At 42.9% G+C, this 269,163-nt stretch overlaps 2 protein-coding genes and 4 pseudogenes across 3 annotated transcripts; 4 read left to right on the top strand and 2 right to left on the bottom strand.

The window, feature by feature from the left end:
• The first annotated feature begins 41,405 nt into the window (after nucleotides 1-41,405).
• LOC100982586 (aconitate hydratase, mitochondrial-like) lies at nucleotides 41,406-44,823 on the top strand (annotated as a pseudogene).
• Nucleotides 44,824-73,770: 28,947 nt separating this feature from the next.
• On the top strand, nucleotides 73,771-140,079 carry GPR137B (G protein-coupled receptor 137B). Its single transcript, XM_034949431.3, has 7 exons — nucleotides 73,771-74,346; nucleotides 99,937-99,986; nucleotides 109,605-109,827; nucleotides 111,063-111,212; nucleotides 114,961-115,089; nucleotides 136,286-136,410; nucleotides 139,219-140,079. The coding sequence occupies exons 1-7, from the start codon at nucleotides 73,933-73,935 to the stop codon at nucleotides 139,325-139,327; spliced, it is 1,200 nt and encodes a 399-aa protein (XP_034805322.1). The 5' UTR covers nucleotides 73,771-73,932; the 3' UTR covers nucleotides 139,328-140,079.
• A 7,162-nt stretch (nucleotides 140,080-147,241) lies between these two features.
• Nucleotides 147,242-213,589, bottom strand: ERO1B (endoplasmic reticulum oxidoreductase 1 beta). 2 transcript variants are annotated; one of them, XM_003824508.5, is made up of 16 exons: nucleotides 213,123-213,589; nucleotides 201,271-201,390; nucleotides 184,347-184,430; nucleotides 182,973-183,014; nucleotides 180,716-180,798; nucleotides 174,508-174,581; nucleotides 167,444-167,564; nucleotides 166,953-166,999; nucleotides 163,992-164,003; nucleotides 161,392-161,418; nucleotides 157,812-157,904; nucleotides 157,435-157,681; nucleotides 156,244-156,313; nucleotides 153,096-153,182; nucleotides 151,996-152,129; nucleotides 147,242-149,748 (listed from the first exon to the last, which is right to left on the bottom strand). In XM_003824508.5, exons 1-16 carry the CDS (start codon nucleotides 213,222-213,224, stop codon nucleotides 149,688-149,690), a joined length of 1,404 nt encoding a protein of 467 aa, XP_003824556.3. In that variant the 5' UTR covers nucleotides 213,225-213,589; the 3' UTR covers nucleotides 147,242-149,687. The 2 variants fall into 2 exon arrangements, with proteins under 2 accessions (XP_003824556.3, XP_034805340.2); XM_034949449.3 differs by lacking the exon at nucleotides 201,271-201,390 and having other exon boundaries at nucleotides 213,123-213,452.
• Nucleotides 198,689-198,866, top strand: LOC112438772 (U2 spliceosomal RNA; annotated as a pseudogene).
• Nucleotides 213,590-216,250: 2,661 nt separating the features above from the next.
• On the bottom strand, nucleotides 216,251-218,465 carry LOC100974377 (peptidyl-prolyl cis-trans isomerase FKBP3-like; annotated as a pseudogene).
• A 14,046-nt stretch (nucleotides 218,466-232,511) lies between these two features.
• Nucleotides 232,512-232,583, top strand: LOC112438742 (small nucleolar RNA U13; annotated as a pseudogene).
• The last annotated feature ends 36,580 nt before the right edge of the window (nucleotides 232,584-269,163 follow it).

The following is a 269,163-nucleotide window of genomic DNA, read 5'->3' as shown; positions in this document are numbered from 1 at the left end:
TGGCGCTATCTCGGCTCACTGCAAACTCCGCCTCCTGGGTTCACGCCATTCTCCTGCCTCAGCCTACCGAGTAGCTGGGACTACAGGCGCCAGCCACCACGCCCGGCCAATTTTTTTTTTTTTTTTTTTTTTTGTATTTTTAGTAGAGACGAGGTTTCACCATGTTAGCCAGGATGGTCTTGATATCCTGACCTCGTGATCCGCCCACCTCGGCCTCCCAAAGTGCTGCAATTACAGGCGTGAGCCACCGAGCCCGGCCAATTCATGAATATTTTAAACAACCCACACTCAGTTGTGATCTCAGATAAAAATGACACCCTTGGCCGGGGGCGGTGGCTCAAGCCTGTAATCCCAGCACTTGGGGAGGCCGAGGCGGGCGGATCACGAGGTCATGTGATCGAGATCATCCTGGCTAACACGGTGAAACCCCGCCTTTACTAAAAAAATACAAAAAATTAGCCGGGCGTGGTGGCGGGCGCCTGTAATCTCAGCTACTCGGGAGGCTGAGGCAGGAGAATGGCATGAACCCGGGAGGCGGAGCTTGCAGTGAGCCTAGATCGCGCCACTGAACTCCAACCTGGGCGACAGAGCGAGACTCTGTCTCAAAAAACAAAACAAAACAAAACAAAACAAAAAAACAGTCTGACAAAGGATGAGAGTGAAGCAGGATTTGGTGTTCACTTTATTCTGTTTTCAAAGGCGATTAGGATAAAAAGTACCTTGGGAAAACACAATTATGTCCACCTATGTTTGGGAAGATGCCAAGCTTTTCAGGGTAAAGTTTAATTCCTATAGTTCTACATCCTGTTTTCCCATGAACGTTTTCCTGGTTCATTATCATCAGACCTCCAGCATTCACTGCTGGGGTTCCACTTGCCTTTTGTTGTTATTTTAATTTTTAATCTTGATTTATGTAATTTTCAACCTTACATAAAAATTGCAAAAATAATACAAAACGGTTCCATATACCCTTATATTCCCATATCCCATATACTCAGATTTTCCTTAATATTAACATTTTGCCATGTTTGCTTTCTCTCTGTCTTTCTCTCTCTCTGTCTCTCTCTCTCTCCACACACTCACACATGCATGCACACACACACAGACACATCGATACATATATATATACATAAATTTTTATCTGGACCATTGAGGGTAAGTTGCAAACATGATACCGCTTTACCTCTGAATGCTTAAGTATATGCTTCTTTAAAACTAGAACATTCTCTCACCTAGCCATAACACAATTGCCAAAATAAGGAAATTAACATTGATATCATACTATAATCTAATTGACAGCTCTTATTCAGAGTTGACCAGATGTCAATATAATGTCTTTTAATAGCAAAAGAAAATACCAGATTACAAACTGCATTCAGTTGTCATGCACTTTCAGTCTTCTTCAACTTGAAAGAGTTCCTCAGTCATTCCTGATCTTTCATGACCTTAACTTTTTTTTTAGAGATGAGATCTAGCTATGCCGAGGCTGGAGTGCAGTGGCTATTCACAGATGTGATCACAGCATGCTATAGCCTCAAACTCCTGGACTCAAATGATCCTCTCACCATAGCCTCTCTAGTAGCTGGGACTACAGGGACAAGTCATTGAGCCTGGCCCTTGACATTTTTTAAGAGGACAGACCAGTTATTTTGTAGGCTGTCCCTCAGTTTGGGTTTGTCTGGTGTTTCCTTCATAATTAGATCAGATTTTGCATAAATTTTGGCAGCAGTAACAGAGAAGTGATATTGTGTCCTTCCTAGTGCAACATATCAGAAGGAACATGTCCATTTGTCCTAATGCTGATAGTGTTTACTTTGATCACCTGGTACATTTATACCTCCTAATTTCTCCACTGTAAAATTACTAGGTTTTCTTTTCTAATTAATAAATATATTGGAAACAGATAATTTGAAACTACATAAATATTCTCTTTCATTAAACTTTTACCCTCTAATTTTAACCCCATTAATGACTCTTACTAGAATCAATTGTTATTGTAATGGTTGCAAATATTTTTCTCTCTTCAGTTACTGAAAAAGAATTTTATTTGGTAAACTACACATACATAATATCTCCCATCTTAACCATTTTTTAGTGTAGAGTTCAATAGTATTACATTCAATGTATCAAATGGTAGTACATTCATACTGTTTTGCAACCATCACCATCATCCATCTCTAGAACTCTTTTCATCTCACAAAACTGAAACTCTGTACCCATTAAACAATACTTCCCATCCCTCCCTCCCTCCCTCAGCCTCTGGTGACCACCATTCCACTTTCCATCTCTAAGAATTTAACTACTCTAGATGTTATATTAATGGAATAAGACACTATTTGTCTTTTTGTGACTGGCTTATTTCACTTTGCATAATGTCCTCAAGGTTCATCCATATCGTAGCATGTGTCAGAATTTCCTCCCTTTTTTAGGTTGAATAATATTTCATTGCATAGGCTGGGTGTTGTGGCTCACATCTGTAATCTCAGCATTTAGGCAGGCCAAGGCAGGTGGAGCCTAGGAGTTTGAGAGCAGCCTGGGCAACATGGTGAAACCCCATCTCTACAAAAAATACAAAAATACAAAATTTACAAAATACAAAAATTAGCCAGGCATGGTGGTGTGCACCTGTAGTCTCAGCTACTGGGGAGGATGAGGTGGGAGGATCACTTGAGCCTGGAAGTTCAAGGCTGCAGTGAGCTGTGATCATGCCACTGCACTCCAGCCCGGGTAACAGAGTGAGATCCTGTCTCAAAATAAATAAATAAATAAATAATTGTATGTATGTAGTGCCTCATTTTGCTTATCCATTAATCTGTGTGTGGACATATGTGTTGCTTTCATATTTGGCTATTGTGAATAATGCTGCTTTAAACATGTATGGACAAATATTTCTTCAAGACCCTGTTCACAATTCTTTTGGGTGTATACCCAGAAGGGAAATTGCTAGATCATGCGGTAATTCTATTTTTAATTTTTTGAGGAACTGCCATACTGTTTTCCGTGGCAGCTGTACCATTTTACATTCCCACCAACAGTGTACAAGCATTCTAGTTTCTCTACGTACTTTGACAACACTTACTATTTTATATTTTTTAATAGTAGCCATCTAATGGGTATGAGGTGACACCTTATTGTGGTTTTGATTTGCATCTCTCTAATGATTGGGGATATTGAGCATCTTTTCAAGGGCTTATTGGCCATTCATACATCTTGTTTGGAGATATGTCTATTCACGTCTTTGTTCATTTTCAATCAGGTTGTTTGGTGTTTTTGGCAGTGGTGGTCATTTTTAAAGTTTTTAATTTGAAAAATTTCAGGCTGGCACGGTGGCTGATGCCTGTAATCCCAGCACTTTGGGAGGCCGAGGAGGACGGATCACCTGAGGTCAGGAGTTCGAGACCAGGCTGGCCAACATGGCAAAACCCCGTCTTTACTTAAATATGAACATTAGTCAGGCGTGGTGGCATGCATCTGTAATCCCAGCTACTTGGGAGACTGAGGCAGGAGGATCACTTGAACCCAGGAGGCAGAGGTTGCAGTGAACCAAGATCGTGCCACTGCACCACAGCCTGGGCAACAGAGTAAGACTCCATCTCAAAAAAAAAAAAAAAAAAAGGCGTGGTGCACGGTGGCTCACACCTGTAATCCCTGCATTTTGGGAGGCCGAGGCGGGCAGATCACAAGGTCAGGAGTTCAAGACCAGCCTGGCCAATGTAGTGAAATCCCACCCCTACAAAAAATACAAAAAAAAATTAGCCAGGCATGTTGGCAGGCACCTGTAGTCCCAGCTACTTGGGAGGCTGAGGCAGGAGAATCGCTTGAACCCGGGAGGCGGAGGTTGCAGTGAGCCAAGATTGCGCCACTGCACTCCAGCCTGGGCGACACAGCAAGACTCTGTCAAAAAAAAAAAAAAAAGAAAGAAAGAAAGAAAGAAAAAAAAAGAAAGGAAAGAAAAAGAAAGAAAGAAAGAAAAGAAAGAAAGAGAAAGAAAGAAAGAAAGAAGAAAGAATTGATTTCAAACCCTCAGAAAATTTGGTGAAAAAAAAAAATAGATCCAAATGCACCAATTACTGGACATAGAGGTTCAGGCCTATACTCCCAGCATTTTGGGAGGCAGAGACAGGAGGATCACTTGAGGTCAGGAGTTCAAGGCCAGCTTGAATAACATAGTGGTACCCGTCTCTACAAAAAAAACCAAAAAAATTTTTTGCTTTAATTAGCCACGGGTGGTGGCATGTGCCTTGAGTCCCAGCTACTTGGGAGGCTGAGGCAGGAGATCACTTGGGCTCAGGAGTTTGAGGCTGCAGTGAGCTCTGACTGTGCTACTGCACTTTAGCCTGGGCATGAGAGTGAGACTGTGTCTCAAAAATCAAATGAAAACCAAATGCACCAATTGTTAACATTTTGCCATATTTGCTTTACCTCTTTGAACCTCTCTGTATGTTCTTATTGTTATTTGCATAATCATTTGAGTCAGTTGCAGATATCATGACCCTTCATGCCTAAATACTTGTACATAGGCCTCCTAAGAACAAAGACTCTCTTTATAACCACAGTGTACTAATCATACGTAGGAAACACAATTCTATTGTCTAAATATACAATCTGTATTCAAATTTTACCAGTTGTCCCAATAACCTTTTTAGTTATATTTTTAAAAAATGATCCTCTAACCCAAGATCATGCATTGCATTTTGTGGTTTTCTTTCTTTCTTTCTTTTTCCTTCCTTCCTTTCTTTTTTCCTTTTTTGAGACGGAATCTCGCTCTGTCTCCCAGGCTGGAGTGCAATGGTGTGATCTTAGCTCACCGCCATGTCCACCTCCCAGGTTCAAGTGATTCTCCTGCCTCAGCCTCCCAAGTAGCTGGGATTACAGGTGTGCACCACCATGCCTGGCTAATTTTTGTATTTTTAGTAGAAATGGGGTTTCGCCATGTTGGCCAGGATGGTCTCGAACTCCTGACCATGTGATCTGCCCGCCTCAGCCTCCCAAAGTGCTGGGATTACAGGCGTGAGCCACTGCACCTGGCCTGTCCTGTCTCTTTATTCTTCGTTAAATTGGAATAGTTTCTTGGCCTTTCTTTCTTGTTCATGTTATTGACATTTGTTAAAAGAACAGGCCAGTTGTTCTGTGGATTTCTCAATTCAGGTATGTCTAATTGTTCTCTTATAATTAGATCAGGGTTATGCAATCTGGCAGGAATGCTACAAAACTCACGGGGTGTCCTTCTCAGCGCATCTCATCGGGAGATCCATGATGCCACTGTGTCCCGTTACTGCTGCAGTTAATGTTGATTGATTGATTCGAGTGATATCTGCCAGGTTTCTTTATGTGACTCTTTTAAAAAGTAAATTTACTTAGTAATATTTCCTTAAATTCCAAAATTATTACTATTATTACCAACAAAGGCATTATCTTTCATATTCTTAGAGTTTTAAAGCATCTACCTATTATTTAATTCCATTTTGGAATAATGGAATTTTTAATTCTGTTGATATCAAATTTTAAGTTCATATCCATTTTCTCCTAAATATTTTCTCTCCAAAATCATTTTTGAAACAGCATTTTTATAACTATGCTATATCCCAGGACAATATTACAAGAAGGTATTAGGAGGTTAATCTTTTTGTTTGTTTGTTTTGAGATGGAATTTCGCTCTTGCTGCCAGGCTGAAGTGCAATGGCGCAATCTCAGCTCACCACAACCTCCACGGTTCAAGTTCCGCGGTTGAACTCCCAGGTTCAAGCGATTGTCCTGCCTCAGCCTCCCAAGTAGCGGGGATTACAGACATGCACCACCACCCTCAGCTAATTTTGTATTTTCAGTAGAGACAGGTTTCTCCATATTGGTCAGGCTGGTCTTGAACTCCTCACCTCAGGGTGATCCTCCCATCTCGGCCTCCCAAAGTGCTGGGGTTACAGGTGTGAGCCACCTCGCCCAGCCAGGAGGTTAATCTTAAAAGCGTATATTTATGGCTTCTTAGTACCTGTTGTTAATTGTCTTATTCTAACAATGCACTCCCATAGGTTAATTGGATCAGTCTTAATAACCCATACTGATCATTTATTCATCAATTAATATTTATTGAAACCTCACTATGTACCTGGCACAGTGCTAGACATTAAAGGCACACCTAAGAACAAAATATGGTCACTGTTCTCTTGAAGATTACATTCTTATGGGGAAAGACAGACAATAAAGGAATGAATAAGCAATTATATAATGTGTCAGATGGAGATAAAGAAAAGTGCCATAGAAAAAAATGAATTCACATAAGAACTTACAGAGCGGAGGCTGGGCACGGTGGCTCGCGCCTGTAATCCGAGCACTTTGGGAGGCCAAGGCGGGCAGATCACCTGAGGTCAGGAGTTCGAGATCAGCCTGGCCAACATGGCGAAACCCAGTCTCTACTAAAAATGCAAAAATTAGCCAGGTGTGGTGGTGGGCACCTGTAATCCCAGCTACTTGAAGGCTGAGACAGGAGAATCGCTTGAACCCGGGAGACGGAGGTTGCAGTGAGCCGAGATTGCACTACCGCACTCCAGCCTGGCTGACATAGTAAGACTCTGTCTCAAAAAAAAAAAAAAAAAAAAAGCTTATATTATAGAGTGATGTGGTTGTGTGTGAGAGGTGCAATTTTATTTTGGTATATCAGGAAAGTTCTCTATAATCTCTTCAATACCTTTGGGGCAGAGTCCTAAGAAGTGAGGGAGTGAACCAACTGGGTAGGTTAAGGGAACAGCTGAGGCCGCATTTGGTCCTGGGGACCACAGGTGCAAAGTTCTTGAGCACGAGTGAGCTGCCAAAGGTTGGCAAGAGAGCCAGGTGGGTGGAGCAGGGTAAGTGAGAGATAGACCCCTTGGCCCCACAGGCCATAGTAAGGACTTTGGACAGCATCTGAAAATAGTTCAATGGGCAATAGCAAAAGCAGAAAGGATCAGCCAAATTTACAGAATACGTATTTTCATGAGTTAGTTAAATTGCTGCCTTTGGTTATGGAAAACATTGAAGATAGTACAAACCTAGCAAAAGACAGCCAAGAAAGAATTCCAGTGCAAGACTAAATGAGATATTATCATTGGAAAGGTAGAAAGAAAAATCGCAAAATGCTATTGTCTTCTCATTGAACTTAAGTACAGTAACCTATAATCTACTGCTTGTTCTAAAAATGCAGATTTGTTCCACCTGGATGACATACGGGCATACCTCAGAGATACTGCAGACTCAGTTCCAGACCAGTGCAATAAAGCACATATAGCAATCAAGTGAAATTACACAAATGTTTTGGTTTCCCAGTGCATATCAAAGTTATGTTTAGCTATAAAATCTCTGGAAGAAAACCTAAGTAATACCATCCTGGACATAGGAGCAAGCAAAGATTTAATGACAAAGATAGCAAAAGCAATCACAACAAAAGCAAAAATTGACAGATGGGATCTAATTAAACTTAAGAGCTTCTGCACAGCAAAAGAAACTATCAACAGACTAAACAGACAACCTACAGAATGGGAGAAAATATTGGCAAACTACACATCTGACAAAAGTCTAATATCCAGCATCTATAAGGAACTTAAACAAATTTACAAGACAGGCTGGGCACGGTGGCTCATGCCTGTAATTTCAGCACTTTGGGAAGCTGAGGTGGGCAGATCACCTGAGGTCAGGAGTTCAAGACCAGCCTGGGTAACATGGAGAAACCCCCGTCTCTAATAAAAATACGAAAATTAGCCAGGTGCAATGGCATGCACCTGTAATCCCAGCTACTCAGGAGGCTGAGGCAAGAGAATCGCTTGAACCTGGGAGGCAGAGGTTGCAGTGAGCCGTGATTGTGCCACTGTATTCAAGCCTGGGGGACAGAGTGAGACCCCATTTCAAAACACACACACACACACACACACACACACACATTTATAAGACAACAACAAACTACCCCATTAAAAAGTGGGCAAAGAACAAGAAAAGACACTTTTCAAAAGAAGACATATTGGCCGGGCGCGGTGGCTCATGCCTGTAATCCCAGCACTTTGGGAGGCCAAGGTGGGTGGATCACCTGAGGTCGGGAGTTCAAGACCAGCCTGACCAACATGGAGAAACCCGTCTCTATTAAAAATACAAAAATTAGCCAGGCATGGTGGTGCATGCCTGTAATCCCAGCTATTTGGGAGGCTGAGGCAGGAGAATTGCCTGAACCCAGGAGGTGGAGATTGCAGTGAACCGAGATCGTGTCATTGCTCTCCAGTCTGGGCAACAAGTGTGAAACTCTGTCTCAAAAAAAAAAAAAAAAAAAAAAGAAGGCCAGGCGCGGTGGCTCATGCCTGTAATCCCAGCACTTTGGGAGGCCAAGGTGGGTGGATCACGAGGTCAGGAGATCGAGACTATCCTGGCTAACACAGTGAAACCCCGTCTCTACTAAAAATACAAAAAAATTAGCCGGGCGTGGTGGCGGGTGCCTGTAGTCCCAGCTACTCTGGAGGCTGACGCAGGAGAATGTCGTGAACCCGGGAGGTGGAGCTTGCAGTGAGCCGAGATCCCACCACTGCACTCTAGCCTGGGTGACAAAGTGAGACTCCATCTCAAAAAAAAAAAAAAAAAAAAAGACATACATGTGGCCAACAATCATAAAGAAAAAATCTCAACATCACTGATCATTACAGAAATGGAAATCAAAACCACAATGAGATACCATCTCACACCAGTCAGAATGGCCATTATTAAAGTCAAAAAATAACAGATGCTGGCAAGGTTGAAGAGAAAAGGGAACATTTATACTCCGTTGGTGGGAATCTAAATTAGTTCAACCATTGTGGAAAGCAGTATGGCGAATCCTCAAAGAGCTAAAAGCAGAACTACCGTTCAACCCAGCAATCCCATTACTGGGTATATACCCAGGGGAATATAAACCATCCTACCATAAAGACACATGCACGTGAACGTTCATAGCAGCATGATTCGCAATAGCAAAGTCATGGAATCAACCTAAATGCCCATCAATGACAGATAGGATAAAGAAAATATGGTACATATACACCAAGGAATACTATACAGCCATAAAAAAGAACAAGATCATGTCTTTTGCAGGAACATAGATGGAGCTGGAGACTATTATCCTTAGCAAACTAACACAGGAACAGAAAACCAAATACTGCATGTTCTCATTTATAAGTAGGAGCGAAATGATGAGAACTCATGGACGCAAAGAGGGGAACAACAGACACAGGGGCCTACTTGAGGGTGGAGGGTGGGAGGAGGGATAGGAGCAGAAAAAATAACTATTGGATACTGGGCTAAGTACATAAGCGATGAAATAATCTGTACAACAACCCCCTATGACACGAGTTTACCTATATAACAAACCTGCACATGTACTCCTGAACCTAAAATAAACATTTTTTTTTAAAGTTATGTTTAGGCTGGGCGTGGTGGCTCAAGCTTGTAATCCCAACACTTTGGGAGGCCAAGGCGGGTGGATCACCTGAGGTCAGAAGTTCAAAACCAGCCTGGCCAACAGGCCAAACCCAGTCTCTACTAAAAATACAAAAATTAGCCTGGTGTGGTGGCGCACGCCTGTAGTCCCAGCTACTTGGGAAGCTGAGGCAGGAGAATCACTTGAACCTGAGAGGAGGAGGTTGCAGTGAGATTGAGCCACTGCACTCCAGCCTGGGTGATAGAGCAAGACCCTGTCTCAAAAAAAAAAAAAGGAAAAAAAGTTATATTTAGCTGGGCCTGGTGGGTCACACCTGTAATCCCAGCACTTTGTGGGGATCAAGGTGAGAGGCTAGCTTGAGGCCAGGAGTTTGAGACCAGCCTGGGCAACAGAGTAGGACCCTATCTTTACAAAAGAAAAAAAGAGTCATGTTTATACTATACTGTAGTCTATTAAGTGCAATAGCATTATGTCTGAAATAACTATGTACATACCAAAAATACTTCATTGTCAAAAAATGCTGACACAGAAACATGAAGTGTGCGCACACTGTTGGAAAAATGGCAACAATAGACTTGCTCAATGCAGGGACATCATAAGCCTTCAATTTGTAAAATACACTGTATCTGTGCAGTGCTAGAAAGTGAATCTTAAAAAAACAAGATGTGCCTTTATCAGGGAATAAATTGCATAATGTGAATGTCGCACTTTCTCATGTGAGATTTTGTCTTTGAAAAACACTGGATGAACAAACACAGAATACTGCACCCGGGTGAACTGAGCTGCATTGGGGTGCACAAAGCGACCCATGGGCCACCCTGGCCAGGACAATGAGCCACCCCCACCCCCACCTGGGGTCCCAACTTTCCACACTGAATTTCAGATGCTGCTCCTTCCACCCCTTCACAGTAACTCACAAGCAGCCACCTTTCCAAAGGCCGCTGGGCTGTGTGGTCCTAAACTCGCCTTCTCTTTAATTTTCCCTTCTTCCTTCTCAGCCTACTTCACGTATTTCCTCTCTGTTCTCTTTCTTTTCCTCCCCTTTTTTCTCTCTATCTTTTGCTCTCTTCCTCTTTTACACAGGTGGTGGGCCTGGGAGCCAGCCGGTGAGTGGGCAAGAGTGTAGGTGAACACCCTGCATGGGAACTTCAGGTCTTTTGCGAACTGATGTGCTGTCATTGTTGTATTTCATATGCATTTCTTAACCATGGAACGTGTATGAAACTGTGCTGCCATTTTTATTAGGTTCCAAGGTTGTTAACGTCACTAATGAAGTTTTCGAGTATTCTACTCCTAACCTGGTTTTCCTGGTAAGCCCTGTGGTTTTATTGCTGCAGTGATTTTTAGGAACACCTGTTGCAATCCCCAGACCCTGTCACATTTCAGTAATAGATATCAGCACAGCCACAGTAATCATCAGTTTTCATCAGGCCCACCTGTTTCTCCCTGGCATCATTTAAGTTAGGAAGAAAGTGATCTGCCAGTACTGGCCAGGTGTGGTTGCTCACGCCTGTAATCCCAGCACTTTGGTGAGGCTGAAGCAGGCAGATCGCTTGAGCTCAGGAGTTCGAGACCAGCCTGGGCAATATAGCGAAACCCCGTCTCTACCAAAAATACAAAAATTAGCTGGGCATGGTGGCGCACTCCTGTGGTCCCAGCTACTCAGGAGGCTGAAGTGAGAGGATCAATTGTGACCTGGAAGTTGAGGCTGCGAGCCGACATCATGCCACTGCACTCCAGCCTAGGTGACAGAGTGAGACCCTGTCTCAAAAATAAATAAGAAGGAAAGAGGTCTTCCAGTGCCATCCTTGAGAAGACTGGCATCTAGGCCACAGGGACTGAGGGCTGCTGGCCACTTCATGGTGGGACTAGCTTTGCCTCCCTGCAGAAAGCCAGGGATGCCCCCGCCAGGCCCTTCTCAAAGCATCACTTGCTGCACATCTCCTGAGCCGCCACTTGCTCTCAGGAGCCCTTGGCTTCTTGCACACTAAAAACCACACACCGTCATCCATTTAGGCGGCAAAAGTTACCTTCTGACAGCAAATGCTGAGCCAGGGGATGCCCTAGAAAGCAGGGTAACTGGAAGGCCACACGTGGAAACGAGGAAGTCAGGTTGTGCAGGTTCATTTGGGGCAGATTCAACAGAGCACTGAACATCCAGAGGAATTTAAGGTGGGGATGGAGTCTTGCTACATTGCCCAGGCTGGTCTCAAACTCCTGGCCTCAAGCCATCCCCCTGCCTCAGCCTCCCAAAGTGCTGGGATTACAGATGTGAGTCACTGCGCCCAATGTGAGGGTTTTGACACAGAAATCATATGCAAGTTAGAGGTGACCAAAATAAGCACAAAAGAGACCTTTCTAGAAACAGCTGGCTGAGGAATATTCTGTGGGCCTGACTTTCCAAATCTCCCATGTGCCTTGTGGGAAGACAGTTGGTGTTCTGCCTGTCCAGGGAAGTGTGTGGGTCTCAGAAAATCTGGAGCGGGGTCTTAGCAAGCTGCTTCTACCCTAATCTCATTTTCTGAAACTCCTATGGGTAGCAAAAGCCATCCATGTCCCCTGGACACAAAATTCAGGTCCTGAGTGTAATTTCTCACCACACAACCAGAAGCAGCTTCCTGTGTTTTTCACGATTAAATAAATAATTATGTGAGCAGCCCCAATGTACGATGTAGGTCCGCAGACAGGGACAACTGGGCTAAGACATAGAGGAGGCTGGAAGAGCAGGCCTGGCTCCAGCCCGTCACTCTAGCTTGGAGAGACAGGCTGGATTCTTAGGCAATGAGAAGCCAATGAGTGTTTGGTGGCATAAGGAGAGTTGTACTCTGCGATGAATACTCTGTCAGCATGATTTGGGAGAAATTAGAGAAGAAATGACATGAAAAATGGAAGCATGCAGGAGAAGGTTGAAGACTCCAATACATGACAGGGGCAGACTCAGAAAGGTTGGGGAACTGAGGAGGTGACGCGTAAGGAAGAGGAGAACATGGTGGCCCTAAGTGTACTCCATTCAGCTCTAAGGCACAAAGCATGCCTGACAAACAGCCCCAGCTGCCGGCCTCTGGGGCCACCGCTGCATCACGCTGAGGTCCCACGTCCCTGAGCCCGGTGAGGGTGCTGGGGCAAGCCCATTCCTGTAGGATGCCTGCTCCTCTCTTGGGTGATCTGCTAAGCAGGCCTCAATGGCCCAGCCCAATCTCTCCTCGATCCACATTGCAGGCTGTGGGTCCTCCCACCAATCTTCCTGCCCTTTTCTCCTTCCCCAAGGCTGAAGGATCTCCCTGCCTCCTGGCCTGCTCCTTCCCCTTTATCCTTCATAGGTCTGAGAACAGGGAAGAGGTTTTGGGACTGGCTGACTCACTGCCCTGCAGGCGAGGGGGACCGTTACATCTATGCCATTTACAGTGTGTGATGCATAGAGTATCTCATCTAATCACCACAGTGGCCCTGTGGGCTACCTACCACAGATTCCACTATACCAGTAAGGAAACCGAGGCTGGGGGTATTTAAATAGTCTCCCAAGGTCTCACAGCTAATACATGGCATAGCTAAGTCTAGTATGCAATCTTCTTTTTTTTTTTTTTTTTTTTTTTTTTCTGAGACGGAGTCTGGCTCTGTCACCGAGGCTTGAGGGCAATGGCACGATCTCGGCTCACCGCAATCTCCACCTCCTGGGTTCAAACGATTCTCCTGCCTCAGTCTCCCAAGTAGCTGGGATTACAGGTGCCTGCCACCACACCCAGCTAATTTTTGTATTTTTAGTAGAGACGGGGTTTTACCATGTTGGCCAGGCTGGTCTCAAACTCCTGACCTCAGATGATCTGCCTGCCTCGGCCTCCCAAAGTGCTGGGATTACAGGAATGAATCACCGCACTGGCCCCTCTTTGGAAACTTTTAAACCAACATAAGACTATTTTACCCCAATACTGCTTTTTTTCTTTTTAATATTCTAATCAATTATAATATGCAAATATTCTAGACAGGGTTGCTATTACAATATGCAGACATCACTTTGTCTTCACTTGTTCTTCCATTAGCCTGGTACTGTAATAACCTCCAAACTATGTTGCAACACAGTTTCACACTTAATATTTTGTTTACATTCCATTTATTGGAGCACACTTAATCTAACCATTTCTCTACTGCTAACATTTAGGTTGTTTCCAGTTTTTCTGGCTATTTTTATTTATTTATTCTATTTATTTTACATTTTATTGTTATTATTTTTTGAGACAGAGTTTCACTCTTGTTGCCCAGGCTGGTGTGCAGTGGTGCAATCTCGGCTCACTGCAACCTCCACCTGCTGGGTTCAAGCGATTCTCCTGCCTCAGCCTCCTGAGTAGTTGTGATTACAGGCACCTGCCACCATGCCCAACTAATTTTTTTGTATTTTTAGTAAAGACAAGGTTTCACCATGTTGGCCAGGCTGGTCTCGAACTCCTGACCTCAGGTGATCCACCCACCGTGGCCTCCCAAAGTGCTGGGATTATAGGTGTGAGCCACCACACCCAAACATTTTTTGGCTATTTTTAAAAAGCATCAGCAGTGAGTATTGCTCTTTCTCTGTAGGACTTCTTTCCTCAAATCCTCTTTCCCAAAGTGGGATTGCGGGGTGAAAGGCTGTGAGCATTTTGATGGCCTTCGATTGTATTGCTATTGTTGGGAATGTGGGCAAGGGGAGTCCCAAGAGGTAGGACATGAGCAAATCACCACCAACACCAGAGATATAATAGGCATGCCTTTCCACCTTCCTACGGGTCCAGCTCCAAACCCCCTCCTGCAAAAATCTTTCCCCAACCTGCACCGCCCCCACCCCGTACAATTAATCCTTCCTTTGCCTTCACCCTATTATACCAATGGTTGTAACAATGCCTCATCTAGTCTGCAAACTCTTTATTGTACAATGTATCTCTACAATCTCGTGTAATCTGCAGGAGTATCTTTATCTCTCATTTTACAAATGAGGACACTGAGAATCAGAGTAATTGCCTTGTTCAAGGACACTCAGTCAGCAAGAGGCAATGCCAGCTCTTCACATACAGAGTTCTTTCCATTGCAGAGCTGTGAAACAGTGACTCAAATCCACAGTGAACTTTCTGTCTTTGTCTGAAGAGGTTCCTGCACCCAGAGTTGGAGATACTTACATTTGAGATAATGCTGACGTCTCCTCCTGGCCAGGCAGCCTCTTCAGCTTTCGGAAAACTCTATCAGGGCAAGGGATGTGCTTTCTTCCAGAGCAGTCATTCTCAGCAGAGTAGACTGAACCGTGAGGAGACAGGGAGGAGGAGGGAGGGGAGAATGGTGAATCAGAATTACTTTTTGCAAATTCTGATAAGCCTGGGCATGTGTCAGGCTCTAAGGAGGGGTGAGGAGGGAAAGGCAGGTTGAAACTTGAAAGAAAATCTGATAAGCACCCTAGATAGAGAATCTTTGATCAAAGCTGAAGATCTGCTGGAGGTCAGCATCGGGCTTTCTATCCTGGTTCCTGGCAGGACAATTCCCGTCACAATGCGATTTCCTGGATATAGCCCATTTAATTCTGATTACAAACTAGCCATTCCTTATGCAGGAACAAAGGTATGAGGATAAACAAAATGTAAACCCAGACAATGCAAACAGATAAAGGAAGGACCTTTCCACCCACTCTTTGTTCTAATGCTGGGAAGAAACTTGTACAGCACCTTGTCGCATGTCCTACTAATAATGGCTGAATGGCCAAGTGGGAAAAGATCTGGTGTAGAAACCATGCCAACAAATTTGAAAACCATCAGATGCTGTGACATGAACAGTTTGTTAAAAGATGCACCTGGAGTATCCTCTGTATTTACCTAGTGAGGGACTTCTGGGAAATCCTCCTTCTTTTCTTCATCTGCTGCCTGGGATGCAGATGTGGTCACTGGAACTCCAGCAGCCAACTTGAACCATGAGGCACACTTGGGGAGTGCTGCAGTGATCTGCAGGGATCCTCAAGGACAGCACGGAGCTGTCCTCACCGCCTGAGCTACTGACTTCTGGACTCTTATTCCCTGAGACAAGGATCATAGTAAAGGACCAAGCTTAACACCTTCACAGGACAAATCACAGAAAGGGAGTCCCTTCTACAAGTATAGGAAACAATGTGGCCAGGTGCCATGGCTCACGCTTGTAATCCCAGCACTTTGGGAAGCTGAGGTGGGAGGATCATTTGAAGCCAGGAGTTCAAGACCAGCCTGGGCAACAAAGCGAGACTCCATCTCTACAAAAAAATAAAAATAAAAAAAATCAGCAAGGCAGGCATGGTGGCATGGGACTGTAACCCCAGTGTCTCAGGAGGCTGAGGTGGGAGGATGCTCGAGCCCAGGCATCTGAGGCTGCAGTGAGCCATGATCATGCACTGCACTCCAGCCTGGGCAACAAGTCAGACCCTGCTCTACAAAAAAAAAAAAAACAATTATTTATCAGGGACAGTGGCATGTGCCTGTAGTCCCAGTGACTTAGGAGGCTGAGGCAGGAGGATACTCAAGCCCAGGAGTTTGAGGCTGCAGTGAGCTGTGATCAAACCACTGCGCTCTATCCTGGGCAACAGAGCAAGACCCCATCTCTAATAATAATAATAATAATAATAATAATAATAATACAAAACCAAAAACAATCAACCTCTCATAGCTGATGGCACAAGCCTCCCTTGCAGGGCACATGCTGATTCTCCACCTTTCCAATGCTTGAGCATTAACAGAAAATAAATATAGTAAGTAAATTTTATGATCTGTAAGAAAAGCTGAATGCTCTGGGGAAAATAGAGAGTTGTAGGGGGTTGGGAATGTGGGGAGAGGCAGGAAATGTGAAATTTTTAATAAAGGGATCAGAGAAAACCTCACTGAGAAGGTGGCAACTAAGCAAAGTCTAAAAGGAAGTTAAGGAATGAGCCATGAAGCTACACAGGGGAAGAGTGTTCCAGGCAGAGGGAAGTCAGTGCAAAGGCCCTGGGGCAGGAGCAAAGCTGGTATGTTGGGGGCAGGGAGGCTAGAGCCAGAGTCAGAGGGGAGTAGTAGGCGAGGTCAGTGTGTGTGTGTATGTATGTGGTGCGTGTATGTGACGTGTGTATGCATGTGAGCATAAGTGTGTGTGTGGTGCATATGTGTACATGTGTCTGGTGTGTGCATATGTGTGCTGTATGTACATGTGGAGGGTGCATGTGTGTGGTGTATGTGTGTGCTGCATGAATGTGTATACGGTGTGTCTATATGTGTGGTGTGTATGTGCATGTGTGAGGTGTCTAGGTGTGTGGGGTATGTGTGTGTAGGGCGTATGTATGTGAATGTGTATGTGAGTGTAAGTGGTACGTGTACATGTATATGTGTATATGTATGTGAATGATGTGCACATGTGTGGTATAGATAGGTAAATATGTATATGTACATATGAATGGTGTATGTATGTGTGTTGTGCCTGTGTGCATGTGTGGTGTGTGCTTGTGGTGTGCATGATTTGTGTGTGTGTGTGTGTGTGTGTGTGTTTACTTGGTGTTTGGGGAGTGGGGAGGGGGTGGCTATTGGAAGGGCATATTCCTGGCATCATGGTTTGTGTGTGTGTGTGTTTACTTGGTGTTTGGGGAGTGGGGAGGGGAATGACTATTGGAAGGGCATATTCCTGGCATCACCTGGTCTCTGAACTCTCCCATTTACAAGTCTGATTCCATCTTGCTCCTCTCTCTTAAGAAAGAATCTGATATCAGCTGCTGTTAAGATCATTCTATCTGATTCTCTCAGGTCTGTACCATGACTTAACCTAGGCCTATCAGTGCTCCTGGCCCATGCAGAAAAGCCAGAGGTGGGAATACAAACCAAGCAGTGGGGTCTCAGTTTTCAGGAAGAGTTTAAAGCTCCATTGGATCATTCAGGCAACCTCTCTGATTTGAAATAAGAGTGGGGGAAAGGAAGGTTTTTAAATTCAAAATTAAAGGTTCTGGCTTTAAAAGAACCAAGTGGGAGAGGGTTGGGTGCTTTAGGTGGTTGTTTTTCAGGACCGGAAGTACTGGAGGAAGGAAAATTAACAGTTTCTTGAAAAAGGAAAGACGTCATCATCCCCTGCCAATCAACATGGATCAACAGGAAGAGGACATGGGGGGCTCCTCTCTGTTTGAGAGCATCCCAGGTGCCGTTTCCAGGCTGGCTGTGACTCAGCTTGCCTGAATTCAGGCATAAGAGGATGATTTCTATGCTGAAATACAAACAGAAAGGGATGTAGGGAGCTGGGCCCCTATTCATTCGTGTCATGGTCCTCAGCTGTCTCCAGTCTGCCCATTCCCGCCCAACCTCCATACCACCATTGAGGGAGTTTCTGGAAATGAAATCTGATCAGTTATCCTATTTCAGTGAATCCCAGAATTTTGGACTCCCTGGGCCTGTGAAAGTTTAAATGGAAACTGAAGGCACTGACAGAATGCCCAGCTTTTTATTGTCACCATCATTTGATTAATGACCAGATGTTTAAACATCAAAATACAGGAATAGCACAGTGTCAGAATCAAAGACAGTCCTTTTAATTGAATATGGTTCATTCTATGAAAAATTTGCTTTAGATAAATTATATACATCTATATAATTATAGATGTAATGTATGATTATATGTATATGTAATTATGTTATATAATAATATGTAATTATAATATATGTAATCTTTAACAATTTTACCACGGACTCATGAAAACTTTGTCATAGACAACAGCTGTTCGGGGCAGAGGGAAGTCATAGACAACAGCTGGCCCCAGGGCTGTGCTTACAAGGGGCCCCTGGCCCATGGAGCAATCCTGGGCTCCCAATGAGGTGAGAGGGACCCTTGCCAGCCCCTCACTCCCCACCTCACACTCCTGCCCCACTCACAGGTTCCTGAGCCTTGTGTTGTCTCGTGCCTCCTTGTCCCAGTCGGTCCCTTCTGCCTGGATGCCCTTCTCCTCCTCTTAGCCTTTATGTAATCTCCTACTCAACTCTTAAAACTCTGCTTAGTTATTACCTTCTCTGTCGAGTTTCGTTTTTCTTCTGCACCTAAGAAGACAGAATTGCTCACTCATGCCTTAGAATGGTGTCTTAGTCTGTTTTGTGTTGCTACAACAGAATACCCGAGACTGGGTAATGTATAAACAACAGAAATGTATTTTTCACCATTCTGGAGGCTGGGAAGTCCAAGGTCAAGGCATCAGCATCTGGTGTGGGGCTTCTTGCTGTGTCCTCACATGGCAGAAGGTGGAAGGGCAAGAGAGGATGAACGCTTTGTCCTCACATGGTGGAAGAGCAGAAGAGAGAAAGCCCACTCCCACAAACACCCCCCTCCATTTTTTTTTTTTTTTTTTAGCAGAGTCTCACTGTATTGCCCAGGCTGGAGTCCAGTGGCATGATCTCAGCTCACTGCCATCTCTGCCTCTCGCTGCAAGTGATTCTCCTGCCTCAGCCTCCAGATTAGCTGGGATTACAGGTGCCCACCACCATGCCTGGCTAATTTTTGTACTTTTAGTAGAGACAGGGTTTGGCCATGTTGGCCAAGCGTGTCTCAAACTCCTGGCCTCAAGTGATCCACCTGCCTCAGCCTCCCAGAGTACTAGGATTACAGGCATGAGCCACCACACCTGGCCACAAGCCCTTTTTATGTTGGCATGAATCCATTCATGAGGGCAGAGCCCTCATGGCTTAAACACCTCGGCTAGGAACCACCTCCTCACATTATTGCATTGGGGATTACATTTTCATCATATGGATTTGGGGGGACACATTCAGACCATAGACATGGTATCACTTTCCCTTCCCCCCATCCCTTGCAATTTTAATCATTTTGATGAACTGTTCTCTGTTTTCCCCCTCTGGTTTCAGGCATCTTTGCAACCTAGACCCTGGTGCACAGCCCAGAATCCCAGTGCTCCTGGTGCGCCTTTGCCAATAGTAACCACAGAGGCTAGGGTGTGGAATGCAGTGAGTCTAGAGTCCTGGCATCCAGAGCCTGGGTAGGAACTCAGGGTGGGCTGGGAACAGGCAAACGAACATCTCTCCTGGCTGCTCGGGCCGTGGCTGGAGGGGAGTGGGCTTCCATCTTGGAGTCCTGAAGCCCTGCTTCTGCCCTGAGCTTTGTGCACCACGCCACTGCCCCTCAGAAAACCCGGGGGATGCAAATGGTATGGCTTTTTTTTTTTTTTTTTTTTTTGAGATGGAGTTTCGCTCTGTCGCCCAGGATGGAATGCAGTGGCGCAATCTCCACTCACTGCAAGCTCCGCCTGCCGGGTTCACGCCATTCTCCTGCCTCAGCCTCCAGAGTAGCTGGGACTACAGGCATCCGCCACCACACCCGGCTAATTTTGTTTTTGTATTTTTAGTAGAGACGGGGTTTCACCGTGTTAGCCAGGATGGTCTCCATCTCCTGACCTCGTGATCTGCCCACCTCGGCCTCCCAAAGTGCTGGGGGTATCACTTTTCTATCTTTGTCATTGTGTTGATTTTAAAATATCTGATTCTTTCTCCACTAGACTCTGAGTTCCTTGTTTACTGTAGGTCCCCCCACAAAAGTAAGCACATAGTAGATGCTCATTAAATGCTTACCAGGCCAGGTGTGGTGGCTCATGCCTGTAACCCCAGCACTTTGTGAGGCTGAGGCAGGTGGATCTCCTAAGGTCAGGAGTTCGAGACCAGTCTGGCTAACATGATGAAACCCCATCTCTACTAAAAATACAAAAACATTAGCCAGGCGTGGTGGTGGCACCTGTAATCCCAGCTACTCAGGAGGCTGAGGCAGGAGAATCTCTTGAATCCAGGAGGCAGAGGTTGCAGTGAGCCGAGATCGCACCACTGGCCCTCCAGCCTGGGCGACAAGAGTGAAACTCCAACTCAAAAAAAAAAGAAAAAAAAGAAATGCTTACCAAACTGAACTGTTGTTGAGCAGAAACCACCCTGTTCAAGGCAAAGTTTACTTCTTGAAAATGACTCATACATGAGCCAAGTGATAACAAAACAATTTCCCTGTGCAGTTCACATCAAGTACTTCAGGGGGGACCAAGTCATTCATCTCAGTGTTCAGACAGGTCCTGAAAGATAAATTCTGTAGAGATGTGTTTAAAACAAAGATCATTTCGGGAGGCTGAGATGGGAGGATCTCCTAAGCCTGGGAATTCGAGGCTGCAGTGAGTCTTGGTCGCACCACTGGACTCCAGCCTGGGCGACACAGTGTGACCATGTCTTAAAAAAAAAATGAGTAAAACAATGATTATAACACTTGTACTAACACATCTTTAAAAAAAAAAGGGAATAATTGTATTGTGGGTGGGCTTTTCTTTTAATGTGTTTAACTTAAAACTTGTTCAAATCAGATGTTATTTTTTATTATTATTATTATTATTATTATTATTTTCTGAGACAGAGTCTTGCTCTGTCGCCCAGGCTGGAGTGCAGTGCAGTGACACAATCTTGGCTCACTGCAACCTCCGCCTCCCAGGTTCAAGCAATTCTTATGCCTCAGCCTCCTGAGTAGCTGGGATTACAGGCACCTGCCACCACGTCCGGCTAATTTTTGTATTTTTAGTAGAGACGAGGTTTCACCATGTTGGCCAGGCTGGCCTAGAACTCCTGACCTCAGGTGATCCACCTGCCTCAGCCTCCCAAAGTGCTGGGATTACAGGCGTGAGCCACCGCACCTGGCTCAGATCTTATTTTCTTGAAGTAGTCTAGCTGAAGTGCAAAGGACCCTTTGCCCCTTTACACTTAAAACATGCCAGCTCACAATTAGCCAGGCATGGTGGCAGTCACCTGTAATCCCAGCTACTCAGGAGGCTGAGGCAGGAGAATTGCTTGAACCTGGGAGGCAGAGGTTGCAGGGAACTGAGATTGCACCACTGAACTCCAGCCTGGTCGACAGAGTGAGACTCCGTCTCAAAAAACAAAACAAAACAAAACAAAACACCAAAACCAAAAAAAAACCACGCGGGCTCAGGGCTCGAATACAGTCCCGTGTCATGCACATGTCTTCCTTCTCAACCATGAAGCTTTGCAGGTTCAGAAGTGGGCAGAAACCCCTGAGTCCCTGTATTCTTGTGGATGTTAACTGTATGGACCAAATGTCCTTCATTCCAGTTAAAAGATCTGAAACTAAAATGATCGGCAATCCACTCATTTCGGACCAAATATGGTATGTTTTGGCTCAGAACACATACTCCATGGAGCTGTCATCCACAGGAAGGTTTAGGAGAGACAAGTACTTATCTTCTTCCAGGAACTAGAGTGCTAAATATTTACAAATTTAAGAGAGGCTGTGTCCCTGAGACCCTCTCAAGAGAGGAGTGGTTGGCTGAGGGTTTTTTTTCCCTCTTTCTGGGTTTACATTGAAGATATATTATTACAAAACAAATGATGAAAAATGAGACGTGTTCAACTGGTTGTTTGGGCAACATGACATCCGCTGGCTAGTGTGGCCCATCTGCGAAGCATTTTTTGTTTTTGTTTTTGTTTTTGAGACGGAGCCTCACTCTGTCGCCCAGGCTGGAGTGCAGTGGTGTGATCTTAGCTCACTGCAACCTCCGCCTCCCAGGTTCAAGCAATTCTCCTGCCTCAGCCTCCAGAGTACCTGGGATTACAGGTGCCCGCCACCACGCCCAGCTAATTTTTGTATTTTTAGTACAGATAGGGTTTCACCATGTTGGTCAGGCTGGTCTCGAATTCCTGACCTCATGATCTGCCCACCCCGGACTCCCAAAGTGCTGGGATTATAGGCATAAGCCACCGCGCCCAGCCCGGCAAAGCATTTTTAATTCTGTTCTGCTCTGCTCCACCCTTCACACTGTCTTGGTAGAGAATCAGGCTCACTATGCAACAGCTCTCCTCTCTGAGAGGACAGGTGAACTAGGCCTTAGAAGGGGACTTTTTTTAAGTTATACATGTATATTTAGACAGAGTTTCGCTCTTGTCCCCCAGGCTGGAGTGCAATGGCTCGATCTCGGTTCACTGCAACCTCCACCTCCTGGGTTCAAGCGATTCTCCTGCCTCAGCCTCCCGAGTAGCTGGGATTACAGGTGTGCACCACCACACCCCGTTAATTTTTGTATTTTTAGTAGAGACAGGGTTTCACCACGTTGGCCAGGCTGGTCTCGAACTCCTGACCTCAGGTAATCCACCCACCGCGGCCTCCCAAAGTGCTGGGATTACAGGCGTGAGCCACCACACCTAGTCTCAGTTATATTTTAAACTAATGTTACCACTCCCTATAACGTTTATTTTCCAGTAAAATAGCTTGACTTTTATAATTTTTCCCTTTTTAAAACTATAGAAGTAATGCATTACTTTTATAGAAAGTTCAAACATACTTTTATACTTTTATAGAAGTATAATGTAAAAAAGAAAATTTCTTCTCTCCCTTCCCTACATCGCATACTCCCGATGTAATTTTGGATCTGTACCTCCAGAATGGTTTTCTATGCATGCAACGGTTAGGAACACAGACCTAACCCAGTCAGACTGCCTGGGTGCATGCCCCAGCTCTGCCGCTCCTCCTAGCAGTGTGACCTTTCATGATACTTGACCTCCTTGTGTCTCAGTTTTCTCATCTGTAAAATGGGCACAATTATGGCACTCACCTCCCAGGGTTGTTGTGAGGTTTAAAGAAGTTATTTATGTAAAGTGCCTAGAACAGTGCTTGGCACATGATAAACACTAGATGTTGGTAAACTATCTTTTTTTTTTTTTGAGATGGAGTCTTGCTCTATCACCCAGGCTGGAGTACAGTGGCGCGATCTCGGCTCACTGTAAGCTCCTTCCGGGTTCACGCCATTCTCCTGCCTCAGCCCCCTGAGTAGCTGGGACTACAGGTGCCCGCCACCATGCCCGGCTAATTTTTTTGTGTCTTTAGTAGAGACGGGGTTTCACCATGTTAGCCAGGATGGTCTCGATCTCCTGACCTTGTGATCCACCCGCCTCGGCCTCCCAAAGTGCTGGGATTACAGGCGTGAGCCACCACACCTGGCTAAACAAGTTATTTATGTAAAGTGCCTAGAACAGTGCTTGGCACATAATGAGCACTAGATGTCGGTAAACTATCATTATTAGCAAAGGTAATACTATAAAGGTACATTGTATTACTTACTATATGGGATTTGCAGCTGTTAACAGTCCCCAGACTACAGTAACTCAAACAAGATAAAAGTTAATTTCTCTTTCTAGAAGCCGTTAGAGGAGTGGGACAAGGCAGGCAGTTGCTCTGTTGCATGAAGATTCGTCCTGTAGCACGGGGCCCTTGTCTACATCAAAGCATTATCTCCAGGGTGTCACTGCAGAAAGGGGAGAGAGGACGTGAACAACAACTAGCTTCCTTTTGAAGGATATGACCCCTTCATTGCATATGTCACTTCCGCTCACATCTTGTGGCCAGAATTTAGATCTTTTGCCAAAGCTGGCTAAAAGGGAGGTGACGACTGCTCGCCTACATGTAGGATTCAGCCACACTGCCCTAGAGCCTTGACACCCACCCAAGCCAACCACTTAAAACGGGGCTGGAGGGGCCGGATTTCTTCTACTAAATGAAAGAAAGGATACTGGGGAACAGCTGGCGGTCTCTGCCACACACTCTTTTTCTTTAATGGGATTATTTTGTATGTGCTGCTGTACATATGGGTTTCTCATTGAGCAGTGTATTGGGTGCTGTTCCCTAAGTTCCTGTACACATATCTGGTTTATGTCATCCATCAGCTCTCTTGTATTCCAGGAAACGGAAATCTCTTTTTTTTTTTTCTTTTTTTTTTTTTGAGATGGAGTCTAACTCTGTCACCCAGGCTGGAGTGCAGTGGCACAATCTTGGCTCACTCAATATCCGCCTATGGGGTGCAAGCGATTCTCCAGCCTCAGCCTCTCTAGTAGCTGGGATTACAGGCATGTGCCACCACGCCCGGCTAATTTTCGTATTTTTAATAGAGACAGGGTGTTGCCATGTTGGCCAGGCTGATCTCGAACTCCTGACCTCAGATGATCCACCCGCCTCAGCCTCCCAAAGTGTTGGGATTACAGGCGTGAGCCACTGTGCCTGGCCAGGAAATGGAAATCTCTTAATTCACTTAGCCAAGTCTTACTGATGGATGGACACTGAGGTTGTCTCCAAGTTTCGCTATTACAAACAAAGCAGCAATGTACTTTTTTTTTTTTTTTTTTAATCAGAGTCTCATTCTGTTGCCCAGGCTGGAGCACAGTGGCATGATCTCAGCTCACTGCAACCTCCATCTCCTGGGTTCAAGTGATTCTCCTGCCTCAGCCTCCTGAGTAGCTGGGACTACAGGTGCACACCACCACACCTGGCTAATTTTTGCATTTTTGGTAGAGACAGGGTTTTACCATATTGGCTAGGCTGGTCTTGAACTCCTGACCTCAGGTGATCTGCCCACCTCGGCCTCCCAAAGTGCTGGGATTACAAGCATGAGCCACCGCGCCCAGCCAAAGCAGCAATGTACATCCTTCTACATATTTTTTGCACATTTTTTTTTGCCAGCCTTTCTATCACATAGGCTTACAGAAGCAGAAAGGGTTTGCACATTTAACATTTTGACACATATGTGAGTCTTCACATCTAGAGATCGCCCCTTTAGAGACATGATTCCCATCTGAAGACCTCGGGGGAGAGGTCACCAATCCCCACCCATCAATGACAGTCTTGATTTATAGCTGACTCAGACTAACATCCTGGAAAAAAAAAAGGAAAGGCGACAGAAACTTGACACTTGTTGAGAGCTAGGTATTATTATCCTTATAAGTGTGGAAATACAGACATGGAACAGTTACATGATCTGTCCAGTTCACAGAGCTGATAAGGCTTTCCTTTTCATTCTTTTTTTTTTTTTTTTTTTTTTTTTTTTTTGAGATGAAGTCTTGTTCTGTTGCCCATGCTGGAGTGCAATGGTGCAAACTCGGGTCATTGCAACCTCCGCCTCCTGGATTCAAGCGATTCTCCTGCCTCAGCCTCCCGAGTAGCTGGGACTACAGGCTGAGCCACCATGCCCAGCTAATTTTTTGTATTTTTAGTAGAGACGGGGTTTCACCATTTTGACCAGGCTGGTCTCAAACTCTTGACCTCAGATGATCCACCCGCCTTGGCCTCCCAAAGTGCTGGGATTACAGGCATGAGCCACCATGCCCAGCCTTCATTCTTTTCTTAAATCAGCTTTATGGAGGTACAATTTACATACAATAAAATTTGCCAAACTTTAGTATGTAATTTGCTACATTTTAACAAATGTGGACAGCTTTGTAGCCAGCACTGGAATCATGATATGAAACATTTTCATCACCCCTAAAAGATCCCTCATTTACAGTCAATCCCTTTTTTCCATCCCAGCCCTGCCAGCCACGGATCCACTTTCTGTGGCTATCATTTTGTTTCTAGAATTTCATATGAATGGAATCTTACAGTATGTGATCTTCTGTGTCTGACAGATTCACCCATGTTGTTACGTATATGTGTACTTCATTCTTGTTTTTAATTGCTGATGAGCATTTTATGACTTGTTTCATTCACAAGTTGATGGACATTTGGGTTATTTCCAGTTTTTACCTATCACAAATAAAGCTGCTATGAATGTTCCTGTACAAGTTTATGTGAATACATGTTTTCATTTCTCTTGGGTAAACATTTAGGTGTAGGATGGCTGGGCTATATAGGTGGTGTATATTGAAATATATGAGAAGTTGCCAAACTGTTTTCCAAAGTGAGTATATCATTGTGCATTCCCAACAGCTATCTATGGGAGTTCCAGTGGCTCCACATCCTTGCCAACACCATCAGTCTTTTTCATTTTAGCCATTTTAGTGGATATGTAGACATATTTCATTGTGATTTCAAATTGCATTTTCTTTTTCTTTTTTCTTTCTTTTTTTTTTTTTGAGACAGGACCTTTCTCTGTCTCCCAGTCTAGAGTGCAGTGGTGTGATCACAGCTCACTGATGCCTAAACCTCCTGGGCTCAAGCTATCCTCCCACCTCAGCCTACCATGCAGTTGGGACTACAGATGTGTGCACACCACCATGCCCAGCTAATTTCTTTGATTTTTGTTTGTTTGTTTGTTTTAGTAGAGACAAGCTCTCATTATGTTGCCCAGGCTAGTCTTGAACTCCTGGACTCAAGCTTTCCTCCCACCTTGGTCTCTCAAAGTGCTAGGATTACAGGCATGAGCCACTGCATGCAACCTGATTTTCTTTTTCCTTTCTTTCTTTTTTCTTTTTTTGAGACGAAGTCTCACTGTGTCACCCAGGCTGGAGTGCAGTGGCACTATCTTGGCTCACTGCAACCTCCGCCTCCCGGGTTCAAACAATTCTCTTGTCTCATCCTGCCGAGTAGCTGGGATTACAGGTGCGTACCACCATGCCCCGCTAATTTTTGGCAGAGATGGGGTTTCTCCATTTTGGCCAGGCTGATCTCGAACTCCTGACCTCAGGTGATCTGCCTGCCTCAGCTTCCCAAAGTGCTGGGATTATAGGTGTGAGCCACCATGCCCGGCCATGATTTGTATTTTCTTAATGATGAATGATGTTGATTTCCTTAGCCATTTGTATATTTTCTTTGGTGAAATGTCTATTCAAATATTTCACCTCCTCCCCAACACTTAAAGTGTTTTAAATTTTTTAAAATTAGTTTGTTTGGCTTCTTATTACCGAGTTGTAATAGTTCTTTATATATTCAGAATGCAACTCCTTTAACAGATACATATTTTGCAAATATTTTCTCCCACTCTATGGCTTGCTTTTTTCTTTTCTTAACAGTGTACTTTTATTTTGAAACAAGGTCTCACCCTGTTGCCCAGGCAGGCTGGAGTGCGGTGGCATGATCATAGCTCACAGCAGCCTCAAATTCCTGGGCTCAAGCCATCCTCCCACCTCAGCCTCCCAAGGAGCTAGAACTACAGGCACATGCTATCTTGCCCAGCTATTTTTTTTCTATAGAGATTGGGGTCTTGCTATACTGCCCAGGCTGGCTCGAACTCCTGGGCTCAAATGATCCTCCTGCCTCAGCCTCCCAAAGTGCTGGAATTATAGGCATGAGCCACTGTGCCCAGCCAACAGTGTACTTTGAAGAGCAAAAGTTTTAAATTTTGATGATGACCCATTTATCAATTGCTTTTTATGAATTGTGCTTTTAGAGTCATTTGTATTAACTACATTTTCTTATTTTTGATATTGTTGATGCTCTGACATCTGAGACCTTGCTGAGCCAAGAGGGGCTGCCCCTCCCAGGTGGGGTAAGCTAATTCCCAGAGATAGCAAAGGACATGCCTGCAAGCATGCCTTCCATATGCAAACCAATCAATCCAGAGCTCATCCCCCAGCCACTTCCCTTAGTGGGTTCCCACACTCTGGGCCACTATCTACCTGCCCTAGTCACCCCAGAACCTGGTACCAGACAACTAGGGACAGTCCCTGTGACCCAGAGCCACCAAATTGTTCAAACTGCCCAATACTAACCCTGACTAGCCTGCTTATATTGCATCATCTATTTCTTCCCATGAAAACCATGATAAAGGCTTCTGCCCCCAGTTCCCATCACCCCAGCCTGCTGTCTTACCTGAGTACTTCTCCCTGTGGCCCTGCATGGAGTGCCATGCCTCCTGTCTCTAGGGACTGAGTATAACAAAAACCTTTTCCTTTATAACAATTATTTTCATATCTGCATGTCTTACCATACCCAATTAAAACAAATCTCAAATACAATTAAAACTCACTTCTGAGAAATCTTTGCCTAACCCAACCTCACAAAGATTTTCTACATGTTTTCTTCTAGAACAGAGGTCACCAAGCTATGGCCTGTGGTCCAGTGGCTTGTTTTTCTAAATAAGGTTTTACTGGAATATGGCCATACCCTTCATTTTTGTAATGTTTATGGCTGCTTTTGTGCTATGACAGAGTTAAGTAGTCATGACAGAGACCACATGGCCCATAAGCTTAAACATCTGCTACCTCGCCCGTTAAGAAAAAGTAAGATGACCTCTGTTTTAAAAATATTATAGTTTTAGTTCTTACATTTAGGTCTGAGGCCCTTTCTGAGTTAAATATTTTTATGATGTGAAGTAAAAGTTAAGGATATTTTTGTGTATGAACATCCACTTCATCCACAAAGCAGCAATGTTTCTTTTTCAAAAAAGACCATCTTTCCATGTTGAATTATGTTGGCCGTCATCAAAAATTAATTGACCATGTAGCTGTTTCTCAACTTTTTATTCTGTTCCATTGATCTTCGTGTCTATTCTTCTACCAATACCACCGTCACGTCTATTGTATCTTTCTAGTAAATCTTAAAATTGGGTAACATAAGCTCTCCATTTCCAGTTTCTGGAAAAATTTGTGTAGAATTTGTTGTAAATAAATTTTTGGTGCTGCAAAAGAAATAGCACTCAAACATAAATTTAATTTTCTCAGCAAGACAATTTTACTTCTATAGAAGGGTGCGACTTGCAGATGGAGCAATGGCCAGGGCACACCTGAACAAGGGAGGGGAAGGGGTTCTTATTCCTGACGCAGGTAGCCCCTACTGATGCGTCGTTCCCGTATTGGCTAGGGTTGGACTGCACAGTCTAAGCTAATTCCGATTGGCTACTTTAAAGAGAGCAGGGCTATGAACCAGAGTGGTGGGGTGAGTAGTTTGGTGGGAAGGGTGGTTACAGAACAGGTGACTCAGGATGATTCAGGTCAGAGCAGGTGACCAGGGGTGACTCAGAATGGAGCAGGTGACCAGGGGAATAGATGTTAACTACTGATTAGAACTGTTGGAAAAGGTTGTTTAGTGAAGCTAGGGCTGAGGAGAACGAGGAAGTTCAACTTTAAAATGGAGAACAAAGAACTGAACACACTGACATACTGATTCTTTGAAGAGAAATTTAGAACTCACTGTATTCAACAAATTATTATTTTTGCTTTTAAGTGTCTGTGGAATTCACCGGTGATCCACCTGCCTCAGCCTCCCAAAGTGCTGGGATTACAGGCGTGAGCCATTGTGCCCGGCCAAGAACAGCCTTCCATTTCTACCTTGCCTGTAGCCTCCCAAACCAAAATACGGGTCTCAACACCTGGTCCTTGATCTCCTTGACTCCCGTTGGACCCAAGAAGTATGGCTTCTCTCCCCTTTCCTCTGGTGGATGGCCCTGGACACAACCCGCCTCACACTAACAGAGACAGAGGGGTGGTCCAAGGGAAGTGAGTGAGAAGTTACCTGCAGAAGAGGGAACTTTTGAGAGAAGGAACCAGGAAGCTGTGAGGCCCTTGAAAACAGAAGGCTGTCAGGCAGATTTGAAGGGAGAATATACGTGAATTAGCAAGTGCAGGAGATAGAGAGAGCACTAACTATTAGAAAGAAATGAAAATAGGGCCAGGCGCAGTGGCTCACACTTGTAATCCCAGCACTTTGGGAGGCTGAGGCAAGTGTATCACTTGAGGTCAGGAGTTCGAGTCCAGCCTGGCCAACATGGCGAAACCTCCCCACCATCTCTACTAAAAATACAAAAATTAGCTGGGTGTGATGGTGTGCACATGTAATCCCAACTACTTGGGAGGCTGAGGCAGGAGAATCTCTTGAACCCGGGAGGCGGAGGCTGCAGTGAGTCAAGATTGTGCCACTGCACTCCAGCCTCGGCGAAAGAATGAGACTCCATCAGAAAGGAAGAAAGGAAGGGAAGGGAAAAGAAGGGAAGGGAAGGGAAGGAAGGAAAGGAAGGGAAGGAAGGAAGGGAAAGGAAGAAAGGAAGGGAAGGGAAAAGAAGGGAAGGGAAGGGAAGGAAGGAAAGGAAGGGAAGGAAGGAAGGGAAAGGAAGAAAGGAAGGGAAGGGAAAAGAAGGGAAGGAAGAAGGGAAAGGAAGAAAGGAAGGGAAGGGAAAAGAAGGGAAGGGAAGGAAGGAAAGGAAGGGAAGGAAGGAAGGGAAGGAAGGAAGGAAAGGAAGGGAAGGAAGGAAAGGAAGGGAAGGAGGGAAGGGAAGGAAGGAAGGAAGAAAGGAAGGAGAAACTAGGAATAGGGAGAGGATAAAGAAATTTTAATTTTTGAAAAAGCTGTGTTAAGCTAATCAAGTCACATGAGATCATGCAGAGATGTGGCTACCATAGTATCTAAAGAAAAGGACTCTGAGGCAGGCAGCCTGCCTGGGTTCAAATCCTGCCTCCCCCACTTATTCACTGTGCAATCTTGGGCAGTTTCCTCATTTGTGATGGTTGTTGTAAGGATCAAGTTATTGCACGTAAGTACTTAAAACAACTCCTGGCCCATTAAGCACAAGAGACCTGTGTTTTGTTCTTGTACCATCTTCCTCCTCATCATTATGTACCTATACATTAACTAACCTGGATTTTACTGGCATTTCAAGATTTCCTTGCACAGTGCTAAAAGTCACTGTTCAAATTGTGCTCACAATCTGTGCACTCTTATCAGAATATGGGCAAGAAGTTGGACAGAGTTGCCCTACTAGAGAAAGTGGGTATATAGGGAGCATCTTTTACATATTTGCATTGGGGCTGTCTTTCATCACAATGGGAGCAGCATTTGACAGGCAGTAGGGTGGATGAGGTGCAGCTCCACACTAACCAGCTGAGCCATGTGAGCAAATATTGAGCACATCAACCCCATTCATCATCAGGCTTTTTTTTTTTTTTTTTTTTTTTTTGAGACAGAGTCTCACTCTATTGTCCAGGCTGGAGTGCAGTGGCACTATCTCAGCTCACTGCAGCTTCTACTTCCTGCTTTCAAGTGATTCTCGTGCCTCAGCCTCTCAAGTAGCTGGGAATACAGGTGCACACCACCATGCCCGGCTAATGTTTTTGTATTTTCAGTAGAGACAGGGTTTCATCATGTTGGACAGGCTGGTCTTGAACTCCTGACCTCTGGTGATCCACCCGCCTTGGCCTCCTAAAGTGCTGGGATTACAGGCATGAGCCACCGAGCCCAGCCATCAGGCTCCCTCTAACACATGTTTACATTTAATCATTCGATTTGCATAAATCTAGCTTCTTGCCTGCCCTAGACATGTGCGGCTTTGTTGCAAAGCTAGACATGCTTTAAAATTAATTTGAAATGCGTGTAACTTTTGCTATCCCAAAGATGGTAATATAGCTGCATAGCATTCCTAAGGACCTCCAACACTTCCTTCCTTCCCGAACAGAGCATTTAACTCTCTTCTCAAACTACCGACTGTCTGGGGCGGTGTGCCATGATGCCCCGGGGGAAGCTCCGTGGATCTGGAAGGCAACTCGGGACATCTGGTCTGGCCAGCCCACCCACGTAATGCATTCAGCAGACCTGCCCCCTACACAGAGGGCTGAGCCTCTGAGCTCCCACAGGCTCTACCTTATAAGCAAAGACTGAAGAGTCTTTGTTCATAAGGAAGAGAGAAGAAAGAAAAGAAGCAATTAAACAGAATTGCAGGAGCTCCTAGAGTCTGTCAGTTTCTTCAGAGCCACGCCAGGGTCTCACCTATCTTTGTAGGCTGCTCAGTAGAAGTGAGGCACCCAGTGGGTGCTGGCTGAGGTCTCCTCTCCCTCGGCAGGGTCCCTTCTGATGGCCTCCCTCCTCCATCTGCAACAATCCCCTCCACCCCTGTGGGCTTCCTTCTTCCCACCACCTCTGCATGCTGGGCCCTCTGGGTTCTGTCTTCTTCCTATTGGAAGCTCCCTTTCCAAATGACCTCCTGTCCTCTGCTGGCCCAGACCTCCCCTTATGTGCTGTGAATCCCCCATCTCCAACTCCAGCCCAGTCTCTCTTCTCAACACGCAGTGGCCACTTCCATCCATGTCCCCCAGGCATCCTAAACTCAGCACTTCCAAAACTGGAATTCACAGGTTTCCCAAATGCACTTGCACGCCTGGGTTCCTCATCCAGCCCAAGACACCACCTTTCCCCGACTCGCTCTGTCTAAAAGCCGAGTCTTCTTCGACTTCCTTCCCTCTTTCCCTCGTGCCTAACGATAGTAATAGTATTGCTCATATGCATTGAGTACATCCAGTGTACTAGACAGTATACGAATCCCCAGCAGTTTCCTTTGATACACCTACTACATGAGGCAGGTACTATTATCAACAGCATTTTATGGATGAGGAAGTGGGGTGCAGAGAGCTGGCTCGAGGGGGCAGAGCTGATGGAGAGCTGGACTGAGACTGGGATCTGTTTGATTCCAGAGCTTGAGCCTTTTGCACCACTCTGCCCCATCTTTGACCGCCACACACCCTAAAAACAAAACAAAACCCAAAACACTCCACCACTGAACAATTTTGGTGACCACTGTCCCACCTCTGGGAGGGCTGGGAGTCCCCAGAAAACACAGAAGTAGCTCCCAGGCCCGTAATTCACCCCAACATTTTTGGTTCTAGAAATGCAAAGCGGCCACATTGGCCCAAGCCAGCGACACCGCGCGGCCTGGCGCTTCCCACAGCCCTGGGCCCGGCAAGGCTGAAATCAAGTCTAGAAGATGGCAAGGTGGGAAGGAACGCTCCTCTTTCATCTTGCTTCAGAGAAAACCTTCGCCAGTCTCAGCATCATCAGTACACATGTGGCCTGCTCTTCAGCGGATCTCACCAGTAACACCTTCTGGCATCTGGGCTAGAGACCGGGCCCCTGAGGCCGCCCTGGGAAGCCTGAGGTGTGGAGGGGGATTCAGGATGTGCCTCTGTTCGTGTATGTGCAAGTGTGAGTATGAGTGTGTGTGTGAATGTGGAGGTGGGTGAGTGCATGAATGTGTGTGTGTGAATTTGAGTGTCATGTGGGTGCCTCTGTATGCATGTGTGTGTGTACATGGTGTCTTTGTATGCGTGTGTGTGGGTGTTGTGTGTATGTGTACGTGTGTGCATGTGTATGTAAATGTAATTCTGTGGGTGTGTGTGTGAGTATATGTGTCAGAGTGTCATGTGGGTACATGTGAGTGTTGTGTGGGTGTGAGTGTGCATGAGTGTGTGAGTGCTATGTGAGTGTGTGGTGTGTGTGTTTGTGTGTTATGTAGGTGTGTTTGTGGGTGTTGTATGTGTGAAGGTGGCTGCGTGTGTGAGTGTTACGTGGGTGTATGTGTATGCGTGGGTGAGTGTGGGGAGTGTGAGTGTGCATGAGTGTGCATGAGTGTGTGGGCACAGAATTTATCTGATCCCAAACCATTTTCACACCTACTCTCCCATTCGGAGGCCCATCAAAGGCCCCCCAAGCACTCCCCTGTCCCTCCCGCCTGTGGAAGGGCCGTTCCTGCTCTGAGGTCTTCTAGCACAGCCCGTCTTGCACAGTGGCCATTTCCTGCTTGCATGGTAGTTATTTGTACCATTGTCTCTGCTCCTTCTAACTGGACGTCTCCTGAGGACAACACAGCGTCCGGTCTGTCGTTGTCTTACCGAAGCCACCAGCACACAGTAGGTGCTCAACAAATAGCTGGTGAAGGCTGGGCACGGTGGCTCACACCTGTAATCCCAGCACTTTGGGAGGCCAAGATACGAGGATTCCTTAAGCCCAGGAGTTCGAGACCAGCCTGGTCAATATAGCGAAGCCCCGTCTCTATTTAAAATGTATATAACTGGGGAACTCGTATCAACCCACCCCCCAGCTCAGTGTTCTCCACAGAGTCCTTGGGGGTGTTTTCTCTCCCCTACATTTCTGCTTTCAGCCCCAGGAACACCTGCCCCGGCAGCCTGGGGTGGGTGGGTGGGACAGCAGCTCCCTGCAGGCTTTGGTGAGGGTGGCCCCACCCGGAACTCCACATAAGGTCAACCTCCCTGGTCTGCAAGTCATCACAGAGAGGCTGAGAACCTGGCTGAGGCACTGGAGGGGCCGTGCGCGGTGACGGGACACGCTCAGCCTTCTAGGGGCCTCAGTTTCCCCTCTTGGCACTAGGAGCAGCACCTTCCCACCCACTTCACAGGCCGTTGCAAGATGATAGCGGCGGCAGCTTTTGAAAAGCTCTGAATGATATCAGACAACAAATCACAGCACTGAAAAAACAGGTCTAGTGCTTTCGGTGTGAGAAAAGGTTATTTTTCAGTGTGCTGAAATACTGTACAGCAATTAAGTTGCTGAAGATGGATTCGAATGAACTAAAACTTAAACGTGGCAGAGAGAAAGCAGCCTGAGGCATGGCTGACTCTGCTCTTTGGTGTGGAAATGAAGCCCAGCGGCCTGGGGCTTGGCCTTTGTAGATCAGCCTCCGAAGGTGAAGCTGGAATGAGGGAAGGCATCTGCCCCCAACACCAGGTGTCTGAGGCTCTGGCCCCACCCCACAAAAGGGAGACCCTCTCCAGCAAAGCTGCCGCTAAGCAGGGGCTCGGCGGTGACTGCAGCTGGTGCATCTTTTCTTGTTTCCGTTTTGCTGTGGTCACTTGATTTTAAAAGTTGCTGGAGGTACCTGTCCACCCCCTCCTCAGACAAGGGGCTGGGTTGGTTTGCAGGTTGAATCACTTTCCCTTTTCTCTGGACTTGATTTTCAGGCCAGTGGACTTGCGCAGCCTTTGTTTTGCCTGTTGTCCCTTCTCTAGTCCTTGGCTATGTTGCTGAATATTAGCACAGTATTTGTAAGGGAGGGTGGGTTGGAGTAGAATGAAAATTCAACCATTTTTGCCTGACAGCAGATTTGATAGAAGTTTTAGTAGAGGAGAAGTTAGAATGTAACTAATGATTCATTAAATATATGTTTTCTATATTTCTTCTTATAAGAGATTTTCGACATCAATCATGTATCAAAGAACAGAATATACATACAATTTCCATTTTGTCAGTTTTACCCAATTCATCCACATCATGCAGAAACAGAAGTTTCCAGTAGATGGCGCCAAAGTCTGTCTTTTCTCCGCCTCCCTGCGCGCTCTTCGTTGTTTCAAGATCGGCACATCAACCCTCCAGAAAATGACATTTCCTTATCAGCGCAGACCAGCACGAGGTGCTCTCCACAGCAGAAAATCCCAGTAAGATGTCTGGCAAGAAAAATAGCCCCAAGAGTCGTAGCCCTGGGCAGTAAAACCAGAAGCCAGGAATCCTGGTTTCCAAACAGTTGATGGGTTTTGTGCCAGTTCAGTTTTGAAGAAACGGCCCTGCGGTACTGAGGGTCAGAGCCGTCTCGCATCTGCTCCCTCTCTTCCTCCCACTGGCCCCCATGGAAGCAGCTGCCCAAGCTTCTTGAGAAGGTGAGTGCCGGAACTCCAGGACAGGAAGAAGACTCTAAGCTTGGGCTTAAAAGACCACAAAGCGGCCGGGCGCGGTGGCTCACGCCTGTAATTCCAACACTTTGGGAGGCCGAGGCGGGCTGATCACGAGGTCAGGAGATCGAGATCGTCCTGGCTAACACGGTGAAACCTCGTCTCTACTAAAAATACAAAAAATTAGCCGGGCGTGGTTGCAGGCGCCTGTAGTCCCAGCTACTCGGGAGGCTGAGGCAGGAGAATGGCCTGAACCCAGGAGGTGGAGCTTGCAGTGAGCTTGCTGGATCACTCCAGCCTGGGCGACAGAGCGAGCCTCCATCTCAAAAACAAACAAACAAAAAACACCACAAAGCATGAGATCCAACAGCCTGGGCAACATGGCGAGACCTTGTCTCTAAAACAAAATTTTAAATTAAAAAAATTAGCCAGACATAGTGGTGTGCTTGAGCCGTAGAGGTCAAAGCTGCAGTGAGCTGTGATTATGCCACTGCATTCCAGCCTGGGCAATAGAGTAAGACCCTCTCTCAACAAACAAACAAACAAACAAACAAAAAGCCAAACAAACAAACAAAACCCCACGAGATCCTAAGGTTCCCATGGCCTTTCTTCTTACACTGGGCCCATGACTCTGCCTCAGGCTGTGACCGGGACATGAATGGAGAGGAAGGAAAGGGAAATGGTAAAGGGGGCAGGATTGTCTCCAAGTACTTCCCCAGGTCCAGGGGAAGAGGGCTGGCAGGTGAGGAAACCAGAGAATGGGAAACCCAGGCTGAACCCTGATGTTGAGCCCGAACGCTGATGCATTGCCGTCTGTGTGCATAGCACAGTGAAAACTGCAAAGAGATGTGGTTCCTGGCCTCCAGGAATTAACGATCAGGTGGAAAGAAAGTTCATTCCACCCAGGGATGCGTTGGAGCCAGCTAGCACCTTTGAGCTGATTGTGCACGTCTCTACACAATGAAACCATGACGTTGTGTCAGTAGTTTCAAATCCGCCATGTGGGTGTGGGAGTATTCACACCAGAGAAATCAGCGAACTCCACAAATCAGGGCTCCCTCCACTTCCCCAGAGCTGAACTTTAAACATTTACCTGCATGCTGATGACTCTGCCTCACTATAGCACAAACTGCTTAAATAAAGGTGGGGCGGGACATTTGGTCACAGTCGGGAAGCAGTTGAAAGTGTCATGGGTTTGAGTCTAAGGTCAAGCTCTTCCACTGATTGACTATCTGACCCTGATTATCTCCACCTCAGCCTCTGCCTCTCTTTAATGAGACTGACGCTATCTACCCTAGTTAGTTACAGAGTGGCTGGGAGGCTTAAATGTGATCGGTCTGTGTGGGTACTATGTAAATTATAATGGATTTTATCAAGGTAATAGATGTAGCTTTAAAAAATTCATAAAATTATGAGAATGAGGCCTACCAAATCCCAGTTTCATAAGGATACATATGATAATACGTATTTGTTTGATTTCCCATTTATTTAATAACACTTATTGACGCTTCCCATATGCTAGACGCTGCTAGTTGGGCAGTCTTAAAAGAAGATGTAAAAACACTTTGTAGATTACAAAGCTTTTTTTTTTTTTGAGATGGAGTCTCACTCTGTCGCCCAGGCTGGAATGCAGAGGCGTGATCTTGGCTCACTGCAACCTCTGTCTCCAGGGTTCAAGTGATTCTCCTGCCTCAGCCTCCCAAGTAGCTGGGACTACAGGCATGCATCACCACACCCAGCTAATTTTTGTAGTTTTAGTAGAGATGGGGTTTCGCCATGTTGGCCAGGCTGGTCTCCAACTCCTGACCTCAAATGATCCGCCTGCCTGGGCCTCGCAAAGTGCTGGGATTACAGGTGTGAGCCATTGCACCCGGCTGATTACAAAGTTGTTTTTTTTTTTTGAGATGGAGTCTCGCTCTGTCACCCAGGCTGGGTGGAGTGCACTGGCGCAATCTCGGCTCACTGCAAGCTCCGCCTCCTGGGTTCATGCCATTCTCCTGCGTCAGCCTCCCGAGTAGCTAGCTGGGACTACAGGCGCCCACCACCACGCCCGGCTAATTTTTTTTGTATTTTTAGTAGAGACGGGGTTTCACCGTGGTCTCGATCTCCTGACCTCGTGACCCGCCCGCCTCGGCCTCCCATACAAAGCTTTTATACAAGTCTTTTGTAAGGTAGAAGGCATCGTGCAAGGAAAAATGTTGTTTTTCTCAGCTTTCTTCATCTTTTCCAATCTGGACACACATTTTCACTGCAACTAATATTATACCGATACTTTCATTAGACTAAAATACCTGGCAGCGGTCACAGACAATGGTGTGGAAAGGAAACCAAGACAAGAAAACATCCTTGCAATATTTGGCTGAGGCAGGAGAATGGCGTGAACCCGGGGGGCGGAGCCTGCAGTGAGCCGAGATCGCGCTACTGCACTCCAGCCTGGGCGACAGAGCGAGACTCCATCTCAAAAAAAAAAAAAAAAGGCCATAAGAAAATTTATACAAAATTATTTCTATGTATGTCTATATGAATAGGGAAGAATATATATTAAGATATTCACAGTGGCTATCTCTAGGTGGTAAGATTATTTTAATTAGCCTTTCTTGCTCATATGTAATTTTTATTTTCTCTACAAAAATTGGCTACGAAATTTTGGAGATAAAAACTGAGAAGTAAAAGATCTTCATGCAGCTATTTATTTTGTAGAATTACAAATATGGATTTGAAAGGAGCCTTACAGGTCATCTGGTTTCATATGATGGGGAAACTGAGGCTGAAGGAGATGGGAAGGAAATAACTGAGGACTTTGAGTTTTCTCTGAATTTGCATTCTCTTTTTTCTCTCCAAATGTGTGTGCGGAGCTTTTGATAATTAATCTAAACCTGTATACTCTACAATGAGATTTTCATCTTTCATTATCTTTCTGACTTTTTGATGTATCTGCTTCCTCTGGTATGGTCATTTGTCTTTGCCTTGTTTCTAATTTTTTTTTTTTTTTTTTAACATTCAACTGACTGCCTGGTTTCTCTTTTCTTTGAAAGACTCTTGATGTAAATAAGCCCTTTATCCCTATCTGGCCTCTTTAATTATGTCTTCTCACGTTTGCTTTCTGCTCTCTACCGACTAATTTCTCAGAAATTTGCAAGGGTGAATCACAATGCCTCCAAGCCATGATTCCCAGAATCAGAAAATTGCTTTTTAAATTTGAGGTAGACTAAAACGTTTTTCATCCACGTATAGTATATGATCGAATACACCAGCCTTTGCTTTCTGGACCTCAGCGTTTACATCTGCCAGGTGGATGTTTTCCCAGCGTGCATGATGACTGCTTCTTGTTGAAAGCATCTTGGAAAATCTGAAGCCCTTTCCACCTCAACAGCACAGGCTGGGCTGGTGTGCTGGGCTCATCCCTGTAATTCCAGCTGTTTGGGGGACAAAGGCAGGAGGATTACTTGAGTCCAGGAGTTCAAGACCAGACTGGGCAACACAGTGAGACCCTATCTGTATTAAAAATAAATTAGTCGGGCATGGTGGTACATGGCTGTAATTTCAGCTACTTATGAGGCGGAAAGATTGCTTGAGCCCAGAAGTTCGAAGCTGCAGTGAGCTATGATCATGGCACTGCACTCCAGCCTGGGCAACAGAGTGAGATCCTGTCTCAAAGCAAACAAAAACAGCATGAGGCTGGGTACAGTGGCTCATGCCTGTAATCCCAGCACTTTGGGAAGCCGAGGGGGGGCAGATCACTTGAGGCCAGGAGTTCGAGACCAACCTGGCCAACATGGTAAAACCCTATTTCTACTAAAAAATACAAAAATTAGCCAGGTGTGGTGGCACATGCCTATAATCCCAGCTACTCGGGAGGCTGAGGCATGAGAATCACTTGAGCCTGGGAGGCGGAGGTTGCAGTGAGCCGAGATCATGCCACTGCACTTCAGCCTGGGCAACAGAGTGAGACTCTGTCTCAAAAACAAAAAACAAAACCAAACCAAAACAGCACCAGATACTTGACTGCTAGATTGCACATGAGCAAATGGATTTGGGGCTAGAGATTGCGAAAGAAGCCTAAGCCACCTTCCAAGATGTGAAGTGTTGGGCTGCACACAGGGAAAGTCCAGAGAGGCAGGGTGAAACATCAGAACAAGTGACTTTGACTCCTGTTTTTGTTGAAGCCTCTCTGTGACACACAGTTATCCAGCTTGGAACATCTCTGGGTATAGTTTGGCTCCTTATCTGTGGCCTCTTCGAAAAGTGTCAATCATGAGGGTTGAAACACCCGCCTACATACACACACACTTAGTGAATGAATTGACACAAGCCTCCAGATTCTTTTTTGAGAGTAGAATAGCACTCACTGTCCAATAGAAATATGATGCAGGCCCCAAAGCTGAGCCATATATGCAATTTAAAGTTTTTAGCAGCTTCTTTTTTTTTTTTTTTTTTGAGATGGAGTTTTGCTCTGTCGCCCAAGCTGGAGTGCGGCAGCACGATCTCAGCCGATCTCAGCTCACTGCAATCTCCGCCTCTTGCACCCAAGCGATTCTCGTGCCTGAGCCTCCCAAGTAGCTGGAATGACAAGTGTGCACCACCATGCCCTGCTAATTTTTGTATTTTTAGTAGAGACAGAGTGTTGCCATGTTGGCCAGGCAGGTCTCGAACTCCTGACCTCAGGTAATCACCCCGCCTCGGCTCCCAAAGTGCTGGGATTACAGGCATGAGCCACTGCATCCGGCCATTAGCAGCCTCATTTAAAAAGGTAAAAAGAAATATGACAATAATTATAATAACATAATCAATATTTTAAATGATTGTTGAGGGCCGGGCGCAGTGGCTCACGCCTGTAATCCCAACACTTTGGGAGGCCGAGGCGGGTGGATCACTTGAGGTCGGGAGTTCGAGACCAGCCCGACCAACATGGAGAAACCCCATCTCCCCTAAAAATGCAAAATTAGCTGGGCGTGGTGGTGCATGCCTGTAATCCCAGCTGCTCAGGAGGCTGAGGCAGGAGAATCGCTTGAACCTGGGAGACGGAGGTTGTGGTGAGCCGGGATTGCGCCATTGCACTCCAGCCTGGGCAACAAGAGTGAAAGTCCATTTCAGAAAAAAAAAATTGTTGAAGTATTTTACATTCTTTTGCGCCTACTAAGTCTTCAAAACCCAGTGTGACTTTTACACTGAGGGCGCGTCTCCATTCCAACTAGCCACAGCTGAAGTGGTCAGCAGCCACATGGGGCTGGCGGCCTGCAGGCCGGACAGCACCAGTCCAGGTGTATCCAGCGAGTTGCTGAGGATGGCAGGATGGAAAGGAGGAGTGTGAAATCGTGCCTGGAATGTCCAAGCGGATTTAATCTTATTGGTTAAAGATGTCCACTAGGTGGTGATATATGCAAGGAATGAAAATTTACTATGTGGCTGACATTGTTAATATATGCAATTATTTGTAGATATAATTCAGTATTTCCATCATCCCTGCAAGATGAGTAACAGGATGTTCACTTTGCGGATGAGGAAAATGAACCTTAAGCAACCTAGGCGTCTGGTGAAAGGGTTTCTAGCCAGCAACCGGAGGAGGCAGGAATCATGCCAGGTGTGTCTGGTGCCGGAGCCCAGAGGCTTCCCAGATCCGCACACTTCATGCTCACTCATCTGCCAGCCACACAGAGGTCCTGGATGTCTGGTGGGCGATGAGCAAGTGACAGAGAGTCTGTGTGATGAGGTTGCTCAGGCTGATGTGACAACAGTGAGAAGAGGCGTCTCATCTTATCCCTAACCAGACGGGGTTAGGGATGGCGTCTTGGAGCAGCCAACCGGAGAGATTGACATCGCTGATAAAGAGGCAGATTCACACGACCTCATCTTTGTCAGTGCACAAAATGGCTCCCTACAGCCCACTGGTGACCCGGCTGCAGAAAGCTCTGGGTGTGCGGCAATACCATGTGGCCTCAGTCCTGTGCCAATGGGCCAAGATGGCGATGAGCCACTTTGAGCCCAATGAGTACATCCACTATGACCTGCTAGAGAAGAACATTAACATTGTTTGCAAACGACTGAACTGGCCTCTGACCCTCTTGGAGAAGATCGTGTATGGACACCTGGATGACCCGGCCAGCCAGGAAATCGAGCAGGGCAAGACACCTGTGGCTGTGGCCGGACCGCGTGGCCATGCTGCAGTTCATCAGCAGTGGGCTGCCCAAGGTGGCCATGCCGTCCACCATCCACTGTGACCATCTGAAAGAGGCCCAGCTCGGGGGCGAGAAAGACCTGCGCCAGGCCAAGGACATCAACCAGGAAGTTTATAATTTCCTGGCAACTGCAGGTGCCAAATATGGCGTGGACTTCTGGAGGCTTGGATCTGGAATCATTCATTAGATTATACTGGAAAACTATGCATACCTTAGGGTTCTTCTGATTGGCACTGACTCCCACACCCCCAGTGGTGGCGGCCTGGGGGGAATCTGCATTGGAGTTGGGGGTGCCGATGCTGTGGAGATCATGGCTGGGATCCCCTAGGAGATGAAGTGCCCCAAGGTGATTGGCATGAAGCTAACGGGCTCCCTCTCCGATTGGACCTCACCCTAAGACGTGATCCTGAAGGTGTGGCAGGCATCCTCAAAGTGAAAGGTGGCACAAGTGCAATCGTGGAATATCACAGGCCTGGCGTAGACTCCATCTCCTGTGCTGGCATGGCGACAATCTGCAACATGGGCGCAGAAATTGGGGCCACCACTTCCGTGTTCCTTTACAACCACAGGATGAGGAAGTACCTAAGCAAGACCGGCCGGACAGACATTGCCAATCTAGCTGATGAATTCCAGGATCACTTGGTGCCTGACCCTGGCTGCCATTATGACCAACTAATTGAAATTAACCTCAGTGAGCTGAAGCCGCACATCAATGGGCCCTTCATCCCCGACCAGGCTCACCCTGTGGCAGAAGTGGGCAAGGTGGCAGAGAAGGAAGGATGGCCTCTGGACATCCGAGTAGGTCTGATTGGTACCTGCAACAGTTAAAGCTATGAAGATCCCGGGCGCTCAGCAGCTGTGGCCAAGCAGGCAATGGCCCATGACCTCAAGTGCAAGTCCCACTTCACCATCACTCCAGGCTCCGAGCAGATCCGCGCCACCATTGAGTGGGACAGCTACGCACAGATTTTGAGGAATGTGGGTGGCATCGTCCTGGCCAATGCTTGTGGCCCCTGCATTGGCCGCGGGGACACGAAGGACATCAAGAAGGGGAAGAAGTACACAATCGTCACCTCCTACAACAGGAACTTCACGGGCTGCAATGACGCGAACCCTGAGACCCATGTCTTCGTCACGTCCCCAGAGATTGTCACAGCCCTGGCCATTGTGGGAATCCTCAAGTTCAACCCAGAGACCAACTACCTGATGGGCAAAGATAGGAAGAAGTTCAAGCTAGAGGCTCCGGATGCAGACGACCTTCCCCAAGCGGAGTTTGACCCAGGGCAGGACCCCTACCAGCACCCCCCACAGGACAGCAGTGGCCAGCACGTGGATGTGAGCCCCACTAGCCAGCGCCTGCAGCTCCTGGAGGCTTTTGACAAGTGGGATAGCAAGGACCTGGAGGACCTGCAGATACTCATCAAGGTCAAAGGGAAGTGTACTACTGACCACATCTTGGCTGCTGGCCCCTGGCTCAAGTTTTGTGGGCGCTTGGACAACATCTCCAACAACCTGCTCACTGGTGCCATCAACATTGAAAACAGCCAGGCCAACTCCGTGTGCAGTGCCGTCACCCAGGAGTTTGGCCCCGTCCCTGACACTGCCCGCTACTACAAGAAACATGGCATCAGGTGGGTGGTGATCGGGGACGAGAACTCGAGCCAGGAGCACGCAGTGCTGGAGCCTCCCCACCTCTGGGGCCGGGCCATCATCACCAAGAGCTTTGCCAGGATCCACAAGACCAACCCGAAGAAGCAGGGCCTGCTGCCCCTGACTTTTACTGACCCAGGCGACTACAACAAGGTTCACCCTGTGGACAAGCTGACTATTCAGGGCCTGAAGGACTTCGCCCCTGACAAGCCCCTGAAGTGCATCATCAAGCACCCCAGTGGGACCCAGGAGACCATCCTCCTGAACCACACCTTCAATGAGATGCGGGTCAAGTGGTTCTGTGCCGGCAGTGCCCTCAACAGAATGAAGGAGCTGCAGCAGTGAGGGCAGTGCCTCCCAACACACCCCCAACCTCGCCCCCCAGGGCTGGCGTCATGTTCAAGTTCAGCTCCACGTGCGCCATCAGCAGATCCGATCCATCCAGCCATGGGTTCTGATTCCAAGATGGTGTGACCAGACATGCTTCCTGCTCCCCGCTCAGCCCACAGAGTGACTGTGGTTGGGGGAGGTTCTTAAAACAACTTTTTAGCCCCTGCCTTCCTATTTTTAGTGTTTGGTTCCAATCTTAAGCAGCTCCATGCAACTGTATTTATTTTTATTGACAAGACTCCCATCTAAAGTTTTCCCCCTGCCTGAACATTTTATTGGTGGCTGAAGGATTCTAGAGAACCTGTTGTTCTTGTAAGGAAAACAAGAAGCCAAAAAAAAAAAAAAAATTTAAAAAGGCAGATTCAGCAAGCTGCTGTGGGGAGGTATTAAGGGCAGCTGTTTGGGGGATCGCACATAACACCACATGGCTAGAATAGGGTCCAGGGTCCAGGGTATGCTGTGGGGTGAACGTGTGGGGTGAGAGCAGTAGACATGTCTGCAGTGGGCACAGCACCGAGGGTATTCTACCTCCAGAGCAGTGGGATTTAAGCAGGTGATTGATATGAAGAGTTTTACTACTTAGAGGGCTCCAGACCCCAGATGCAGAGCGTTGAGCAAATGAGGCACCCGGCCCAGGGATGATCCCTGGACTGCCTTTGCAAATTTGAATGACAAGTTTAACCACACGCAGTTACCCTGCAGCGTAGGACCTGTCCTAGCCAACAGAACAGAGCAAGAGTTCTGGAAGGTGTTTGATGTTTGCACCATATGCTGCGGAGTCCCACAAATCTAAACTCAAGCTCTGGCTTTGCCATTCACTAGTACCATAACTTCCGGCAACCCTTAATTTTTGTATCATAAAGTAGGAATAATGCTGGGATCAGTGGGTTGAGCTGCTGTGAGGATTAAATGAAGCATTGCTTGCAAGGTCATGTTACCAAAGCAGTCCCACAGTGGAGTGTTCAGGACCACGAGTGGATGGCGGCACCGGACTCTGAAATTCTCATCCGGTCCCCTCCTGTGTCGCACGTACGTCAGCACGTGGCCGGGTGTGGATACCTGCCCCATGAGCCACGTGTTCATTCAGGAACTATTCCGACCTTACACACCAGGCCCTGGGCAGGGAAAGATGCTGCCTTCATGGAGCTGATAACCTGGTCGGGGAGATAAATGGTAGTTAAATGACACAATGAATATATAAATAGAACCATGACAAGTGTTTCAGAGGGGAACCCTGTGTTCTAATTGGGGAGGTAGAGAAATGCTTGCTTGGTGTGTTAGTTTCCCAGCACTGTCATGACAAAGTACCACAAACTGAGGGGCTTGAAACGACAGGATTTTATTCTCACAGTTCTGGAGGCTGGAAGATCGAGATTGAGGTTAGGCAGGGCCGTGCACCCTCTGGAGGCCCTGGGGGAGGCTCCTTCCCGGCCCTTTCCCAGCATCTGGCATTGCTGGCAGCCCTTGGGATTCCTTGGCTTGTAGATGTATCACTCCAGTCTCTGCCTTTGGTGTCACCTGAAATTCTCCCCTCTATCTCTGTCTGTGTCCAAACATCTCTTTCCTTTATACAAACACCAGTCATTGGATGTAGGCTTCCTACTCCAGCGTGATCTCATCTTAACTTGATTATATCTGCAAAGACCCCATTTCCAAATAAGGTCACTTTCACGGCTACAGCGGGGGGCAGGTTTGGGACTTCAAAATATCTTTTGGGGGAACACAAAAGATATATTGATATATATATTTCCCCTACATCATTTGGGGAAGTGATATTTGAGCCAAGATCTGCAGCTTGAGAAAGTCTTATCCAGTCAAAGAGGTCAGGAAGCAGGTTCTGGGCAGGATGTGGCCTGTGCAAAGGCCCTGGGGCAGGAGGGAGCACAGCACCTACAAGGGACTGAGCAAGGGCAGAGGAAGGGATGGGCTTTGGGTACTGATTATCTTTAGGAGTGAAAGAGTTGCTAGGTATTATTATTGTTGTTTCTATATAAAGGATCACACAGGACAGGTCTCAGTGCCCCGTCCTGATGTGCCGTCCAAGCTGCTCAATCTGTTTTCCTGCTGTATGCCTCACACCCAGTTCTTTTCCTATCACGTATCATTCAGGGCAATGTGCAACCGCAAATATTTCTAAATGGGGAGAACTCAGGCAGATGGCGCAGCATGCCTTCAGCTCAGTGCACAGACTCTGCCCCAGACAACCCACCTGTGTGTCCACATTCCCCACTGACTGAGCACCTCCTGAGGGTGGGGGGCATATCATGTTAATATTTGTACATCCAACATTTCATGAAATGTTATGAACATCAGAGGAGTTTTATAAGTGTTTGCTAAATGTTACTGACTTAGGTAATTTCAGGGTGTGGCCAATTCTAGCCGAAGGGCGTTATTTATCTTGTCACTAACCGTATCCTAGAGAAGTTATTAAGCATCCGTCTAATTCAAAGGAAAATGGGTAGATGGTGGGAGGATTAGAGAGTGGACGCCATGTTGGAATGCAGGGGTAGGGGAAAGCCAGCTTGCTAATCAGAATGTCAGTGAAGGCTGGGAGCTGGGGCTCACGCCTGTCATCCCAGCACTTTGGGAGGCTGAGGCGGGAGGATCAGTTGAAGCCAGGACTAGCCTGGGGGAACACAATGAGACTGTGTCTCTACAAAAAAAAAAAAAAAAATTAAATACATTAACCAGGTGTGGTGGCACATGCCTGTAATCCCAGCACTTTGGGAAGCTAAGGTGGGCAGATTGCTTGAGCCCAGGAGTTCAAGACCAACCTGGGCAATATGACAAAACCCCATCTCTACAAAAAATATAAAAATTAGCCAGGTATGATGGTGCACACCTGCAGCCCAAGTTACTCAGGAAGGTGAGGTGGGAAGATCACCTGAGCCCAGGGAGGTCGAGGCTACAGTGAGCCGTGATGGTGCCACTGCACTCCATTCTGGGTGTCAAAGTGAGATCATGTCTCTAAATAAATAAATAAATAATTGTTCTATAGAATTTTATTGATTTAAGAAAATATTCAGAATAGATTTATAAGTAAAAAATTTAAAAGGTATATATACATAGGCCGGGTGTGGTGGCTCACTTTGGGAGGCCTTTGGGAGGTCAAGATACGTGGATCACCTGAGATCGGGAGTTTGAGACAGTCTAACCAACATGGAGAAACCCCGTCTCTACTAAAAATACAAAAATTAGCCAGGTGTGGTGGTGGGTGCCTGTAATCCCAGCTACTCGGGAGGCTGAGGCAGGAGAATCACTTGAACCTGGGAGATGGAGGTTGCAGTGAGCCAAGATTGTGCCATTGCATTCCAGCCTGGGCAACAAGAGCAGAACTCCGTCTCAGAGAAAAAAAAAAAAAGGCATATATACGTGTGTGTTGATTTGTGTATAGAATAAGACATGCATTTAAAAAAAAAAGGTAGGATTGCAAGTGGGGTTTTTTCTTTTTCTTTTCTTTTTTTTTTTTTTGGAGACGGAGTTTCGCTCTTGTTTCCCCGGCTGGAGTGCAATGGCGTGATCTTGGCTCAGCACAACCACCGCCTCTTGGGTTCAAGCGATTCTCCTGCCTCGGCCTCCCAAGTAGCTGGGATTACAGGCATGTGCCACCACGTCTGGTTAATTTTTGTATTTTTAGTTGAGACGGGGTTTCTCCATGTTGGTCAGGCTGGTCTCGAACTCCCAACCTCAGGTGATCTGCCCACCTTGGCCTCCCAAAGTGCTGGGATTACAGGTGTGAGCCACCGCACCCAGCTCCGGTTTTTTTCTGTTTCTGAATTTTCCTATGTGTGTTGCATGGAACCATTATAATTAATTTTAAAAAGCAAATATATTTCATTTGTCTCTTGAAAACTTAAAACAACTCTTTATAAGAATTTTACATGTGCAAGATGGTATACTATATAGTCATTTACAATAATGTTTTAAAAGAATATTCCATAATATGAGAAAATATTCATGCTATATTTAGTGGAAGGAATAGGTTATGTAAAATATACTGTTTTTGTTTGTTTGTTTGTTTGTTTGTTTGAGATGGAGTTTTGCTCTTGTTGCCCAGGCTGGAGTGCAATGGTGTCATCTCGGCTCTCTGCAACCTCTGCTTCCCAGGTTCAAGCGATTCTTCTGCCTCAGCCTCCCGAGTAGCTGGGATTACAGGCATGCACTACCACACCTGGCTAATGTTTTGTATTTAGTAGAGACGGGGTTTCACCATATTGGTCAGGCTGGTCTCGAAGTCCTGACCTCAGGTGATCCACCCACCTCAGCCTCCCTAAGTGCTGGGATTGCAGGCATAATCCACCACACTTGGCCAATATACCATAATTTTTAAAAGGGCATTTACAGAAAGACTATCAGTAAGTCTGGTATAATACATATAAACTGTGGGGTTACGAGGAATTCATATCTGCTTCTTTATACTTTTCTGTATTTTCCAGATTTTTAATTATGAATATGAATATGAGTATGAAGCTATAATAAGAAAAGTTATTTAAAAGTCACATTATCAAATTGTTCAGGTTATCATGGCCAGGCAGGGTGGCTCATGCCTGTAATCCCAACACTTTTCGAGGCCGAGGTGGGCAAATCGCTTGAGCCCAGGGGCTCGATACCAGCCTGAGCAACATGGCAAAACCTTGTCTCTACAAAAACTATAAAAATTAGCCAGATATGATGGTGCACACCTGTGATTCCAGCTACTAGGGAGGCTGCAGTGGGAGGATTGCTTGAGCCCAGGAGGCAGAGTTTGCAGTGAGTCATGATTTCACCACTGCACTCCAGCCTGGGCAAAAGAGCAGGACCCTGTCTCAAAAAAGAAAAAAAAAAGTGTCAAGTTGAGAGACAATGGTTATTTTTTATTTTTTATTTTTGAGATGGAGTCTCGCTCTGTCACTCAGGCTGGAGTGCAGTGGCACCATCTCGGCTCACTGCAACCTCCACCTCCCGGGTTCAAGTGATTCTTCTGCTTCAGCCTCCCGAGTAGCTGGGACTTCAGGCACGAGCCACCTCGCCCGGGTAATTTTTGTATTTTTAGTAGAGATGGGGTTTCACCATATTGGCCAAGCTGGTCTCAAACTCCTAGACCTCATGATCCGCCCACCTCGGCCTCCCAAAGTGCTGGGATTACAGGTGTGAGCCATTGCGCCTGGCCGACAATGATTATTTTTAATTTTATTCCATGGTTTTCTATATTTTCCAAATTCTTCTCAATAACATAAAAATGATTTCATATTGTATTAATTACTACAATGCAACATTGTAAGGTCGGGGGACGCTGATGGTGGTCTACCTCCTGATCCTCTAGTATGCAGTATTTCACCCAGGGTTTTCACAAGCAGTTTCTCATTTGGTCCTCAGAGGACCCTATACCTAGGTGAGGATGGCGGTGCTGCTCCTGAGAAGTCGCTGCCTCCTCTTCTCCCTTTAGCCTCCCTGGCAAAATAAGACACTTCGATTGCAGGGCCACAGTCAGTTCTGACTCTGATATCTTACAACACCTATCAGGGATCAGCCTGGACCTGTTACCTGAGCGGGGTGTGGCCTCCTTTCCTCTGAGCTTTCCTGACACCTGAAACTCCTGATCATTCAGCCCCTTACCTCTCCCAAGCTTTCAGCACAAGCTCTCCTCCTTAGCCTTCTAAATAAATAAACAACACCTGCACAGAACACTGCCATTTTCTGTAAGCTTTTCTTCCCCTTTAAAAATTGCAGTAAAATATACATAAGACAAAATGTATCATTTAAATCATTTTAAGTGTACAATTCAGTGGGGTGATATACATAAGACAAAATGTATCATTTAAATCATTTTAAGTGTAAAATCCAGTGCCTTTAAGTCCATTCACTATGTCGTTGCAACTGTCACCACCATCCAGCTCCGGAACTTCTTAATCATCCGTGGGTAAGCTTTTGAATCCATAATCTCATAACATTTTATTGCCGTCCTCATCGTCAGGTGAGGAAACTGAGGCTTTCTTCCTTACCTTGCTTTTATGTTTTCTCTTTAACACTTGCAGTCTGGCTTTTGCCCGTGGCTGTCCTGGAACTGACCCCTTTCAGGCTGTCAAAGGCCTCCTGGGGGCTGAATTTCATGGGCTGCTTCCTGGTCTTGTCTTTTTTCTGGTCTGCAGCACTTGACAATCTTGTTTTCCAATCTCTCTTAGAAATTATCTCCTCCCCAGGTTTCCATAATACTCTCTGTCTTGAGTTTCCTACTACTAATTCTTGGGTGTTTTCTTGTTCTTTTCTTTTCATGTTTTTCTGTTTGTTTGATTGTTTTGTTTCTTTTTGTTGTTTTGAGACGGAGTCTCGCTGTTTCCTAGGCTGGAGAGCAGTTGCTTTATCCTAGAACTTATGATGTAGTTGCCTGTGTGCCCATCTGTCTCCACAACAGAGCAAGGTCCTGGAAGCAGGAGTCGGGGCGTGGGGGAGGTCTTGCTTGTCCTCTTTATGTCTCAGTGCTTAGTGTACCTTATATTTGGACAATGAATAAATAAATGTGCGCTGCCCTAGAAAAGAGATCATTGTCTCGATGGAGTGAAAATCAGTAAGGGGTAGGTCTCGGCTCACTGCAACCTCCATCTCCCTGGTTCAAGTGATTCTCCTGCCTCAGTCTCCCGAGTAGCTGGGATTACAAGCGCCCACCAACCCGCCAGGCTAAATTTTTGTATTTTTAGTAAGAGATGGGGTTTCACCACGTTGGCCAGGCTGGCCTCGGACTCCTGACCTCAGTTGATCTGCGGGCCTCGGCCTCCCAAAGTGCTGGGATTACAGGCATAAGCCACTGTGCCTGGCCTCTTTTCATGTTTTTATGTTTTGAGACGGAGTCTCGCTCTGTCACCCAGGCTGGAGTGCAATGGCGTGATCTCGGCTCACTGCAACCTCCACCTCCCTGGCTCAAGCGATTATCCTGCCTCAGCCTCTCAAGTAGCTGGGATTACAGGCGTGAGCTACCACCCGGCCTCTTTTCATGTTTTTAGATTAGTCTCCCCTTTTTATTTTATTTTATTTTTTAGATAGATACAGGGTCTCGCTATGTTGCCCAGGCTGGTCTCGAACTCCTGGACTCAAGCAGGGTCTTTTCTTCAGGCTTCTCCTTCTCCTGCCTCAGGAACTCATTCTAACTCCCTGCAATGTTTCAATAACCACTTGCCTGGTTTCCCTGCCTCTGGCCTTGCTAATTAGACAACTACGATCTTTCTACCAGGGAAGTGTGATCCTGCCCTCAAGTCTACAAGGGCGGCCTGAGCTGACATGATAACATCTAACCTCCTTAGTTAGATATAGGATGTCCCTTGTCATCTGGCCCCTGGTGACCTCTAACAATACCCCCACCCCCACTCCACCCCTTTACAGTCTGCAGTAGAACCGTCTGCAGTCCCAGTGCTGGAAGCCCAGGCTGCCTCATGCCTCCCTGTCTCTGCATACATGGTCGCTTTATCCTAGAACTTATGATGTAGTTGCCCGTGTGCCCATCTGTCTCCACAACACAGCAAGGTCCTGGAAGCAGGGGTCGGGGGCGTGGGGGAGGTCTTGCTTGTCCTCTTTATGTCTCAGTGCTTAGTGTACCTTATATTTGGACAATGAATAAATAAATGTGCGCTGCTCTAGAAAAGAGATCATTGTCTTGATGGAGTGAAAATCAGTAAGGGGCAGAGCAAGGACTGGACATCAGGTCTTGGAAAGTTCTGACCCTTCCCACTAGGTAAACATCCTTTCTACTGAGGGACCTCCCAGGGTGACAAAGCCTTAGAGGAAATGTACGCAGTCTCTGCATGGTCCTAAGGAAATAAAGTAAGTGTTGTAATCCTGGACTGGAGTAGAAAGACTTCTTACGGGGAGGCATTTTAAGGAGGGTGGAGAGGGGGATGCTTCCTGCCTCCGGATCACAGTCTACGAGAGCTTGCTGCTTTAGATGAGCTCACACCAGACCGAGACACAGGCAGAGCGGTGCGGCTGAAAGACATCTCTGCATCAGAAAACTTGAGTCCTGGTTTTTTCTAGATCTGCCGCTGACTAGCAGATCTCAGAAGGCCCAGCAGCCTTCAGGTGTAAAACAAAGGAGTATTTTCCATCTCTTTCAACCCGAAAATCCAGAAAGTGGGGACATCTGTGTTTAAAGATTGTTCAACATTTTTCAGATTAAACTGATCCACATTTTCCAAGGTATCAAAGTGGTGGCTGCATCCCCTCATGGTGCTGGGAATCACAGACTTCTCCCCTCACCCTTGACTGTGACCTGATTCTAGAAGACGGTTGCTGATAGAAATGTCCAAGTTATTCAAGGGGCTTCTCTAGAGGAAACAACTTCCGTTTCACTCTTGATTCTCTAGAGGAAACAACTTCTGTTTCACTCTTGATTTTCACTATTTTCACGTTACGGGTTGAGATAAATGGCCTTAGAGTTGACTCATCAAGGAGAGAGCGATTCTGCATAGAGTTCTTTGAAAGCCGGCTGTACTGAGTGAGATCCTAGGTCACTGCAGAGAAGGAAAGGGAAGAGAAGTGGTGAGGGAGAGGGGAACGGAGAGGGTCACGGAGAGGGACAGGGAGATTGGTTTCCTTTTACAAACCCGGCTGGTTTCCTCGGTAGTTGTGTGTGGTTTCCACCAAACCCACCTATCACTTAGTTAGGGCTGCTAATTAGGGGGCAGAGATGAGGACTGCTGTCTGTAGTGGTAAAGATGGTTACTAAGCAGAAGGCTGAGCTGGTGGTTGCAGCTGACACTGGAAATTCACCCAGCTTCGTCCCCTGGGAGATGTGCCACCCCCTATATCATAGGCAGCTGTGGGCCACAGGCATTTCGTTCTCCAAAATCCTACATTCATCTTACTTCATTTAATGTTTGCAGCCACATAAGAAGTAGAAAACATAACTTAATTTCCAGATTAGAAGACTGAAGTTTGGACAGAAAAAATAACTTGCCCAATGTCACCCAGCGGGCACACAGAGGAGCTGGGATTCAACATCAATGACTCCAGGACCATGGTCTGTCTCCACAAGACTAGTCTACCCACCTCGATTCTCTGCCTGTCAGGCCTTCTCCATTTTTCCACCTGCTAAATAAATCACACCTGGTTCCATCTCTCCTTCTTTCCTCCCCTAACCCAAGACTCTTTTTTGTTGTTGTTGTTTTGGAGATGGAGTTTGCTGTTGTTGCCCAGGCTGGAGTGCAGTGGCACGATCTCGGCTCACCACAGCCTCTGCCTCCCGGGTTCAAGCGATTCTCCTGCCTCAGCCTCCCGAGTAGCTGGGATTACAGGCACGTGCCACCATGCCCAGCTAATTTTTGTATTATTAGTAGAGATGGGGTTTCACCATGTTGCCCAGGGTGGTCTTGAACTCCTGACCTCAGGTGATCCACCCGCCTCAGCCTCCCAAAATGCTGGGATTACAGGCGTGAGCCACCATGCCCGGCCATATCCCATGACTCTCTAAAGCACTCTGTGGTTGTTTCTGGGTTATTTTCACTTCTCCAATTAGGAGGTAAGTTTTTTGGGGTCAAAGAGCATGTTTTCGACTTTGTTTTCATCCTATCCCAAATTGCCTGGTACCAAGCTTGGTAGCTGATGAGCCAACAGGGAACCCACGAATGACATTGTATTAGAAGACCACAGGCTTTGGGCTCAAGGAATGACCCTTCCCTTTTACAGTCCTGTCCACACCTCAACAGCCCTCTCGTAGCTCGGTGGATCTCAGCTGAATGTCGATGAGCCAGAGCTTCCCCTGACCACCCAAGCCCAAGTGTTGTCCCTGGCTATTCCTCCTCGTAGCATCTCTTTTTCCTCTTCATCGGACTTACTACAACGTGTACTCATAGGCTCATTTGAGTATCTACCTTATTTTCTCCACTAAAATGTGAACCCCAAGAGGCCAGGGACCATGGGCATTTTGACTCAAAACATATTCTTTGAATGACTTTAACAGAAACTTCCATCAACTTCTCAAAGGGCCAACCACATATGCAGTGAAGAGGGTTTCAAATGATGAATCAGGGACTTTTCCCTGTGTTCAGGCGTGAACCCCGACTCACCATGGGGTTGTATCCACATGCTCTCTCTTGACCTCAGTTCTTTACTTGCAAAGTAAGGATCATGGTTCTAGTCCCATTTACTCTCATAGGCTCTTGCCTGAAGAAAGTGAAATCATTTTAGCCTTGCTGTGTTGTTAAAGCCAAGGCCTAACGCCAACGTGACTAGTTATAAGCCCCTTGAGGAGGGGCTCACGTCTGACAAACACTCTGTCTCTCCCTCTCAACATAATTTTTGTGAACAGGCCAAGTAGATAAACAACTCAAAAAAATAAAAATATACAAAATGCATACAGTGACAACGTTCCCTTGCTCCTCTGTCCCCACCTCCCCAGGTCCCACCCTTAACCATTACTATTGGTTTTATTCATAGCATTCCAGAGTTTATTTTTATTTTTTAATTTTATTTTACTTTATTTTCTGAGATGGAGTCTTGCTCTGTTGCCCAGGCTGGAGTGCAGTGGCCCTATCTCGGCTCACTGCAACCTCTGCCTCCCGGATTCCAGCAATTCTCCTGCCTAAGCCTCTGGAGTAGCTGGGACTACAGGCGCCCACCACTACGCCTGGCTAATTTTTGTATTTTTAGTAGAGACGGGGTTTTGCCACGTTAGCCAGACTGGTCTCGAACTCCTGACCTTGGGTGATCCACCCGCCTCGGCCTCCCAAACTGCTGGGATTACAGATGTGAGCCACTGCGCCTGGCTGCCATTTTAAAATATACAATTAAACCATTATGGACCACAGTCCTCAGTGTGTGATCAAATACTCAGTATTATTCACTCTTTCTATTTTCCAGAGTTTCTATATCTGCCTACAAGTAACCATGAAAGCACTTCCCCCACAGGATCATGTCTTACCCTTGCAAGCTTTCCAACTGTCTTGCTCCATGCCCAACATCAGGTAAATCTTTAGTAAATTCAGTACATTTAGTAAATCTGTTGATGGATTTGATTAACTAATGATCTTGAAACCAACACATTGGACAAGCAACAAGGTGAGTTTGCAATGTGTGTTACAGACGGATGAAAGCACACGCTGAACAGGGCCTACTCCAGTGAACCATCATCTGCCTGCATCTTTCCTGTTCCAGTCCAAGACCAATCTGGATACTTGGGCCTTGTTTTGTTTTGCTCTTCCTGGGAAGTGTCAGTTCATTGGTCGTTACAGGGATAATAGGAGTTACTTCCCGACTGCATGAAAAGTACATAGAACAGAGCCTGGCACAGAGAGAGAAGCCAATGAGCAGCAGGAATGATGATCACAGGCAATCTTCCCTTCCGCCACCACTCACCTCAGATGACCTGGTGAGCCTTGTGTCACAGGCTGGGTGCTTCCCCCGGAATTCACATGTTGAAGCTCTAACCCGCAGTACCCAGAATGTGACTATTTGGAGAGAGGGTCTTCTCTCCAAATAGAAGGAGGTAATTAAGGTAAAATGAGGCTATTAGTGTGGGTCCTAATCCGATATGACTGGTCCTGATGAGAAGTGGAGATTAGGATACTGACACACACAGAGGGAAGCCCGTGTGAGGACCCAGGGGAGGGAGGCTGTCTGTGACCAAGGAGAGTGGCATCAGGAGAAACCAGCCCTGCCAACACCTTGGCCTCCAACTTTCAGCTTCCAGAACTGGAGATCTGTGTCATTCAAGCCTCCCAGTCTGTGGCACTTTGTCATGGCAGCTCAAGCCGACTAGCACACCTTGCCTAGCCCTGCATTTCTCAAATATATTCAACTAAAGAAGTTGTCTTGATTGTTTAGAGCCAAGCCCTGTGCTGCTACAAGGGCATAGGCTGAACCAACCACCTGTCAAGGAGTTTCCATGCAGAAAGGGGTGAAGGAGGCTTCACCCTAAGGTGAGCCCCTTGACCCTCTCCCCAGGAATTCTCCAGCTATGCCTGGGGATGGAAGCTGCCTTCCTGACTACTCTTCTGTTGTTGTTAAGCGCTGGGGTCTCACCCTGTCACCCAGGTTGGAGTGCAATGGTACCATTACAGCTCACTGCAGCCTCGAATTCCTGAGCTCAAGTGATCCTCCTGCCTAAGCCTCCTGATTAACTGGGACTGGAGGTGCACACTACCATGCTAGCTAATTTTTTTGATCTTTTGCAGAGATGAAGGTCTTGCTATGTTGCCCAGGATGGTATCAGATTCCCGACCTCAAGCAATCCTCCCACCTCAGCCTCACAAAGTGCTGGGATTACAGGTATGAGCCACAGACCTGTTCCCCTGGCAGGTCTTTGAAAATGCACGCAGGGCTGCAGCAGCCACAGCCCTGCCAGAGAGAGAAGCCCCCATTTGGGGGTTGTGGGGAAGCAGGCATCTGCCAGAGATTCCACCTGGTTCTGGCACGTCTCAGGCCAGCCTGGGCTTTAATTCCTTGGCTAACCCTCCTTCCTTTCTTGCTGAAGTAAATGAGATATGGTTTATGACGTTTGCAGCTCAGGGGGTCTTGACTAATATAGTCTCTATGGAGTCAGATCCTGATGTTCAGCTACTCTTGGTCAATGGTTCCTGCCGGGGCTCTGGCCTCTCACTCCTGTAGTAGTGCAGGGCACTGTAGGGCCACTCATGTCCTCTCTCACCTCTGGGCCTCTGGGACAAGCCTCTAAGCAGAGTGGATGTCTATGCTGAGCAGCATCTGCTGACACCATCCAGACCACTTCTTCTGATGATGGTGACAGTTGCTCAGGTTCTCACCAAGAGCCTGGGGCTCCCTCCTGTGGGCTTCCCTGGCACGGTTTGCCGATGGTTATTTAAGCACATATCACAAGGGTGGGTGTGTGTCTGTCTTAGGTTATGATCTGAGAGACCAAAATAGACACCCCTGGCCAGGTGTGATGGCTCATGCCTGTAATCCCAGCACTTTGGGAAGCCAAGGTGAGAGCATCCCTTGAGCCTAGGAATTCAAGACCAGCCTGAGCAACATAGGGAGACCACACACACACACACGCACACACACACACACAAGCCAAATGTGATGCTGCACACCTGTAGTCCCAGCTACTTGGGAGGCTGATGTAGGAGGATCACTTGAACCCAGGAGGTCGAAGCTGCAGTGAGCCATGAATGTGCCACTGCAGTCCAGCATGGGTGACAGGGCAAGACCCTGTCTCAAAAGCAAAACAACACAAAACGAAACAAAACACCAAAATAGACACTCCTTTATCAACTAAGACAGACCCTAAGGTTAAGGAGCCAAAAGTTACTAACAGGTCAAGGGTTCAAAGTTTGGCTGGCATGGCAACTTCTTAAATTCCTACAGGAAAAACCACACTCTTGCTAAACTCCCTAACAACAGGAGCTAGCAAGCAAATTATCCTAACTCTGATTTACAACCCAGACCACTAAAACTTTCACTGGACAGAGGACCATCTTACAAACGCTCTTTCCTGATAAGCAACTGCACACCTCCAGCCAGTTCCAACGTGACTTAGAGACTGCACACAAACTGTCTGTGTCCTCTAGGTTACCTTTGACATAAAGAGCCAAATTCCACCTCATTTTAATCTAGGCCCCCCACAAAGTGAACATGGTAAACATATGTGTTTACCTATTGCACACTGAGTGCTCCTCATAAATATGTATTGATTTTGCCCTAAACTTGCTGAATATGCGGACTCTACTTTGTAACACAGACTCTACCGTGTAACACAGACTCTACCGTGTAACGCAGACCCTGTGAAGCGTAACACCCATCCTGCCCTCTCCCTCTTTGAAGAGCGAGCACTTTCAGTCCAAGCTGGAGACCATCTCTTCCTGGTTTGCAAACTAATATCAACCAACAAAGCTCTCCTTTCTTTCTTTTTCTTTCTTTTTCTTTTTTTTTTGGATGGAGTCTTTCTCTTGTCGCCCAGGCTGGAGTGCAGTGGCTCAGTCTTGGCTCACTGCAACCTCCACCTCCTAGGTTCAAGCAATTCTCCTGCCTCAGCCTCCCAAGTAGCTGGGACTACAGGCGCCTGCCACCATGCCTGGCTAATTTTTGTATTTTTAGGAGAGACGGCGTTTCGTCACGTTGGCCAGGCTGGTCTCCAATTCCTGACCTCAGGTGGTCTGCGGGCCTTAGCCTCCCAAAGTGCTAGGATTGCAGGCGTGAGCCACCGCGCCCAGCCCAAAGCTCTCCTTTCTACCACTGAGCCATCCTGGTAGTCTGTTGGATGGCAGACTTTTTGAGACCCAGGCCTGTGTCATAATCATCTCCATAGTCTCAGCACTTGCCACAGTGCCCAGCACGTGTGCTGCTTTCAACCAACTGGCGAGGTCTATGTGCTCCCAGCCCATGGTGGCTCGTCAGTCCCTCAGCTCCCAGGAGTCCTGTGGGTGCTCACAGAAATGCCAACCACTGTCCAACATCAATTTTTTTTTTTTTTGAGGTGGAGTCTCGCTCTGTCGCCCAGGCTGGAGTGCAGTGGCATGATCTCAGCTCACTGCAACCTCAGCCTCCTGGGTTCAGCCTCCTGAGTAGCTGGGATTACAGGCATGCACCACCACACTCGGCCAATTTTTTGTATTTTTAGTAGAGACAGGGTTTTGCCAGTTGGCCAAGCTGGTCTCGAATCCTGACCTCAAGTAATCCGCCGGCCTCGGCCTCCCAAAATGCTGGGATTACAGGTGTGAGCCACCACGCTCGGCCAGCATTGACTCTTTTACAGCTTGCTGTTGCGGAGTCAAGAAGGATCCAGACCAAGATCCAACCTCCACAGCAGGTCAGAGTTAAAATGCCATTACTCGAGCAGCACTTACTGGAGCAGAACAGAACTGGCTGCTCACTGGCCCTTGGCCTTGCTGCCCTTGCTGGGGGTGGACCAGAGTCCAGAGCCTGGCTGCATATTGAAGGACACCAGCCAGAAAGGGCAGCAGGGGGAACTGCAGTTCATAAGGTCATCAGCTCCAGGGGCCACTACTATGGCCGTGGAATTGGCTGTTGTCATCCCAGGTTGGCGGAAGTGGTGGGTCCTCACTGGGCTTTTTGGGCCACATTGCCCTGTGGCTCAGAGCTAGACATGAGGCTTTCTGGGCCAGCTCTGACCTCAGTTAGCTGTGTGGCTTTAGGGAAGGTCCCTAACCCTGAGCTTCCTTTAATCGTCTGTTAGACAGAGAGAACAATAATTATACATTAATAAAGACATGTTTACGGATGAACAAAATACTGTGTGTTAAAGTGTTTAATTCTAACACCTTAAAAATGGTTGTTTTTGGTTCGTTTGCTTGTTTGGTTGGCTTAACTCCAATCTGTGGTCCTCCTCCCCCTCTGCCTCTTATGGTCTGACCTTCTTAGGGTTCTCCAAAACCTGCTTGCTCTCAATCCTCGCAGCTCACACAGGCTATGCTATCTGACCCCCTACTTTTCTGTGTACCAAATCTTTCTTTTTCTTTTTACATTCCTAGTTCCTACTTGTCCTTTGAGCCCTCCCTAATTGTATACTTCCTTCTTTCCATCTTAATCCTGTGATGCTCAGTCCCGGAGCTGGGAAATGTTGCACCTAGTAAGTGGCTGCTCATTTCAGGGCCATGCGTGGCTGAGTCACTTGTTTTTTTTTTTTGTTTTTTGTTTTGGACAGAGTCTCGCTCCATTGCCCAGGCTGCAGTGCAGTGGTGGGATCTCGTCTCACTGCAAACTCTGCCTCCCAGGTTCAAGCGATTCTCCTGCCTTAGCCTCCTAAGTAGCTGGGATTACCGGCACACACCACCATGCCTGGCTAATTTTTGTATTTTTAGTAGAGACGGGGTTCCACCATGTTGGCCAGGATTGTCTTGAACTACTGACCTCAAGTGATCTAACCACTTTGGCCTCCCAAAGTGCTGGAATTACAGATGTAAGCCACTATGCCCAGCCTAATTTTTGTATTTTTAGTAGAGATAGGGTTCGCTATGTTGGCCAGGCTGGTCTCGAACTTCTGACCTCAGGTGATCCGCACACCTTGGCCTCCCAAAGTGCTGGCATTACAGGCCTGAGCCACTGTGCCCAGCCCCAAGTCAGTTGTTATAAGGGGCAGAGAGATAAAGAGTGAGACAGACCAGCATCTATCTGTAACCAATAATGTAAGAACAGCCCAAGGTCTTCTGTCACCACCGTTAAACTGTCGGGATCAGCACCATTCGTGGCTCCCAATTGGTGGGCTCTCATGTTCTAGATGTAGGGCTGGGCACTTACATGCATTATTTTATTTCATTTTCGCAGTAGCTCTGTGAGGTTGATGGCCTAGTCTGGACAGGAAGAGTGGTGGGTATCGACAAGGCTGTGCTTACAGTACATCAGTGAAGCACAGCACTTGTGCATCCCAGCAAAGCTCAGAGCGACCCATTTCTCACCTCAGTAGCTGGCATCCGCCTTCCAGTGGCCTGCCTCCTTCTCTGGGGCCCCAGCCCGCTCCAGAAACTCACCCAGCTTGCTGACAGGGGACTGTGCAGGCTGCTGCTGTAACCTGGTGGTGGGCTGTCATCAGACTGCCATAGAGGATCGCCCTGAGGCTTGGCTGTGGAGGTTGTCAAAGCAGAAGGCTGGCAATATTCCCACGGCCCAGAACGTGCTGAGGCAGCATATGTGAGTCAGGCCATGGCTGCTGCAGCCACAGTGGGGCTTTGTGCTGTGATCGTGTGCAGAGCAGAGCAGCCACTCACCCATCCACTGACTCTCCAAATTGCTTCTGAGCACCTATAATTCCAGTTCTCCTGGGAAAAGCCCTGCAAGACCCAGGCTTTCCCCTACCCTGTTCTGCTGATTCCTTTTGGTTGATTTCCCAGTATGAGATCCAGCATTATTCCTTTTGAAATTGCAATCCCTGCTGTTTTCCCACATTGAGAGCACAACTAAGAAGCACTTTCTTAAGAATCTGCTTCTAGGTGCTCTTGGACCAAGTTTAAGTTCTCTGTCTACTCTAGCAGGGTCCGTCTATTCCCAGGGCATCTGTCTGAAGCGGGGCCTCTGCTGGCCAAATCCTACCAGCCAAGACCTGGATCTCCCAGAGCTCAGAAAGCTCCCACTAGCAGGGCCCCTTGGCTTGCCTTCCTGCCTCCTTTCTCTCCCTTTGTCTCCTAGTGTCCAGATGAGAAGACACAGGATGGCTCTTGTCCCAAGAAGGCCTTCGCTTGTGCTGTGGGCACAGAGGTCTTTCTTCCCTCTCTAAGCACAAAGCAGTCACTGTGCTCTGCCGAGCAGAGGAAAAATGCAAATGGTGCTCTGGGTGTGGCCAAGTTCCTTGGGCCCCAAGTGCTGGCCTGCATTCTTTATGGGGTAGCCTTTGTTTTCCCTTTCTGCAGGCTGTGCCTGAAATATGAAGATTACTTAAAACTCATACTATGCCAGGACACGGACACCACAATAAACTGGGTAATGAGTGTCAACTCAAAGACTATTTAAGATTAGTTGCTGCACAAGAAAACTTGAAATGTTCTGAAAGCTTATGAACCATAAATGAAAGAAAAGTTCATTCATCACAATGTCCTCAAGCTTGAAAACAACCGTAAGAGTCTACAAGGCTAACAACGAGTTGCAAAGCTGAAACAAACTCTCCTGAACTTTAATAACAAAAACAAGGTGTGATCAATTGTGCAAGAGGAAAGAAGTATCTTCCTATTCCCTCTACGGAAAGATATTATTACAGAATTATTCTTTTTGTTGTCATTTGTTTTATTTTTTATTTTAATTTTTATTTTTAGAGACAGGGTCTCATTTGTTTGCCCAGGCTGGAGTGCCGTGGCATGATTATAGCTCACTATGGCCTCGAACTCATGGGCTGGAGTGATCCTCCAACCTCAGCCTCCCAAGTAGCTAGGACTACAGGTGTGCAGAATCATTCTTATATTAAGAGGGGTATACAGCCAAAAAAAATGCAGAGGAACCTCGGGCAATTACTAAGCAAAAACATTGCATTATTCTTCTGAGTTTTGTGATATGTGTAGTGTTGGTCAGCGTCTGAAACTTTGTAATTTGTTCCAAATAAATTTCTTGTTCTAAATAAATATTTACTTTAGTATTAAATTTTGTATATGTAATTTTATTTTTTCTTTCCTTAAAGAGGATCTCTAGTATTGAAGAAGGTTGCAGGCCCCACAAAAACTGGATCTGGCCTGGCCTCTGGAACTGCTTTCTCAGCACTGCTTTCAACGTTTCCCTCACCTTCATTCCTTTTGCCCTGCCCTGGGGCCATAGGTAAAGCCTTTCTTGCATAGTTCACCGAAGCCTGGAGATTTCAATTCTATCAATAGCTATACATGTTGTGTGCCCAGGGACACCCATAATGGCTAATTTTCCCTGCAGTGCGTGAATGTTATACTCCTGAAAGCAAGATCTGGTCAGTTCTCAGTCCCTTTGATGTAATGAAGTTCTGTGGGTACAACCAGCCACCTCTTTCTGCATGAGCTCCTTGAAACACTGCCTTTTCTGGAGATGAAAATGGGAAACAATTAGAAAGAACACTGAACGTTATCAGGCAGCTTAAATGCCTTTGCAAGAACTCCTGGTAAGCTCTGGATCTAATTTTCCCCTCTGAAACTTGAGCAAACCACTCACTATGACTTTCCTGGAGCAGGGAATGATGTTTTTTTTTTTGGGTGGGGGGAACAGAATCTTGCTATGTCACCCAGGCTGGAGTACAATGGCTTGATCTCAGCTCACTGCAACATCTGCCTCCCGAGTTCAAACGATTCTCCTGCCTCAGCCTCCTGAGTAGCTGGGATTACAGGTGCACACCACCATGCCTGGCTAATTTTTGTATTTTTAGTAGAGAGGGAGTTTCACCATTTTGGCCAGGCTATTCTCAAACTAATGACCTCGTGATCCACCCACCTCGGCCTCCCAAAGTGCTGGGATACAGGCATGAGCCACCACGCCCGGCTGAGGGTATGATGTTAGCATTCTTCTTAGGATTCGTTTATAGTAACAATTTCATTCTGTTTCCAGGTGAATAGGAAATAGTCTATGTTCTTGACCTTTTAGACTAAATTTCCTTTTTTGTCACAGATCCACTTAATACCAAAATTTTAATGAAATTATTGAATCATTAAGAGAGCATTTCTGAGCAACTCTAGGAGGGCTACACCATCTGCCTGTTTGCTTAGGTACTAGTTAAGGATTGTCCTAGATTTGGAGTTTATTATAAAGAATCCCACTGGAACTATCTGCTTGAATTAAAATCTGATTTTTATCTTTTGACCGGAGGGATGAAAACAGTCTAAGACAGATTTATGGCGATAGTTGCACAACTTGGTGAAGTTACTGAAAATCACTGACTTATACACTTTGAAATGAGTGAACTTTAATTTGATAATGTTTTTAAAAAATCTGATATGCTTAATGGTCCTTCAGTTTAGGAATCACAAACACGAGAGCAAAAAATAGGCATAAAATTCACGTATATCTTACAAAAAGTACAATTCGTTAGTTAAAATAGGAACTTTCAAAACACTCCTGGCTTTTATACAAGAATAATCTTAGCTTGTAAAACCCTACTTATCACGTATGCTATCTTACCTACTCCTTGAATCTCAGCATTCCTAAAACCTTTGAAACTCTTAGCATTCAAATTTTAAGATTGTGACTTAAACCAAAAAACTCACAGAAAATGTAGACTCTGTCCTGAGTGGCTAAGAACAAAAACTCCAGCCAGTGAATCAGTTGTTCATTCAGTTAGGGATCCAACACCTAATATGTGCTGATCTTGGAAGTGAAGAGATAACTGTGTGTTTCTATCACTTTAGGTTTGGTGAAGCAGGACTTGTCATTGCCTAGAGCAAACAAAAAGTCTTTTATGGGCAGAATTCAGAGACTAAGAGCCACATGACACTAAGTTTTCAAAGCTTGAATTTTTAGAATTCTACTGTAACTGCTGAGGTAGTTTCCTCTAACAATGTACAACTACGAATATAAATAAGTCCAGCCTGATGATGGGATTCTCTGCTATTAGGTCAAGGTTTCCATTTTTTAAGGGGCCTGCACTCCTTAGTTGACTGACATTCCTTCTGGCTAGTGTTGTTTTCTCTGGGGGCCTCTATTAATATTCTAGATTGAGCAGGCTATGACTGGTTATATGGTTCCTAGTGATAATTTATTTCTATAGCTGGAATCAGCAGAACCAAACGGTACAAAGTGTTCCTTCCCAGGGAAATACTAGCACAGATTTGGTTGTCGAAACAAGCTACTCAGCACCTTGGAAATTCTAGTCCTCTGAAGCAGAACACAGACAGATATGTTTTATTGGGCAGGAAGTATGGGAGGGGTCTGTTCGCTCATTTCAAGTACACAAGTCATCGATTTTTAGTAAATTCACCAAGCCTTGCAACTATCACCATAAATCTGTGTTAGACTGTTTTCATCCCTCCAGTCATAAAATACAAATCAGATCTTAATTCAAGCAGCTAGCCCAGTGGGATTATCTATAATAAACTCTGGGAGGGGTATCCTGCATGCTGCTGTCAGCAGACTTGGAGGAGCTTCACACTGGGGAATTCCTGGATTCCTGAGCAGTATAGAGGCAGGGTAGGAGGTTTGGAGCTGCAAGAGATGCCTGTTGGTAGCCTGATCTCAGAGACCAGCCAAGTTGCAGAACAGGAATTCTGTCTTTAGCTTGCCTTCTTTTCACTCCCTAAATATTTCAAAGGAAATAGAAAAGAATTCCTGAGGACAGATAATAAAAAAGATAATCTCATGCAAATGTGATGTACATTTTCCAAAACGTGGATTTTCAACTTTTTTTTTTTTTTTTTTTTGAGATGGAGTCTCGCTCAGTCACCCAGGCTGAAGTGTAATGGTGCGATCTCGGCTCACTGCCACCTCCACCTCCAGGGTTCAAACGATTCTCCTGCCTCAGCCTCCCGAGTAGCTAGGATTGCAGGCACCTGCCATCATGCCCAGGTGATTTTTGTATTTTTGTAAAGACAGGTCTTTACAAAACAGACATGTTGGCCAGACTGGTCTTGAACTCTGGACCTCTGGTGATTCACCCGCCTTGGCCTCCAAAGTGCTGGGATTATAGGCATGAGCCACCACACCTGACCAATTTTCAACTTTTAACAACACGCATAAAATAATCTGGGAAGATCTGTAACAGTATGGAAAAGTATTTGTCCCCATCTGGACTTCCAGCACGGGCACTCCCTTTCTCCACCTGGGAAATTCCCTACTTGAAGAGAATGAAGTGGAAGCTTCCACCATAGAAGCGGCAGATGCCAGGGAGTCATGCTCCCAGCCACCCTTGCTAAGATGAGAGCACATGGTCTAGACTCTGCTAATCAAACGCCCCTGCTCCAGACTTTGAATTGGAAGCGTGTGACTTAAGGAAGCATGGACTGCATAATCTACTCTAGAGATGGATTCATTTATCCAAAACCCTTTGTAACCTCTTCCCTTTGCCTGTCCCTACTATAGAGGCTGGATGTGCCAAATGAGTGCTTCCCTTATAGCTCTAGATGGCTTATGGCACACTTCTGGCCCGAAAGATGTAGGTGGAGGCCTGACTTGGGATTTTTCGGTAAAACCTTGTCCTCCTGACATAGGAGTCACTCTTTCTGTCTTCTTCCAGTTTCTGCCTTGAATGCAAATGTGATGGCTGGAGCTAGAGCAGCCATCTTGCAACCACAAGAGGACAACTCTGAAGATTAAAGCCAATATGCTAAGGATGATAGAGAAGAAAGATAGATAGAGCCAGGATCCCTCACAGATTTTTTAAATGGTTGAATCAATGCTTGCAACAACTGACATCCAGATATGTAAGAAAGACAAACATTTACTATTAATCTATTATTAGACAGATTTTCTGTTACTTGCAACTTTCTTCTTGCCTAACTGATACAGGCAATTTCCAGTGTCCAGCACTAGTATTTCCTGTGGGGCAAACTACTAGTATCAGAGCCAGTGGTAGGGGCAGTGATATTATTCTAGAACCAGTCCTGCAGCATCACTTTGGGTATCATTCCTTCTTCTTAATCTCCAAGCTCCTCCAGCACTCTTGGAGATTTTGTGAACTACATAATGTGCCTTTTAATGAATTCTTTTTCTGCTTAAATTAACCAAATCTTACTTCTGTTGCTTGCAACCAAGAACTCTGGGAAATATAGAAATAGACACCGGGAGTATTGGTAGCCACATACTCTCAGAGAATGGTGAGAATTTGAGCTTGGTTATCTGGTCTGGTTGAGCTGGAGGAAAATGAAAATTCAGATAGTGTTAAGACGGTTCATGGCATAAATTGTCATTTGTGGTCACTTGCGGTAAAGGTAACCCAGGACAATGAAGATTCCATTGACATTAAAGTTTTCAGAAACAGAGTGATGCTGCTAGACAACAGTATGAGGGACACAAAGAATTTAAGAGCTGTGGGGAAAAGTGGTTGATTCTAATGGCTGGATAGCTTGAGAAGCGAATAGCAAGGGCTGAAATTCTAGTTCAAGGCACACAGTCTGAAAACCTAGGACTTTTGATGACTTTCAATGACGATGCTAAAAGAATATTTTATCTTGTGCGACCATGGCCAAAAGGGAGAGCCTGTGCATTTCTGGTTGGTTTTCTTTATTTCTTTCTCTCTCTTTTCTTTTCTTTTCTGACAGAGTCTCACTCTGTTGCCCAGGCTGGAGTGCAGTGGCGCGATCTCGGCTCACTGCAAACTTCGCCTCCCGGGCTCAAGTGATTCTCCTGCCTCAGCCTCCCAAGTAGTGGGGATTACAGCACACACAGGCACACACAGCCACACCCAGGTAATTTTTGTGTTTTCAGTAGGGACGGGGTTTCACCATGTTGGCCGGGCTGTCTCGAACTCCTGACCTCAGGTGATCTTCCCGCCTCAGCCTCCCAAAATGCTGGAATTACAGACGTGAGCCACCGCACTGAGCCAGGTTTCTGATTTTCAACATCTGTTGAATGCACAGCCTTCTCTGGTCTCTTATGTGATAGTTCGGGGACTGATTGGAAAGAGTTGGAATCGGGATGGAGAATGGGGACAGATGGGACTGGGGACTCAGTGCACAAAGCTCCCCTTATCACAGAAAGCAGCCCTTTCTCTCTGTGTGAGGAGGCTGTTCCTGCCTTGCTGGAAGAACTATGGTTCTTGCCTGAGGAAGTCAAGTTGCCTTGTGTCTCCCACTTCTCATTTTCTTCAAAGACAGAACTAGATACCAACATATCCCTCATTTTATAAAGCCAACCCTGGATGGAGAATTACACACCAAAATAACTACAAGACTTTGCTCTTTATTCTGGAAAAAAGTCTTCAGAAAACATGTGGGAATGGATTTTGAGGGTGCTAAACCAGAGTAGGAGGCAAAGAACATTTGTTTACCAAGAGATTCTAGTTCAATATGCTTCCTGGAGCAGAGGGAGGGGTCTGTTTGTCTGGTTCATTGGTTGAATGAAACCTGGAATTAATGGCAGCCCACATCATTCAAGAGAAGCTGAGAGGTCTGAAATTATCAAGCATAATGTAGAAGCAGGAATCCCAGGAAATAGGAATGTTGCTGTGGATTTATTGTGCAAATCCCACTCACCAATCCCCTAACTGGTCCTGGAGAGGGACCAGAAGACACTCCCTTTGTCAAGGCACCGAGAGAGACACTGGTGAGAGAAGTATATCTCAAAAGTACTGTCATAGCTATACTCTGTACATCAGGGATGCTATTGAGAGCGGCTGGAGATGAATGGACTCCCTCATGTTTGCCAGGATCCTGGGTGCCAGAGTTCAATGGCAGCACAACCACTAGTAAGGGAGAGGTTATCCCAATAGAAGGCAAGATGATCATGACCAGTCTGAGAATGGCCAGTCTGACAATCAGAATTGTCTGCACATCAAAGATCTTTGGCAGAAACTAATTGAATATGAGCTCTTAGGACAAATGAGATGGGCGGTCCTCTGTGGACCTGCTTAATATAGTTGACAAAAGCAAAATAAAAACTCCCTAGATCTGAATTAAACCATCCCAACAGAGAGTGTTGTACCCGCATCCAACTCTCAGACCTGAACTTGGATGCCAAAGAAGTGGTAAATTCCTAATCCCAGCTACTCGGGAGGCTGAGGCAGAAGAATTGCTTGAACCCAGGAGGCGGAAGTTGCAGTGAGCCAAGATTACGCCACTGCACTCCAGCCTGGGCAACAGAGCGAGACTCCATCTAAAAAAAAAAAAAAAAAAAAAAAAGGCTGGGCACGGTGGCTCACGCCTGTAATCCCAGCACTTTGGGAGGCCAAGGCGGGCAGATCACGAAGTCAGGAGATTGAGACCATCCTGGCTAACACCATGAAACCCCGTCTCTACTAAAAAAAAAAATACAAAAAAATTAGCTCGGCATGGTGGCAGGCGCCTGTAGTTTCAGCTACTCAGGAAGCTGAGGCAGGAGAATGGCATGAACCCAGATGGCGGAGCTTGCAGTGAGCCGAGATCACGCCACTGCACTCCAGCCTGGGCGACAGAGCAAGACTCTGTCTCAAAAAAAAAAAAAAAAAAAAAAAAAAAGGCCGGACGGAGGGGCTCACGCCTGTAGTCCCAGCACTTTGGGAGGCCGAGGCAGGCAGACCAGCTGAGGTCAGGAGTTCAAGACCAGCCTGGCCAACATGGTGAAACCCCGTCTCTACTAAAAATACAAAAAAATTAGCCAGGCGTGGTGGTGGGCGCCTGTAATCCCAGCTACTCGGGAGGCTGAGGTAGGAGAATTGCTTGAACCCGGGAGGCAGAGGTTGCAGTGAGCCGAGATCGCGCCATTGCATGCCAGCCTGGGCAACAGAGCGAGACTCCATCTCAAAAAAAAAAAAAAGAAGCGGTAAATTCCCATCACTTTTTCATCTAACTCTTCAGTTGGTACACAGATGGAGGAGTCTTGGAAAATAAAACAGGTAATCATAAGCTTCATATGGTGGTGACTTCAATACAGCAAGCCCACACAGCCTCTGGAGGAAAATGGTTTTTTTCTCATTCCCAATAAGTGAAGAACTCCAAAAGCCACTTTGTCTCATCTAGTAAGGATACTTTCCTATCTCCTTCAGGGTTAGGTCAACTCTGGCTTCATGCCACAATTTGGTTTTCAGAAATCTTAATCATTTTAATGTTTTTTGGACATCACAGTGATACTATATTAATGACATCATGCTATGAGGACCCACAAGGCAGGGATGGCAGTTATTCTAGGCATGTAAGAAACATGTAAATCTCATGAGTCTACAGGGGCCTGTGACCTCACGGAAGCATTTCAGGGAGTCTAGGTTGAGATAGCTCCTCCAAAATGAAGGATGAGATATTACAGCTTACACCGCCTCCTACAGGAAGCAGAAGCGTAATGCTTTGAGGTCCTATTTATGGAAGCAATATTTGTCACATTAGTGGGCTTCTCTGACCCACTTATGGGGTGTCTCAAAAGGGAGCTAATTTTGAGAAGGGGCTCAAGGCAGAGGAGATGCTCCATTTGGTTCAGGCTGCAATGCCATCTGTTTTGTCATCCATGACTCCATGGATCTAACGGTGCTCAAAGTGTCAATGGCAGATTGGAGAGGTGTACGTTACCTGTGACAAGCCCTGTTAGGAGAATCACAGTGTCAGTTATAAGGGTTTGGGAACACATACATGCCTTATGTGCCAAATAACTATTTTTCTTTTGAGAAAAAGAGATGGCTTGCTCCTGGGCTGTGGAAGAGACTGAATGTCTCATCAAGAAGTCAGATGACCATGGAGTCTGAGCTGCCTGTCTTGAGCTGCATGTTATTTTGATCCATCAAGCCACCAAGTCAGGTTCCCCAAAACACCCAGCTCTACTGGAGGCTCTCGGCATTCAGGTGGACATGCTGACCTGCCCTGGGTATGGAAGACATCTTCTGTCCCCACTTAACCCACTGCTTATTCAGTGGGTTCATGGACACAGTGACCATGCAGGCAGGGACTGACTGATCCATTTTGTAACAATCTGGACTTCCCCACCAAGGCTGACCTGGCTTTTCATGAGTATCGCCAGCCAACTCTGAGCCTTTCAAGAGGTTTCAAACTCAGGGGAAGTCCTAGACAGCCACCTGAAAGCAGATTATATAGACCTCTTTAATCACGTAGGATATCAGCAATTTGTCCTTGCTGTAATAGACAATGCTTCTGAACTTGGACTGACTTTCTTTGCCCCCTGTGCCTGCGTTATTGTCCCGGGACTTTCTGAATGCATTGCTCATCATCATGGTATCCTATACAATATTGCTCTGACCAAGGACCTCACTTTATACTAAAAGAAGAAACGTGGTAGGCTAATTTCTGTCCCTCAAGTAGCAGCTGGCCTTATCCGGTGGTGGAATGACCAATTGTAGGCTTAGTTATTGTGCCTGCAGGACAACAATGCACAGAAAGGTAGCATTGGTGTCCTATAATATATAGAATTTCTTCTGAACCCAAAGCTGACATATAGTGCTATTTGTCCTGCAGTCAGGATACATGGCTACAGGAACCAAGAGAATGGCACCTTTCACTAACACTCAATGACTTACTTGCAAATTTTTTTGTTTCCCGTTCCTTTGCCTCTAGGCTTGGCTAGTTTGAAGGTCTTAGTAACCAAGGAGGAACTCTTCTACCCCAGGAGATTCAAGTGTGGTTTAATTGAAATAAAAGTTGAGACCCTGGCTATTTCAGACTCCTCATGCCAGTGGGTGAATTGTAAAAAATAGTATGATGGTGTTGGCTGTGATGATAGTAACTATTAAGAGGAAGTAGAGTTGCTGTTATATGATGAGCAATAAAAGGTGAATAGACAGAATTCAATCATGGTAGTGCCTCTTGCTGCTGGCATGTCCAGTGGCAAACATTAACAAGCTTAGATTCCTCAGAAATCAGGGCTACCCCTGACTAGCTGAGATCCCTGATGAAGGGAAAGGGAAATTTTGTAACGTCCATTAAGGAGAGCAATTACAGCTTTATGACCAGTCAGAAAAACAACAACTCTAACTTATATTTTTTTCTTGCTGTGTCATATGTATGTATTTTATAAATTGATGCAAAAGTAATTGTGGTTTTTGTCATTACTTTTAATTGCAAAAAGCCACAATTACTTTGGCGCCAACCTAATAATGAATTCTCCTTTCCTTTACATTTTTTTCTTCTACTATTTTATATAGGACAAACTAGTGATGGATAACTTAATAATTTAGTCCGTAAGATACAGAATGTTGAGATGAGATGGTGACAGAATTGGAGGAATGGCTATCACCCAGAGCTCCTGGGCTTGGAGCTGGACACAGAAAATGATGATCCTTTTGGGGGAAAGAAGGAATGTGTTTTTCTGTTTTCTCCTTCCTTCCTTCCTTCCTTCCTTCCTTTCTCCTTCCTTCCTTTTTTCCCCTCCCTCCCTCCTTCCTTCCCTTCCTTCCCTTCCTTCCCTTCCTTCCTTCCTGATGGAGTCTCACTCTGTGGCCCAGGCTGGAGCTCAGTGGCGTAATCTCAGCTCACTGCAACCTCTGCCTCATGGGTTCCAGCGATTCTTGTGCCTTAGCCTCCCTAGTAGCTGGGATTACAGGCATGTGCCACCACACCCGGCTAATTTTTGTATTTTTAGTAGAAACAGGGTTTCACCTGGTTGGCCAGGCTGGTCTCGAACTCCTGACTTCAGGTGATCCACCTGCCTTGGCCTCCCAAAGTTCTGGGATTACAGGCGTGAGCACCTGGCTTGGAATGTTTTTCAGTTGTACAAGGGATATTAAGTGGGAGCATCTTTATTGTATTTTCAGAATTGTAAAGATGATAAGAAACATTTGACACTAGGTAGTCAAAGAGGCGAACTGTTGTAGCCATCTGGCATTCTTTTTGTCTGCTTTGAAGGCATGATAAAGATGCTAGTTTTTCCTAAATCCATTCGCCCCTTCATCCATAATTACAGAACCATGGCTTTCAGCTGTGTACAATGCCACGTGGACTAAAACTACGTTTCCCAATCTCTTGTAGCCAGCTTACTAGGGTAATTAAGTACTACCAATGAGCTAAAAGTGGATGCATTATGTGGTCTTTCTGGGAAGGCTCCAGAAACAGGAGAAAACAAGTGCTCTTTAGTCTTCCCCTGTTCCTCCTAACGCTGGCCTGGGATGTGGACTCAATGTCTGGAGAGCCAGTAGCCCTCCTGGATCATGAGGTAGAATCCATGCACACTGGAGGGAGAAATATCAGAGTCTGGACCTCTGTTGACAAACAATATTCCTTCAGTGTAATAAAATGTATACGGATGCTTTTCCAATGTGCCAGGGGAGAGACTGGTAAACAAGGCTAGTTTCTATCATAAGGACACATAAATAAGTGTGTTGCGGGGGAAACTAACAATCAGGCAAGGATATTAGGGAAGCACACAGGTGAAACACCTAGCCTAATTCTGAGAGTATGGTGGGTGGAGAGTTCTGGAGAGGCTCTCTGCAGGAAGTTACACCCTCATGGATAGCTAGGAAGGACCAGCGGTTGGAGGAAAGGGCAGAATTTTCTTAGTCTAGGGGAGTCAGGAGGTGTTAACACTGCTTAACACCTTGGAAGAGATAAGGCAGGGAGGTAAGCTAGGGTAGGAGTTTAGACTCTATCCCCAGAACTATGAGGAGCAAGGGAAGGGCATTTAAGCACGGGAGTAAAGTGGCCAGGTGTTCTTCAGAGCGATCATTCCATCATTCCACTTGCGCTGTTCAGAACGGGGATTGAGGGGAACGAGATCAGAGGCGTGGAGACCAATTCCGTATTTCCTCTTGAAATAGCGATAGGGAGAGAGGGAAAGGATAGAAAAACTGGAAAAGGAGCTCCACGCCAAAGGCACACTTGGCCCCAGTGAACCACCTGGAATACGCTGGGAGCGCTGTAACCACTAAGTAATTCTGAGCAAAAGCTAGGGTGGATTCTGGATATGCCAGGCCGTCTTTTGGAAAAAGAACACACAATTAGGCACGAAGTGGAGTAAGAAAAGAAATCACAATTACTGGAGCCTCGGAAATCCGAGTTTCTTTCTTCTGTTTACCAGAACCGCTTGCCCAGCAATGTTTCCAGAGGGCGCCCGGCTTTCCCTCTTTTCCCAGAGCACTCCCCAGCTCTCCCAAGACAAGGGTGGCGTGGTGCCCCGGGGCAAAGACTAAGTCGCTGTACAGCCTCGAGGAGCGAGCTGCTCAGCAAAAGCAAAAGAGAAGGGCTCTCGGGTGGCGGGGACAGACCCTCCTTCGGCATGGGTTGGATCGGACAAGGGGGGCCGTGTGCCGTCAGCTGCCCCACTTCTCTCTGAAGCCCAGTGGGCTCCATCCACTGCCCCGCGGCCCGCGCGCCTCCCGGCACCGGCTACGTCGCTGGGAGGTGAGGCGCTGGGAGCGCGTGAGACTCTCCGGGAGAAAACAGCCCAGCTTGCATCCGAGAGAAGGCAGCAGCCGCAGGCACCGTCTATTTCCTCACTGAGTATACAAATTTGACCTCAAAGATACAAACCCTGTCTTTGGCATGTCTGCATTTAGAAATAAACATCATTCCAGACGCCGGCCAGTTCATAGCCACAGAGTCGTAAAGTTTTATTTTTAAAGGGGGGGGACGGAAAGGACTTGTAAAGTTTTTTAAAAAAATTTGTTTTTAAATAAAGGAATTAACTTCTGCAAAACAAGCAATCAGCAGCAGAATGCGCGAGGCCACCAGTGCGATCCCCCGAGGCGCGGGGCGCGGCTGGGAAGTTTTGGGGGCGCGCGGCGCGGTGCCGGGACCGGGGAGGAGGCGCGCGGTTCTGGGGGCGCGCAGTGCAGGAGCGCGCGGCCCCGGGGATGGGGAAGGGGCCGGGGACGGGTAGCGCGCGGCCCCTGGGATGGGGAGGGGGCGGGAAGGGGGGAAGAGGCTCTGGGGGCCCGCAGTCTGGGAGCGCGCGGCCCCGGGGATGGGGAGGGGGCCGGGAGGAGGCGTGCGGCTCTGGGGGCGCGCACTGCGGGAGCGCGCGGTGGCGAGGATAGGGCGGGCCGGGGTTCGCGGGGCGAAGGCGCGCGGTGCCCGGGAGAGGGCGGGCCGGGGCGCGCGGGCCGGGGCGGGGGCGCGCGGGGCCGGTCGGCGCGCGGGGGCGGCGGGCGCGGCGCTGCCAATCGCAGACAAAGGCCGTCCCAGTGAATCATGTGGTGCCGGGGGAGGAAGTGCGGCTTGTTTTCTTTCCTCCAGTCTCGGGGCTGCAGGCTGAGCGCGATGCGCGGAGACCCCCGCGGGGGCGGCGGCGGCCGTGAGCCCCGATGAGGCCCGAGCGTCCCCGGCCGCGCGGCAGCGCCCCCGGCCCGATGGAGACCCCGCCGTGGGACCCAGCCCGCAACGACTCGCTGCCGCCCACGCTGACCCCGGCCGTGCCCCCCTACGTGAAGCTTGGCCTCACCGTCGTCTACACCGTGTTCTACGCGCTGCTCTTCGTGTTCATCTACGTGCAGCTCTGGCTGGTGCTGCGTTACCGCCACAAGCGGCTCAGCTACCAGAGCGTCTTCCTCTTTCTCTGCCTCTTCTGGGCCTCCCTGCGGACCGTCCTCTTCTCCTTCTACTTCAAAGACTTCGTGGCGGCCAATTCGCTCAGCCCCTTCGTCTTCTGGCTGCTCTACTGCTTCCCTGTGTGCCTGCAGTTTTTCACCCTCACGCTGATGAACTTGTACTTCACGCAGGTGAGTTTCAGAGAGGCTCCTGGAGGCGCTCACCTGGCGGGGTGGTCCCCGCGGGGCGCCCGAGGCAGGGGCGATGGCAGCCGCGGGGGCGGGTCCGGCCCTAGGGCTGAGAGTGTAGGGAGAAGGCGCCGGCTCTGGGGTCGTCCGAACCCTGTCCTGATTGCGGGCGTTTGTCATAGGAAACCCCCTGCCATTCCCAAAAGGGGCGAGGAGAAGGAAGGGGAGGGCTGGGGGCCGCCGCTCACTCGCTGCCCCTGGCTCCGCATCGTGCGGTGGATTCGGGGCGCTTCTCCGTGCGCAGCGCGAAGCAGCAGCGCCTGCCCACGCCAGTTAGTACGGATGGAAGGTGTGCCCCCAAGGGAGGCCTGAACTCTAGAATTTGCCCTGCCTCCCCAGGCACCTAACTCCCGGCCTGGAAAGGTCTTCTGCACGTTGGCCTCCAGATTTGGGCCTGACACTGCTGTTTTGAGCGTTGGCAGGGTGAGACCGTGTTGGTTTTGATGAGATGTTTTGAACCACCGGCTTAGGAGCTCTACAGAACTGCGGCTTACTAACTCATTCCACCGGATTGCTAAACAGCAGGCTAGGGTAACACCCAGCTCCGAGCTGCTGCCGCTCATCAGACTTACTGTCTGAGCTCATCTGAGAGGCCCCAAGAAAAGGCCATAAAAGTTGACTGGGGCTCTTTTACAGCCACACAAAAATCACTTTATGGGGCATATTATTAAATAAGCTAATGGGAGAGTATGTGAATTAACTTGGCTGCTGCTTTACTGCTGATGGTTGACTTAATGAAAGTGCGGTAATTGTTGAGCACTTTGCAAATACTTTGTATAGCGTTGCACAAAGGTTTAATAACGCGGTGCCGCCGTCATCATCGTCATCATCATCTGATTCCCATTAGCTTTCCAAGCACTAAGATGTCCATTTTCACTAGGACTCTGCCGAAGGGGAAGGCGTCAACGGTGTCACCTGGTGAGGGTAATTTCAGAACTGTCGGATGGGCAGAGACCCTGTGCAAGCAGGCATCTCATTCCTTTTAAGTGTCTTTTTTTTTTTTTTTTGAGAAAAAGTCACTTATTTAAAAAAAGAAAGAGGCCGTATGCGGTGGCGCATGCCTGTCATCCCAGCATTGTGGAGGCGGAGGCGGGAGGATCGCTTGTGTCCCTGAGTTTGAGACCGGCCTGGGCAACATGGCGAAACTTCCTCTCTACAAAATGTACAAAAATTAGCTGGGTGTGGTAGTGCCCGCCTGTAGTTCCAGCTACTCAGGAGGCTGAGGTGGGAGGCGGAGCCCGGGAGGCGGAGGTTGCAGTGAGCAGGGATTGAACCACTGCACTCCAGCCTGGGTGACAGAGCTAGACCCTGTCTCAAAAAAACAAACGAACAAACAAACAAAAAAAAACAAAGTAGGAAAAGGATTGCTCTGGTACAGTGGAAGCCACTGACTGAAAATATGGAAGCAGTACTTTTGGCTAAAAAATAGCATATGTGATATTTTGTAGATATTATCATCTTTTAAAAATGGGTCTACACTCAGAGACTTCTTGTAAGTCCAGCGCATCAGCATATTTTCCGGTCGGAGAGTAATGTGTATTGTCTGTCCAAGTACAACCTTTAAACCTGCAAACCAGTTCAGGCAGTCGGCTGCATTGCACAGACACTTGGGTTTTGTAATTGAAATGAGGTGGTTCTAGCAAGATGCAAAAGACAGGTGAGGTGATGTTACCCTAAGAACTGTGACAATGGTGGTATTGCACGTTGAGCTCTTTATGTTTGTCCCCTTTTTGGGGGGCAGTGAGGGAAGAGGAAAATGCAGGGAACTGCCACAGCTCTCTGGTAATCACATGCAAATTCTGAACTTAGAGCCGGATTAGGGGCCGGGCTGCACATTTTCTGCACCATCTGCTGGTTGGTGAGTAAATGCTGAGCAAGGGAAACAGTGACCAGGCAGACAGAGCCACTCCGGCCCAGGGGCCCAAAGTCACGGCCCTGTACTCTTTATATCTCCCAGGTCTGCGGGCACCACAGCAAAGGCTTTTCGCCTGAGGGCACAGGGTGGCTGGCTGGAGAAGGTGGCATGTCTCCATCTCTGAGTGCTGGCATCTCAGAGCCTGGCAGAACAAAGCCATTTCTGGCTTAGTGACAAAACTGTGATACTTCTGGGGAGTTATAAAGCCTTTTGTCGCCAACCCAGCTCTGCCTCCCATCTCCTCCTCTCCCCCTCACCCCCTCTTTCTCTTACACAAACCATTGGAATTACCTAAAGTGGGGAGCTTTAAGAATGACTGTTGCTTGGGCCCCCATCTCAGACCAAGTAAATGAGATTTTTGGAGAAGGGGCTGACAGCTAACAATTAAGAAGTGTGTTTAAGAAAGCATACTTTCGATCTCGGCTCACTGCAGCCTCCACCTTCCGGGTTCAAATGATTCTTCTACCTCAGCCTCCTAAGTAGCTGGGACTACAGGTGCGTGCCACTATGCCCAGCTAATTTTTGTATTTTTAGTAGAGACAGTGTTTCACCATGTTGACCAGGATGGTCTTGATCTCTTGACCTTGTGATCTGTCCACCTCGGCCTCCCAAAGTGCTGGGATTACAGGTGTGAGCCACCGCACCCGGCCAAGAAAGCACACTTCTAAGCAATTGGTTATATTTATTTTTACCAGAACTCTCTGAAGAAAGTACTGATATTGTCCCCATTTTCCAGAGGAGGCAACTGAGGCTGAGAGGTTGTAGATGACTTGCTCAAGGTCACACTGTCAGTGCACGGTGGAGCTGGGATTCAACACACATCTGTGCTATCTGAGTGTGAGGTTTGTCTTTTATGTACAGTATGTGAAACCTCTTTTTATTTTATTTTTTGAGATAGAGCCTTGCTTTGTGGTGATCTGGGTTCACTGCAACCTCTGCCTCCTGGATTCAAGCAATTCTCCTGCCTCAGCCTCCCGAGTATCTGGGATTACAGGCACCTGCCACTGCACCTGGCTAATTTTTGTATTTTTAGTAGAGATGGAGTTTTGCCATGTTGGCCAGGTTGGTCTCAAACTCCTGACCTCAAGTGATCTGCCCACCTCGGCCTCCCAAAGTGCCGTGATTACAGGCATGAGCCACCGTGCCTGGCCATGAAACCTCTTAACAATGGGAAAACATACCCAACTCTAAATCTAACCTTGTGTTCTCCAGGAGTGCAAAATCAGGTTGCAGAGAATCAAAGTATACATGACAGCACAGTTAAGGCACGATTTGGGGCACTGAAGGGAATGGATATTGAAGCGTCAGGAGACTTGAATGAGACATGAGTCCTCTGAGAAGAAGCAGGTGTCTGGAGGCTGAAGCTGGGTGGGGAGGAGGAGAGGACGGTGGGAAGGAAGTCGTGGGGGCAGTTTGGGAATTGGGAATGAACTGGAAGGGGAGGTCCGAGATGGGGAGGAAGCTTTTTTTCTGTTGTTGTCAGTCCTTTGTGCTTTTGCGGGGTCCCTGTACCCGGGCCTTACTTACTCATCTCACCCTCCCTGGTGACCCAGAGGGTACTGTTACCCCCCAACTGAGGCTCGGAGGGGTGAGAACACTTGCCCACACTGCCCCGTCCGAGCCTCCGTGCAACGCACACGATGCTGCAGTACACAGCCCCGGCTGCCCTTGGGTACACATCTGAGGGTAATGCGATCATGAGCAAGCTCAATTTGATTTACTTCCCCCTCAATCACTGCTTTTAAATTCTGCCATGTTAAGTCTCTTTCCACCCCAATGACCTCTCAGGCAGTTCCTATGGCTTTCTAGTCATACTCGGTAATTATTATTATTATTATTATTATTTTGGAGTCTGGCTCTGTCACCCAGGCTGCAGTAGTGTGATCTTGGCTCACTGCAACCTCCGCCTCCCAGATTCAAGCAATTCTCCTGCCTCAGCCTCGTTAGTAGCTGAGATTACAGGTGTGCGCCACCACGCCTGGCTAGTTTCTGTATTTTCAGTAGAGACAGGGTTTCACCATCTTGGCCAGGCTGGTTTTGAACTCCTGACCTCAAGTGATCTGCCTACCTCGGCTTCCCAAAGTGCTGGGATTGCAGGCGTGAGCCACTGTGCCTGGCCCATACTCCTTTATTAAATCTTTACGTCTGATTTAAAGCTTCTCCCACCCTGTCCAAGGCCAGCCAGGCTTCGAGCTGCAGGGCTTGGTGCAGAGGGTGTGCCCCATGCTGTCAGCCTCTCCCCTTCCATCTTCCCAGGCAGCCCAGGGGAGGGGTACACTCTCTCGTGACTGCCAGCCTGTCGGCCTCTGGTCTTGCTCTGGCGCCGCCTCTGTGGGTAACTGCCACGTGGCCATGTTGACATGATGGACTTCAGCTTCTTCCTAGCCCCATTTTTGGTCTCCCTTCCATCCCAATTCCTTCTTCAGGGGGCAGCCACATGGCTTTATGCCCCTTTTCGAAAAGCCCTTTTAGGGCTTTTTCTTAGAAAGCCATGGGATCACTGAGGCCCCTCCACTCCCACTTGGCCACATGGGTGACAGGCTGGATGCCTAACTAGTGTCTTCAGGACCCTGCACCTGGCTGCTTTTCACTCCTTGCGTGCCTAGGGGCCCTCCCACCTGTAAAAATCCCAGGTGGAAGCAAGCATCACCCTCCAAGTGCCTGGTGCCTCCAGATCACCAGGGCACAGGTCAGGCTCCACCGGGACTCCACCTGCAAACAGTCCCAGCTCAGCAAGCATCTGCCCGGGCCGCCTTCCTGCCCAATCCCTGTGAGCAGTGTCCATGTGTCTTTCTCCTTTCTGACCTGGGGTGAGGTGCCCTGCTGGTAGCAGGCTGTTAACTCTTTTTCTCCATCTCCACTCTCCACCTTCCAGTTCAGCCTGGGAACATGGGGAGGCGGCTGTGGTAGGACTGGTTCTGCTAACTCTCTCCGGCCGTCTGTATGCAGTGTCTGTCTGGCCCCAAATGTTTGGAACATGGAGTGCTGACTACCTGTTGTTTCCAGCTGTGGCTCCTTGTGCCAGCTTTGGGGAACAGCTGAGCTTCTGCTCCCCGCTGCATGAGGAAGTGGCGGGACCAAGGCTTTGCACCAAGGCCTTTGACTCAGAGCCTGTTCTAAGCGCTGTGTCAAATCACCATTTTAGTGGGGACTTAGGAGAGGGGCAGGACTCTGAAACCTAAGGCAGGCAGGGGTCTCTGCTCATGAGGAATTATGGTGCCTTCTACCTCCAGGTTTCAGGGTAGAGGCTCAGAAGCAAAGGCGGTAGCTTCTGTGCCTAGGCAGCTCCTGGGCAGACAGGTCTGTGCCCTGCAGGGGCAGAAGTTGATGTGGCGGTGGGCTCGGTGACACCTCGGCAGCCATGTATCCCAGCCCTTCTTCCTCGGAATTCCCAGCCTGGAACTCAGACTCTCCAGATTCCTGAGTTTGGCAGAATGGAACAGGCTGGTTCAGCTTTGTCTTGGGCCCTATGACAAACTCCTGCCATTGCAGTCACATGGTTTGCGGAAGGAAATGGAGAAGCGAGTTCTCTCCATGGGGAGAGGTGCTGTGATGAATGGACACTGATGTGGGAACCGAGACCTGAGACCTCACCACGCCTTGGAGGGCAGATGGGAAGCTGACATTTATCAGGGTCTGGTCTGTTCTGTTCTGAAACTCAGCTAGGGACTTCCACACCCTCCACTCAGCTGCAGCAGGGATGGTTCGTGAGTCATGTGGTCCTGTGGGCTGGTGCCAGGGGCTCGTGGTGAGGGCCTGCGGCTCATGGTAGGGGCTCATAGTCGGTGTTGGGAGCTCATCATGGGCACTAGGCCAGCAAAGCCTTATGAATGAGGAGGCAGCCCTGGGAGTGAAGGAGCAGGGTCCCTGGGTGCACATCTGGGTTCCAATCCGGGCTTTGCCTCCAGTGTGGGTCCCATGGCTGGTTACCACCTCTCCAAGGCTGCTGCTTCACCAGGGAGACAGAAGCTGTAATACTCATCCCACGGGTCGGAGTGGGTTAAAGGAGATGCCGTGTGTCCTGAATCCCTTTGCTCCTCTCCTCCCTTAGCTGAGATTCTCACTGTATGTTGCCTACAGCTCTGAACCTGGGCTCTTGCTTCGACACCCAGCCACTGTCCTGAAGGTCAGGTCCCCGGGCTGACCCTGCCCTTTTCCAGCTTACTGTGCCATCAAAATTACTTTTCCACCAAACAGCAACTTTTCTGTTTGTAAAACGGTGGTGACTCTTGGCGCACCCGTAGGGAGCATGTGGCAAGCCTAGTCGCAGTGCCTGACATGAGAGCAGAAGGCACTGGGGGTCCAGCAGCCCAGCCCCTCCTTTGCAGATGAGCCGACCAGAGGAGGAAATTCTCCCGGGCAGCCCAGCCAGGCGTGCAGAGGCAGGACAAGTCCCGTGTTTCAGGCTGACTGATCCGTGCTTGCTACACACGCCACACTCTGACTTGAAGTGGGTCAGAGTCCTCATTCTTGCTGGTAGGGAACTAAGAGGCCCCTAAAAGTCGAATCCAGGACCTAGTCCTCTGCGCTCACCAGGAAAGGGACGTGGGTGATTGTAGGAGTAAGGGGCTTCGGCTGTGGCTCTTGGCAGTCAGTTTAGTCAAGACGTGTTTATCAAATACCTGTCGTGTGCCAGGCCCTAGTCTAGGAGTTGTGAAGAGGGAAGCTTCTAGGCCTTTTGGTGATTGTAAAGAAGTAAGAGGCTTAGGAAACAGACAAGGCGGGCCAAGGGCAAGGACTGTGCTCAGCCTGGCCTCTGGGCCCCGCGCCCATGGCCTCAGCCCCTGGCACCGGCTCCCTGCGGAGCTAGCTCAGCGGGCTGATGGCCAGCCAGAGTCGTGTGTGCACCTAGGTGTGCGCCTTTGTATGTGTCTGTATGTGCATGTGTGCCTGTGTGCACCTGTATGTACATGTGTGCCTGTGCACGTGTGGCTGCATGCACCTGTGTGTGTCTGTGCCTGTGTGCACCTGTGTGTGTGTGGGGTCTGTGTATGTGTGCCTGTGTGGTGTACCTGTGTGTGTGTGTGCCTGCCTCTGTGTGCCTGTGTCTCTGTGGGTCTCTGAGTGTCTGTGCATGTGTGTGTCTGTGCCTGTGTATGTCTGTGCCTGCGTGTGCCTGTGTGTGTGCGCCTCTGTTTGTGTCTGTGCATGTGTGTGCCCGTTTGTGTTTGTGTGTGTCTATGTGCCTGTGTGTGTGTCTGTGCCTGTGTGTGCCTGTGTATGTCTGTGCCCGTGTGTGTGCCTGTGTTTGTGTATGTCTGTGCCTGTGTGTGTCTTTGCCTGTGTTTGTGTGTATGTGCCTGTGTGTGTGTCTGTGCATGTGTGTGCCTGTGTGTGTGGAAAGGTTTCCTTATTTTCTTGGTCTGCCGTTCACCCCCAGCACCTCCCACAGGCCACTTTCTAAACATACAGCCCAGTTTCCCGAGCCCTCTCCTCGAGCCATGGCAGCGTGCTCTTCTCTCTGCAGCTGAGGCTGTGACCGCATCAGTGCCTCGGTGATGCCCTGCCAACCGAGGGGGAACTAAATCCTGTTAATGCCCTCAGCACTCGGGGAACAATTAGGCCCCTCACAGCACATTCAGCATCCAACCCCGGTGACCATGCAGGAAGCCTGGACTTCCCCACAGCAGAGGCTGGGCTGAGGCTGCTGCCGGGTCACCATCAGGAGCGCCCTACTGTCGGCTCCGAACACTGTGGCACCTGCAAGCTTTGCTACGGCTTCTTGCTCACCTGCCTTTCCGTAGTCAGACAGGCAGAACTGGTAGTGACCAGCAGGGAGGCAGGGCCGGAGCACTGCCCTGAGGCTAGTGCAGGTTCTCACGGGAGTTCCAGGGCCCAGCCATGGCTGTCCCGCTGCTGCTGTGCCCACCCTCTGAGCCCCAGGCTAGCTGCTCAGCGTTGAGTGGCGGGGAGTGGAGGGCAGGGGTCATGACAGTGAGGGGTGGGCTGCCCAGAGAGGAACATTTGCAAGATCCAAGGCCCTCTACAAAATCTCACTGCAAGCGTCTTAGGGTTTTGCAAACAACAAAGTCATGTGATCCCAAGAGCTGCTTTTGTCAGGCTGTTCCTGTTGGCCTTGCGTTTCCAGTGAGAAGAGGAAAGCTGGTTCCTGGTTGGAAGGTCTGTCTGGGTCCTGACATTTTGGCCGGCCAGTTCTCTCAGTACAGAAATAGCCCCAGCAGACTGTTTAGACAGTACCTGGGACAACAGGCATTCCCCGAGGGCTGCAGAGGCTCATAAATATTTCACTTTTTATGTTTCCTGCAGCTGAAGTTTAGAGTCCATTAACCTATGAGGACAGATGAAGCCCAAATGGTTTTACTCTGCAAGTGGGTTGATTACCTCAAGCTTATGTGGGTCAGGATTTTAGGCCTGTGAGCCACATATGGTCTCTGTTGCATATTCCTTTTTTTTTTTTTTTTGAGACAGAGTCTTGCTCTGTCGCCAAGCTGGAGTGCAGTGGCGCAATCTCGGCTCACTGCAACATCTGCCTCCCAGGTTCAAGTGATTCTCCTGCCACAGCCTCCCGAGTAGCTGGGACTACAGGTGCCCGCCACCATGCCCAGCTAATTTTTGTATTTTTAGTAGAGACGGGGTTTCACAGTGTTGGCCAGGATGATCTCGATCTCTTGACCTCATGATCCGCCTGCCTCGGCCTCCCAAAGTGCTGGGATTACAGGCGTGAGCCACTGCGCCTGGCCTCCCTCCTCGATTTTTAAATGGCATACACACTTGCGAGGCTGAGCTACACAGTCTGCAAAACACAGGGTGAAAAAACCCCCATACACGGTGGGGTTGGCTCTGTGGGCTGCTCCCACCCCATAGGCTACTCTCCCTGGCACCTTGGACTCTGCTGCCACAGCTTCTTTGTAGCTGTCAGAGGTCATGTTGTCCCATCAGGCTGTGTGACGGTCCATTTTTAGTGCATGAGTGGTGGCAGATAAGGAGGGAAGTGGGCAGGGTGTGAGCAACCTTGGCGTGCCGTGAGCCTGGCCCCATCAGGCCCACACTCATTTTCTGGGAAGACAGCACACATCTGTCCATGCGAGAGGGCCTCGTCCTACCAGCTTTCACAAAGCAACATAAAGTTCAACTGGAACATGGAGATTGATTTCATCTATTCAACAGGTGTTTTTTTTTTAATTAAAAAAATTGTATTGTCTGGGTGTGGTGACTCACACCTGTAATCTCAACACTTTTGGAGGATGAGGCAGGAGGATCGCTTGAGCCTAGGAGTTCAAGACTATCCTGGGCAATATAGTGAGATCTCATCTGTACAAAAAATTAAAAAATTAGCCAAGCATAGTGGCATGCACCTGTAATCCCAGCTACTCAAGAGGCTGAGGTGGGAGGATTGCTTGAACTTGGGAGGTCAAGGCTGCAGTGAGCTGAGATCGCACCACTGCATTCCAGCCTGGGTGATAGAGCGAGACCTGTCTCAAAAAAATGTATTGGGGCTGGGCACAGTAGCTAACGCCTGTAATCCCAGCACTCTGGGAGGCCGAGGCGGGTGGATCACCTGAGGTCAGTAGTTCAGACCACCCTGGCCAACACTGTGAAACCCCATCTCTACCAAAAATACAAAAATTAGCTAGGCGTGGTGGGCGCCTGTAATCCCAGCCGTTGAGGAGGCTGAGACAGGAGAATTGCTTGAACCCGGGAGGCAGAGGTTGCAGTGAGCCAAGATCGCACCGTTGCACTGTAACCTGGGTGACAAGAGTGAAACTCCATCTCAAAAAGAAACACAATGTATTGGGCTAGGTGCAGTAGCTCACGTCTATAATCCCAGCACTTTGGGAGGCTGAGGTGGGTGGATCATGAGGTCAGGAGTTCGAGACCAGCCTGGCCAACATGGTGAAACCCCATCTCTACTAAAAATACAAAAATTAGCTGGGTGCAGTGGCAGGCACCTGTAATCCCAGCTACTCAGGAGGCTGAGGCAGGAGAATTGCTTGAACCTGGGAGGCGGAGGATGCAGTGAGCCGAGATGACACCACTGCACTCCAGGCTGGGAGACAGAGCAATACTCCATCTCAGGGAAAAAAAAAAAAAAAACAAACAAAAACAAACAAACAAAAAACCAAATAAAAGACGTATTGAAGCAAAATTGACACAATATGAAATTAACCATTGAATGCATGCAGCTGAGTGATGTTCAGTACATTCACAGTATTGCGCAGCTGTCACCTCTATCTAGTTCCAGAACATTTTTATCACCCCCAAAGGAAACTTTATGCCCATTAAGCAATCACTCCTCAGTCCCTGTTGCCTCAGCCCCTGGCAGCCACCCATCTGCCTTCTATCTCTGCAGATTTACCTATCCTTAATATTTCATATCAAAGGAATCATACAATGTGTATTCTTGTACGTCTTCTCCTTTCTCCTAGCATAGTGTTTTGAGGTTCATCACATTGTAACATTTATCAGAACTTCATTCCTTTATAAGGTTAAATAATATTGTGCTGCATGGATAGAGACTACATTTTATTTATCCATTCATCCGTTGATGGACATTTAGGTTGTTTCATCACGCGTGTTTGAGTGCTTGTTGTGTGCCAGACACTGTGCAGACTGTTTAAGGTCAAACTTAGATTCTCGCTGCGTGGAACTTAGCCTTGAGCAAGGAAAACAGACTTCATGTCAACAACTTCTCCATTGTGCGATTGACTGGCTGATGTGACTTAGTGGCTGTCCTTACAGTAGAGATATGAAGTGTGAGACGTTTTCAGTGGAAAGTTGAAGACTTAATTCATTCCTTCGTCTCTGTGAGTCCCCCTCTAGGATACATGCTTTAAAAAGAACCAGTGGTTTTTGATGCTATTTAAATGAAAGTCAAATCCAATTTAAAAATCTCACTGTAATGAAATCAAAATATTTCCCAAACACAGGTATTCACTGTGAAGTGATGCCACGATGGCTGTGGAGGGAACTTCTTGGTGGAAGTTGTCACCTGTGACTTGGGCTGTTGGGTTTCCACCCACCATTGCCCTGGTCCTGCTCCTAGGGCCCCTTCCTTGGGTGCCACTGGGAGGTGAAGGCTTAGGTTTAGGTTGACATAGCAGGTGTATTCTCACCAGAACCAGATTCTGGGGCAACCAAGTTGGGCCCCTGGCTAGTCTTGGGTTTTGTGTGTGGAAGCCCCCAGACTCCGTGTCCTCCTGGGCCCTGCTCCAGGTTAAGCTGGAATTTCTGGTCTGCCTGGGTTTGTTCTCAGTGAATCGTGGGGTCCAGACCAACATGAGGATGGAAGGGTGGTGCTGGGTGACTCCCACTCCTGCGCCCTGGGGCTGTGAACAGCACGCATCATCCGTCCCCCGAGGACACACGGCCTCTCACGGCTTTGACAGCATATATTGTGTCTTCCCCGAGTTCTCTCTGCTTGGGGTCAGCTAGTCCCAGTTTTTTTCAGTATTCCTGGAGGAACGTGGGTGTGTCCTCTGCCATCCTGGTTGCTGTTCCCGAAGGCCCCAGTGAGCTGGGACAGTGTCAGGAGTAGACCAAGTCCCCACCCCTAGTGAGGAGCTTCCCCCGTTACCCACATAGCTTCCCCTCAAGGAGGCCAGATGGTCATTCTCTCCGTGGCAGGACACAGGGAGTGTCATTTAATACCAGACACGTCCAGCAAGGGCAGGAGTTCCCAGGGCATCCTAAAACCTCAGAATTCTCCTCACTTCTGAAGCAGAAAGTTATTCTGTGAGGAGGGGAAAAAACAAACTGGGGTATTTTCCCTGCGAATTTATTTTGTAGTTTTTGCATCATTTGCCAGCAAGGATCAGGGCACAATGGTACGACACTGCACACTGCCGCACGTGGCCCGGGACCCTCCTGCCATAGGGCCCAGTGGGCCAGCGCTTGCCACCGAGAGAAATGCATCCTCTGTGCTTCTAATGTGTCACCTTCCTTATTAAGTACATTTGGAACAATTAGGGGCAGGGCCCTGGCTGGTAAACTGTGAACTGCAATTTGTGGTTAAGCAGTTAAGAAACATAACAGTGATGGTAGGGCCTTGTGTGGCCACAGCCCTTGTCATTCCCAAGGCCAAAGAGAGAGAATCCTGCCAGGGAGGCAGGTCAGAATTATTTGCCTCCGCCTCTGTGCGGAACTGATGCCGAGACGGACTCCACCCAGGCAGTGGGCAGGCGGGCAGGTCCGTGCGCTTCTGTGGCTGAAGCGGCTGGGCCGCAGCTATTCCTGCGGGGCTTCCAGGGCGGAGGACACGGGCTGACACGGGCTGTCCCTGGGAAGGAACTTCAAGTCATGGAGCTGTCAAAGTAGAAGCAGCTTAATGAATATTTGTCCTAATGCTTTCACCTCGCAGATAGACACTGAGGCCTAGAAAGGTCAATGGAGCTAACCAGGAACCGACAAAGTAGGTTCCTGAGGGTTGACCAGCCTCGCCCCTGAATCCAGGTGCTCAGGGGACAAGAGACAAATCAGAAAAGCAGGGAGACTGAAGGACAGCGTTTGGTGTGGCTTTAGGTTGACTTGGAGAGCCGCAAAGGGTGTGGGTGGGAGGTGTGCTCTCTAGAGTCCAGTCTCCTCGTGGGCTGCCTGCTGGGCTGACTTATCAATGTGGGGGCTCAGGGCCACCCTGAGTTCTGCCTTCTGTGTGGCCAGCCTGTGTTGGCGCCGTTGGATGGAGTGAAGCTCAGTTTATGAGGCTCAGGAAGGCTCTTGTGAGTCGATGGAGGGGTGGAGGAGGGGAGAGGTGCTTGCTGCCGGGAGAGCTGAGCTGCTGGGAACAGGAAGGAGAAGAGGAGCTGTTGGGAAGGGGGACAACGAGTGGAGATGCCCTTTATCTATAAAGGTAAAGACTGTTATCCCATTATCACTTATGAAATGAGGAATGCCTTGTGAGGACCAAGGTAGGGACATTCTGGGTGGGAGCTGAGCTCCTGCCTTGTGGGGTGCACATACACAAACACGCACACACATACACAAACGCGCACACATACACACATGCACACACATGCACGCACGCAAACACACATGCATACACCTGAGGAAGGATCATAGGCGCCAGGTGAGCCAAACAGGACCATGTAGCGGAGCTCTCAGGAGGGCCGGAGAAGGCTGCAAACACATCCAGGGAGCTCTGAAGTCTATGGAAATCCAGAGAAGCAATCATGGTTGGCCTCTGATCACGTGGGAAGAAGCTCACTGAAGTCTGGGGGGCCCACATTCCAAGGGCCAGCACCAGGCCAGGAGCAGGCAGGACCAGCTTCTTGGGCCACATGCTTGCCAAGGTCAAAGGTGGGAGGTGATGCGGTGAACACCTGACCGTGTATTCCAGTGACCCCTCTCACACCTGGCCAGCCTGGGACACAGACCAGGCACACCTTGGCTTCAGGCCACCGCCTCCCAGAACTTTATGGCATGGACACCGTGCTCGCTTGCCTTTTCTGGCCAGTTACCTTCACTGCAACGGACACAGGACTACGAGTGGGGCTGTGGTGGTTGTTATCCAGGTCCTGAGTCCCTGGACCTATAGCCCACAGCTGACGTTTGGAAGAAAAGAACATCCTAATGCAGGCATAGAGGCCCCGCCCTTGCTCGCACTGTCTTGGAGACTCAGCCTCAAATGCAGATCCCCTCCCCGCCGCAGAGCCGCCTTGTGTGTCTTCAGGGAACCCTGCAGAAAGGAGAACTCCGGTGTCTGGATTTCGGGGACCGACTGTCTTGTCACCCTGCTCTGCTGAGTGAGGATGCTCAGCATGTGGGAACAGACTGAAGCAGCTGACTAATGACTGTTGCCTGGGGAGACCAGGGCCTTGGGGTTTGCATAATTTCCCCAATATATCAGGAAGTGGGTAGCGCAGAGGGACCAGGAGAGCAAATATCGAATGCGTCAGTGGTTCTTAACCTTTTTCAGTATGAAAGTTCCTTTTATGGTTAGGAAAGCATCTGTGGTCACAGTTTAGTAGCTGTGCGTTTAGAATCATGGTTTGCGAACATAGATGAGGACTAATAATACCAACAGCAGGGGTTGCAGCCACCCACGTGGTACTTACTAGGTGGCAGGCATTTGTCTAGGTGCTCTACATGTCTATTAATTCACCAAATGCTTACGAAAACCTGGTGGATGGTGTTATTAGTCTCATTTTACAGGTGAGGTACTTGAGGCACAGAGCAGGCAGGTGACTTTTCCAAGGCCACACAGCTGATAATTGGTGGAGCCAGGATTCAACCCCAGGTAAGCCAGCTCCAGATTCCACACTCTTTTTTTTTTTTTTTTTTTTTTTTTTTGAGACGGAGTCCCGCTCAGTCGCCCAGGCTGGAGTGCAGTGGCGCGATCTCCGCTCACTGCAAGCTCCGCCTCCTGGGTTCATGCCATTCTCCTGCCTCAGTCTCCCCAGTGGCTGGGACTACAGGCGCCCGCCACCGCGCCCGGCTAATTTTTTGTATTTTTAGTAGAGACTGGGTTTCACCGTGTAAGCCAGGATGGTCTTGATCTCCTGACCTCATGATCCACCTCCCAAAGTGCTGGGATTACAGGTGTGAGCCACTGTGCCCAGCCCGATTCCACACTCTTAGCCATCCTTCTGTGTCCCTCTGTCAGAGACGGCTACTGGCTGTGGCCTGTTATATAGGAGTAGCGTCGTCTGTCAGTATATGTGGGGGACTGGTTCCAGGACCCCCAAGTATGCTCAGAGCCCCACATACTCACATCCCTGTAGAATCTGCATGTACAAAGAGTTGGTCCTCCTTATATTCAGGTTTTACGTCCTGAGAACATCGTAGTTTTGATTCCCATTCAGTTGAAAAAAGTCCATGTATAGATGCACCCATGCAGTTCAAACCCATGCTGCCTGGGGGTCAACTGTACTGTGCCTTAGTGAAGATGCATGAGCTAGAACTGTGTGTATCAACATAGATACCTTCCAAACACATAGTCATGGGGGAATAAACAAACTGCAGAAGGTTATGGAAGGTATTAATGCATTCATATAAAGTGCAAAACCATACAGGACGGTACTCTGTATCATTCACGAATCCAGATTTACCTAGTGAAAGCCTGCCTAGCCATAAAAACACCAAATTCAGGATAGTGATTACTTTCCTGGGAGCGAATGGCACCAGGAGGGGGCAGGCTGGGAGCTCCAGCTGTGTCATTTTTATTTATTAAACCACAGCTGGGGCCGGGCATGGTGGCTCATGCCTGTAATCCCAACACTTTGAGAGGCTGAGGTGGGTGGATCACCTGAGGTCAGGAGTTCGAGACCAACCTGGCCAACATGGTGAAACCCTGTCTCTACTAAAAATACAAAGATTTGCCGGGTGTGGTTGCACGTGCCTATAATCCCAGCTACTCGGGAGACTGAGGCACGAGAATCGCTTGAACCCGGGAGACAAGGTTGCAGTAAGCCGAGATGGCACCACTGCGCTCCAGCCTAGGCGACAAAAGTGAAACTCTGTCTCAGAAACAAACAAACAAAACATAGCTGGAGCAAACGTGGCAAAGTATTAAGGATGGAGTGCTGGGTGCATGAGTATTTGCTGTTATTTCTTTGTATATACATAAATTATTTTATAATATAAAGTTTCAACCTGCCATGCATTTGTAACATTTTCAGATGAATTTGCATACATACGTTTTGAACCAGCGTGTGTGATAGAGACTGGTTTCTTTAGTCAGGAGTCTGTGCTTGGTGCACTCAGAGTTTCAGTCCCCCTCAGTTACTGCGAGAGTCTCCTCAGGAGTCTCAGCCCACAGGCAGCTAGGATCAGGATGCACCCCCTTTTAAGGATAGGGGGATTATGAAGTGTCCAGAGAGTGGTGGCACAGAAGTGGAGACACTAGGGTGTCCAGATGTGGGTCCTGGCTTAGGGGAGAGGATTTATAAAGTAAAATGGCTGCAGAGATTCTGAATCAAGTGCAGGTTGGAAGCATAGTGCTTTGTTGGTACATCAGAGACACTGCCTCCAGGGACATCGGAGGTGACTTCTGTTGAGTTTTGCTGACTGCACAGGAGACACTGTCATACCCACAAAGAATAGCAGGGGACATTTCTGCCAGAAACACCACTAAGACATTAGTAAAAATGATTGTAACCCAGCTACTCAGGAGGCCGAGATGGGAGGATCACTTGAGTCTAGGAGTTCAAGACCAGCCTGGGCAATGTAGGGAGACATCATCTCTAAAAAATAAGACAAATTAGCCAGGCATTTGGGCTGCACCTGTACATAGTCTCAGCTACTCAGGAAGTTAAGGCAGGAGGATCCCTGGAGCCCAGGAAGATGGAGGCTGCAATGAGCTATGATGGCACCACTGCACTCCAGCCTGGGTGACAGCAAGACCCCGCCTCTTAAAAACAAACAAACAAACAGAAAGATTGTAAGACAGCAAATGTCAACTTGAGTTAGTAGTTGAAAAAATAGGCTTGGCGGGGTGGCTCATGCCTGTAATCCCAGCACTTTGGGAGGCCGAGGCAGGCAGATCACGAGGTCAGGAGTTCAAGACCAGCCTGATCAACATTGTGAAACCCCGTCTCTTTTTGTATTTGTAGAAATACAAAAATGAGCCAGGCATGGTGGCGGGTGCTTGTAATCCCAGCTACTCGGGAGGCTGAGGCAGGAGAATCACTTGAACCTGGGAGGCAGAGGTTGCAGGAAAAAAAAAAGAAAAGAAAAAAAATAGGCAAGCGGGAGTTCAAGGGGTGGGAACAAATCAGTGACGCGTGAACAGACTGATTTATGAGGGCAGGGGGCAGAGTCCAGCAGCTGCTCAAAGGCCTTTATGCTTCTGTCGAAACAAGTACGTCACATGCAGAGCTCTAGGCCCTCCTGTGTCATCCGAAAGGATGGGGTGAAGGCCTGGGTGACCGAGGGGGCACAAGTCGCCCACAGGTCCAGGATGAGGAGGCCTTGGCCCACTGTGGGAGCGGGTGGTGCAGAAAGCCCATGAGGGCTCTCGAACATTCCCCAGCGCCTGACGGCGGCCAGCTGGGGACATCTCCCAGCCGTGGCTCAGCCTTCAACAAGTCAAAAAGCCAGCATCACCCACAGCGCCATCCCCAGATCTATTCTAGGTTCTGAGGTTCTAGGTGGGACTTTCAAAAGCAGAAGAAACGATGCTAAAACTGAAAGGAATTTGCCATTAGGGAGAAATGCTTTATTTTCACCAGATGACAAACTTCAGGGTTTCTGATCAAAGTTGCTGCAATTTCTTCTTTCTCCTTCAGGCCTGATTCTGCTCCCCTCCCCTGTCCTCCCATCCTTCTTGCCACAACGGGGGAAGCCCTGAAAAACCCCGGTGTTTTCATAGGCTGTGTGGAGCCCAAGGAAGGGGAGGGAAAGGAAGTGGGGCTCATTTACCACCATTCAGTTCCTGACCGGGTTCCCCAAGAAGCAGCTGGGACTCTCCAACCCAACCTCACTTCCCCGGGGTCCCTGTCATTAGGCAGATGGCACTCCCATGGCTGTCCCTGCCATGTTCCCTCAGACCCCTCCCTGCTGCCTCAGTTTCTCGGCCCTCCCTTCCCTGCCTCCTGCCTCTCCCTGTCTGCCCTTCTCGGGACCCAGGCTCCTTCTGTCTGTCCACAAGCATGCTCAGGTCTCCCCATCTTAAAAACAAGGTCTGGACCCCCTGAATAACCTCTTTCTTGCATTTCACAAACATGCGCTTTTGGAAAGCAGTTTATGCTCTTGAATTGACTCACTGCTCCCACTTCCTCCTGCTGCCATATCCAGGGTCTGCCTGTTCCCCCTCCAGCCTCCCCGTCAGCCGAGCCTGCCCTTGGCCAGGCCCTGTGGCAGCTTAAGGTGAAGTGGTCCAGCCTGTCAGCCGCACTGGACACCCTGACTGTCTCCTGCCCGGGGCCTCTCTCCCCTGCAGTCTTTGAGGTCTTGACCACTGAGGGGACTGCTCTTTGACCTCCTCCCTACTCTTAGTTTTTTTTTTGTCTTTTTGTTTTTTTTTAAATAACAGCTTTATTGAGGTATAATTCACATTTTCTGTGCTGTCCCCGTCTCGAAGTGTACCACATTCAGAGTTGCGCAGTGACCCCACAGTCCACTGTAGACATTTTCCATCCCAGAAGGAACCCCGTGCCTCTTAGTGGTCACCCTCCATTTCCCCGCCACGCCCTCCAGGCCCAGACATCATGAATCTGTGTTGGGCCTCTGATTTGCCTTCATTTTCACCTTCTCTGTCAACCCACGGTCTGCAGCCTTTGCTCTGCTCTGTATCCCAGGGACCCCTCTCACAGCACAGGTCTGCATTTCAGCTGTGCCAATGCTCCCCCGAAGCTCTCCGCACCCTTACCCTGGACAGCGGCCTCTTCCTGGCTGGTCCACACCCCAGCCCGACCTTCTGCTGCCCTCCCCAGCTCCGGGCTCCTGCAGCACCTTCTCTCCTCACCCCCTCCCTCACTGCTCCTAAGTCCACATGCAGGTTCACACCTCCTCATGCTTCCCACACCTCCATGCACTTTTCACACCTCCACACATCACATCTCCTCACACCTCCACACACACTTCACACCTCCTCACGCCTCCCACTCACACCTCCTCATGCCTCCCACTCACACCTTCTCACGCCTCCCACATCTCCACACGCTTTTCACACCTCCTGCTATGGTTTGGCTGCATCCCCATCCAAATCTCAACTTGAATTGTATCTCCCAGAATTTCCAAGTGTTGTGGGAGGGACCCACAGGGAGGTACTTGAATCATGGGGGCCGGTCTTTCCCATGCTATTCTTGTGATGGTGAATAAGTCTCACAAGATCTGATGGGTTTATCAGGGGTTTCTGCTTTTGCTTCCTCCTCATTTTTTTTCTCTTGCCGCCGCCATGTAAGAAATGCCTTTTGCCTCCTGCCATGATTCTGAGGCCTCCCCAGCCATGTGGAATTGTTAAGTCCAATTAAACTTCTTTTTCTTCCTAGTCTTGGGTATGTCTTTATCAGCAGTGTGAAAATGGACTAATACAGTAAATTAGTACCAGGAGTGGGGTGTTGCTGAAAAGATACCCAAAAATGTGAAGCAACTTTGGAACTGGGTAACAGACAGAGATTATAACAGTTGGAGGGCTCAGAAGAAGACAGGAAAATGTGGGAAAGTTTGGAACTTTCTAGAGACTTATTGAATGGCTTTGCCCAAAATGCTGATAGTGATATGGTCAATAAAATCCAGGCTGAGGTGGTCTCAGATAGAGATGAGGAACTTTTTGGGAACCGGAGCAAAGGTGACTCTGGTTATGTTTTAGCAAAGAGATTGGTGGCATTTTACCCTTGCCCTAGAGATTTGTGGAACACTGAACTTCAGAGAGATGATTTACGGTATCTGGCAGAAGAAATTTCTAAGCAGCAAAGCATTTAGAGGTGACTTCAGTACTCTTAAAGGCATTCAGTTTTAAAAGGGAAACAGAACATAAAAATTCAGAAAATTTGCAGCCTGACTATACAATAGAAAGGAAAAACCCATTTTCTGGGAAGAAATTCAAGCACGCTACAGAAATGTGTATAAGTAGCAAAGAGCCTAACGTTAATCCCCAAGTCCATGGGGAAAATGTCCCCAGGCCATGTCAGAGACCTTCATGGCAGCCCTTCCCATCATAAGCCTTAAGTCCCTTTTGTGGGCTGGGCCCAGGGTCCCCATGCTGTGTGCAGCCTAGGGACTTCGTGCCCTGTGTCCCAGCTGCTCCAGCCATGGCTGAAAGGGGCCAACGTAGAGCTCGGGCTGTGGCTTCAGAGGGTGGAAGCCCCAAGCCTTGGCAGCTTCCATGTGTTATTGAGCCTGCAGGTGCACAGAAGTCAAGGTCTGAGGTTTGGGAACCTCCGCCTAGATTTCAGAAGATGTATGGAAATGCCTGGATGCCCAGGCAAAAGTTTGCTGTGGGGGTGGGGCCCTCATGGAGAAGCTCTGCTAGGGCAGTGCAGAAGGGAAATGTGGGGTTGGAGCCCCCACACAGAGTCCCTACTGGGGCACTGTCTAGTGGAGCTGTGAGAAGAGGGCCACTGTCCTCCAGACCTCAGAATGGTATATCCACCGACAGCTTGCACTGTGCTCCTGGAAAAGCCACAGACACTCAACACCAGCCCGTGAAAGCAGCCGGGAGAGAGGCTGTACCCTGCAAAGCCACAGGGGTGGAGCTGCCCAAGACCATGGGAACCCACCTCTTGCATCACTGTGACCTGGATGTGAGACTTGGAGTCAAAGGAGATCATTTTGGAGCTTTAAACTTTGACTGACCTGCTGGATTTCAGACTTGCATGGGCCCTGTAACCACTTTGTTTTGGCCACTTTCTCCCACTTGGAACGGCTGTATTTACCCAATGCCTGTATCTCCATTGTATCTAGGAAGTAACTAGCTTGCTTTCGATTTTACAGGCTCATAGGCAGAAGGGACTTGCCTTATCACAGATGAAACTTTGGACTGTGGACTTTTGGGTTAATGCTGAAATGAGTTAAGACTTTTGGGGACTGTTGGGAAGGCATGATTGGTTTTGAAATGTGAGGATGTGAGATTAGGAGGGGCCAGGGATGGAATGATATGGTTTGGCTGTGTCCCCCTCCAAATCTCAACTTGAATTGTATCTCCCAGAATTCCCATGTGTTGTGGGAGGGACCTGGGAGGAAGTAATTGAATCACGGGGGCCAGTCTTTCTTGTACTATTCTTGTGATAGTGAATAAGTCTCAGGAGATCTGATGGGTTTATCAGGGGTTTCCGCTTTTGCTTCTTCCTCATTTTTTTCTCTTGCTGCTGCCATGTAAGAAGTGCCTTTCGCCACCCACTGTGATTCTGAGGCTTCCCCAGCCATGTGGAACTGTAAGTCCAATTAAACTTCTTTTTCTTCCCAGTCTCAGATATGTCTTCATCAGCAGCATGAAAACAGACTAATATACCTCCTCATACCTCCCATGCCTCCACACTTTTCACACTTCCTCACACCTCCCATACTGCCTCACGCTTCCCACACCTCCCATACCTCGACACACTTTTCCCATCTCCTCCCATCTCCTCCCACCTCCCACACCTCCCCATGCTTTCAACACCTCTCGTACCTCCTCACACCTCCCATGCCTCCTCACAGCCCCCATGCCTCTCCACACCTCCCCATGCCTCCCCACACCTCTCACACTTCCTACACCTCCTCACACCACTGGTGCTTATTACTGACATGTCTGTCTGCCTGTGTATTTCTCTGGGACAGGCCCAGCTTCTCCTCCTTTTTACAATTCTTGGGTCCAACCCAGGGTCTGATGCAGACTCAGTGCTGAGTATCAGTTGACCTGACTTGAACACCACCAATTGGAAAGCCAGGATGATGTGAATTTTCATCTGGCCTCATTTGTTCCTTAGCCTCTCATAGGGGTCACACCTCCCTCTTTTTCATTCTTATACATCTGGGGACACTGAGCAGGGGGTGCCCGTGCTGTCAAAGCACCAGAGAGTATGACAGCAGAATTCACGTCTGCCTCCCCACGGGAGCCGTCGCCCCTCCCAGCTGAGTTCCTGCCAAGGTCAGTGGGAGCCAGTGCAGACTGGCAGAGATGGGCAGCCGGATATGAGAGCCCGGCCGGCCAGAGAGCCAGGGTGAGCCAGGAGCTTTAGCTCAAGTTCCGGACACCCACCAGTCTTTAGCAAAGTCTCTCAGAACACAGAGGGGAGTGGGTGGGAGAGTTTAGATTTTTGTTTTTGAAAACTTGGTTTATGCCCTTTAATTAATGAGGGCAAAAGCTGTACTGAAATTATATGTGCGTGTGTTGATATTATCTATATATTAAGTTATATAGATAATGTAAGTACATATATATATAATTTCAGTTTCACATGCCATGAATTCAAACACAACTTTAAAGAACTTAAGTTTAGGAATTAACTTGAAGGATTAAGGAAGAGTTTCTCAGCACAGCTTGAATAGTGCCCAGATGAATTCAAGAGAGAGAGAGAGAGAGAGAGATAGATGGATGGAGTTTTGCTCTTGTTGCCCAGGCTGGAGTGCAATGGTGTGATCTCAGTTCACTGCAAGCTTTGCCTCCCGGGTTCAAGCAATTCTGCTGCCTCAGCCTCCCAAGTAGCTGGAATTCCAGGCGCCTGCCACCACACCCAGCTAATTTTTATAGTTTTAGAGGAGACAGGGTTTCACCATGTTGGCCAGGTTGGTCTTGAACTCCTGACCTCAGGCGATCCGCCTGCCTCAGCCTCTGAAAGTGCTGGGATTACAGGCGTGAGCCACTGCACCCAGCCTGAATTCAAGATATATTGCCACAAATTATAAGAAGTGGATAGAGCTTTTCAAAACCGTGGTCAAGGCTTTTATTTTGATGTTTGCACCATGGCTTTGAGCTTGGGAGGATGAAAATGACTGATTGAACATCAGATTGTGCCTTGATATGTGATGACTTTTTCCCTCCAGGCAGGGAGGTGGACCTAGTGATGAAATGAGTAAGGGTTTGTGAGTTATCCGCATCTTGGCTGGCGTAAGTCATCCTTCCCTTTCAGGGCTAGAATGGCGAACTCCAGGGCCCTCTTGTACTCAGTGCATTGCTTGATCTGTGTTCATGTTCATGGGGTAAGGGCTGGGAAGCATCTTAAAGTTGCTGTTGCTTCTCCTTTGTTGTTGTTATCATTACTCTTATTAAGGCTGCAGTGAACCTTCTGTTCATACTTGGTTCCATAGCGCAGTGCTTCCCAAACTCTATTCCCGGGAACACTCATTAGGAAGACTGTAATTGGTCAAATAAATTTGGAAAACTGCTGTATACCGTATGTTTCTCTTGAAGATTGACAATATATTTGCCTTTGAAAGGCTCTGACAATTCCTGCAGGGGGAGAAAGTTTTCCTAGCAGTTTCTAAATTTGATCACGTGACGTTTATTTTCGGTAATATTTCTTACCAATTTCCAGTTCTGCTGGAACACCTTGAGAAGGCCTGCCTCAGAATAAATTCTTACAAGTGGAATTGTTGGGGCAAAGCATATGAACATTTATGTATGGTGGCCAGGAGCGCTGCAATACAGCCACTTCGTGTGTTGGGTAAGAGTAATCCAGGCGTGCTGGACTGGGTTACCTACCGCTTGGTAAACCCCACTAAGTGGGCAATCAAAACAGATTTTTATATTGAACGGGTCAAACATTTTTAAAAAAATTCTGTAGTTTCTTCTTCTCACTTTGGCATTTGTGAAGAAGCCTCAGTTATTAAAAGCAAGATCCCTCAGGACTGTTTAACAGAAAGGCATTGTTCTGTGTTGCGTGAAATCAGTAGCATATTTTGTAATGGAACTTTGGAGTCACGTATTAATCTATTTCTTGTTTCTAAGAGAGGTTGTTTGGTAACGTTTCTTTTTATGGATGTCAGAGAAATACCAAAGGTGACGTGTCTTGCCTAAAATCCCGTGGTGGGTTGTCAGATAAAGCGGAACCAGGACTCCTTTAAAGAAGGGTCACTGTACTGAGCCATCTATTGTGCCGTTACCAGAGAAAAATATTTTAATGTATATATGGTGTAAATCCTTACCTCCTACCTACTTCCAAAAAGGATTTATGACAGAGAGAAAACTCATAGCAGAACCAAATAATTCTTCTAGCAGGTTGGAAGCCTCACCTATGAAGCTCGGAGGAGGTTATAAAAGGGAAGAGGTGCTTACTTAGAAATCTTTAGGAATGGCCGGGCACAGTGGCTAACGCCTGTAATCCCAGCACTTTGGGAGGCCGAGGTGGGTGGGGCACTTGAGGTCAGGCGTGAGCCATTGTGCCTGGCCGTCATAAAATCATTATCTTATGGTACTTTTTTTTAAGAGCTGAGGCCTCACACTATATTGGTGAGGGTGGTCTTGAACTCCTGGGCCCAAGCGATCCTCCCATTTCAGCCTCCTCCCTGAGAAGCAGCGGAGAGTAGATGTGACTGGGGGATTCATGAGGGAGAGGAGGACCAGGCGGGTATGCACGTTGAGCACCGGGGTTCAGGAGCTTCAGGGGGCCGTGGGAGGAAAGGCCCCGAGGCCGAGGGTAGGTTTAGGAACTCCATGGAGAGCAGTTTGCTTGCAAGTGGGGAATGTGAGTCTTCTTTCCCCGCCCCAGCTTCATTGAGGTATAATTGACAAAGACGGAATATATTCAAAGTGTGCACCGTGATGTTTGAATAATACATGTACATAAGGAATGATTCCCACAATCAAGCTAGTTAACAACATATCCATCACCTCACATAGTTGCCCACCCTTGCTTTGTGGTGAGAACACTTAAGATCTCTCTTAGCAAATTTCGAGTAAACAATACATTGTTACTGACTGTAGTCACCACGCTGTAGGAGAGCTCCCCAGGACTTACTCAACGTGGCTGGAGGACACTACGCTCAGTGAAATAAGCCAGTCACAGAAAGACAAATAGATCCCGCTTATATGTGGAATCCAAACAAGTTAGAACTCATAGAAACAGAGAGTACGGTGGTACTTGTGGTACAGTGGTACAGTGGTGGTTGCCAGGGGCTGGGGGATGAGGGGGTGCGGCAGGAGAATGGAGAGATGTTGGTCAAAGAGTCCAGACTTGCTGGAATGGGGGTCTTCAGATGCTTGACAGATTGTTTCTGAAAAGCTGTCCTCTCTCCTCCAGTCTTCCACACCCTTTCTTTCCTTCTCCCAGTACTGTATTGCAACCCTGTTAAACACATGTGCTCATGTGTAACTGCTCCACAGGCTACCCTAGTCCCCAGAGACCCCCCACTGAGATCCCCATGAGCCTGAGCCCCTGCTTGAATCTCCAGCACGTGCTGTAGCAGTAGCAGCCTCCTTGTCTGGGGCGTGGAAGCATGCGTGGACACCTACCTTCTGCCTCCTCTTCACCTTCTCGAAGGCTCTGCCAGGCTCTCTGCCATCCAGTGTGTGTGGGCAATCCAGCAATTGTGAAGACTTAGAAAAGAGCTTGAGAAATGCCAGTCTGCAATATTTCTGTTTCAGAAAACAGTCCAATTTGATACTTCTTTTGTCCAAAGATGTTTTGTTATTTTAAATGTACTGCAAAGTTTCAGGCCTGGGTAGGCAGACACTTACTAATTTGGTGCCAGCAAAAATTCTAATAAAGAGAGTGGACTGTTTATCTTAAATAAGAATCTTAAGGCCGGGTGTGGTGACTCACGCCTGTAATCCCAGCACTTTGGGAGGCTGAGGTGGGCAGATCACCTGAGGTCAGGAGTTCGAGACCAGCCTGGCCAACATGGTGAAACCCCATCTCTACTAAAAATACAAAAATTAACTGGGTGTGGTGACACCTGTAATCCCAGCTACTTGGGAGGCTGAGGCAGGAAAATCACTTGAACCCGGGAGGCAGAGGTTGCAGTGAGCCGAGATGGCGCCATTGCACTCCAGCTCGGGCAACAGGAGTGAAATTCTGTCTCGGAAAAAAAAAAAAAAAGAATCTGAACAGAAGTACTTGGCCATGGTAGACTAGTAATACATTTAGTTTTGTTTTCTTTTTTAACCATGTTCGAATTCCTTTACTATTAAAACTGTATGTGCAACATAAGAAATGTTTGGCATAACAAATGTGGACATTTCAATTACAAAAAACGTGCCCAGCGCTGGGGGATGAAGGGGCAGAGGAATTCCCAGTGATGGTATCAGTCTGGTTCTGTCAACATATTGGACCCCAACCTGCCATGCTTTTCTGTCGTTGCAGGTGATTTTCAAAGCCAAGTCAAAATATTCTCCAGAATTACTCAAATACCGGTAAGTACTGCAGGGCATCTCTTTCTGTGGTAGAAGGGGAAAGTGCCGACACATGAATCTCATCTCTCCATTGGGGTTTGCACACATCGCTGTTCTGTGAGCCACCGGAAACAGTCCTGCCTGCTGGCTGGCTGCCCACATTGTGCACATCATGTGCATTGCCGGTAAGGGTCAGGTCATCAGATCATGACTTCATGAATCATGGGGACTTGCATCATACTTACCCAGTTCAGAAACAAGAGCCTGGTGCCTTTCCTAACAGGAGGAAATACATGGGAATAAAATAGGTGTATGTTGCCTCTAAACCTTCCTGAGGCACTTAAGAGCCTCAGCAGAAGGAAACAGGGTTCCTTGAAGATGCAGTGCTTTGCCAGGTGCTCCCCCTTCCCCATCCCGCACCTCCCACGCTCCCACTGCAGGTGCAGGTGCAGGTGCAGGTGCAGGTACAGGTACAGGTACAGATGCAGGTGCAGGTGCAGCTGTGGCAGGGCCTCGCCCCTGCAGCCTGCCACCTGGTGGCCTTACCCGCCTTGTCTCAGCTGCTGGTAGGCTCCGGCTCCTTGTTTTCCAGAACTTCAGTGCCCATTGAACCCTAAGTTGCTGCACAGCTGCTTGCAGGGTATCCATCCACATCCAGAAATACTGTTCTGACCATTCAGTGCTCATTTAGGCACCAGGAGGAAGAATGTGTTATAGCTGAGAAGTGGACAGTCTATATTTGTAACAATGGCTTAACACAAAGGCTTGCAGAATCAGGCAGAGCAGGATGTGCAACATGCCAAAAACATGGACACTGGGAGGCATGGACATTTTGTGGAAGAGAGGCTTGTGCCAGAGTGTAATCTGGAAGGGAACCTCTTAAGTTATGTGAGGAGGGGGATCTGCATTTTTCTATGGAGGGGTTCGTAGCTCTCCCCAGAGGGGAGAGGCCTATGACTTTCCTAAGGCCAAGAACCAGTGGCTTAAAGAATACTCAGGTTTGGCCGGGCACAGTGGCTCACGCCTGTAATCCCAGCACTTTGGGAGGCCAAGGTGGGCTGATCACTTGAGGTCAGGAGTTCGAGACCAGCCTGGCCAACATAGTGAAACCCTGTCTCTACTAAAAATACAAAAATTAGCCGGGCGAGGTAGCGCACATCTGTTGTCTCAGCTACTTAGGAGGCTGAGGTGGGAGAATCACTTGAGCTCAGGAGGCAGAGGTTGCAGTAAGCCAAGATTGCACCACTGTGCTGCAGCCTGGGCAACAGAGTGAGAATCCATCTCAAAAAAAAAAAAAGAATAGTCAGGTTTGACTGGGGTTGGGGGAGGAGAGCAGGCCTCTGGAAGAGGCGAGGGGGTGCAGCGTGAGTCCAGGGGTTCTGGCGTCTCTGCCCGGGAGAACTCCATTGCCAGCGGCAAACATTTCTGAAAAGGTGACTCTGGCCATTGCCTCCTTGGGTCAAAATGAAAAATTATTTTGTCATTTTTTAAAATATGTTAAATCGTATACATATTTTATTTAAATATATATCATCTAAAAATACGTAAAGACTTTTTACTTAAAATTCTGAAGGTGTAATAGTTTAATCCTGAGTTTATATCCAAGGAAACCAGTTCAGAAGGTTTCTCTCAAGTTCAGAAAGTTCTGTGAAGGTGCCTGGGCCAAGATACAAGTCCCAAGACTCACCGTCCCGGGCTTTGTTTTGTTTTTCACCTGATCTTGCTGTCTCCCTTCACTGCTTTGTATGTGGCTCAGTTCACGTCTCTACCAGGCTCAGGTGGAACTTCAGCATCCACTATGAAATGATGTTGGTCCCAAGGAGAGCAATTTAAAGTATAGGTTGAGTGTCCCTAATCCGAAATGCTTGGGACCAAAAATATTTCAGATTTCAGATTTTTTTGGATTTTGAAATATTTGCATATACAGGCCGGGCACAGTGGCTCACTCCTGTAATCCCAGAACTTTGGGAGGCCGAAGCAGGTGGGTCATTTGAGGTCAGGAGTTTGAGACCAGTCTGGCCAACATGGTGAAACCCCGTTTCTACTAAAAATACAGAAATTAGCTGGGTGTGGTTGCAGGTGCCTGTAATCCCAGCTACTCAGGAGGCTGAGATGGGAGAATCGCTTAAGCCTAAGGGGTGGAGATTGCAGTGTGTGGAGATCATGCCACTGCACTCTAGCCTGGGCAACACAGCGACTCTGTCTCAAAAAAAAGGAAAAAGAAATATTTTTGTATACATAATGAGAGATGGGGGGATTGGATGGGACACAAATCTAACACGAAATGTATTTATGTTTCAGATACACCTTATACACATATCCTGAAGGCAACTTTATACAACATTTTTAATAACTCAGCATAAAACAGTTGTAACTGTGTTTTGACTGCAATCCATCACATGAAGTCAGGTGTGGAATTCTCCAGTTGTGGCATCATGTTGATTGATGCTCAGAAAGTTTCAGATTTTGGAGCATTTCGGGTTTTGAATTTTTGGGTTAGGGATGTTCAACCTGTATAAAGTACAAGTAGACAGTTCCCTCTCTTCTCCAGTAACAAGATAGTTACTCTCCTCTGCATCTATAGTCTTTGCCCTGCATCCCCCCAGCCAGAAATGTAGGTCAAAGCATGAGTGAAGATGGGCATAGGAGGAGAACATTCTGTCTGATCGCACCGTGGAACTGATTTTATCTCGGAAGCAGTTGAGGCTGGGGTAATTAGATGTCTTCTAGAGGTGGAATATAAAAGCACTGGTCAGAAAGGAAATTGTTTAAAAAGCTTTCAACCTCTGAGCACGGGGACTGGGGTCTTCAGGTGAGAAGATATGTGCGTGGGGCAGTCCTTGCTTGATCCTTGAGCCAAAGTGTACCTCAAAGACAGGCTGTGCTGACATGTATGGCTGCATTTTATTGGGAAGGGATTCGCAGAAATGAAGGGAGAAGATGGGGAGAAATAAATTTGGATCCAGATGTTAAAAGTGAGATGTTTGGGACGGCGCGGTGGCTCATGCCTGTAATCCCAGCACTTTGGGAGGCCAAGGCAGGCAGATCACCTGAGATCAGGAGTTCGAGACCATCCTGGCCAACATGGTGAAATCCCACTAAAAATACAAAAATTAGCCAGGCATGATGGCGCATGCCTGTAATCCCAGCTACTTGGGAGGCTGAGGCAGGAGAATCACTTGAACCCAGGAGGTTGAGGTTGCAGTGAGCCGAGATTGCGCCATTGCACTCCAGCCTGGGCAACAAGAACAAAAACTCCATCTCAAAAAAAAAAAAAAAAAAAGTGAGATGTTTAGGCCAGTGAAGTTGGAGAGTTCCTTGAAACAGGAGGGTGAGGTTTCAATGGGACATGCCTATTAATGCAGTCCTAGTGATTTTGTTGCCAAATATAAAGAAATACTAGGAGTTATTCCTGTGTAGGCACATCTTTAGTCTCTATAGAATTCCTCAGTTCTCTTAAACCAGATGCCACTAGAGACATTTCAGGCCACAATCTCTCCCTTGAGATGCTTTGGTATGTTGGCTTCTAAATAGATTGGCTTCCCTCATTTAATCATAACTCACTTGAAATAAAACATGAGCCATTAGTCTAGAACTAGTTGAAACTTTCCACTCCAATCTATTCCTGTAGTAATTCACTGGTTTTGAAGATAATTTATATTCAACTCAGCCAAGAACCACTTTATTTTTCACTTAAAATCACCTCTACCCTCCCACATCTGCTAGCTCAGAGTTTTGCTGGAGTGGAAGGCAATTTAATTCAGGCTTTCTCTTTCTCAGTCTATGTATTTTAATTTATTTGGTTTAAGAAATGTGAACATTTGGCATGGGAGTAATCATTTCCAACTGTTTGCCCTCTAGCTTTGTGATTTTTTTAAATAAGTAAAAAATACAGTGAGCCAGGTTTTCCTTTTTTTTTTTTTTTTTTTTTTTTTTTAAGAGACAAGGTCTCACCCAGGCTGGAGTGCAGTGGCGGTGGTGCAATCATAGCTCACTATAGCTTTAATCTCCTGGGCTCAAGCGATCCTCCTGCCTCTGCTTCCTGAGTAGCTGGGAATACAGGTGCATGTCATCACATCCAGCTAATTAAAAAAAAAATTTTTTTTTTTTAGAGACAGGTTCTTGCTATGTTGCCCGGGCTGGTCTTGAATTCCTGGACTCAAGCGACTCTCCCGCCTCAGCCTCCCAGAGTGCTGGGATTACAGGTACACGCCACCATGCCTGGCATGCTTTTCCCTTTCTTTAAGTGAAAAAGCAGCGGCTCATGTTTGTAATCCCAGCGCTTTGGGAGGCTGAGGTGGGAGCATCACTTGAGCCCAGGAGTTCAAGACCAGCCGTGACAACAGAGCAAGATCCCATCTCTACAAAATAAAAAAAATCAGCTGGGCGTAGTGGTGCGCGCCTGTATTCCCAGCTACTTGGAATGCTGAGGTGAGAGACTCGCTTGAGCCTAGGAGGTTGAAGCTGCAGTGAGCTGTGATTGCACTCCTGCTCTCCAGCCTGGGTGACAGAGCAAGACCCTGTCTCAAAAAAAAAAAGAGAAGAAAGAAAAGGATGAAAGGAAGGGAGGGAGGGAAAGAGAGAGAGAGAAAGGAAGAAACGAAGGAAGGGAAAGAGAGAAAGGTAGGGAAAGAGAGAGAAAGAGGAAGGAAGGAGGGAGGGAGGGAAAGAGGAAGAAAGGAAGGAAGGAATCGATGGTATTGGGAGATAAATTTAAACAATGCTTTACCCCTTGCTTCTGTCCCCTCACAGTAGGAGGTGTCGGGCACTGTTGTGTTGGCTGCCTTGAAGACTCGCCTCATCCCTGCATTTGCTGACCAGCAGCACTGATCCTTCTGGTCCCACAAGCAATGTGGTCTTCCCAGATGCTGGGTCACACTGATTGTTTTATTTCTTTGGGTCATTTCTGTCATCATGCCAGGATGAGCTATTTATCCTGGCCCTATGGTTTAGGTTAAAAAGCAGTAGTATTGGGGGCAGTGTACAAAACTCTGTTTCTGTGGAAACATACTTTTTTGATACAGTTTATTCTGGCCCCCTTTGAAAACTCTCTCGCCACACCTCCAGATCGCTCCCTTTCTACCACAGCTGCAGGCATAGAGGGAAAAAAACTTGTTTTGCAAGATGGTTTTGCATTATAAAAGTGATAACAAGGATATTAGGAAAAAAATTATACAGTAGAAAAAGATAGACATTTTGTGAATATAGACATGTGGAAAGCAAGCAAGCAAGTCCACTGAACTTTCCCTCCTCCCAACATAAACCCCCCTCCAGCCCTAAGGAAATACAATGATGTATTCCATTATAGGTTTTTATACAGATTTCCCAAGACAAAGTTGATATCTATATTGCATTTCCGATTTTGCATCCTGACTTTTTAACTTGATGTTAGGTCACACATATTTTTCCATATTGTTTTAAATCTCCCAACACAGCCTCCTTTCCTAAGATAATAACAGGCTTTTGTTTAGTAGACTAAACAAAGCCTCCTAAAGGCTCTGAGAATAGGATTTGATAGATAAAAATCAAGAAGGAGGAAGGTTCCAGGCAGAAAAGTCAGCTTGCAGAAAGACAGGAGGTGGAGACACCTGGACATGTTTAAAACATGGAGTCGACCAGCTTGATTAGCATGCAGCCTGTCCATAGATTGAGCTGCCTCTTGAGTGCTGGGTTCTGGAAGATGCGGGGTGGGGCTTTAGGGCAAAGATGAATTAGGAAACTACATGAGTTCTGGTCAGAGGCATGAGACTGTGTGAGGCTGGCACAGGAGGCATGGATAGAGTGGGAATGAAGAATCTACTGATCTTGACAAAGGATTATATAGGGGGTGGATGGAATCAAAGAAGAACATTACAGTTAGAGTCTATGAAAAGCTATGGCACCTTTAACAGAAATAGGAACACTTAGAGGCGTGCTAGAAGAGGGACACTGGGGCTGGGTGCGGTGGCATGCACTTGTAGTTCCAGCTGCTCAGGAGGCTGAAGTGGGAGAATCGCTCGAGCCCGGGAGTTCAAGGCTGCAGTGAGCTAGGATTGCATCACTGTACTCCAGTCTGGATGACAGAGCAAGACCCCAACTCAGAAAAAAAGGACATTGGGAATTGAGTTTGGGACATGCTGGCTTGAGGGGGCAGGGCTCCGAATGGCAGGCTGTTAGGGAAATGAGTCTGGAACTCAGATCAGAGGCATGGCTTGAGACAAAAGATGTTTGAACTCAGTCATATATAAGTCATGATTGAAGCTACAGAAACAAGCATATTTTCTGAGGAAGAGTGTAGGCCAGGTGCAGTGGCTCTCAGCTGTAATCCCAGCACTTTGGGAGGCCGAGATGGGAGGATCACTTGAGGTCAGGAGTTCGAGGCTGCAGTGAGCCATGATTGTGCCACTGCATTCCAACCTGGGTGACACAGGGAGATGCTGTCTCTTAAAAAATACAGAAAATCATAAGAGAAAACAAATTTTCTACTTATTAAGTGGAAGTGGGTGATCATCAAGGTCTTCATCCTCATTGTGTTCATGCTGAGTAAGTGGAGGAGGAGAGGGGAGAGGAAGGTCTCGCTGTGTCAAGGGTGGCAGTGGAGGAAAATCCGTACATAAGTGGCCCCGCACAGTTCAAACCTGTATTGCTCAAGGGTCAACTGTATTTCAAACAGCACCCACGAGGAATCATCTGGACAATGTAAGTGGCCAGACAGTGCGTTCCCCAGAGGCTGCTGCATGGAGTGTGTGTACACGTGGGTTCTGGCTGTTTCCATCTAGTGCTCTTCACAAAAGCACAGCGGATAAAACAATAAAAGCAGGGCTTTTGAGAATCTGGAATACAGATTTTTGGTAACTCCCAAGCGGCCCTGCCTTTGTCTCTCTCCACAGCTCCTTTGGCCCATACCCCCCTCCCCTGATTCCCCCATCACTGTGAGAACATGGGGCAGAGCCCATGAAAACCGTAATACCTCCCTGTAAGCCAGGCGCTGCCCTCGAAGCTCCACAGGCATTATTTCCCTGGCCCACTCCATGGCCCCAAGAGACTGACATGGAACACCTCCAGCTCTAGAGAGGAGGAAGCAGCGGGGCTTGCTTGGTTAGGTGACTGGCTGAAGGTCGCACGCAAATTTCAGTTTCCTGATTCTGACCTACACCAAGGGCCTTACAACAGGTTCCAGGAAGAGAAGAAACACTCCCACGTTGAATGCACAGTGTTCCATAGTGCAAGATGATCCTGACCGTGGAAACATGAAAACATGAAGCAAAGAGTGTGTCATAGAATTGAAGGATAGGCACTTAGTGGGAGCCCGGCATGGCATTTTGAGGCTGGGGATGTGGGAGGGTGGGGCTGCCCCTCTCATGCCCACAGTCTGGTGGGGAAGAGGTTGGAGGTGCGGAGGGAACAGCAGGGCCTGTGACATGAGAGAGTGAGGGGCCTTGCTCAGCGATCAGGGCCTGGAAAAGAATCTGTCCATGGCAAATCATTAACGTTTCTGTTTGAAAAGCTCTGAGTGTATCATGACACATGAGGTCGAATCCTTAAGACTTCACAGCGCTCTCCATCATCACACAGCTCTTGGGGGGTGGGGGGCACTGTTCCCTTCCCACTGCAGCCATGCTGGGGTGGCGGGTCCCCTCCTGCATGTCGGACTCGCTCATCTCTCCGATGCAAGTACTTTGTCCCTCCTCCAGGGCACACACGTTCCTTACCGTGGCACCTTCCTGCCCCCTGAGCTGCTTGGGGGCCCGCTCGTCTTCATCCCACTCTCTCAGCACGAGCCTGATGAGCGGCCAGCCTCCAGCACAGGGCTGTGCAGGGAGAAGCCTGCAGTCCTTTCCGCCTCCCTCAGAAAGTTGTTTAATTCCCCTATGACGGGTCGTTTTCCCACTAGCCAGGGGAAGATCTAGCAGCTACTGTGCTTAGAGCATTCATAGGAAATAAAAGGGCAGCCCTTGATAGCTGACGTCATGCTTTTTGGACTGACTCCTTCCTTCTTCCCTCCCTCCCTCTTAAACCTTCTTCATGGAGACCCTGCCACCTACAGTGTGGATGGAGAGAGTGGAAATGGAGAGTCTCATTTTCCACGGGACTTTCTGTCTAGGGAGACGCAGGCATTGATCAGATGGTCGCCCGTCTGTTTTGTTATAAACTGTGATAAGTCTGTGAAGTTAAAATACGAGGGACCAGGAGAGCAGATGTCAGAGAAACCTGACTGCCTGTGTACCCATGGTGTGTGTGCGTGTGAGGAGGTACAGGGAGGGTCAGGGGTGTGTTTGCTGCAGTGTTGTTTGAGCTAAGATCTAGAGGATGAGCAGGAGCCGGGTAGACAAAGTTCTTTGGTAGAACTGGGTTCTGAAAGTTATGTGAGAGATTTTGCCAGTGGGTAAATTATTAATTACAAGACATAAAATGCCATTCAGATTAGCCTGAGTAAGTGGGGGGTTGTTATGTCACACTGGAATCTGAGGGCAGGAAATAAAACTGCAGCTGGGCATGGACCTGGGTGGGCTGGAACCAAGGTCTCTTTGGGCCATATCCCCTGCCCCTCTCTGTCTCTTTTTCACTGTCTGCCTCTTTCTCTCTCTACCCCCTCCCTCTCCCTACCCACCGACTTATCATCAGTGGCATGTCTAGAGCTGGGACTAGAATCCCAGTTTCCATGTCCTAGTCTTTCCATAGATTTTACACAGGTCACTTAGGAAGTGTGTAGCTCTGAGAAACTACAGGTTAAAAATGGCCAGTGAAGTAGAGTTTTGCATCTGTTGATCCTTGGGTAGTTGCTGAGGCAGTTTTTTGTTTTTGTTTTTGTTTTTTTTGAGACTTGAGTCTCGCTCTGTGCCCCAGGCTGGAGTGCAGTGGCGCGATCTCGGCTCACTGCAGCCTCCACCTCCCAGTTCAAGTGATTCTCCTGCCTCAGCCTCCCAAGTAGCTGGGATTACAAGTGCGTGCCACCACATCCAGCTAATTTTTGTATCTTTAGTAGAGACGGGGTTTCACCATGTTGGCCAGGCTGGTCTTGAACTCCTGACCTCAAGCAATCCACCTGCCTTGGCCTCCCAAAGGACCGAGATTACAGGGGTGAGCCACTGCACCCGGCCTGTGGCAGATTTTTAATCACATTAGTGAGTGATCTCTGGACTCCACGTCAATAATGACTTTTGGGGGTAAAATGCATTATACAAATTCATTATCTCACCTAATCCCCACAAAAGACCTATACATAAGGTAGGTATTATGTAGTCTTATTTTCAAGTGATGGAACCAAGGCTCAAAGAGGTTGCATTTTGTCTAAGTTAATTCTAACAATGTGGAGTTGTCAGAATGTCTGTAAAACGCCGTCCCGAGCTGTGCTCTCCACTCTTCACTGTGAGTAGGGAGCGCTCAGCGAGTGTCCACGCCAGCCAACGAGTGTGAGCTCTCAGTCCTCACAACATCCCACAGATGGGGAAAGTGGGGTTCAGAGAGGTGAAGGACCATCCAGAGGCATAATTTGGGGTCAGTTTGTAATTTGAATCTGGGAATGTCTATTGCCAAAGTCCAAGCTCTTAAATGTCACCTTTGGTGTGTCTGCTTCTAGCAGTTCACCAAAACACATCTCAGTTTCCTTCTAGACTGACCTGGGATGTGCAGCTGACAAGTTGCTCTCATGCCTTCCAGGTTGCCCCTCTACCTGGCCTCCCTCTTCATCAGCCTTGTTTTCCTGTTGGTGAATTTAACCTGTGCTGTGCTGGTAAAGACGGGAAATTGGGAGAGGAAGGTTATCGTCTCTGTGCGAGTGGCCATTAATGACACGCTCTTCGTGCTGTGTGCCGTCTCTCTCTCCATCTGTCTCTACAAAATCTCTAAGATGTCCTTAGCCAACATTTACTTGGAGTCCAAGGTAGGTGGAAATGTGGTCAAGATCCCTCCCATGAAACGTGTTCTAAAAAGAGTTTCCTGGTTTGCAAAAGTACATTTTGATGAATTTTAGACTTGATTTTGCCTTGACTTTCTCCACTTTATTGTCTCCCACACAGGGGCTACTCGAGGTGTTTTTTTTTTTTTTTTTTTTTGAGATGGAGTCTCACTCTGTCTCCCAGGCTGGAGTGCAGTGGGGTGATCTCGGCTCACTGCAAGCTCCGCCTCCCAGGTTCATGCCATTCTCCTGCCTCAGCCTCCTAAGTAGCTGGGACTATAGGTGCCTGCCACTACGCCTGGCTAATTTTTTGTATTTTTAGTAGAGACGGGGTTTCACTGTGTTAGCCAGGATGGTCTCGATCTCCTGACCTTGTGATCCGCCCGCCTCGGCCTCCCAAAGTACTGGGATTACAGGTGTGAGCCACCGCGCCCGCACTACTCAAGGCTTTTAACAACAGAACTGTGGTTTTTAATAGGAAGGGTTGAATCATAGGTTGTCAGAATACCACTGAGCTCACCCCTATGGCACACAAGCTAACAAAGCACTACTGGCAAAAGAAAATAATATCTTAGGTTTAGTTAATGACTGTCTAATACAGTACTCAAAAGTCAGTTTTAGTTTTTTGGTCATGTTAACTATCCATTTTGAGCCAGGGGTCTTTTAACTGTCTTTGGAAATTGATAGCTTCATAACGTGGGGCACAAATCACTGATTTCCAGGTAATTCCAAGTCCAAAGTCACATTAGGGCTCCTGTATTCCCGGCCTCAAAGATTCCAGACAGAGCCGTCCTGAGCTCTACCCCAGCCATTGTCCCTCTGAGATTGTTTACTTGACTCCTTGAGCCAGAGGCCCTGGCCCCGGGCCCACCTGCTGCGTGTAGAAGCCAAGAAGATCCTCTTGGAGCTGAGCAGTGGCCATCAGAGATTTAGCAAAGAAGCCATCTGACTTTCTTGCTCGTACACTCTAGGCCACGGGAAAATGGTGCATATTTTAACCCTGTTAAAGGCATCTCCAAACCAAGTCCCAGGGTCCATATGAAGACACTTGAAATTGTAGGAAGAAGGAGTGTGAAAAGGACTCTGGTGGAAGACCCAACAAGATCACAGTGCCCTGAGATCCCAAAGGGCTTTACCAGACTGATAGCAGGTGGGGGCTGGGGAAGGGGCTGGTGTCTTGGACCTGGAGTGTCCCATACCTTCTGCTCCCTCTTTTCCAGGGCTCCTCCGTGTGCCAAGTGACTGCCATCGGTGTCACCGTGATACTGCTTTACACCTCTCGGGCCTGCTACAACCTGTTCATCCTGTCATTTTCTCAGAACAAGAGCGTCCATTCTTTTGATTATGACTGGTACAATGTATCAGACCAGGTCAGTGGGGGCGCTGAGGAGGTGTCACCTGACCAGGGACTCTTGGTATCCTCGAGGCATTGGTTCCAGGACCCCAGAAAATACCAAAATCTGGATGCTCAAGTCCCTGATATAAAATGGTGTAGTATCTGCATATAACCTACACGCATCCTTCTGTATACTTTAAATTAATCTCTAGATGACTTACAATACCAAATACAACACGAATGCTATGTAAACAGTTGTTATACTACATTGTTTGAAAATTTCTATTTTTAATTGTTATTAGTATTTTTTATTTTCAAATATTTTTGATCCGTGGATGGTTGAGTCTGCAGATGTGGAACCCGCTGATACGGAGGGCCAACTATGTTTGCATTTCAGTGGTTCACATGGGAGAGAAGTCCATGGTCCTTGTTTCTGCTGGTGAATGACTGAGTGACCTTGAGAGGTCACTTCCCTGTGTGGCATCTGAACTCATCTGTCAGATGGGATCACAGCACCTGCCTTGTTCCCTTTTGAGAAAACCAGGAGATTACATATATGTGTGTATGTATCCACATACATGTGTACACACATACTTTGCACTCCATTCTCCCTCTTAGGGCTTTTATTAAGCAGTACTTAATTTTTTTTTTTTTTTTTTGAGACGGAGTTTCGCTCTTGTTGCCCAGGCTGGAGTGCAATGGCGCAACCTGCCTCCCAGGTTCAAGCAATTCTCCTGCGTCAGCCTCCAGAGTAGCTGGGATAACAGGCACCCACTACCATACCTGGCTAATTTTTTGTATTTTTAGTAGAGATGGGGTTTCACCATGTTGGCCAGGCTGGTCTCGAACTCCTACCTCAGGTGATCCACCTGCCTCGGCCTCCCAAAGTGCTAGGATTACAGGTGTAAGCCACCGTGCCAGCCAGTACTTAATTTTTTTAACGTGCTTCCATATAAATGTAAGATGATATTATTAAAGGGTGACATTTGCAGATATTAAGCAAATTGTATTCAGATTTTAGAAAATACATAGGACTATGAAGTTATGAGAATGTTTTTGTTTTTTTTGTCATCATCCTCAGGGAGTGAATTTTTTTTAATGGAGCACGTACACAGCATTTGAGAAAATCTGGACAAAAGTGACTGAGGATATTAAAGTTTTATAAAAGCTCATGGCACTAGTTGTTGCAATATGATACTCTTTTTAAAAATACATTCTATAAATGTATAAGTTACGAGTCATAAAGCAAATGAACAAAGGTAGTGAAATGTCATCTGCCATCCATGCTCACAAAAACTCAAAGCAACAATGAGAATGAACCACCATTCACTCATTTGACAAACAGCATTTTTTTTTCCTTATCTTGGGCACTGTGCAAAGTGCCAGGGATACAAAACCGAAGAGACTCATTCCCTGCCCTTTGGGAGCTTTATGGTCCACTAAGGAAAAGAGACACACAGATTAGCCATTAACAATAAAGAAATGTAACTTCTCTATTATACATTTATTAGATTGATTGGCAAAGGTTCCTTAGCTTTTCTTGGAAAAGTATTGAATACCTAACCATCTATAAATCTTCTAACATCTCAATAGTGCTCAAACCCTGAGCTGGATTTAGACAGTGGAAGAAAGAATAAAATGATCATGATAAGCTAAACCTGTGAGGACAAGGTAAAATTGTGTTATAATTAGAAAGGATTAAAACCACATCTCTGAACCCAAACCAACACCACAAACACAGGATGGCAGAAAGCTGGGCAAGGCACTGCTAAGGGTGTGCACTGTTTTGAGGAAATCAAGTATATGAAAATCTAAACTTTAAACAATGATTAATTAGAGACAATCATAATACACAAAGGATTTGATTTTGTATTGTAAAATATACGTAATATTTGCTATTTTAACCTTTTTTTTTTTTTTTTTTTGAGACGGAGTCTCTCTCTGTCACCAGGCTGGAGTGCAGCGGCACAATCTCGGTTCACTGCAACCTCCGCCTCCCGGGTTCAAGCGATTCTTCTGCCTCAGCCTCCTGAGTAGCTGGGAATACAGGCAAGCGCCACCATGCCGGCTAATTTTTTTGTATTTTTAGTAGAGACGGGTTTCATCATATTGGCCAGGCTGGTCTTGAACTCCTGACCTCATGATCCGCCCACCTCGGCCTCCCAAAGTGCTGGGATTATAGGCGTGAGCCACCGTTGGCTGGCCCTATTTTAACCGTTTTTAAGTGTACAGTTCACTGGTATTAAGTACATTCAGTGTTGTGCAGCCATCATCACCATCCATCTCTAGAATTTTTTCATCTTCCTAAACTGAAACTCTGTATCCATTAAATAACAAAGATTTGGTTTTAACAAAGTTACTTCAGTTTTTCTTCAATTAAGAATGCATGGGTGCTCTGCCTATAAATTCTATATATGGAGGAGTAGCTATTCTTTCTTTACTTTCCTAATCTTGCTTTCACTTAAAAACAAAAAAAAATTATGGATGGGTGCAGTGGCCTGTAATCCCAGCATTTTGGGAGGATCACTTGAGGCCAGAAGTTTGAGACCAGCCCTGGCAACATAGCAAGACCTCATCTCTACAAAAAATAAAAAATTAAAATTAAAAAATTACCCAGGCATGTTGGTGCACACCTGTAGTCCTAGCTGCTTGGAGGGATCACTTGAGCCCAGGAGCTGAAGGCTGCAGTGAGCTGTGATCGCACCACTGCACTCCATCCTTGGTGACAGAGCAAGACCCTGTCTCAAACAAACAAACAAAATATATATATATAAAAGTTATAATTGCAGTGGTTTTAAAATATGACAATCTTTAAAATTCTTCTATTTTTATGGGATATTTATGGTTATCTAGATGTGTGTTGCCACCAAAATAATCTAGGAGCAAGCAAAACAAATGACCACAGTTGTATAACTTACTTGTGCGGAATCAAAAAAGAACACATGATGGAGATGTGATATAGAGGAAGTAAGAGAGTGATCTTTCTGAAAGAAGCATGCGTAGTTTTGGTCACCATGCTTTAAGTATGATGTTATAGAGAAGGCCAAAAGGTTAAGTTTAGGTGTTTGGGCCTTTACTATTGCCCAGACCCAACCATGTGCTTTCCTCACGAACCTTCTGTCTGTTCTGAAGAGAGAACACTGCTCCACCAAGCTCTCTGGCCATCTCACTGGGCCTCATACCAAACACCTTAGGCTCTGTGGATTGTTTTTCTAGACAAGCTAGCCTACAGTACGCTTTAAAGGGTAAACAACAGGATATGGTTTATGTGAAGAAACATTTGAAAGTTGACCTCTTTATCCTAGGGATGAGACTAAGGGATAATAGTTGTATGCTGCTCTCAAGAATTTAGGAGGAGGCAACATAACCTTCTCACTATTCAATTGTTGAAGAAAATCAGCTTAGATTTAAGTGAGAGTGTTAATTTGGACTTAAGAGTTTTGGGGGCATGAAATATTAAAACATCAGAGGTTAGAAGTTTCTGTCTTTGAATATTTTGAAGACAATCATTTATCCCATATGGTTTAAATAATCCCTATCTGAGGTCTAGACCATTACTATTATCTGACTTCAATGTGCATATTTTAGGAGAATGCACTATACTATATTTTAATACTTTAAATAGAAGTATTAATATAGTATATTCGGTAGTACATTCTAAAATATAGGGGAATGAATTGTACTATAGTATTAGAATTATTCTCTGTTCACATTAGAAAGAGTCAATCAAATTTATTTCCTCTTCCCTTGGTCTGATGACTCTCCCTGTCTGTTTCTAACAGGCAGATTTGAAGAATCAGCTGGGAGATGCTGGATACGTATTATTTGGAGTGGTGTTATTTGTTTGGGAACTCTTACCTACCACCTTAGTCGTTTATTTCTTCCGAGTTAGAAATCCTACAAAGGACCTTGTAAGTAAACCATTTTATATTTGTAAGAAAATGTCTCCTAATTCTGATCATGGAACCTGCAATTAGAACTTTTTCTTCACTTTTCAGAAGAGAGACTCTTCCTTTTGTGGTGGTATGAAAAGTTTCCTTGACTGTTTTATTGAGACATTCATTTCCCTTATCTTTTGAGGGAAAATGGTTTTCAGCTTAGTTTTATTTTACAAAAGAAATGAAACTATTATAAGTTGCATCTTAAGGCCTGGGGAAAGTGATTAACTATTTCTTTTAATGCAACATTGCCTCATTAGTATTTGAGACTTGGACTTGCTGTGAACCAAGTATAGAAGCTTCTCTCATAGCAAAGGAAAATAGAGAATAGAGAAACAGAAATAGGAAATAGAGAACACTCATAGGAAATAGTATGCCGGATGGTGACTAGGGAATGGGAGGATAGGGCAATGAGAAACATTATTGTAAGGAATGCTAAACCTGCTCCCCTAGTTTGGTCACATTGCTGTTCAACCAACTTTATATGAATGTCTTTATGGGACAGGACAGAAAATGCAAAACCAAGTAGCGTGAGAAACCACCTGGGAGCCTTGTTCCGTAAATTATTCCAGCCACACAAACTAGTGGTAGCTTTTTGACTTACTGATCTATGAAACCCATAGAAAAGTACAGTGAGTGGATTTGGGGCAATGTGGACAAAGAGCGGGTGGTGAAGAAGGCATAGATGAGTAATGTCCTCCAATAATTCACAGTTCTTATTTCATACCCAGATGACTGACCTGTTTTTTTATCTTGTTTTTGGAAGCCGTCGGGCTTCAAACCAAGCATTCTGGTTCCAGAGTCAATGGTGGTTTTTTTTGTTTGTTTGCTTTTTGTTTTTTTTTCTTTTGAGATGAAGTCTTGCTCTGTCACCCAAGCTGGAGTGTAGTGGCGCGATCTCAGCTCACTGCAACCTTCGCCTCCCGGGTTTAAGCGATTCTCCCGCCTCAGCCTCCCAAGTAGCTGGGAATACAGATGCACGCCACCATGCCTGGGTAATTTTTGTATTTTTAGTAGAGACAGGGTTTTACTGTGTTGGCCAGGCTGGTCTCAAACTCCTGACCTCAGGTGATCCGACTGCCTCAGCCTCCCAAAGTGCTGGGATTACAGGCGTGGGCCACCGCACCCGTCTGAGTTCATGGTTTTAATCCCTGTGCTACACTGTAGCTTTCTCTGGCATCATAAGGTTTTGAGAAGAAATTATATTCTTAATATAGATGACCTAATAGTCCTATCTATAACTTCTGTAATTACATGGGAAAAAAGTCTAATACTCTTGGGGGGAAATCTATAACTCAAACCCTTCAACTTTAAAGGACTACACTGCAGGTGGGGCATTTCTTAAAAATGTCATCTAACATTTGTATCCATAATTCATTTGGTACAAACAGGTCTCTAAACTTGGCGTGATTAGAGCCAAACTTCAGAGTCTAGGTAACGAGATACTCAAAGTGCGGCTCTTTACCATCTGTATCCGAATCCGTCAGGGCGCTTGGTGTAAAGATTCTTAGGTCATGTTGGAGACCCAGACCAGAATCTCTGGGGTAGGTTCTGGGAATGTACATTTTTAATAAGCACTCCAAGTGATCTGAATGAACTGTAAAGTTTGAGAATCTCTGTCCTTATCCTTTTCTTTTTTGAGACAGGGTCTTGCTCTGTCCCCCAGGCTGGAGTGCAGTGGCACCATCACAGCTCACCTCAGCCTTGACCTCCTGGGCTTAAGCGATTCTCTTGCCTTAGTCTCGCATGTAGCTGGGATTACTTGCATGAGCCGTGTCGCCCAGGCTGGTCTCAAACTCCTGGCTGTTTTTTGTCTTTTAAAAACAGCTTTATTGAGATGTAACTCACTTACATAATTCACCCATTTCATGTGTATAATTGAGTGGTTTGGGGGATATTCACATATGTGCAACCATCACCACAGCCAATTTTAGAACACTTTCATCATCTCAAAAGGAAACCCCATACTATCATCTGTCATTCCCCATTTCCTTTCTGTCCCTGCCCTACCCCCGGGCATAAGCCACTATAATCTCCTGTGTCTATAGATTTCCCTAGTCTCGACTTTCATATGAATGGAATCATATGGCATGTGGGTTTTTTGACTGGCTTCTTTCACTTAGCAGAATGTTTTTTCAAGATTCGTCTACGTTGTAACATATATTTGTACTTAATTCTTTTTTATTGCCAAATAAATATTTCATTGTATGGATAGACCACATTTTGCTTACCCATTCATCCATTGATGGACATCATTGTTTTTTTATTATTATACTATATATTATATATAATATAAATAATATATATAAATAATATATATTATATATTATATATAATAATATAAATAATATATAATTATATATATTATATAATATATATTATTAAGTTCTGGGGTACATGTGCAGAATGTGTAGTTTTGTTACATGGGTATACATGAGCTGTGGTGGTTTGCTGCACCCATCAACCCATCACCTACATTAGGTATTTCTCCTAATGCTCTCCCTCCCCTACCTCCCCACCCCCCTACAGGCCCCAGTGTGTGATGTTCCCCTCCCTGTGTCCATGTGTTCTCATTGTTCAATTCCCACTTATGAGTGAGAACATGCGGTATTTGGTTTTCTGTTCTTGTGTCAGCTTGCTGAGAATGATGGTTTCCAGCTTCATCCATGTCCCTGCAAAGGACATGAACTCATCCCTTTTTATGGCTGCATAGTATTCCATGGTATGTATGTGCCACATTTTCTTTATCCAGTCTATCATTGATGGACATTTGGCTTGGTTCCAAGTCTTTGCTCTTGTGAATAGTGCTGCAGTAAACATACGTGTGCATGTACATGTGCATGTGTCTTTATAGTGGAATGATTTATAATCCTTTGGGTATATACCCAGTAGTGGCATTGCTGGGTCAAATGGTATTTCTAGTTCTAGATCCTTGAGGAATTGCCACACTGTCTTCCACAATGGTTGAACTAATTTACACTACCACCAACATTGTAAAAGCGTTCCTGTTTCTCCATGTCCTCTCCAGCATCTGTTGTTTCCTGACTTTTTAATGATCGCCATTCTAACTGCTGTGAGATGGCATCTCATTGTAGTTTTGATTTGCATTTCTCTAATGACCAGTGATGAGCATATTTTTCATGTTTATTGGCTGCACTTCTTTTGAGAAGTGTCTGTTCATATCCTTTGCCCACTTTTTGATGGGGTTGTTTTTTTCCTGTAAATTTAAGTTCTTTGTAGATTCTGGATATTAGCCCTTTGTCAGATGGATAGATTGCAAAAATTTTCTCCCATTGTGTAGGTTGCCTGTTTACTCTGATGATAGTTTCTTTTGCTGTGCAGAAGCTCTTTAATTTAATTAGATCCCATTTGTCAATTCTGGCTTTTGTTGCCATTGCTTTTGGTGTTTTAGAATGAAGTCTTTGCCCATGCCTATGTCCTGAATGGTATTGCCTAGGTTTTCTTCTAGGATTTTTATGGTTTTAGGTCTTATGTTTAAGTCTTTAATCCATCTTGAGTTAACTTTTGTATAAGGTGTAAGGAAGGGGTCCAGTTTCAGTTTTCTGCATATGGCTACCCAGTTTTCCCAACACGATTTATTAAATAGGAAATCTTTCCCCATTGCTTGTTTGTGTCAGGTTTGTCAAAGATCAGATGGTTGTACATGTGTGGTATTATTTCTGAGGCCTCTGTTCTGTTCCATTGGTCTATATATCTGTTTAGGTACCAGTACCATGCTGTTTTGGTTACTGTAGCCTTGTAGCATAGTTCGAAATCAGGTAGCATGATGCCTCCAGCTTTGTTCTTTTTGCTTAGGATTGTCTCGGCTATGTGGGCTCTTCTTTGGTTCCATATGAAGTTTAAAGTAGTTTTTTCCAATTCTGTGAAGAAAGTCAGTGGTAGCTTGATGGGGATAGCATTGAATCTGTAAATTACTTTGGGCGGTATGGCCATTTTCACAATATTGATTCTTCCTATCCATGAGCATGGAATGTTTTTCCATTTGTTTGTGTCCTCTCTTATTTCCTTGAACAGTGGTTTGTAGTTCTCCTTGGAGAGGTCCTTCATATCCCTTGTAAGTTGTATTCCTAGGTATTTTCTTCTTTTAGTAGCAGTTGTGAATGGGAGTTCACTCATGATTTGGCTCTCTGTTATTGGTGTATAGGAATGCTTGTGATTTTTGCACATTGATTTTGTATCCTGAGACTTTGCTGAAGTTGTTTATCAGCTTAAGGAGATTTTGGGCTGAGACAATGGGGTTTTCTAAATATATGATCATGTCATCTGCAAAAAGAGACAATTGACTTCCTCTTTTCCTATTTGAATATGCTTTATTTCTTTCTCTTGGCTGATTGCCCTGGCCAGAACTTCCAATACTATGTTGAATAGGAGTGGTGAGAGAGGGCATCCTTGCCTTGTGCGGGTTTTCAAAGGGAATGCTTCCTGTTTTTGCCCATTCAGTATGGTATTGGCTGTGGGTTTGTCATAAATAGCTATTATTTTGAGATACATTCCATCGATACCTAGTTTATGGAGAGTTTTTACCATGAACGGGTGTTGAATTTTGTTGAAGGTCTTTTCTGCATCTATTGAGATCATCATGTAGTTTTTGTCATTGGTTCTGTTTATGTGATGGATTACATTTATTGATTTGTGTATGTTGAACCAGCCTTCTATCCCAGATATGAAACTGACTTGATCGTGGTGGATAAGCTTTTTAATGTGCTGCTGGATTCGGTTTGCCAGTATTTTATTGAGGATTTTCACATTGATGTTCATCAGAGATATTGGTCTGAAATTTTCTTTTTGTTGTTGTGTCTCTGCCAGGTTTTGGTATAAGGATGATGCTGGCCTCATAAAATGAGTCAGGGAGGATTCCCTCTTTTTCTGTTGTTTAGAATAGTTTCAGAAGGAATGGTACCAGCTCCTCTTTGTACCTCTGGTAGAATTCGGCTGTGAATCTTTCTGGTCCTGGACTTTTTTTGGTTGGTAGGTTATTAATTACTGCCTCAATTTCAGAACTTGTTATTGGTCTATTCAGGGATTCTACCTCTCCTCATTTAGACTTGGGAGGGTGTATGTGTCCAGGAATTTATCCATTTCCTCTAGATCTTCTAGTTTATTTGCATAGATGTGTTTATAGTATTCTTTGATGGTAGTTTGTATTTCTGTGGGATTGGTGGTGATATCCCCTTTATCATTTTTTATTGCGTCTATTTGATTCTTCTCTCTTTTCTTCTTTATTAGTCTGGCTAGCGGTTTATCCATTTTGTTGATCTTTTCAAAAAAACCAGCTCCTGGATTCATTGATTTTTTTGAAGGGTTTTTCGTGTCTCTATCTCCTTCAGCTCTGCTCTGATCTTAGTTATTTCTTCTGCTAGCTTTTGAATTTGTTTGCTCTTGCTTCCCAAGTTCTTTTAATTGTGATGTTAGGGTGTCAATTTTAGATCTTTCCTGCTTTCTCTTGTGGGCATTTTGTGCTGTAAATTTCCCTCTACACACTGCTTTAAATGTGTCCCAGAGATTCTGGTACATTATGTCTTTTTCTCATTGATTTCAAAGAAGATCTTTATTTCTGCCTTAATTTTCTTACTTACCCAGTAGTCATTCAGGAGCAGGTTATTCAGTTTCCATTGGTTGTGCAGTTTTGCGTGAGTTTCTTAATCCTGAGTTCTAATTTGATTGCACTGTGGTCTGAAAGACTGTTATGATTTCTGTTCTTTTGCATTTGCTGAGCAGTGTTTTACTTCCAATTATGTGGTCAATTTTAGAATAAATGAGATGAGGTGCTGAGAAGAATGTATACTCTGTTAATTTGGGGTGGAGAGTTCTGTAGATGTCTGCTAGGTCCGCTTGGTCTAGAGCTGAGTTCAAGTCCCTGAATATCCATGTTAATTTTATGTCTCATTTATCTGTCTAATATTGACAGTGGGTTGTTAAAGTCTCCCATTATTGTTGTATGGGGGTCTAAGTGTCTTTGTAGGTCTGTAAGAACTTGCTTTATGAATCTGGGTGCTCCTGTATTGGGTGCATATATATTTAGGATAGTTAGCTGTTCTTATTGCATTGATCCCTTTACCATTATGTAATGGCCTTTTTTTTGTCTCTTTTGATCTTTGTTGGTTTAAAGTCTGTTTTATCAGAGATTAGGACTGCAACTCCTGCTGCTGCTTTTTTTTTTTTTTTTTTTGCTTTCCATTTGCTTGGTAAATATTCCTCCGTCCCTTTATTTTGAGCCTATGTGTGTCTTTTCACGTGAGATGGGTCTCCTGAATACAGCATAGTGATGGGTCTTGACTCTTTATCCAATTTGCCAGTCTGTGTCTTTTAATGGGGGCATTTAGCCCATTTACATTTAAGGTTAATATTGTTATGTGTGAATTTGATCCTGACATTATGATGTTAGCTGATTATTTTGCCCATTAGTTGATGCAGCTTCTTTATAGTGTTGACGGGCTTTACAATTTGGTATGTTTTTGCAGTGGCTGGTACTGGTTGTTCCTTTCCATATTTAGTGCTTCCTTCAGGAGGTCTTGTAAGGCAGGCCTGGTGGTGACAAAGTCTCTCAGCATTTGCTTGTCTATAATGGATTTTATTTCTCCTTTACTTATGAAGCTGAGTTTGGCTGGATATGAAATTCTGGGTTAAAAATTCTTTTCTTTAAGAATGTTGAATATTGGCCCCCACTCTCTTTTGGCTTGTAGGGTTTATGCAGAGACAGCTGCTCTTAGTCTGATGGGCTTCCCTTTGTGGGTAACCTGACCTTTCTGTCTGGCTGCCCTTAACATTTTTTCCTTCATTTCAACCTAGGTGAATCTGACGATTATGTGTCTGACGATTATGTGTCTTGCCCTTCTTGAGGAGTATCTTTGTGGTGTTCTCTGTATTTCCTGAATTTGAATGTTGGCCTGTCTTGCTAGGTTGGAGAAATTCTCCTGGATAATATCCTGAAGAGTGTTTTCCAACTTGGTTCCATTCTCCCCATCACTTTCAGGTACACCAATCAAATGTAGATTTGGTCTTTTCACATAGTTCCATGTTTCTTGGAGGCTTTGTTCATTCCTTTTTATTCTTTTTTCTCTAATCTTGTCTTCTTGCTTTGTATCATTAAGTTGATCTTCAATCTCATATCCTTTCTTCCACTTGATCGATTTGGCTCTTGATACTTGTGTATGCTTCACGAAGTTCTTGTGCTATGTTTTTCAGCTCCATCAGGTCATTTATATTCTTCTCTAAAGTGGTTATTCTAGTTAGCAATTCATCTAACCTTTTTTCAAGGTTCTTAGCTTCCTTGCATTGGGTTAGAACATGCTTCTTTAGCTCGGAGGAGTTTATTATTACCCACCTTCTGAAGCCTACTTCTGTCAGTTCATCAAACTCATTCTCTGTCCAGTTTTGTTCCCTTGCTGGCGAGGAGTTGTGATCCTTTGGAGGAGAAGTGGCATTCTGGTTTTTGGAATTTTCAGCCTTTTTGTGCTGGTTTCTCCCTATCTTTGTGGATTTATCTACCTTTGGTCTTTGATGTTGGTGACCTTCGGATGGGGTCTCTGAGTGGACATGCTCTTCCTTTCTGTTTGTTAGTTTTCCTTCTAACAGTCAGGCCCCTCTGCTGCAGGTCTGCTGGAGTTTGCTGGAGGTCCACTCCAGACCCTGTTTCCCTGGGTATCACCAGCGGAGGCTGCAGAACAGCAAAGATTGCTGCCTGTTCCTTCCTCTGGAAGCTTTGTCCCAGAGGGGCACCTGCCAGATGCCAGTCAGAGCTCTCCTGTATGAGGTGTCTGTCAGCCCCTACTGGGAGGTATCTCCCAGTCAGGATACATGGGGGTCATCGACCTACTGAAGGCGGCAGTCTGACCCTTAGCAGAGCCTGAACGCTGTGCTGAGAGATCTCCTTCTCTCTTCAGAGCCATCAGGCAGGCACATTTAAGTCTGCTGAAGCTGTGCCCACAGCTGCCCCTTCCCCCAAGTGCTCTGTCCCAGGGAGATGGGGGTTTTATCTATAAGTCCCTGACTGGGGCTGCTGCCTTTTTTTCAGAGATGCCCTGCCCAGAGAGGAGAAATCTGGCAGTCTGGCCACAGTGGCCTTGCTGAGCTGCCATGGGCTCTGCCCAGTTCGAACTTCCCAGCGGCTTTGTTTACACTGTGAGGGTAAAACCACCTACTCAAGCCTTAGCAATGGCGGATGTCCCTCTCCACACCAAGCTTGAGTGTTCCAGGTCGACCTCAGACTGCTTCTGTGCTGGCAGCGAGGATTTCAAACCAGTGGATCTTAGTTTGCTGGGCTCCGTTGGGGTGGGACCTACCGAGCCAGACTACTTGGCTCCCTGGCTTCAGCCCCCTTTCCAGGGGAGTGAATGGTTCTGTCTCACTGGTGTTCCAGATGCCACTGGGGTATGGGGGAACAAAAAAAAACAAAAAACCTCCTGCAGCTAGTTCAGTGTCTGCCCAAATGGCTGCCCAGTTTTGTGCTTGAAACCTAGGGCCCTGGAGAGGTAGGCACCAGAGGGAATCTCCTGGTCTGCGGGTTGTGAAGACTGTCGGAAAAGTGCAGTATCTGGGCCGGAGTGCACAGTTCCTCAGGTTCAGTCCCTCATGGCTTCCCTTGGGTAGGGGAGAAAATTCCCTGACTCCTTGCACTTCTCGATCGAGGCGACACCCCACCCTGCTTCGGCTCGCCCTCCGTGAGCTGCACCCACCGTCCAAGCAGTCCCAGTGAGAAGAACCAGGTACCTCAGTTGGAAATGCAGAAATCACCCGCCTTCTGTGTCGATCTCACTGGGAGCTGCAGACTGGAGCTTGTTCCTATTCGGCCATCTAATAGGTGATATGTTTTTATCCCTGTATGACATCACTGGTTTTAAGGAATTTTAAGTTTTTCTTAAATGTTTCCTTTTTATCATTTCATTTCAAGCTTTTTTTGTTTGTTTGTTTGGATACAGAGTCTGGCTCTGTCACCCAGGCTGGAGTGGAGTGGGGTGATCTCAGCTCACTGCAACCTCTGCCTCCTGGGTTCAAGCGATTCCCCTGCCTCAGACTCCCAAATAGCTGGGATTACAGGTGCCTGCTACCATGCCTGGCTAATTTTATTATTTTTAGTAGAGATGGGGTTTCATTATGTTGGCCAGGCTGGTCTTGAACTCCTGAACTCAGGCGATCCACCTGCCTTGGCCTCCCAAAGTGCTGGGATTACAGGTGTGAGCCACTGTGCCTGGACTATAATTTCAAACTTCTTGACCCACATCAAGAAGTTTGAAATGATAAAAAGGACACATTTAAGGAAACCATTTGTGGATATGAGTGGACATTTGGGTCATTTCCACCATTTGGCTATGATGAATAAGGCTGTTATAAACATTTGTGTATAAGTTTCTGTGTGAACATATGTTTTCATTTCTCTCGGGTATATTCTTAGGAGTGGAATTGCTGGGTCATATGATATTTCTGAGTGTCACTTTCTGAAAAACTGCCAGACTATTTTCCACAGAGACAGCACCATTTTACATTCTCACCAGCAGTGTATGAAGGTTCTGATTCCTCCACGCTCCTAGCACTTGTTATCTGACTTTTTGATTCTAGATATCATAATGTGTATTAAATGATATCTCCTTTTGGCTTCTGATGTATATTTCTCTGATGACTAAGTTTGTTGAGGATCTTTTTGTGTGCTTAGTGGTCATTTGTATATCCTCTTTGGAGAAATGTCTGTTCACATCCTTTGTCCATTTTTAAACTGGGTTGTCTTTTTATTATTGAATTGTAAGAGTTCTTTATATGTTTTAAATATACTCTTAAGTCCCTTGTCAGGTATATGATTTGCACATATTTTCTCTCATTCTGTAGCTGTCTTTTCACTTTCTTGATTGGTATCCTTTGAAGCACAAAAGCTTTTACTTTTGTCCACTGTATTTATCTTTTGTTGCTCATGTTCTGGTGTCATACCCAAGAACCCTTTGCCACATCCTATACTGATGGTCCCTGATTTACAACAGTTCAACTTACAATTTTTCAACTTTACAGATGGTGTGAAAGCAGGACACATTCAGTAGAAACTATAATTGAAATTTTGAATTTTTAAATCTTTTCCTAGGCTAACAATATGGGGTATGATAATCTCTCAAGATGTATAGGGCAGTGAGGCACAGCTCTCAGTCAGCCATGCGATCATAGGGGTCAACAACTGATACTCTATGGTGTGTATTTTTTATTTGTTTTCAACTTACAATGAGTTTATCAGAATGTAACCTCATCATAATTTGAGAAGCATCTGTATTTGCCCCTGAAAACTTGCCCCTATATTTTTTTCTAAGAGTTTTGTAGTTTTTGTTCTTACATTTGGTCTTTAATACATTTTGAGTTATTTTTTGTATATGGTGTGAGATAAGGATCCAACTTCATTCTTTTGCACGTGGCTCATAGGTATTCTTAAACTATTAAAAAGAGTAAATTTTAAGGCAATCCACCTTGTGTTAGTTCCACTTTGCTCCTTATGTTTGGCTACAATTAGTCTTAGCAAAGCAGGAATTCACATTTAGATAGCCGTCATGTGGCCACCTCTGTTCATGTTCTATTCACTTTTAAATAGGTCACTGATGTTAAGTACAATGATGTCAAAACATATGCCTGATTTGGTGTACCATATAATCTAGTTCTGATCTTGTTTAGGCTTTCCTGACAAAGACACCTTTACTTTTTAGAAGCTGCTGGCAGAAAAGGCTTTTCAAACCCCAACAGTCATCCCAGGGCAGCTGTGATATTGAAAACTGGCAATGACCTCTAGGGTGTACCTGAGACCAGTCATTGGAAATTTTTTGAGAGGTAAACTCAGTTTGGGGGCAGAAACAGGATGAAATGATTATAGAGGCAGGAGATGGAAATGGGATGAGAAATCCTCCCCAGATGATTTCACCATTGTTATGACTGCTCTCATGATTTATATCCAAATTGAACTATCTACTTTATTCTGGCTAATTTGGGCATCATCTAGCTTTTAAAAATTTTTTGTGGGTACATAGATAATAGGTGTGTATATTTATGGGGTACATGAGATGTTTTGATACAGGCATGATGATTATTTCACATCATGGAGAATGGTGTCTCCATCCCAAGCATTTATCCTTTGTTTTACAAACAATCCAATCACACTCTTTTAGTTATTTTAAAATGTACAGTTATTATTGACTATATAGTCCACCCTGTTAGTGCTATCAAATAGTAAGTCTTATTCATTCCCTCAAATTCTTTTTTTTTTCCCCCATTAACCATACTCTGCCCCCGCCACTACCCTTCCCAGCCTCTGGCAACCATCCTTCTCCTCTCTGTGTCCATGAGTTCAATTGTTTGAGTTTAGATCCCACAAATAAGTGAGAACATGCGATGTTTGTCTTTCTGTGTCTGGCTTATTTCACTTAACATAATCATCTCCAGTTCATCCATGTTGTTCCAAATTACTGGATTTCATTCTTTTTTATGGCTGAGTGGTACTCCATTCTGTATATGTTCCACATTTTCTTTATCCATTCATCTGCTGATGAACACTTAGGTTGCTTCCAAAGCTTAGCTATTGTGAACAGTGCTGCAACAAACACAGGAGTGCAGATATCTCTTCAATATCCTGATTTCCTTTCTTTTGGGTAGATACCAGCAGTGGGATTGCTGGATCATGTGGTAGCTCAATTTTTATTTTTGAGGAACTGCCAAACTGTTCTCCATAGTGGTTGTACTAATATACATTCTCACCAACAGTGTTCAAGGGTTCCCTTTTCTCCACATCCTTGCCAGCGTTTGTTACTGCCTTTTAGATATAAGGCATTATAACTGCAGTGAGGTAATATCTCACTGTAGTTTTGATTTGCATTTCTCTGATGATCATTGATGAACACTTTTTGATATGCCTGTTTGCCATTTGTATGTCGCCTTTCGAGAAATGTCTGTTCAAATCTTTTGCCCATTTTTAATTTTGATTACTACACCTTTTCCTATATATTCTGGTTGTTAATCCCTTGTCAGATGGGTAGTTTGCAAATATTTTCTCCCATTCTGTGGGTTGTCTTGACTTTGTTGTTTCTTTTACTGTGCAAAAGCTTTTAACTTGATATGATCCTATTTTTCCATTTTGCTTTGATTGCTTGTAGGATATTGCTCATGAATTCATTTATTTTTATTTTTATTTATTTTTGAGATGGAGTCTTGCTCTGTTGCCCAGGCTGGAGTACAGTAGCATGATCTTGGCTTACTGCAATCTCTGCTTTCTGGGTTCAAGTGATTCTCCTGCGTCAGCCTCCCGAGTAGCTGGGACTACAGGCATGAGCTACCACACCCAGCTAATTTTTGTATTTTTGGTATAGATGGGTCTTCACCGTGTTGGCCAGCCTGGTCTCGAACTCCTGACCTCAAGTCATCCACCTGCCTCAGCCTCCCAAAGTGCTGGGATTACAGGCATGAGCCACTGTGCGTGGCCAAGAATTATTATTATTTTTAAATTTTAGTCTTAATTTCAAAAGTTTTTGGGGAATAGGTAGTGTTTGGTCACATGGAAAAGTTGTTTAGTGGTGACTGCTGAGATTTTGGTGCACCCATTACCTTAGCATTGTACACTGTACCCAATATGTAGTCTTTTATCCCTCACCCTCTTCCACCCTTCCCCCAGGTCCCCAATTCCATTATATTGCTCTTATCCCTTTGCATCCTCATAGCTCAGCTCCTGCTTATAAGTGAGAACATATAATGTTTGGTTTTCCATTCCTGAGAGTTATTTCACTTAGAATAATGGTCTCCAACTCCATCCAGGTTGTTGTGGATGCTATTTCATTCCTTTTTATGGCTGAGTAGTATTCCATGGTATATATATACCATTTTTCTTTATCCACTAGTTGGTTGATGGGCATTTAGGCTGGTTCCATATTTTTGTATTTTGGGAACTGTGGATTGTGTGGCTATAAACATGCCTGCACAAGTGTCTTTTTCATATAATGACTCCTTTACCTCTGGGTAGATACCCAGTAAGTGGGATTCCCACCAGCAGTATAAAAGTGTTCTTTTTTACTACATCCATGCCAACATCTGTTATTTTTTTATTTCTGAATTATGGTCATTCTTGCAGGAGTAAGGTATGGGGCATCTCATTGTGGTTTTGGTTTGCATTCTTCTGAGAATTAGTGATGTTGAGGATTTTTTCATGTTTCTTGGCCATTTGGATATCTTCTTTTGAGAATTGTCTATTCATGTCCTTAGCCCACTTTTGGATGGGATTAGTTGTTTTTTTTTCTTGCTGATATGTTTGAGTTCTTGAAGATTTTGGATATTAGTCCATTGCTGGATGCATAGTCTGTGAATATTTTCTCCTACTCTATGACTTGTCTGTTTACTCTGCTGATTATTTCCTTTGCTGTACAGAAGACTTTTTGTTTAATTAGGTCCCATGTATTTATCTTAGTTTTTGTTTTATTTGCTTTTGGATTCTTGGTCATGATCTCTTTGCCTAAGACAATGTCTAGAAGAGTTTTTCTGATTTATCTTCTAGAATTTTTCTGGTTTCAGGTCTTAGATTTAAGTCTTTGATCCATCTTGAGTTGATTTTTGTATACGGTGAGAGATGAGGATCCAGCTTCATTGTTCTACATGTGGCTTGCCAATTATCCCAGCACCATTTGTTGAACAGGGTGTCCTTTCCCCACTTTATGTTTTTATTTGTGTTGTTGAAGATCAGTTGTCTGTAAATATTTGGCCTTATTTCTGGGTTCTCTATTCTGTTCCATTGGTGTACCTGCCTCACTCTGTCACCCAGGTTGGAGCACAGTGGCGCAATCCCGGCTCATTGGAACCTCCGCCTCCCAGGTTCAAGTGATTCTCCTGCCTCAGCCTCCTGAGTAGGTGGGATTACAGGCATCTACCGCCATGCCCAGCTAATTTTTGTATTTTTAGTAGAGACGAGGTTTCACTATGTTGACCAGGCTGGTCTTGAACTCCTGACCTCAAGTGATCGACCCGCCTCGGCCTCCCAAAGTGCTGGGATTTCAGGCTTGAGCCACTGCATCCGGCCCTGCCTGCCTATTCTTATACGAGTACTATGCTGTTTTGGTAACTATAGCCTTGTAATATAGTTGGAAGCTGGGTAATGTGATACCTCCAGATTTGTTCTTTTTGCTTAGTCTTGCTTTGGCTATGCATGGTCTTTTTTGGTTCCATATGAATTTTAGAATTTTTTCTATTTCTGTGAAGAATGATGACCTTTTTGTTTTTTTGAGACAGAGTCTTGCTCTGTCGTCCAGGCTGGAGTGCAGTGGTGTGATATTGGCTCACTGCAATCTCTGCCTCCCAGGTTCAAGTAATTCTTGTGCCTCAGCCTCCAAAGTAGCTGTGATTACAGGTATGCACCACCACACCTGGCTAACTTTTGCATTTTTTAGTAGAGACAGGGTTTTGCCATGTTGTCCAGGCTGGTCTCGAACTACTGACCTGAAGTGATCTACCTGCCTGGCCTCCCAAAGTGCTGGGATTACAGGTGTGAGCCACTGTATCCAGCCTGATGATGGTATCTTGATGGGAATTGCACTGAATTTGTAGATTGCTTTTGGCAGTATGGTCACTTTCATAATATTGATTCTACCCATCTGTGAGCATGGGGGATGTGTTTCCATTTGCTTCTGTCATCTGTGATTTCTTTTAGCAGTGTTTTGTAGCTTTCCTTGTAGAGAGCTTTCACCTCCTTGGTTAGGTATATTCCTAAGTATTTTGTTTTTGCAGCTGTTGTAAAAGGGGCTGAGTTCCTTATTTGATTCTCAGCTTGGTCGTTGTTGGTGATTAGTTTTAGGAGCTTTTAGGATAAGTCTTTAGGGTTTTCTAGGTATGCGATTATGTCATTGGTGAACAGTGACAGTTTGACTTACTCTTTACTGGTTTGGGGGCCCTCTTGCTGTTGTCTGATTGCTCTGGCTAAGGACTTCCAGTACTGTGTTGAATAGAAGTGGTGAAAGAGGGTTTCCTTGTCTTGTTCCATTTCTCAGGTGGAATGCTTTCAACTTTTCCTGATTCAGTATAATGTTGGCTGTGGGTTTGTCATAGATGGCTTTTATTATCTTGATGTATGTCCCTTCTATGCCAGTTTTGCTGAGGGCTTTAGTCCTAAACAGATGCTGGAGTTTTTCAAATGCTTTTTCTGCATCCATTGAGATAATCATATGATTTTTGTTTTTAATTCTGTTTATGTGATATAGCCCATTTATTGACTCATGTATGTTAAACCATCCCTGCATCCCTGGTATGAAACCCACTTGATCATGGTGGATTATCTTTTTGATATGCTGTTGGATTCAGTTAGCTATTAATATTTTGTTGAGGATTTTTACATCTATGTTCATCAGGGATAAACATAGTTTTGCTATGTCCTTTCCTGGTTTTGGTATTAGGGTGATACTGGTTTCACAGAATGATTTAGGGAGGATTCCCTCTTTCACTATCTTTTGGAACAGTTTCAGAATAAGATTGGTACCAATTCTTCTTTGAATATCTGATAGAAATTAGCTGTGAATCCACCTGGTCCTGGACTTTTTTTGTTGTTGGAAATGTTTTTATTGCTGTTTCGATCTCGCTAGTTGTTATTGGTCTGTTCAGTTTCTATTTCTTCCTAATTTAATCTAGGAGGGTTGTATATTTTGATTTTCTAGTTTCTGTAAAGGTGTTCGTAGTAACCTTGAATGATCTTTTGTATTTCTGTGGTATCGGTTGTAATATCTCCCATTTTGTTTCTAATTGAGCTTATTTGGATCTTCTGTCTTCTTGGTTAATCTCACTAATGGTCTATCAATTTTGTTTATCTTTTCAAAGAATCAGCTTTTTGTTTCATTTATCTTTTGTATTGCCTTTTTGTTTCAATTTCATTAGTTCTGCTCTGATCTTTGTTATTTCTTTTCTTCTGCTGGGTTTGGGTTTGGTTTGTTCTTGTTTCTCTAATTCCTTGAGGTAGGACCTTAGATTTTCTATTTGTGCTCTTCCAGACTTTTTTGACGTAGGAATTTAATGCTGTGAACTTTCCTCTCAGCCCCACTTTTGCTGTGCCTCAGAGGTTTTGGTAAGTTGTGTCATTATTATCATTCAGTTCTAAGAATTTAATTTCCATCTTGATTTCATTGTTGACCCAAAGATCATTCAGGAGCACATTAATTTCCATGCATTTATATAGTTTTGAGGGTTCCTTTTGGAGTTAATCTCCAATTTTATATTCCACTGTGGTCTAAGAGAGTACTTGATATAATCTCAATTTTCTTAAATTGATTTAGACTCATTTCATAGCTTATCATATGGCCTATCTTGGAGAATGTTCTATGTGCCAATGAAAAGAATGTATATTCTGCAGTTGTTGGGTAGAATGTTCTGTAAGTATCTGTTAAGTCCATTTGTTCTAGGGTATAATTTAAGTCCATTGTTTCTTTGTTAACTTTCTGTCTTGATGGCTTGTCTAGTGCTGTCAGTGGAGTACTGAAGTACCCCACTATGGTGTTGCTATCTCATTTCTTAATGTCTAATAATAATTGTTTTATAAATTTGGGGGCTCCCATATTAGGTGCATATATATTTAGGATTGTGATATTTTCCTGTTGGACTGATCCTTTTATTAATAAATAATGTCTCTCTTTGTCTTAACTGTTGATGCTTTAAAGTCTATTTTGTCTGATAAAAGAATAGCTACTCCTGCTTACTTTTTGTTTTCATTTGCATAGAGTATCTTTTTCCACCCCTTTACCTTAAGTTTATGTGAGTCCTTATGCATTAGTTGAGTCTCTTGAAGACAGCAGATACTTGATTTGTGGATTTTTACCTATTCTGCCATTCTGTATCTTTTAAATGGAGCATTTAGGCCATTTACACTCAACATTAGTATTGAGATGTGAGACTGTTTTATTCATCATGCCAGTTGTTGCCTGAATACTTTTTTTTTTCATTGTTTTATAGGCCTGGGGAGATTTATGCTTTAAGGAGGTTCTATTCTGGTGTATTTTGAGGTTTTGTTTCAAGAATTAGAACTCCTTTTAGCATTTCTTGTAGTGCTGGCTTGGTAGTGGCAAATTCTTAGCATTTGGTTGTCTGAAGACTTTGTATCTTTTCCTTCCTTTATGAAGCTTTGTTTTGCTGGATACAGAATTCTTGGCTGACAATTATTTTGTTTGAAGAGGCTAAAGATAGGACCCCAATCCCTTCTGGCTTATAGGGTTTCTCCTGAGAAATCTGCTGTTAAACAGCTTTTAAGATTCTTTCCTTTGTCTTGACTTTAGATAACCTGACTGTACCTGATCATCTTTTTGCAATTATTTTCCCAGGTGTTCTTTGAGCTTCTTGTATTTGGATGTCTAGATCTCTAGTGAGGCCAGGGAAGTTTTCCTTGATTATTCCCTCAAATATGTTTTCCAAACTTTAGATTTCTCTTCATCTTCAGGAACACCAATTATTGTTATGTTTGGCCATTTAACATAATCACAAATTTATTGGAGGCTCTGTTCATTTTGTAAATTCTTTTTTGTCTTTGTGGATTGGGTAATTGCCTTGTCTTCAAGTTCTGAAGTCCTTTCTTTTCTACTTGATTCTATTGTTGAAACTTTACAGTGAATTTTTTTATCCTCCAAGTGTGTCTTTCATTTCCAGAAGTTGTGACAGTTTATTATATCTGTTTCTCTGGAGACATTTTCATCCATATCTGTATTTAAAAAAAGATTACTTAAGTTGGTTTTCACCTTTCTCTGGTATCTCCTTGAGTAGCTTAATAATCAACCTTCTTAATTATTTATCTGGCAATTCAGGTATTTCTTCTTGGTTTGGATCCATTGCTGGAGAGCTGGCATGAGCCTTGTTATAGAACCTTGTTTTGTCATATTACCAGAACTGCTTTTCTGATTCCTTCTCATGTGGGTAGACTGTTTCACTGGAAAAATCTAGAACTCAAAGCTGCTGGTCAGATTCTTTTGTCTGGGTGGTCCCTTGATGTGGGTTGCTTCCCCTTCTCCTAGTGATGGGGCTTCCTGTGAGCCAGACTGCAGTGATTGTTATTGCTCCTCTTGGTCTAGTCACCCAGCAGGGCTACCGGGCTTTGGACTGGTGCTGGGGAATGTCTGCAAAGAGTCCTGTGATGCAATTCATCTTCAGGTCTCCCAGCTGTAGATACCAGCACCTGCTCCTGTGGAGGTGGCAGGGGATTGAAGTAGACTCTGTGAAAGTCCTTGGTTGTAAGTATGTTTAGTGTGCTGGCTTTCTTAAATGCTTTATGCTAGCAATGAAGTTGCCACCATGGACAGACTCAGGACCACTGTTTAGCCAGGATGTTGGAGGCAGTAGAATTAGCTGTTGTTTTCTCCTTCCTTGGAGCAGGGGATCTGTCATGAGTTGCTGTAATGTCCTGAGTTGGTTGGCCTCCAGCCAGGAGGTGGCACTTTCAAGAGAGCACCAGAGTTTTTCACCTGTCTCTCAGAATTTGCAGTGGCCTGCCGCTTCTTTCCAAGTGTCTGTGAATTCCTTCAGTTTTCCTGGTATGCTCCTATGGTGGTTCCTGGAGCAAAAGTCCATGGTGTGACTCTCCACACACTGTTCTGTCTGTCCAAGTGGGAGCTGCATGTAAGCCCTGTCTCCTATCCACCATCTTCCCCTCAAAGTATTTATATGTAAATAGAATAGATGAACAGAATCTAGATCCAGATGCAAATCTGGGATCCATTCCCTGCCTGTTGAACTTTCACTTCTTCAGGAAACAAATTCTCTGCTCTTTAGCCCCAAACCTCTGCCATGATGGCAGTGCCCATAGGGACACTCTCAAGAAATTTTTGCCCAGACCCATGTCTTCGTGATTTTCCCCAATGTTTTCTTGTAGTAGTTTCATAGTTTGAGGTCTTAGGTTTAAGTCTTTAATCCATTTTATTTGATTTTTGCATCTGGTGAGAGATAGTGGTCTAGTTTCATTCTTCTGCATATGGATATCTAGTTTTCCCAGCACCATTTATTGAAGAGTCTTTTCCCCAGTGTATGTTCTTGGCAGTTTGTTGAAAATGAGTTCACTGTAGGTGTGTGGATTTGTTTCTGGGGTCTCTATTCTGTTCCATTGGTCTATGTGTCTGTTTCTTTTCTTTCTTTTTTTTTTTTTTTTTTTTGAGACAGAGTCTTGCTCTGTCGCCCAGGCTGGAGTGCAATGGTGTGATCTCGGCTCACTGCAAGCTCCGCCTCCCAGGTTCACGCCATTCTCCTGTCTCAGCCTCCTGAGTAGCTGGGACTACGGGCACCCACCATTTCGCCCGGCTAATTTTTTGTATTTTTAGTAGAGACGGGGTTTCACCGTGTTAGCCAGGATGGTCTTGATCTCCTGACCTCATGATCTGCCTGCCTCAGCTTCCCAAAGTGCTGGGATTACAGGCGTGAGCCACCACGCCTGGCCCTATGTGTCTGTTCCTATACCAGTACCATGCTGTTTTAGTTACTATAACTCTGTAGTGTAATTTGAAGTCAGGTCATGTTGATTCTCCCAGTTTTGTTCTGCTTAAAATAGCTTTGGCTATTCTGGGACTTTTGTGGTTCTGTATAAATTTTAGGATTGTTTTTTCTATTTCTGTGAAGAATATCATTGGTATTTTGATGGGGATTGCATTGAATCTGTAGATTACTTTGGGTAGTATGGCCATTTTAACAATATTGATTCCTCCAATCCATGAACAGAAAATATTTTTCCATTTTTTGGTGTCCTCTTCAGTTTCTTTAAATGTTTTATAGTTTTCATTATAGAGCTCTTTCACTTCTTTGGTTAATTTCTAGGTATTTATTTGTGGCTATTATAAGTGGGATTACTTTTCGTTTCTTTTTCAGATTGTTCACTCTTGGTATATAGAAATGCTACTGATTTTTTGTGCAACTTTACTGAATTTATTAGTTCTCATACTTTTTGTGGAGTCATTAATTTGACTTTTTCTATTCTAATTTGGATGCCCTTTCTCTTGTCTGATTGCTCTAGCTAGGACTTCCAGTACTATGTTTAATAACAGTGGTGACTGTGTGTTCCAGATCTTAGAGGAAAGGCTTTTAGTTTTCCCCTATTCAGTATGATACTAGCTATGGGTCTGTCATATATGGCTTTTATTATGTTGAGGTATGTTTCTTTTTTCCCCGGTTTGAGGGTTTTTATCATGAAGGAACACTGAATTTTATCAAGTGCTTTTTTAGCATCAATTGAAATGATCATATGGTTTTTATCTTTCATTCTATTAACATGATGTGTCACATTGATTTGTGTTATGTTGAGCCATCCTTGTATCACATGGATAAATCCCACTTAGTCATGATGAATAATCTTTCCAATGTATTGTTGAATTTGGTTTACTAGTATTTTGTTGAAGATTTTTGCATCAATATTTATCAGAGATATTGGCCTACAGTTTTCTTTTATGTGTCTTTGGTTTTAGTATCGGGGTAATACTGGCCTCCTCCATGAGTGTAGAAGTACTCCCTCTTCCTCTATTTTTTTTGGATTAGTTTGAGTATGACTGACATTAGTTCTTCTTTAAATGTTTGGTAGAATTCTGCAGTGAAGCCATTGGGTCCCAGGCGTTTCTTTACTGGGAGACTTTTTATTATGGCTTTGATCTCTTGCCTTTTTTCTCCTTGTTACTAACAGTGAAAGTCTTTAGAAAACCTTAAGAGAGCTCTGAAAAGAACCCTTGTTTTAGGGACAGAAGAACTGAAGAAAAGCTGGGAGAAAACATTGCTTTCTCAGTGGATTAGGGAGCAGAGAAATTCTAGTTAGGTAGAATAAAAGACTTGTTATTGGTCTGTTCAGGTTTTAGACTTCTTTCCGGTTTAGTCTTGGTAGGCTGTATGTGTCTTGGAATTTGCCCATTTCTTCTAGATTTTACAATTTATTGGCATATAGTTACTCATCATCTAGCTTTTCAATAAGGGATTAAAACAATGATGACTCACTGTTGCAAGCAAGACTCTGATAGAAGATTTTGCCCATACTGATAAAAGGCAAGGCGAATCCCTCTCAAACATAAGAGTAACTGAAATGAATATTCCAGCTCAACAGATATAGCCTACATTCAAATGAATAGAACATCTTTAGTCTCCTACAAGAAAGAGATCTTATTTTTGTCTGGTGCAAGGCATGATGTCTGTAAGTATGCTGAATGATTACCTGTCTTTCTAGACCAACCCTGGAATGGTCCCCAGCCATGGATTCAGTCCCAGATCTTATTTCTTTGACAACCCTCGAAGATATGACAGTGATGATGACCTTGCCTGGAACATTGCCCCTCAGGGACTTCAGGGAGGGTAAGACCCTACTTCATGTTAGACAAGCCTCATCAGGAGGGAAGGGTTACACCAATTAAATAGATTCAAGCTAAAAGAAAATTCCTACATTAAAACTGTGCAGCCTTAGGTGGTATAAGACTGGATTCTCAGTAGATCATTTTACTTATGTGAAACATTCAGGAATGAGAAAGGACATCCGGTTTTTTTAAAGCCCCATAGCATTATTGTATACAGTAGTGTTTCCTAAACAATATTCCATGAAACACTATTTTCTTAATAGTTATGCTGTGCAAAAGGAAATGATAATCAACTTTTTTATTTTTTGGAGATAGGGTCTCACTCTGTTGCCCGGCTGGAGTGCAGAGTGGTGCAATCTTGGCTCACTGCAACCTCCCCCTCCCAGGTTCAAGTAATTCTTGTGCCTCAGGCTCCCGAATAGCTGGGATTACCGGTGTGCGCCACCACACCCAACTAATTTTTTTATTTTTAGTAGAGACGGGGTTTTGCCACGTTGGCCAGGCTGGATTGAACTCCTGGCCTCAAGTGATCTGCCCACCTTGGCCTCCCAAAGTGCTGGGATTACAGGCGTGAGCCACTGCACCTGGCCAGAAAAAAAACTTTTTAGAAAATGCCAAGCGAGCCTGTAATATGCTAATGTGTGCTCTGAATCTCCAAGAGGGAAATACAGCACTTGTCTATGGAATCAGTCAATGGAACATGATATCTTTAATCACATGTTCTAAAGCTAGAGAGTAAATGCAGTAGTATTTATTAGAATAAATTATACATTATAAAGGACCAAGTTTTCAAATTTGAATGATGTCAGTTCTTAATTTAAAATTTCATTTACATGAAGGGTATTTACTTTGGTCTCAATTTTCATGAATACTTATTTAATAAATACTTCTATAGCATCTACTCTGTATCAGACACTGTTCTAAGAGATTCACAAATATCAACTCATTTAGTCTTAACAGTCCTGAGAGGTCAGTACTATTATTAGCCTCATAATACAGATGAAACTGAGGTATCTAGAGGGTAGGTAACTTGTCCAAGGTCGCACAGCTAGCAAGTGATTAGGCTACAATTCTAACTCAGGCAGTTTTGTTCAAATTTGTTTTCTGAATCACCATACTATGTAAACAGTTTGTATATAAGTACCCTGTCTCTTAGTTTCACCTATGCTTATGTTATACTTTCATGTGAGTTTTAATAGCAGGAGTCTCCTTCCTTGAATCTACATGCGGATCTGGCCCAGAAAATGTGGAAAGGGCAGTTAAATACTGAGAGTTCAAAGCAGCATACATAGAGGGTGTAAGACAATACATGAGCTACCAGTCTGCTGCCATCGCCTAATTTTCAGTGAATTGGGAAGGCAAATAAAAGGAGGGAAGCACCTGAAATTGCAACCATAGCAGAGATCCACCCCAGGATTCCAAGTTTTGCTTACCTCAGCATGGGCATGGTCTGCAAACAGGAAGGGTAGTAGCTATTGGGATTCCCTTCCCTTTTCTTCAGCCTGCTGTGCTTAGCCATACTCCACTACCCGATGACTATCATGTTTCCCCTTTCAGCCTGTGGCTCTGAGACGGTGAGGCCAGCAAGGCCAGCAGGGGTGAGAGGAGCCAAAAGGGCTGACATAGTGCCTGCCAAGCCTGTCTTCTCTCTGCTTGTCCTCTCAGGACCCCCATCCTGTTCCTGGGAAAGGGGAGCTTCTTAGAAGTGAAAGGTTATCTTATGTAATCTTTTATAAGATTAAAGACTTAGCATTAACAACTTTACAACTTTTTTCCCTCTGGGATGAAATGATAAAAAATATATGCTTGCCTTTTTACTCCTTGTTAGTAACAGTGAAAGTCTTTAGAAAACTTTAAGAGAGCTCTGAAAAGAGTCCTTGTTTTAGGGACAGAAGTACTGAAGAAAAGCTGGGAGAATACATGCTTTCTCAGTGATCGGGGAGCAGAGAAATCCTGGTCAGATAGATAGGATAAAAGATTGTCTGTCGCTGAGAAAAAAGAAGAAAGCTGCCCAATCCGCTGAGCCAGCAGATGTAAAGAATGTAAGCTGGAAGCAAGCCAACAAACAAGAAGGACTTCTTGAAGTCAAAAGCTGTCCTTTGGGTCACTCAGATTTTGAGCTCCACCTCTTCCCTAAAACTGTTCTTTTCCAGTTACCCCACTGCATCTATTAGTTTTTTTTCCCCTTTAAACCCATATTCTGCTAGAGCTGTCCTACCCTCTCACCTGCCAGAAATGACTTAGAGCTGAGGGAGTCCTCACTACCTATATTGTGAAGAGAAGACCCCCTTTCTACTACATAGAGGAACATAATTATAATGAAAATGACTTACGTGTATTGAGAATTAACTATATATTAGATACTGTTCTAAGCACTTTACAGATGTTAACTCAGTCCCCACAATAGGCCCACGACGTAGTTACTAATATTACTCCCATTCTAAGATGAGGAAATTGAGGCATAGAAGTTATTTGTCCAAAGACACCACCACAGGTTGTGAGCTGTACTCCATGTTAGGATTCAGATGCAGTTTGTTGCTGAAAACATTTCCTATGCATAGTGACTGGCTGGGTTCTCTAGTCATGCTGTATACTCTGTGCTCTAAAGAGGTCAGTAGAGTTGTCTGTGGGCATTTCAGCCCTGTGTGTAGCATGGTTTTGTGGGAAAATGGACTTTAAGAGCCATTTAAAAGAACTTTAGAGTTATCTATAGTTTACACAAAAATCTCAGCTCTGTCTACCTAAACTAGACTATGTCATACATACTATATAATGTTTCAAGTCACTGAAATATTTTTTTCTTTTTAAGTTTTGCTCCAGATTACTATGATTGGGGACAGCAAACTAACAGCTTCCTGGCACAAGCAGGAACTTTGCAAGACTCAACTTTGGATCCTGACAAACCAAGCCTTGGGTAGCATCAGTTAACAGTTTTATGGACGATTCCTCAGATGAAAAGCTTCAGAAAAGCGTAGTGACAGCTGAATTTTTAGGGCACTTTTCCTTAAGAAATAGAACTTGATTTTTATTTGTTACAGGTTTCCAATGGCCCCATAGGACTAAGCAATAATGTAGACTGATAAACCCTTATTTTAGTACTAAAGAGGGAGCCTTGCTATTTCAGTGGGTATAATTTAAACTTTTTAAAGAAAATCTGTACTTTTATAAAGATGTATTTTGTATAACTTAAATAATAATGCTAAAGTATACTAGGGTTTTTTTTTTCTTGAGAATGTTACTGCAATTATGTTGTAGTTTGCACAGACTTTTATGCATAATTCACTTTAAAAATATAGAATATATGGTCTAATAGTTTTTTAAAGCTTTTGGACTAAAGTATTCCACAAATCTTACCTCTTTAGGTCACTGATGGTCACTCCGATTCTGAGTGCCACATTGGTAGACTCCTAAAATACAGTTGACAACTTAGCCAATTGCAACTCCAGTGTTGATAATTAAAATGAAATGGTAAAGCAGCAGACTGTAAGGGCTTTAGAGATTTTTTTTTTAAGGTTCAGGCCGTAGGTTCCTCAAGGAATCTCTTAAGTTTTGCCCAAAGACTGGTACTTCCTTTCAGTAGGGCGCTAATGTATACACATTAATGATAAGTTGATAACATTAAAAATGTAGCTGACTTATCCTATTAAACCTCCTCTGCTATGTTCACAGATTCTGCATAGTTTTTTTTCAGCCTAATGAAATCTAATATGCATTACCTCAGGGCCACATCAAGAGTACACCCCTTTCCGAACTCACTGAATGTTCATTACATTCAAGGAGAAAATAAGAGGGTCCATAAAGGGCATTAATAACAAATACCCCAAGCCGTTGAGCTAAGACTGTGGAATCCTAATAGTTTTTTCTGTAATCATCTCCAACTATATTTAAAATAATGCCCTTACTTCTAAATAGCTCTGTAAAGAGCCTATTGGAAGCTGCACATTTAAAAATGGCAATAGCACTGCAATATGCTGTAGCATGATGCCTGTCAGCCATGTTCCAGACAATTCTTTGTAAGTCATCTTTCATTTAAGTAAAAAACAGGTTATGAAATACTGCCTCCCAGACCGGAAGTGCCATTCTAAAAACTCCACTATATATATCCTGGAGCCATAAAACTGCCTATTGGGAGGCTAAATGCTCTGCTTTTCTATAAAACAGAGATAAGGTTCTAGAGGAAGTACTGTTACCAGAAACAAGGCACGTTCCTTCTCTGCCTAGGAATGCTCATCTGGGGACAGAGGGAAGGTCCAATGAAGAGGAACTTATATTAACAAGTCCTACTACATGATGCAACCCATTTCAAATGACTCTTCTCATTTTGATCTTCAGGAATAACTGATCTCTGGGCATTGATTTCACAGATGAAGTCTACTACTGTTTTGGTAGTATTTAAAATTGGGATCTCAAGTTTCAAATTGATCATCATTGGGCTTTTCATTTGTATAGAACACCTTCACTCTGCATAATCCTACATAACAACATTCTTGTCTTCTAGTACATGAAAAAATTGGGGTAACATAGCATTTAAAGTAGTTATCAGGGAAAAGTCTACACTGAAGTGAACCCTACACTGTTATTCAAGTTGCCCTAACACATTATAAGCTATTATTCTAAATAGCTTTAACAGATTATTGTGGTCACACTGTATTACTAATAGTTAATTTAAAGGCAGACTCAGCATGTTTTAAACTCCTTTAAGTTACATCTTCAGAAAGTCCTGCAGTCCTTCAGTGTTAGGTCAGCGAAGGGAAGATATATTTTTTAAAATAGTGATAAGACGATCACTAATATCATACTCATCCTGTAATGTGTAAACACAGTTCTGTTGTTACTGGCAGAAAAATTGGAATACCCAGCATTAAGTGAGAGAAGTCAGTCTACTTTTATGATGAAGCTACTGGGATTTATTTGAACTATTATTTTTGTTAGATAGTATAAAAATGTACTAAGTGCCTATTTTTCTCATTCCCCTTTTAAAAATATAATGCTAAAATTTCTAGAAGTGTTGTAAACACGGAATACAAAAAAACTATGATTACATCAAACTCTCCTTCCTTCTTAGTAAGTAAGGAAAATTAAAATTCCCTTTGGCTTTCTAATTTACTTGTTCTACTAGGTACACTAACAAAACTACTTCTGGCTGGGCGCGGTGGCTCACGCCTGTATGCCAGCACTTTGGGAGGCCGAGGCAGGAGGATCATGAGGTCAGGAGATCTAGACCATCCTGGCTAACACGGTGAAAGCCTGTCTATACTAAAAATACAAAAAATTAGCCGGGCGTGGTGGCGGGTGCCTGTAGTCCCAGCTACTTGGGAGGCTGAGGCAGAAGAATGGTGTGAACCCAGGAGGCGGAGCGTGCAGTGAGCGGACATTGTGCCACTGCACTCCAGCCTGGGCAACAGAGTGAGACTCGGTCTCAAAAAAAACAAAACAAAACAAACAAAAAAACTACTTATGTGGAATATTAAATGCTAAGAGGAAAAGGAATGGTGATTACTGGTTGCAAAATACCCAAATGTCCTCTTGTTTTAAAGCAACACGATGAAATTAAAGCCCTGATGATTATTAGAAAGTTGAAGTATATGGGGAAGAGGGAATCACTGAAAATTTTGTGCCACCATTTAGCTAAGTCTGATGCAACACTGAAAAGCTTCATGTGAACGTTTCTGGGTAACTGTTGGAAATAGTTTCTCTGACTATTGGAATAGGTGTCTACCTCTGCAGCTAATTGTCTAAGAATATTGTATAGATATTTTTCATTGGTTCTTTATCCTTTTTACAATGAACTCAGTTGAGCTGCTGATTAAAACATCTAGAGTATGTTACAGAGTTGTGACTGTAAGAAGGTTTGACTATTACAATATACACATCAATCATATTTATACCAATTCTCTCTTGAATGTATCAGGCAAATTAAAAGCTTTGCTGGTTAAATTTAGCTACTCAGATAAGGCACACTCACTAATGCCTCCTCAAATTTCCTCTTTCACCAAAATCCAAGTCAACTGCTCTTTGTTGACCTTAGTGCTGGGCCAACACCTAGTTGAACACTTAAACCTTATTAAGAAGAAAGGAATACATATTAGTAAACCCTAGAACTTGACAAGCACTGTGAGAAAAAGGTTCTCATATTTACATAGTGAATATTACTTGCTTTTATCTTTTAACAGTAAAGGTAAACTTATATTAGAACTAAATGGGTCTAAATATTTGAAACTTTTATCGAGATTTCCAACTAGACAACCTTTATCTAAAAAATACCATTCTTTCACTTTAGATGGTTGCATGATGAAGAAGAGACTAGCATAGATCTGATCAGAGACACATCTAATATGCATTCCCAGTTTTCATCTTATGTGAGAATTGTATTAAAGGACATTTCTAACTGTATATCATGCTACTTAAGACATGGGTCCAGATGGAGGAGCTGCTGAAAAGGATCAGGCTAAAATTGTGGAATTCGTCTCATCAAAAAGATTCAATTAATAAACGGATTAAAGTGAGGAAACATTTAACAAGGAACAGTGAGGATAAGAGAGTGGGATTCAATGTCTATTCAGTACCTATTATATGTGAGACGCTGGACTAGGCACTTGTCACGTTTCTGTGGATCCTAGTCTATACTCAGGAACACTCACTTATTAACGTTACTCTAGGCCCTTAGCAAGGATACATGAAGAACTCTTGCACCAAGGGTCAAAATACATTGAAGTCTTCCGAGGATGTCCCTGTGCCCATAACCTAGATCTGTGTCAGAGTCCCTATACCTGTTGCCCGGTTCCTATGGGCCAGGGCACTGATACTACATTCATTCCGTGTGGAGTTCTGAGATTGGCTGCCCAGGTCATTAATTATGGGTTCAGGGTCGTAAGATCTAAATCCAGTGACTCAGCAACTCCTAATGACATCTACCTGGTTCCTCCAAGTCTGGATTCTCTACCTCTAGTCCTTGAGCTATGGCTGGACCCTGTCTTCTGTTTTCTCAAACTGATTAACATCTTGCTCATACTAATTCTCTAGCTCCAAACCTGGTCTGCCCTTTTGGAGCTTGAATGTCCTACCACTCAAAATATTAGACTTTCTATGTCCAGAACAGATTTTCTGCCCCTGAACTTAAGTGGAGATCAGATGCCTGTAAGATTCCCAAAATTGCCCCCTTTTTCTATTGATTCCTGTTACTATGACCTTTTCCCCATGAATCGCGCTAACCTACAACAGTCCCTCCAGTCTCTTGGCAGGCCCACGTTACAGTGCTCCTTGAATGGATTAACTGCATTAATGGATTAGCATGCATTTATCCTAAACAAATAGTGCTTTACCAGGGCCATTAAATATGTGTAACTTAGTATCCTTTGAGTGCTATCTCCTTGGTGAATTCACTAGCCAAGAGTCTGGGCTCCAGGTTTGCAGGTTTAAGCTCATTAAAGGGAAAAGAACACACACCCATTTGGAGGTATATTCTATGAAGGAAAGCCATAGCAGAAGTTAAATGATACCAGAATGTTGCTTGGAATGTTAACTCCGCTCTGACCAGTGTTAGGGGAATGACTTTAATTGATTAATAGCATCAATCTATGACAATCTGATGGCGTTGTCAAGACAACACTAAGATTCATTCATGTTGAGGACACCTTCTGCACTAGATAGGTGTCTAGTTGGCCATTCCCCTTTGGTTGATGTATTTTTTCTTTTGGTGCATTCTCACTACAATCTAGATAGGTTATAATGTCCTAAGTTATATGATGGCAGGAATGTTTGTCTGTTTTGTTCACTGCTATAGTCCCAGCTCCTATAACAGTGAATGAATAGTCAAATCCTGTTTTTTGGTAGATGTCTTTTTTTTTTTTTTCCCAAAGTAACTCCTTGTACTTGCACTTTTATCCACATATTGATTTTACAAGTTTAGTACTTATTTAAGGGTCTCTCCCTCTTGTCTTATGAATCTTTGACAGATATCCAACTTTTGGGCAAATAATTCGTAATGGAATAAAAAAGGAAATAGGGATTTTACATGAGAACAGTCCTTAAATCAATCCTAGAGACTATCTTAAAATAGAAGCACTGAGATGACATTCTTTCCACACAGGCATTGCATCCTGCCTCTATCTGCCGTCACCTGTTTGGGCACTGCCAAATAGAACACTGTAATAATTTAAAAGTAGTAAAAAGTGTATCTTTATCAGGTAAAGTATCAAAAGAACAGTGACAAAATAAGTGGTTAAAAGTGCAACCCTTGGGAGAGAACTTGAGTTGGACAGTTTTAGTATGCTCTATATGTTAAGAATTTTTTAAAGCTCATATGGAAAAATAAGAACAGTTAGAAAAACTGTTAAAAAAAAAAAAGGTGGGCGGGGGAGGAATGAGGGAGGACCAATGCACTAGATTAAAACTAAAGCCTGGGTAATTAAAACAATGTGGTACTAGTGCATGACTAAATAGAGCAATGAAATAGAAACAGATACAGAGAAACAGAAGCAGATACTCAGCTAAATACATATGACGGATTCTAAGATAAGATCAATGTAGCCTCTCAAACTCGTCAGGAGAAAACAAACAGTTCAATAAATAATATTGGAACAACTGGGTTAATCACCTGCGGAAAAAATTAGGTTAGATCCATAACTTACATCTTATGCCAGAATATGCTTCAGAGGTTCAAAATTTAGATGTAGAATTTAGGTGAATTACTCTATTGCTCTGGATTGAGAAAAACATTCTAATTATGACTCAAAATCCAGAAACCACTAAAAAAACTGGTAATTCAGACTACATAAAATTTTTTTAAAACTCATGACAAAGCCATCATAAGCAAAAGACAGATGACAAATTGGAAAGAAAATATTTGCAACTCATTACTGTCAAAGGGTTCATATCCCTAACAAACAACATATCAACGATATAGTAGAAAGATGGATAGGAACAAAACAATATGGGAAACAAAAGGAAATACAAATGGCTCCTAAACATATTAAAAGGTGGTCAACCTTAGGCATAATAAAAATTTACATACTGAGCAGTCAGGTGTGTGGTGTGCACCTATAAGCCAGGCTATTCGGGAGGTTAAGGCTGGAGGATCACTTGAGCCCACCAGTTTGAGGCTACGGTGAACTATGATCATACCACTGCACTCCAGCCTGGGTGATAACGTGGGACCCCGTCTCTTTTTTAAGGAAAATAAAAGAATGTACACATTGATATAAATTTTCATCTACCAGAATGGCCAGAATCCAACATTTTAATAACATCTACATTGGTAATGTTGCAGGTTAGCAAGTACTATCATAAATTTTAGATGGTATGTGAATTGATGACTACCCCTATGAAGGACAATATGCCAATATCTTTCAAAATTATAAATGCACACAGTCTTTGCCCCCAAAATTCTTATCTTTGGGAATTTATTCTACAGGTACAATATTTATATAAATGTGAAATGACATATGTACAAGGTCTGGAAACAACCCAGCTGCCCATTAATAGAGGACGGGTTAATTCAACACTGGCACATTCACATAACAGAATACCAAGTATCTACTTCAAAAAATGAGAAAACTATCTAGTCATATGTGAAGACTGCCAAGAAATACTAGGTGAAAAAAATGAAATCGTATGTATATGATGTCAATTTTTGAGTAAAAATGAGAGAAAAAATAAGACTTTCCATTTGTATATGTTTGTACCTGTCTACAACAGTGTGAATGGAAACCTAAGAAACCAAGAGCACAGGCTATTCATGGTGGGAGATGAGTGTGCAGTGGAGGAAGCTGGGCCAAGGACACAGGAACACATTCACTGAATAACTTTTTATATTGTTTGTTTCTTTTAACCATGTGAATGTATTACCTATTCAAAAAATTAAATAAGATAAAGCATATTTTATAAGCTTTATGATTCAATACAAATCAAACAATGCTTTTAATTGTTCCCACTTTGTAGCTGAATGGAAATAGGCCAACTTACAAAATGTCACAAAGGTTCTAGAATCAGTCTTTCTCGTCTCAAATTCTTGCTCCACAACCTAGAATTTGTGACTATGGACAGGTTACTTAGCCTTTTTTATCCTCAGTCTTCTTACTTATAAAACAGAGAAGTAATTGTACCTACCTACTAGTGCTATTGTGAAGATTAACAGTGTATTCATTTAAAGCCAAACTATGCATGTAAAAGCCCTTAATACAGTGCCAGCCAATGCTTGCCATTATGATAAGAAACAACCTCAGACTACTTATAAATACATTTTCTCCCTTCTCCACAGGTTACAATCAAATTCTCATGCCATAAAAAGAAACACTTAAAATAGCGGGGAAAAACAAGACAGAAAAGATTGCAGAAACATGTACTTTAATTCACATTTTCTAGATTCTGGTGGGTACAACAGTAAATTATTTGGAATTCTGTTCAAAATCAAAGCTGCACCTGTAGATATTCCTTAAAATACAGTACACATAGATTTGTGTGTGTGTTTTTTTACCAAATAATTTCCACGATACCATGCACCTAATCTGTGTATTTTGGTGAGTAGCTATGGTTTCTGCAGGTAGCTCAGTTTGCAAACTACTGAGAGGTTTACTGTGAACTGTTCCCAAATTTTCAGCTGAAGGCAATGCTGATGAAGATCAAAATAGCTGTCCTTTCTTATATACAGTGGCACATAGGCAAAGTTGAAAAACATGGCAGAGTTTCATATACATATAGAGATTACAAATATCGAATAATTCACAATGTTAAAAATGTCAAAATAAAACGTTTTGACTTATCAAATTTCAAAAGTGTGGAGTCTTATTCTGTCTGATCCTCCTCATAATCTAAGAATCAAAACAGGAGAAACATTCAAAGTTTACCAATTTTAATATATAGTTTGTCTAACTTACATAGATGCCACTTAAGTAAAAAATAAACTTATGCCATTGAAGGAAGGAACATTTTCCTTTTCATTACTTCATCAGTGGGTACAATCATTTCTGTCAGTTATATTATCAAGTGCTGGGTTTTTAAATTAGGTGATGAGATAAAGACAAAATGCCAGAGCACCAGCAAAGCATTTTTACAATGCAAACAGTACTCTAGTATAATATCACTTCACAACAAAAGATGTGAATTGGAAAAACAGTTTAGATCACAAGAACCATAAAATGTCACCAGGCTCACACAATCATTTAAGAAATAAAAACACATACACAAAAATGTAGGCTGCCCCTACAATCTAATTTATGATAAAATAAGATGAATTTCAGCCTAAGAATACTTCATTTATTTTCTTAGTTGTGAAAAAATTAGTTAAGAACCTTAAAAAGAAATTTTTACTCTAACCAGATCTTTTAATTTCCTAGAACATACTCTAATATACTAGTTTTCCTAAGCTTGAAACAAATCACAGTACAGAAAAAAACAATAAATGGACATGAGCGAGGATTTTCTCTAGTAAACAGTTTAAAAAATAGCCTTTAACTGAGGGAGTGGTGAAATAACACTATCAAAAAGTTCTTTACATTTAGAGTGATAAACAAAGTGCAAATTTTTCACATCTTAAACTGAATGAATGCTAAGAATAATTCTTACTAATTTACTAGTTAAATTAATTGGATAGTCACTTTTTAGACAGTTTGCCTTAAGGCCCCCCTCCCCCACCATACAATACTTGCAACCCTCAAGAAAAAGTAGAGGAGGCTCCAATCAAGTCAGCCTTTTAAACAACTTAACAAAAAATACTACCACCATCAACAACAAAACCCCAAGTTTATAAAGGTTTGAAATTAGGTGAGAAAATAAATAACGCTGAGACCTTAATACCCCCACCACATCCCACCAAGAGATGGCTAAGTATTTTTAAGAGGGGTGAGCCAAGCCAACTAAATACAATTTTTTAGATGTCACCAAATCATCAATGAACACATTTCAGACTTTGACAGGATAAAATATGGATTTAAGAGCACTTATTCTTTAATTCAGAAAAGACTAAAGAGTCTAAGGAAAAACTCTAGATCTTGTACCTGCATTACTTCTACACAGATGCAATCTTCCAAATTGTATCTGCTGACATTTAAAAAAAAATCAAGATTTTAAATATTGTTTAAAGATTTTAAATCCCAGATTTAGAAAATGACAGTTTAGGACTGTTGGTATGAATCACAGAAAGTCCTCTGTTGGTATGAATCACAGAAAGTACCGTTTATATACAGTGAAAAGAAAAGGTGAGGGGAGAGGAAGCTTAAAGGAGGGTTGACCTAATCTACCTTTTTATATATCCTGTCAGGGAAAAGCACACTGAGTTCGAGGATTGCATAGATTGTATTCTAAAATAAATCCTTTAAAAATGCTTACTTTAAGTGAAAATAGCAAATTTTGTGTATATAATATTTTCAATTGGCATTATAAATTCATATAATCCCATTTAAATTTTATCAAGAAGTAATCTGTTAAATATTTCTGCAGTGTTTTCTTTCTAAAAGTAACTGACAATTTCCAAAATGTCTTTGTCCCTAAAATTTCTAGGGGCAGAGAAAAGCAAAATCAAAAGGAGTTCTAAGTAAAAGAACACTCTTGGGCCAGCCCATTACACACACGAAATCTGGCTGGGTAGCATAGGGGAGAGGTCTTGTTCACCTTTACCAAAGGAGGTCCTTTAGACTGGAAACAGCAACAATTACAGCAACTAAAAACTGCAAATAAAAACCAATGAAATTGAAGTCCTGGGGAATCTTCAGGAATTTCTGTAACTATGCATTGAAAGGGCCATTCATCATGGTGACACTTCCAGATTCTAGAAATATTATAATATTTCTTTATATTATAGAAAGTGACACACACAGAGTGAGGCAAGGGTAAAAACACATTAAAAAGCATTGATAAATTTTTCTCACTGACACCAGCCCTAAGCAACATTTGTTCCCTAGTTCTCCTTTTCCATAACAGACTGAACAGTGTTATTAGAATGCAGACATAGCCATTTAAAGTTTGACAACTGGAAATAAAGGATAATAGAATAAAAACAAAACCAATTCTAAAAAAAATAGAATTTTCAGCACATGAAAACATATGAAATTAAACACAAAATTAGTATAACTTACATGTTTTAAAAGTATATACTTCATTTATAAATATCTCTAGTTGATAATAATCTATTAAGAATCATAAATATTCAAGTGAGCATTTAAATTTTCTATTTAATAGTTCAGAATTCTTGAAGTCAGATTAGTCTCTTTCTGATGAATGTCCATAATTAAAAGGCTTTCCACAGTCACTTTATGTCTCTAGTTAGACACATAAAAGCCTTTATTACCTACTGTGTTGTAATAAGACTTTAAAATTCTGTAAGTCTCTTATACTTGTAGAAAGCCTATGGAAGAAAGAAAAAGCATATTAGTAAGGCTAACGTGATGCATACTATTTCAAATTATTGATATTGTTACATAAGCTATAATTTGAAAGCAAAACCTAAAATAAAAACCATCAAACACTGAAGCTTCCATGTTTAAATTAGTATTCTCATTAAGACTGGTTTAGAAGGGGCAAAGGAAGCCTGTTACTTCATACTATCTACAGACATTAGATTAATAATGGGAACAGTGATATGAATAATTCTTAATAAAGAATCTCAAATCATTTACAATTGGTCTAATAAATTTATTTTGCACATTCCTCTTCAAATGATTGCTCTTTACTCAATGTTCCCCAAACACAATAATTTGTCTTATGTTGTTAGCTCCCTAAGGGTAAAGACTCTATTTCATCTCCTGCTGAGTCTCTCTCCTGTGCCCCATACCCATTGATGCTTATAGTATTCAGTAAATGATTACTGACTGACTAAATGAAGTGCTTCTCAGCCCAGGCCAAAAAGTAAAACTCTGGGATGGGAAATATAAAAAAGTAATTCTAAAAGCTCAAGTATCCCTATGTACAATTCGGGGGTGATAGAAGAAAAATCTTTAACTATTTGATAGAAGAAAAATTATTCCTTAATCACTTAGGAGGACAGGCAATGTTCTAAGCCCATCACATATATGATCTCATGATCAGGAAACAAACTAGGAAAGCAGTGATTTGCCTGAGTTCATACCACTACTAAAGGGCAGGCCAGGATTCCAGAACTTTAGGACCCCTGATTCTGAGTCCATTAGTCTAGGGAACAATAAAAGGTAATAAGCTCTAGATATAGAACTAAAACAAGAAAGGCTGCATTTGTGAATATTTTTTATGAGATCGAAGGAAATTTTCAATTGTTTTGAAATTCTCAATTGTTTTCATCTTTCTCAATTTAATTTGGACTTAAGAGATGCTTAAGTTATTTACAATATTTTTCATTTCAATTTATTTAAATTTCATTCAGTATCTCCTGTGTTATCTTTCTACAGGCCTCATAAGTGGATGGAGTGAATTTTTTATGAAATACCAATTAATGGATAGTCTATATCTATCCTGTGTCTGAAATCTCAACCTACATAGTCATCTTTAAATACAGGGAAGCAACAGGTGAAATCCTTGTTATTAAGATGGGAAATGGCCAGGTACAGTGGCTCATGCCTGTAATCCCAGCACTTTGGGAGGCCAAGACAGGAGAATCACTTGAAGCCAGGTGTTTGAGACCAGACTGAACAACAAAGTGAGACCCCCATCTCTACAAAAAAATTTTTTTAATTAGCCAGGCAAAATAGCATGTGTCTGTAGTCCCAGCTACTTGGGAAGCTCAAGCGGAAGGAACGCCTGACCCCAGGATTTGGATACTGCAGTGAGCCATGATCGTGCCACTGCATTCCAGCCTGGATGACAGAGCGAGACCCTCATCTCTTAAAAAAAAAAAAAAAAAAAAAAAAGCAGGGGACATATAATAAATCTGTTTTTAACTTAACTGCTTCTTTTTAACTTAAAACACATGTTAAGAAAAACAAGAAATAATCTGTATTACTCAGTCCCCTATTTTTTTTTTTAAATTCTTCCTCAAGTTGACTTTTTTCTTTTTCCCCAAGGAAGCACAGTATTATTTTCTGTGATTCTTTTCCTTCTGTTCTGTATTCCTCAGTTGCCATTACATGTATCTCTGCTGGCAAATTCAAATTATTTTTTAAACCACTGGTGATATAAACAAGCAAGCAAATTATATGTCTGTATACAGAAGTAAATCATGTAGAAATGAGTGAAAGAAAAATGACCTCTGAGCTTCAGAGATAAAGAGCATAGTGCAGGAAAAAGGTGAGAAAAGAAAAAAATAGTAATGAAAATTTAAGAAAAATAAGGAGCAGATGAAGGTTTTAATTTTCTTTTATCACCTTCTCAGTCACACATTCCTTACTCCTGCTATTGTAGTTGAACAAGTTATAGCCAAGTAAAAAGAATATTAGAAGAATATCTCCCTTACAAAATTAAGGCAGCAAACTGAAAAACACTGGCAGTTGGAAACTTAGTTTTTCCTATGACCTGTAGAGAAACTGACTTGTCAGCATTAAGGCCTCTCTAAGTTAGTACAGATACAATATAAAATTTTTTTTTGTCAACAAAACAAACCCTACTTTTAGCAAAGAAGATTATCTTTGCAGTTTGTTGAAACCCAATGGGAAATCAAAAATCTTCAACATATAATGGTTCTTACCTTCCAAAAGCATTTAAAAGAGCAACTATTTCCTGTCGGGTGAGTTGGAAGCCTTTAGATGGACTATTCTCTGGAAGCTTTTGGATTTCTTTTTCAGAGAATAATATCTTCAGGGCGGTTCCTAAACCCTGAGTCTAAAGAAAATACCAATAAACTCATAATTAACTTTAAATAATAATAACTAGTAAAAAGGCTTAAAGGAATATATAGCCACTGTTATGCCAGTTAGGAAATTCATATGAACTGAGCTTTTCACAAAAATATTACTACAGTTTCTACTTTCTCACAGGTTATGCATATAATAAACACATCTGAGCAGTTAAGGAAACCTGAATAGTCTTAACACTTATTGAATACATATCATACTATTCCAAATTATTAAAATGACTTTTTTAACCTTGAAAATACCATATTAGGATTACAATGTTCAATTTGTAACCATAAAGGACTTTTTACAGCTTTTAGCAATTCAAAACTCAGAGATTATTGATACCCACACTTAATAATTTCTCAATTATTAGCACTATAGAAAAAGACATATTTTATTTCAGTATAGCCTCCACTGTAATAATTTTGTCTCTTAATTTTCTATAAATTACCATCTTTGTTAGAAAGAGATAAAATATTCAACAATCCTTTTGACACTGGCTTACACAGAGTAATGGACCTGTCTTGCGGAGCTTTCCTATTTTGACTAAGTGACCTTCTTTTGCTCATTTAAATAAATTCAATGACCAAGACTTCATATTTCAATCTTTTTATGTAACTACATTTTACCTTTCTATATACATACGTAAAATACGGATATACTCGGTTCGTAATGACCACCAACTTCACAAATGAATCTGGTATTGTATCAATAGAAACACAGACACAATAAAACTAAAATCACTAAAGAATAATATGAGACACATCCTTTCACATACATGTAACACATATACTTTAATATTAATTTTTTCATCAACAGAAAAAACACCTTGGATCTGCCTATTTCTAAATTCTAATTCAATGAACAATGAGGACATTTTAATAAAAAGCTTGCACTCAGTGGAAAAAATGAAGGTTAGTAATGGCTTCAAAAGAGAAGACAACACATATACCTGTAATTTTCCCCATAATCTGCATTTGTCACATCCAACACAGTCCATTATACGGGAGATATTCTTGAAATGTAATCGGAATTCCTCCTAGCAAGCAGAAAATATTTTCAGTCTAATTAGACTTTTAAAATTGAACTGCATTTGGCTAAACGATAAGTAAGTTTTGATGCTTATTAATAAATCAGTTGTGTTTTTTGTTTGTTTGAGAAGGAGTTTTGCTTTGTCGCCCAGGCTGGAGTGCAGTGGTGCAATCTCGGCTTAGTGCAACCTCCACCTCCCAGGTTCAAGGGATTCTCCTGTCTCCTCAGCCTCCCAAGTAGCTTAGATTATAGGCGCATGCCGCCATGCCCAGCTAATTTTTGTATTTTTAGTAGAGACGGGGTTTCGCCATGTTGGCCAGGCTGGTCTTGAACTCCTGGCCTCAAATGATCCACCCACCTCGACCTCCCAAAGTGCTGGGATTACGGTGAAAGCCACCATACCCAACCCGAGTTGTGTTTTTCAACAGTAAAGAAAAATACTTGATACTTGTATACTATAACATGGTACATAAAATACTGACATTAATGGAAATTAATAAAATTCATTCTGCATATTAATTCAATAAACTTTCCACTGAGGAGCTACTTTATGCAAAGCACCAAAATATGCACTATGGGAGATACAAAAGTAAATAATACATGGTCTTTACTTTTAAGGAACTTAATTGCTGCTTCCATTTGTTATCTACATACAACCAACAATAAATATGTCTAGTTTATGTTTCACTTATTTTTGATCCTTTGCTTTGTGTAAGCCTATATCAGAAAGCTAGTCCTAGAACAATGATCAATTTTTGTATCACTCCTTAGTACCACACTATGTTTGTCATGGTTGCTCAATCAATATGAATGATAACAGGCCTGTGTGACACATATGGTCCCACAGTCCTCTACATTTGCTAATGCAGTTGTTATGGAGATGCTTACTGGATCCCTCTATTTTGCTGTAATAGTTTCCTACACTGGTCAGGCAGGGTGGCTCACGCCTGTAATCCCAGCACTTTGGGAGACCGAGGTGTGATCACTTGAGGTCATAAGTTTGAGACCAGCCTAAACAACATAGTGAAACCTCATGTCTACTAAAAATACAAAATCTGCCAGGTGTGGTGGTGCATGCCTGTAATCTCAGCTACTTGGGAGGCTGAAGAAGAAGAATAGCTTGAACCCGGGAGGTGGAGGTTGCAGTGAGCCGAGATCGCACCACTGCACCACTGCCTGGGCAACTAGAGTGAAACTGTCTCAAAAAAAAAAAAAAAAGAAGTTTCCTACACTGGGGAAATTCTTCTGCCTATAAGCATTTGTGTGCAATATGCCTTTAAGGTTGGTCTCACTTTATCTGCAGATAAGATTGGTTAAGAGAAAATTTCCTCATTTGTTTCACATGGCAACTGCAGAAAATAAAAATCATTTTATTGCATTGAGGGAAATATTTTATTGCATGAAGCGGGAGGCAAGTAGCCTGAAAACTCTGGCTACCACAAGCCCTGACCAGCTGCCAGAGGGTTGAAAGGAATCAATACCTTGGCAAAGAAAGACAATATAAATAGAACACAAAAACTCCTGTGCTGGTCATATTCTCATGTAATGTAAGTTCTTTGCAGCAGATGGAAAAGGGACATAGGTTCTCCTTCATGCATTCTTGACAAACAGCAAACAAAGTCCCAGCATTGTGTAGTTAAAAGCTTGCTGTGAGACCCTTAGGCTTTGCTTAGTCTCACTTTCCTCATCTACAAAAACATACATAATTATAGTTGCCCTATTACACAAGATCATTCTGAAGATTAAAAGTAGAACATAGGTGTCGATACTTAGAAAACAGGAAGCATTATAAAAATGAATTAACATATAAAATACCAAAATGGCAATATACCTCTAAAACAACTGTAAAATAAAACAACCTTCCAACAGTAAAATATAGTTGTGACTAAATTACTTATTTCAGAAATACCAAGAAAGTCTCGCCAAAGGAGAATCACTCAGTATTGATTTATTGGTTCCTATAGTACATCCACATCTAAAACATCTTGGGGTCAAATGTGTTTTAGAATTCAGAAGTTTTTAAATTTTAGAAATACAGTACACATGTACTATATATTATGAAACATCTCACCAGAGTGTGAGGAAACACCCTGCAGTCAAATCCGTTAATGTTTCTGTAGCAAAATATTAAAAATTCATACCAAGCAGAATTTGAAAACAACCCCACAAAACTACGAATATCTGCTATATTCTTACATCAGTTTAGGTCAGGTTTTGCTAAAAAATTACCTTGCACTAAACATAAGAAAATGTTTCAGTTTTTGAAACTACCCGGATTTCAGAAGTACATATAAAAGACTATGAAGTTGTACTCAAAGATTATTTGTGGCCAGGTGTGGTGGCTTGTGCCTGTAATCCTAGGTACTTGGGAGGCTGAGGTGGGAAGACAGCTCAGGGCCAGGAGTTTGAGACCAGCCTGGGCAACATAGCGAGACCCCATCTCAAAAAATAAATTTAAAAGTAAAAAAAAAAAAAATTGCCAATTTCAAATACTTTTATGAACATTTTAAGGGTACAATTTGTTTCTTAATGTACTTTAAGCAAATGAAAATAAAGAACACCTAACATGAAGTTTGGTAATGTTCCCAAAACATATTCTCCTTCTGATGTCACATGTTAACAGGTAGTTTTAACCTTTTAAGTTAGTCCAAAGGGACAAAAACATAATATAGGTTTCAAAAACCGTAACATTCCATAAAATAAACTTTAGAAAAATATTTATTGTCCTCAAAGTGGCTAAAAGCTCATGGTATTCTGAAAGCTGCATCAAAACGACAATATACACTGATTTTAAACTAAGAAAACTTTCCCTCAACTAGTATCTTTTAAAAAGACATTTATAAAGGTGTTATAGGACATACTAATTAATGACCAATGATTCACTAAGCAGTTGGTCAATGGAACCGAGAAATATGGAAAGGCTTTTTGTACCATTTGTATTAAAATCCAATCAGACCAACTCTGACAAGAAGCTGGAAAACTGGGAAAGAAAACAGTTTGGATGCACAGCATTAAAGCATAACCAGCAAACTGCTCCCAACCCCGTGTCCCAATCGAGAACTTTTTACCTTTAGTGACTTGGCCCCTTTTTTGTCACCTGCAAACATGGATTTCTCATCAAAGTGCATGGGAAAGGACCTGATAAAATGATAGTATTGGATTAAGTTACACATGAAAAATCCACGTACTCTGTATCAGAAACCTGATAAAATTTTCTATCCTTATGAATATTTAAAATTCATTATTTACTCCGATGTAAGGTTTGGTAATGTAGAAAAGTGACAAACAGTTCACACATAAACTATTTCATAAAAGACACAGATGGCTGTTAAATTTAGTAAGAGTGTAATGTTTTAAATAAATGACACAGGTAATCTAAAAAATTAACTGAAAACAATCTATGTAAAAAATAGGCAATATTCCCTTAATATTCTTTAAAAATTTAATACATAATTTACTTTAAACACTTTTTAATCTTTCTCTTCCAGGCTATTTTAAAAACCAGTTAACTCAAGTTTTCTTGACCAAGCGTTTTGTTTAAAAGGTTATATTCTAGAAGATAAGGCTAATGTTTCCTTACATATCCATCCCAATGCAAACACATGTATATTATCATCTAAATTTAAATATAGTGACTACAGGCCAGGCGCGATGGCCCATGCCTCTAATCCCAGCACTTTGGGAGGCAGAGGAGGGTGGATCACTTGAGGCCAGGAGCTTGAGACCAGCCTGTCCAACATGGTGAAAGCCTATCTCTACTAAAAATACAAAAATTAGCTGGGTGTGATGGCACACACCTGTAATCTCAGTTACTTAGGAGGCTGAGGCACAAGAATTGCTTGAACCTGGGAGGCAGAGGCTGCAGTGAGCCAAGATTGTGCCATTGCACTCCAGCCTGGGCAACAGAGCAAGCCTCTGTCTCAAAAATAAGTAAGTAAATAAAGTGACTAGAAGAATACAAAATTGGTAGAAAGACCATTAAAGTAGCACTAAATTTTGATGATACTACATAAAATTTAGTGATATTTTAAAGCACTATTCTCAAGTGTGAAAATTTCTGCAAAAGAAAGCCTTATTAATGCGTTTTCATCAACATTTTCAGAAATATTTTTAAATTCTGTTGTTCTATTGATCACTTTCCTTTTCTGTTCTACATCTCCCCTCGGTTAACTTTTAGGAGTCAGCTTTTGTGTACTTTAAGTGCTACCTCATTTGAATACAGAGAGGAGAATTTCAAATCACGGATAGTCAATTCTTACTTTGTATCTTGAAAGATATTCAGTAGAAGAGTTTTTGTGTCAGCATCTTCTTCTGCATTTCCAGTGTAAAGATCGACAATTGAGCGCTCAAAATATGGAGCCACCTTTGACAAAGCTCGAAGCTCAATCAAGTATAAGAAGTAAAGATTCTTGAGCCTTCTTGGACCTTCTCCCTTGGTTTCCACAGGGTCAAAGCGGCGTTTGAATTCTTTAATATTAGGTCCCCAGCTGGGCTTACCCCAGGTTTCTAAAGAGAAAGAGAAATACATTACATTGTTTTAGTAAACAGGATTTTTTTCTGCTCTAAAGAATATGTATTCTCTCCAATAATTTTTACACTAATAGAAGGCAAAATCTCGACTTAAAAATATGATTACCTTCCAAAAGATAATTTGCGCATAGATGTAAATTGATGCTAGCATGAAGTCCCGATATAAGCTTATAGAAGACTCTTTTCTCCAGACACAAACCTATTCAGAAAAATATTGAAAAAGAAATTACACCTATTTAGATATCAGAAATATTGACTCAAGGAGGTTCAGTATGTAGGCTTATTTTTGATTGAAGAACATTAAAATAAATCAAGGAATAATATAAAACTGATTAGATCAAGATTCTCTCACTAGAAGGCAAAGTAAGATTTTGGCTTCAGAATGGAGTTAACTGAATATGATGAGAACTTAATGCTGAAAAAAGCAGAAAAGTTTGAGCAACTAGGGGTCAAAACACTATGGATAAAGTTGGCAAGTTCCCATGTTACTCAGACAGCAACAGCACAGGTTTTCTTGTGGTTTAGGCTAAGAACTTACTGAAGTAAATGTAATTATAAAGTCACTGCTGGATTTTCCCCCCTTCCTTATATGTGTTATTTGCTAGCAGAGAAATAAGGGTTTTATTAACCTTCTGCCCTGGAATTGTCTAATTTTTTAACCATATGTTCTACTTGTAAGGAGCTGAAACTTGGAAAACAGAAATACAGGAATTTCAACTAATTAAAAAAAGAACAACATGTTGACTATTTACTACTTCAGTGGAATCATATCAGTGGAGTACAGGAATATAACAGAACGTTATTTGATGTAGCCTTCTTAAGCCACAGGGGCTTTTTTGCTGAGAACTTAAGAGGTCAAGATAGCCCGTCATCCTATCCTAACCCCTGCCCCCATTTTAAAAGATTTTCTCTCATAATAGGAGTAATACACATTGTGAATGTATTTAATGCCACTAAACAGTAAACTTAAAAATGATTAAGATGGTAAATTCTTAAATAAAGAAAAATGCAGAAAATTTTAAGAAGTCACTGGATACACGGCCATGAGCTTTTCCCTCCTTCATCCAACAGGTTTTTAACACTTTCCCCACGCAGGAAAATGGGCTTTAATAGTGGAAAGCAAAATAGTCTCATTTATATGATGGGGGAAATTTTTTTTTAATGTAAGAGTATGTGGTTTTCTTTGTGTCTATTAAGATTTTTCAGCAATTCACTCTCTCTTTCTGTCCTATCACAGATGATTCTGAAGCACATGGCCTCTAACTGGAAAAAATAATCCTTTTGAGATCTCGTTCCCTAATTGGGAATTCTTGCTAGAATCTTCAAATTGTCATGGATGGGGACCAAAAGAAATTGAATTTTATTTTGTAGCTTCCTCCCTAAAAGTATATGACAATTTTGAATGTTTACGATAACAATGGATACAAACAATATGAATATATTTAATACAACATTAAGTACTAACTTCTCTTCTACTAAAACTTTTCATCAGATCTATTATCAAGTAACAAAATATCAGATTTGAAGTTAACTTTATTTTCTTCCCAACCTCTCTCTCTAAGCAGTGCTTATGTCCAATAAAATGGATAAAGACAAGAGAAGGGACAGTAAGCAAAGCAAAACTCATGAAAATCCATATGCCTACAAACCAGGACCTGGAAAACTGGGAGGCAGTTATAATTTGCAAAGCCCACAAAGCCCCTACCACTGCAGTGAGGTAGGGGATAAGTGAGGGGAGAGGAATAGAAATGTATTTCCACAAACTGTGAAAAACAGGCAACTTTAAGCAAATTAATAATAAAATATGCACCAACTAAGTGCACCCAGACACACAACACACTTAGCAGGAAATTGCTGGAGAGCTTCTCCTGGCCTACACACAGTCTGTGCCAGGCTGGATGGTATCTTTAATTACCGAGGTCCAGGCAAAAGCCTTCTCAATCTCACTCTGAAGTGACATCTGCAAAAGCTGACTTACCAAGGCAGAATCCACCAACTTCTAACAACATAGAGCAATTCAATTACACAATTTAGAAAATGGTTCTCTTCTTCCTCTTTTCGATTTAATTTCATTAAAATGCATTTTCAGCACTTGAACTTTCAGAAAGGGGTTGCATTTACTGTAACAGTAATATTTGGCATTTGGACGTGGATTTGTGGTTTCCAAAGGAAACTTTACAGGAATCATCTACACTCACAGTGTAAGTAGGACTGCTATTGCTCCTCTCCACGCTCCAGATGAGGAAACTGAATCTCAGAAAAGGTTGAGTCAGCTGCCTATAAGGGAATGCTCTTTGGAACCATGTATCAATATTCAGATACTCAAAACAGTAAGACTGGAAGAATGGTTGATATAATATACATAGAATCCAATATTGTTTCTAAATTTCATTCTCATTACTAACACTCAGAGTCTCTGACTACCTTTTCTAGCCTAAATGCTACTTTCCACAATTTGTATCTTTAGAGTAGAGCTTATTAAACAAAGCTAAACATCTTCTACATAAGTGATTTTCTCATATAACTCCTAACAGAATTTGCACATCAATAATGTTCACCTTAATAATGGCCAACATATGCACATAGTTCATTACAAACAAAGAAATAGGCCAGGTATGGTGGCTCACACCTGTTATCCCAGCACTTTGGGAGGCTGAGGTGGGCAGATCACTTGAGGCCTGGAGTTCAAACCAGCCTGGCCAACACGGTGAAACCTCATCTCTACTAAAAATACAAAAATTAGCTGGGTATGGTGGCGGGTGCCTGTAATCCCAGCTATTTGGGAGGCTGAGGCAGGAGAATCACTTGACCCTGGGAGGCAGAGGTTGCAGTGAGCCGAGATGGCGCCACTGCACTCCAGCCTGGGCAACAGTGAGACTCTGACTCAAAAAAAAAAAAAAGAAATAATATTCATAAGATAACATGACCAACTGACATGCATAAAATAGAATTAGTTTTACTCTGTAGTATTCCTATAAGGTTATGGCTATGAAATATCAATTTTCCTATGTCATTCTACTTGCTTATCTGTTACTAATATATTTTAATTTTTAATTTCATATACTAATGGCAATTTGGTAAGGTAAATTTTTAAAAGCATCATATATCCAGTTATTAACCTGAGTTATTAAAATCCTATAACATTTCACCTTTCCATTAATAGCATTTGATATTTTCAACACTGGAAGTACAAGAATGCAAAAGCATCTAATATATCAGGATCTATATTGCTTTATCTTTTAATCAGACAAGGTTAGACTATATTAACGTGGCAAATATGTTTCGAACCTTTTGAATTCATATTTATCTTCCATTAATTTTATATATAAAAAGTACTTCCTTCCAAAAGGAATGTCTCCACTTTTAAAATATTTTGCATACTCGTTACTAGAGAAGTAGTTTGAATGAACATTACATACAGAACAGAAATAAGATTAGGGAACCAGTTATGAAAACCTGATGACAGTATTTGGCCTGTGTATTTATATAAACCTGGTTTTTAGCTGACCACTATCTTCAAACTTTTCACATAATTTTATCCCCATATGTTAACCTAAAACACATTTTTTTTTCAAACTGTCAAAATTAGTTGACTAGGTAATAAAATCCTAGACCTTACAAAAATATGCTAAATAAATCAGTATTTTTAAACAAAAAATCCAATAAATTTAGAACAGACTGTTTACCTTCTAGCCATGTGTAGAATGATTCTCCTGAGAGAGAGAGAAAAGTGGATTAAAACATTATATGGTCATTTATAAAGTAGAATAAATTAGGTTTATAAAATCTTTCTGCAGGGCATGGTGGCTCATGCCTGTAATCCTAGCACTTTGGGAGGCCGAGGTGGGCTGATCACTTGAGGCCAGGAGTTTAAGACCAGCCTGGCCAACATGGCGAAACCCCATCTCTACTAAAAATACAAAAAATTAGCCGGGTATGGAGGTGCAGGCCTGTAATCCAGCTACTCGAGAGGATGAGGCAGGAGAACTGCTTGGACCCAGGAGGCTAAGGTTGCTGTGAGCCGAGATCATACCACTGCCCTCCAGCCTGGGTGACAAGAGTGAGACCCTGTCTCAAAAAAAAAAAAAAAAAATTATGACAGATTAAGTAATCTCTCTAAAATGTCTACTGCTTCAGGTAAAATAGAAAAATAACCATATGGTTCTAGGAAATAAAGCCTACAAATAATTTAAGTAACTTTAAGAGAGTGTTTTTACAAATATTTTGACTATTAAATTTTTTAAGAAAACATTTCAGTCAAAATATGAGCTGGGCACAGTGGCTTGGACCTGTAGCCCCAGTTAACTCAGAAGGTTGAGGGGGAAGGATTGCTTGAGCCCAGGAGATCGGATCCAACCTGGGCAACATAGCAAGATCCTGCCTCTTTAAAAAAAAAAAAAGTATATAAATCTTATTCATTGAAGGTGTAAATATCTGAAAACATGGGGCAAACATTTTAACAATCTCAAATTTGCTTTTCATAACAACCATAGTGCCTTTTAAATATTCCAAGAAAATAAGGAATTATAATTAACACAAACGTCCAACTATTGATTATTCCATTTTTCCTAATCCAATAAAACTAAAAATATTTCCTCAATTTTCTAAGACTAATAAGTTTTAAGGGACAGCTAAAAAATCTCTTAATTTTCAAAATAATTCTTCAGGAAAGTTAATAGAATACAGAAGGGCTTGACTAATCTGTGTACTAATGCTGAAGAACATTCCTGGGGTCAGGGAGATGCTGGTCAAGGGATACAAAATTTCAGTTAAAGAAATGCAGTAAGTTCAAGAGATTTATTGTAGAACATGCTGACTATAGTTAATTACAACGTATTGTATTCTTGAAAATTGCTGCGATTTTAAGTGTTTTCGCCAGAAAAATGGTATGTGAGCTAATTAGCTCAATCTACCCATTCCACAATGTATACATATTTCAAAACATGTTAAACACTTGGAAAAAAAAAAAAAAAAAGAACCATTCCTGGCCCTGTAACCTTCTTCTGAGTGGGGGAAAGAGAAAGAAAAGAGAGCAGTCAATAACAATCAAAATTGTTAATGCACTTCCTGCGTTACCTATCCTTGATGTTATTTTTTTTTAAATTGAGAATGATAGAAATTATAGAAAAACCGAACACTCAGATGAGCTGAGTAAGGAGTCTAGGGATAAACTAGACGGTGGGGAATTACTTTGCCTACTGAGAGTCTTCATACTTTGTACAACAATGAAAACATCTAACAAATTAATTCATTCAACATATAGTAAGGATCATTTATCATTATATCACTTGTGATTCAAAACACCTCAAGTGCCAACAGGAAAAGTCTAGTACCCAACGTACTAAAAAATATGGCCTCTATCAATCTAATTTAAACTACCACTATATAGTCTTACCTACCACTAAAAGGGTCTCTTTGCTGTCTCCCCAAACATGCCTGACTTGTCTCAACTCCCAGCTGCATGCTGTTTCCTCCAACATGCACTATCCAATTGTACGGATCTAAATCTGTCCCATTATTCAAAATTCACCTCAAATGCTACCTCTCCTCCAGTAAGCTTTCCCACATCACTCCCGTGAGATACGATCTGTTTCTCCTCTAAGGAGCTATATATATCACCTACTGTTTGTACCATCTATGGAGTATTTCTTTACCTCATTACCATTGTTTATGTACAGTGCTTATCTTTCCTACTATCCTATATATCCTCAGCTCCTAGAGGGAAAGCACCATGTTTTAAACATCTTCCTACCCTGGACAATGCCCATCAGTGCCCCTGAACACAGAGAGGTAAACATTCAGTTGAAATAATTATTTTGGCTATTTTGGGGGTATCTTTTAACCAACATTCATTCAATAATCAATTGTTAATAAATTGCTTGTCATCAAATTAAGTATTATATTGATACCTGAGGTTAGAAATTTCAGTCAATAAGAAAATAAAGAGGTCACAAGACAAATTATCTGGTAAAACTACCTTAACTCCTTCTCCCCACTTCCTCAGGACATATTCAAGTAAATTATATAATAACCAGAAAATGGGGAACTTGTAATGTGAACTGATTTACAAACTAAGCATTTAGGAAAAATGGTCTTTTTTTTTTTTTAACATACGATAACTTTATATATATAAAATAATCTTTTTTTTTGGTCACCATTCATTAGTAGCTATTTTCTTAGAAAACAGGAATACTTTCTTTTGAATTACATAAAGGAAAAATCAAATTCTGATTGTTACAAAAAATGTCCTCCACACTTGAAACAAACAAACATGAGTTTTGCTCACCGTCATCTTCGCCTAAAAGAGAAAATAATAGAAAAGATTTTAGAAAATGTCTTACATAGCTCAGATCCCAATACTATTTTTTGAGATTAAAACTGTTAAACTATTAATTATATCACGAACCTTGGTCACTGAGTAGACACCCTGCAAATGAGTCCTCTTAATCAGAATATAGGTCAAAGAGTATAAGATTTGCACATTTTGGCCAGGCGTGGTGGCTCACGCTGGTAATCCCAGGACTTTGGGAGGCCGAGGTGGGTGGATCACCTGAGGTCCGGAGTTTGAGACCAGCCTGGCCAACATGTGAAACCCTGTCTCAACTAAAAATACAAAAATTAGCCAGGCATGGTGGCATGTACCTGTAATCCCAGCTACTTGGGAGGCTGAGGCAGGAGAATCACTTGAACCCAGGAGGTGGAGGTTTCAAGTGAGCCAAGATCGCATCATTGCACTCCAGCCTGGGCAACAAGAGCAAAACTCCGTCTCAAAAAAAAAAAAAAAAAAAAAAAAAAAAAAAGAAGGCTGGGCACGGTGGCTCAGGCCTGTAATCCCAGCACTTTGGGAGGATCACGAGGTCAGGAGTTCAAGATCAGCCTGGCCAAGATAGTGAAACCCCATCTCTACTAAAAATACAAAAAATTAGTCAGGCGTGGTGACCGGCACCTTGTAATCCCAGCTGCTCGGGAGGCTGAGGCAGAGAACTGCTTGAACCCAGGAGGCAGAGGTTGCAGTGAGCCGAGATCACACCACTGCACTCCAGCCTGAGTGACAGAGCGTGACTCTGTCTCAAGAAAAAAAAAAAAAAAAGATTTGCACATTTTAAAATACAATAACACCAGAAAGCAACTAAAAATAGTCATAAAGACCACTATTTTCAATAATTAATTAATTACTACATAAAGTTGCTCCTTTAATCATTATGCACACAATCCTCTCTGAACATTACTGTTTCCAACCTGGAATATTTTTCTCTTTTAAATTACTGCTCCTCAGCAGAGACAGGCCTTAGTAAGAGTATATCCCAAACTGTAATCAGTGAAACCCTTGGGCAAGGTGCTGCTTCCAGGAGGCCTAGAGGTTGGGCTCTAGGGCAACATAGCAGCTCTGCCTATCAGCTTTATTATGTGGGTTCTGAAATAAGATTTCATTTTTGGACAAAAGTTCCTATTGCTCAAAACCTGTTAGAAAATAGTTGTATAAGCCTAGGGGTTATGACTCGGAAATGTGGAAGAGAGTTAAGAAGATTAAAGAACTATTGATCAACCAATTTCAATGGAGATAGCAGGTAAATAGCAACAGCAAGAGCTATTAATTACTTCACAGAGTACTCCTATAACAGCTAGGAACCATTCTCTTTACCTAGTCTTGTCTTCTTTCATATTTCATTTTTCTTCTTTTCTCCTCTTCCCTTCCTCTTTTTCTATGTAGTAGTTTCCTTTTCCTCATCTTTTCAGCAGTGTTATGTCTCTGACATATCACTAACATGGAAATGAAGTGTTTCTTAGGACTTGATGTTTTTCTTAAGTGAAAAAATTGTATTTTCTGCTTTAAAAGTGTTAAGTGGCTGTAGAAAAGGTCTGGAAGAACACCTTTCAAACTCTGTACTATGGAATAGAAGAGCTTTCCCTTTTCACTTTATATAACTACTATATTGCTTCAATTTTTATAAAATGTTGTGTAATTAAAACCTTTAAGTTGAAAATAGAAAAGTTGTGAGGCAAAAGTAGTAAAAGAGACAAAGGATAAGAAGCCAGGCACGTCTTTTTCAGGACCAACTTCCTTCTCCAGGCAGTTTCAATGTGAATTTGGGGAAAACAAGTATTTGCCACATTGTGACAGAGTAAGCATGAAAAAGCAGTCTATGCAGTCAACCCTTCCAAGTGTATTTGGTTCTCAGAAAGGTCTCAAGATACAAATTTAGATCAGGAAATCAAATTTCTTAAAACACTCCCCATCTAAAGAAAACACTGGAATGGCAGGTCAATGACAGAGTTGCTCCCAGGGTTTGGTTCCTCACTGAGAACAGACTGAGGATGTATCCCACTGATGACAGTAATGCTGTTCCATTGAAATATAACGCCACACATGAGTGTTAACTTAAAATGTTTCTAATAGCCACATTTTTAAAATTCAAAAGTATACACACACTACAACAAAAATATGTTACATGACGCATAGGTTATAGTAGTCTTACCAAAACAATAAGGTTCTGTTTAACAATATGGTTTTTACATCTAAATAAACTAAGATTAAATACAATTTAAAATTCAGTTTCACACTAGCCAAATTTCATGTGTTCAACAGTCCCATGTGGAAACTGGTTACTTTATTGGACAGTACAGATATAGAGCACTGCTAAAGTTTCTAAAATTGTTGTACATTTTTCCTACTGAAAGTGTGGCACATGAGTCGGCACCTGAGGCAGCACCTAGGAGTGTGTTTGGACCTCTCCCAAGAAATACAGAATCAGAAGCTGTATGTTACCAAGGCTCCTGGGTGATGTGTATGCACACTGAAGTCTAGAAGCACTGTTACGAGACACTGGCTGTCAAACTTGGTTGCATACTGGAACCATGTGGAGAGTTTAAAAAATAACAATGCCCGGTGTTCTCATTCCAAGGATTCTGACTTAATTAATATAGCATAGGGCCTGAGCAACCAGATTTTTTAATAAGTCCCCAGGAAATCTTTGATATATATTGATTACTCACATATTTTAATTATTTTACATAAACTTCCTAGTTTAGGGTCTGGCACAGAGCAGGCACTCAATAAATGACAGTAATTATGTAAAACAACATGCCTAGAAATCTCGAGACTTGACTATGAACTAATCTTACACTTTTTGTTCATCATTCAAATTAAACAAAATATAAAAATGAAAGTTTTTTCAATATGAAGTTTAGTTATAAAGACATTTTATAAACAATGAAAAGCATGAAAATGTACATATGAAAAACCTACCTCGGCTAGGCACCAGAGGATTTAAAGGACGATAAACAGATCGAGGCCTGAAAAAGAAAGCATAATACCCAAACATAGAATGTTTTAACTTTTATAGTGTATAATTTTATTCCAATAGAAACAAATACTCCCCTCCCCACCCTCTTTTTTTTTTTGAGATAGAGTTTCACTTAGTCACCCAGGCTGGAGTGCAGTGGCGCAATCTCTGCTCACTGTAACCTCTGCCTCCCGGGTTCAAGCGATTCTCCTGCCTCAGCCTCCGAAGTAGCTGGGATTACAGGCACCTGCCACCATGCCCGGCTAATTTTTTTGTATTTTTAGTTGACATGGGGTTTCACCATGTTGGCCAGGCTGGTCTTGAACTCCTGACCTCAGATGATCCGCCCACCTTGGCCTCCCAAAGTGCTGGGATTACAGGCGTGAGCCACAGCACCCAGCCTCTCCCGACCCTCTTATCAGTCGTTCCTTCTTCCCCCACCCCCTCCAGTTACTTGAAACAGTTCTCTTCATAGATGCTGTTCCACACTCTCCATGCAGAGGTCCCTTTATAGCCAGTGTAACGCTCTGGGTTCAGCAATAGGTCTACATACTGAGCAGCTGGAGATCTCTCATCTGAACAAGAAAAAATTCATAAAAACCATCCATATTTCACCATTTATCTAAGATTTAACAGTACAAAGCAAACCGGACTACTCGAAGGTAAGAAAAATGTCATGCTTTTCAAGTAATCTCCAACTGAAATGGTATAGTGGTTAGTATACTTGTGACCGTACTTGACGCAAGATTTGTAATAACTTGGACAAATTCCTTAAGAGAAGAAAAAGCAACTCTTCCATTTCCTTTGGATACGCAGTGCTCTTTTAAGTAATATAACATCCCCTTCACCTTATTAGAGACATGAATCATTTCTTAAGTTTTAACCACCCAGGATTGAAAAGACCAAACAGAATCATAACCTGCTTTAATATTTCTTATGGTTTCTTCTCTAAGAATATATCCACCTAACCACGCACTTGGAAACATTTTGTAACATATATTGTATTAAAAATAGAGATTTCTCTGCTACTCTCTGCTTGGACTCATGAAGTAAATGGCTCCATAACTTTGTGATCCAAATCTGATTATTCATAAAGCTATACCATGCTCTAGTTTTTCAAAGTTATATATTACTATTTTTACTGATGTCAACATATTGAAGTGTTTTTTTTGCTCTCAAACTAAAACATCGTAGGCACAACTTTCACAAACTTGTTGAAATATTTAAAACTAAATAATCATTTTCCATATTGAAACCCAAATGAGTATTTACCCGATCTCCACTATTTGGACTTTTTTTTTTTTTTTCCGAGATGGAGTCTCACTCTGTTGCCTAAGCTGGAGTGCAGTGGCGCAATCTCAGCTTACCACAACCTCCGCCTCCCAGGTTCAAGCAATTCTCCTGCCTCAGCCTCCCAAGTAGCTGGTACTACAGGCACGCACCACCATGTCTGGCTTTTTGTATTTTTAGTAAAGACGGGGTTTCACTATGTTGGCCAGGCTGGTCTCAAACTCCTGACCTCGTGATCCACCTGCCTCGGCCTCCCAAAGTGGCGGGATTACAGGTGTGAGACACTGTGCCCGGCCCTAGTTGGACATTTTAATTGAGATCTCTGAGAAATACAAAAGATTTAAAAAATCTTAATTATTGAAGCTCACATTCTGAATAGAAATGGGAAACGTGCTTTTCATAGCTAAAGAAAAATTATAATGACCATGCCTCACACATGTATGCTCATAATACATAGATGCTCAAGTGTTATATATGGCACACATATATTCCTTTATTTATATGCTTACTACCGTTTGTTGTCATGAATTTAAACAATAGTACAGAGGCAGCTGGTTTAAAACAGGAGTCAAATGTGGTCATTAAATGTCTCTCTTTCATTACCTGATGGTATATTTTCCTGTCAGTAAACAGTATTCCCTGGACAGTCAATGACCACAGACTGGGATTATCCATGATCACAAGGGCAAAACAGCATCTTGATCCATGCCTTCCAAGAATTACCTGGCACTTTTGTTTTTGAGACAGAGTCTTGCTTTGTCTCTCAGGCTGGAGTGCAGTGTGAGATCTCAGCTCACTGTAACCTCCGCCTCCCAGGTTCAAGCAATTATCCTGTCTCAGCCTCCCAAGTAGCTGAGATTACAGGCACTCACCACCATGCCTGGTTGATTTTTTGTATTTTTAGTAGAGACGGGGTTATGCCATCTTAGCCAGGCTGGTCTCAAACTCCTGATCTCAGGTGATCCACCTGCCTGGCACTTTCATGATGTAGGAAGAATACAAGGATAACTAACAATTTACTATATTAAATGGGTTGTATATAACTTAGACAATGGAAACATGATTTTGCAGACTATAAGAATACTGGCTCTATTTCTAGCTCTAAATTTGTAAAGATACTCCACTATAAAAAGCAAGGCAAGGAAAACAATTTACAGATGGATAGAAAAAACTGTCCAAGAACACAGATTGACTCAGGGCTCAAAAACAATAACTTTTAAAATCTTAATTTAAAATAAAAATTCAAATTATGAAGTATAAGTATGGCTTTTGATATGGGCATGGTGGCACATGCCTCTAGTCCCAGTTGCTTGGGAGGCTGAAGTGGGAGGATCACTTGAGCCCAGGAGTCGGAGGCTGCAGTGAACTATGATGGCACCACTACACTCCAACCTGGGCAACAGCCTTTTTTTTTTTTTTTTTTTTTTTTTTAAAAAAAAAGAAAGTATGGGTTTTAGTAAAGAAAAAAAATCTTAAAATTCAGTATTTAATTTCTAAGTTGTATAGTTTTAATCTCCATAAGCTGCTCTTGAATAAATTCATCTGCAAAACTGAATTATATATAAGCTTCACAATTAAATATAACATTAATTTATGTTCTCTGACACATATATATTATGTATTTATAAATAATTTACGTGTGTGTACATGTAGGACTACATGTGTATAGAATCCTCTACAAACATGCAAATTGGACTAGTACCAACCTCTTTTCCCAAGAAAACCAACCAAATAACCAATAAAGAAGAAAAACCATGATTCAGATATTAAACCGTGATGATTTAAAATATACTTTAAGGGAGCTAAAAAATCACAAGAGGAAAATCAATTATATCAGGTTTTTCATTGTTCTTTTTTAAGAAATGTGGTCTTACTTTATTGTGCAGGCTGGACTCGAACTCCTGCGCTCAAGCAAGCCTCCTGCCTCAGCCTCCCAAGCAGCTGGGACTCCAGGTGCTCACCACGACACACAGCTCAATTACATCAGTTTTTATAACTACTTAAGTAAAACTTACATTTTCAATGTTCTTAATGTTTATTCCCTTAGTTTAATCAATACTTTTTAAAAAAATCTTGTAATACTTTTTCAAATCATGAAAAGAGTGGGTTTTGTTAACCTATACAAGGAGTTTGCAAACTACAGCTTGTGTGCCAAATCTGGCCTGCTGCTTATTTTTGTAAATAAAGTTTTCATGGGACACAGCCATGTTCATTTGTTTACATACTGCTTTCACACTATTATGGCAGAGATGAGTAATTCCAACAGAGACCCTATAGTCAGTCTATAAAGCCTAAAATAGTTACCATTAGTCCATTTTCTTAAAAAGCTTACCAACCTCTGCTCTATACTGACAAGAATTTCATGGGACATCCAGAGTGAGCAACGTGTGTGGCAGAAAGCATCTACAGGCCAAGTTCTCTACAAACACACTAGCTGGTAGTGCCCATCCTCATCCCTGGGCCATCTGTGACACTGATTTTCATTTGTTCAACTGCAACTTGTCTCAGTTTGCACAGCTGCATCATTCATTCAGATAATTCTCTCTAAATTATCTGGCCCTCTACTATGACCCTCCCCCACAAAAGTTTTATCTTCTTTCTGCCTCTACAAAGCAGCTTCATAATTCCTTATTCTTGGAATTTATGAGGTTGAACTAGTGTTATTTCCTCCTCTTCAAGTATATATATATATATATATATTTTTTTTTTTTTTTTTTTTTTTGCCATGAGGCTGACTCTGTTGCGCAGGGGGGAGTGCAATGGCGTGGTCTCAGCTCAATGCAACCTCTGCCTGTTGGGTTCAAGCAATTCTCCTGCCTCAGCCTCCCATGTAGCTGGGACTACAGACATGTACCACCACGCCTGGCTAGTTTTTGTATTATTAGTAGAGGCAGGGTTCGCCATGTTGGCCAAGCCAGTCTCAAACTCCTAACTTCAGGTGATTCACCTACCTCAGCCTCCCAAAGTGCTGGGATTACAGGCATGGGCCACCGTGCCTGGCCTTAAGTATACGATTTTTTTCTAACTGAATTTCCTTTCCACTGTCCTAATTTAATAGAGTTATGAGGTCATACCACATTTTCTAGGATGTTAAACTTTCCTCCCTACTTCCTAACTCATATATCTCTTAAACATTAATGGTAGCATACAGGACAACTTAAGTGTGCAAGCTCTTTGCTACGGTCACAGATAAAAAAAATACTGTATTATAGACTCAGGATTAAGCTTAAAGCCCTCCATCACCAACCCTACCCCAAACTGCTACTAACTCACTATTAAAACATGATTTACAGTCAAGGAGAAGCTACAGTTTATAAAGCTCTCAAGAAATTTTGATACAAAACCAGATTTAGAAACTACTGTTTTAAACATTAAATTTACTAATGAACATATTTTAAGGGAAAAAATAAAACTAAAAATCTATCATGCTATTTAGGCTTTTTATGAACCAACTAGTTCATTCAGCAAGTATTTACTAAGCATCTACCACGTCCAGGCACCATTCTAGGCACTAGGGATACATTAGTGAACCAAAAACAAAGCCCTTGCCCTCAAGTAGCGCACAATCTAGCTGGGGAAGACTGACAAGAAACCGATACACTCAATAATATGCCATATACTGTCAGACAGTTGTTAGTGCTTGGGCAGGGTGGGGGCCATCAAAGCAAAGGGACAGGGAGTGATAGTGGCTACTATCTTATATAGCGAGATGAGAGCAGGCTTTTCTGATAAAGTGACATTTGAGGAGAAACATAAACAAGAAGCAAGCCATGATAAAGACAGTAACAACAACAACAAAAAAGAGTGGTAGGGAAAGCAGTTTACCTTAAAGGATATTAAATTACTAAATTATTTTAAAAACTACTATTTGATCTATAGGGATCATCTTCCATTCAAATGAACTCATTATCAACAACAAAACAGCAGGAAATGGGTATATGGATAGATTCCCTAGTAAACTGGGTGAATATTCTTTATATTTTTGTTTTAATCCACTGAATTTGGGAAACAGCAATAACTAAACAATGATTCTAAAGCTACCCTGACAGTAATTTTAAAAACTACTATAGGCCAGGCACGGTGGCTGATGGCTGTAATCCCAGCACTGTGGGAGGCCAAGGCGGACGGATCACCTGAGGTCAGGAGTTCGAGACCAACCTGGCCAACATGGCGAAACCCTGTCTCTACTAAAAATAAAAAAAAAAAATTAGCTGTGCATGGTGGTGCACGCCTGTAATCCCAGCCACTAGGGAGGCTGAGGCAGAATTGCTTGAACCTAGGAGACAGAGGTTGCAGTGAGCCAAGATTGTGCCATTGCACTCCAGCCTGGGCAACAGAGTGAGACTCCATCTCAAAACAAAACAAAACAAAAACAAACTGCATATAAACCATTGGAATATATATGAACATTACAACTCAGAAGAGTCATGGTAAACCAATTAGTAGGTACCATGGTTTTATAAGAATATAAAAATAATTGATTTTAAATATAATCTTGAAAATCTTAAGGGGATGATTTCATGTAAATTCTTAAAAAATATTTCTTACTTTCTACAATTTAAGAAACTAATATTTTAAAAAATAGTTAACACGGCCAGGTGCAGTGGCTCAAGCCTGTAATCCCAGCACTTTGGGAGGCCGAGGCAGGTGGATCACAAGGTCAGGAGATCGAGACCATCCTGGCTAACACGGTGAAACCCCGTCTCTACTAAATATACAAAAAATTAGCTGGGCGTGGTGGTGGGCGCATGTAGTCCCAGCTACTCGGGAGGCTGAGGCAGGAGAATGGCGTGAACCTGGGGGGCGGAGCTTGCAGTGAGCCGACATCGTGCCACTGCACTCCAGCCTGGGTGACACAGCAAGACTCTGTCTCAAAAAAAAAAAAAAAAAAAAAATCGTTAACACTGTTTATACTGATGGCAGGTAATCTACATATCAATTTATTTATAGCAAGTACTTCCTGCAATTAAGTATTTTTATTAAATACCTATTTACCATAAGAGTAATATATAGTCACACAAATTATTAATTTGAAAACCTATTAAATAAGCACTATTATTTATACTTTAATCAAAGAATAGGTAAATGGACAATTTAGAAATAAATGACTATGAGTGTTAAGCACTCAAATATAAATGGCAACCAAAGAGCAAATGTGAGAGTAAGGAGAGGTTCAATGGCTTGCTTTGATACAACTTTTACCAATTCTCTATATCATAGAGAGGACAGATACTTCATTAATTACCCCTTAGTATAACCTCACTCAGATTCCTTTAAAATTTCCTTACTGAAACCATATAAGCCAAAATAACATTCCATCTCCCAGTATTATTCTCAGTTTACCATACTATCGTAGAAGCTCACTCTAACTTACTCCACTATGGGCTGGATTTATAGCACAATTCTACCTGTGAATCTTTTTTAAAACTTTAGAAAGCAGATCATTCTAGATGCCTGAAGAGTTCCAAAGAACTACTATTTCCAACTATGCACACTTAATCCCCAAATTCTTTTCCACTATGAAAAATATAACAATACCAAGGAAAAAGGTGAAGAGAAACTAAATGAATGATTTATGCCTGCTCAGCACAATTCTTTGGGAATATTATCCTATAGATAAAAAATTTTGAGTCACTGCAATTACCTTCTGTTAAGAGAAGTGGTAGTTACTCTGGTGGAGAGTGTCCAGTCTTTCTACCATTCCAGGGAACTAGGGCTGTGGAGAAGTCGAATTAGAGTCCTCCCCAGCATTAGAAAGCATCTTTACATGAGTTTGTTAAGACCTCTAGCAAATTCCAGCGTAAATATTTTTACAAAATGTTCACAGACCTATAACTAAGTGGCTTCAATTGAAGGTCCATGGCAGATGGTATATCATAATGGAAAGAATACAGGTTTTGGATTCGGATATGGGATCAAATCCTGCCTCAGCCTCTTGCTATTGTGTGATCTTGGGCAAGTTATTTAGTCTTTTTCAGACTCAGTTTTCTCAGATATGAAATAATACACACTTATGAAGGTAGCTGCAAAGACCAGAAATAATGTATTTAAGGCACTTAACACAGGGCCTGGAACATAGGCTCTCAATAAATGCCATTATGAATAATAAGGTCTACATAGCAAAATCCAGTACTGAAGCTATAATTCAGTTTATATTTTCATTGATTAAAATGTCTTATAAAAGGGTTAAAGTTAAAATAATTTAATTATAATAGTTTATTGTATTACCATCAAGTTCACAAAAGTGATCCCGTGAATCATCATATCTTGCCCAGTCAATGAAAGCTTCTTTGCTTTGATTACTATGGGAAGGAGGAAGAAAAAAGAAAAATTATTAAATTTGGAGCTGAAACTTTTAATACTGTATTCTAGTGTAATTAAAATAATCTGAGGTCAGTTAACGATTAGATGATGTCACAATTCTGCTATTAGTGATTACATGAAGGAATGACAAAAAACAAGTTATATGAAAATATATATATTAATTTCCTTGAGTAATTTATATTTCTTAACTACACTGAATTATTAGGACTAGTCAATAATAATAATTTCAAGGAGAAATTAATTTGTAAATACATATAACATGTAGTTAAACACAAAACTCAAGCTAAACTTTTCAATTAGCTTAGAAATTATAATGTTAAATGTATTTTTTCCGAAGTAATTAAATTTACTTTCAGAATTCTTTTAATTTAAATTGCGTCTATACTTACAAGATCTAAAATACCAATAACTGTATTTCTATAATCTCCCATCCAATGTGGTATTCACTGGTTACAATAATGCCACTTTTATCATGGTGTATCATTCATTTCACAGCCTAGTTAACATTTAACAAAATCTATGATCAAGATTTCTAACTTGAAGAACTGATAAGTAACAACTACATTCATTGAAATCAACTTTGATCTACATTAACTTGAACCTATATTCAGGCCTTCTCTGTATTGAATACTCATGATGGTAGGATCTATCAGAGGCGCATCATTTTGCTACCCTCTTTATTCATAACACAAAAGGAAAAAACAAGGTACAAAAAACTGTATAAATCAGGTATATAAAGGTAAAAATCAGGTAATTCCTAAATGTGGTACTGTCATAATCAAGAATTTGTTTTGTATTTGAGAAGCCACTACAAAGAAGTGTATAAGCTTGGTTGTACTACATCAACTTTATCAATACATTTTTCCAGTTCAACTTACTGTGGAATTTTTTCCCCTATGGGAGTATATAATAAAAATTAACAAAAATATTGTATCACAGTTGACCCAACTGAAATACGTGATGCCATAAACAATAATGCCTAATTACAGCTAAAATGACATTAACTAAACTTGTGTTTAATAAGATAGATCTTACGTTGAAAGTAGTGAAGAACAAATCAATAGTGATATAAATTCCTATTTTCTTGTTAACAATATGACTTTCAGGAACTTTCTTCTTTGAGCATCCTCATTTGAAGAGGCTTTGCTGATTCTTTCACCTAACCCCTGCCTAAAACCACAGTAAAGCCACGCCTAAGCCCGAAAAAACACTGAACGTGCATCTAATGCTAATAAAGCTGGCTCAGTTTGATTTATAAATGAGTTAGAAGGGACCTTAGAGGTTATCTACTTCAGCTTTTCCAAACGTCAGTTTGAAGATGGATGCAACACTATTTGCATGAGAATTTCTTGGGCTTAACTCAGCACTTCCTTTCAAGATAGTGTCCCGAGGTTAAAGTGGTAGTCTTCAAACTGGGAAATGAGGAGCATAAAAGATGGAATAGGGAATGAGAAACTTTCTGGGAGAGATAAATATATATATATATATATATAATTTTGAGACAGGGTCTCACTGCACCCAGGCTGGAGTGCACTGACATCATAGTTCACTGTAGCCTTGACCTTCTGGGATCAAGTGATCCTTCTATCCTCAGCCTCCCAAGTAGCTCGAAATATAGACATACGCCAACACATCCAGCTAATTTATTTATTTATTTTTTTGTACAGACAGGGTCTTGCTATGTTGCCCAGGCTGGTCTCAAACTCCTGGGCTCAAGTGATCTGCTTGTCTTGGCCTCCCAAAGTGCTGGGATTACAGGTGTGAGTCACCATGCCCAGTCAATATATATATACATATATATATATATATATGTATATATATATATTTTTTTTTTTTTTTTTGAGACACAGTTTTACTCTGTCACCCAGGCTGGAGTGTAGTAGCACGATCTTGGCTCACCGCAACCTCCGCCTCCTGGGTTCAAGTGATTCTCCTGCCTCACCCTCCTGAGTAGCTGGGATTACAGGCGTCTGCCACCACGCCTGGCTAATTTTTTTATTTTTAGTAGTATTTAAGTAGTATTTTCACCATGTTGGCCAGGTTGGTCTTGAACTCCTGGCCTCACATGATCCCCCTGCCTCGGCCTCCCAAAGTGCTAGGATTACAGGCATGAGCCACCACACCCAGCCTATGGTATCTTAATTGTGATGATGTTATATGGGTGGACACATGTCAAAACATCAAACTGTATACTTTATATGCAGTGTATCATATTTCATTATACCTCAAAGTAAAGCTGTTTAAAAATCATAGTACCAATCACTGGAGAAGTTGTAGAACAGATAACTGATACACTGCTAGTAGCAATATAATTTGGTAGCAATTTTAGAAAACAATTTGGCAGTACCTAATCTCATTTCTAGGTATATTCTCCATAAAAATATACATATGTATGCACCAAATTTGTTTTTTATTTTTTCACAGATAGTGTCTCACTTTGTCACTCAGGCTGGGGAGTACAGTGGCACAATCATAGCTCACTGCAGTCTCAAACTCATGAACTCAAAGTGATCCTCCTGCCTCAGCCTCTCAAGTAACTGGGACTATAGGCCCATGCCACTGCACCTGGATATTTTTTTTTTAAATTTTTTGTAGAGACAGGATCTCACTTGTTGGCCAGGCTGATTTTGAACTCCTGGCTTCAAACAATCCTCCTCCCTTGGCCTCCCAAAGTACTGGGATTACAGGCATGAGCCACCATGTCCAACTGTATCCACCAAAATATTTCTGAAATGGCCCCAAAGCATAAGCTATCAAGAGCAGAATGGAAACATGGCACATTCTTACTATAGAATACTATGTGCCAATAAAAAAGAATTAAACATTACTATGCCCAAAAACATGAATGAATCTCAGATACATGTTAACAAAAAGAAGCCAGATACAACAGAATATGTTCTATATCACTCTATTTATAAACAGTTAAAACTAATCTCTGTCAGTATCTCAAAATCACGGTTAACTTTGGAAGGTGATAATGACTAGGAAAGTACACATGGTAATCTGGACAGCAAGTATAACGCTCTGGATGGTGGCTATAGAGTTGGGTTCACTTTGTAAAGTTAAATTGACCTTTACACTTAAGAATTTTCTATTCTACCATATGTGTATTATACTTAAATTTTTTAAGTTTAAAAAATAATTTCTGTTCAACAACAAAAAACTATATGCAAAATTAAAGGACAAATCCTAACAACACAGCCAACAAAGAATTATCACATTATATAAAGAATGCTTACAAATCAGTAATAATTTTAAAATCCAATCCAATGGAGAAAAAAATGACAAAGAATATAAACTGACAATTTACCCCAAAATCTTCTAATGACTTAAGCCTAGTCCCTAGATCATTCCTCTATTTACACTCTCTCCTTGGTGATCTCATTTAGGTTTATGGCTGCTAAACACCATCTATTCATTGACTGACATCCAGACCTCTCCCCTATTTCAGATTTGTATATCCAACTGCCTACCTGAAATCTCCAAGTGGATGTCTCACAGGCAGCTCAAACTTAACAAATCCAAATTTGACTATAACTTTGTATCAGACTTGCTCCTCCTGCAGCTGTCCACAGGTCAGTAAATGGCAACTCCATTTTTATAATTCCAAATCTTGTAGTCATCCAAAAGCTCATATCTTCTCAATACCACATATCCAATAACTGCAGCAAATCCTGTTAGCTGTATCTTCAAAATACATCCAGAACCTGACCGCTTCTCATCATTTCCACTGCTATCACCCTGGTTTAAATCACCATAATGTCTTATTTGGATTACTACGATAATCACGTAATAAGGCTTCTGCAACATATCAGGCTCCCTCAACATATGCCCTTAACTCCTCTGTTCAAAACCTCCCCGTGAGTTTTATTCCACCCAGTCTAAAAGCAAACACTCATTATAATTGCTTTCAAGGCTCTACAAGATCTCTACCCACCCCACCTCCTGCCCCATCCCTAGCATCTTTTGACCTTGTCTTCTGCTACTTTGCCCTTGAAGACTGTGCTCCAGTTACATTGGTCTTATTGTGTTTAAGTCTAGGCATGATCCTGCCATGGGGGTTTTCAACTAACATTTATATATACCTGGAATGCTCATCCCCCAGCCAACCATAGTATGACTCATGCCTTCACCTTCTTCAGCAATTTGTTCAAATGTTGTATTATCACTTAGGTCTTCTCTGACCACCCAATTTAAAACAGTGCCACTCTCTCACTCCTAGCCCTCTTTGTTCTTCCCTGCCTGTCTTCCCTAGCATTCATCATCATTTTACTTACTTATTTCTCATATATTTTACTTGTTTATCATGTTATTTCCTCTGACAAGGATCAAGTTGCACGAGGGCGGAAATTTTATCCGTTACGCTACTGGATTCCTAGTACCCTAGAACAGTGCTTGGCACATTGTAGACATTCATTTGTTGAATGAATAAGAAACTCAAAAAATGCTCAAATCCACTAGTAATTACGAAGTATAAAATAAAAACAAGGTACTATTTCACACTCAACAAACATTATCAACTTTTGGTAAGGATGTAGAGAATGATACAAGCTGTCAGCACTGGAGTCAGTATATATTCACACCAAGTACTATGGAATGTCATCAGGCAATATCAAGAATGGGTATTAAAAAGACAATCCTAAGATTCAACAATTCTACTTCTAATGTGAAAAAAAATTTGGGAATGCTCAAGGTGGCATGTTTGTAAAAGTAAATAATTGGAAATAGCTAAACATCCATCAATAAGTGAATAGCTAAGTAAAATATGGGATATTTATATGATGAAAATCATTCATCAGTTAAAAGAATAAATCTGTGTTTCAACATGGACAGATCTAGAAAGCAAAATGTATAATGAAAAAAGTTGCAGAATGTTAAATATAGGATATCATTTATATAAAGGAAAAATAAAACCATATACGCAAAACTATCTTATTTATACATATAAATATATAAAAACAAAAACAGACCGGATATACACCAACAAATTCATGATAGTAGTTACCTCTACTGGATTAGGGAATAGAGCATAAGGGATTTTAAATTTATCTGTGATGTTTCTTGTTCCTTAAACCATATGGCAAAAAATGTTAATATTTATTTACTTGGAATGGAGGATTATTTATTTGAAATGGAGGATATGTATGTGGGTGTTTATTATCTTTTATTTTCCTATATTAAATTTTGTCTTCAATAAATAAAATTGCTAACTTATACTGAGTCATTAGCAATTATGGTACATAAATACAAATCTTTTTTTTTTTTTTTGAGACAGAGTCTCGCTCTTGTCACCCAGGTTAGAGTGCAATGGTGCGATCTCAGCTCACTGCAACCTCTGCCTCCCAGGTTCAAGCAATTCTCCTGCCTCAGCCTCTCAGGTAGCTGGGATTATAGGCACCCGCCACCACGCCCAGCTAATTTTTGTATTTTTAGTAGAGATGGGGTTTCACCATGTTGGCCAGGCTAGTCTTAAACTCCTGGCCTCAGGTGATCTGCCCACTTCAGCCTCCCAAAGCGCTGGGATTACAGGCATGAGCCACCGTGCCCGGCTCATAAATACAAACCTAATCAAATGGGAATGTAAAGGAATTTCTGAAATATCTCATTCCCAACTACTGATTATGTCTAGTCATTTTATACTACACAATTTGAGGCCATTTATATATTGTTTATGCTGGTTTCTGTTTAGAACAAATAAGGAAAAGTTAACAGAAAAAAAATCTATGAAATTTAACAGGCTAATAACTTTTATCATTCAAAATGTAACATCCAGACTCAATCACTATTCAAAAAGATTTAGGAGTTCAAGCCCCTTCTTCCATAGTAATCAGGAAAAATTGATCCATAAACCCTGTTAGCTGAACAATCTTGTAAATTTCTACTTTTTAAAAGATTTACTATGGATGATACATTCTAGAAATTTAAGGCTAAATCAGCCAAGAAGAGGCAAAGCTATTATGAAATTTAGGATAAAGAAAACCTTTTTCTTCCTTTTAAAAATATATTAGTTAAAACTTTAATGGGTACAAAAATGGTTTACCAAAATCATAAAAAATTGATTCTTGATACCAATAAGAGAATATTTTCTTAATATTACCAAAATAAAACTTGCCTTAATGTGCTGTTAATTGCTCCCAGTTTATTAGCTTGCTCACAATCTTCTAATTCTTTGGTATTGTTTGCCATTTTCAAGTACTGCAAAGAAGTTCATAAGTTTAGTAAAAATTATTACCTTATTCTTTATTTCAGTTTCTATTGGCAGAATAATCAATCTGTCAACAATGATATACACTAAATATACATACATTCCATTATAAAAATCCCTATCATATGTAAGAAATACAAATGAAAATGAGGCAGAAATTTCCACCAACTAAATATTATTTCCATCAACAACATATTAAAATTTAACAATTAGGCTGGATGCAGTGGCTCACGTCTGTAATCAGCACTTTGGGAGGCCAAGGCGGGCGGATCACTTGAGGTCAGGAGTTCAAGACCAGCCTGGTCAACATGGTGAAACCCCATCTCTACTAAAAATACAAAAATTATCCAAGTGTGGTGGCACACGCCTGTAATCCCAGCTACTCGGGAGAGGCTGAGGCAGGAGAATTGCTTGAATCTGGGAGATAGAGGTTGAAGTGAGCTGAGATCACGCCACTGCACTCCAGCCTGCATGACAGAGCAAGACTCTGTCTCAAAAAAATAAATAAAAATTCAAAAGTAAAAGTTAACAATTAGCACTGATGTGTTGGTGATATCAACTGAAAAAACAACCCTCTTGGGAAGTAAATTTGACCATATATATATATATACACACACATATATATATGTATATATGTGTGTGTATATATATGTATGCTTGCATGTATATGTATATAGCAAACACGTTTGCTATATATATATACATATATGTGTGTGTATATATGTGTATATATATGTATATATATAGCAAACATATGTGTGTGCAAACATATATATATGGTCAAATTTAGTTCTAAAGAGGGTTTTTATATAAAAGTTATATATACACACACATATATATACATACGTACATACACACACACACACAGGTTTGCAAAATGCTTAAACCTTTGAACCTGCAGTCCCACTAGTGAGACCATATCCCAGGGCAACCATTTTTTTAAAAAGGTACGACTGCCTTGGAAAATTATTTGGTATTATTTCTAATGGTGAGATAGGCATGCCTTATGGTTCAGCAATCCTGCCTTTACAGGTAGACCTAGAGAAACTCTTACGTGTGTGCACAATGAGACAAAGGACAAAAATGCTAGTGCATTACTGTTTGAAATAGCCAAAAATTGGGAACAACTGAAATGTCCATCAATAGAGGAATGGCTAATATGTGTTATAGTCATACAACTGACTACAACTATTAAGATGATGAGCAAAATCCACATATACCAACAGAGAAAATTTCAAAAGCGTAAGACTGAGTAAAAGCACAAACTGAAAAAAAGTTTGTAACCTAAAGAAATAGAAAAATATTATTTAATATTATTTAAATTAAAAAAATTCACACACAATAAATTACATATTACTTGTGGATACACATGCAATAAAAGTGTAAAATATATTACTTGTAGATACACCTGCAATAAGAATATAAAATCACAGAAGGATACTTCAGAAAAATGATTAGCTCTGGGAGGAAGGAAGTAGAACGAACTGGGAAAGAGCTGAGGGGGTTTCAACTGCTTTTATATGGTTTTATTTATTTCAGATCTGAAGCAAAAATAAATACAATAAAGTAAAAACAAAAGATTACACGGGAGAGAGAGCAAGAAGAAAATGCAAAGGAGGCACAAGAAGGAGACAGAGAGAGAGGGTATGATGATCTTTATTATGGATGTGCAGTAGTGAAAAACAGGAAATAAACGGTTCTCTAAAAACATATCAATGGCAAAATAAATTATAATACTCTCATAAGAGGACAAGAACAATCATTAAAAATGAATATCTTAATACCATCTGAAAGTACTCTGCTCAAAATATCTTGATATTTACTCTATACAATATAATTCTAAACCTGCCAGGCTAACTAGTTGAAACAGAAGACTAAAAATAGCTATGTGATAAAACACCTGCTGACTAGGGGATCTGACACTATAGTTACATTTAATAGTTGTTCCAGAGATTCCAAAAACAGTACTGAAGCAATTTCAAAAGAATCTAGAAATGTACAATCTATCTGCTTGATGCAAGAGTTAGGGATTCGGAATTCTGAGGCAAAATGTCTCCATTCCCAACTAACCATAATATGGTTCTTCACTACAGCCACTGTCAGTCAGTAAATGGTAAGTTTCACAACGTAAAGCAGAAACACTCAAGGAAGAGGAGGGACTTACCTTATTAGAATGTCCAGCTTTTATTCCAACCGGAATTTTACTCTTAAAAAAACAAGAAAAACAAAAAATTTTTTAAGTGATCTTTATTTTTTTTGGAATTTCTTCCGAATTGTCAATGCATTGCTCTGTTTCATCAAGCATTTTACTCTATGAGGGGCAAATATACACTCACTCAAATTCTGCTTTCACACTATCTCATAAAGTAAAAGTGTTATCCCAATATACAGACTTATAAATCAAAGTATAGAAAACTGAATGACATACACAAAGTAAGAAAGCCAAAAGCAGCTCTAATAACTATTGCAGTATTTTTTATAGTTTATATAATTTAGGTTGAAAACACTGACAATCACTTCCTTCCACAAACTTTGTTACCACAGAAAAGAAAGTTTTGAAAGTTCAAAATTATTTGCAATGTATTATGTGCAATTTTAACTTCTGCTCTAATAAAGTGTAGGCAATTTTGGATTACTAGAGAGCTTTTTTTGGCCCACACGATTAACCTAGAATTTACCAATCTAATCTAGGGTTTACCAATGGGAGAACTGCATGTAGCTGGAACATTCTTTTTCACAAGGCCAATAATTAGTGTTAGGCTTTAATAAATGTATCTGAATTATTACAACCGGCTTATCAAACAGAACTTTAAACAAAATACTTAATACATATTTTATTCTTAAAGGAAACTGAATATTATAAATTTTTAAAGAATGTTCCCTTTAGGAAGGACATTGGTACAGATTTTTAAGGACAACAAACTAGACTAACTGATTAGGTAAGAAAAGCAGAGAGTGAAAGGAAAACAAAGCTTACAACTAATTACTGTTGAAGGAGAGGAATATAATTAATTATGTTAGATAACAAAAATCAAAGTCTAAAATGTAGCATTCTCTTGGTATTAAGTATAGGTTTTTTTTAAAATGTAAATGTAACAAGACCAAGTGAAAATCTAATTCTAAGCCTGAAATTTCCCCAATTAAATCACTACAAATTTGAAATATAGGGTCCAGTAGCTTGTTTTTATTTATTTATTTATTTTTTCCTATGAAACAAGATGCTGATTCAATAAAGCATGAAATAAAAGACAACTGCAGATCCAATCCTAGAACAGGCCTCTGATTTTCCTTCCATTTTAGAATAAGACTATATTTCCATATTTGATCACCAGTATCACTGGATACAAGTGTCTCCAAACCCATTTGGGTGTCAAGTATAGAATCTTCAATAATCTGGTTCTAAAGGAGAGAGCTGAGAGCATATGAATTTGCTGACACATCCAAATCCATTGACATTAGCCTGAAATAAAATAGAGGTTATGCTTTTCTAAAAGTCCAAGAGAAAATTGGCTTTGCCCTGTTATTTTATTTATTATACCTCTGGACAGGGCTCCACATGACAGTCTTTTATTGAACAGTGGCCATCTTCTGCCCAGAAAGGACAAGGTCGCTTCAGATTAACCTTGAAAGAAAGAACAAAGTTAGTAAACTCATATTATAGTTATGGGGTGCTCTCAAAGTGTCATTGTGTTGGGCACCAGTGACATGGTGGTGAATAAGAAGGAATACTTCCTATCCTCGTGGCACCTATAAGGTTCAGAATTTAAAATGACAGCAATGAGCTAGATCATGCCATTGCATTCCAGACTGGGTGACAGAGAAAGCATTTAGAACTACTTGAATGTCTTCCAGTCTCCTAATGTTATCTTATTAATGAGAGTTATCTCATGCACCCATTTATTCAACAAATAAGAACTGAGCATCCACTATGTGTCAGGCACTGGGTAGGCTATGGGGGAAAAATGGACAGAAAAAGAACTCCCCTATCCCTCTGGAACTTAAAAATCTATTGAAGGAAACAAATTAAATATTTGTATGTTTAGTACGAGTTGTAGTCAGTGCTACAAAGAAAATCCAGAGAACTGTAATAGTGGGGCTAGCAGATGGAGGCCTCTGAGGCGGTAATATTTTAGGATGGAGGAAGTGTGCATTTGGATAAGGCAATAAAAAGCCTGGGCAGTTGTGTGAACTAAAAAACACCAGTTGGGCTGACGTTTAATGTAGAAGGGGGAGGGTGGCAGAGAACGAGGATGGAGGTAAACAAGGGACAGTCATGCAGGACATTTTAACCATGGTAAAAAAGCTGGGTTTTCCTATTCTACACATTACAGGAAGACAGTAATTCAATAGGACTTGAGATTGCCCATGCCAAAATCTAGGTTTTATTCTCTTTCCTCCCTTTTCTTGTTCCCCATCAAACAATTCATTTTTCCATTTGTCACCACCTACCTCTTGCCTACACTATTGCAATAGTCTCCCTGCTTCTACTTCTATTTCCATATGGCAACTACAGTTATCTATTTAAAACAAATCAGATCATATCAATCCCTCCTCAAAACCTTCCTGTGGCTTCCCATCACCCTTAGAGTTTATAAACTCTGCAGCAAGCTCCACAAGGCCCTCCATAACCTGGCCTCTGGCCTACCTCTCTGACCTCTTCTATTATGCTCCTCTGGCCACACTGGCCTTGCTGGGAACATACCATGCTCCCTATGTCTCAAGATCTTTATTTTTTTTTATTTTTTGAGACAGAGTCTCACTCTGTCACCCAGGCTGGAGTGCAATGGTGTAATCCTGGCTCACTGCAACTTCTGCCTCCTGGGTTCAAGCGATTCTTCTGCCTCAGCCCCCCAAGTAGCTGGCAATACAGGTGCCCACCACCACGCCTGGCTAATTTTTGTATTTTTAGTAGAGACAGGGTTTCACCATGTTGGCCAGGCTGGTTTCGAACTCCTGACCTCAGGTGACCCGCCTGCCTTGGCCTCCCAAAGTGCTGGGATTAGAGGCATGAACCACCGTGCCTGGCCGGTCTTTATCTTTTTTTTTTTCTTTTTTGAGACAGAGTCTTGCTCTGTTACCCAGGCTGGAGTGCAGTGGCACGAACCTGGCTCACTGCAGCCTCGAACTCCTGGGCTCAGGTGATCTTTGTACCTCAGCCTCCCAAGTAGCTGGGACCACAGATGTACCACCACACCTGGCTAATTTTTTCTTTCTTTTTTTTTTTTTTAAGTAGAGACAAGGTCTCACTATGTTTCCCAGGTTGGGCTGGAATTCCTGGGCTCAAGCCATCCACCCACCTCAGACTCCCAGTGTTAAGATTATAGGTGTGAGCCACCATGCCCGGCCTCAAGGTCTTTATATTTGCTGTCCTCTCTGCCTGTATTATTGTTCCTCCAGATCTTATGACGGCTCACTCTTTCACCTCATTCAAGTCTCTCTCACATATCACACCTAAGCAGAGAGAACATTCCTGGCCAGGCTTGCTAAAGTAGTGCTCAGTATGCAACCTCTACCCCAACGTACTGTTTTACATTCTTTTATGGCACTTATCACTACCTGAATGTTATCTGCTTATTGTCTGCACCTCCCACCATAAGGATCAGAATTTTGCATCATCTTATCCTTAGTGCTTGGAACAGTGGTATAATACATAGTAGACACCTAATTAATATGGTTAAGTAAACAATATCTATATTACAGAGAAGAAGGCAAAAATAGGTAGATTGGCAACATAGAGGAGAGGGTGATCAACTCTGCCTTTTGGTAATATGTAAAATGGGTATGACTAGAAGTGTTTGAGGGAGATTTATAGGCAGTGGGGCAGGATGTGCATAAACAAAGAACCTTAAAACAGCATGGCACATCTGGGGACTGCAAGTTCTCAGCCTGGACACCTCCCTTAAGCTTCTGGCCTGTATACCCACCTGCTTCCTGGATTCTCTCTTCCTGGACAAGGCATTCATAGGTACCTCAAAATTAACATATCCAAAACTGCACCTCCTCCTCCTAGAAATTCTCACCATCTGAGTAAAAAGCAACTCCACTATTCTAGTTCCTCAAGCCAAAAATCTTGGCAGCTTTTCCAGCAACTCCCTGAGGCTCTGGCCTCTAACAAGCCAGTATCTGGGAACCCATGTAGCAAATAAAGAATAAACCTCCTTGAGCCTAAACAGAAGGGACAGCACTCTATGTGCCTTCTTCCCCTGGCTTACTTCAGGCGCTAATCCCAGCCATCCACTCTCTCCTTGGAAAAAGGCTGGAGGCCTCTGCCAGCAAGAACAGGAGGAACAGCACCCTCTGCGCTTTCTTCCCTGGCTTGCTCCTGAGATAAGTTTCTGCAACCTCTCATTAGAAGGAGGCAAGGGGACCTCTCCATGACAAGAAAGAGAAGGGGATATTCCCTGTGTCTTCTTCCCTGGCTTGCTTCAGGGAACTCCAGACCAAAAGGTTACCCCTGCAAGGTGCATGTGAGACTTCTTGCTTGAACGGGAGAGTGAGCACTCTCTGCACCTCCTTCCCTGGCTTGCTCCAGACACAATCCCAACTCTGAAATCTCTGCCACCACGAATGGAGGGGACAGCACTTCTCATGCCTTCTGCCTCCATGTGCTCTAGAGACAAACTCCCACCATCTCTCAATGGAAGGAGGTGGGGGACCTCCCCATTCCTGAAAAGGAAAGTCAGCACTCCCTGTGCCTTTCTCCTGGCATGCTTCAGTAATAGCTTCAGATCAGAAGTCTCCCCCTGCTAGGGGGGCATGAGACCTGCTGGCCCAAAAAGTAGAGTGGGCTTCCTGCACCTTTTTCCCTACAGGCTCTGGCAATAATTCCAGGTCTTCAAACTCTCCATGAAAATAGTTTTTGAACACATCGAGAACCCCAACTTTTATAGCCTTCACTGGAGGGATAGGCTGCTAAATCACCTAGCTCTGGGAGTTGATGAAGCCCTACACTCCTGAGTCTCCTAGACCACAGAGAACAAACAGGTGACTTTTAAACTTGCAAATAAATATTCAGCAGCTATCTCTTCCAAGTTAAAAAGTCACCAGTTAGATCAAGAATACAGGCATCTGCCTCAGATGCTCTCTTTGGTGCAGAGCAGAATCAGTGGGAGATAAACTCTGGCTTTCAGCTTCTCTGCAAGGAAAGAAGAAACCAAAGCACACATCTAACATCCCAATATCTCTAGTCATATCCCAAGGGAATGGCTTCTATACCACCTCTCTCAAGGCAGTAGTACAACTTGACTCTAATTTCTTGGAGGCCACTAAGAACAGAGACAGCAGGCTGGACAGCACAAAGTTTTGCGGAACTAGAATACTGCCCAGGCTGATTGGGAAGAAACACCTGCTACATAAGACCAGTCTAACAAGACTAGAGAAGGTAGTTCTTTTATATAATACACAGAAACCAATACAGAGTTAAGAAAAATGAAGAATTACTCCTACTAGTAATACTCACCATCTGACTAAACAGCAACTCCATTATTCCAGTTCCTCAAGCCAAAATCTTGGCAGCCTTTCCAGCAACTCCCTGCAGATTTGGCTTCTAACAAGCCAGTATCTAGGAGCCTATGTAGCAAATAAAGAATAAACCTCCTGAAGCCTAAACAGAAGGGACAGCATTCTATGTGCCTTAAGTTAAGAAAAATGAAGAAATAGGGAAATATGCTCCAAAAAAAAAAAAGAACAAGACAATCTCAATTAGAAGCCAACCCTACTGAAATGAAGATATGTGATTTACCTAACAGGACATTTAGAAGGAGTCATAAAGATGCTCACTGAGGTAAGGAGTGCGATGCATGAACAAATTGAGAATATCAACAAAGAAGTAGAAAATATTTTTAAAATATCAAACAGAAATCATTGAGCTGAAGAACACAATAGCCAAACTAAAAAAATTCAATAGAGGGGTCCAACAGCAAACTAGATCAAGCAGAAGAAAGGATTAGCAAACTTGAAGATAGTTCAATGGAAATCATCCAATCTGAGGAACAAAAAGAAAAAATAATGAAAAAGAGTGAAGACAGTCTAAGGGACTCACAGGATACCACCAAGCAGAATTACACACATTATCAGAGTACCAGAAGGAGAAGAAAGAGAAAAAGGAACAAAAAAAATTCAAAGAAAAAGTGGCAGAACACTTTCCAAGTCTGGGGAAGGAAACAGAAAGCCAGATCCCTCCTGTTAGCTTGCTTATGATGAAAGAAAGAAAGAAGGACAGAAAGAGAGAGAGAGACAGAAAAAAAAGAAAAACAAAGCAAAAAAAAAAACTCAGCCAGATCCAGGAAGTTCAATGAAAACTTGATAGGAGGAATCCAAAGAGACTCACACACCAAGAGACATTATTATCAAATTGTCAAAAGTTAAAGACAGAGAAAATATTGAAAGCTGCAAGGGAAAAGTGAGTTGTTACAAACAAGGGAACTTCCAATAAATTATAGGCAAAATTTTCAACAGAAACCTTGTAGGCCAGAAAGGAGTGGAATATTAGATTCAAAAAGCCGAAAGAAAAGGAAGAAAAAAAATTGTCAACCAAAAATACTATATCCAGTGGTCCTGTTCTTAAAAAATAAAAGGGGAAATAAAAACTTTCTCAGACAAAACGTAAGGAAATTTATCACCACTAGACCTGCCTTATGAGAAATGCTAAAAGGATCCTTCAAGCTGAAGAAAAATGCTGCCAACTAACAATATTAAAAACATATGAAAACGGCTGGGCGCAGGGGCTTACACCTGTAATCCCAACAACTTGGGAGGCCGAAGCGGGTGGATCATTTGAGGCCAGAAGTTCGAGACCAGCCTGGCCAACATGGTGAAACCTCATCTCTACTAAAAAAGTACAAAAATTAGCTGGGTGTGCTGGTGCGCACCTGTAATCCCAGCTACTCGGGAAGCCGAGTCAGGAGAATCACTTGAACTTGGGAGGTGGACGCTGCAGTGAGCCAAGATCGTGCCACGGCACTCCAGCCTGGGTGATAGAGTAAGACTCCATCTCAAACATAAATAAATAAATAAATTAGAAAACATAAAACTCACTAGTAAAAGTAAGCATACAAACTCAGAACACTATTATACTGTACTGGTGGTGTAAATATCAATTATATATCTAATAGGAAAGTTAGACAAAATATTAAAAATAAATAACTATAGCTATAATACACTATACAAACTATACAAGATATAAGACATGTCCTTAAAAACAAATTGGGGTGGGGAGGCAAGTAAAAGTATAGCATTTATGCAAGTGATCAAAGTTAAGTCAGTATCAGCTGAAAACAGCCTGCTACTAACACAAGATGTATGTAGGTCTCATGGTAACTACAAAGCAAAAACCTTTAGTAGTTGCAGAAAAGATAAAAGATTCAAGGCATACCACTACAAAAAAAATCATCAAACCACAAAGGAAAACAGCAAGAGAGGAGGAGAGAACAAACGAATTACAGATTAACAAAAAAAGCAATTAACAGAATGGCAATAGTAAGTCCTTACCTATCAACGATTACTTTGAATGCAAATGGATTAAATTATCCAATCAAAAGTGGATTGGATTAAAAGTGGCGAATGGATTAAAAAATAAGACCTAACTATATGCTGCTTATAAAAGACTTGCTTCACCTCTAAGGACACACACAGACTGAAAAGATAGAAAAAGATGTTCTATGCAACTAGAAACCAAAAGAGCGGGGTAGCTATCCATATGTCAGACAAAACAGACTTTTAGTCAAACATGTAAAAAGAGATAAAGAAGGTCATTTAAAATGATAAGGGGGTCAATTTATCAAGAAGTTACAAAAACTAAATATATATGCACCCAACTTCAGAAAAGGTAAATATATAAAGCAAATATCAATAGCTTTGAAGAGAGAAATAAATTGCAATACAATAAGACTTCAATACTCCACTTTCAACATTAGATCACCTAGACAGAAAAAAAAAATCAATGAGGAAACACTGGATTTGAACTACACTTTAGACCAAATGGCCCTACCAGATATTTATAGAATATTCCATACAACAGTAACAGAATATACATTATTCTCAGTGCATATGGAACATTCTCCAGGATAGAGCATGTTAGGCCACAAAACAAGTCTTAACAAATTTAAGAACACTGAAATCATATGAAGTATCTTATGTGACCACACTAACATGAAACTAGAAATCAGTAATCAATGAAACCAAAGTTTTTTTTTAAAGATAAACAAAATAGACAAACCTTTAGCTAGACTAACAAAGAAAAAGAGAAAATGCCAACAAAATCAGAATTAAAGAGGAGACATTACAACTGACATAAAAGAAAAAGAGACTACTAATCACGACTATATTCCAATAAACTGGATAACCTAGAAGAAATGAAGATATTACTAAAAACATGCAGCCTACCAAAGCTGGAGTAAGGAAGTAATGAAAATCTGAATAGGCCAATAATAATTAAGGAAACTGATTCAGTAAAAAGTATCTTATCAAAGAAAGACGAGGCACTGGGCGCAGTGGCTCATGCCTGTAATAATCTCAGCACTTTGGGAAGCTAAGGCAGGTGGATCACCTGAGGTCAGGTCAGGAGTTCAAGACCAGCCTGGACAACATGGTGAAACCCTGTCTCTATTAAAAATACAAAAATTAGCTGGGTATGGTGGCATGGGCCTATAATCCCAGCTACTCGACAGGCTGAGGCAGGAGAATCACTTGAACCCAGGAGATGGAGGTTGCAATGAGCCGAGATCACGCCACTGCACTCCAGCCTGGGCGACAGAGCAAGACTTGGTCTCAAAAAAAAAAAAAAAAAAAGACAGACCAGGACCTCATGGCTTCACTGCTGAGTTCTACCAAACATATAAAGAACAGCAACCAATCTTTAAACTTTTCAAAAAAATTGAAGAGAAGGTAATACTTCCAAACTCATTTTAGAAAGCCAGTATTTACCCTGATTTCGAAGCCAGACAAAGACACTACAAAAAAAAAAGAAAAAAAAAGGAAACTACAGGCCAACAGCCCTGATGAAAAAAAATGCAAAAATCCTTAATAAAATATTAGTGAACCAAATCCAACAGCATATTAAAAAGATCACTCACCATGATCAAGTGAGATTTATCCCGGAGATGCAAGAGTAGTTTGACGTACATAAATCAATAAAAATAATACACATTATGAAAATTAAAGACAAAAGCCACATGATTATTTTGATAGATGCAGAAAAAACATATGACAAAATTCAACATCCTTTCATGATAAAAACTACCCCTGAAAAATAAGGTATGGAAAAAATGTACCCGAGCATAATAAAGGTCATATACCCACAGCTAACATCATACTCAGTGGTGAAAACTGAAAAGCTTTTCCTCTAAGATTAGAAACAAGAAAAGAACGCCCACTCTCGCCACTTCTATTCAACATAGTACTGGAAGTTGTAGTCAGAGAAATAAGGCAAGAAAAAGAAATAAAAGACATCTACATAGAAAAAGAAATGAAAATGTCTGTTTGCTGATGACATGATCTCACAGAGAGAAAACTTTAAAGACTCCGCCAAAAAATCTAGTAATAAACTGGTGATAAATTCTGCAAAGTTGCAGGTTACGATGTCAGCATACAAAAGTCCATAGCATTTCTATACACTAACAATGAACAATCCCCCCCAAAATTGAGAGATCATATTTACAGTAACATCAAGAAATGAAATAGTTGTAACTTTAACCAAGGAGGTGAAAGATCTATGCACTAAAAACTAAAACGCTAATGAAAGAAACTGAAGACATAAATAAGTGGAAAGATATTCCATATTCACTGATTGGAAGAATTAAATTGTTAAAATGTCCATATCACCTAAAGTGACCTACAGATTCAATATAATTCCTATCAAAATTCCTATATCATTTCTTTACAGATACATAAAAAACAATACGGCCAGACACAGCAGCTCACATCTGTAATCCCAGCACTTTAGGAAGCAGAGGTGGGAAGATCAGTTGAGGTCAGTACAAGGTTTTCAAGGTTACAGTGAGCTATGATTGTGCCACTGCACTCCAGCCCAGGCAACAGAGCAAGGCTCTGTCTCAAAAAACAAAACAAAACAAAACAAAACAAACAAACAAAAAAAGAACAATCCTAAAATTTGTATGGAAGCAGAAATGACTCTGAATAGCCAAAGCAATCATGAGCAAAAAATCCAAAGGTGGACTCATTGCACACTGTGATTGCAAAATATATTACAAAGCTACTGTACTCAAAACAGCATGGTACTGGCATAAAAATAGACACATCAACCAATGGAACAAGTTAGGAAGCCCAGAAATAAATCTAAGACTCCCAAGTATGTATGGTCAATTGATTTTTGGCAAAAGTGCCAAGAACACACAACAGGGAAAGGATAGTCTCTTTAATAAAGTATTGGGAAAACTGGATATTCACATTCACAGGAATGAAACTGGATCCTTACCTCATACAAAAATGCTCTTTCCCCAGGTATCCACATTGCTTGCTTTCTCACACTCTTTAGGTCTTCCTGAAATGGCATCTTTTCAGTCTTTTTTTGTTTGTTTTTTTGAGACAGGGTCTCACTCTGTCGCCCAGGCTGGAGTGCAGTGGTGCAACCTCAGTTCACCACAACCTCTGCCTCCCAGGCTCAAATGATTCTCCTGCCTCAGCCTCCCAAGTAGCTGGGATTACAGTTGCACATCACTACTGCCTATTTTTTTTTTTTTTTGTATTTTTAGTAGAGATGGGGTTTCACCACGTTGGCCAGGCTGGTCTTGAACTCCTGACCTCAAATGATCCACTAGCCTCGGCCTCCCAAAGTGCTGGGATTACGAGCGTGAGCCACCATGCCCAGCCCTGTTGTTTTAAGCTGCTAAATTTAAAGCTAATTTTTTAATTCAGCAACAGAAATACATGGTGCAAGGAGTGGACTGTGGTAGACACTGTAACATACTACTCAGATCACCCTTCAAGAATAAAGGGGATGTAATTACCTCAGTTGTGGAAATGTTGCAGGTAGACAAGCTCGGGTGAAAAGAACCACCTTACCCAAGATTGGATCCTTATTTCCTCTGGTGGCCTTCATCCAATAACCAACTGATGGAGAGATATAAAGGCCTAGACCTCTCGCGCCAAATGGGGACGACTAACTCGGAAGGGTTATTCCATCTTAAGAACTCCCCACAGGCTTACCTGAGGTTTCCACTGAGGCTGCATCACAGCTTGACATCTCCCTTTGCCCAATCCTGATTCCCTGCCTTCCCCAAACTGTTGGTCCCAAAAGTATTCCCTAACTAAGCTCTTGTACACTTATCACTGTCTCAGCATATGCTTCCCAGAGAACCTAACCTGTGACAACTTGTCTAGCTCCAGGAAAATAAACAAAAACTTCAGTTTTGTTGTTGTTGTTTTTGAGATGAAGTCTTGCTCTGTCACCCAGGCTGGAGTGCAGTGGCATGATCTTGGCTCACAGCAACTTCCACCTCCCAGGTTCAAGCGATTCTCCCACCTCAGCCTCCCAAGTAGCTGGGATTACAAGCACACTCCACCACGCCTGGCTAATTTTTTGTATTTTTAGTAGAGATGGGGTTTCACCAGGTTGGCCAGGCGGGTCTCGAACTCCTGACCTCAAGTGATGCACCCACCTCAGCTCCCAAAGTGCTGGGATTACAGGTGTGATCCACTGCACCAGGCCAAAATTCAGTATTTTTATTAGGATCACATTAAATTTACATATTAACTAGGGGCGAATTAAAATTGTTAGGCTACAAAGGATATCTTTCCATTTGTTCAAATCTACTTTTATGTCTTTCAAAAATGTTTTAAAGCTTCCCTCCTTTAGGTTTTGCATACTTCTTGATGTACTTATTCCTATATATCTTATCTGTTTTATCGCTAATATATTTTTTGTTTTATTTTGTTTGCTTTTTTTTTTTTTTTTGAGTCAGTAGTATCGCTATGTTGCCTAGGCTTGTCTCAACCTCCTGGGCTCAAGCGATACTTCCAGCTAAGTCTCCCAAGTAGCTGGGACTACAGGCATGCACCACCATGCCTGGCTTCATTGCTAATGTAAATGGTGGTTTCCTTTCTGTTATAACTTCTAAATGGTTATTATTTACATTTATGAAGATATTGACTTTTTGTATATCAAGTTTATGGCTTGCTATATTAACATATGTTTTATTGTTTTTATTATTGATTCTTTTGCATTTTTTACATATAACTTTTTTCATGTAACTATATTTTTTTATTTTTAAGACAGAGTCTCACTGTCACCCAGGCTGGAGTGCAGCGGCGTGATCTTGGCTCACTGCAACCTCTACCTCCTGGGTTCAAGCAATTCTCATGCCTCTGCCTGCCCCCCGACCAGTAGCTGGAATTACAGGCACACGCCACCATGCCCAGCTAGTTTCTTGTATTTTTAGTGGAGACAGGGTTTTGCCATGTTGACCAGACTAGTCTCGAACTCCTGGCCTCAACTGATCCACTTGCCTCAGCCTCCCAGCGTGCCGGGATTACAGGCAGAAGCCACCATGCCCAGACAACTTTTTTCATTTATAAATGGAAATAGTTATACTTATTCCTTTAAAATCTGTATGCCTCTCCATTGTCACTTATTAGTAGGAGGTAAATAATGTGTACACATGGGCATAGAATGTGGAGTAATAGTCACTGGAGACTCAGAAGTGTGGGGTGGGCCAGGCATGGTGGCTCATACATATCATCCTAGCACTTTGAGAGGCCAAGGTGGGCAGATCACTTGAGATCAGGAGTTCAAGACCAACCTGGCCAACATGGTGAAACCCCATCTCTACTATAAATATAAAAATTAGCCAGGCACGGTGGCGCACACCTGTAGTCCCAGCTACTTGGGAGCCCTGAGGCAGGAGAATCACTTGAACCCAGGAGGTGGAGATTGCAGTGAGTCGAGATCACACCACAGCACTCCAGCTTGGGCAACAAAGGTGAGACTGTCTCCAAAAAAAAGAAGGGTGGGAGGGGAGTAAGGGATGAGAAATTTCATAAGGGGTACAATGCACACTATCCGGGTGATGGTTCCATTAAAAGCCCAGGCTTCACCACTAGGCAATATATCCATGTAACAAAACTGCACTTGTATCCCTTAAATTTATACACAAAAAAGTAAAATAAAATTTTATGGCTCTAGTTATTTTTTTCTCTTTTTTTTTTAAATCAGAGCCATCACACTGGATAGTTGTTTTTTTCTTATTTGACTGTGCTGGGTAGTATATCCAACAGTTAATGGAGATAGTGGGTATCCTTGTCTTGGTTCCTGACCTAAGTGAGAATTCCTCTAGTGTTTCCCCATATGCAAGACGTGTTAGCTATGCTGATATTAGGACTGAAATAATCATGTTAAGAAATAAACATCATTCTTATTATTTTAAAAATCAGGAGCACATATTGAATTTTGTTGATGATCGACATCAATGCAAGAATCATCCTTGCATTCTTGGAATAAAATCTATTTGGTCATGATTTTACATATATGTACATTTGTGCTTGTATATGGCACTCAAAACTTAGGCATCATCCTTGATTTCATTTCTATCATCATACTTCACACTCAATTCATCAGAAAAGCTTGCTGGTGTTACCTTTTGTGTACAACCCTAATTTGATCATTTTCTACATTTTTCAGCTGCAGCATTCTATTGCAAATCTGTATTGTTTTTACATGAACTAACGCAATAGTCTCCTAAATGGTGCCTCTATTTCTTGTCTTCTACCCTTACAGTCTTTTTTGCACAAAAATCCCTTCAGTAGTTTCTTATCCTGCTTAAAATAAAATCCAGCATCCTTACATGGTCAATACGGTCCTACTGTTTTTTAAATCTGGTGCCTACCTATATTTCCAACTCTCCCTCTCATTCACTCCAGCTATACCAGCTTTCTGCCTATTCAACACACCAAGCTTATTTCTATCTCAAGACCATTTACTTGGTATTCTACATCTTTTCCCTGGAATGTTGTTTCCCCAAACCTTCTCATGGCTCTTTCACATTAGGTAGGACTTTGCTCAAATGTTACATTAGCATAAATACCTTCTTTTCCCAAATACTTTCTTTAATGTAGGGCTACCTACCTCTCCCACCCTCCAATTCCCCAATATTCATACTCTCCTACTTTACTTTTCTCCATAGAATTTACCTTATAAGCATCTGAAATTATATTTTATTGTTTACTTGTTTATTGTTTGTCTCTCTTATCAGAAAAGTTTTGTCTTATTCACTACTGTATCCATAGTACCTGACACAAACTAATCATTCAATAAATATTTACTGCATAAAGGAAAGGAATAAGAAGTAAAAAAGAGAAGTTAGAAATACCAGCTACAGCAGCCAACTGCCCAACTGCATAAAGGCAGACTGTTACCTCCACCTGTATTCCTTGCTTGCTGAATCATGTGTTTAAAATTAACTTCTTTTTGGTTGGGCATGGTGGCTCACGCCTGTAATCCCAGCACTTTGGGAGGCCAAGGCGGGTGGATCACCTGAGATCAGGAGTTGCGGACCAGCCTGGCCAACATGGTGAAACCCCGTAACTACTAAAAATATAAAAATTAGCCGGGTGTAGTGGTGTGGGCCTGTAGTCCCAGCTACTCAGGAGGCTGAGGCAGGAGAATCACTTGAACCTGGGAGGCTGAGGTTGCAGTGAACCAAGATCGTACCACTGCACTCCAGCCTGGGCAACAGAGCAAGACTCTGTCTCAAAAAAAAAAAAATTAAAATTAAAAAATAATAATAAGTTAAATTAACCTCTTCTCTTAGCTTTTTCTTTTTAAAGCTTTCCTTTCTTTGCCACTGTTGTAGGTAGAGTATATTGAGTAGAGTATATTCCTTTTTCTTTCTTTTATAGGCTGACAGAACAAAAAGAGGCATAGATATCACCCAAATATCCTAGAGTTAGAGCTGAATGCATTAACTAGATCATGGCATTAACCCTCCTCTGTGAGAGGGTATGAGCATGTTTTGGTTTCATATGGAATAATTTCACTGTGTTGATCAGAACATTTTTAAACTGCATGTGTAAGAGGAAGAATGAGATTGTTGAGTAGCCAAGAACCACATTGTCACTTTTGCCTATCCAAGTTCCATTATTCCCTCTTTTGTAACAGTCCCTAATTTCCCTTTGGGAAACAATGACTCCACTTTTACTCATGCAAATGAGACTGTCAACCAAGGTGTCCTTCCTTCTTTTGGTCCAACGGGTCATATGACCGTACCTGGACAGAAATATAACTCTTACATAAAGTTTGGAAAATATGGGAAAATAGTTAATTTGATACAAAATCCCAGTGGTTCCTTTAAGGAAATGGTCATTAGTTCCAGCTTTAGTTTTATCTTTTCTGAAGTATGTTTCCTCAGCTTGTCTTTCAATTTTGTTAGCTACTTCATATCTTTTCTTAATAAAACTTCTGTTTTGTTTGTTAGCCAACAAAAATACCCTACCTGGAATACCTAAACTATTACTTTTTCATTTGAAAAATGTGACTAATACCGAGAAAATTTTGGTGTGAAGATTAAACGAGATATTCATTCAAACATTCAAATATTTGAGTACTTCTACTGACCAAGCCTGCTAGGGATAGAGAAACACAAGATACAAACCCAAAGTGAAGGAGTGAAAGAGTGAGGGACATAACATTATGTAGAGATGTGAACTGGACCACTTGTGAAGAGATGGTTTTTGATACAAGAAACACTTCCCCCACTGTATTACATTGAGCCATATGAAACTGGCATGTTCAACCATTTTTGAAATATAAAAGTAAAAATTTCATATAGTTCAATGTTATGGTAGAAAAGAAACAAGAGAAAGCAGCTACAAATGCACTTAGATTTATAGATTTAGTGGTGGAAATTTAAAGAAGCACCTGTCTCTCCAATGGCTTCTCGGCCTTTTGGCTAAGATCAAGTGAAGTATCTGTTAATACCTGATATGTCCTCTACCCGAGAACAATATATTATGGATTTTTGGAGTAGGGAGATGGAATAGGAGCTTGCTCCATCCACTCCTCGCATCGACCTGGTATTGCAGTACTTCCAGGAACGGTGCACCCCTCCGGGGGAAAAAAAAAAAAGAAAGAAGCACATGTCTTATTCATATGTAAAATGCCTAGAGTAACAGACACTCAATAGTTTATTTAGGTATAGATTACTCTTTGAAATACATTCATGAAATATGCTTTCCTAAAGGATTTTGTACAGAGGAGAAACATACATCACCTTTTTTGGATATTCCTGGTGCTGATAAGAGAGATGTGTTCCCAAATCTTTAATTCTCTTATTTGCTATATTTCTGCACAAGATACTAGTTTTTAATCATCAAAAATATTTAATTTGACCAGCCTAGCCAACATGGTGAAACCTCGTCTCTACTAAAAATACAAAAATTAGCCAGGCGTGGTGGTGGGCGCCTGTAATCCCAGCTACTCGGGAGGCTGAGGCAACAGAATTGCTTGAACCCAGGAGGCGGAGGTTGCAGTGAGCTGAGATCACACTACTGCACTCCAGCCTAGGCGACAGAGTGAGACTCTGTCTAAAAAGAACAAAAAAATTTAATTTAGCTGACTTAAGCCTAAGAAACAAGTATATATATATACACACACACACACATATATATATAGAGAGAGAGAGATCACTTGAGGCCAGGAATTCGAGATCAGCCTGGACGAACATGGCAAGACCCTGTCTCTAAAAAAAGCAAAAACAAAAACATACATATATTACTAAATAATAAAATACATATATATTTAGGCCAGGCACAGTGACTCACACCTGTAATCCCAGCACTTTGGGAGGCCAAGGCAGGTGGATCACCTGAGGTCAGGAGTTTTAGACCAGCCTGGCCAATATGGTGAAACCCCGTCTCTACTAAAAATACAAAAACTAGCCAGGTATGGTGGCGGGCGCCTGTAATCCCAGCTACTCAGAAGGCTGAGGCAGAAGAATCGCTTGAAGCCAGGAGGCGGAGGTTGCAGTGAACTGAGATGGAGCCACTGCACTCCAGTCTGGGCGACAGAGCGAGACTCTGTCTAAAAAAACCAAAAAAAAATTAATTTAGCTGACGTAAGCCTAGGAAACAAAAAGACACATGGATAGATAGATCGATCAATCGATAGATCACTTGAAGCCAGGAATTTGAGATCGGCCTGGGCAAACATGGCAAGACCCTGTCTCTAAAAAAAAGCAAAAACAAGGCCGGCGCGGTGGCACATGCCTGTAATCCCAGCACTTTGGGAGGCCAAGGCGGGCGGATCACAAGGTCAGGAGATCAAGACCATCCTGGCTAACATGGTGAAACCCTGTCTCTACTAAAAATACAAAATATTAGCCGTGTGTGGTGGCGGGTGCCTGTAGTCCCAGCTACTCGGGAGGCTGAGGCAGGAGAATGGCGTGAACCTGGGAGGTGGAGCTTGCAGTGAGCCGAGATCGTGCCACTGCACTCCAGCCTGGGGGACAGAGTGAGACTCTGTCTCAAGAGAAAAAATAAAAGCAAAAACAAAAACATATATATATTATTAAATAATAAAATACATATATTTAGGCCGGGTGCAGTGACTCACACCTGTAATCCCAGCACTTTGGGAGGCTGAGGCAGGTGGATCACCTGAAATCAGGAGTTTGAGACCAGCCTGGCTAATATGGCAAAACCCAGTCTCTACTAAAAATACAAAAACTAGCCGGCTGTGGTGGCGGGCGCCTGTAATCCCAGCTACTCAGAAGGCTGAGGCAGAAGAATCGCTTGAAGCCAGGAGGCGGAGGTTGCAGTGAGCTGAGATTGTGCCACTGCACTTCAGCCTGGGTGACAGAGCGAGACTTCATCTCAAAAATAGTAAGAATAATAAAAAATAAAATAAAATAAAATGTTGTTCTAAAATTTAAAACACTGTTCTTTTGAATATTGCCTTACTGCTATATTTAAAGATTGCTGCTGCCTTTAAACTATCACCGGTTATTTTGTAAAGGTCTAGAGTAGACTATTACTAGATTTAAGAACCAATTCTGGAGCATCACTGTCGGTAGTGGTCTACTTGAAGCCTCAGCCTATTTTGCCAGCCCTCTCAGAAAGAGGTCCAACAAAGATGCTGCTGTGGTCCTTTCCACTAACAATGCTAGCACACTGACATCAGCACAACTCAAAGGCTGAGTAGGTGTGTCCAGATGGCAGAACTATGTTATAAGAGAGGCTGACAAAATAAGTCTGTGGCATTTTCAGCTTCTATAGAGACAGTAGTCTCTGCCTAAAAACCAAAACTGAAAAATGAGGAACTCCCCATACAAAGGAAGGGGACTAAGATTTGTACTGTTTAAAAAGATCAATAGGTTTCCACTGCAATACATAATAAATTCAGTGATGAAAGATATACACAAGGTGCTGAGAGGAACTGAAATGGGCTTTCAAAAGGATCATAAAGGTCACATATAAACCTTTGATATCAACAGAATTAAAAATTACAACCTTACCTTATAATAACGAAAATAGTCTCTCTCTTGCAATTTTTTTATTTTGGGGAAGATTTTGTAGGTATTGAAGTTATCAATGCTGTCAATATCACACAAGCAATCATCCAGAACTCCAGTGACCTAGAATTTATATAATTTAAAATATGTAAACTACTGATGTTTCAACCTTAACAAATCTACGCTATTATATAAAAATGTAATTTATTCATTCAAGTTAGCCAGTACTTGCTGATTAAGATATAACATTAAAGCAGTCAACTTACTTTTTACTGTGGTCAATGAAATAAAAAACAATACAAAGATCAGCTATACCCATTTGGAAGAACATTTTTCTTTAGCACTTGAAGAGTATTGAATTCTCCTTCCTCTACTTAAACATATATGAAATCCAAGGGGCCACTGGAATACCAAAGCAATATCTTCCCAAACTAACCTAGAAGTTACAGACTGTAATAATATTGCTGTAGTAACCCATGTCTTTTATCTTTCCTTTAGGTGGCCATTTATGGAACACTTACATGACAGGCACAGTATTAAGAGCTTTATATTATCTCATTTCCTCTTTAAAAGTATTTCATGAATGAGGTATTATAATCTTCATATTACATATAAGGAAATTAAGGTTTAGCAACCTTATAGTAATTTTTCCAAAGTAGAAATGGAACTTATTCCCAATCTATCAGACTTTAAAATCTACGATCTTATCCACTATTCAAAGATTATTTGCTAATCCAAGAAGAGAAATTGGTATTTACAAAGTGAATTTAGAGTCCCAAAATTCCATAAAACAATCTTTGGCTAAATTAAAAATGGAACTCATTGACTGACATGCACAACCTGGATTTATCTTCCAGGAACTATCCTGAATGAAAAAGCCAAGCCAAAAGGTTACACACTATATGATTCCATTTACAGAACACTTTTTAAATGAAAAAATTTTAGAAATGGAAAGCATATTATTTGTTGCCAGAGATTAGGGACTGGGGTAGGGGATGGACGGTGGGGTAGGTAGGGTAGGAAGGAAATAGTGTGGTTATAAAAGGGCAACAGAAGGAATATTTGTGGTGACAAAACTGTTCAGTATTTTGACTGTGATGGTGAACACATGAACCTATGTATGTGATAAAATTATATGGAACTAATACATACACATACAAACAAAACAAGTAAAACTGGGAGAATCTGAACAAGATCAGTAGATTCTATCACTGTCAATGTCCCAATTATAACACTGTACTACATGTTTACAGGATGTTACCATTGGGATAAATAGATAAAGAGTATATGGGATTTCTGTGTTATTTCTTGCAACTGCATATGAACTTACAACCAAAATTTTCAAAAAACAAAAAATGGGTCTCAGCCTGTTAAAGGTTATTTATATGGTCCATAGGAGGAATATATGCAAGTAATGATCAGAAAATGGAAACCAGTCCTTGCAAGCTGTTTCATTCTCATTCTCTCTCCCTAGAAGTATAAATGTGTCCCCAGACTCCCTTCAACAGAGTTAGGGCTATATTATCTTGAGATAAGTGATCGTTACCAAGAATTTTGGCTCTAGAGTTACATTTACTTTGCTGTCCGACTCACTAGGATCCTGTCACTAACTCCCAAATTTCGTTCCATTGCTCTCACTTACTACTTACAAGACTGCGAGTTCTATTTTTTCCTTCCTCCCCAGCCAGTCTGAAATATGTTTGTAAAGACTTCAAATCATAGCCCCTAAATAGGAAAAAAATACAAACCAAAAAGCTCTCTAGGTTTTAAAAATATTTTATCTAGTGATTGTTCTTTATATATAATACATATATATAAAATTAAATAACAAAATAAATACTGCCAGTATCCTTTAAGCTCCTCTTTAATTACATCTACCTCCCTCTCCCTAAAGGTAGAAATAAATCCTGTTTTTGTTTTGTTATCATTTTTTCCTTTTCTGGTAATGCATCCCTAAACAATATGCTTGAGTTTTTTTGTTTTTTCTTATAAATTTTTCTTAAATTGTTGACTTTTAGTTTATAAAGCACCATATTTTATTTCTTTAAAACATTTTAATTGTGGTAGGGGATGGGTTAACAAAGTTGCCATGTACATATTTGTAACCTTTAAAAGACTACTGAGACAGAAACCTGTGTATCACCAAAAACTTTTTAAATACTGCCAGTGTCATATTAAAAAGTAAAACAAAAAAACAGATGTTGGCAAGGATGTGGAAAAAAGGGAATGCTTATACACTGTTAGTGGGAATGCAAATTAGTTCAACACCTATGAAAAACAATATGGAGATTTATCAAAGAACTAAAAGTAGAACCATCATTTGACACTGCAATCCCACTACCGGGTATCTATCTACCCAAAGGAAATCATTATATCAAAAAGACACCTGCACTTGAACGTTTATCACGGCACTATTCACAGTACTGAAGTCATGCAATCATCACGTAGTCAAGTGCCCATCAACGGTGGATGGAATAAAGAAAATGTGGTCCATGTAGACCACGGAATACTAAGTAGCCATTTTAAAAAAATGAAATCATGTCCTTTGCAGCAACATGGATGCAGCTGGAGGCCATTATCCTAAGTGAATTAATGCAAAAGCAGAAAATCAAATACTGCATGTTCTCACTTGTAAGTGGGAGCTAACACTGAGTATACATGAACATAAGGAAGGAAACAACATTGGGGACCCCAAAAGGTGAGGAGAGAGGGGGACAAGCGCTGAAAAATTCCCTATACCCATGTAACAAATCTGCACATGTACCCCCTGAATCTTAGGAAAAAAATAAAAAATAAAAATAAATACTGCCAGTATCCTTTAAGCTCCTCTTTAATTACATCTACCTCCCTCTCCCTAAAGGTAGAAATAAATCTTGTTTTTGTTATCAATTTTTCCTTTTCTGGTAACGCATCCCTAAACTATATGCTTGAGGTTTTTTCCCCCATTTTTGAACTTTAATATTAATGGAATCTAATGTGTGAATTTTTCTGTGATGTGCCTCTTTTGTTAACACTTTATTATGGCATCTATGATGATGAGGTTTGTAGCACCTCATTCATTTTCCCTGTTGCAAGTGTTACATTTTATTAGAATATCATAATTTATCCATTCTACTGTCGATGCATACAGTAGACAGAATGCCCCACCCCCAAGATGTCCCTAATTCCTGAAATAAGCAAATATATTATTTTTGCATGGCAAAGGGGACTTCAAAGATGTGATTAATTTGAGGATCTTGAGATGGAAAGAGTATACTGGATTATTCAGGTGAGACGAGTGTAGTTACAAAGTGCTTTATGAGAGAGGAAGGCGGGAGTGCCAGAGTCAGAGAGAGACTGGAAGATGCTATACTGCTGGCTCTGAAGATGAAGGAATAAAGAGGTCATAAGCCAAAAATCACGACAATACCTAGAAGCTTGAAAAGGAGCCTCCAGAAGGAAATGCAACCTTGCTGACATCTTGATTTTAACCCTGTAAATCCCATTTTCAGAATTCTGGCCCCCAGAACTACAGCATAATAAATTTATGTTGTTTTTAAGTCATTATATTTGTGGCAATTTGTCACAACAGCAATAGAAAATTGCCACAATCCAAATTTAGATTGTTTTCAGATTTGGCTAAAGAACATTGCTACACAAATGTTTCTGGACACATATTCTGGTGTAAAAACACATGCAAGAGTTTCTCCAGGTTGGGCCAGGCACAATGACTCACACCTGTAATCCTAGCACTTTGGGAGGCGGACACAGGAGAATTGAGTCCAGCCTAGGCAACATGGCAAAACCCTGTCTCTACAAAAGTACAAAAATTAGCCAGGTCTGGTGGTGAGCATCTGTAGTCCCAGCTACTCAAGAGGCTGAGATGGGAGGATCACCTGAACTCAGGGGGTCAAGGTTGTAGTGAGCCAAAATCACACCACTGCACTCCAGCTTGGGGAAAAGAGCGAGACCTTGTCTCAAAAGAAAAAAAAAAAAAAAGAGTTTCTCCAGATTATATGCTTAGGAATGGAACCGCTGAAAGTATATGTTCAGCTTTTTCAGGAAATGGCAAAATAATTTCCAAAACAGTTTTACCAATTTACCAGCCCCCCAACAATGAATGGGAGTTACTATTGAGCCATATTGTCATGATTTTTTTTTTTTTTTTTTTTTTTGAGACAGAGTCTCACTCTGTCACCCAAGCAAGAGTGCAGGGTCACAGTCTTGGCTCACTGAAATCTCCGCTTCCTGGGTTCAAGTGATTCTCGTGCCTCAGCCTCCCGAGTAGCTGGGACTACAGGCACATGCCACCATGCCCAGCTAATTTTTGTATTTTCAGTAGAGACAGGGTTTCACCATGTTGGCCAGGCTGGTCTCAAACTCCTGGCCTCCAGTGATCTGCCTGCCTCAGCCTCCCAAAGTGCTGGGATTGCAGGTGTGAGCCACTGTGCCAGCCCATATCCTCATCAATATTTAATATTAATCTACGCTTTAATTTTTGCCAATCTAGTTAGCATGAAAGGTTATCTTTTTTCTTATTTGCACTAAGAAGGTACAATGTTCATATGTTTTATGACACATTTATATTTCTTCTTGTGTAAAATGTCTATTTATATCTTTGATTCACTTTTCTGTTATTTTCTTCATACTCATCTGCAGAAATCAATACTGCTTCTTCCCTATTCTATTATATTCTTTTAGAACTTCAATTAGATGTATTAGACATTCTCACTCTATTCTCCAGGTATCTTAAGTTCTCTTTAATATTTATTATCCCATTGTCTCTTTAGATTTCATTCTGAATAATTTATTTGCATCTGTCTTCCATTCACTTATTCATTAATTCAGCCTACTTACTGAGGCCCAACATAAGATTTGCACTGCTTTAAGTGTTGGGGATATAAAATTAGAAGAAAAAAAAAACAGACAAAAATCTCTGCCCTCAAGGAGTTTACATTCTCATAGGGAAAAGGGGGTGCAAAATGAATGAACAAAGTACAGAATGTCAGATGGTAATAAAGTGATACAGAAGAAAACTAAGGACTGGAAACAGACTGCAGAACTGGGGCTGCTAACCATTTAAAATAGGACAGTTACAGAAGGTGTCATGAAATTTTGGCAAGGAGCAAGACATGCAGGTATCTGGGGGGACAGCATTCCAGGCATTGGGAGTGAGTGCAAAGATCCTAATGCAGTAAGCTTGCCCTGTGTTTTTGAGGAATAAGGAGGACTATGCAATAGGCAAGAAGGAGAATTAGACCACTATAAGATTTTAGCTTTTACTGGATCTGAGTTATTTTCTCACACCAACCAATTCTCCAACTGAGACCAACTGGGTGGTGTCCAACAATTCAATTCTGACACTATCCACCATCAGTGCAGACCTACAAATTAAGGGCTGAGTCCCACAAGACGGCCCCGCTCCTGACACAAATCTCAGGTCCTGAGCCACTTGTTCTTCTGACTGGCTATCAATTGTGGGTTCATAGCACTTCCACTGCAGGTTTGATAATTTGCCAGAATGGCTCACAGAACTCAGAAAGACACTTTACTTACAGTTACCAATTATAAAGGATACAACTCAGTAACAACTAAATGGAAGAGATGCATTGGGCAAGCTACTAAGGCAGAGGGATGTGCAGAGCCTCCGTGCCCTCTCTCAACATGCCACCCTCCCAATAAGTCAATGTATTCCCCAACCCAGAAGCTCATCAAATCTAGTTGTTCAAGAGTTCTTACAGAGCTAAATCTCCAGCACCCACCTCTCCCCTTCCTGCAGATTGGTGGGGCCAAAAGTTTCAACTTTCTAATCACTTGGGTCTTTGTGGTGACCAGCCCCCAATCCTGAGGCTATGTAGGGTCCCCGTCTTAAGTCATTTCATTACTATAAACACAAGTGTGATTGAAAGGGGCTCATTACGAGTAACAAAAGGCACTCCTATGACTCAAATTCCAAGGGTTTTAAAGGGCTCTATGTCAGCAATCAGAAATAAAGACCAAATATATTTTTGGATGACACCATGTGACACAGGAAGCCAATGGGGAGTTTTAAGCAAAGGGTGAGAGGAATTTGGTGAGGATAGAAGGTTTCTCTTTTATATTTGTATGGTCAGGGACATTTAAGACAAGAGATGTCAGATAAAGTGACACTTTAGCAGAAATCTAACAGAGTGAATCATATGAATACACGAGAAAAGTGTGTGCTAGGTAGAAGAAACAGCACGAAGGCTTTCAGGCAAGAATGTATCTGCCATGTTTAAGAATAACAGGCAGGCCAATTTGGCTGGAGCTTATGTATAAGGGGGGAAGACTGTGGAAAAAGCAGATTTGGGGGAAAAGATCAGAAATGTGGTTTCTATATCAAGTTTGCGATATCTATTAATCCTCCAAGTGGAGATGTCCAAAAAGAAGTTGGATACATAGATCTAAAGCTGAGAATCCTAGTCTTGGAGACTAACACGGAGAGTCCACTGTACATTTGGTATTTAAAGCTAAGAGACCAGAAGAGATGACTAAGATAAAGAGAAGAAAGAGTACAAGATTTGAACCCTGAGGTTCAAATGATTAGCGGTCAAGGGCAGGGGAGGAACAAAGAAAGAATGCTAAGACAGACTGGTCCACTAGACAGGAAGACAATCAGAAAAGTTTAGTATCCAGGATGTCAGAATAAAAATTATTTTAAGGAGAGTGAGTGATGAGTTGTGAAAAAATGCCGCCAACAGGTAAAGCTGAGGTTTAAGAACAAACCATTGGCCTTAGCAACAAGGAGGACATTGGTGACCTTGCCAAGAGCAGTTTCAGAGGTGCGGTAGGAGCAAAAGTCTGATTAGAATGGGTTGAAAAATAGAAGAACCAGCAAAGGAAGAATAAATTAAATCTAACTCTTGAATTTTCTAGAGGGAACAGAAAAAATAGGCAAAGGCAGAAGGAATATGTGGATCAAAAGATAACTTTAAAACAGTAGAATTAGCAGCATGTTTTATGATGTATAGTCTGGCTTTATCTCTTCACTCAAATCTCATGTCAAATTATAATCCCCAGTGTTGGGGAGGGGCCTGGTGGGAGGTGTTTGAATCATGGGGGCAGACTTCCCCCTTGCTGTTCTCCTGATCGTGAGTTCTCATGAGATCTGGTTGTTTAAAAGTGTGCAGCACTTCCCTGATTGTAAGTTTCCTGAGGCCTCGCCAGCCATGCTTCCTGTACAGCTGTGAGTCAATTAAATCTCTTTTCTTTAAAAATTACCCAGTCTCAGGCAGTTCTTTACAGCAATACAAGAATGGACTAAGCCAGGCACAGTGGCTCACGCCTGTAATCCCAGCACTTTGGGAGGCCAAGGCAGGCAGATCACTTGAGGTCAGGAATTTGAGACCAGCCTGGCCAACATGGCAAAACCCCATCTCTACTAAAAATACAAAAATTAGCTGGGCGTTGTGGCAGGAGCTTGTAATCCCAGCTACTTGGGAGGCTGAGGCATAAGAATTGCTTGAGCCTGGGAGACAGAGGTTGCAGTGAACTGAGATCGAGCCACTGCTCTCCAGCCTGGGTGACAGAGCGAGACTCTACTCCAGGAAAAAAAAAAAAAAAGAATGGACTAATACATGATGACAGTAAAATTCCATTTGGGAAGGAAAAACTGATGATCCAGGAAAAAAAGAGAAGATTACTGGAGCCATGTCCGTGAGCGGCATACAAGGAATGAGACCTAACATACAAGTGAAGGGGCTGCCTTTGATAAAAGCACACAGTTCATCAATGGTAACCAATAGGAAGTCAAAATATGTGGGTACAGAGACTAGTAAATGGATAGATGTGGGTTACTCTATGGAATTTCTCTTCTGATGGCTCCAATTTTAGTAAGGTATGAACTGAGAGTAAGGATAGATGAAAAGGTGATGGAGGATTAAGGAGAAAGAAAAAAGACAAGAAATGGTTGTCTAATTCAATAATCATTTCTTCAGCTGGATATGATCAGCTATTTAATCCATCCATCGAGTTTTAAATTTCAGTTCTAGAACTTCTAATTCATTATTATTAAAATCTTTTTGGCCACTCTTTAAAATCTTTTTTCCCTTTTATACTTCAAGTTTCTTTTTATTTGAACACATTAAACATAGTGATATTAAATTATCTATCTGATAATTTCAGAACCTAAGGTCATTATGTGTTTGTTTCTGTTGTCTGTGTCTAATATCCGATTCATGGTGCCCTGTTTCCTTGGGTGTTTTGTGATATTTTACTGCTAGCTGTTTATTCTCCTTGGCACTTTATCTTCAATAATTTTTCAAGGTTTGAGTTGAAAATAAATTCCTCCAGAGGTGATGGATATTTGCTTTTATTGGAAACCCAGGGCACACAAATTTGGGACTGCTATGAATTTTCCCAGAATAAATATTTGGTTTGCGAACCTGTGTGAGGACTGTCTCATGGTTACAAATTCTCAAAGTTTCTTCCCTGCTTCTCCCAGCAAGTTTCTTTTATTCCCCTTACTTAGAACGGGTTTCATTTCTCGTTTACCCTTATACTGAGGATGTAATTGTTTGAAGTCCAGGCTCCAAACAGCTACATCCTCAATATAAGGGTATACGAGAAATGAATTATGGTGGAGCCTCCTATTAGTTTCCTCTCACTGGGCAGCCACGGGGTTATTTCTTGCCCACTCCACTCCATGCAACTGTTAAAGTAGCTCAAGATCTTTAGGGTTTAGGAGAAGCCCTCAGAGTAACAGACTGGTATAGCACTATTTGAGTTCTAAGTTTCTGGCTTTTCATATATTGAGGGGCTCTGTGTATTACTCAATTTTATGCCACCTCAGAAATGCATTTAGAAAAACTTATACATATCTAATTGAAATTACTTTTTAAAGGAAGATTGTCATATCACTTGTATGCACTATGCCTTTAGTTTCCAGTGCTTTACCAAAGTATATTTACATTTCATTTATACGATAATGGGGCATGAGATATACAAACACGTATCATTTTGTGTGTTCAAAAATATTTTTCTGCTTTTATTTTGGAAGGAGAAAACATTTAAAATATGTATCTCCTTAAATGACTTTGATTTCTTGTGAATAGAGGTAGTTTTCAAAAATTCTAATTCTTCCCTTTATCAGTTTTCTACCAATTTATTATATGGATGAAGTCAAAGAACTGGCTGAATTCCACTTTTTGATTTTCCTATTTTCCTTCTCCTTTTCTATACTAGAGAGGACTGAAAATACCAACATACTGTATAGACCAGAAAGGGTTCCACATTAGGGCTCCACTGTAAAGTCACTCATTCAATTAAGACATTTAAGTTCTTTGAACTTCAATTACTTCAATGGTCCCACTTCGGAGAGATGTATCAAATAAAATGGGATAATGTACGTGTAACCATGTTATAGATTAAAGTACTATCTAAAAGATGATCAGGCCAGGCACAGTGGCTCACGCCTGTAATCCCAGCACTTTGGGAGGCCAAGGCGGGTGGATTACCTATGGTCAGGAGTTCGAGACCAGCCTGGCCAACATGGTGAAACCCCATCTCTACTAAAAAATACAAAATCAGCCATGTGTGGTGGCACACACCTATAGTCCCAGTTACTCGGGAGGCTGAGACAGAAGAATCACTTGAACCCAGGAGGTGGAGGCTGCAGTGAGCCAAGATGGCGCCACCGCACTCCAGTCTGGGTGACACAGAGCGAGACTCCGTCTCAAAAAAAAAAAAAAAAAAACAGCACAGTAGAAAGTACTGCTGGCGGCCTGGGTGTGGTGGCTTACGCCTGTAATCCCAGCACTTTGGGAGGCCGAGGCAGGCGGATCACCTTAGGTCAGGAGTTCAAGACCAGCCCTGCCAACATGGCAAAACCCTGTCTACTGGAAAAAAAAAAAAAAAAAAAAAAAAACATAAAAATTAGCCAGGCACGGTGACAAGCACCTGTAATCCCAGCTATTTGGGAAGCTGAGGCAGAGAGAATTGCTTGAACCCGTGAGGCAGAGGTTGCAGTGAGCCAACACATGCCATTGCACTCCAGCCTGGCCAACAGAGTGAGACACTATCTCAAAAAAAAAAAAAAAGAAAGAAAGTACTGCTGGCAACAAAAACCAAATATATTCACTTGGAAGACTGTTTGGCACAATGCTACTTCAAATATTCACAAATCTTTAACTGTTGAACTATATTTATATTCATTTGGATATAATCAAATTAAAAGTGCAGGGGCAGGCCAGGCACAGTGGCTCACACCTGTAATCCCAGCACCTGGGAAGCCAAAGTAAGAGGCTCGCTGGAGGCCAGGAGTTGAAGATCAGCCTAATAACATAGTCCCCATCTCTACACAAGGATTTTTAAAATACAGGTGAAATTATAAAACATTAATTACACATAATTAGTGGCAAATGAAAAAAATTTAAAATGAAGCTTCTAGACAGATAAGCATAAATTAATATGTGCCATATAAAAAGAGAAAATGGGAACTCTCATTTCAGAAAAATATCGAATTGTAAATTTCACTCAGAAACACTCAACTAGTGACTAGAAAATAATTTTACCAAAGACAATTTGGAAAATTTACTTTAGTAAGTCTGCCCAGATTACCACTATCTATTCTATCTCAGTGTTTTCCAAGTGAGGTCCAAGAGGTAGTCAAAAGATAACTTTGCTACAGTTATACTGTACTTGCAATGTTTGTTTAAAATGCTGATATCTGGGCCACATTCCAGATCCAATCAATACATCTGGAGGTAGGGCCAGAGAATCTGCATTTTAACATGTTCCCCAATACCAAAAATTTGCCCCTTTTATTTTTATGGTTCAAACACAGACACAAACGGACTATTCAGGCACTCTGGGATTTAGTGCAGGGCACCATAAAACCATGAAATAAAGTGACTCAATTCAGAAAAACATGTTTTCACGGTTACACTCAGAGTCACCTTCAATTTTTCTTAGATGAGCACTAATTGCTTCAAATGACATCTCCCCTCATCATCAGGCCACCTGAGACCTTCGTTTTATTTTTTTTGGCCCTCAGCAGTGCTGCCTCCTTGCAGCAGGTGCAGACAACAGGCAGCAGCACCTGGCAATCAATTCAAATTCTACTGAATAGAAGCAAACACCTCTCTGAAGGCGAAAGGATCTGGTCAGCTAAGCCTCAGATTTCTAGCACACTGAGAACACTTGTAATCATCGCTTCACATCAACAACCAGCCAGCACCTCACGACTGCCAGAGCCAGAGCCTCCATCCACGAGCCACAACGCCAGACTCAGACCCCCCCAGTCTCGTATTGGGACTTACCTGGCGATGCCACTTGGCAGACTCAGCTCAGCTGGGTAAAAATAAAGCAATCTTGAGCAAGGGAAGGTGCTCGAGGAAGAGTAAAAGCCCAGAAAGCTCTAGTCCGACAGTTCGAGTGAAGTCTCGCCCCCTCCCAATCCCCTGCGCCTGGCGGGGCCTCGGGGGTCTGCGGAGTGCCCCCAACTCTCAGTCTCCCTCCCTAACTCCTGAAGAGAAGGACGTCACCGTTTCTCTGGGCGCTCGCTCCCTTCGCAAGACAGCCGAGGTGGTTCATGCCCGTCCCATCTCCCGCCACACTCCCAGCCGCTTAAAACATCCGAGAGGAAAAAACGAAAACAGCTCAGGGGGACCGTCACCATCTTCCTCTTTTGACTGCCATTACCCGGCGTGTCGCCGTCCCCCCACCCTGCGGGCGGTTCGCAGATGTTTCCCGCACTGGACGGTCAGGTCTCTGCTCCCCGGGTTTTCTGCTCGCCAGAAATCACCTCTTTTCTGGCCCGGCCCTGCCCGGCCCTCCCCGCGTCACGGCCGCGGCCCGTGTGTAGCGGCCGCGGGTGTTCGGCCGGGGGTTCCCGGCCCGCTATCACTCGGGCTTACCTGCGCCTCGACGACGCTCCGCAGGAAGCTCAGGGTGACCAGCAGCTGCACCGCGGCCGCTACCCCCTGCCCAGCGCCTGCCCGGCGGACCCCTTGGCTCATGCTGACCTCTCCCCACACCGCGGCCAGCCGGACCCCTCGGGGCCGGGGAACGACGGGCGGCCCAGGCGACGACCCAAGGGGACGGTTCCCAGCGGCCGAGCGACTCCAGGGTCAGAGGTCTGCACTCCGGTCCGGAGGCAGGCGACTCTTTCCCCAACACCCGGCAGCTGCGAGTGAGGCAGGAAAGGCGAGCGCCCCCACTTCATCCCCCAGGCGGCCCCGCCCCCGGCTCGCTTGGCTCCTCGGCCACGCCCCCCAAGCGAGGGGCCTTGTGGGAGTTGTGGTCCTGGGCGGTCGCCTAGGCGCCGCGGCAGGAAGGCGGAGCCGCTGAACGAGAGGACTCGGGAACTACAACTGCGAAGGCCGCCCCGCCTCCCCGAGGCCTCGGGCTCCACGGCGGCCAATGAGGCGGGACCACGCGGGCCTCCAAAACACCGGGAGGTGCGGGCGGGGGAAGCGGGGCGACCTCTTCTTCGGGAAACCAGGCTGAGGACCTCTCTGCGTCGGTCCCTGCTGTCGCTCCTGGAGTCCTCCCAGACGCCAGGCTCTAGGATTCACCCAGTACGCGGGCGAGTTAGGAACGGACGGTGCGGGATCTTTGACTTTCGGTCTGAAGCGTATTCTTTGTCTCATTCATTTTTCTGTAGCCTCACATCTGCTGTGGGTGCCTATGTAAGCTACCTGTGACTTGTAGAGGTGGCTTCGGCTCTTTTTTAATTTCATGCACCCTACATGTGGATGTCATCTCCTGCCCCGCCCCAGCCCGACTCCTAGGTTGACACGTGCGAGTATAACGCATGCTAAAGAATGAAGACAAACCCAAAGGCTTATGATGAAATATGGGGATGGGGTAAAACAAAAAAAACTTAGAGTGACATAGATTGGGCGCAGATCCCAACTCTAAAACATTCTAGCTAGTTATTGGGCCTTAATTCCCACCTCATATCTTGTTCTAGGGCTACATAAGATTAGATACAGAAAGAGCTGAGTATAGTGCCTAGCACCTAGGAAGCACTCAATAAATGGTAACTGCTATTAGTTTTATTAATGTCTTTGATTTCTACAAAACGAGTAATACATCTCCCTTGTGTTTATGTAGCATGTATTAGTTTTTCATTGATGCTGTAAGAAACTATCACACATTTAGTTGCATACAACAAAAGAAATTTATTACCTTATAGTACTGGAGATCAGGAGTCCAAAATGGACCTGTAGGGCTGTGTTCCTTTTGGAGGCTCTCAGGGACAATGTGTTTCCTTACCTTTTCCAGCTTCCAGAGGCCACCTGCATTCCTTACCTCATGCTTTCACATCTCCTTCACTCTCTCTGCTTCCCTCGTCACATGCCTTCTCTTGTGACCCTAACTCTTCTGTCTCTCTTGTATAAGGACCCTTGTGATTACATTGGTTACAGACCATCCTATCTCAAAATCCTCAACTTGATCACATCTGCACAGTCCCTTTTGCCATATAGGATAACATATTCACAGGTTCCAGAGATTAGGATGAGGATTTATAAATAGAGGGTCATTAATCAGCCTACCACACAGTGGTTTATACCTTTCAGAACCAGCAGAGCATTAAACCAAATGCAGGGTCCTGGGGTGGCTGACTGCATAGGTCACATGCCCATGAAGCCAGTCCTGCCTGTCCTTTTCCCCTCCAGCAACTCTTTCCCTTCTGCCTCCAAGCTGTCCAGATCTTCCCTAGCTTAAAAGCAAAAAAAAAATTGGCTGGGTGTGGTGGCTCACACCTGTAATCCCAGCACTTTGGGAGGCTGAGACGAGCAGATCACCTGAGGTCGGGAGTTCGAGACCAGCCTGACCAACGTGGAGAAACCCTGTCTCTACTAAAAATACAAAATTAGCCAGGCAAGGTAGCACATGCCTGTACTCTCAGCTACTTGGGAGACTGAGACAGGAGAATCGCTTGAACTCAGGAGGCGGAGGTTGCGGTGAGCTGAGATCACGCCATTGCACTCCAGCCTGGGCAACAAGAGCGAAACTCTGTCTCAAAAAAAAAAATTGTTGCTTGATTTTTCCAGCTACTTTTCCATGTCTCCTTTTCTCTTCCAAACCTATACTTTCTATCTATCTGCTCACTGCCTTCTTCCCTTCATATAAATGTGCTTTTGATAAGAGAAACTTTTTATGAAGTTTGGTAGACTTTTTAAAAGATTCCTTGTCTGTGCTGTATTTGAGGTTGTCAATAACGCATACTTCCTGGAATTTTGTTATGCAAAACTTCTTTTTTTAAATTGTGGGTTATACATTTTCCTATTATAAAATCTCAGGTTCTTTAAGGACTCTCTCTAGTGCCTGGATATCAAAGGCAGAATTCATGGCTTTCCAGAGGCTTGAAATATTTGTTATTAAAGAACAAAGGAAGAAAGTGGGTTCGGGGGTGGAGTAAAAAAAAGAAAGAGAGAGAGACAAAGTGGACAGGGAACTTTAATGCAGACAGGGGTCAGATAGCTTTTGTCCTCTTAGTTACCTAATCCAGAAAGTCACAGCAATAAACCTCCCCGTTTGCTTTTGTTTTCAGCTCAGAAGCCTTACACATAACTTCTAGGGACAAATGAGATTTTTCTTGGTGAGTGAAATTGGAAATAGCAGGTGTTTGTCATGAGATAGGGGCATACCAAGACTCACTTAGAGTGGTGTCTGTCGTGATCTGTTTTAGTGTTCATTGTTAAGAGTGGTATGACGGGGTTGTTCCCTTGTGAACAGGCAGCCCTCCTCTTTGTTCTCTCATTCTGACTGATTCACCTCTGCTTTCCCTAAAATCAGCTACACTGAAACCAGCATTGTGAGAGGCCCTGGGGATGTGCTATCACCCATGCTTCCTGCAGATGATGTTCAGTTAGAACCTTCCCATTCCTAAGGCTGTGGTTAGAAGTTGAAACAGGAAGAAAGTGCATACACTAAACCCCTTTGATTGCACGCCACAAAAATCAGCTCTAGCTCTACTTTTTTTTGAAATAGCAAATGAAAAAAATGTCAAATTGCTTACAGTACTGAGGCAGATTTCACCACACACCTTTAGAAAGGTAAGTCCATCAGGACAGAATTCAGGGACTCTAAATTAGAGTACAACTCATGATTGAACAGTCTCTTCTAGGGCATTGCCATTATACTTATCAATTCCCATCGCTTTTAGTCTTCTGTCCCTCCTATCAAAATTCACATTCTTTCTGGAGGTTAGCTTGCAGGTAGAATGTGAGCACCTTGATTCACAGTCCTACAGACCACAAGAAATGAGCCAGAGGTAGTTGCACAAACTACTACTTTCTTTTTCTTTTCTTTTTTCTTTTTTTTTTTGAAACGGAGTCTCACTCTGTCACCCAGGCTGGAGTGCAGTGGTGCCATCTCACTGCAACTTCCACCTCCCAGATTCAAGCGATTCTCATGCCTCAGCCTCCAGGGTAGCTGGGATTACAGAAGTGTGTCACCACACCTGGCTAATTTTTGTATTTTTAGAAGAGATGGGGTTTCACCATGTTGGCCAGGCTGGCCTCAAACAACTTTCTATTTTTAATAGGGGGAAAGGGATGCTGGTCAGACAAAGGCAACAGATGTCTCCTTCAGGATGCTGAGTTTTTATTGAGTACTCCATTCGAATTCACTTCCTTTACCTCAGCTTGTATTCACACATTCATTAAATTATCACAGATGTCTTTCCATGCCCCCCCCCAAGTGGATATATTTTTATTCAGCCATTTAGTTTACAACATGAGGTAAAAGGAAAAAGTTCTCCTTGACCAGTATTTTACACAGTTGTAGTGTAAAACATTTTGGACTTCAGGGATTTATAAGGGATTACATTTCTGAAAAGTTGGGATCAGGTTAAACAAGTTTTTTTTTTTTTTTGTCTCGAGACGGAGTCTCTTGCTCTGTCACCCAGGCTGGAGTGCAATGGCGCAATCTTGGCTAACTGCAACCTCCGCCTCCTGGGTTCAAGCGATTCTCCCATCTCAGCCTCCCGAGTAGCTGGGATTATAGGCACGCACCACCATGCCCAGCTAATTTGTTGTATTTTTAGTAGAGATGGGGTTTCACCATGCTGGCGAGGCTGGCATCAAACTCCTGACTTCGTGATCCGCCCATCTCAAACAAGTTTTAACTCTGAATTTTCCAGGTGACTCTTCCCTTCCAATAGTAACAAACTCTAGTTAGTTACGTAAGTTTCTTTAAGGCCAAGTTTTATCACTGTTGCTGATATCCTTAGAGCTGAAGCACTGCTATTTCAATCAGCATCCACTAATTCCACTTCAGAAACGAACTTTGTATTTAGTGGAATTTTGGCATCAGGCTGCCCTTTCTTTCCACAAGCCCATTCTGCTTCACTCTTCAATCGAGGCTTTTCTCCTTTACCCAGTCAACAGTGCTTCATCCCATCCTGTGATAACTTTGCCTACTCTGACCTTAAAACTTAAAGGCTTGGTATTGGTATTTTTCTTTTTTGAACTTGTTTGAATATTAGTATCAAAAACAGTCCCATCCTGTAGTGTTCCTGTATACCAGCCTTGAACAACATCTCCCCATCTCCCAAAAAGGAGAGATGTTATTCACTGCTGTTCATCTCCTTTTTTTGGGCGGGGGGGAGATGGAGTTTCGCTCTTGTTGCCCAGGCTGGAGTGTAGTGGCGTGATCTCAGCTCACCGCAACCTCCACCTCCCGAGTTCAAGCGATTCTCCTGCCTCAGCCTCCCGAGTAGCTGGGATTAACAGGCATGTGCTACCTTGCCTGGCAAATTTTGTATTTTTAGTAGAGACAGGGTTTCTCTATGTGGGTCAGGCTGGTCTTGAACTCCTGACCTCAGGTGATCCGCCCACCTCGGCCTCCCAAAGTGCTGGGATTACAAGCATAAGCAAATGCGCCTGGCCTTATCTCACGTTTTTAGAACAGATTTTGCATATTTTGGTGGACCCTCAGCCAGAGTCTCTCCAGACTTTGGGTTTATTTGGGTTTATCTTCATTAAGCTTCACATTTTTCACTTGCAAACACTTCCAGTATTGATACCCTTGAAACACTCAGTTTCAAAAAGATGGTTATAGGCTATAACCAAATGGTCCTTGTTAGCTGTCTTGCCCGCATTTTTAATGTTTCCTAATAATTTATGTTCTGCAAGAAACGAATCTGAATTGTGGTCCTGCAGAAACTTGATAAAGTCCCTCTTGGGCAGGTGCTTACTGCGCAGCTGCTCCAGGGTTCACGCCTGCAGTGGAACGGCCACTGCCATCTTCCCCCACTGCCTGTGCCTCACTGAGCCAGCCGGCCGCAGTTCCCACAGATGTCTTGATTGTGATACACCAAAAAGCATGCGTCAGGACACTGGCTGACCAGAAACGGCAACAGTATGCCTATTGTAGCTTATGTAATTTATGATTTACTATCACCACCGAGGTTAGATGAACCTAATTACCTGGAAGTGACTTACACGAAAACTGACCACACTTTTTGAATGGAAGAATTTATGAGCCTCTTATATTTCCTAATCTGAGATGGATCAGGGCTAGCTATGTCAATCAGCACAATTCCCTCATTGTAAGCAATGATAATATATAATTGACTTGGCCAAGATCAATTATGACAGTGGGTCGCAGGGGTGTCCGAGACAGAGAATACAGTCATGGGCTCTTAGTTTTTGTTTCTGGTTAAGCCACTAAAGCCTATTAAGTTTAGCCTCAAGCGGCTTCCTTACATATTTAATTTCAGCCTAAAGGTATTTCTATACATCACGAACTATAACAACTGGAGGTATACACCAACGGTGACCCACACCTGTGCCAGTCACTAAGTTTTGGCCAAAGAAATGTAGCCAACTGTTTGAACCGTGTTAAAATAAGGCAAACGCCAAGCTGTAACCAATCCAGTTGTTTCTGTACCTCACTTCCATTTCCTGTAGGTCAGTTTCCTTTTGCTGTCCATAAATCTCCCACGATGTGGCTGCGCGGGAGTCTCTCTGAATCTGCTGTGATTCTGGGGGCTGCACGATTCACAAATCGTTCATTGCTCAAACTCTTTTAAATTTAATTCGGCTAAGTTTTTCTTTTAATGAGCCCCTTCCTCGTCCCTTTTTTCTGCTTATCACTAGAGACAGAAACTAAAAACCATGGCTTCAGGCCGCGGAAAGCCTAAAACTAAACTAAACAAAACGAAACGAAGCCAAACAGACTCAACCATGGATGACCTCAGTGTGCTTCACCTTTTCAAACGGATAGTGTCAAAATGACAGAGGAGTTAAGAAGAAACTACTTAGGCAGATAGTGAGGGTATGGGAGTACTCAGTAAGGTTTTTTTTGCTTTTTAATGAAAAGCAGCCCCCAAATCATTTTCTAACAAAGAGCATCCTGCAAAATCGAGCTGCAGACATAGACAATCAAGCCGGAAGCTTGCAGGGGTGCATACCGGTAGGAAAAAAGCCACCTGGGACTAGACATCTTCAAATTTGCGGCCCCATCTTCCCTTTTCTTTGTCAGAAAGCAGCAGGCAAGATAGCCTGGTTAAGTGGAAATCCATTTGCATAATAAGATTAGGGTGGGGTAGCCAGCCTTCCCCGCCCACTATGTAAATGTAACACCTGATCCGTCCAATCTGTGGGCCTTATGTAAATCAGACACCGCCTCCTCAAGCCGAACTATAAAATCCAGCGCATTCCATCACCCACCGGTCTTTCCTTGCAGAAGCCTCTGTCTCGCTAGAGAGCTACTCTGCTTTCTCTTTCTTTTGCCTATTAAGCCTCTGCTCCTAAACTCATGTGTGTTCCTGTCCTAAATCTTCCTGGCGCAAGACGACGAATCCTGGGTATTTACCCCAGACAACGAAGCCACTTCAAAAAGTGTTTCGATCAAGATCAACCTTATTTGTATTGGAAATGTAGTCACACTGACACCGTGTACAAAAACAGATTGATGTTGAGAAGCCAGAAGGACAGAAAAAATAAAACAAAAACAGATTTACATTTATTACAGATGGACTCTGTTTTACTCTCAAATAGAAGTGATTCCCCTCATCTCTTTATTTCTATGCTTCCCTTCCCTTCTTCCCGCTCCATGTTCCCCTTTTCTGTGGAAGGATGGCTAATCGTCTCATGTCTGTGTCCAGAGTGAATCAGTGGAGTCCTATGGCAGTTCCTACACACAGTATTCACGTAGCACCAACAATCTGCCACTCTGTATTAGAGTTAGCTTTTCTGTGTACTGTGTATGCGTATTATAGCCCATCTAGTGTGCAAAGTTTTAGTAGACTCTATCTATTTGTACCGTATTCTCTTTAGTGGCTACTGTTCCTAAGAACAATAGTCAGTAAACACTTGTTCATTGACTGGATATTGTTTACTATCTCAATTTATCTTAGGAGATAATATCTCAGAACCAATCCTGAATGTGGGGGCCCCTGAACATTTCCTGTGGAGGGCTGGGAAGTGGCTTTGTTAGAAAGGAATATTCCTGGAGAATGCAGTAAAATGAAACCGACAGTCTTCCATTAAAGCAAAGGATTACAGTTTTTTTTTACAACAGAGGTGCATTTGGGGGCTATGAAAAAGATGGAGGGAGTAACAGACTCCTCAGACTGGTGAAGGACCATTGCTGGAAACCATTACAGCAGGAGTTTGCCTCAAGAAGTACTTGAAATGTCTATAGCTAATGGATTCTGAAGCAAAGGCTTGAGAATTATCTTGAATAGATTGCTGTAATGCTTAAGAAACGTCGTGAATTAACAAAATTGCACTAAGCATTTACATTTTCAAGATCTCATCAACTGTATTGTGTTTCTTTGATGACCGTATGGCTTGGTTAACTTGTGACTTCTAATGAAGGAGGAAATTGTTGATGAATGGCTCTAAATAAAAGGCAAGGTAATGGGATGGAAACAAAAAACACCAGTAATTTTCTCTCCTAATAGCAAGCTGAATTGTGATTAATGAACCTGCTAAGTAATGGCAATCTGTTGTGTTTAAACAACTGTGTTTGTAGATAGTACTGGTGTGTTAACAACCGACCATGCCAGTTTCTTAAAACTGGATTTCCATCTGTGACATAGTTATAGGGGAATTTTGGCTTGGTGATTAGATTTCTGAATTTTACTGAGGGGATTTCTTCGCCTTGTCTTTTGACAATTAATAGGGATTAAAAGTTGTTAAAATCAAAGAACTTGTCGGGCCTGCGGCTTGTTATTAGTTATGCTACCTTAAGTATTCCTTGTTTTTCTTTAATATTTACTCAGCTGTGTCATTCTCAAGTATTTTCACTGAAGAGCATTAAAGCTGATAAACTTGAATCAGAATTAATTCTATTTCTAAAGGAGTTGACATGGTGATATAGTTTGGATAAAACCTTTTCTGTAACAAACATGATACTATGCTAGAAGTTAATATATGATGTGATGAGGAATCTAAATAATTGGAAAAACTAGAAACATAATTCTACCAATTTCCACCCCCCCACATAACTTCTATAATGCAAAAAAAAAAAAAAAGTCTTCACATAACCACAGAATTGTGAGGCATATTGGGACCACTTGACTTCTGCCCACTCTCCTTATCCACTCCATTCCACATAGGGTCCAGGGTAAATCACAGTGACAGCTAATACCATGAACATCACAGGAAGTAGAAAGGATCAAGGTCATAGAGACGGTGACAGCAAATAGGAAAAGGCTGACTGCACAGCCTAGCTGGACATGGTGGTCAGTGGGTGGTTCTATGCTGGTACTAAGTTCTTCCCTCCTGTTGGTCTGTACCCCAAGTCATTGGGAGCCTCAATAAGTTTAGTTTCTCTACATTCAGCTGCTTTTTCATGAGTTCGGTTGAGTATGTACATGGATTACAGTCAGATGCGTCGTCTGTGCCTTATGCTGCTGCTGCTTCTCTGCCGCCATTGCCTTACTGTCCCCCTTCCCCACCCACCTGCCAGGAGAGTCTGGTTTTGTTGTTGTTGTGTTGTTTTTTGAGATGGAGTCTCGCTCTGTCGCCAGGCTGGAGTGCAGTGGCATGATCTCAGCTCACTGCAACCTCTGCCTCTGGGGTTCAAGCGATTCTCCTGCCTCAGCCTCCCGAGTAGCTGGGATTACAGGCACACACCATCACGCCCAGCTTATGTTTGTATTTTTAGTAGGGATGGGGTTTCACCATGTTGGCCAGGATACTCTTGATCTCTTGACCTCATGATCCTCCTGCCTCGGCCTCCCAAAGTGCTGGGATTACAGGCATTAGCCACCACGCCCAGCCGAGAGTCTGGTTTTTATCGTGCAGCCTCAGTGAGGTAAGATCCCGACCTCCTGTGTGTTATTCTCTCACACTTGCCCACATCTGGACTTAGATTTGGATTCCACTTAGCCTTAACAGAATCACCTGCTTGCCGGTTTTATTTTATATAATTTCCATTGTTCCATTTAGGGACTTTTGATGATCTCTCAGAGATACACATTCTTCAAGGATCTTTTTCTTCTACTTGAGCAGGATGGCCTTGCATATAGAATTGTATTTAAACATGCTGTGCTCTTTTTCTGGAAAAGACAAGCTTATCATATAATCTGCAAGGCATTAAAACTGCCTCTTACCTCATACTTCTCAAGGTTGGAATCCCAGTGGAATTCTTGTTTGTGATCATCCACAGTCACCCACAGAAGCACGATGAGCCACCACAGTAAACTTACGTGAGAAAATTGTTCTAGTCCCCAAGAATGAAAAAGGCCATTCTTGTGTCTCCTTTTTCCCGTGATTCCAGGGATTTGCTTTCTATTCTGTTATCCAATGAAATCATCTCGCTATTTCTTAGGAATATCTTCACCAGTCTGCATTGCCACCAAGTTATAAAACAATCAGAACACAGAGAGAAAATGTACAATTATTTCAGAGATTATAATTATTTGGGAGTATCTTCTCCCCAATTTTCAGATACTGTTTTTTTGTTTGTTTGTTTGTTTGTTTGAGACAGTCTCACTTTGTTGCCCAGGCTGGAGTGCATTGGCGTGATCTCGGCTCACTGCAACCCAGGTTCAAGCCTCCCAGGTTCAAGCAATTCTCTGCCTCAGCCTCCCAAGTAACTGGGATTACAGGTGCCCACCACCACGCTCAGCTAATTTTTGTATTTTTAGTAGAGATGAGGTTTCACCATGTTGGCCAGGCTGCTCTTGAACTCCTGACCTCGTGATCCACCTACCTCAGCCTCCCAAAGTGCTGGGATCACAGGCATGAGCCACTGCACCCGGCCCAGATACTGTTTTAATGATGTTTTAAAGTCTGATGTTCCTGGTGGTGGTTTTTATTTTTTATTTTTTTAGACGGAGTCTCGCTCTGTCACCCAGGCTGGAGCGTAGTGGCGCGATCTCTGCTCACTGCAAGCTCCGCCTCCCGGGTTCACGCCATTCTCCTGCCTCAGCCTCCCGAGTAGCTGGGACTGCAGGCGCCCGCCGCTACACCCGGCCAATTTTTTTTTTTTTTTTTTTTGTATTTTTAGTAGAGACGGGGTTTCACCGTGTTAGTCAGGATGGTCTCGATCTCCTGACCTCGTGATCCGCCCACATCGGCCTCCCAAAGTGCTGGGATTACAGGCGTGAGTGACCGCACCCAGCCTCCTGGTAGTGCTTTTCAAAGGGATCCCTGGATTTATCATACAACCACATTAGAGCGATTCTTCACCATACAAAATAACTTACCAAAGAGGTTTTCCTACCTAATAACTTCATTGTACTTTTGAAATCACCATACATAAAATTTACTTATTTATCAAAAAAAGGCTCTAAGACTTTTAATAATGGAGAAAACATTTTTGAAAATCAGAAGGTGTGCTTATTCGAAACCAAATGTTGATACCTGGAAGCTTTGTGTAGTCATTTTTTAAAAATAGGCTTTATCTTTTAGAGCAGTTTTAGTCTCACAGCAAAGTCAAGTGGAAAGTACAGAGAGTTCTCCTATAACCCTGCCCTGTGCACACTGCCTCCCTAGAGTCAACATCACCACCTCCGGGGTACATTTGTTACAATCAATTAAGCAGCATTGACATATCATTATCAAGTTCATAGTTTACATTAGGGTTAACTCTTTGTATTATATATCCTATGGGGTTTTTGTCTTGTGTTGTTTTGAGATGGAGTCTGGCGCTGTAACCTAGGCTGGAGTGCAATGGCAGGATCTTGGCTCACTGCAACCTCCGCATCCTGGGTTCAAGCGATTTTCCTGCCTCAGCCTCTTGAGTAGCTGGGATTACAGGAGGGTGCCACCACACTTGGCTAATTTTTGTATTTTTAGTAGAGACAGGATTTCACCATGTTGGCCAGGCTGGTCTTGAACTCCTGACCTCAAATGATCCACTCACCTTGGCCTCCCAAAGTGCTGGGATTACAGGTGTGAGCCACCGCGCCAGGCCCATCCTGGGGGTTTTGACAAGTGTTTAATAATGTGTATCTACTGTTGTAGAATCATACAGAATAGTTTTGCTGCCTTAAAAATCCCCTGCACTCCACCTTTTCATTCCTCTCTGCCCCAGTGAAATAATTTTAAAATAAACCTTGCTACCTAGAGGTTTCTCTCACAAATGGAAAAGTCCATGTGAGCTGGAATTCATTCTAACCATGTAGATTAAAAGAAAATATCAAATTCATTAGCTCAAAATGGTTTCTCTTCATTCTGTCTGCATGATGTGCTTTCAAGAGAAAAAGAACTGATGGGTCATTGTGCCCGGTTATCTTATAAAACATTAATGATTATCAACTTAATATTCTGACCAAAATTATGAACCAGGAAAGTGAGATTTTAAATCTTGCAGCAATCCAGATGGCATAAGCTAAATCACAGATACAAAAAATCTCTGTAGCACTGTCAAGGTTATGGAAGAAAATTAAGATACAATGACTGCTGTAGACTATTTGCGTGCCCCCCCCCCAAAATGTATGCATACTAAAATGATGGTATTTAGAAGTGGGGCCTTTGGGAGGTGATTAAGTCATGAGGGTTGAGCTCTCATGAATGGGATTAGTGCCCTTATAAAAGAGACTGCAGAGAGCTCCTTCGTCTCTTCTCCACATGAGGACCCAGAGAGAAGATGGCAGTCTATGAACCAGGAAGTGGGCCTTCACCAGACACAGAATCTGGCACATTGATCTTGGACTCCCAGCCTCCAGAACTGTGAGAAATAAATATTTGTTGTTTAAGCTATGTGGTCTGTGGTATTTCTGTTATAGCAGCCCAGACAGAAGGACAGTGATTTTCCTTAGGTGTCTTTGGTATAGCACCCTACAGCCATGACTTCCCGCATCATTCTATGCGGTCACCTCTGAAGTGCTTCCGACCAGAATTGGCTTAGAATTCTCTACACCTCAGCCTGCTGCATAAGGTAGCTATGCCACCTGCATTTCCCCATGTAAAAAACATAGCTCTGATATCATGTTTTGAGTGACAATTAAAAAATCCCCTTACTGTCCTGAAAAGTTGCATACAATTCTTAATCCCTTTTTTTTTTTTTTTTTTGAGACAGAGTCTCGCTCTGTTGCCCCGGCTGGAGTGCAGTGTGCAATCTTGGCTCACTGCAACCTCCATCTCCTGGGTTCAAATGATTCTTCTGCCTCAGCCTCCTGAGTAGCTGGGATTACAGGCACGCGCCATCACGCCCGGCTAAATTTTGTATTTTTAGCAGAGAGAGGGTTTCACCATGTTGATCAGGCTGGTCTCAAACTCCTGACCTCATGATCTGCCTGCTTCGGCCTCCCAAGGTGCTGGGATTACAGGCATGAGCCACCACACCCGGCCCTTTCTTAATCATTTTTTAATGGAAACCTACTAATGTGTTCTTGTTTGTTAATTTCTATGATGTGGAGGAATAGACACTCCCCTGCCACTAGAGATAAGTAAAGGGTAGACAACCACTTTGCAGGGATGTTATAGGGGTTTTAGGCATCAAAATGAATGACTGGGCCACATAGGTTTTAAGAGTTTTTCAACCTTGACTTTCTTGATTCCACCTAAAAAATGGAGCCGTACTGAGCTTTTTTCAACCAACCAACAAACGAAAACACTTTTTCTAACCTATTTGAAACATTTTAGAATAATCCCATTTTATTTTTAGTATGAACATCAGTGTCAGCAACTCAGTAAGTGGCCCATTGTCTTGTCCTCCCACATTCAATAGTTTGAACTGGATTGAGTGAATGGGACCATCAGTAGTCACAGTCTTCACAGTCATGAAGTAAACTAGACTAGACTACATATAATAATGCCCAGAAAACGGGAATGTAGTATACTTTAAAAAAAAAAAATAGCAAGTGAACGGGTGTTGTGGCTCAAGCCAGTAATCCCAGCACTTTGGGAGGCTGAGGCGGGCGGTTCACTTGAGGTCAGGAGTTTGAGACCAGCCTGACTAACAGAGTAAAACCTCCTCTCTACTAAAAATATAAAAAATTAGCTGGGCATGGTGGTGTGTGCCTGTAATCCCAGCTACTTGGGAGGCTGAGGCAGGAGAGTTGCCTGAACCCGGCAGGCAGAGACTGCAGTGAGCTGAGATCACACCACTGCAATCCAGCCTGGGTGACAGAGTGAAACTGTCTCAAAAAAAAAAAAAAAAAAAAAGTAAGGAAAACTTTCTGACTCAAAGATTGAAGCTCAAAACTAACAAAAGCTGGTGTTGAGATGAAGGGAGCTAGTTATTGTGGGATTATTTTAATATAATTGATTACTAAAGAAATATTTTAAAGTATCTGGATATTAGTGTCATAAATAACTATTTGGGAGAAACGTCATTGGACTGTCCTGGGATATCAGTACACCATTTCTTCCAACATTCATAGCACCAGCATTAGCAACATTAGGACTTTGCAGATTTTGAAGACAATCTTTTCATCCCAGAGTGAGTGTCTCATCCATCACTGTCATTATGTTTAAAATATAAGTATGTTGGCTGGGCACACTGGCTCATGCCTATAATCCTAGCACTTTGGGAGGCCAAGGAGGGCAAATCACCTGAGGTCAGGAGTTCGAGACCAGCCTGGCCAACATGGTGAAATCTGTCTCTACTAAAATTACAAAAATTAGCCAGGTGTGGTGGCGGGCACCCGTAATCCCAGCTACTCGGGAGGCTGAGGCAGGAGAATCACTTGAACCCTGAAGGTGGAGATTGCAGTGAGCCGAGACCGCATCACTGCATTCCAGCCTGGGCTACAAGAGCAAAACTCTGTATCAAAAAAAAAAAAGAAAGGAAAAGAAAAGGAAAGAAAATAATATGCTGTACTATATTTGCCACTTTTATAGGATTTTCTGTGTTGTGAATGAGCATTCGAATCAATTTTTCCTTTTTAAATTAAAAAAAGAAAAACAAGCTGAGTCTTGTTTTAAATGACTCCTTCCCATCCCCCCCCCCAATTTTTTCTTCTTCTTCCACATGGATTCTCATCTGTAAGTACTTCCTATGCTGAAAGGCAAAACTGGTGCATGTCTCTCTTCTACTTTCTATGACCCATGAAGAAAAGTTTTGTGTTTTTTTTGAGACAGAGTTTGGCTCTTGTTGTCCAGGCTGGAGTGCAATGGCTCGATTTCCGCTCACCGCAACCTCCGCTTCCCGAGTTCAAGTGATTCTCCTGCCTCAGCCTCCTGAGTAGCTGGAATTACAGGCATGCACCACTATGCCCGGCTAATTTTTTGTATTTTTAGTAAAGATGGGATTTCTCCATATTGGTCAGGCTGATCTTGAACTCCCGACCTCAGGTGATCTGCCTTGGCCTCCCAAAGTGCTGGGATTACAGGCCTGAGCCACTGTGCCTGGCCAGGAAAGAATTTTTTATGAAGACGTAATCCTTCAGTTGAGGGTTCAAGTATGAGGCAATGGTCTTTGATTTTCCTTCCTTTAGATCAATCAAAATTTTTAAAGTGAATAAAATGACCATAAGCCAATTAGGGTAATATTATTTACATACTTTTTTAAAAAATAAAAGTTGAGGCTGGGCATAGTGGCTAATACCTGTACTGTCAGTGCTGTGGGAAGCTGAGGCAGGAAGATCACTTGAGCCCAGGAGCTAGAGACCAGCCTGGGCAACATAGCAAGACTGCGTCTCTACAAAATTTTGAAAATTAGCCACGTGTGATGGTATGTGCCTACAGCCAAGCGACTCAGGAGGCTGAAGTGGGAGGACTGCTTGAGCCCAGAGGTTCATGGCTGCAGTGAGCCATGATCACACCACTGAACTCCAGCCTGGGTGACAGAGCAAAACCCTGTCTCAAAAAATAAATAAAAAATTGTTAAAAGTTGAACCATGATTAAAAACTACATATGGCATTTGTATGCATGTGGGTAAGATCTGGTTAGAAAACATGGACAAATGAAATCAGTTTGATATGCTTGCAAAAATGTGGGTACATTTTAAATGTTTATTTAAATGTACATTTGTTGGAGGCACAAATGTTTCTTATGATTAGGCATAATTGAAGCCTGTCAGTAACAATATGAACAATTAAACAGCTGACCAATCATTACCTCCTCCTCCCTGCTCTTGTTACCCAATAAATAGGAAGAGCTGTAGAAGCTTGGGGGACTGTCTTTACTCACTAGAAGCAGGGAGCTCTCTTCTTCTTCCTCATGCTAGTCTTTCCTTAAAATAGTTACTTTTGTTTTAAGTTATCATTTCTACGTTCGTCTCTTTGTTCAGTCGTAACGACGGTCTCAAGCAGTAACAGTAGTAATTGCTCTAGTGACGGTCTCAAGTAGCAGTAGTGGCAGTCAGCCACATACATTTATATAGCTACCTTATCTGTGACGTAAAGTTAGTGATGACACCGAATGTCTACAGCGAGAGATAAAGATAGGATGGGAACAGGTGTGCATGTGTATATGTGTGACCAAATGTTTTCAAATTGAGTTAATCTTTTAAGTATTATATCTATATGCCCTTTGCCTGTTCTTAAAAGTTTACTACCAACTCTCCAGGAAACAGCCCTAAGTTCAGATTTTCGGAACTTGGGAAGTCTCCGGAAAAGATTTATTGAAGTGGCAATTTGATAAGACTTACTAAAGGGGCTTAGGGAACGCTAGTCCTGATAATGCTTAGTGTCTACTGGGATTTTTCTTTTCATGGGAAGTTGGGCCCTTTGGGGAAAGTAGAAAGAAGACTTTGTTCAGTAAAAGAAAAGAACAGTGATGCTACTTACTGGTAACCCGTCTATAGGAAACCAAACTTACAGTCCTTTTTCTACCACCAAGTGACTTGAGTCAAGTCATCTAACCTTTCTTTTTAGATATCCTCATCTGTAAAGTGAGTGCAATAATTCTTGCCTTCCTTAAGCCTTATAAAGCTGATGTACAAGTAAAACGAAATAATAGCATTTGGTGGTACTGACTCCTTGCTATTTCCAGGCAATTTTCCTTTCATTTCAAGGTTCATCCAAGCTTCACTGGAGGATCCAACTTCATAATAAAAGGACTATAAATGGAACCATATTTTGGATGGTGAATTGCAAAAATAAACCCAGATGTCAAAACCTTAATGTCCACAAAGGCAAGGACAGGGTCTGTTTGGTCACAACTGAATGCTCAGCCCCAGGCCAGGAGACTAAACATAAGTAGTCAGTCTACAGATATTTGTCAAATGGACATGCAGATTGGTCTTCATGGTTATCTCTATGGAGAAACTAGCTCTGAGAAAGTAGCCCATACTTAGGGTGTGAATGCAGTACTAAATATTCTTTTTTGTTTTTTTTTAGACAGAGTCTTGCACTGTCACTCGGGCTGGAGTGCAATGGCACAAACTCGGCTCACTGCAACCTCTGCCTCCTGGGTTCATGCGATTCTCCGGCCTCAGCCTCCTGAGTAGTTGGGATTACAGGCGACACCACCACACCTGGCTAATTTTTTGTATTTTTAGTAGAGATGAGGTTTCACTATGTTGGCCAGACTGGTCTCGAACTCCTGACCTCGTGATCCACCTGCCTTGGCCTCCCAAAGTGCTGTGATTACAGGCGTGAGCCACCCCACGTGGCCGGAAAGTTGTTTGTTCTTTTTCTTTTCTTTTTTTTTTTTGGGTGCCATCTCGGCTCACTGCAACCTCTGCCTCCTGGGTTCAAGCGATTCTCCTGCCCCAGCCTCCGGAGTAGCTGGGACTACAGGCACGTACCACCACGCCCAGCTAATTTTTGTATTAGTAGAGACGGGGTTTCACCATGTTGGCCAGGGTGGTCTCGATCTCTTGACCTCGTGATCTGCCTGCCTTGGCCTCCCAAAGTGCTGGGATTACAGGCCTGAGCCCCTGTACCCGCGCAGCGTTCAATATTCTACGAGATGTAGAAGGCAGCCAGACAGGGAGGGATTTGGAAAGTATATACTAATGGCTCTCTACTTGCTTGCTTAAGCAGTATTCTATGTTGTCTTTGAAGTCTACATATCCGTAAATGTGGATATGAATGTGGGTAGAGATTATTCAAAACAGCAATATGTTACTTGATTTGTTACATAGAATTAAGGAAATCATTGGCTCTTCAAATGTTACAGGTAGGTAGTTCACAGACAGCATTAACAGTAATATCAGTTAAAGTGTTTGCTGGATGAACTGTGGTCTTTGTTGTTGTGTTTGTAGTGAGGACAGCTCCCTGGAAGACTCAGACCCAAGTAATCTTGGTTATAAGTTCCTTTGGATAGATCACTGTTCTTGGTTCATTCAGTTCTGGTTATAGGTCCTCATGACAATTCTCTCTCTTTAATAGATTATATAGCTACATCATAAAAGATGGGCTGAATGAACCTCCTTATAATGATTTAAAATTTTTCATTTCTGGGTCATTTCGTAAAAAGTTCTTTCTCTCTCTCAGGAGCCAGACACAAATATGTAGTACCCTTGAAGCAAATATTCTCTCCACCTGAGAAGAAAAGGGGAAAAATGGGAATGAGGAAAAGGAATGATCACACTTCAAAATTTGAACAAAATCTGATCCTGGCATTGATTGTTCTGAGCTGAGCCTCGCCAGAAGGCCTGGGAACTCTACTACCCGCTGCTGTCTTGAATGCAGGCTTATAAACAGCTAGATTCTATGATGGCTTACAACAATTTATTCAACCAAAAATTACGGTAATTTAAAATAGAGGACGGGCCCGGTGGCCCATACCTGTAATCTCAGCACTTTGGAAGGCCGAGGCAGGCGGACCACTTGAGGTCAGGAGTTCAAGACCAGCCTGGCCAACATGGCGAAACCCCATGTCTACTAAAAATACAAAAATTAGCCGGGTGTCGTGGCGCATGCCTGTATTCCCAGCTACTCGGGAGGCTGAGGCAGAAGAATCGTTTGAACCTGGGAGCCGGAGGTTGCAGTGAGCCGAAATCGTGCCACTGCACTCCAGCCTGGGTGACAGAGTGAGACTTCATCTCAATAAATAAATAAATAATAAAATAGGGATACCGTACAAAAAAAAAACCCAAAAAACCCTGTTAGTTTGAAGCCTTCTGTTCCTTCATCATTTACTCTTATTTTTCATAAGTCCATCTATGAGGTTTAGAAATTTCATATTTGTATTTTTTTCCTAACCAATATTTGCTGAGGGTTAACAAATTTTCACCCACAAAGAAGTTCTCTGTTAAAAAACACTGGTTCAATTTTAAAATTGTAATTGTTGCCCAGATAAGAACTAATTTAATAATTATATTGGACCAATGTTCTATATTTGTTGAAGCAGCTTGTGTTATTTTTACAGCTTTAAGAGAATTTGTTTTACCACAGAAGAATGGATTATCATTTTATTGTTAGTTTAAGTTGCAATATAACCCTTCAGTCCCTGGCAACACAGAAATTACTTTTTAATGCCTCACTTTCCAAATAAATACATCCAAATAATTTCATATTTAAATCATAATTTCAGGCTGGGCGTGGTGGCTCACACCTGTAATCCCAGCACTTTGGGAGGCCAAGGCGGGTGGATCACTTCAGGCCAGAAGTTCAAGACCAGCCTGGCCACCATGGCAAAACCCGTCTCTACTAAAAATACAAAAAATTAGCTGGGTGTGGTGCATGCCTCTAGTCCCAGTTACTCAGGAGGCTGAGCCAGGAGAGTCACATGAACCTGGGAGGTGGGGGTTGCAGTGAGCCGAGATCACGCCACTGTACTCCAGCCTGGGCAACAGAGCAAGACTCTCTCAAGACAAAAACAAAAACAAAAAACCCATAATTTTAAAATCGCTACTCCTTTTTGTATAGCATTTCTCAAAATCACACACACACATATATGCACCATGGATACATTATAGTTCCCATGTGTACATGGATACATGTGGTTTCTTTGATATTCCTAGAAAAGACTCTCTCTAATGGAAATACCAGATCCTTTTGTAGCTCATAAGCATGATGATTGAGGTTTCACACACATTAATGAAATGTGCCTCCCTCAAACTGATAGGGACAGGAGGCAGGGAAATTCTGGGCAGAAGAGAGTGGGTCCCTGGCCAGGGCCCCTCCCTTAAGCCTGGAACTGCAGCCCAAAGTGAGAACTGACATCTCTGTTTTCCCACTCAAATGTTGCCTTTTCCAAAACCACCCATGGCCCGTTCCACCCCCAATCCTGTGCCTATAAAAACCCCAGACTCTGTGAGCAGAGAAGAGGAGAAGCAGCTGGATGTCGCAGACTACGGCTGAACATCAGACAGAAGTGGCTTAACTTCAGAGGAACAGCTTGACCGTATAGCTTTGGAGAGGCGTCTAGCTGAGGGCGGCCAGACTCTGGGGGAAGATTACCTTCCTGCTCCATCCCCTTTTCAGCTCCCCTTCCTGCTGAGAGCTGCTTTCATCGGCAATAAAATCCCCTGCATTTACCATCTCCAATTTGTTTGTGTGACCTCATTCCTTCGGGATGCTGGACAAGAACTCAGGTATGGGTGTGAAAGGCTGTCACACTGACGCTCCACCGAGCTGTTAACACTTAAGCTGTCTTTGGAGAGCAAAGCTAAAAGAGCACTGACTGTAACACTCCTTCTGGGGCTTCAGGGGTTGTGGGCACACCCCTAGAGGCTGCCATGGGGCAGTATAAAGTTCGTTCCTGCCGGCGCCCAAAAGCAGTCACCCTGGCTCCAGCACCTGCTCACCTGCATGCTCCCTCCTGGGAGAGGTTGAGTGCAGTGGGTTCAAGTGAGTGGAGTTCACCCCTGCTGGCGTGGAAGTAGCCAGCTAGTTCCAGCAGCTGCACTCCAGTTCCTGCTCACGAAGGGGTCGGAGAAACTTGCTGATTCAAAACTTGGTTACTACATCAGCACATTACCCACCTGACATTAAAAAATATATATACTGAAGAAAAGAGCATAAGAATTTAATGTTAATCTACTGGAAACATTCTTTCTGCTTTCATGCCCATTTTTACACCTGTGGAAATGGAGGTGGGAGAAATCATCACAGGAGGAGGCCCTGGGACAACAGCCAAGCCAATTCGTTAGGAAACAAGCAAAGCTAGTCCCGGCACCTGGGTTCTTCCCTCTCCCTCTTCTGGGCCTGGAGTGAGAAGTGGGAGGGGATCTGCCTCTAGGCTGGAGTTGTAAGGGTGGGCAGCACATCCTGCTTCTCCCTCATTCCAACCAGAAATTGGCCAGGACATAAGTCTCTGTTGCCTCTGTAGACTCTCACCACCCCTCTCCCAAGAAGGAGTACAAATAAGGGCAACAGACACTCTATAGGGACTCTGATCCCGAAAGATAAGCCCATGGTCTAAACTTACCAAATACCTGGAGCAAGCCGACACTGGAGAACAGAAAATAAAGGGAATTACTTACTCAGGAGAAAACAGAGTTAATAGAGCAAACAAGGCAGGGCTTTATATATTTGAAAAGTATATAGTCTCCAAATTTAAGAGAAGACATTACTTACATGAAAGGCTATTATGTATTTTTAAAACATTTAGGGATCTTGGAAATGAAATGCCTAGTTGTTCAAAAATCATTTTTGGCCAACAGATGAATACATCCACTAAATATGACATACAATGGAATATTTTTCAGTCTTAAAAAGGAAAGAATTTCTTTTTTCTTCTTTTTTTTTTTTTTTTTTTTTTTTTGAGACAGTGTCTTGCTCTGTCACCCAGGCTAGAGTGCAGTGGTGCTACCACTCCCAGCTAATTTTTAATTTTTTTTTTTTTTTTTTTTGTAGAGACAGGATTGCTGTATTTCCCAGGCTGGTCTCCAACTCCTGGGCTCAAGTAATCCTCCTGCCTTGGCCTCCTGAAGTGCTGGGATTATAGGCGTGAGCCACTGCACCTGGCCAAGGAAAGAGATTCTGAAGTATGCCACAACATGGATAAACCTGGAGGACATTATGCTAAGTTAAATAAGGCAGACACAAAAGGACAAATATTGTATGATTCCACTTATATGAGGTACCTAGAATAGGCAAACACATAGAGACAGAAAGTGTAACAAAGATTAGCTGTGGCTGGGAAGAGAAAGAGTGGGGAGTTATTGTTTTGGGTGCAGAGTTTCTGTTTGAGATGATAAAAGGTTCTGGGAATGAATAGTGGTGATGGTTGCACAATAGTATGAATGTACTTAATGCCACTGAATTGTACACTTAAAATAGTTAAAATGATACATTTTACGTTATGCATATTTTACCACAATTTAAAAAAAATCACTTTGGGGCCTGGCGTGGTGGTTCACACCTGTAATCCCAGCACCTTGGGAGGATGAGACGGGAAGATCCCTTGAGGCCAAGAGTTCAAGACCAGCCTGGTCAAATAGTAAGACCCCATTTCTATAAAAAGGAGAAGAAGAAGGATAAGGAGAAGGAGAAGGAAGAAGAAGTTTTACATAGAAGAATGAGAATAGCAGCTGAAGAATTTCACCCCAAAGTTAAGAGCAAAGTGGATATAACTAAAAGTTCTAATACTGGGGCTCACGCATTTCATTGACTTCATTGTCCTCCTGCCTCATCAACTTCTCCCCCAGAGAAATTACGTTAAGGGGCCTAATTCAGTCCCACCCCCATCCCAACTTATACCCAGCAACAGGTTCCAGCCAGCAGCACTGGCCCTGCTGGGTGCCTGGACTGGAGCCTGGGCTTGTGCCTTGGCCAACGCATGTGCCTACAAGGAGCGCTCTAAGAAGCCCAGACCCAACAGCAGCCCCTTAGCACCCCCTGCAGTCTCCAGTAAGATGTGGACATCTGCACGGCTCAGGCTGTCCCCATCTAGAGCACAGGTCTCAGAAAATGAAAGACAAGAATTAGTCGATTACTCCAAAGCACATGAAAAATCCCCCTCCAACTGCTAGTAGCCCTTGGTGAAGGCCCCAAAGCTGAATGCCCTCACTTCCTCCTTCATGCCCAAACCTGCTTCTTTGCCCTGGGCCAGGGCCCTGCAGTGGCTTGTCTTGCACTGTGGTGTTTGGAGTCTTGTCTTGGGTCTCCAGGTCACCCAGTGGAGTATGCAATGTAGCAACCAGAGGAAGCAGCCCTGGGTAGTAAGCAGGGGCAGGAGCTTAGCCTCCAGGGTAGCCCATGACCCTGGGGCTCAAAAAGGGTGAGAATCAAGCAGCCTTTAAAGCAAAGCAAGAGGGAGAGGCAGGCCGAATGTGACTCTCCCCTCAGCCTGCAAAAGCAGTCACAGCCTACTCACCTAAACGTGCCCAGATTTACCTGTCCACAGAGTCTGACTGCCCCACTGAAACCCTAGTTACCACCTGTTATTAATGGACTCCAGAGGCCTGAGTGAACCTGCTTCATGAGAAACCTAGTCCAAGGCCTGGTTAAACCTAGCAAGTGCAGGTTGTCCACAGCTTTTACTGCTTTGAACTGATTTGGGGGAGAAGTACCTTTCTGTATCAACCCAATAAAATGATCCTTTTATTCCATTTTCCTCCTTTATTTATTAAATGCAGTTGTGCAGTTGAAGGTGCACTGTGTGGGCTGTCAATCTCAGTAAGAGCTAATGTCTGAGTGTTTCCTCTGTGCCAGGCTTTATGGCGAGGGCTTTTCATGGATCACATCCTCAGAACAACAGTGTGATGAAGCAAGGGCTGCTCTCCCTTTTATTTTAGACATGAGAAAACTGAAGCTCAGAAATAGTTCACAATACCCTAAACTAACAGAGGCAACAACAGGCAATGTAGGATATGGCTCCATAGAATTCGATTCCAGGGACCTGGGCCCATCCACTGATGTATATGGGCTTGGAGTCTAGTTTTCATTCTGTTGCTAACTCACTGGGTGACATTGTGCAAGTCAGTCATCTGTCACGGCCTTGGTTTCCTTATTTGTAAATAAATTATCACATTAAGCTGCTTTTAGTTGAGGTTTTATGACTATTACTGAGCACCTGCTGTTTAGAAGGCCTTTGCTGATAGAGAGATGTCGAACTGCTGTAAGTGTTTTTGGGTGAACTTTTTGCTGTACATTAATTTTGCAAGGCCATTCAGCTCAGGAGTCCTCTTTCAATTTCTAGGCTTTACTGACGGTTTATTACCCAGTCTTGAATTTATTCTACCACATCCCCAAACAAGCACCAAGTGAAAAGGTTTTCATTTTCTCCACTAAAAGAACAAAACTTTTAATTAATATTTGGAATCCACTGTCTCTGGAGAGACTCTTTTACCCCCACCCTCTGGGTTATAGGACCTATTTACCAGCTTTGCCTTATTAATGTTCATCTATTGACTTGAACCTGCTTTCCTCTTTAGAGAATCAGTCTTGATCATTTAGAAGGCTATTGACCTAAAATTACCTCCATTGATTTCTATAATATACTGGATTCAGATGCAACCAGGATTTGCAGCAAAACATGGTTATATATAAACTTATATTGAACTTATAAGTTACATTGAACAGGCTGGTGCAGTGGCTCACTCTTGTAATCCCAGCACTTTGGGAGGCCAAGACAGGCGGATCATTTGAGGCCAGGAGTTCGAAACCATCCTGGCCAACATGGTGAAACCCCATCTCTACTAAAAACACAAAAATTAGTCAGGTGTGGTGGTAGGTGCCTGTAGTGCCGAGCTACTCAGGAGGCTGAGGCAGGAGAATTGCTAGAGCCCGGGAGGTGGACTTTGCAGTGAGCAGAGATCACGCCATTGCATTCCAGCCTGAGCAACAGAGCATGATTCCATCTCAAAAGAAAACAAAACAAAAAAAGGTATATTGAACAATCAGACAAGTCTAACATAGAACAATCAGATAAACCCAACATCATATAAGAACATTTGGGGTGGAGTGAAAGGACCAGAATACTATAATACTATGTTTCGAATTAGACAAACTGGAGTTCAAATGTCAGCACATATTCTTTTTTTTTTTTTTTTTTTTTTAGTGTGACTTTAGATAAGCCAATTAGCTTCTCTGAGCGCTAGTTTCCTCAGGTCTTCAAAGTAATATTTTCCCCATAATAACAAACAACTATATGGTGCCCTGTTCTAAGTATTAACTTGTTCAATCCTCAGAACAACTACCGAGGTAGGTATTTTATTATCCCCAATTTTACTGATGGGTTATGCAACTTGCCTAAACTCAGTTACTAAGCGGTGGAGACAGAATCTGAGCCAGGCAGTTGGCTCCAGGGGTCATGTTCTTAAACATAGCAGAACCGTAACTGACTTAGTACTGTATATTATACCAACTCCCAACTCCCAATCCTGACATTCATATTCCAGGCTCCTAGTAATTAGTCATTGAAGGAATCAAGTACTGTACTATATATACAATATATGGAAGGAGAGCTGAGTAAGGTAAGTATCTCACAACTTTTATGCTCTTAAATCCCTGGAAGAAGTAGCAGCAGGATTTCCCATGATTTTATTAACTCAGAAGATTGACTTGTGACTTCTGGGCAAGGACAGGGCCTCTGCTTGTTCTGAAAATGTTGACAGAGCTGAATATTGGCTTTGAACTTCATCTTCAGGCCTAGCTCATAGAAACGTTTCTCAGGCAAAGTATGATCAGGGATAGTTCACCAAGAATAAAGGTGAGAATTCCTTGTGTCATTAGCTCTAGGTTAAGCTGAGAAGAGGGCAACTGTTTTTTGTTTTGTTTTGTTTTGTTTTTTTGAGATGAAGTCTCACTCTGTCACCCAGGCTGGAGTGCAGTGGTACCATCTCAGCTCACTACAACCTCCACCTCCTGGGTTCAAGTGATTCTCCTGCCTCAGCCTCCTGAGTAGCTGAGATTACAGGCACCCACCACCACACCTGGCTAATTTTTGTATTTTTAGTAGAGACAAGGTTTGACATGTTGGCCAGGCTGATCTCAAACTCCTGACCTCAGGTGATCCACCCACCTTGGCCTCCCAAAGTGCTGGGATTACAGGCATAAGCCACCATGCTGGGCCAGAAGAGGGCAACTTTTGTCTTCAAGATTCTTCAACTTCCTTTGGGAAATGTCCTATCCTTAGGGTTTCAAACTGGTGGTCTGAAATTCGTGGCACCATATGACGCAAAACCATCCTGTTTGGCTTGCAAAGTGTTGACGCACAGATTTTGCTTAAATTGAATTAGTTATTAACATTTAACAAGAAGGGCAGTTCACATTTATATTCAAGCTGCTGGCCCATTGAAAAATCTGAAGGAGCCAGGCACAGTGGCTCTAGCTTGTATTTCCAACATGTTGAGAGGCCAAGGCAGGAGGATTGCTTGAGGCCAGAAGCTTGAGACCAGCCTGGGCAACACAGTGAGACCCTGTGTCTGTAAATAAATAAATAAAAATGGAAAGATTTTTTTAAAAAAAGAAAAATCAGAATATCTGACAACAGTCCGACGTGTCAATCATCATCTGGAGCTTAGCAGACACTGCTGCTACTGGAATGGGCATGTACCGCACTTCCCCATAGCCCCCTCACGAATGTCCTTTTCACTAATGTCCCATTTCACTAATGTCCATACCTCCTGCCTCCTAATAGCAACTGAAATGGCCATCACGACTCCTGCCTCTTGGGGCCTTTCCCTGACATCAGCCCTTTTCACCAAATGCCTAGCACTTTGCTGGTTGAAGTCTGTCCGCTTCATTAACTCAATTACAGACTCTTTCCAGGTTTTAAAAACCCGGAAACGTAGCCTTGCTAAAATGCAAACATCTCCCTGGAGGCCGTTAAGGGAATAGGATTAATAGGATTTCAGTTGTCCAGAAGACCCACGTTATAAATGGCCTTTCAGCAGGATTTGCTTGATAATAAATCATCTTCAGGACACATATTAGAGACATTTTAAGGCTATAGTTTCTTCTTGGAGTTTTTATTTTACCAGTAGTCACTTTTGAGAAGTGACTCATTTTGAGAAATGGATAAGTCGAGATCCAGAATTATATGGATAATATAATCCAAATGTCATGTCTAAAGAAATCTGTATTGATGATCTACTTATTGCTAACTTAGTAAGGGATTGTTTCTTAAAAACTCCTAAAATAATATGTACATAAGTGAATAAAACAAAATCCTTCATAGAGAGAATTTTCTTGATGATAATTCTTCATGAAAAACTTTTCAGTCTCCAATTGTGGTCTTAGTTTTTTTTCCTAATTTGATACTTTCTAAGATAGTATCTTACTATGGAACCTTTTGTAATAGATCTACTACACAACTCATTATTTTTGACAATAGTTAAACCATATTTAATCAAGACCTCTGGAAAATCTAGAGCTATAGTCCCATATATAATGAAAGTCCATTCAGATTTAAGCGGATACGAACCAAGAGAGCAGTATCATCAAAGCCATAATTGAGAATATCACCTCTCCCATAAGTAATCAGTAATTATAGATTTATGTTATATTTATCATCTTTTAGAGCCGGTACTGTACAGTATAAAAAGCATCACATTTTATCATTTCTCAGCTAGAAATGAGAAAACATTGCTGACAATAGATGTGCTATCCAGAAAGAACAAGGAGTGTACATAGTAGTTTGAAGTCTTATATTTGCAAGCCTAGTTCTTGTTGAACTTTATTTATGACACAATTAAAATTACTTTATGTCTTTTTATTTTTATTTTCATTTATTTATTTTTTTTTTGAGACGGAGTCTCGCTCTGTCAGCCAGGCTGGAGTGCAGCAGCATCATCTCGGCTCACTGCAACCTCCGTCTCCCGGGCTCAAGCAATTCTCCTGCCTCAGCCTCTAGAGTAGCTGGAATTACAGGTGTGTGCCACCACACCGGGCTAGTTTTTGTATTTTTAGTAGAGACAGAGTTTCACCATGTTGGCCAGGCTGGTCTCGAACTCCTGACCTCAGGTAATCCGCCTGCCTCAGCCTCCCAAAGTGTTGAGATTACAGGCGTGAGCCACCGTGCCCAAACTTTATGTCTTTTTAAATATTTATAGGACAACTCATAGTTTTGTTTACTTTTAATTTTCATAAAATATTTTAATCACAATTCCCTAGGAAGGCAGCCATCTACTTACGATATTTTATAGGGCACCCAAAGTTCTCTGCCATTCAACATCAGTAGGCTTTGGCAGCCTCTGAAATCACAGCTGTTGGTGACACACAATGCTGCCAACAAAATCTGCACCCTCTCTTATCTTGGTATCATTTCAATTCATGATACCATGTCTGCAAATCTACCTGGATTGCAATCTTGGTCACATCTAATTTTACTTTTTTAAAAGAAATCCCAACTCCACGTTGTCCTCATGACAGCCTCTGGCAATATTATTGGTTCAGACGTAGGATAACTGATCAAAGTTGGTCCAGTGGGACATATGGGAAGGGCTTTCATTTTACGGCTAGGAGACAGGTAAGTGAAGAAGTGTCTTGTTCTAGAAGCTGCTAGCAGCCATCTTGTGACCTGGAGGGACGGGAGTCTGCAGTCTTCTCTGCTACATTGCTTAAATGTTTAACCAGGGTTACTAGATCCTTATTCCTATGTTTAACCAAATCACTTCTAATTTATTTTAATCTTCTTCTTTTTTTTTTTTGAGACAGAGTCTCGCTCTATTTCCTAGGCTGGAGTGCAGTGGCACGATCTTGGCTCACTGCAACCTCCGCCTCCCAGGTTCAAGTGATTCTCCTGCCTCAACCTCCTGAGTAGCTGGGATTACAGGTGCCCACCACCACACCCAGCTAATTTTTGTATTTTCAGTAGAGACGGGGTTTCACCATGTTGGCCAGGATGGTCTCCATCTCCTGATCTCGTGATCCACCTGCCTCGGCCTCCCAAAGTGCTGGGATTATAGGTGTGAGCCACCGCACCTGGCCAATTTTTGTATTTTTAGTAGAGACAGGGTTTCACCATGTTGGCCAGGCTGGTCTCGAACTCCCGACCTCAGATGATCTGCCCACCTTGGCCTCCCAAAGTGCTGGATTACAGGCATGAGCCACTGCACCCGGCCCTAATTTATTGTAAAAGCACACTGCTCAAAGCAGAATTCTGTTTTTCTAAATTACTAAAAAGAAATAAATTTCTTTGTTATGTGATATTTCGACTGCTAATCAAACACCAGTGTAAGCAATGTAACAGATCTCTTGCAATTTCATAGTATTTCTCTTTCCATAGGTAACCAAGTTTTGGCTGTCAGAGAACAAGTTTGATTAGGTTTGGGATCTTTAAAAGTCTTTTGATTATTCTTACTAATGTGTTCCGCCGTGTTTTACAGCCCCAAATAACTTATTGACCCACTGCTTCATTCTTGATCATTGCCAATTGCAGGAGAGAACTCATAGATAATGATGTTGACAGAGTCGAGGCAGACAGAGAAGGCAAATCCAAATGCAGAATGGGTATGTCCTGGGGAAGGAAAAATTGCTGCCCTTTCCAAGAAGAAAGGAGTCCAAGGTCACTGGAATACCACCTGGTAGCTGGCTGGTCACCTTGAGATATGGTGCCAGAGTAGGTGTCCAGTGTGAATTATGGTGGCCAGAAAAAATAGAAAAATTAGGCACTCAGCAGTGAAAGCTTTGATGATGGAAAGTCCATATTAATGAGCTTTCACATAACTTGAAGCCTTGCCACTAAGAATGATATATTCACGGCCGGGCACAGTGGCTCATGCCTGTAATCCCAGCACTTTAGGAGGCCGAGGCGGGCGGGTCACCCGAGGTCAGGAGTTTGAGACCAGCAGGGCCAACATGGCAAAACCCTGTCTCTACTAAAAATATAAAAATTAGCTGGGCATGGTGGCCACCTGTAGTCCCAGCTACTCAGGAGGCTGAGGCAGGAGAATCACTTGCACCCGAGAGGTGGAGATTGCGGTGAGCCGAGATCGTGCCACTGCACTCCAGCCTGGGCAACAGAGCTAGACTCAGTCTTAAAAAAAAAAAAAAAAAAAAAAAGGATGATATATTTATGAACACACTGGGTTGGCAAGGGAAAAAGGAGACTAACATTTAGACCTCAGGTGGTCTTGCTTCCTTATTTTAAAACTTCCTTTGCAATGGAGTCTAAATAATCTTTTTGGCCTTCTTGGGATGTAGTGAGGGGACATGGAAGAGTTTGACATACATGTGGCTCAGAGCCAGTATTTCTACCGTTCCAAGTCTTGGCATTCCTTCCCCTGCATCAGGGATTCTCTACCTTGGCACTGTGGTCATTTTGGGGCATCATAGTGTTTCGTAGTACCTCTGACCTCTACCCAGTAGAAGACTGTAGCCCCCTGCCGGTTGTGACAGTCAAAACTGGCTGTGGACACTGCCCAGTTGTAAGTACCACTGCTCTACACCATCCCAAGGGGTTTCTTATCTTTACCCTGCAGTGCAGCCAACCTCATGGCCACAGGCTAAAGCAATCTCTCTCTTCTTTGAAGTTCATTGGCAACTGTAGTCCATCACAATCTATTTACCACTCACCATTAGCTGCTGTGTATTATGAGTTGTCTTTTATGTGTGTTTGTATCATAACCTATCCAGAATGTAACATCCTTGAGGAGAGAATTCCTCATCCATGCAATAGCTCTCTATTTCTCACAGCACCCCCCCACAGTTGCCAGTAAACATTAGTTGCTTGAATCATTGATAGTTTTTCAGTGTTCCATTTGATGTTAAAGGATATCTCAGATGACCCTTCTAGAATTGGTGCCCTTTGTGCAAAGAGAAAATTATAAACCCTAGACTTTGACTTAGCTCTTATTAAAAGTGAAGCCATAGGGAGAGAAAAATCAGGATAGTATTTCTTTGAGATGGTAAGATTACCCATGATGCAAAGACTTTTGAGAAGGAAACTCTGAAATTGTTACCCTTGGACAGAGAAGAGGGAGAAGGCTGAAAAATATTTACTTGTCAGTCACCACAACGACACAAGGAGAAAAGAGCATTAGCCAAGTGGGGTAAAGTTCTGAACTTATTCTGATTTTTAGTATCATAAAGTTACGTTTCTGGCTAATTTTTTTTAATGAAGGGCAAAACATCCTCTTGTAATAATCAATTTTTAAGTGCAAAATTTTTTTGCCCACGCCTATGGAATTTAACCCTTAACTTTGAGTCTGAGGTTGCAAGTTTGTTGTAGGATACTGTATTTATTATATGTTTATTATAAGGAAATGCAACTTTTTAACTCATTTATTGTAAAAATTTAGCTTGCCCACCTAAGTTTTAATGTATGCAATTGGCCCTCCATATGAAGCATCTGCTGATTGAACCACCCATGGATCAAAAATATTTGGAGGCTGGGTTGTGGTGGCTCATGCCTGTAATCCTAGCACTTTGGGAGGTCGAGGTGGGAGGATCACTTGAACCTAGGAGTTCGAGACCAACTTGGGCAATATAACAAGACCTTGACTCTACAAAAATTTAAAATATTAGCTGGGCGTGGTGGTGTGCACCTGTAGTTTTGGCTACTTGGGAGGCTGAGATGGGAGGATTGTCTGAGCATGGGAAGTCGAGACTGCAGTAAGCCTTGTTAGTGCCACTGCACTCCAACTTGGGTGACGGAGTGAGACCCTGTCTCAAAAAAACCTGTAATTTTGGGTGGCGGGAGGGGGGGAAACAAGGATGGCTGTGTTGTACTGACCATTTACAGACTTTTTTTTCTTATCATTATTCCCTAAACAATACAGAATAACAGCTATTTACATAGCATTTACATTGATTAGGTACTATAAGTAATCTAGAGGTGATTTAAAGTATATGGGTGGATATGCATAGGTTATATGCAAATACTATACTGTTTTATGTAAGGGACTTGAGCATCTGTGGATTTTGATATCCATGGAGGGTACTGGAACCGATTCCCCATGGATACGCAGGAACAACGGAACACCATCTCTATGATTAGTTCACCACCTATGGCCTTATAACATTCTGCTATAACTTCACCAGTATATATGTAGCACAAATCCATTTTCTAGGCAGAAAGCACTAAGACACTTTGTCTTTACAATCTTTCTCATGCCTGTTTAGGAAAAATACATTTTATGATTTTAACAGACATATTTCTAAGTAAAATACGATTCTTGTTTCTCCAATATCTTGAATATTTCTTTTAAATGACTTAAATATGGCATTTCTGGAAAAGGCAGCAAGATGGAAAGTGATCTTTCACTAAGAAAGGATATTATAGGCTAGGCTCAATGGCTTACACTCATAATCCTAGCACTTTGGGAGGCCGAGGCAGGTGGTCACCTGAGGTCAGGTGTTCGAGACCAGCCTGGCCAACATGGTGAAACCCTTCTCTACTAAAAATACAAAAATAAACTGGGCATGGTGGCACACGCCTGTAATCCCAGCTACTTGGGAGACTGAGGCAGGAGAATCACTTGAACCCAGGAGACGGAGGTTGCAGTAAGCCAAGATCACGCCACTGTACTCCAGCCTGGGTGACAGAGCCAGACTCCATCTCACCAAAAAAAAAAAAAAAAAAAAAAAAGGAGGATATTATAGCTTCTTCCAAAAAGGTCATCAGCATCAAAACATCTTAATGCTTATCCCATGTGTGGTACCAGTGCATGGGATCCCATCAGCTCCAGGTTTTCGCTGAAGCACTATTTTAAATGACTGACAATATATTTTGGTAACAAAGCTTTCAGAGCAGCTAGTAAGATTACTATAATGCATAAGAGAGTGTGTGAATTAAATTGCACTGAGGGTTTGCATTTCCATGACACTAGCAAATGTATTACCATTCTACCATGACTGTGTTTTGGTTGACTTGTCAGTTTACTGAATGAGGAAACCACTGGGGAATAGTTCTATTTCAATGTAAAGGTGTTAGCATAAAAATGTAATAACATAATTTGCATTTTAATAGCCAAGCGAATTTGTATTAATAAAGCAGCTGGATATTTGTGTTTACAAATACTGTAATGGTGTCCTGGGGAGAATAGTGATTCATTTCTTGGATTTATATGAGTGAATTTTTGCTTGACCTTAGATTTTCTGGCCTTTTCTGAGGACGCTCCTCTTTCTTTTGAAAAATGAAAGGAACAAAAAGTTACCAAAGTTAAAGAAATCCTTTTCCCCTGAAATATTTCTCGAGTCTAAAACTTTCTTCACTTTACTGTATGACATTAAAAAAAAACAAACATGGAATAACTCAAAATCATTAAAGGCTCTGAGTTTGTGTAATGAGAAATGTTGTCTGGAAAAATACCTTTTGATTATTTTATTTTTATTTTTCAAGACAAGGTCTTGTTCTGTCACCCAGGCTATAGTACTCGATTACAGCTCACTGCATCCTCGACCTCCCAGACTCGAGGGATCCTCCTGTCAGAGGCATGTGAACCAGAGCAACTCCATCTTGAATGGGGCTGGGTAAAATGAGGCTGAAACCTACTGGGCTGCATTCCCAGATGGTTAAGGTAGTCTAACTTGCAGGATGAGATAGGAGGCTGGCACAAGATACAGGTCATAAAGACCTTGCTGATAAAACAGTTTGCAGTACAGAAGCCGGCTAAAACCCACCAAAACTAAGATGGCCACGAGAGTGACCTCTGGTCATCCTCACTGCTACACTCCCACCAGCTCCATGACAGTTTATGGATGCCTTGGCAATGTCAGGAAGTTACCCTATATGGTCTAGAAAGGGGAGGCATGAATAATGCACCCCTTGTTTAGCATGTCATCAAGAAATAACCATAAAAATGGGCAACCAGCTGCCCTCGGGGGCTGCTCTGTTTATGGAATAGCCATTCTCTTATTCCTTTACTTTCTTAATAAACTTGCTTTTGCTTTACTCTGTGGACTTGCCCTGAATTCGTTCTTGCTCGAGATCCAAGAACCCTCTCTTTGGGTCTGGATCGAGATCCCTCTCCTGCACACTCCCACCTGAACCTACCAAGTAGCTGGGATCACAGGCACACACCTGGCTAATTTTTAAATTTTACTTTTGAAGAGATGGGATCTCCTTATGTTTCCCAGGCTGGTCTCAGACTCCTAGGCTCAAGGGATCCTCTCACCTCAGCCTCTCAAAATGCTGAGATCACAGGTGTGAGCTGCAGCACCTGGCAAGAGAAAGACCTTTTTATAACAACCAACATGGCTGGGCGCGGTGGCTCACTCCTGTGATCCCAGCACTTTGGGAGGCCGAGCCAGGTGGATCACCTGAGGTCAGGTGAGACCAGCCTGGCCAACCTGGTGAAAACCTGTCTCTACTGAAAAAAAACCAAAACAAAAATGAGCCAGGCATGGTGACGCACAACTCTAAGCCCCGCTACTTGGGAGGCTGAAGCAAGAGAATCGCTTGAACCTGGGAGGCGGAGGTTGCAGTGAGCCGTAATTGTGCCGTTGCACTCCAGCCTGGGTGACAAGAATGAAACTCCTTCTATAGTAAATAAATAAATAAATAAATAAATAAATAAAATGACTAACATATTGTACTAGACTACAGTTTAATGTGCTAGACATGTTTAGGAGGCTCTAATATTCAAAACATGGGTAAAAGTCATGCCATAATTCTGCACCATTTCTTCACACACTAACTTCTAACTGCAAATCGCAGGGCGCAGTGGCTCACGCCTGTAATCCCAGCACTTCGGGAGGCCGAGGCGGGAGGATTGCTTGAGCTCCGAAATCCCATCTCTACAAGAAATACAAAAATTAGTCAGGTGTGGTGGCACATGCCTGTGGTCCCAGCTACTAGAGAAGCTGAGGTGGGATTGAAATTGCCTTTGCAAAAATTGTAACTGAGAAAATTATGACAGTGAAAGAGATCTGACCTAACCGACTCCATCTTGCTTCTAACCTCAAAGCTGCCCTTGTTCATTCCTGGGGTGAGGCTGAACTAACTTTGGGAGGAACTTAGTTTTATAGTTTAACTTTGAAACAAAGATGATCACAGCCCTTTCCCAAAACAAACCCTCTTCCTGCCTGGGGACTAGACTACCTCTGTAGGACTAACAAATCAGCCACGAGATTAGACATTATGGTCTGGGAGTCATGCAGCTGGAGGCTGCAAGATTCTGAGCTTCCCCAGATTGTTACTGAGGATAGCATCACTGTTGTAAAACCTAAGATCAGTGCTTGAGATATTTTGTCAAGACCCTGTACTTGACGGCTCAGCTGGCACCACCCAGATCAATAAAGTGGCTCCTCTCGTCTTGTGGCCCCCACCCAGAAACTGACTCAGTACAAGGGGCGGCTTTGATTCCCTATGATTGCATCACTGACCTGACCAATTAGCTAGCACTCCCCACATTCCAAACCCCTACCCACCAAATTATCCTCAAAAACCCCAGTTCCTGAGTTTTGGGGGAGACTGATTAGAGTAATAATAAGACTCCTATCTCCCGTACATCTAGCTTTGTGTGAATTAAACTCTTTCCCTATTGCAATCCCCTGTCTTGATAAATCAGCTCTGTCTAGGGCAGCGGGCAAGGAAAACCTGTTGGGTGGTTACAGGAGAATCACCTGAGCCTGGGTGGTCAAGGCTGCGGTGAGCTTTGATTGTGCCACTGCACTCTAGCCTGGGTGATAGAATGAGACCCTGTCTTGAAAAATAAAAAAAAAAATAAAATAAAACAGGAATCATAAAGAAATGGAATAGAACCAGCATATACTCTTCAAGTATTTTTGCCTTCTCCTTAAGAAGATGGTAGCTTGTATTTTTGTTGTTGTTGGTTTTAGAGATGGGATCTCACTACGTTGCCCAGGCTGGCCTCAAACTCCCGGGCTCAAGCGATCCTTTCACCTCAGCTTCCCAAGTAGCTGGGACTACAGGTGAATGCCACGGTACCCAGCTAGTAGCTGGCATTTTGAATGGTATACACTAATCCCTTGTTTTTGTTTGGAGGAAAGGTAAGCAGATATACATGTTTTGCAAGTCTTTAAAATAATCCAATTTGGGCCAGGTGCAGTGACTCACACCTGTAATCCCAGCACTTTAGGAGGCTGAAACAGGAGGATTACTTGAAGCCAGGAGTTCAAGTCCGGACTGGGGAACATAGTGAGACTCTGTCTCTTAAAAAAAGTTTTTTTTCACTAATTGAGTGTAGTGGTGCACTTCAGCCTGGACTACAGAGCGAGACTCTGCCTCTATAAAACAAAAAATTCAAATAAAACTGTCCAATTTAGTCCTTAATAGGGTTTCTTATTTATTTTCTTTTTCTTTTGTTTCTTTTTTTTTTTTTTTTTTTTTGACAGAGTCCGTCTGTGTCACCCAGGCTAGAGTGCAATGGTGCAATCTTGGCTCACTGCAACCTCTGCCTCCTGGGTTCCAGCGATTCTCCTGCCTCAGCCTCCCAAGTAGCTGTGATTACAGGTGTGTGCCACCCACCATGCCTCGCTAACTTTTGTATTTTTAGTAGAGACGGGGTTTCACCACGTTGGCCAGGCTGGTCTTGAACTCCTGACTTCAAGTGATCCACCCGCCTCAGCCTCCCAAAGTGCTGGGATTACAGGCATGAGCCACCGCGCCCGGCCCAGCTTTCTCATTTCTTGATATTGCTAATGTAAGTGACTGTCACAGCAAACCACATAGCTGGGACAATTGTATCTCCCATCAGCCATGTATGGAATCTCCTTTCCTTTTAGGTTCTTACCAAACATCAGCTAGCCAGCAGAGTCAGTGGATGAGTCCTTTTTTAAAATGAAATTTTTAATTTTATTTTAGTAGAGACAGGGTCTTTCTGTGTTGCCCAGGTTGGTCTCGAATTCCTGGGCTCGAGCAATCCTCCCACTTTGGCATCTCCCAAAGTGCTGGCATTACAGGCATAAGCCACTGCACCTGGCCAGTCAGTGGGTGATTTCTAGTTTTATTATCTAACTTATTTAACATATTTAAAGTATGGAGTTTTAAAATGAACTTTTTAGTTCTTTAATAAAATTGTGTGAAAAACAAAGTATCATCATAAAATACAGGTTATACTCATTAAATAGGAATGCTCTATAATGCTTGGTGACAGAAATAGCCTCCTGGAAAGTGAGCATAGGATGAGAGAGTAGAGAGAAGTTGTTTTCAAGATATTTCTTTTTTGTTGTTGTTGTTTTGAGACAGAGTTTCGCTCTTATTGCCCAGGCTGGAGTGCACTGGTGCGATCTCAGCTCACTGCAACCTCCACCTCCCAGGTTAAAGTGATTCTCCTGCCTCAGCCTCCGAAGTAGCTAGGATTACAGGTGCCCGCCACCATACCAGGCTAATTTTTTGTATTTTTAGTAAAGATGGGGTTTCACCATCTTGGTCAGGCTGGTCTGGAACTCCTGACCTTAGGTGATCCATCCACCTCGGCCTCCCAAAGTGTTGGGATCACAGGCGTGAGCCACCGCGCCCGGCCTGTTTTCAAGATATTTCTAGCACTGCTGGTTCTGATTCAAGTAGCGCTCACCTGGAATTCTGACAAAGGACTGCTAGGTTCCTGTGTGTGGGGCAATTAATATGGGGAGAGGAAATGGTCTGAATAGCCCCTCATACTGTCCTCTAGCCACTGTGAGAACAGGGAACCACTTGGTCCATGGTAGCTGTCATTGATTCAGTATTTTCTGTGTGCCAGGCACTGGTCTTAGTGCCTTAAGTATATTGAAAATGTTTAATCCTTCTAGCAACCCTCAGAGTTGTTTTTTCTTGGAAAAGTTGAGTAACTCGCCAAAGGTTACATATCTAGTAAATGATGGACCTGGGATTTATACCACTGAGTCTGGCTTCAGGGTCTGTACCATATGTTTCTGTTGTTTAAGTTGGCTCAGGCCAGTGAGGACTACGAGGGTGTCTAGTTTTGGAAACAAACTGGAAATGGGCAACCTAAAACTCCAGGATATTCTCTCTCTCTCTCTCTCTCTCTCTCACACACACACACACACACACACACACACACGCACCCCTCCATTCCTCCCTGAACATCTGTTTTATCCTCGTCTGTCATTACAGATCAGAACTTTCTGCTTCTCAGTCTACATGGCAGGACATGGACAACCCCAGTACCCCGACTTCTACAGCCTCCCTTTTAAAAGCGCCTAGTCTGTGAGGGGGATACCTTGGTAATAATTCCTAATTCTCAGCAAAAGGACTTTGGCTCAGCAGGGATTAGATGTTAACTCTCAGAACAGCAACTGGGCTGAGGCAAGGACATGTGGTACAATTGTGGCTGCTCCTTCTGCAAACCTATAGGTATGAATGGACAGTTTTCTGAAAGGGGGAAAGGTAAGGGGTTGCTGTAGAGAAAGACGAAGAGGCAACCCAATAAGTATCTACCACGTTTAGATTATACTGAAACGCAAATGAGAAATAATTTTTGGACCCCTGTCTCTTCTTGAGCCCATCAACTTGGGTACGCTTTTTTTTTTCTTTTGAGATAGAGTCTCACTCCATCGCCCAGGCTGGAGTGCAGCGGCACAGTCTTGGCTTACTGCAACCTTTGCCTCCTGGGTTCAAGTGATTCTACTGCCTCAGCCTCCGGAGTACCTGGGATTATAGGCATGTACCACCACACCCGGCTAATTTTTATATTTTGGTAGAGACGGGGTTTCACCATGTTGGCCAGGCTGGTCTCGAACTCCTGAACTCAGGTGATACGCCCTCCTCGGCCTCCCAAATTGCTGGGATTACAGGCGCGAGCCACCACGCCCAGCCAATTTAGGTATAGCTTTATGAATTTACGAAATAAGAAACAGGATCAGTAGCTATTTTTAAACCTGAAGGCACCCAATGCCATTAAGTAATGCCCATAAGGAAGCAAAAAAGGACAGAGACAAGAGTGAGCTTTACTGAGTTTCCTTAAATGGAAGATGTTAGTCTTGTTCTACTAGATCCACAACCCATGAGCCTTCCTTGACACAGAGGAAACATCCACATTAGCTGCTGTTTTAAATTTTGGAGAAGTCATAAAGTTAATAGTATTAAAAATCGCTGAAGTGGAAACTAGTGATACAAGGTGAAAGACAGTGGACTCCATATCACAGCCTCATCTGGTGCTGGTGCCTCAATCTTCACTCTTTTCTAGACCAAGGCCCATTACAGAGCTGACAGTAAAACTTAATAAGAATCTTAATAGTGGCCGTTTTATCAAGATGAGAAAAATAAAAACAAGGAGACAAGTTTTTTTAAAGACCAAGATTATATAAATCATGTTGTATGTTAATATTACACATACAGTGTGGCCTCTTTACCTACAGGGTGTTTTCTTCTGAGAATTTGATATCTCCTTTGATATCTAGGATTCAGTCTTTTTAATAACTTCTAATCTGTATATATGAATTCTGGGAAATGCATATTATTTATTGTGATTTTCAAGTGAGAATTGACAATTACCTAAAATTTAAAAATATTAGTTTAAAATATTTTGTTTATTTTTGCACATTAACTCAGACAAGTCACAAATATTTCCCAAGGAGCTTCCATTATGTAGAGCAGGACAAGGGCCCCCTCTGGGGAATTTTGTTCTTCAAGGCTATTGCTGTCATACCTTTTTCCCCATCCATCTTCACTCTGTGGCTAGTATGGACTCTAACGACAGAGTTCAGTAGTCATTGGGGTATAATCAATGGTGGCAGCCCATGCCACTTGGGAATAATGCTCTCATTATTCTTGGAATCAGGCATTCCACCACCCTCTACTCCAGGTGAAAGAAATATACTGCTCTTTCTCAGCAGTGAACTTTGCTGAGGTGAAAAGGCTATTGAATTCTTGTCTTTTATACATGAGGAAAGCCATGTCAGTGAATAGATGAGGTATCAAGGAGCATGGGTGGTGAATATGACTGCCATAAATGAATATCTCAAGTTATATGGTTACAGAATTCAAGAATAATGGGCAGATCAAAATCACAAAATTAGAGTGAGACAGTAATCTTTAATTTACATCAAAGCACAGAATTTCTCAGTGTGCAGTTGGTTCTAAATGATCTCTTAAGCAGAACATTCTGTAATGTCTTTTTGGCAGCTGGCCTTCTGTTAAACATTTGCTTAAGAATCACCATATGCTGTCGCTATTGATTTGGTCTTCCCATAGTGTAGAACTCTCAAGCCTCTCTAACCTGTTCAAAGCCTTGCCAGCTATCCTTGCCTAAAATTAAAATTTTCCAAACTGAATGACATCAAGATAGGTGTATTAATTTTCAGATGGGAAAAGGCAGAATAGTTCAGAGTACAGGCTAGAAAGAAGTGTGACAGGCACCACAGCATGTGAAAGCTATAGGGGGACTGCAGATCTTTAGATGCCTGGGGCAAGAGATTGTGGATAAATACATGAGAACATCTAAGGCCCTGAGAAGAAGCTGTGGGACTCTTTGGGAAATTAAGACTCTTTGGGAAATTAAGACATGTAAAAAGAGATATGTATATGGGGGTAATAAAAAACATGCAAACACACACGCCCAGGCAGGGTACACGTCCAAAAGAAACCTGAGAATTCCCAAGCTGATCACGAGTCTTAGAAATTATACTGCTAATTAGGTCTTCCTTGTCACAGTACAGTCTGCAAAGACTGAGAGAGGTGGCTGTTTTAGCAAATGCCCGATTAAAAAAAAATCACAAGGCATACAAAGAAACGGAAAAAAACATAGTCCATTCAAAGGAACAAAATAAATCTACAGAAGCTGTAATTGAAGAAGCACAGGCATTGGAATTACTAGACAAAGGCTTTAAACACGTGATCTTACATATGTTCAAAGAACTAAGGAAAAACATGGAGAAAGACTAAAGGACACCAGGAAAACAACATATGAACAAAATGAGAACAACCACTACAACAAAAGATTTAAATTATTAAAATAAAAACCAAACATAAATTCTGGAATTGAAAAATGCAATAACTATTTAAAAAATACAGCTGAGGGGTTCAACAGCAAACTTGAGCATGTAGAAGACTCAATGAACATTAAGACAGGTTATTTTTTATTTATTATTATTTTTTTTTAGATGGAGTCTTGCTCTGTTGCCCAGGCTGGAGTGCAGTGGTGCAATCTTGGCTCACTGCAACCTCTGCCTCCCAGGTTCAAACAATTAAGACAAGTTATTTTAAAGTATTGAGTCTGAGGAACAAAAAGAAAAATGATTTTTAAAAAGTGAACAGAATCCAGCTTATGGGACACCATCTAGCAGACTATTCTGTGCCTGCAACGCATGAGGGGAGAAGAAAAGACACACACACAATACCTTTAAGGGCAAACAACCTTTATCCCACATAAATGGCGATGGAGATATAATAAGAAAATGATATAATAAGCAAATTGATATAATAAGCAAACTGCAATGGGAAGGAGAGAAGGGAAAACATATATGTGTGTGTGTGTGTATATATATATATATATATTTTTTTTTTTTTTTACACTCACCAGACTATGGAGGATTCACCACCAGGCCAGGAAGCAACAGCCTGGGCTCCAGAGTCAGCCACTTGTCCGTGCACAGATGAGGAGAGGTCTCATGAAGCTTTGACATAGTCTGGGACCCTAGCTCTTTTTGTAACAAGTTGTTTGGCATGAGGCCCAGTCAAGAGGGCCCTTCACACTGGGCTCAAGGAACACAAAAAGGTCAACTTGTTTTTGTAATTGTCTGTTATTTTTCAATAACTAATATATAGGAATAGATCAAAGTAGAGATTTCTCTGAAACAGTGTTGGATGAATGCCTCAAGGGGCTTACACAACCTGTTCCAGGACTTGGTGACCATTGTTTGTGTCCATGTTCAGTTGAGTTCAAATTTGATATTTAGCTTTTCCTCCACATTGACCAACATAGGCATTATGAAAATTTAAGAAGTGGAAGAGACAGAGAAAGGAGTAGAGTTTATCTGAAAAAGTAATGGACAAAAGACTCCCCAAATTTGATGAAAGGTATAAATCTACAAATCCAAGAAGCCTAGTGAACTTTAAGAAGGACAAACCCAAATAGACCCACACTGAGACACATTATGATAGAACTGTCAAAAACCAAAGACAAAGAGAGAATCCTGAAAGCAGGAAGAGTGGCTGGGTGTGGTGGCTCATGCCTGTAATCTCAGCACTTTGGGAAGCTGAGGTGAGAGGATCACTTGAAGCCAGGAGTTTGAGACCAGCCTGGGCAACACAGTGAGACCTTGTCTCTACAAAAAACACAAAATTTAGCCAGGCATGGTGGCATGCACCTGTAGTCCCAGCTATTTTAGGAGGTAAAGTGAGAGGATCACATGAGCCCCATGAGCCCAGGAGTTTGAGGCTACAGTGAGCTATGATCATGCTACTGCATTCCAGCCTGGGCAACAGAGCAAGACTCTATCTTAAAAAAAGGTGGGAAGGGGCAGCAAGAATAAAGCAACTTGTCACATACAAGGGATCTTTAATTAGATTATACACATATTTCTTAGCAGGCCAGAAGGCAGTGGGTTAATATCTTTAACATACTAAAAGAAAAAAAAAACCTGTCAACTGAGAATTTTATATTCAACAAAACTGTCCTTCAAAAATATGAGGAAAATTAAGAAATTCCCAGATTTAAAAAGCTAAGGAAATTCATTACCACTAGACTTGCCCTGCAATAAATGCTAAAGAGATTCTCTCAGTTTGAAATGAAAGTATACTTGACTATAACTCAACAATATGAAGACCTCTGGTAAAGGTAAATACATAGATGAATGCAAAAACCAGTATTACTATAATTTTGGTTTGTAATTCCACTTCTTATTTTCTAAAGAATTTAGAAGACAAATGCATAAAGTAATCATAAATCTATGTTAATGGGCACATAAAGGTGTAATTTATAGTATCAACAACATAAAGTGGAGTGGCAACAGAGCTATAATGGAATAGAGTTTTTGTATGTGATTGAAGTTGATATTAATTCAAAATAGATTGTTATAACTTCAGGATGTTAAATGTAATCACCATGGTCACCACAAAGGAAGTATCTATGAATACACACAAATGGAAATGAAAAGGGAATCAAAATGTGTCACTGCAAAAAATCAGCTGAAAACAAACAAAAGCAGTAATGGAGGAAATGAGGGACAAAAATTTGTACAATATGCAGAAAACATACAATATAATGCCAAAAGTAAGTCTTTCCCTGTCAGTAGTTACATTAAATGTAAATGGATTGAACTCCTCCATGAATAGACATAGATTGGCAAAATGGATTTAAAACAAACAAACAAAACAGGATCCAGCTATCTGCTGTCTACAGAAGATTCACTTCAGATTTAAGGGCACACATAGATTGAAAATGAAAGGATAAAAAGATTCCATGCAAATAGTAACCAAAAGAGAGTAGGGGTGGCTATACTAAAAAAAATAGATAAATAGACTGTAAGTAGAAAACTGTCACAAGAGACAAGAATATTGAATAATAATAAAGGCTTCAATTCACAAAGAAAACATAACAATTATAAATATGTATGCAATAAACATCAAATCTCCTACATATGAAGCAAACATTGATAGAATTAAAGGGAGAAATAGACAGCTCTACAATAATAATAAAAGACATCCATAGAACATTCCACCAAACAAGAGCAGAATGTATATTCTACTTAAGTGTACGTAGGACATTCTCCAGTATAGGTTAATATATTAGGTCACAAAACAAGTCTTAAATATCTTGAAAAGAATAAAATCATACAAAGCATCTTTTCTGATCACAATGGAATTAAACTAGAAATCAATAGCAGAAGGAAAACTGGAAAATTTATAAATATGTGGAAATTAATTAAAACAGTCTTAAGCAACAAAAGGTCAAAGAAGAAATCACAACAGGAATTAGAAAATATCTTGAGACTAATGAAAGTGAAAATCAAAATACAGCATATCAAAACTTATAAAATGCAGTGAAAGCAGTGCTAAGAGGAAAATATATAGCTGGAAATGCTTCCATTAAAAAAGAAAAACTCGGCCGGGCGCGGTGGCTTGCGCCTGTAATCCCAGCGCTTTGGGAGGCTGAGGCGGGCGGATCACGAGGTCAGGAGATCCAGACCATCCTGGCTAACACGGTGAAACCCCGTCTCTACTAAAAATACAAAAAATTAGCTGCGCATGGTGGCGGGCGCCTGTAGTCCCAGCTGCTCGGGAGGCTGAGGCAGGAGAATGGCGTGAACCCAGGAGGCAGAGCTTGCAGTGAGCCGAGATCACGCCATTGCACTCCAGCCTGGGCGACAGTGCAAGACTCCATCTCAAAAAAAAGAAAGAAAGAAAGAAAAGAAAAACTCTCAAATAACAGAAACCTAAGTTTACACCTTAAGAAACTAGAAAAAGAAGAACAAACTAAATCCAAAGCTAGCAAAAGGAAGGAAACAATAAAGATCAGAACAGCAATAAATAAAATAGAGAATAGAAAAACAATTAAAAAATAAAAAACCAAAAGTTCATTCTTTGAAATTATGAACAAAAGTATAATTCTTTAGATACACTTAGAAAAGAGACAAGACTCAAATTACTACTACCAGAAACGAAAGTGGGAACATAAGTACTGATTTTACAGAAATAAGAGGATTTATAGGAGAGTACTATCAACAACTGTTATCCCAACAAATTGGATAATGTAAAAATTGAAGATGAGGGAACATTCCTAACTCATTCTGTGAGACTAGCATTACCCTTAATGTCAAAGCCAGACAAAGACAATACAGGAAAACTACTGACCGATAATCCTTATGAATATTAATGTAAAAAACACTCAACAAAATACTAGCAAACCAAATTCAACAGCATACTGAAAGGATTATACCCCATGAGAAAATGGGATTTTTTTCCTGGAATACAAGGATGGTGCAGCATATGAAAATCAATCAATTAAAAAGTGAATTACCACATGATTCAGCAAATACAGCACATGATTCAGCAATTTCACTTCTGAATATATACCCTGTGCAGGCTGAAGCAACTCCATCTTAGATGCTCATACGCCATATTACCTTCTGATTAACCCCAAATCTGGGAAGGCCTCTGAGATTTCCAATTTGTCTATTGCTCCTTGTGTAAGACCACCTACTCACCGTAAATCAGAGCATTCTCACAAATAGAGATTCTCACAAATCTCTATTAAATGTTTCTTCCTAGGAAACTGGATTTGTCCACCTCTTGAGCCTCTCAGCTTCCTTGGACTTTGGGGTAGGTTTGCACAGACCTGCCCATTGTGAAACACACCTCCCAATAACTGAATGCAGGGATTCAAACAGATATTTTTCCACCCATGGGAGCATTATACACAATAGTCACAAAGTGGAAGCAGGACGGGTGCAGTGGCTCACACCTGTAATACCAGCACTTTGGGAGGCTGAGGCAGGCGGATCACTTGAGGTTAGGAGTTTGAGACCAGCCTAGCCAACATAGTAAGACTCCATCTCTACTAAAAATACAAAAATTAGCCGGGCCTGGTGGCATGTGTCTGTAATCCCAGCTACTCAGGAGGCTGAGGCAGGAGAATCGTTTGAACCCGGGAGGCAGAGGTTGCAGTGAGCCAAGATCATTCCATTGCACTCCAGCCTGGGCGACAGAGCTAGATTCCATCTAAACAAAACAACAACAACAACAACAACAACAAAAGTGGAAGCAACCCAATTCTCCATCAATAGATGAATGGATAAACAAAATGTGGTATATACATACAATGGAATGTAATTCAGGAATTGTAGTCATTATTCTTTTTGATGCTCAACTTGATTCTTTCACCAGTGAAAGTCCCTTTAAATCAGCTGGGTTCACAGTATTTTACAGCTTCCTTGCTTTCTGGCACAAAAGTTGCAGGCTTATCTGCAATACAGTATTTGTTGATCTAGACCTTGAATTTGCCATTTCTTCATAGGTTAAAAATGGTATTTAGAAATACCAATCTGCTTGCTATTTGATATTGCTAAAGGATATCACTACTTTTAGATCCTTTCAGTGCACATGAATTCATATTGCTAGTCCCAGTTCAAATTTAACATTATAGGATTTATTATTACCTTATTACTTTTATTTTCATGTATATTTTCCTTTACACTGAAAACTTTGATGTGAGTGCTATGCGTATCTGTAATTTTCAAAAGTCATTTCCATGAAGATCTATAGTTTATAGACGTATTTAAGTGAAATAATTTTAGCACAAGGCCAGGCACAGTGGCTCACGCCTGTAATCCCAGCACTTTGGGAGGCTGAGGCGGGTGGATCACCTGAGGTTGGGAGTTCAAGACCAGCCTGACCAACACAGAGAAACCCTGTCTCTACAAAAATACAAAAATTAGCCAGGTGTGGTGGCACATGCCTGTAATCCCAGCTACTCGGGAGGCTGAGGCAGGCGAATCGCTTGAACCTGGGAGGCGGAGGTTGCGGTCAGCCAAGATCGCGCCATTGCACTCCAGCCTGGGCAACAAGAGTGAAACTCCGTCTCAAAAATAAATAAATTAAATAAATAAATAAATAAATAATTTTAGTGCAATTTACATAAAGCTTTTAGTAGTAATGTCAACTACTTTCAACACATTTTCACTTAGGGGAAGATGCCTTTCCTGGATTGAAGCTCACTAACGTAAGGAGAAATAGGCAGAACACATGAGGCCTCTCCATAGTTAAAAAGCCTTTGAAGGGGAGGAAACTATAGTATGGTTCATTTTAAATTTTGAGTCAGTTTAACATTGCATTTCCTGAGTATTAGAAGTTGAGAAAGGGAGATGCTTCTTTTTTATTCTTTTAATAAGAGGTTATTATTATCAGATTTGTAATTAAACACTTAAAACATTAAAAAATTGATTGCACTAAAGAGGATGTTTTTTAATTTTTGAGATGGGTCTTGCTATTTCACGCAGCCTGGCCTTGAGCTGCTGGGCCCAAAGGATGCTCCTGCCTCAGTCCTCCTGAGTAGCTGGGACTACAGGCGTGCACCACTGTGCCCAGCTTGGGATTTTTTTTTTAAGTTATTTTAATAGTGTGAAGAGCTCCAGCACAATGAGAACAGAACAACCAAAGAGGAAGTAGCCCTTTGCTGCAGAGGATCCAGGGGCACCTAAATCCTAGCTATGTGTCCCCCCATGTGCTTGCACGTATCCTACCCGCACCAGATGAGGCTAGAAGAGAGAGAGAATTAGAAGAATGGAGGGGGAAGTAAAAAAAAACAACCTTATAAAACAGAACCTCTGTTCTCAGCTCAGTTACACTTTTAGCTTTAGCTTTTTTGTTTGTTTTTTTTTATAATTTTAATTTCTCTGCTGACAGTTTTTATCTAATGTGTTTATTTATAAAATCATATTTTCCTTTAAGTCATTGGACATTTATACAAGCTGTTTTAATATCTTTGATGAAATCTGACATCTGGGCCATCTAGTGATCATATTTTCTAGTCCCACGAGCCTAAAGCATTTATTATCTTGCCTCTTACAGAAAAAGGTCGCCAACCCGTGTTCTAGAGCACGGACTTTATTCCTAAGGTATGGGATTTCTGTTGTTTTATATTGATGCACGAGGTGTTGTAAAAGTCATTAACTAACAGGGCCAGAACTTGGTCTTCCAGCAACTCTTAACCTCTAATATCTCTGTTCCACTCTCAACCCCATAGCAGCCACTATCAGATAATCCTTGATTTGTCTTCGTGCATATAAATCCCATCCCTCTGCCAAAGATTTGCAGGAAACCCATTCAGATTTCTGCCTGGCAAGGATTTTCAGAAAACTCCCACACACAACTCTGCCTTTGTTCACTATGCAGTTCCTTCTTTTCTAGTGTCCTGCTCTGCAGAATCCAGCCATATCAATAGCCCCAAACTCTAAAGTCCCTCCTCAGCTCCATGGGACCACCAGGCTCTGCTTGGGTTTCAGGTTCCTGCAATGCAGTCAGGAAATTGTTCCTAGACAGAGTGCTGGGCAACTGTAGAAGTCTTTGTCTGAGTTTCCCTTCCCTCAGGATTGCAGTCTATGTTGCTTTTGCCTAGTGCCTTGAAACCATTGCCCTATATATTTTGTCTAGTTTTGTGGAATTTCCTGTTGTTGGCCAGGCACGGTGGCTCACGCCTGTAATCCCAGCACTTTGGGAGGCCAAGGCAGGTGGATCACTTGAGGTCAGGAGTTCAAGACCAGCCTGGCCAACATAATGAAACCCTGTCTCTATTAAAAATACAAAAAGTTAGTCATGCATGGTGGCATGGGCCTGTAATCCCAGCTACTCGGGAGGCTGAGGTGGGAGGATCACGTGAATCTGGAAGGTGGGGGTTGCAGTGAGTTGAGATGGTACCACGGCACTCCAGCCTGGGCAACAGAGTGAGACTCCATCTCAAAAAGAGAAAAAAAAAAAAAGAAGAATTTCTTCTTGTCTTAAGGAAAGAGGAAAATGGGAATATTTATAAAGGGAAATATTATATTTTAAAAACTGGTGACATCTGATACTATCATAGCCTGTCTTTTAAATAAGCTCACTATGATCCTGGGGATATTATAAAAGAAAACAAGCCAGGCGTGGTGGCTAATGCTTGTAATCCCAGCACTTTGGGAGGCCGAGGTGGGCAGATCACGAGGTCATGAGTTCAAGACCAGCCTGGCCAAGATGGTGAAACCCTGTCTCTACTAAAAATACAAAAATTAGCCGGACGTGGTGGCGGGCACCTGTAATTTCAGCTACTCGGAAGGCTGAGGCAGTAGAATCACTTGAACCTGGGAGGTGGAGGTTGCAGTGAGCCGAGATCACACCACTGCACTCTAGCCTGGGTGACAGAGCAAGACTTTGTCTCAAAAAAAAAAAAAAACATTAATTCATCTAAAGTTCAGTAATGTAAAATAGGAATATAATATTCTAATTCTGTTAGTTCAAATCTTATACACCTTCATATCATACTTTTCCATAAGAATACATTTGAGCTTTGGATAACTCTATGTGCCCTTGGTTATTTACCTGAAGAATGCTGAGAAGTCAAAATTGGATAAACTAAAGACATTTGACCTCAACTTTCTCAACTTAAAAAAAATTCAATTTTATGCGGACCCATTATTTCAAGGATTGATGGTACTAACAGGATTTAAACTATTAATTGCATTTCGCCAGTTTTCAGAGAATGTTTTTTTAAGGATCAATATTACAAAAACTTTGAAGAGAAGCTAGAATGAGAGGTGGTCCTTTTGTTGCTATTTTAAGTATGAGTTTGGAAATGAGAAAGAATATGCTATATGATTATCTGCAACCTACTCTCATATCTAAAACATAAGTTTTTAAAAATTAATTCTTTATATCTATCTCTATCTATCTATCTATCTATCTATCTATCTATCTATCTAAATATATATAGATTTTTTTTTCGAGGCAACGTCTTGCTTTGTCACCCAGGCAGGAGTACAGTGGTGCAATCTCAGCTCATTGCAACCTCCACCACCTGGGCTCAAGCAATCCTCTTACCTAAGCCTCCTGAGTAGCTGGGACTATAGACGTATGCCACCACACCCAGCTAATTTTTTTAAATATATATTTTTAATTATTTGTATCTTTGACAACATAAAAAATCTTATTTTATGATAAGATTTACTACTAAAAACCACTATGCAAAATAGTGGTTTCTGTAAAAAATTTAATGCTTAATATTTTTTATGTTCTTTGACATTCCCAGAATATATGCCTGTTTAAGTCTCAGTTATGAAGAGACTATAAAAATTCAATGTTTTGACATATTAAATCATCCTCTCATCACAACATAGAGATGAGGAAAATGCAACCAGAATGCTTCATGCCTTTCTTTGAGCTAGGTAGCAGCACATGGAGGGCCTGCCTTTAGACAAGAGTTTTTCCCACAATGATGTGGACAGTAAGATATCAAGTTATTAGGAACTCTCAAACTTAGATTTGTTAATAATCAACAATCACAAACATTTGAGGAAAACCAGCGTCCTGAGAGACAGTAATCTCTATACATGAGGAGACTTTAACGAAGCAGAAGGGGGTTCTAAAATAACTATAGTTAATATTTTTGGAGGGCTAAGAGTCAGTATCACTTGCAGAATGTAGACTGGATGATAAGAAAAGGTTTTGCATAAGAAAAATAGCTTTTAAAGGTAAAAAATTCAACAGACGGGCTGAATAGCAGATAAGACACAGTCCAAGAGCAAATCAGTGAACTAGAATATAAAGCGAAGGACTTCTTCGAGAATACAACACACAACGAGAGGCAAGTTATGAAAGAAAAGTTAAAAGACAGGAGGGACAGATCCTGGAGTTCCATCATTCCCAAGTTGCTTTGCTGATGTGACTGTCATAAGTAAAGACCGGCTTCTTGCTTTTCTTCTTAGCCCAAATTAAGTTCTGTTAGCCAGGCTTTTCTCTTCCCTGGATTTGAGGTATTGCACACCCCATTATAGAGGCCAAAGGCACCACCACACCTGAAGAGCTGAGGAGGTACCAGCCTGGCCAGAGAGCATGCCCTCTTTTTTTTTTTTTTTTTTTTTTTTTTTTGAGATGGAGTCTTGCTCTGTTGCCCAGGCTGGAGCGCAGTGGTGCAATCTCAGCTCACTGAAGCCTCTGCCTCCCAGGTTCAAGTGATTCTCTTGCCTCAGCCTCCGGAGTAGCTGGGATTATAGCTGTGCACCACCACACTGGCTAATTTTGTATTTTTAGTAGAGATGGGGTTTCACCATATTGGCCAGGCTGGTCTTGAACTCCTGGCCTCAAGTGATCTGCCTGCCTTGGCCTTCCAAAGTGCTGGGATTACAGGCCTGAGCCACCGCACCCAGCCTTGCCCTCTTGTGCCACATGGTCTGAGGTGTGGTCCTGCTCTTTGTATCCTGGCCTGCTGCTCCTCCTTCCCAAGCCAAGGCTTTAAACTAAAGTTTGCTCCTGGAACAGCCCAAATAAATGAGGCTTATGCGTGGAGTCTCCAAAGTTCTTTAACTAATTTAGCCTGTCCTGGGACCACACATAGCCCTGGCACTTGGCCCAGACTTTCAAAAAATAGAGGCAGAAGTACTTCTCTCTCTTTCACTCTTTAGCCTCATACCAACTAGGAGTTCTTAGAAGTTTCATTAGCAACTTCTAGGTGCAGCTTCTGCCGCATTTTCACTGAAAGCTCAATTAAGGGCTCTCACTGTCACTACTATTTAAACACACACATAAGGCCAGGCATGGTGGGTCACACATAATCTCAGCATTTTGAGAGGCCAGGATGGGAGGATTGCTTTAAGCCAGGATTCAAGACCAGCCTGGGCTACATGACGAGACCCATTTCTACAACAACAAAAATACACACACACACACACACACATATATATATACAAACACACATATAAGCAATTAAATTTAAAAAACAAAAACAAGCCAATGTATATGAACCCATTGGTGGCAGCCCAGGATGTGAACAAGACTAGAGTTCCCTAACTTGTGAACACCGACAGAGGCTGGGTTCAGAGACCAGTGACCCTGGACCATTGGCAGTTTCCACAATTGTGCAAACAAACTTCCTAAATTCTGATGGACAACACGCTAACTCTGAGAGGGTCACAATATGTCAGCACTGAAAGAGGAAATCAGTTTGAACTGAAAAAGGAAAAAGTGGCTCTGCTGTGAATCAGGCTCAGAGGACAGGCAGAGAGACCAGCTGCAAAGGTCACGAGAATCATCATTTCTCTAAGGCAGGGGTCCCCAAACTCCTGGGCTGCTGACTGGTACCAGTCTGTGGCCTGTTAGGAACCGGGTTGCACAGCTGGAGGTGAGCACGCATTACCACCTGAGCTCCGCCTCCTGTCCGATCAGCAGCCACATTCGATTCTCATAGGAGCACGGACCCTACTGTGAACTGTACACGCGATTCTCCTTATGAGAATCGAATTCCTGATGATCTGAGGCGGAACAGTTTCATCTGGAAACCATCCCCCCTGCCACCCTACACACTGTCTGTGGAAAAATTTTCTTCCACGAAACTGGTCCCTGGTGCCAAAAATGTTAGGGACTGCTGCTCCAAGGTCATGCTGCAGTTTGAAATGCCATAAGGATCACAAGGATCCCCTCTTTGAGTGACTACTGGTTTCTCACCAATGATGCCCCCAGACCTGCTTTGCGAATCTTGTCTATTACTGGCAATACCCAACTGGGAAGGGTTTACGACAGCACCCATGTCGTGATTAATCCCTGCTTCTATGAACCCCACTTTAGACACCACAACCAATCCAGAACTGATCTCTGCTTCCCTTAGGTCTGCCTCAGACTCCTACAGTGGGATCCTAAACCTTGCTAAAGGGGCATTTCTCCTCCCTCATTTTGAGCAGGATGCTATGGTTCCTATGGAATGTCCCTCTCACTGCATCGAGTCAAAAAGTTCGATTTGAACAGGCTACAGGCTTGTCCCTGGTGGTCTTTGGAAGATTCGGCTTTAATACCTCTGAGAAATTTCCCGATAGACTGGATCATGAAGGGGTGAGCTGCTTCTCTGAGGCCTGTTTTGCCACCTTCTAATCAGGAGGCACAGCCAAGATAAACCCTCCCAGGTGCCAGTTTCCCACAGGGCTCCAGGTGCCAGTTCTTAGGACAACTCTGTTTTAATGAGCTCTTGACGAAAGAGTCCATCAATATTGGGTACAAAGTGCACTGATAAGTTATCCTAATATGAGGGAACATTTTTTGGGTGCCAGGCATTTCCGTGTATGTGCACACACCAAGTTTGTGATAAATGCCTGACAAAATCTAAAACATGTGAAACTCAGAATAACCCTTTGAAGCAGGTACCATTTTTTTTTTTTTTTTTTTGAGATGGAGTCTCACTCTGTTGCCCAGGCTGGAGTGCAGTGGCGTGATCTCGGCTCATTGCAACCTCTGCCTCCCAGGTTCAAGCGATTCTCCTGCCTCAGGAGTAGCTGGGATTACAGTGCCCGCCACCATGCCCGGCTAAGTTTTGTATTTTTAATAGAGACCCGGTTTCACTATGTTGGTCAGGCTGGTCTCGAACACCTGACCTCAAGTGATCCACCTGCCTCAGTCCCCCAAATTGCTGGGATTACAGGTGTAAGCCACCATGCCCGGCCTAAAGCAGGTACTATTATTTCGATTTCATAAATTGTGAAACAGGGACACGGAACAAGAAGTAGCAAAAAGAAGAACCAAGATTTGAATCCAGAATGTCTGACTTCACATTCAGTCTTAACCAATAAAAATATAGACCTGGTTCCAGCTTCAGCTCAGCTGTAACCTTACCATAACGTTGGATAGGCTGTTTATGCCTAAGGTTCAGGCTCTTTGTCTGCAAATTAGGGATGTTCCAGGACATATGATTCCCAGGCAATTCCTGTGAACTCCATTTTGGAAATTCAACTACCTACTTGACTTTATATCAAGAACTGTGAAGGGTCTGAGACTTTGCCCAACCTGCTAGCAAAGAAGCTAGCCTGCCATAGTTTCTTGGATGCTGACAGAAATTACAAGGTGTTGAAGTCAGAAATGAAGAACTTTATTCCTCATAGCACAGCAGGTAGCATGAGCTTCCTGTTCATGTCAGTTCCCCTGGCTCCCCAGATAACAGAGAGTAGCTCAGGTGGAAGCTGCACATGCAGTAGGTCTGCATCACAATGAGGAACTCTGAGCACTGGGAACCCAAACCTTTTAAAATTGACAGCAGGCCAGCGCGGTGGCTCATGCCTGTAATCCCAGCACTTTTGGAGGCTGAGGTGGGTGGATCACTTGAGGTCAAGAATTCGAGACCAGTCTGGCCAACATGGTAAAACCCTATCTCTACTAAAAATACAAAAAAAAAAAAAATCAGCCGGACGTGGTGGCACGCACGTGTAATCCCAGCTACTTGGGAGGTTGAGATAGGAGAATCACTTGAACCTGGGAGATGGAGGTTGAAGTGAGCTGAGATCATGCCACTGCACTCCAGCCTGGGCAACAGAGTGAGACTCCATCTCAAAAAAAAAAAATTTTTTTTTGACAGTAAGCCTGTCTGATCTTTCCCCAGAGGGTGACGTGGTCTTTATTGCACTAGGCAGTAAACAAATCTGCCCTCTGCTTTGGAAAGAGACATTCCCTCTATAGTCCAGGAATGTTTACTATATTAACATCACTGACAATGTAGTCTAGAACAAACGCTTTCAGTGCCTCTGCTTACAAAATGTGCAGAAATGGAGTGACTGATGGAGAATTGTCTCCAAACAATATCCACTTCTTATTTCTACACTCTTGGCTTCTGGTGAATTTCGTCATAAGTGAGTCACTTTGTCAGCCACTCTGATTGCTCTGACCAATAGAGGCTGGGACCAAATCTATTCATTTTATCCGACACAGCATTTAAAGCCAGTATCCACAGGACCCAAGCATCGGGATGAGGCCAACTTACAGTATTGACCTCAACCATTTGCCCCAAGATCCTGGACCAACCCAGCTAAACAAATCTCATAAACCATCATTATCACTAAGGTTCTGTACTGACCTCTCCACGTGGCTTGAGGCATTAGCCCAGGTGCAGCAGGACGTATTAGTGAGGCACAGTCTCTGCCTTGGCCCACAAGAAAGAAACTGAGAGCAATTCTGACACCTGGCTGATGCGTCCAGGTTGACCTGACAGGTCCAAAGTGGTGATAATTAAAGTCAGGGACAAATTTGTAACACTTTTTCTAACTAGATGACTCCCATGGTAGAGAAAACAGCCTGTAATGTGTGCATTAAAATGGGTCGCTTGGCTGGGCGTGGTGGCTCACATCTGTAATCCCAGTACTTTGGGAGGCCAAGGCAGGCAGATCACCTGAGGTCAGAAGTTCAAGACCAGCCTAGCCAACATGGTGAAATCCTGTCTCTACTAAAAATACAAAAATTAGCTGGGCGTGGCGGCGCATGCCTGTAATCTCAGCTACTCAGGAGGTTGAGGCAGGAGAATCACTTGAACCTGGGAGGCAGAGGTTGCAGTGAGCTGAGATAGCGCCACCGCACTCCAGCCTGGGCAGCAGAGTGAGACTCTGTCTCGAAAAATAAATAAATAAATAAATAAATAAATAAAATGGGTCAGTTATCCCCCTGGAAGTTTCCCCCAAGACACCAAGAATAGCTTCATTTTGGAGAGATCTCTGCAGTTACCTTAGGGCTACTTAATTCCCTCGTGGTGTTTTCTTAAATACTCTTAAGGTCTCTTAGGCCCACCCCTAAAATACAAATCCATGTATTTTGGAAGGAAGACAAATTAATGCATGGCTTCCACACCAGAAGTGCAGTGTCAGGGGACCACATGGTGCCCCTGGGAAAAAAAGTAACAACTGTTGGGATCCCCCAAGTAAGACCCATATCAGTTGAAGGGCATAGGTTGAGTGCCTCCAACATGGCTTCCTGGCAGGCTGAAAACCCTAGAGTTCCCAGCTTAGTGTGAATAATTGAGTCTAGTCCTTGTTTTGCTTCAAGTCCAGTTTATCCAGTTTGTCCACATCGCCAACCAGGCAGTGTTCATCTACCCAAGGGATGACCAAGCAACATCTACAGAAATAGGGTGGGGACGATGACCACAGGTGTTGACAGGTGTTTTGTGTGGGAGGTGCAGGAGTTGGGCCATCCCCTGCAGTGGCCTTTTTGGTCAGATGAAGAGGCATGACAATCAAACCATGGTTAGAGCTATCTGGCAGGGGATGGGAGGTACAACAGTCAGTTAAATGTCAAGGGCTTGTCAGGGTTTAGGAGACCTGCACCAGGGCATTTTCCTAGGTGAGGATGGCTTGAGGTACATTTCTGAAAGGCAAAAGATCATTAACATCAGTCCCTCCCCGACACCACTTGGGGTCAAGGGTGTTCCCTCTCCAGGTACCTGAGTGTTGCTCCTCCCCCACCATCACACGCTCAGTAAGCCTACCCAGTAGCTAGAACTTCACCTTTTTTCAATCATCTCCCACCCACACCCAGACCTTCTATCTTGAATGGTCATGTACGACAGGGACAAAGGCATCTTTTTAAAACTTACAGAGGTTTATCATATGCTCCACACCTTGGCCCGCATAGGTCATTATAGAGACACTCTGCAAACAATAGACTCAAACAAGTGGTCATTATCTTCAGAAAGGCAGGAAGTGGCTGGGCCAGGTGATTCACGCCTGTAGCCTCAACACTTTAGGAGGCCAAGGTAGGAGGATCCCCTGAGCCCAAGAGTTTGAGACCAGCCTGGGCAACATTGTGAAACCCTGTCTCTACAAATTTTTTTAATTAGCTGGGCATGGTGGCATGCACCTGTAGTCCCAGCTACTCAGGAGGCTGAGGTGGGAGAATCGCCTGAGCCTGGGAGGTTGAGGCAGCAGCAGTGAGCTATGATGGAGCCACTGCACTCCAGTGTGGGCAACAGAGCAAGACCCTGTCTCTAAAAAAATAAAACATAAGAAAGAAAGGAAGTTTGGGAGATCTAGGGACCAAGAAAACAAGAATCAATGGGTCATCAGAATAATGGAACACCAACAGTCCCTTTTCATTCTTGGTTTGAATCCTCAAGGTTCAATTTCAGAACAGACTTTTAATTTTGGCCTACTCTGATTCACTTGTCCACATTCACTAAGTTCCACTAAGACCACCTGCAGTTGGGGATGGTAGTACCCCAGAGGGACAAGAAAAGTATATTGGTTTAGCAAACCCAATACATGTCCATTATAGGAGGTCATGTTTCAGTCACATTTTTCCATTGGCAATCTTTTGACTTGTAAAGAAAAAATTAGTCACAACTCTTGTTAAAGATGGTAAGGGAGACTTTATTCAAGGTGGGCTCTGACAATGGGGTTTTGTAGTAAGGGAGAGAAACAGGGCTCAACCCTGAATACAAGGACCAGTGGAAATTTATAGCCAAGGAGTATGGTGAGTGTCAGT

The sequence above is a fragment of the Pan paniscus genome, chromosome 1 (genome assembly GCF_029289425.2).
Source record: "Pan paniscus chromosome 1, NHGRI_mPanPan1-v2.0_pri, whole genome shotgun sequence".
Lineage (NCBI taxonomy): Eukaryota > Metazoa > Chordata > Mammalia > Primates > Hominidae > Pan > Pan paniscus.
Note: the sequence above shows the minus strand (reverse complement) of the source record. Positions and strands in the feature narration are given on the sequence as shown.

Coding starts and splice junctions, on each gene's coding strand:
- ERO1B (XM_003824508.5), bottom strand. CDS start 213,224: ATGAGCCAAGGGGTCCGCCGGGCAGGCGCTGGGCAGGGGGTAGCGGCC. Junction 201,391..213,122: donor GGAGCGTCGTCGAGGCGCAG/GTAAGCCCGAGT, acceptor TATAAATTCTAG/GTCACTGGAGTTCTGGATGA. Junction 153,183..156,243: donor AAGGGGCCAAGTCACTAAAG/GTAAAAAGTTCT, acceptor TCTGCTTGCTAG/GAGGAATTCCGATTACATTT.
- GPR137B (XM_034949431.3), top strand. CDS start 73,933: ATGAGGCCCGAGCGTCCCCGGCCGCGCGGCAGCGCCCCCGGCCCGATG. Junction 99,987..109,604: donor CCAGAATTACTCAAATACCG/GTAAGTACTGCA, acceptor CATGCCTTCCAG/GTTGCCCCTCTACCTGGCCT. Junction 136,411..139,218: donor CCTCAGGGACTTCAGGGAGG/GTAAGACCCTAC, acceptor TTTCTTTTTAAG/TTTTGCTCCAGATTACTATG.